The following is a 258,021-nucleotide window of genomic DNA, read 5'->3' as shown; positions in this document are numbered from 1 at the left end:
CTACAGTGAGAGATAAGTATTCAAAAACACACTGTTTTTAATATGCAATTCTGGTGAGGACTTATCCTCATAAATTCCTCATGGACATCATTATTAAATAACACTCAAATGAAAAAGCTATAGAGCCCTTAAACATCTCTGACAGTACAGATGGTTTGATCATATGGAGATGGAAAGTTCATGGAGCCACAATGACTACTGGATGGGTGTGCCATGCAAGATTTCACAACACACAGACAAAAATGGTTGCAGGACAACCTGAAAGCAACAGCACAACAGTTACACAGAAAATTAATTTACATCACAATCAACAATGTTCCTATAAACCACAAAAAAAATGATTTTGGAGAAATCAGAATTCTTAAACAATATATTCTGGACAGACAAAACTAGAATTATTTGACAATAATTCAACTTAATATGTTCAGAAAACAGATGCCCAATGACTCCTGAGATAGGCACAGGCTCCCCGTGACCCAAGTATAGATCGGATAAGCGGTACAGACAATGAAATGAAATGAAATGTTCAGAAAACAGTCAGGTTGCATAAGCATGCTGCCCACAGAGAAGTACTGAGGTGGGAACATCATGATATGACCATGCATCTCAGAGCTCCCTGAATGAAAACTCTTAGGTACACAGTTTTAGATGCCTACAGTGCCTAATCAGCCTCCTTATTAAATCTAAGTCAATAGATTTGTCTGAAATACAAAATGACAGTCAGTATGTTTTGTGAAAATTCATTATTTGTTAGCAGAATTTTTTGCAGTAATGTTCTTCTGGCAGATTTGCTCCAGGGTCTTCTAATTAGTTGGTTGTTATTTGTTGTTTGCAATTTTCAAACAGTGCCACTGATTTTCAGTAAGATTCAGTTCTAAAGTTTGACTGTGACACTGTAAAACATCCACCTTTTTGTTTTTTAACTACACCTGCATTGCTTTGCCCTTATGTTTGGGACCACTGTCCTGGTGAAAGGTGACATTTCACACAATATTGATTTTTTTATGTAATATTCTGAATTTTACTTTAATTCTGGCAAGAAGTCCAGGTTCTGACAGAAAATAGATACCCAGAGCATGATGCTGCTATCACCCCTTTTCCTTGGTGATGTAAATTGAGGTACTACCTGCATCAGGTTTACACCACACACATATGCAAACATACACACACGCTAAGTTGGACTGAGTCACACAAATACATACAATTAATTAACTGTCATTCGCATAGTTAAATGGCATTCAATGACTATTGGCCATGTATATAAATACCAAGAATATTGCATATATACATATATACAGAGGGAGAGAGAGAGAGAACTCCTTCATATGTACATACACACAGACATATTTTGTTTTATTGTTTCTATTATTTTATTTTTTTCTGTTTATCTTACTGTATCTTACTATTTTCATGTCGCAGTATGTCAGGTGTATCGGTTTTATTTGTTTTAACCCCTTTGTGCTGCAGTGTAAACTTCCCCTACAGGGGATTAATAAAGGTACATCTCATCTCATCATCTCTCCTCAAAGCACTTTGAAATTTGTTTCAAAAAAGTAACAAGCATCTTGAGCTTGATCTGATCATGCCAACACACCAAAAAACACATTTTCACTGGATCCATCTTGTGCTTTAATGTGGCAATATTTCTTTCTAACCGCCCTACCATACAGTCCACAGTTATACAGAGCTCTCGAAATGTGCCCCACTCTCAGGCACTGTACTCTTTCAGAGTGACTGTTGGCCTCACTGTGGCTTCTCTCATCAGCCTTTGTCTATTTTCTGCATTTTTTTTAAAGTTTTGAAGGAGGGCCTTGTGTAGATAGTGCTTGGGTAGTGTGATGCAGCTTCCACTTCCTCACTATTAATCCAACAGTGCTTTACTGGGATGTACAACCTCTTAGAGATAATCCTCCCAATATTTTACATTTATTGTTCACAGAATGCTTCTTAGTCTTTGGATTCATTCCTTTCCTTCAGACTGACAGTCTCTTCAATGACAGTTCAACTGAGGTGGCTTTTGTGCAGAAAATATGAGCTGTTCTTCTATTTCACATGTTATGGTCAATTAACATGCAAAAACAATTTGAAATCTCTCATGTGAGCATGCTTATTATGTGTAGTCTTGAAAAGTAAGTAAGAATTTCATTGTACTTCACTGCACATGACAATAAATTGAGATGACTTACGTTAGACAGTTCAAGAATAACAATTAAGGGCATGTATATTGAACATTTAAAAAAAAAAGAAAGAAATGACAAAAAAACACCAACATGGTCAAAAGCTCATTCATTCATCTTCTTTAGATGTTTTGTCCTGGTCAAAGTCATGGTTGGCCAAAAGGTATAAAACGGAAAAATTCATGTTGTGGTAGAGAGATACTGCTTAATGTTATGCTTGTCTTATCCATTATGTATTGTAGTACAGAATCCACCATATTCAGGTGCCTTCACATAAATGTGTCCTAATAATGCCAAATGAAATAATAAACACATTATATATAAATAATGAAGTAAAACATAAAGTAAAAAACTAAAACATTCATAGCACACATAACACACATTTAGTTTTGTCAATCTAATGACCAGCTTTTATTTCATTATATGCTACTGCTACTAAGTGTCCAAATGGATCACACAAACAGTGTGTCGAGAGAGAGAGAGAGAGAGAGAGAGAGAGAGTGAGAGACAGATAGATAGATAGCTGGATTGAAAATATGGTTGAAAACTTGGTTTATAAGGTTGGAGAGGACCTTGAGTGGTATAGTAGTCTGTATAAAGTCCTGACCTTAAACCCTTTGGGATCCCAACAATTGTGTGGTGAATTGGAACACATGCTGTATCTCAGGCCTTCTCTTACAAACATGTCTCCACAACTACATTCTAACAAGTATTGGAAAGCCTTCCCAAAGAGTGGATGTTATTAAAACAGCAAATGGGGAGTTAATCTGAAATGGGATGTTCAAAAAGTGCATATGGGTATGATAGTTGTCCATATAGTGTAGATACATACACTATATTGCTAAAAGTTTTGGGACACCCCTCCAAATTATTAAAGTCAGGTGTTCCAATCTCTTCCATGGCCACAGGTGTATAAAATCAAGCACCTGGGCATGCAGACTGCTTCTACAAACATTTGTGAAAGAATGGGTCGCTTTCAGGAATTTAAGCGTGGTACTGTGATAGGTTGCCACCTGTGCAATAAGTCCATTCGTGAAAGTTCCTTACTGCTACATACTTTACAGTCAACTGTTAGTGGTATTATAACAAAGTGGGAACAACAGCAACATAGCCATGAAGTGAAGGCTACACAAAATCACAGAGTGAGCTCAGCACATGCTGAGGCGCACAGTGCACAGAAGTTGCCAATTTTCTGCAGAGTCAGTAGCTACAGGCCTCCAAACTTTGTGTGGCCTTCAGATTAGCTCAAGAGCAGTGCATAGAGAGCTTCATGGATTGGGTTTTGCTGTGAAGTTGTGTTCTCTGGAGTGACGAATCACGAATCATGTTTCTCTGGCAATCTGATGGACGAGTCTGGGTTTGACAGCTATCAGGAGAACAGTACTTGCCTGACTGCATTGTGCCAAGTGTAAAGTTTGGTGGAGGGGGGATTATGGTGTGGGGCTGTTTTTCAGGGGTTTGTCTTGGCCCCTTAGTTCCAGTGAAAGGAACTCTTAATGCTTCAGCATACCAAGACATTTTGGAAAATTTCATGCTCCCAACTTTGTGGGAACAGTTTGGGGATGACCGCTTCCTGTTCCAACATGACTGCGCACCAGTGCACAAAGCAAGGTCCATACAGACATGAATAAGTTTGGTGGAGGAACTTGGCTGGCCTGCACAGAGTCCTGACCTCAACCTGACAGAACAACATTGGGATGAATTGTGAGCCAGGCCTTCTCATCCAACATCAGTGCCTGACCTCACAAATGCACTTCTAGAGGAATAATCAAAAATTCCCTTAAACACACTCCTAAACCTTGTGGAAAACAGAATGGAAAAAGAGTTGAAGCTGTTTTGGCTGCCAAGGGCGGGCCAACTCCATATTAAAGCCTATGGATTAAGAATGGGATGTCATTAAAGTTCATGTGCATTTAAAGGCAGACATCCCAAAACTTTTGGCAGTATAGTGTAGATAGATAGCTAAATAGACCAGTATACTTTATTTATCCATGGAGCACATTGGGGTTTAGTTTTATAGAAGGCTAGCATAGAGAGACCTTCAATAGTTCATAATCTTTAACTAACATGTTAGTTAGATATCATAGGTACCAGCTTTGTGATTGATTTGTGTCCTGAGCACCCTCATTATTTGAGAAGCAAATTCTTATATTTAGGCCTATTTTATAAGGATGTCAGTGGTTTAGGGTTCAGTCCTGATACACAGGTTACTATGTATGCAGAGGTTTGCATGTGTCAGCATGGGATTTCTCCAGCTTCTCCAGCTAGTAATGAATATATGTGTCCTTGGTGCTTTGTGATGGATTGGTGTCCTATCCAGCATCTATCTCTGACCAGGATAAAGTAGTTACTAAAAAGGATTAAATATTAAAAATTTAATGTTTTTTTAATGCTTTTACTGTCATTAGGCTGACTTAATCAAGTTGAATGGGTTGATGAGGCCTTCTTAATCATACCTTTTGTTTGTGTGTAATTTTATGTATATACTGCTCCTGCAATTGAAGTGTGCTATGTACACTTGTGCTTGATTTTAAAAAAATAATGAAATTATATTTTTTTAAAAATTGCAGGAAGAAATCTGGTTCACTTATATAATTTTAGGCTTGGGCACCACTTTTCCATGCCCTCTGTGTCATTCTTTCTCAAAATCTCTATTTTGTGTTATTTCTTCTTCTGGGGAGTTGCTTTCCTCTAAATTCTTTTCCTCCTTAGATCGATTCAGACACTGCATGCTCCTCTTTGTTTGTGAAATAAGGGGATAAGAATCGACTGCAGTACAGAATTTAGCTGCAGTGGCATAAACAAGCATATTGTTTCCACCGCAGGTGACTAACCTTTGTGATGACTTGCACGTCCTGTCACGTTTTGATGCCTCAAAGTCTTCTTAATGACGTGCAATTTCTGGCTTGACAAAGACAGCTGAAATTATTCCACTCATAAGACCGTAAAAATAACCTTTAAATCAATCCAAATTACCAAAGACGAGAAGTCAAAAGATTATCCGTGCATGTCACACAGAAAAAAGACGAAAATGCAGCACTGGCACTGGCATGTGCCAAAGCACCCCTTTGATGGATAATAAGGTTTCTCTGTGTTAGGAGTTATTACGGGTCAGGACCCCTGGTGCATGTCATGATGACTTCTAATTGCAATTTACGATATAAGTGGGAGAGAGTTTTGGTAACTGGTCGAAATGGAAAAGGAATGATTAGAGACTTGTCAGAAATTACAATTTTCAGTTAAGCAGACCTTTGCTTTATTTCTGTCTCCCTCACACTGTCTCTCTCTCTACCTCTCTCTTTTTTCTCTACCTCTCTGTCTTTTTGTACCTCTCTCTCTCTCTCTCTCTCTCTCACTCTCTCTTTCTTTCTTTCTTTCTTTCTTTCTTTCTTTCTTTCTCTGCTTTTCTGCCTTTATATGCATTTCAACTGTGTTAGGGTCTCTCACACAGCAATTAACTCAGCTCCCACCAAAATCTTGACACACTTCTGATTGACAGGGTGAACATCTACGTTCATAATGATGTAGACAGAAGCAATTGGCCTGTCACTGATTTTTTTTTTTTTTTGTGGTTGGACAGTTACTGCAGTAGCATGTTAGGCTGAGTGGTGTTGTTTTGGTTGTTGCTTGGTTTTTGTTAACGAAGAAAAGATCTTTGTATGCCTTCATTACACATCACAGTCATCATATACATTACTACACAAGCACCATGTACAATTACCAAGTAACCAACATATTATTATTCTTATTATTATGAATATTATTATTATTATTATTATTATTATTATTATTATTATTATTATTAGTTATTATTAGTAGTAGTAGTAGTAGTATGTTTTCAAGCAAAAACAGTGCTGGATCCCTATTGTTTCGTGTTGTACTATTCATGTTCTTCTTGTTATTATTATTGTAATCTGGAAGTCTATGGAAGTCCCTAGAACCATATTGTAAACATTTCTCAAAAGTTTGCACACTGATTGGGCATAGTGCCAATAGCCATATCACAAATTTTGGGCTCTACCCTTCCTGTGACACCATTGGGTCAAAGTAAAAGGCCCTTTTTGCTTATAATCTTTTAAACATTGGACATAAGGAGAAAATTCTCCAAATTAATCATTAATTCTTGGCTCATGCTGAACCACCCTGATGTATTTTCGGCAATTTTGAGTTTAAAAAAAAAAAAAAAACTTTTAAACACAATCTGCGTTCACCAAAAGACGATCTTGAGATCTTTAATAATCATAAAAGCTATCAGAAGGTCTTTAGATATTCAAAACATATGTAATACATATGCAAAATGCAAATGAATTTGACATGAAACTGGCCTGAGAGGATAAGAAGCCATATCTCGACAATAGCTTTGATGAATAGACATTAAACCTATTAGGACAGCACCCAATGTGTCCCAAAATGTTCATGTCTTTTGAGCATTATGCCTATGTTTTTACTACATATACTTTGGAATCTGATGTAATTCTGGTGTCATCTGATTTCATGTTAGTGCAAAAAAAAATGTCATCCATCATTTCTAAATTTCCACCATTACACAAAACAGTTTGGCTATATAGAAAAGGTTTGACATTTTTTCACCCTTTGCAGACACCTCAGGAATGATGTTTCTTCATTCCACTGTTAAAGTGTTTGGTTTAGCACTCCTGATTTCTTGGAAGCAAATTGAAAGTAAATTGATGTAAAAATGTCTTGGTGTATTTTTGTACAATTTGGAATTTATTGAAAGCTTTGTACTGCCTGCAATGTTGTTCATCTCTTGACCAAACTGCACAAAGTAATTCGATGGATTTGTTTAAAATCATTCCTGTGCCAATACCATGCAAGAAAATTTGAGAATAAAGGTGTAAAACAGGAAATAAGGTGAAATTCATATAAAAACAATTATACTTCAAATTGAATCCATACATGCTTGTAGACCCCCAGCAAAAAGCAATGTTGAGGCCTAGTCTGTGTGCACAGATACAAAGCCTTTCATGTTAGAACATTAGACAACAAAGCACAATGTGCTCTGAGCCCTGACATTTTAACAGATCTTATAGGGTCTAAATATTGCTTTAACTGCACAGGATCAAACACCTAATGCCATTGTCATATGTTTCCTTGGAAACTGGAACTTTAAAGTCATGTACTGCTTTTGAAATCTGCAATGTAATATGGTAGACATTAACAGTGAAATAGTTTTTTTAAAAAAAGGCTGTATGTCTGCAGCACTTTATTGTATCACAAAAATCTGACTAAAATTTTGAAAGCTATGTTGTCCAAAGGGAGAAAAAACATTTTTGTCTTTTGACCCCAAGATGATCTGATGTACTGCTTGATCCCTCTGTAGCAGCTTGCAGCTATATTTATTATAATTATTGTTGTTGTTGTTGATGATGATGTTTTTGCTGTTTTTGTTTTTGTTTTGCTGCTATAATTAATGCATTAATAACTTTCCTGTTCACAGCTCCTTTCCCACACTAAACATTGCTTTGCAAGTCAATTCAACAGAAAAACAAATATCTTCTTTCTCCAAACTACACGTCCCATAATGCCCTGGCATAATGGCAGGCATCAGGAAGCACCAGGTGGCCAAAATGAAATAAAAGTAGGTGAGGTCACTAACAAGGGATCATTAGTATTGTTTCAGTGAGCAGTTAAGATTATATCATCTGATAATTTGGGCAGATCGAGATTATATAAGCTCTGACTGAAGAACACACAACTCTAGCAAAGTGGCATTTACTGTTTATTTTTTTATTGGATAGAAAAATGTGAGAGGAAAATATGTCATTTTTGTTGTGAAAGTAAAAGCTGGTCATCATCCTTCAGTTAATCTGAGCCATCAAAGGATGAGGTTTGTTTCTATATTAAACATGCTCTCATACCTATTAGTTCATTTGCCAAGACAGAATCAGAGTTAAATTGATACTTTTGGTTCATTTGGTATTTGGTTTGGTTTCACACGGCACATAATTAAAAATGAACCAAAAAAAAAAACATTGGCTGAGGAGTGTGTAAGTTAAAAACATTCTCATAAAACTATTTCATTCATTGGTCAGAAATACATCAACTGAAAAGTCTAAACAAACCTTTGGCAAGTATTTTTTGTTTGGCAAGTGTAGCTCAGTTTAGCAGCTTGCATCTAGAAAAAATCTGCCCGTAAATACAAAATACATGGCATGTTTGGTTTACTTCCTGCAGTTGAGTCAATTCAGCATTGAAATGTATTCTCACTGCAATATCATCCTACCCAGGTTCACTTAGTACAGGAAGAAGACTAGCTTGCATATATGTCTCTGAATGGTTATTTTCATCCAGATCAGAGTGTGATTGTTGTGTTCTCACCTGCCTAAATTAACCAGACCGTGGGGGGAAACGCACCAGGGTTTGATTCAAATGGACTAAACATTGCATGTGTGAAAACACCAAGTAGTGCATAAATGGTAAAGCAGGCAGTTTTTAACAATAGTTCTTAGAAGATAGATTAATATTGTTTATACCACAAACAACTGAGAAGTAATTGACATGTTGCATGTATTTTGATATTAATTGTCATCCAAGCACATTAGTCTAAGCCTACATAATTATCATCTTGAATCTTTGATATTCTATGATCATCTTGTTGCTATTACACAATAGCACCCTTCTTGCATGCAGCCCTCAGCTTCCAGCATAACCAGCCTACCTCTTTAATGTGATGCTAATATATGATGCAGCGTCTGTGACATACACAGCTCACAGTCATCACAAAGTGGGTGCATCAAAGGCGAATGAGCATGTCTGATACTCGGCCAGTGCTGCACAAGGACTGCTCATCAATCTTTCATGGGTCTATTTAGCCAGTGTACCTCCTCCACATGCTTCCTTCCATTCACTCATCCATTTACAGCTCACTTTCTCTAAGTACATATATATATATATATATATATATATATATATAGAGAGAGAGAGAGAGAGAGAGAGAGAGAGAGAGAGAGTCCACTAGATCCTTAAAGGTGTGCTGTGGTATCTGGGACCAAGATGTTAGCAGCAAGCAGATTCTTTATGTCCTCTAAGTTGTAAGGTGGGGCCTACATGGATCGGACTTGTTTCTTCAGCAAATCCCACAGATGCTCGATTGGATTGAGATCTGGGGAATTTGGAGGTCAAGTCAACACCTCAAACTCGTTGTTGTGCCCATCAGACCATTCCTGAACCATTTTTGCTTTGTGGCATGGTGCATTATCCTGCTGAAAGAGGCTACAGCCATCATGGAATACCATTTCCATGAAATGGTGTACAGAGACATTGTACATCATGTATGTGTATGCATGTCTGGTTGTGTGGGTATAAAAGATATTACCCTAAATAGCCTTAAATGTATTGGATGGTGCTGGTGCCATGAATGATCATGACTTACATATTGCTTAATAATGTGGTAATATTTTGTCATAGAGACTTTCTAAAAACTGCATCTTATGACAAAGATCTGTGCCTTAGCAGGAATAACTAATGTTTCCAAATCTAATGATTTTAAATGATATTACTGATAATAAAATGATAATTCAAATGATTTTTTTTAAACATTGTATAAAAATTGAGCCAAAATAGGCACAGACCTCTGAAATGTACTAAATTGGTCATTTGTAGTTGGTGAAATATACATCAGTGAAAGTGTCTTATCAAAAAATGTCTACTTTGATATATAAAGGCAAGAGTAAAATGCAGGCCTTGCTTGGAACAGATCCGCTTTGTCCGCTTGTGTTTATGATACAATGGCTGCGCTTTGGCACAGCTTACAGTCCCCATGGTGAAAACACACTTTCTGTAATGACACCTCTGAAGACTCCACAAAAAAGGTCCTGTTTATAATGCCATAGTTTGCTGGGTGACATTCAAATAACAATGGGATGCATATATACTGCCTGCTATAATGCCAGTCCCCTGATTGGAGTGTGAAGTAAAGTGTTTTGGGTAGGGCCTAACAACATTCAGACTGTGCTTCGGTCCAATGCTCAACCACACTGCTGGGGGAAAACAAGGGAAAAACAAACCGCTCTGATGGGAAACACAAATAAATCATTGACCTTGTTTTTGCATCACTAAAGTGATGTTTTCCCTGGTGTGCATTGCCATGAAAATAAAGTGCTCATGAGAGCATTATTAAGTGTGAAAATGCGTTTTGTTAATTGTATAATTGACTGGATATATAGGATTGAAGCCAGAAAACAAACATTGTATTAATCTTAACAGAAGATTCACAAACTAAACCCATTTCTGGGTAGTGCTAATGAGAGACGTTAATGTTTAACGTTTTTTTTATTTTTTTTATTTTTTTAATTTAATGATAATTTTTTTTAATAAATTAATTGTATGAGATACAGTATATAATTGAAAAAGATATTTTATACAGTGATGACAGTAGTACAGCTTTACTCAGTCCTTGTAATACATGTTTTAATATGATGTAATATATGTATTAATGTGAGGATACATTGATACATAGAGATTTTCTATTGCCTGCTGTTCTATAGTCAGATATAACTTGATTAGATTTCCTAGAGCTTAAAAACATATTTTACCCTGTGCACAGTTTTTTTTACTTAATATCCAACAAATCAATAAACACATGCTGTATTGTTTTTGTCTCATTATGGCTTGAGGGTGTGTTTGTTTGAAAGGAGGAGGAGGTGTGTGTGTGTGTGTGGTGTGTTTGTGTGTGTGTCTTGTGTTGTGTTATGTTGTGTGCTTTCTCAGTCACATGTATGCCCCTGCTGGAACACTTAATTTATGGCTCTGGGAATTCATTGATGAAATCTTGGTAACACTAAATAAATTTAACCCACACATAAGGCCATAGAGCCCTCCACAGCTCAGCCATGAAATTGCATTCGTAAAAAAAAGATGCAGTGACAAGATGAAAATTACTCCATTTCTCCAAAGAATGAATATATGTATTATTATATAAGTTTAGTTGTTGCATTTTGTGTATGTGTCTAAGAGAAACAGTCAAATATCTTAATTCTCAATTGATTTAATTTGCACCATATGTGTTTGCAGAACCAATCTATGTTAGAAAATATTGCCACACCTTATTTTGGCCAGGATATATACCAACAAAACTCAGCTCAGCTCACTCCTGCCATGCTGCAACATTGCTGCAGCAGAACATAAACAGACAACAGCATTACACCAGCATCAAACAGAGGAAAGTGCCCACATGCCCACTCTTATTTTTGATACTTAACAGGGAAATTGAATACCAAACATCAGACAACATATTGCAACACTGCCAGGGGTGGCCTGGTGCAGCCCAAATAAAAAACAACAAAGAGCACCTTTAATTATTTTGTGTCTCCCAATAACAACTTTAATTGGCTCACCAAGGCAGGCAGGGCCCATCGAGGCAGAAGCACACACTCAGTGGGGACTTTAAGGCGACTCGTTGCGTCCCCTAATGGCTCCTCTCCCTGGTTCTGTAGCTGCGGCCTGCTAATGACTCAGTTGTCACCACTCTCGTTATCGTGGGGCCGACCCCAGCAGGGACCAGGCTTAATTGGCGATGGGGTGTGGCTCGAATTAGACTTGATGGCGGTCACTGTTGCATGGATGAGCAGACTTGATAATAGACTCCCAGGAGACAGTATTAATCTACAGTTTCAAACCTGTAAATTGAACACTCGCACTCAGAAAGGCCTCTCCGGGAGCATGCACTCTTTGAGAGTTGTTTGTGTGGAAATGAGGAAATGACATCTTTGTTTGCTTTGGAGGCCTACACAAACCAATCAGGTGAAGGGTTTTAACTTGAGGTGGAGTCACAGCAACTTATCTAATTCCATAGTGTGCACAAGAAACAACTGAGCTGAAACTGGAAATGTAATAATTAGTGTAAGAAAATACATGTAGATTAGTCCATTTAAAGAGTTCTTGACTCTACATCAACAACAACTGATTGACAATCCTGTACTTTATACTGTATAGCATAATAATAGTTCAATGATTTAATTGAAAACATGGCTAGATAATGTCACATTTTCCAACATTGGTGTGCATAAAATCTCACAAGCCCTGCATAGAATTAATGACATGCAATTACGCTAGAAGAGGATTTAGATGCAAAGCCTATCATCCTGTAGCCATTTTGGCAGATCTTGTCATGGAGATTGGAAATGTGTGGACATGACTGTCATGATGCACAAGCAACTAATTTGGTGCACAGCAGCCTTAGGCTAGAAAATAAGCAATATGTTTTCTGTCAAATTAAAACAGGAACACAGAGTGAGTTTGGTAACATCAAGCTTTGATTTATATTGGATCCAATTTTAGGATTTTAGGATATTTCAACACAGAGGACATACAAATTTCGCACATATAGGATTTGAAATCATTTAATTTAAATTTTAGTATGTTTATGTTTATATGATACACCTTATTTTATGATGTATCTGCATAAACATTTTTTTCTGTGTGACTGAGCTATATTTTCTATTCTCTATAATAGGAAGTGAATACACCAATGACAAAAGTGGGATATTATGAGGCCTAATTATAGACACTGAAGCATAATTTATGCATAGTAACAAAAGCTTTTTTACATTTTTCCTTAATGTTTCAAAGTAGTATCAAGTAACAAGGAACACAATGTGGTGATTTCCAGATTCAATTGACTTTCAAAGGTCTTTGTTTATATCGTATTATTTGAGATTAGAGAAATAAAATGAACACGTACTCTTATTATCTTTAAAGAATTATTCATAAAGCCCATCTGAGTGTCTGTGTAAATATGTTCTACTCTGTTTTACGTCGTTACAGTAGACACTGGAGATTTGCTTAATGACCTGTACACCTCCTCATAATTGGGCTCATAGTAAGCATTCGTTGAACAATTTCCAGAGACCCATTTATTGAATTTGACTTTTTGAGCCACTGTTTCTTTCCTTTATAAATTGCTGAGACACATACCACACATGTAAACCATTGTCCGGTCTGCTATGTCCTGTTGCTATTAACACAGGAGGCTCCTAAAATCTGGGCTACCATGAACATCTTTGTTCAAGTTGTAACGTCTTACTCTCAAGCTCATTCAAAGTTTGATGTCACAAGTTGACTTACAATTCTGTGGAGCCCCAAAGTAACTAGGACCTTGTTTGAGTGTCAGAGCTGTGATCAAAAGAGAACGCTCTGTAAGCTTGGCTCTGTGAAACAGCAAAGAGAAGCACAGCTGCACAGAGTCCATCATGTACACTCCTTTCTGAAGCTAATTAACGTGTAAGGAAATAGAATGAGAAGGGACTATCAAATGGGTGTAGCATTAGTGAAAGCCTGGGGCTCTGTGCAGCCTGCCATTCATTACCGGCTAAAGGTCTGATTGACAAGAGTGAGTAAATCTCAGCAAAGACAGAACTTAGCATTTTTTCAAAGAAAAACATGACCTTTTTATTTATCTGTAACCAAATACCCAAATAAAAGAGCAATCTGATGAAAGAGAGATGCACTCCAAATGTTTGTTTTATACCGAAAAGCGATTCATTATGGATTGATGTTGCAGGTTGTTCTGTGTTTCCTTGTGTTCTCGTGTCTTTGGCATTTGAATTTCAGCAGCTAAGCAGTGTTAAAGCTGCTGCCATCCTAGAGTGTAACAACAATGGTATTATCCACACTCACACACACGCACACACACATAGCCATCTGCCGTGTCTGTCAGAGGAACTGACAGTCTTAACCAAATATCACAGAAGCCGCTGTGTGATGTCACACAAGAAACAGCTTCCAAAGCAGTCTTCCATTGCTCCCACTTCTAAGGTAGCATCCTCAGTGTTTTTCACTCAGCATTGCTTATACCATCCTCTTACGTGAGAATTTTATAAACCTCTGCACAGTTGTTATGCTATAGCTGAATGTTCACAATACGAACATTCTTGTGAATAGTTACTGCATTTGACACCAAAACATTTGATCTCTCCTGACTCTCAACACTCTTTGTGCCAATTAAAACACTGGCAGATTTCAACAAAGCGCAGCGTATATGCATGACACTTCTGCCTATCACGATTTTTCGTTCACTACACCCAATAGTGAGTGAATATTTCAGCACCATTTTAGCCTAATTCCCTTTGACCCCCTTCTCCATCTCCTCGCTTCATCTCCCAAACCAGTACACCAGAACTCCTGGCACATACAGTATATAATATGTAGCTAGTTAATTGCAAATCATCTGTGATGTACATGGCTGCTTCACTAATTGCCACTGGAAGCTGTGCTCATTAGCTCATCTCATCTGGCTCAGTACACAAGCTAAACAACCTGCAAACGATCCAGCAATTACTGTTATTTTACCACTCCAAGACCAAGCGCGCATGAAAATAGCCGTGGTAAAGAACAAAAGACATTTGGCTGCAAAATATCTAAAAATGCTCCACCATGAGAAGAGGCTCATTAAGCAACATTTGTGTGTGTGTGTGTGTGTGTGTGTGTGTTTTCTCCCCATAAAACCACACAGCAGGGCACTCCTAAAGGACTCGCCGAGGCTTTCTTAAGGGGAGCAGCACGCCCACAGATCATTTATTGACCAAACTGAGTTTCCCTGTTTACCAATAAACTGGTGCTACATTGACGACGTGTTTGTAACATACGTATCGCATGCAAAGGCCCACTTCTCAGCAGAAGCGTATATGTACAGCTGTGTGTGTGTGTGTGTGCGTGTGTGTAAGTGAGAAAAAGAGGCATCATGTTTTTCATTTACATTAAGCATGTTTTCTGTCATGTTCTCACATAAGCACTCACTGTCACACATGCATGCTTTAGCAGATTCTTCCAGATGCCCATGAATTTATTCATTTATACAAAAACACATGCCCTGTCTTGTATGAATGAATAATTATAAGCAGTAGTAAAAGCTCTGGCAGGTAATCAGCTTCCATATAGTTGTTAGAATCCTACAGAACCATGATCCTGCTGATATTAATGGGGGGGGGGGGTGGACAGAACAGACTTTAGCAATGACTAGCTCAATGCTAAAAACAAACATTTAAAATTTCCTCTCTCAGTTTTCATGAACACTGTCTGTCTAAGAAAACATGAAATAAATAAGGATATGATTCTGAGAGCATCTATGGATAGTTTGAATGAAAAATTAATTTAAGACTAGTGTTTGAAAAAAAAATCACACAATGCAGCTAACAGTGCTAATGATTGTAGAAGCCTAGTAGAGGCTGATCAAGTTAATTGGTTCCATTCTTTTTAGTACATTAGCAAGTTTGGGTGAAGTATAACTGAGAAATATGCCTTAATATTATTTGCATTTGTCTAGCTGCTCTCCTGATATAAAACTTAACATTGCAGTGTTGTTTACAACCTATTATAGGCGTTGCTGTGTAAGAACCCTATTTCAGTATTTCAATGAATTCAGCACTCAAAACATACTACACTCCAAAACATACTAGAGGATATAGGCAAAATTTGCTAACAGTCAATTAAAAAGCTGTGAGCAGGGTTTTAAGGATTGTTGTGATACACAATTTTCTTGTAGAGACTTTCTGGCAAGGATTTTTTAGTGTTTGCATGAGCATGTGTGTACAGCGCATCACCTTTCGTTCTGCATGTTGTGCTGTGTAATGTTAGCTGACTTGCAAATCTGAGGTCAAGAGGTTAAGGGATTTTTAATTCCAACAGAACAAATTTAAACAAACAGCAGCACAACAATGAGCACAACCTATAGTCACCTTTTGAGATGTTATAGTTGTTCATCTGTGTTTGACATAGCAGGTGTGTTTCCTGTTGCAGTGTGTGAGAGGTAATATCATTAACGAGGGATGCCAGGCTTCCAGCCCAACTACATCTCAAAAAACATATAAATGACCGGAAACTTACACATAGTACTCAGGCGCTGGAAAAGGGAGATCTCTTGTTCTCCGAATTTTTTTTTAAATATTTTTTACATGGTAGCATTTTTGTTTATGTATTCATAATTTTAAATCTAACCATATAAAAGTAAAATGTTTATTATTAAAGTCTTTGTGAAATTATTTTATTTGTAAAACTTTCCTTTCATATTTTTTTTATTTATTTGTCTGATTAGAATATTAAATATTTTATTTAAAAGTAATATTAATTTTTAACAATATTTTATTTAAAAAAATTTGGTATATTTATCTATCACACAACATTTTAGCATTTATGCTAAAGTACTACAGAATTTTAAATCTAACCAATAGAGAATAGAGAAATGTAACAGGAGAAATGTGTATTATTGAAGGTTTAGTGAAATTATTGTTAGTTTATTGGAACAATCTAGATATACACTAATGATAAAAAAAAATCATATCTAATGGTTAATATCATTATCCCTTGAATTAGGTAATTGTAGCATTCCATATATTTACATTTAAATAAATAACCAAGTAAGTAACCAAGTAACCAAGTTTACAAGTCAAATACACAAATACATTGTTTATATTTAAAACATCTTTTCAACTCATTTTTTTACACTTACAGCAATAGCCATTACTGTTAGTAACTACTACTACATTACCATAGCTAGTCATAATCATCTCACTTTGTCATCTGCAGAATTGGAGCTGTGGTAAAACACTTATTACAGCCATGCGTCTTTCTAATTCAGAAAAGTGAATAAACAGAGGACATACACTCACTTGGCCTTTTATGTGTCTCTGTCATTACACTGCCATATGTATGCCAAGATTAATATATATTCATTCAACATTACAGGAAATTTTGCAACTACTCAGCAACTAGCTATTTCGTCATCAAACTTGTGCATGCACTGCTGAATTGCATGCACTGCTGCCAGTGCTCACACTTAGAATAAATAACAAAAGCTGAAGATTTTGGTTTGGGAACAAATGACTATATGGTAGAGTCGACAAAACAACTTTGGTTTAGATATAAGGTGCTTTGAGTAAGTCTGGAATAATATTGGTGGCAGACAGCCGTGTGTTTTTGTGTATTGTTTACCTTCCATTAACAATGTACATTTTTCTAGAGCATCATGTAATGATGAGGGATGTCATGAACAATTGTTTTATGACCACAAGCAGGCTAAAAATAGTGCACAGTTTACAGATCAAGTCTAGCAATTAAACAACAAAAGCCAACATTAAAAAAAAACACTTTGCAGGAATGTTTTTTTTATCAAGCATAATATGCATAATTAGTATAATATTATACTAAAGAGAACATTGTTGTTAATAATTATGCAAATTAAAGTATATGTGGAAACTGCAATGATGCTCTTACATTTAAACTCATGTCTGATTTACATCATGTAAAGATCTCATAATGTACCTGTCTCTTGTGATGTTATACACTACTAATAATCTTTAAGACATTATATTTAAAATTACTGTTCTATCATATTAAATTTATTTTAATATTCTAATACATGTTTAGTTGAAAATGATTTCCAACCTAACATCTTTTTTGTGGCTGTTATTAATTTATCATTCTTTTTTATCCCAATTAAAATACATGTATATTAAATGACCAAAGAAAGATAAAGAACTAAAGTATAATCCATGCAGCAAGGCTTTACAAGGCAGGTGCTCAAAGATTGTAAGACACCAACAATTGCATAACCTGCAAAATTGCAGTAATGGACATCTCAAAACATTATAAATCACACCGTATAATATGATTTCGCATTTATCAAATTATGTATAATATTTTTTTTAATTTCATGGATAAGGAAAGACCGTATGATACGTATTCAGTCATTTTCTGTTCTGCTTATCCTACACAGTGTCACGGAGAGCCTGGGGGGGGACTCAATAAGGGATACCCTGGACATCCCACGGAACAATCGCACACACACACGCACATTAACACTCTACAGACAATTTAGAGAGGCCAGTCAGCATGGAATGCATGTGTATGGCCTGGGGGAGGAAACCAGAGTACCCGGAGGAAACCCCTGAAGCACGAGGAGAACAACTACACACACAGTGCGCAGGTGCCAATCAAACAACCCTTTAAACCCTTTAAACTTATTTGATATCAGATTTACACTTTGAAAAATGTAAATATGAATGGAATATTAAACTAGCTATGACGCAGCATTCTAGCTACAAAAAGCTAGATAATATACTGCTGTAAAAGCAACGGCATGGAACACATTTTATTGCAGTATGCAATATGTGTCCAAACTATCAGTGATTTGAAGACAAGTTTTTTTAGTGAGCTAAGATTTACTTCATATTCATCGCAGATGTTTATGTGATGCATAGCAAATATCCATTCATCTATTCACCTTAAATGTACATGATTTTTTGTGAGGGATTTCGAAGACGTTACTTATTCATGAGTGGAAATCAATGAGTGTAACAATTGGTTTGTAAGACAAACGTGTTGCTAACAAATGTGTTACTATGCATGGCAAACTCCTCCTTCCATCTCCCCCTTTTTGCATATGACTGAGATCTACTTCATGATAAAAGGTCATTTAAAAAAATAAGACACAAATGAGAGTGAATAGGCATTTTTAGTGGCTTTTCAAACCCATCACAAATCAAATGTTTCAGATAAGGTGAATTTTGAATATGGGACCATGTTGGAATATTTACAAAATAATGCTTCAAATGCAAACAACCATGAGATAAAAAAAAGAAGGTAATTTTGTCAGGTTTTAAGGTGTGAACATGGTATTTATTTGCACTTGTTCATTGCCCAAATATCTTTTAATCATTATTGGATCTGTCATTTTCTAGGTTATTACACTGTCAATAAAACCTTTCCAGCACAGAAATAAAACTGTACTGTTGGTTGTCACTGGGGGGTATGTCCTTAGTACCTTTAGCATTTATCATGTAACTAGAAAAGTGAGTATATTATACTTTATGGTAAACTAAATGTATATTATTGGACTACTGTTGTATCTGTAAACCTTTACTCTAAAATTTCACTGCATCCACCTTTCCAGGTAAATATAACATACAGGACTAAAGACATTGTGGTAGAACCCAAGGAACAAGAAAAATAATTGAGTTTGGTGCCTTTATTTATGAGAGTGTTCAGTTATTGTACAGGATAAGGCCTGATTTTGTTGAAGCCTGTCATGTTATTAGTTGCAGTTTGTTTAGTCTTATTTTAGTCTAAAAAAAGAAATCTCATTGGTGAAATGTTAGAACGTCACATACATGAAAAAACATCATAAGTGTCATAATGCATCCATAAACAATGCAGCTCTGCTGTCCCTCCTTCTTACTTTCTTTCTTGTAACTACCTCTTTCACGCACTGTTTTATACACACCCGGGCGTACACACACTGCTCGTTTTGATGTGTTTACACTATGAAAAGGCATTCATTTTCCAAATCCTACCTCAAAATCATTATCTCTCACACGTGAAGGAGGGGAGAGGAGAGTGTGTGTGGGCGTACAACAGGCTTTTCTGCACAATCCTCTTAGAGAGAGAATGAGACAGAATAGGTTAGTTGAAATTAATAAAAAAAAAAAGGAAAAGAAGCCACAGACTCCAGAGGAGGGGAGGAGAGGCCATTAGTGTAGGCATGATTGACAGATAGAAGGACACTCTGTACTGCAGACCTGGGTAATTATTATCCCACTATGTGTGTGTGTGTGTGTGTATATATATATATATATATATATATATATATATATATATATATATATATATATATATATATATATATATATATATATAAATATGTATGTATGAAAGACTAGGAAAAAAAGTGAATAATAGAGAATTGGAGAGGGACAAAAGATCAAAAAGTAGGCTGAGTTTGATAGAAAAACAATCACAAATATAAAAATAGTTCTTTTTTTCTTTTTTAATTTTAATCTAAAGAATCAAAGGCTCTCATATTAGGTCCACTTTGATATAAAATCTTGTTCTTTATCCTCATCAGTCTATTGTTTTAGTTGTGGTCTTAACCTTTCGTATAAAATTGTCATCAATCCCCCAGGGATAAATCTTTTAATATTTTGCTCACCTGCTGTTAAAATTTCCCAAAGGGAAGCACATTATTTCGTGTAGAGCGAGAACAAACTTGCGTTCTTTGATTGACCACTTAAAATCACTCCCACCTGCCTGCATGAGGCCTTAAGTCATGAAAACTCTCAGGCAAGCACAATAACTAGCCGTCATTTAATGCTCGGGTCAATACGAGCTCGGCTGGAAAAAAAAATGCCGCTTGTGATGTGGCACGATACTGGGGCTAGAATATATTGTTCATTCATGCTGCGCTAACATGAGCTAACACCTGTCCCAACACTTCTATACATTGTCTTTCAGATTGAAGGTCTACTAGGCCTTTTCTTTCAGCCCTTTTGTAAGCTGTAAAAAATCGCAAGCAAGTATTTTATAATTTTATAACAGTACACCACTCATGACTAGAATTTCAGTAGGATACCAATACTGAATGGCCATGGTCTACCATTAAGCTAGAGCTATTTTTTGCAACCTTTTCAGTGAAAACTGCCAGGAACTGAGACCAAATGTGGTATGCCAGTGTACAAGCTCTGATAAGTATATCAGTGGCTGATAAGTATATCTGGCCCTGAGGAATGGCTGCTGTGCCTTGAGCTGAACTAATGAAGCTCCAGGTTTGAGTCTCACCATCTCAGAGCTTTCCCACCTTTCACCGGCGCTACCAGGGGAATCCGCTTGAATAAATATGGAACATATTGTCGCAGGCCTCATTGTGGAGCTAATTAATGGAGCAGACGCTTAAAGAAACTCTGAGTACACCAAGTCCCAATTATTGAGCGAGCCAGGCAGTAGCTGATTTGCCATTTGTTATATTAAGTATTTCAGATTAGCCAAGTCCAGGTGTAATTAAAAATTGTGCCACTTGCACCCACAACATGTGGAAACTTGCTAATTCCCAACTTTTCCCCATTCCCTTGTGACTTAACAGATGGCAGTAGAATGAAAGAAAGGGCATTCTAAATAAAAAAAAACACGTTACTGTTGAACAGAGCATACCTTAATAAATTGGAATTTGGCAACACATTCTCGTTTGACATAGAAGAGAGGGCAATGAATAAAATTCAGTGGGGAAAAAAATTACATTGTATCCTCAGAGCAATATGAAGGGTTAGTCAGAAGATACTGACTAATTATATGTTGTCTGTTCATCTACATCTCGTGGGTATGGAGATCTGTCTGGCTGGGTGGTGTTTCTTATGTGTTTGGAAGCCTGAAATCACTGTCCTTTCTAAATGTTTGGAAATTGCTTACCGAATAGAGAGGATGTTTTGCTGTGTTGCTATGGTGATGCTCCATCTGCCATACAATAAACGGCTTATGCCTTTACCTCTGAACAATCATAATTATGTGTAAACATTTCTGTGAATTTAAAAAAAATAAAACTTCAAAACCCAAGGTTGGTGGAAATGGGAACGCTCACTACATAAGGCTAATTCACGAGCATCTATGTGTGTTTGTGTTTGGTCCTTCAACCTTGATAGGAAGCAAAACAGAGAGCAAAGGCATTACACAAGCCATCGATCCACACATCCAGCAAGCTGGCAAGAAAGAATGGGACATGCATCCCACATAGCCCTGTTCCTTTTTTTATCAGTCAGCATCTCTCCAAGTCGCCTCTGAAGACTGCATTTCATACTGTTCTTTAAATTTACCCAACCCATAATACACCCCCCAAACATTTCTTTTGCACTACCAGCACCCGTCCTCCCACACTGTTCTTTCCCTTCTCTCCATCTTTCCCTCTCTCCCTCTCTCTCAATCTCTATTTCGCTTTCTCTTTCACACCCAATACAATCTGCCCCGAAGCTACTGACACTGACACTGGCGACTGGTTAGCATAATGGGAGTAAGAAAGTGTGGAAAGAACCTTTTGGAATAACAAGCTCCATCCTACAGCAATCAAGATGCTCCAGCAGCTGACCTACCAAACTATCATTTAAATATCATATATGTATTTCCTTTTCTCCCATAGACTATATAATCCACATGAAATCTTTTTGGCATAAGGAGGTTAGTAGGCTAGTATGATGAATTGGCAGTAATCTCAATTCTATGTATTAGTCAACCTTTTAATCACAGATTTCTTTTGTTATTGTCATTATTGTTATTTGTCCAAAACACATAAATAGGCATAGCCCTGATGGGGTGTTGTTTGGTTTTAATTCAAAATGCCTTTCTTCCAGACATATTAACAACACAAGGTATTAGGAAAGTGGTACCACAAACAAGTCAAATTAATGAGCGAAAAATATTTTGATGATGCATTAATGTGTCAAGGGATATGATTTCAAAAGATTTTTTGTCTAATTAGGTTTTTGCACGGAGACCAGCCTGAGGTCGACACACACAGAGAGGGGACCTGGGCATGAATCTTTGTTTAGCACTGCCATCTACAGGTCTCTGGAGATGTGGTATGTGTCCATACAACAGCTAAATGTTAAAATGTTACATTTATGACATTTAAAGCAATACATATATACCACATTTAAAAAAAAAAAACATTTGGATGATACATTTGTTTGCTTTAATGCTGAGTTGCTACATCTGTGTGTTGTTTGAGTGTATGGTGGCATAAGGATGATCTCACGCAGCTTTCCTAGAGTACAAGCGAAAACACCGGCTAGGGGGCGCTGTGCACCACACCTGACCAGGATTAACTGTGCACTGGGTCTGGTACAGCATTTTGCACTGTAGTATTGTGTTAAATCATGAGATGTTTCCCTGTATATTGGAACGAGTGTGGTACAATTAAGGGATATTTGGGCATTTAGCTCAACAGTGAAAAATAATTATCCTGCTGAGAAAAAGAGCATGATCACTACTATAACTTTTCACTAGAAAGAATAGCTGTACTAGCCAGTTTTGCTAGCCATCATGGTCATGCAGCACATAACCCAGCATGTGTGGAATCATGTGTGACTTTGCAGCTTCAAGCAGTGACCATTTTTTGTTCTCATTTATGGGTGACAGTCACATAATTACTTATGTTAAGTGATGTATGTATTTCAAAATATCTTTTAATTTTCGCGTCACACCAAAAACACTGTAATACAACCTAATGTTGGCTGTCTTAACAGCAATTACCCCATAAGAATTACTTATCCACAATAATTTTAATAATTCATGCTATGCTCTATATAATTCAACTTCATTAAGCACTTTAACCTAGTCTGAGTCCTGTGAATTCAGAACCTAAACCCAGGAATAAAGGGTCTGAGGCACGAATACAAACTGCATAGGACACCAGTCTATTGCAGGGCACCATGTAAATACACATTTCATGTTTTCAGGGGCTGGGAAGGAACTGGAGAACTTACAGAGACACTTGAAACCTACCAAGACACTTGCTGAACTTGGCAAAAACAGTAACCTAAGCTGAAGATTAAACATGTGGAGGTGTTAGGCAGCTATGCTACATGCCACCCCATTATACTACTTATGTTTTACATAAATTATAATAATTATTGTTTCACTGCAAAAATTGCATAGCGGGGCATAACTCCATAAGCTAAATCAGATGTATGTGGATGAATTGACAAACAAGATTACAAGCATATTTACAATAATGTAGCCTCTAATGTAGTTGCATTAGAGAAAAGTTGCATTGTAGGGAGAAGAATTTCACATCAGAGTCATATGGCAATATCAGGGATATTAATTAATTAGTGCTTTGAATTGATCATGTGGATGGCTGAGGAAGAACAGTCCTGTTGAAACACAATCACATAGTTAGGACTGTCTTGTCGACTGCACAATCCATAAACATACCTTTTACAGTTATAATGAAACTATATAAGCACCAGTATGTATGCATGTATGTATATGGAACTAAAATTTATACACAGATCATCAAGCTTTATTTGGTACAATTCTGGACAATTATTATTCACAGTCTTGCAGTCTGCCATTTACTGTATACAGTTAGTCATGGCCTGTCATGTGTAGCTTCTTTTCATGTTAATGAGTAATACATTGAGCTAATTGGCCCTTGCTTGTTTATGAGTAGAAAGATTCACAGGGTCAGGGTAATGAGTCAAGACCTGGGCTACATTTCAACACTATTTTCAACACAACCTTGTTAACTAAACTGTGCATATGAACTGTCAGGCAACTGGCCAAACTCCTATAAAAGCTCTAGCACCTTTTGCAGCTTTCTGGGTGAATCCTAAGAAGATTGTATAGATATGAACAAAAGAGGAGAGAGAAGCTTAACCATCTAAAAGAAGCCTTAAGGAACTTTTCTAATAGTGCACTTACAGCACAAATGGAGAACATAGCTTAAGTAATATCATATAGGTAATTAGCATGAAATCTAGCTAATGTGCAACTGATCTAGTTTACTATTTGATAAACTAGTCCAGATTAGATAGACTTTTAGATTTCTAAATTATTTCATCTTCTTTAATCTGTAAATTTTGTATCACAAAACAGCATCATCAGCCTTGATCTCAAAAGGTGATTTATTGATCATGTAAAAACAGTGAAAGTAAGCCTCTATCTTAAATCCTTAAATCCTTGATTCTCAGATAGCATTCTAGGTGTAACCGTTTCAAGAAGCATAACTATCCAAAAGAACACTTGAGGAAACATTTGTACTAAGAATGTTCTGCTAATAGTAGTTGTAGCCAGTTATGTAATTAACTTTCCTCACTACTCAGTGTTTACATTATCAGACCACGCTGTCCATCTGGTTGTGCATAGTGGTGTGAAATGCGAAGAAGGATTAGCTGGAAATCAAATTCAATGTTGCTTTTAATTATACCAAAATAAAGTAGTTTGGGGGGGGGGTTCTGAAGCAGAAAGAACAGTTGACAAAATTCACAATGAATTTTATGCTGAAAAAAATATCTGATGAATTACATGATCCACAAGTATGCAATAAAACTAGCATTAATGTAAGTGTCATGTCTTAAAGATAATGATCTGGCAACAAATTTCATGTGAAAAAAAATCAAGAAATCTATTTACTGATTAATTATCAGGAATCGGGACACTACCTACTTACCAATTAAGTTTACTGGGATTAGTTTTTTGCAGTTAGAAAAGCATGTGTAACGTTGGATAAGTGTGTGAAAATGTGTTTAGTACATGTACTTTTACAAATTCAAAATATTGTGTAGTGTGCAAAAATCGTACGCTTCTCTTTAATTTAGGTATATATTATTTTTGGGTGTTACCCATGTAATATATGAACTATTAATGCTGGGCCAGTAAATTTAGTTCACTCATTTTATAAGTGTGTGTTAATCTACAGTTAAAAACTACCAGCTTTTCTAAGTTTGTGCTGGGTTTATAATGAGATTGTATTAGACCACAGCCTTGTTGGTTTTTGGCTTGTCATAATCCACTAGCTTTCACTGTGTGTGTGTGTATATGTGTGTGTGTTGTTCATTAAATTTTCATATTTTTGGGAGAATAGTGACTGATGCCTGATGGTTCCAAATAGAGCAAGATACAGCAGCTTTGTGCCATCATTCTGTTGACCTTTCACAACTGGAGTGTGGGGTCAGCAGCAGGTCAATGTTTTACTATAACATGTGACAAGAAAGAATTATGCAACCGTTAAAGGCATCTTCACCTGTATTTGTACTATGTGCATTATCCTACTGAAAGAGGCCACTCTTTCAATGTACACTCTAAGCAATGTACACTCACCAGTCCTTCCGCATTATGTAAAAGAAAACATGATTAATCAAACCAGGCCACCTTCTTTCATTGCTCAATGGTGGAGTTCTCATGCTGACATGCCCATTGTAGGTGCTTTTGGGCTTTTAGTGGTGGACACAGGCCAGCATGGGTGCTCTGACTGCTCTGCAGCTACACAACCTCATATGTAGCAAGCTGTGATGCAGTGTGTGTTCTGACACCTTTCTATCATAGCCAGCATTAACTTCTTTAGCAATTTGTGTTATGTAGTAGCTCTACTGCAGACACAAACCAGATAGGCTAGCCATCTCTCCCCATGCACATCAATTAGCCATGGATGTCCATGACCCTGTCACTGGGTGTCCTTTCTTGGACCACTTTTAGTAGGTATTATTTACTGCATCCCAGGAAAACCCTATAAGACCTACTGTTTTGGAGATGCTCTGACACAGTCGTCTAGCCATCACAAGTATGTATTACATATATGGTTTATATATACAATTAGCCCACTAACTGATAAAATACTCCAATTGTTCTTATCAGTAAATAAAATGATAAGCCTTTTAAAGATTATGATCATTATCATAAGATGCATTCTCAACACGTTCTTTTGTCCTGAGCAATGCTGAAAGTCGTTCTTTTTAAGCTCAGTGCAAGAGCTACATTTTTAGCTCGGTACATTTGTCTGTTTAAATGTTAATTTGTGTGGGAGAGCCTCTGCATGAGCACTGCTGGTTTATTTGCGCACTTGCATTACTTATGATAATTTGATGATATCTAATGTAGGCCTATATATGTATACATAATGTACAATATGTTAATTTATATAAAAAAATAAAGCAAGCAAGCCACTTTGGATAGCATATAGTAATGTTTGCTTGGCTATTCTTTATTATAAGAAGCTGTAACAAGCTGCTCCTGGCTGTGGCTTTGCAAGTAGAATTACTTTAATAACGGTATTTTTTAAATGCTGTTCACTGTCTGTCCACTGACCACAGCTTTAATGGCTTTCTCACTAAAGGAATACAGTTTGCCCAAAAAGTGGTAAAAATGAATAAAATGTGAATTAACCCCTTCATTTTACAAATTATTATCCAGCTATTCTTCTCAATATGTTTTATATCTTTCAGTAATTGTTCTGAAACTAATAAGAAAATTGTGTTGTCTGGAAAGACTGGAAATGCCTGTGGTCCTTAGAGCACAACAGCAAAGTGAAGGGCTATAATAGCACTTAAGTATTAACTTCTTATCGCCAGGATATTGACTGTGGTTGGATGAGGATAAGGTCATGTAGGAAGGAATCTGTCATAAGTTAATAGACAATGTGCCCAACCATGCACATAAACAAGGCCAATAAGGAAAAGAAATTTGATTGAGCCAATTGATGTCATAGTGTTTGGATGGTTGGGAGCTGTTGAGTGCCACCATAAGAACTACAAAGTCGGCGTGTCGCAGCTTGCTGCATTAATATCTTCTGAAAAACCAAAAAGCCTGCAGAAAAAATGAAGTGAGTGAAGGAAAGAGGGTGAAAACAGCGTCAAACAAAAGTCCAGCTGTGAGCCTGTAGAACCAGCAGCTAATTGAAGACGGAAAAGATGGAAAGCCGAATGTGTCAGAATACCGTAATTTACATTTGAAATGCATCCACAGCACATTACTTTCACAAAGCCTTTCATTGAGCCGTCAAATGAGTGTTTCTATGGATTTTTTTGTCTCGGTTATTTATTTATTGATGTTTTCCGTCATCACTGTGAATAGTTAGCTGTGTGAGGCATGAGTTTGAGCAGCATTGCAACAGCAGGTGGCAACTCTAGTGGCATAGACAAATTTGAACGCAGTTGAACAGCCTGCCAATCAATTCCTGTTTCCCCTAGAAGAGTGTAACATTAGTTTGTATGTTAGGCCTACCATGCCAGTGTAATCTTTTATATGTGTGTAAACTTTTCTAACAGAGCTGTTTGTAGGAGCAAATGAGGCTAGTTCGAAGGCCAGATTTAAGACTTGACACTCATTTTTACTTAATAACTTATTAATGCACCTTACTTGTGGTTACAGAGAAAATAAAAAATGTGACCCTGGCTTCTTATATTTCCTCATGAAAAATGTATATTAACACCCAACAGGCCATCAAATAGCATATTTCCTTCAAATAACTCAAATTGTTTGATGCTATATGTTCATGACGTGTGATGCAGTTTAACCCTGGGGAAACATTAGTAGTCACATGACAGATTAAGGCCTCTTAATCCACCTCTAATAGGTATGTGATTGCTGCTATTCATCACATGTGCCTCAGAGAATTTGAGAGTGTTGTCACTTTGAAGGGATTCCAGAAGTGACAGAAATCCAGCAAGCAGTCTGCTGAAACAGTTGTTGCGTGCTGAGAGAGGGTCTGAAGGGGAAGATCTGGGGCCAGGATAGCAGGTATATTTTCATATATATCTTGGTGGAGACCAAATGTAGGCTAAAAATTTCCATTTGCTTACTGAGGTAAAGGGTAGGGTTAGATTTCAGTGTGAGCATAGCATTAATAAATAACATTAATGTCAATAGGAGGCACAAAGATAATAAGAGAATAAATGTGTTTGTGTGTGTGCTTGTGTGCGTGTGTGTTGGTTTGGTTTATATTTTTGGTTTATAGCTTTTTACAGACTAATATCAGTGCATAGCTCTGGAATGACAAAAACTTTAAATGCACTAGCCGATAGCTAATTAAAACCTGAACACGTCAGTCTCAGTTTGTTGGGGTTTTTTTTTTGCGAACTTTGTTTGCATGGACTGCCAAAGAGTTTTGACATCGTTGTCTGACCCCTGAGGCCATCTATAAACACATGGCACACAGAAGACAATGTAGAAAGTGCAACAGCCTGTTCCCGAGACCAGGTGCACTGATCGGAAGGTCTGAGACTGCTAGCCATGTAAAGATTAGCTCAAGGGTGTTAAGAGTTAAATGGGGATCAAAATGCTCTGTCAAATGAAATTGCTAATTACGACCTCCACCAAAATCCCACAGTGCAGTAGGCACTGATGGCCCCTATAATGGGAGCCATTGGCATAATGAGTGAGAAGGAGAGAAGCTACATAAAAAAAGGAGAGCTGTGCGTTGACTGACATCTTTGATGCCGAAACCAATTAGATTGGGCCGAATGAAGCAGACCTGATGCTAAGCCCTCACCACCACCACCCCTTCCACCAGCCCACCACACCCCACCCGCCTCCTTTTCTCAAATTTATTATATTCTGTCACAGATGCAAGGCTCAATTTGTCAATTCGGTATCAGGATGTGTGTGCGCAGCAGAAGGAAAAAGGGGAACAAGAGAGATTGACAGGGTTTGGAGGGCCCAGGGAACAAATGAGGGTGTCTGATAATGGGCATTCCGAGCACCGTGTGACATTTCCTACCCAGCTGTCCGTGGGCCCTGTCTGCTGCCGAGAAGAATCGGGCCCTTTGTTCGGGCATGGTGCTGAATGGAGGCCCTGAGCAGTTTCCCAGAGAGGAAACTGAGAGGCTAATAGAGCGAGTGCAATGTGTTGCCAGGTTCTTTCATTATGGCCATATTTTCCGAAGGGCTGTGTTAACGAGGCGGCGCCTCAGGTTGAGAGTAACAAGCTGTCTATCACTCCACACACATACACACAGAGAGTGAGGCAAAGATGGAGAGAAAGACAGAGGGACATAGGTATGGTGTTAATGAGAGTCACAGAAAGCACAGGCTTTCCTTCCAAACCAGTCAGCAATGAGGTGAGTGTAGTGCCATGCCTTTATGGTTTGTAAGTGGCTTCAGACTTTTTAGTAGTGGTAAAAGTGGAAGGTAAAAACATGAACCTTGTCATGCACTGAAGTTTGTAGGCTTTCATTTCAGATTCCTATGTTTAAATCAGACACACTTAGATAAAAATTGAATTGACATGTGTTCTTTTGTGTAGGATTATTCAGTATGTTTGATAAAAAGACAAATTAGCTGCTGAATTGTCCATATAAGTAGTTACATCCCTTTATTAAGCAGTAAATCCTACAAACATCTCAACATTCCTCTACTATAATTCAAATATGCAGTGTGGAGGTGTGTCATTTGGTGTCCTGTCCTGTGACCGGAAGACATTTAAAAAAAACTGCAAGCATGTGTAAGTGGTAAAAGTGTTTGAAATTAGATCCTGCTGGTAAAACAGCATGCCAATAAGCATACTTTGCAGCTGAGGTTGATTAAAAAGACAGCTATGAGTTTAACTAGGTTTTAGCCTGTACAGTTTACTCTAGGTCAAAGACATTTGAGTTGATGATGATGCTATTCACATACCTTTAATATCATTTATATTATGTTAAATTTATCAATTACTTTTTAAAAATAGAATATTTCTGTCTGTCTTCTATTTTTTTGTGAGCCATCAGCAATTTGTAAATTTGCTGTTTTCATTACATATTTATTATTTGATCATTGCATACATTTCATGTTAGTCTGTTACAGCTGAATTTAATCATCCTTTTATAGAAATATTTGCTTGTTTTATTCATCAGTTTTCTTTTTTTCTCATTTATTACTGTATTTATTTACTTGATTTTTGTTTGTCTAAAAATAATAATGATAGGGTATGTTTGCCACTTTTGTGATTGTTTGACAATATTTCTCATAAATTAAAAATATAACTATTATTATTTAGAGTGTATATTTAAAGGAAATGACAGCACATCAAAATAACCCAAGATCACACAGTATTTGCAGAGCTTTAATAACTCAAATAATACAAAACGTATATAATTTGTAAACAAATTGTGTTAATGCTTTGGCTAAATAACATTAAGAAATCAGGAAATCATATTTGGTGGAATAAACCCGATTTGCATGCGTTTTGGTTCCATGCTCTCCACCAGTTTTTCACATTACTGACGGGTAACTTTATACCACTCTTTTTGCGAAAAAGCAAACAGCTCAGCTTTGCTTGATGGTTTGTGACCATCCATCTTCCTCTTGATGACATTCCAGAGGTTTTCAATAGGGTTCATATCTGGAGATTGGGCAGTGGTCTCTTTTCTTTTTCCAGAGCTGTATATTGCTATTTTGTCTTTTAATTTAAATTTTTTTAATTACATTTTTTTAATTTTATGAACCTTTTATATCTTTACATAATATATATATATATATAATGTAAAGATATAAAACACACATACGTGTATGTATGTATGTATGTATGTATATATATATATATATATATATATATATATATATATATATATATATATATATATATGCATGTGTGTGTACATATGCACATCAGCTGTAAGGGCAATTAGAAAGGTCTCATGGGAGCCTGTTACACGATGCCATCAATTCATTTATAGAGCTTTTCTCACTAACACAGGCAAGATATTTGTCATATTTCATAATTAAAATTTAAAAGTAGTATCATTATGCTTTATGTAATCTTACATATTTTGATATATGCTCGAGAAACAGTTATATAATTATGAACTTACATTTTGGAAGAGGTAAAGGCCGCAGGTGTTAAATGTGCAAACACTGCTGAACTGTGGTGGATCCTCAGTGAAATCCACACAGGTTGTACTTCAGAAGCTCTCACTGACAGTCTGGCATCATGGCTCAGGCTTCATACAGAGACATGCTTATCCCGTGGTACTGCAGGACTGATGGCATGATGAAGTATAATTTTTGCTTTAAAAACAAAATGCATAATACAACATAATACCCACTAATTTCTAGTCTTGGTAAAGTTTTTTTATTAGATGAAATTAATTCGTATTTTTCCCTCCAACCATTAGAGCAAGAAAATATACAACCTGTATGAAATTTTTCTTATAATGCTTTTATTTCACATATTTTCAAGTGCATTACTGATTACAACTAGAAAGCATTTTTATTTATAGTTACTAGAGAACTGTATATACCACATTTGAAATATTTCAGCAACTGTTAATTACACTTTATTTTTATATTTAAATAAATTAAAAAAAAACAAAACATATAAGGTCCCCTCTATAAGGCCTGGAAGAGCAAGGCAGGTTCTCTTTTTTTGCCATACACTGCAGATGTTTGGGTTTGAGATCCAAAGATGAATATGATAATGATTATATATGAGATGAAAGATCTAGATGTCATAAAAAACATGGCACTTAGCATGGAACAAATAGTCTTAAAACAAATTTAAATAAATAGCAAATATATATTCATTTGCATATCTCTTGATTCCAATAAATGCATCAAGCCATCAGCCCACTGACATCAAACTGTGGCATTCTTTTTTCATGATGCTTCTCCACTGTTGTACTGCAGATTCTTTCAGTTGTTTTTAGTTTTGGGTAATCTTTAGTTTCCCCTTCAGGGTTAATTGCTCCACTGGCTTAAGTGAAAGTGTTTCAGAAGCAGCCATGTGCTCCCACACTATGATACTACCTCCACCTGCTTGTGAGTTTCTTTGCATCCATGTGATCTTTCTTTGCATCCAGTTTGCATCTTGTGTTATGACCTCTTCGTTAAATGGGGGATTGTGATTCTTTTACCCTTGCCCTCTGGAGGTTACTGATGATGTCAGTATCTACTGTTTTTGTGCTTTACTTAACAGTTTTCAGTTGTCCTGTTCCATGATTTTTTTTTTAGTGGTTTGATTTTCCCTCATTTCACAGTTACACTATGCCTTTTCCCATAGATTGGTATATGATCTTCATGTAGATTTGTCCTTTTTAACAACAAATCAGGTCTTCACAAGTGAAACCCAGGACTGAAACCAAAAGTAGACATTTAGTGTTATTAATTGTTTGAACAACCAATCTAACAGGGTATATGCGGGTAAATAAAAATACCTGTCAGTCATGTGTTGCAATACTTTTGATCATTTGAAAAATGATGGGTTTCAAACTAAAAGGTTTGAAGTTGTTCGACACATCTAGATGTATATATCAGGAAATGATAGCTGAAATTCTGATCAACTGTCTCATGTTTTGAACTCAAACCTAAATGTCTTTAGTGTGTAGGAAAAAAATGAACTGGCCTGACCTTGGTAGTATTTTCTGTGGGAAATGTATGTCAACCCTGAAATGTTTATGAAAAAAGTAAAGGATTTCCTATTGATTTGCTACAGAAATAATTATAGATGGAATGTCCTCTCATGTGTTACTGTATGTGTGTTTATGCTTGAGTTTGTGTGTAAGAAGTGAGAAACGTTTAATAGTTTCAGTATGTCATAATCACTCACTATCAGTAACTTTATCCTGGTCCACAGGGTGTGAAGCTAGAATAAACACAAGTTTATTGTAGGTTACCATGCATCTACACACATACACACACACACACATAAACACACACATGAAAGCAGTTTATCTTAGATTTCTGGCATGTTTTGGGAAGGTGTGAGGAAGTCAGACAACATAGAGAAAGCCAATGCAGACACAATCCTGGAGATGTAAGGCGGCAACTCTATGACAGTGCTGGTCTATACAGTACATAGAGAATCTACTAAAAGTATATGGCTTATGGCATATATATATCTTTCCTTAGAACACTGCCGATTAGTCACCCTAGATGGGATGCTAGTCTACCTAGTGACACTTAGAGTTGTGTAAATGGTGTATAAAATTCATTTTAACTATTCAACCATGTAATTCTATTTGCTGTAGAAGAATTATTTATTAATTTATTTAATGGAGGTTTCATTGTGCACACTGAACTTTACCTCACCTTCATCAATGTTGTCTATAGCTATTTCAAAACAAATAGCTTGATTTTCCAGTCCAGTTTCAAATATATATTCCAACTTTTTTAGTGTAAAAAATGAGCTACTGGAATAACAAGAAAGGTGTTTCATCAATATCAATTCTCAGATTAAAAAAAAATAAATATCTGGCCTTTTTGAAGAATTTTGAAGGGAGCAGTGGGGTGGAGTCTTCCTGCCAAGCTCTCTTTACTCTGACCTTTGAGAACTTGCATACTTGTCACAACACATCACCTTCTGGCACTGACCTAATAAACTGCACTGGCCCCAGTCATATAGGTGAACAGCAAGGCCTCCTCTGCAGCATCAGTTATCAGCATCCAAAATCAGTTGCATATGGTCTTCTTAATGCTTCTCCCAACATGCCAGCTCATGCAATAAATAAATAAACAAAAAAGGAAGTGGTGATATTATGCAAATAGTAAAGGCACATGATTGTGTATAAATATTGAATACACCATATCCTGAGCTAGAGGTGACTGATGATATGCAGGTCAAGAAACAAGCTGTCATAACTGATACATTGAACTTCCAGTCATAATGCATTGTGATGTTTTTTTAAAAGTGTGGGCAGACCACTGGTGGCTTCATGTGGTTGTCTCCTAAATGTACCATCAGTGCTTAATTAGGTATAAATTAAGTGGTAAAGTACATATACTCACTCAATTTAAATGTATAACACAGTCTTTTCATGACAAATCATACATCAAACTAATGTTGTGGAATATCTCTACAGCTATGCTCCAAAATCTATTGGAAGTCCTTCCCAAAAGTGTGGAGATTAAGATAACAGCAAAGGGGAAATACATCTAAAATGGGACGTTCAAAAAGAACACATGGGTGTGATATTCAGGAACACATACCTTTGGCCATATAGTCTATCTATCTTAATGATAACCTCTCTAATTTAAAACAATACACCACATTAATATTGAAATGTATGTCTGATTATAGTAAATTAATGAATAAATAAATGAGCTGACAAATGGATGGATGTAGGGGTGGAAGGAATGAATGGATGCCTAAATATAACACTCATTTAAAACTAATCTCATTTTTTAAAAATATAGACCATATTCATTACAGTGCAAATATTGATGGATGGATAGATGGATGGATGGATAAATCAATATTATGTGTTAATTAGTTTTCCTTTTACATTAGAAAACATAAAAAGTGTTTGATTTTTTTCCTATAAAATATGTTCTATGCGTCTTCATAAACTTCACCTAAAACTGGCTTGTATATTATTAATTGACATTTAGAAGTTTTTACAAGATTCTTTCTATTACATTTACATTTAGCATTGTCTAGTTTCAATCTAGTGCTAGAACAAATTAGGCCATGGTCTGACATAGGTAATGGTCTGACATGATATATGATAAAGCAAAGAAAGTATTGTTAGATAGAATTGCTATACTGATGTTCCTATCACTGATTTCATTCTCTACATATAATATTTTATAGTATAAAGCCATAGAGGAACAAACTCTGGTCACAGAGAATACGTAGTTACTAGTGTATCTATTCGCTTGCTCTCCTCCATGAATGACAGAAGGACCATTACCCTGTCCACTGCTCGCTCTCTCTCTCTCTCTCTCTTTCGTAATCCTCCTGTCTGAGTTGCGTGCTGTTTTATAATGTTTTCATTGATGTCAAGACCTCGGTCTAAAACATGAGTAGCAGTGCGCTAATTCTCCCCCGTGTCTTCCTCCTCGAACTGCACGACTATTTACTCCACGCCTTATTTCCTCTTTATCTTGCACGGCCCGTGATGTCAAAGGCTGTGAATTTAATATTGATTTAATAAAGTACTTTTACTGTAACATGTCAGGCCGCATTAGGCTCAGGCAGCGCGCAGCTCGAGCGGTAAGCCGCTTTTGCACGCGATGTGGCTCTCGGCGCGCGGTTTTTATTTATTAAAGTGACAGTAGTGGACCTGGAGAAATCGTGCAACCCCTGTGTATACGTTGAGTCCCGGAAGTGGATTAAGGTAGGGTGTACATAAACAAACATCCTAGACCTATAATGCACGAACCCCTTGCGCTCAGGGTGCGCGCGCTTTGAAAGCAAAGGCGGTGGAAACACGCTACCCCCCAAACCCAAACCCCCACCACCACCACCACACACACACACACACACACAAACAAACAAACAAACACACACCCTCTCATCCATCTCTCTACCTCTTGGGCTTGAAGCGAGACGGAGAGGAGGAGGCCGCGCGTGTCAGTTTGGTCATGGCCGCTTGTTCCCGCTTAGACAGTATCAACACTTTTATATGATCCCACACAAACATGCACGCCCCCAGGGCGCGAGCACCAAACCATGTAATAGCTTTCCGCAAAAGCAAAGAATCCTATAAAATCCTTTTCCTGTAGTGGTAGGTCCGAGTAGCCTACTACTTGGAAATCAACATTTTATTAGTTCTCTTGACGTTTTCATCTGCATTTAATTAGCCCAACTCTAATCTGACGCGTTGTTGCTACAGACGAATCAAATTGCGCGTGCAAATAAATTAGACTCGGATAGGAGAGATGCACACAGCTCCTCCAGTGGCAGGTGCACGGGTAAAAAAGAGCAAACAAATAGTTCACGCCCTCAACTTGTGCAAAAGAGATCTGGTATTTCTTACACTGCTATGCAAAGCGCGTTATAAATTCCTCCGCTGCACGGAAGCCAGTTATATTCATCAGTTTCTAACCTTTGGAATGAGAGTTTAATTTAGTCAAATGACTCATTACTTTTGGTCAGAACTTTAACACCAACAGAAACAGCAACTTGACTTTCCCAATCACAACTGAGATCAGTAACAACTGAGATCAGTAGAATCGCAAAGATCACAATCATTATTACAGTTATTTCAGAAAATATCATTTGAAATCATATTTGAATAATTTGGTTATTTGTAAAATAATAATAATAATAATAAGAAGAAGAACTTATATCGCTTTTTATGCATACGAAAAAAGAAACTTTTAGTACAACTTAGGCCTAACTTAATTGATGACAGAGATAGTAAGAAGCTTTCCTGTATGTTAGTGTGAGCTGTAAGCAGGGTGTAACTGAACTTTGAATTATATTACGTATTGTTCATATCAAACACACAGTTTATAATTCCCAAACTGTAGGCTAAAACTACAGAAAAAATCATTTCAACAGTTTATGAAAAAAGCTAGCAAACAGGCTACATCTATAGCCTGCATGGCTACTCATAAAACCCCTAACTGTAAACAAGAAAAACACACACACATATACATATATATATATCATTTTAAAACGTTCATACCCTCTCCATTTGGATAAATAAATCAAACATCCGTTGAAGTGTTTTTAGACAAATTCAGCTTTGTATGTTTATGATATATAATTTTTGCTAAAGGTATATATTTGTAAAGATGTATTACCTGAGATATTGATATGCTACAAAATGTCATTTCATTTTCTTAATGGAGTTGCAAAATTCTGTCTGAGAAGGTATAAATATCTGCACTTGGAAACGTTATAGTTATGCAGTGGACAATCAACCCATCTTACTACTGTAAGCCATTACATTTTACTGTAATTTTACATTTTACTTTTATATTTCACACATTTAATTAACACTGAAATATAACAATGTAAACATAATCAAAATCAGAACAACATAATTTTTAAAGACCTTTTCAATTTCCTTACTTAAATGCTTTGTTTTTTTATAGTTTAAATAATGCAGTAGATTTGGCAACCTACTTTATGACTCACTTTATGCATATTACATAAAAAGCATATTTCACCAGCTAGATTTACTTTCAAAATCCTTCAAAAAACACATTCATATTCACAGCTGTAGTATAACTGTGAATCTAGTTATCCTATGAACATCTCACTAGTCTTGGAGTGGGACACATGAGTAAAGAAATAATGGAAATACTATTTGACAGACACCCTCATATCAACAATGGTGTGCAGGATGGGGGAAGGTAAAGAGAGATGTCCAGATGCCCTTAGCCTAGCTGTTTTGTCTCTGCATGGTGTGTCATAAATGCCTGTTGAAACTGGTAAAACTGAAATAGAAGGAAGAATTGTAGTTTGGAAAGGGAAAGGCTTGTGCATCCTTCAATACCCTGCCGTTCATAGTGTTTTGGTAGGGACTGGAAGAAGGCTCACACTATCTAATAAATGGATGACCTTGGGCAGTGATCAGTTAATCCAAGCACAATTTTCAGGCAGATGTATTAGAAGAGCTGGGTAGCTCTTAACTTGTGCTCCCAGGCCCATCATTAACATGAGACCTGGGAAACATGGCAGAACAAATTATTTCACCTCTGAGATCCCACTAACACATGGAGCCTATAGCCATCTTGACAGAGGCCATAATGGAAGGTGCATTAATAAGGATTTTGAAGAAAAAAAAAAAATTCAAACATTTGAGTGATTTGCTTAGCGGAGATTAAAAAAGTTCCAATTTAAAAGTCCATACATATATATGTTAGATCTACTTATTCATAGAGGAAATTATGACTGATGATAATTTTTGCTGATATAATTTTTTTTTATTAATTTGCTGATAGCAATTATGTGGCTATTTAGATATAAAGCATTTAATAAGCATTTATTTAAGACATGTATACCTTGAATTGTTGCAGTCTTAGCAAACGTTCTGTAGAACTATCCCTAAAACAACTGCTTTGTCTTAAGTGGGTGTCAAACCTTCATATTTATTCTAGCATTTAAGATCCAAACAAGATGAAAAGATGAAAACTGCTGAAAGTACCACACTACCTAATCTAGAATGTGGGTAGAAACATAACCAGAATAGCTCTTCATAAATTCTTTGATAGTGAGTTTGAGGTAATTAGGGATATTTTATGGTTTCTTTTACATTTAGTCATTGCCACTGCCATGTTTTCACCTGCTCCATGCGTTAGAAGTCTCCCTATTGGTGGCTATTATATGAGCTTGTAGCATTGGTAAAATTTTAAGACTTAAATAAATATTCAACACTATCAGAATTTTATAATTCTCTGTCTTTGGTCACAGCAGCACTACCAGGCTTTAAATGAAAGTTGCACTGGTACTACTGTATTAGAGTATATAAAGCCATTATGATATTAATTTTTTTTTATTAATTTGCTGATAGCAATTATGTGGATATTTAGATATAAAGCATTTAATAAGCATTTATTTAAGACATGTATACCATGAATTGTTGCAGTCTCTGTAGAACTATCCCTAGAACAACTGCTTTGTCTTACACCAGTGGGTGTCAAAGCTTTAAATGACAGTTGCACTGGTACTACTGTATCAGAGTATATAAAGCCATTATCCTAGAAATAAAATAAGAAAGAGTAATGGGAGAGAAGAGTAACTGAATATACTGACATTGTCCAGCTTTACATATATATAATATATATATATATATAAATTTATTTACAATCTTATATTTTAGTTTAGCTTAAGTGAAAGATGGAAGTCTTTAAGCTGCCACTACAGAGATTACTTGTTTTTTCATTCACAAAAACACGTTACGAATAAACATGAGCTCTGAATCATTTGACCTTGGCTTGCTTGCAAAATATTCTTGCCTGAATGCACCAAATGCCCAGATGAGTTCTGATTGGGAAATCTTCTCATATTGTGAAAAAAAAAACCTCTTTGAGTAAATTACTTCAAATGAGAGGAGATCGTTTTCTGTTGCCAATGGTTACCACCACCAGGACAAACACATGCGTGTTGGGTTATTCTCTCCATTAGTTTCTAGGCAACATGTTTCTGGACCTTGTACTGTAACCTGTCACACTGATATTCCCAAAAGACAACAAACAAATACACATTCCTGCTTCTCAGGAAGCTGCTCAAGTCTTTATATGCTTTAGTGTTGTTGATGTGTCTTAATTTGCTAAAATGTTATGCACTCAGAAAACAAGAGGATGATTTGTGGCTTTCCACATTTGAGGCAAATTAATGAGGGTGTTAAGGTTATGTAATAATGTCTTTTCATATCAGGCTCAAGCATATTAAATGAAACAGTAGTAAATTTACATGGGGTACATATTGGGAAGCTTGGAGGTCACAGCGGCTTTGTAAACCATGGGGTCAGTAGGTCAGTAGAGAAATCACTGGTCTAGCTTTGTTCAGTGTAACAGCGCCATCTTGCATGCTCTCAGAAAAAAATGGTATTGCACTGTAACTTTAGTCAAAGTCAAAAGTCAGAGTCAAAGAGGCTTTATTGTCACTTCAACCATATATAGCAGATGCAGTACACAGTGAAGTGAAACAACGTTCCTCCTAGACCAGAGGTGCTATACATAACACAGACAAAGTACAGTGACGCAGACAAACATAGAGCTATGACAGAGATAAAAAAAATTAAACTATAATTTAAAAATTAAAATTAAACTAAAAAATTTAACTATACTTAAGGTGCAGTCTTTAAGAACTAGACATACAACAGAAGTGCACAGGAAGACGAGACAAGACAGTGCAGACAAACAATATATAGGCCGACTTTGTGCAATGAACAAGACAATGTGCAAAGAACAGTGTTTACAGTGATTGCAGATATTAAAGCGACACATGTAAACAGGATTAATATAAATATATATAAATGTAAAGTGGCATGTGCGTGCAAACAGGACAATTTAGTGTGTGTGTGTGTGTGTGTGTGTGTGTGTCTGACTATGTCCAGAACAGTTCAGTTTTTTCTTTTTTTTTACTTTTTGCTGGGCCCTTACCTTTTATATCTTTAATATGCATGTTTCACATGGATATAGTGTACAGTTGAGGTGAAAATTTTCCATACACCCAGGCTACTGACATTCAAACTCAATTTTTAACTACACACCTTTCGTTGTACCATATATTTTCTGTCTTTTTTGTGGTATATACTTTATTTCCTGGCAATTTTAATCATTTAATAATTTTAATCATTTCTAAGAGACAGATATATTTTAGGTTTTCTTCAATATTTCAGGTTTTCAGTGTGTCAAATGTTTATGTACACTTTGTTAGAAGTTGGTGGTATTGTCTTTTAATTGCTTAAAAATTTTAGCCTTCTAAAAGCTTCTCACAATACTTCGGCATTGTTGGCCTACATGCCTACATGGTGAGTCCACAAATTTTGGGACTCAGGTCAGGGCTTTGTGATGGTTACTCCAATACTTTCACACTGTTGTCTTTAAGCCAGTTACCATTTTGGAAGTATGCTGGATCTTTATCCTGCTGCAAGAACCAGTTGTTTTAACTTTCTGACTGATCTTGATCTTTTTGCACTAGTTCCTTTTCCATCAAAAGACTTCCAACAACCTTACTGTTCCAACCCCATACTTTAATGTTGTGATGGTTTTCTTTGGATTAAAAGCCTCACCCTTCTTTATTACAGTGAAATGAACTTAAACTCTTCTTACCAGAGAACACTCCTCAAAAAGACTGGTGATTACCTGAAAACTTCAATCTGTAGTGTCTGAGTGGTCCCAAGTTTTTATATTTACATTTAATCATTTTTACAGATACTTGTGGTATCTTCAGTTTTTTTTATTCCACCTAAATAGGCATCAGACCAGTTTTAGGTCCACAATTTTTTCTTTTGAGGTCTGGGCAGAGCTGCTTGGATTTTGCTATTCTTTTAAGGGCAAAAAAGGCACCATCTCTAAATGTAGGCCCTTTTACAGCAACATGTGCATTTCTAATTGACTCTTAATTATGACAGATGCCAATCAGATTGTCATTACACCAATAATAATAGATAAAGTCAGCTTAGTGTATGTAAACTTCTGACCCACTGGAATTCTTATATAGTGAAATTAAGCTAAAAAAAAATTATTAAAAAAAAGTTATTAATTGAATGGTTTAAATGACTTCTGAATTGAACAACATAGTGGCCTCAATTTACTTGCCAAAAGAAATGTAACATAAATTAGTGTATCTGTGGGAAAACAAATTAAATATCATTAGCTTAGATGTATGTTACCGCAGTTAAAAAGGTTAACCTTAAAAAGGTTAGGGCAGCAATTATGTATACCTTAATTGTTCTTTATAGCATTTTTAAAGGCACATGTTATCCACATTTCCAGGTGAAAAATATACATGTTCAAGGTGCAGAAATTAAACATTCGTCCCACCCCTGCAACAAATATTGGAAGCATTTAATACCCTTTTTCTGTGAGTGTAGGACAGCTTATCTTGTATCATTAGGGCTCAGCCCAAGTGCCATGATTCCGATCATCTGTAATGTGATGTATTGTGAATAGAACTAGAAAGTGCATGCACAGGTTGACGAACACACACACACACAATGATACGATAGATAGATAGATAGATAGATAGATAGATAGATAGATAGATAGATAGATAGATAGATAGATAGATAGATAGATAGATAGATAGATACCACAAAATTGGACATTATTATTACACAGCGAGAATCAAAATGACACAGTACACAGTTTTTTATGATGTCATCTGGAAATATCTTCCTCCTCGTTTTTAATAATATACATCACTCATTACATTTAACTGGCTAGCTTGTTGCTAACATAGAATGAACACGGCTGCATCTATGTTTTTCCCCACTTTGAAGTTCAAATGCACGGATGTTGAAAATGACATCATTCTGAGGCACTTTGAATGCAGCAATAGCTCAAGAATTCAGTAGGGATATAAGTATACAGCGGGACACGTGACATGTATAGCAATACAAAAAACTTGCTGTGTATCAAGGGAATGTGGTAGTCATATCCTGTATCTCAGCCTGTATCTATTAATTATGCATCTAATGCAATTGCAGTGCTTGAACAGCAGAGGCCCCAATGTGCACAACCTATGAAAGAGAGCATGCTGACTGACAGCTCCAGATCACAACAACTGACATGCATTATAGGTTATAAGGTTACTCGACCATGCTATAAGAGTTCTTCAGAAGCTTTCAAAGAACACCAGCCCCAGGCCATTGTGATCTAAAGTGGACAAGATGAAGGCCGAAGGGAAACCATTTGAATCGAATTTGGAGCTCTATTTCCATTTAAAATCATAACCACTATGGAGCTATATAGTCTGTTCTTTTCTGTCTTTATTTAATTAGTTTTATATAAACAAAACACATTGTTTTGTATTGTTTATTATATAGAAATAAAAAGGAGTCTATCAGGAGTGAATCATGAAGTTAATAATGTGAAATAAATCTAATCATGACCAGAGTGCAATGTTGCACACCTAGTATTCTATCATTCAATCCACTCAAATATTACTAATATTGACTATTTATTGACCCTTAAGCAGTTGCTGGTCAATCTGAGCACCACCACTTTATACTGTAATAGCACACTTCACATATTGCAGTTTTGCTACTGGATAATTTACATTGATAAATGTAGATAATCATTGGAGGAATATATGTCTATGGATATATGTCTATGGTGTAATCAGAGAAGCAGAATTGCTTAACTAATGTCTTTCATGTGTTTTGCCTAGAAGTAGCCAAACCCTCTGCTGTGGAAATTAGCTCCACCATTATACATGAGTTAAATATCTTGCTAAATGTAAATTAAAGCTGAAATTAGGCAGTAGTGATTATTGTCCTTGGTACGTATTTAACTCCTTTTCCTACAGAGAGTGTGTAGGTGCTAACATGAGCATCCTAATTGACTAGCTGAACCAATTAACATGGTGGCTGGGTGGTTTTCCTGTTCCCGACCTTTCATCTGGGATTTTCAATGTGGGTTCCAGCAAATTCCTCTACACACTTTACAGCTTTGTGGCCAGCTGTTTGTCCAGAGTGGGCAATAATGTCCTACTAAGAAGAGTTGCACTCACTTTTGCATTTAAAGAAATAATTCTGTTACAGTATTATCCCTCTCTCTACCTCCACCCATACCTCACCTCATTCATATGAAAAAGAAACCTTGAGAGGAATCAGACTCAAAAGGGAACCTGTCCTCTTCTGAATGATACCAGAGAGTGTGAAATTATATATAGTAGCCTTTACTATGTAAGGTACCAATAAATAGCTTCCACCATCCAGAGTTACTCTGTAATCAGAAAGCTTACCTCTGGCTGCAAGCACATCTGTCTTGTCAGAATTAAGTAGGAGGATGTTAATAAGCATCCACTATCTATAATCTATAATCTATATCACTATATATATGTCTTAAACACATTTACAAATAATTTTTCCCAGAGGTAGCATACATAAGGAGAAAAGCAGTGGGCCTAAATCAGAACTTTGTGGAATACCAAACTTAACCTTGGTATGCAAAGAGAAGTAACCATTTACATCTACAAACCGATAACAATCAGTCAAATAAGATGTGAGCCAGAAGGCTGTTCCTTTAACTTCAACAACATTTTCTTCTATATCAAGTAGAATAGTATAATCTGTGGTGTCAAAAGTTACACTAAGGTCAAACAAAATAAACAAGGAGACACAACGCTGATCTGAGGCCATTGATAGGTTATTTACCACTTTTAGCAGTACTGCCTCTGCGCTATGATAAGGCCTAAATCCTGACTTATATATTTTATGAATCTTATTCCTATATAGATATAAGCATAACTGCTGTGCTATGACCTTTTCTAGGATCTTTAAGATGAAGGAGAGGTTTGATATTGGCCTATAGTTGGACAGCTGACGGGGGTTGAGGTCGGGTATATTAATCAGGGGCTTGTTTAATAGATTTAGGCACATAGCCAGTGTTAAGGCAAGAATTGATTCTTTTTAGAAGAGGCTCAGTTGCTACTGGTATTAAGAAACTTGTGTAAGAAACACATAGGTAAGAAATGTAGTACGCAAGTTGTTGATTTTAAAGAAGAACCTAGCGAAATTCACGTCTCTTGAAGGATTTTCAGTCTCCTGGATTTAAGGGAATTTTTATTTTAAGGGAATTTACATTTGAATTTTCTAGTGCATAAATAATTTCTAGTGCATATTTTTAAATGATCTTTAGACTGTGGAAATGTGACTATATTTTCTATATTTATTCCGAATGCTAAAACCCTAAACCTAACCCTAGTTTGACCAGCTATACGAGTTGGTCCTATTGCATTCTGATTAACACCTACTGAATCTAGGATGGAGTCTTCTGAAATATCAAAATGATTTTTAAAGTCTCCTACAATTAATGCTTTGCCTTGAAATGAAATCTACAAATTCACAGAGGAGTTTGGCCCTAGGGGGCTGTATATATCAGTTAATGCAATTGACAGTGTAAAAGCCCCAATACCCACACATGCACTGCAAAATATACAAGTTTTTACAAGCATGCTTATATATTCTAGTACTTAATTAACCTGGAAGTAATGATCGTTGATTGTATACATAGGAAGTGCATAGGAAATCAATTAAAATACTGTATCAGTTTCTTTCCCTCTATCAAGTCTACCTTCACCATGAATTCAAATGTCACACCCCCTCACTTCCAGCTCCAATCACAATGCAGCCTTCCTTTTGTGGTTGCTATGAAACAATATTTTATTCTATTCCCCAGGATAATTCATTTACCCTCGGCATGCAAATATATGGACAATTAACCCCCTTTGTTTGCATAATAAATTTGGATATTTAATGGGAGCACATCCAACATGCAGGCACACAGTGCGTTACAGAGAAACACAAAGCCGGGCCGCATTGTTCCGGGCGAAACGCCCTATCCACTGCAATCATTTGCTGCTACCTGATTTCAGTGAGAGAGAGAGCCAGGAAAGGGACGGTAAATTACCCCGAGCGCCGTGCACTACTTTAATTACAGCCTTCAAGACAAGAGAAGGGCTCCATTGATGTGCAGATGAGGGTGGACTGCTGGATGGGGTGTTGAGCTGAAAAAGCCCATGTTTTGGTGATTCGCTGTCAAAAGAACAGCTGGTTTGCCATTTTTCTCTCAAATTAGATTTCAGCAAAGCAATGCAATGTGGAGCGTTCTGCGAGGGCGAAATTCTCAAAAGTTATTCCTCTTTTGCTTGTTCACTCGCTTTTAACCATGAGCATTAGGAAAAGAAGTCAATCCGGAGTTGTGTTAATTAGCCTAAGAGGAGCGAGGAAGCAAACATCAGCATTCACTATGGGTTCAAAGGTTGAATTGAGATGTTCTTAGACAGGATGCCTTTTCAGAGCTGGCTTTTCAGGTTTTTCATAATAGGCAGTAATTCAGTATCAAACTGGCATATACCATTTTCATTCAATAAGATATTCTAATCACTATTGGATATTCAAAATGAAACAACTAAGATCTGAATTAATAAATGAGTAGCAATAAAGTGTAATAATACATAATGTCAATAACAGTTCCTATAGCAGAGAGGTTTGGTTTGGCTGATCTGATGTAAAAGGTGTTAACTAGATTATCTACAGTAGTGCAGAGCTCTGTGTAATCAAGCACTAATTAATAAAAAAAAATGCCTGTCTAGTCTAAATAGTCTCAATTTACTTAAGTAAATATATATATATATATATATATATATATATATATATATATATAAATAAAAAAAATATAATATAATATAATTTGTGCATGAGTGTGTGTGTTTCATGGGTGGGTGTGGATGGATGGATGGATGGATGGATGGATGGATGGATGGATAGATAGATAGATAGATAGATAGATAGATAGATAGATAGATAGATAGATTACGATGTTACAGCCATTGTGTCTTTTCCACAGCCTCTTATTTCCACTCCTGCCCTTTGTCTTTTAACATTTTTCTGATTAGCAGCCACATTCTATCACTCCACAGACAACTCAATTTTCATTCAGAGGGGGAGGGAGATGGGATGGGTGACATCGAGGACCCCAGCGGGCCGGCTGCCGAAGCTGATAATTAGACTCAGTCGAACCGCCAGGGTCAAAGAGGCAGAATTATTTGGCTTGTGTAGACAGCAATTTCCCTAAGCCACACGAGACAAGCTATCGCAAGCTGTTGCACATGTGCACCAGGGAAGCCTTCCGCCTGGGGTTGGAGTCCATCCTGTATTCCCTACAGAAATTCTAGTACTGAAAGTAACAACGAAGGGGGTGGCTGGAGCATTTAATTTGACTCTTTCTGAGGGATTGGCCTGTCAATTTCCAGGACTAGTTCACAGCTCTGACACAGTTCGATAATCATGCCAGGCCTTTATTCTGGTTTTTGTCTCCACAGTTCCCCATCATTTCTTTCTAAGGACAGAGCTGTGCATTGGGGTCACAACCTTCACTTAGCCTATCAAATGTGGCAGAATTTAATGATGAGGTTGCTGTCCCTTGTGCGTTGTACACATTCCAAACAAAAACTGGAGTATTTTCCTGAGGCAAAATGCCATCAGGGGTGCAACAGAGGGCCTTGGAAATAGGTGTAAGAAATATAGTGTTACATGGCAGAGGATTGCTCCATTCCTTCATACAAAATGCCAGAATGGCAGGGTTGCCAGATTATGGCTCATAAACTGGAAAATGCTTAATCCTCTTGGGAAATAACCTTGAGATGATGGACATAATTTGGCTTGTTGTCAGGAAGGTTTTAAATTGAATGGTTTGGAAACAGTCAATCCAGACAATCTAAAATGCCAGAATATTGTATATATTTTCTTTAAAACCCTTCGAATAAGGAACAGTTTGTGCTTTGTCCAACCCTGATTCTGTATAGCTTGCTAAATATTACTATATTGACAAACTTAGGTTTAATTTTCCCAGCAGGTGCAAAGAAATATTTTGCAATTGTAGTTTACAGTGCTTAATCTGTGTAACTCCTAATGCAAAGCAACCAGTACAATTAGGGCTATCATGATTTTTTTTTTTTTTTTGCATTAACTCAAGTGGTTATATTTTTTTATATGATATGATATTTAATGACATTCCAATAAATATTTTTTGATCAGTTACATATGTGAACAGTCTACCCTTGCTGAAGGTAAATTACTAAGTATGACTATATGCCACAATAATGTGTTGTTAATGTCAAGATTTCCCTGACATTATAGACCTCAACCTGTGAATATTCACCTCTTGTCAGGTGCAACAAAACAAGCAGAAGTTGGGAAAGTTGTGGCAAATTCTTCCAGGCAGCCTTTTCAGAGAAGTGTTTTTGTGAGACAAGAGCTGTCGCAGTGGCAGTGGATGCAAACAGGGGGACAGCTGTGTAATTATACTATTTTTACTGCCAGCAGCTCAGTGTGCGAGAGAAGAATTAGCATCACACCTGTGCATAATTGGCTAAATTAGCTTGCATAATGCCAGCGCAGATCAGCATTGGCCGCTAGTGGGGGAGGGAGTAGTACATGGAGAATCTCAGGAGTTGTTTGGACTCCCCCGGAATTTCAGTCAGAGTAAGAAAAGCACGGCCTGTAATCTTATAGCTCAGGCTGAGGGTGCATTTGAGGACCCCCTTCGCAAATGTTGTCAAACAATAGGCAAGTTGAGGTGCTGATCTAGATTTCGTAGATCTGTTTGAACAGGAAATAGAAGCAAACAACCCAGCACTTATTTGCTCTAATCCACTTTTCTGCTTCACTTAGCAGTGAGGTCTTCAAAACAATTGTAGTACCTTGAGAACAGCCCATGAACACATTATATGTATATATGATGCATGTATGAGGTCAAATGTGCAACATATTATGATAAAATAATATAATGACAAAGAAGATGCTATCAAATAGGCTGCATAGTTCTACTCCTAAATGTAAATCATCAGTTTAAGGAGGGTGGTCCTCTAATACAGCTTATTAACTCTGCTTTAGTTGAAATGTAGGCAATGTACAAGATCTGGAGACTGCCTAATTATTCATAAATTAACTTAATACAGAAGTTCATAGATTATGTACATGTGTGGCAGCTTGATTGCATACAGCATTGGATTAAGGGTTGGGCTAAAAATCAGAAAGTTGTGATTTCAAATTCCAGCATTAGCAAACTGTCACCATTGGGCTCATGAAAAAAGCCCTCAAACCCATCAAATACTCAGCTATTTTCTATAAGACACAATACGGCAGGATATACCATGTCATCTAAATGAGTAAAATGGAAAAATGAAACAAGCAGGCAAGCTGCACCTACATGCCACCATCCTGATGCCATTTAGCCTTAATTCATCTTGAGCTACAAAGCTTCTTCCTCGTTGCCAAAGCATAACATTTAAGTAAGTTCATGCTGATGGAAATGTCTGTGTTTCTAAATTAGTTTATGTAAGAAAGAAATCCCGGAGGGAAAAGCTGTAGTAGTGTGACATTTTTAGTGTGTGGAAAAGCAGTATGGTGCTCCATTATATACTGGCATCTCATCCAGGTTGAAGCTCAGCTAGTGTTCCCAGGATGCACCACAATCCTGAACTGAATAAAATGGGAACTGAAAGTAAATAAATGAATGAGAAGCAATACTCCCCCAAATGATTTATAAATGTTATTAATGTTATCTTGCATTCTGTACACAATGTCATCAACCATTATCTGTTAACAAGCATACCTAATATTTTCTCTTTCTTTCTTTCTTTCTTTCTTTCTTTCTTTCTTTCTTTCTTTCTTTCTTTCTGTCTCTCTCTCTCTCTCTGTCTGTCTGTCTGTCAAGCTACTCATGCAATACCAATGTCGCTGACCACTTCAGCTCTCCAGACCTGCTCGATCCATTCTGATATCATGCTTCTGGTTGGATTCTCATGACTTGGAGTCTACTTGCAATTGCTACAAATAGTTTTGCACTCCACCACTCATTGAGAATTGTTATGAATCACAATTCATAACTTCAACAAAACAGACATCATTCATATAATCACACTATCTGGTGGCACCCAGATGAGGATGGTTTCCCTCCTGAATTTATATATTTCTGTAAAGCCATGTCCATTCTTAAAAGCACTATACAAATAAAACTGAATTGAAATTGAACTTAAATTAACTATCTTGCTAGTTTTAGTGTAACATATCTATTGGACTTGAAAATGTTTTTTGAGGGGTTTTTTTTTTTGGACATGGAGTTTCTGTTTACATTATTCTGTTTTATTCGCATTACATGTCTCTGTAGTCTACATGATATATTTATTAAATTTCATTAGATTCTTGTTGTTTGTATTGTTTGTTTGTTAGTTAGTTAGTTTGTTTGTTTCAAAATGGTCAGTCAGCTTTGTGTTTTGTCTATCAAATTCAGTGCTGTTCATGATCCGTGCTTGTAATTTTCTCTTATGGGTAAAAGACATCTGCCACGAAAAGTTCGCCATTGATTTTAGAGGGGCTACACATTTTTAATGGCAAATAATAAGAGAAAGTCTGCTGAACTGTTTCTGCAGCGTTGTGTTATAATCCCAGAAGTTCTTTGCTTTTATTTACAGCATACTGTATATACTTTTATCATATTCATACGCAATTATATATTTATATTTGTATTCTTTTATATTTATGTTTTAGATATGTGGTTTTTATATATTTTCCTGTAACTACAAACTAAGGTTCTGGATACCACACACAAAGGTTTCCATAAGGTTCTGGGCAGCAAAACCTGTAGGAAATCACTTTAAGTTAACACAGAGGCCCTCTAGCTGGTGACTTCTGTAAGCCTGAAGATAATATTCTCTATCAGATTTGCCTTAAGCGATTTGAAGTAGGTTAAATCTCCAGAACAGGAACTGGACAGAATCTGATGTAGACTGTGGTGGTGAGTCTGAGTGAGAACTGTGTGAATTGTTGTGTTTTATCGCCATCTACTGGACATTACCGGTAGCGCTGCAGAATGGAGGCTTTTTTAATATGGTTTAAGCGAGGCGGATGAGATAATATGGATTTTAAAAAATTACTGGGTTTTCTCCAAGGACTTTTAAACTCTCATTAATTATGCAAGGTTCGAGTCAGACAGAGCGATATTCGCTATTTTGCATTAGGTTTATACTGCCTTGTGGAAGATGAGATCATCATTAGTATTTGAAATTAGAGCGACCAGTAAAAACACAAACAAAACCACTTCTCAAACCCGGTATGCAATGAAGGTAAACTGACACTGGAGTCAGTTCGCCTGCTTAATTGTTTTATTTTGTATTTCTCAATAAGCAGTCGTCAAATGATGATCTGTTTCAAACAAAAGTGTTGGAGGCCACTGGGTCAGTGTGTGTATGCTGGAAAACTAAACTAAACTGGAAAATATCGAAAAAGATGAACAAATCTGCTTGTAGAAATCACACAGATAACACAGAGCAGACATTAATTAATAAATTAGTTAGAAAACTATGTTAATAACGCCTCTGAAACCTGGGAACAGTGTTTAATTGCTCTTATTACACATCTGAGCTCGACAGGTCAGTTTGTGCTTCGCTGTCAATCCAGAAATCAATCCAGATAGTAAATAAACCCAGAGGTTTCGATTTCGTTCTGATGATCAGTTTTTGTAGCTATGAATAAACGGAAAGTATAAGAAATGCTGTCGACTGAATTGTGTCTAATTAAAAACGGGGAGGGGTGTGTTTCTATAATAGTCTAATTTATCTAATTGAATATATTAAAATCTAATTTAATTTTAAATTATAGAAATTTTTAATGAAAATATTTGGTTTTGGTGATAGATTAACACGGCGTATTAGTTTTTAATCGTCACATGGCCAACTTCGTTTACTTCTGCAGGACTTTTACTTACTGTGAATCTCTTTGAGCCGGAAGCGGATGTGACGACTGAAGTATTTTCATACGATGTTTCTGTTTGAATTTAACCAATCAGAATCGGGTGTGGGTTGGGGTTTGTTTCTAAGCAGAGGGATTTTTAAAAAAGTTCTATCCCGACAGTCTGCTTCTTCTCCAGAAGAAAAACATTTCACTTTTAAGACAGACTTTTTAATTCGGATTTTTTTTTCCCGGACGACTTTTTGATTCAGTTTTATTTCTGTACTCGCGTTCTGGACGTTCAGTAATATCGTCGTTAAGTAAGACGTCGTTTTCACTGACATTGATCAGGCGAACAAGTCTCCTGTGTTTAAACAGCTAGTGTTTGTGTACACACCGCTGCTGCTGCTCCAGCACACACCTCCAGTGGTTTTATTTTTGTTAAAAAGAGAAATGTAGCCAAATATTGTTAGTTTATTGTCCAGAAACTAGACGTTGTTTTAAAGTAACGTTAACTGAAATACGACTTGGCGTCTGTTTTTATACTGCAGGCTGTCGTACAAACCAAACACTTATAATTAGTTGACGGTAAAAAAAAAATGAAGCCGAAGACGAAGACACGTGGTGTTGAACAGGATGGCTCCATTAATGAAAGTATGTGGTGTTCTGCTTTGTGTGTATTTACTGTAGATGTAGTAGAAGAAGAAGAACCTTCACACAGTTGTCAGTGGAACAGTGTATATTTATTAATCACGCTGTAAGATTAAAGATGAAACTGCAGATTTCGAGCTGATCTTCCGACATTTGACAAGCAAAGTGTGGTGTATTTTTTGTGTTTTTGTAGTCTGTGAGCTCTGCAAGCGTTGTGATGATTGCCCAGACAAATACGGAGAGAAGGTGACGCTTCAGGAGTCCAAACTCACTGTGCACTATTTCTGTTTGGTAAGGAGCAGTACTTGTGTATATAATGTTTCAAAATATTATGTGTATTGGACTAATCCTTTGCTGGTAACAAAGCAAGTAAACCGCTATCTGACAGGTGTGACTGTAAGTCGTGGGAATGTCAGAGAGACTGTTTTTTTATTGTAGGAGAGAGGTGGCTCAGTGGTTAAAGGTTCTAGATTATTGTCAGAGGTTTGTGGGTTCGAGTCCCAGCACCTCCAAGCTGCCACTGTTGGGCCCTTGAACAAGGCTCTTATGCTGATTTCAGACATACTGCTGTGAGTATCTGTATGTGTGAACATAGCAAAGTGATCAGAGCTCATTAAATTTAAACAAGAGCTGGTGACTTCTGGTGGCATGAGCATTAGTAGTGACCAGTGATAACCAAATGTGGGTGTATCCAGCGACACAATGAAGTTGAGAAGTTTTTTTTTCTTCTTCATCTTTTCTCAAATACAAATTCTCTTGCACCAGTGTGTGTGTATAAAATATATATTTATTATTATTATTATTATTATTATTATTATTATTATTATTATTATTATTATTGCAACCAGTAGTAGGAATGCCTACTGGCAACTTGCAACACCGCTGTATGTTTGAAAGTAGCTTTAACTCTGTCTGCAGGGGTGCCATGCTGACCTGTGCTCTGACCCCAAATACTTACCAAGACATGCTAATTTCACTGTACTGTAATGTATATGTGACAAATAAACACTGTTTCTCTTTGGCTCCTTGAGCATAAAGTATCAGTCACATGAGTAAATATAAACCCATGCAAATCATTTTGCAGCTGATGTCTAGTGGAATATTCCAGCGAGGAGAGGACCATGAAGGCATTCATGGGTTTCTGGTGGATGACATCAAAAAGGAGGTCCATAGATCTTCAAGGCTGGTAAATTGACATCCTGTGTTTGAATATTAGACTATGGTCTATCTTAGAATGCATATGTCTGTGAATAAGACATTATTTATTTTGTTTTAATGCAGCGCTGTATGGGCTGTAAAAAGCCTGGTGCGTCCATTGGCTGCTCCATCAAAAAATGTAGACAGATGGTCCACCTTCCTTGTGGAATAGAGCAAGAGTTTATTTTCCAGTTCACTGACTTGTTTCCGTAAGTAAATTTATCTTGGGCTTCATTTCTACCTACAAAGTAAAAGTTTCAAACTATATTCTTCTAATTGTATTTGTCAGCTATCGAACATGTTAGATCTCTAAACAAAATAATAACAGTTTACCCCAACCAGGGTAAATGGATCTCAAAATCACATAGCAACAGTTGTAAAGGGGCCAAATATGCAGTAGATGCTGGAAAAGCAAAGAAAGTGCAGGACCTGAAGGCAGTGTAAAATGCTTAGGACAAACAATTTTTCATATAGAAATATATACAAATTTAACAGTTGTTGATCATCCAAGTAACAACAAAGTCTAGAGGATGTAAACTTTTGAACTGGTTCATTTGTGTAAATTCAGTTATTATTTTGTCTTGTAACTTCAACATCTGTTAAGTCAAATAGCTTATTCCGGGCAGAACTAAATAAAAAACATACTGCAATTTATAAGATTATTATTATTATTTTTTTCTTTTAAAATATTACAATTTTGCAGACTTGGCATACGTAGGGGCGCATATATATATATATATATATATATATATATATATATATATATATATATATATAATATAGAGAGAGTGAGCATGAGAGATAGGTCAAATACAGACTACTGATTTCATGTCATTTGGCTCACACATTACTGCAACAATTGAATTGACTCCAATACGCAATGTTTCCACCCTGGGGCAATATTGGCTTGAAACTACACAGTTATATTTTATGTAGGAATATGCTGCTATCATCAAATCCACATTGAATGCATTTAGCTGAAAAATGCGAATTGATGTAGTAAATGCAAACATAACCAGACTGTAATTCATTACAAAAACCACACTATGGTTCCAAATCATGTATACATATTTATCCTTATTGCTGTTTTTAGTACTCATTTTTAATAATAATAGGTATATTAGGGAATACCTTTTGAAATGGAGTGAAGGGATTTAAACATTGTTGTATTTGTTCATGTGATCATGTCATTTTTTGTTGTTAGATCTTTTTGCAGAAAGCATCGTCCCACTCAGATCTGCTCTTCCAGCCCCACTCTGCCTCTGTCCTGCTCCGTCTGCTTGGAGCCCATCAAGCCTGTTCTCTCCTACTCTGTGCTCAAGTGCCCTGCATGTCATGGAAGTTGGTTTCATAGGGACTGTGTTCAGGTAAACCTCCTACAATATTTAAATTCTCACACACTTTATCTTTATCTTTTTTCTACCACTGCTGGGGAGTTAAAAGTTTGATGATTATCTTCCACAGAATCAGGCCCACAGTGCTGCCTTGTATTTCTTCAGATGTACACTATGCAACAACTCTGACCAATTCCAGCAAGAAATGCTCAGAATGGGCATACACATACCAGAACGGTATACAGTTTCTGTATTCAGCCAAACAAATAATATTTAACATTTCAAAGATCATTTAACAAATATCAAAATGTTTAAAAGTTTTAAAGGGCCCCATCAGCCTTTAAGTTACATAGAAATTCATTTCTGCCTTTCAGAGATGCATCATGGGAGTTGGAAGAGAATGCTTTTGGGGAACTGTTACAGGTGTATGAGCACTGTGATGCTGTTAAATGTTCCTGTGAAAAAGGTCGTAGTTACAGTGCTCAGTCAGGGTAAGCGAACAGAAGGGTTCATCATTTTTAATCAAGATACTCTGTTTGTATTGCAGTGTAACATTCTGTTCATTGAACTCAATTAACATAATTTGGTCTGTTTTGAGTTAAACCCGGAGTTACAAAATGTTTATCGGTTTAACTTGCAACAAAGCTTTGAAATTAATAAATATGTCAGTGTTAAAACTACGAGGAAAAGGGCTTTTTGCACTTGAAATAGTTAAGTCCCTGTTATAATAAATCCTGGGTAAATGAAGACTAGGAAATTAGAGTGCATGGCCGGTTTTAGATAAAAGACTGATATCCTGTCTTGTTGCTAAGCATCTATCTGTAACATTCTCACAGGCACAATGTTTCACAACATTTGGCACCGCAAAAGTGGTGCTAACCCTGCTTCGGAGGGTAGGTTAATTATTCTGGGTAAACAGCGTTGCGAGCCCTATTTCTAAATTACAAATGTAAAACGTCCATCCACCCAGGGTTAAAATCAGGGTTTAGAGCAATGATAACCCAGATTTAAGCACAGTGTGAACTGCCTTTTTATAGATTTTTAGCATTATGTCTATTTTACAAACATTTGCAAAGGTCTATGAATTTCTTGTTCTATGAATCGTGATTAAATTGCTCACAAAAATAGCTTTTCATTAACATTTGTTTCTTGGGGTAATAGGTTTTTTGAGATTGTTCGTTGTAAGTTTTGCGGCTCCAGTGGAACCCACCGAAAATGTTCTTCTCTCAAGCTTTATGCTACCAACTGGAGTTGTGATGATTGCAAAGCTGCTGTTGAAGGAACAGGTGAGTTAAACAAACTATCTCTCAGCCCTATTGGGGTTTAGAGATGTATTCCTCAAAGTGCTGTTTTTCCCCTCGCGGTGATTATTAGTGATTAAAACGAAATATTTGTTTCAGCTTCTCTAACAATTTAAAGCTTTGCCTTACTTTTAAGTAACAAGTTTTGTTTTTAACTTGTGTTTAACAGTTAACTTAATCACTACCTTTGGTTTGTAACAGTGTCTACGTTGCCAAACCATGTTAAATCACCACTAGCAGAGAGACAAGAGAAGAAAAGGCTAATAAAAAGATGTCTCTCCAGCATTCGATCATCATTCATCGCTAAAAGGTAAGTCTACTGCGATTTGTTTGCTTGGTCTCTCAATATTATTTACTCAGAATACATCATTTTGAGGAAGGTGTCATAGCAGTTTTTGTTCATATCAGGTTCTGTATGGACACAAGTCCCTCCGAGATCTTAAGGGATCTGGCCACTCAAATATCAACGCAGCAGATCACTGCAGTGCTGGTGAAAAACGATGGGGTGGTTGAAGCTGCCCTTCAGGCTGTGCGGCAGAGTGACTTCAACCCCTGCCACACACTATCCGTGAGCTTCAACAAAGAAAAGCAGAGCCAAAAGGTGGACACACAGCGCCGCTTCCTCAGACTCCTCCTGCAGCAATTAAATAATTCGAGTATCTTTGAGGGACCTCCCAACACTAAAATCTTGGCTCTCAACTCACAAGGTATGACAACTTAATGACACAGTCATGATGTGATTTGATTTTTATTGGCATAGATCTGAATGCAAACTTCTGTTTATGTTAGAATGTGGTGCAAAGAAATGTGCATATAAGTTGCCAGTAAATACTGTATATGCACATCTAGCATTCCTAAATTTTGTTTAGGTTTTTGATTACATTTTGCTTGTTTTCCTGTAAATCTCAAGTTCAGTGTACATTTTTCATTCTGATTTTATAATTACACTTGCTATGCTGTATTTCAGCACAAATTATTTGTGCTCTACTCCTCATGTTTTGTTTCAGTAATATCTGTGAACTGTTCCAGGCACCAAACCTGTAAAAGATTAGCTTACCTCAAATATTAAGGGTGGCTTTCTAATGCCAGCATTGTTGTGTACAGCTCTGAGAGATGATCTGTATTTCGAGATTGGCAGTCTGCTGGCTCTTTCTCTGGTCCATGGAAGTCCACCTGTGACCTTCTTCTCTCGTGCGCTCTACTACAGCTTGTTTCATTACCCCACTGACTACAAGTTCACTGCTGAAGACATTGGAGATGTCAAGCTAAAACAAGCAGTCAAAAAGGTACACCTTACAGTCTATCATTCTAGCAAAACCTTGTAAAACTATGCACCTTGGAGGCAATTTTTTTTCCATGCAACCATAAAGCTAAACTAATATGTTTCAGATAGCACAGTCAAGCTCTTTGATGGAACTGAGAAAAGTGGTTCTGTCCATGATGGACTATTTGCAAGTAGCTGGCTGCTGGCGAAAGATCGCTAAACTGGCTGACAAAAACCTGCTGCTGGAGGACCTTCTAAACTTTTATTTCGTCGTAAGAATGCAGTTGCCTCTTCAAAGGTTGGTCCCTCAAACAGAAAAACTAAAAAGTGGATATGAAAAGTTTATACACCCCTGTGAAAATGGCATGTTTTTGTAATCTAAAAGATAAATCATGCCAGAAGTGATAAAGTAAGATAAAAAAAAAATTAGAACACTTGTTGCGTAAGTGTGCACACTCCTTAACACATCTGAAAGTTTCTTTTTGCTTTTAATAGATCACTCAGTCCTCTTGGGTCTACTAACGTAGCACATCTTAATGTGGCAATTTTATTCCACTCTTCCTTGCAAAAATGCTCCAGTGCAAAAATCTATGAAATTTCAAGGAGCTTTCCTGTCCACAGCCCTCATTAAGTAATTCCAAAGGTTTTCAATAAGATTTAGATCTGGGCTCCGAGCTATTCTAAAATATCATCTACTGGAGCCACTCCTTTGTCGATTTGTACTTTGCATTGTAATCATGCCAGAAGGTAAACTTTTATATTCAACTTCAACTGTCTAACAGAGACCTGCAGGTTTTGTGCCAAAATTGTAATGGATTTTAGATCTACCTATGATTCCCCCACTTCAAGAAGAAGCGAGCCTCATAGCATGATGCTGCCACCACAGTGATTCACCAAGGGTATGGTGTTCTTTTGTTTTTGTTCCATTTTGAACTTTTTGTGCATTTTAGTGTTATGCACGAAAATTTCGACCTTGCCACATTTGGCAAAAAGTTGGTTGGTGTTTTTTGTTTTTCTTTCTTTTTTGGAAGAGGCTTCCCTCTAGCCACCATACCCTATAGCCCAAATATGTGTGACCAAGATTTTCCAGATATGCCTGGAGCTCCCTTAACTGTTGTTGTAGGTCTCTTGGTAGCCTCCCTGATAGGCTTTCCTCTTGTTTGTTCATCAATTTTGGAAGGAAATCCTGTTTCTGGTGATGTTACTGTGGTGTCCCATTTTCTCCATTTATTGCCTTTACTCTGTTCCTTGGAGCAACTTTATGTTTTGGAAATTTTTCTCCTTTTTTTTTTTACCCCTCTACTGATCAGTAATGTTCAAAATTGAGAGACAAAACATACTTTGTAAGCTTTTTGTGGACCATGGCTAAAGCAGTTGGAAGAAACCAAGATGATGTCAAGAAAATCCTACAGAAACAGCTGATCATATTGGGTTAATCAGAATCGCCTCATTCTGAATGTGATTAGTTCATTCTGAGCAAAACTGCAATTTAACAAGGGTAGAATTTTATTGTCCACTGTACATGAACATTATAATACGGTTATAAATTTGTAGCTCTGATGGTATAAACAGGTTGTTTAATCTGGTTAATTGTGTGGTGTTGGTGGGTTTTTGTTTTATAAATGGGTGCATGTTCAGTAACAGAGTGATAATGAGTGTCTGCAATGTATGAAATGTGGTAGCCCAGTAATCCTGGGGGCTCCATATAGCTACAGGCTCTTTCCTATCAACCTCTGTCTGTCCTGTGACATGACCTTGCAAAAACGGTAATAATTGTTGATTCTCTGTAATAATTTAGTTATAATCAAATTCTTTGGTTGATTTTTTTTTGTAGATTTTGTGAAGGCCTTAAAACATTAGGTGTGTTTGATCGAGTCCAGGCATGTCCAGAGGTCTTCTGCCCAATTTTTTGTGGCCCAGAAGAAACAATGACTGCAGACACTATGCTTTCCCTTTTCACTGCACGTTTATCCGAGGAAGAAGAACAGAAAGCAAAAGAATATGTGACACTGGGTTTCTGGAAGCAATACTTACATGAGTGTGAAGGTTTGCTTTTTTCTTTTTTTTTGTTTTAACCTTTGTTAATTAGTGCATAATAGTGCTTAAACAATCTAACTTGTGATAATTCATTATTGATTGTTTATTGATTGTTTATAAAGACATTTAAGTTACATTTGTCATCTCCTTTTATTCCAGATGGACAGTGTGCTGCATCACTAGAGGATGTTCTCGTATTTGCTACTGGTACTGATCGGATTCCTGCCATGAGCTTTGACCCACCTCCTTCATTATCATTTTTTATGCCTCTGGAACCCTTCTTTGCCTTTCCTCAAAGTCAAACTGAAACAAACCACCTCATTTTGCCTCTGCTCTCCTCTTATGATCTTTTCAAGAAGCACTTGGAATATGTTGTGTGTCAGATCTCTGTAATGCAATGCATGTGAAGTCTCTGAATATTGATGAGTTTTTATGTACAGCTTTCCCCAAATTTCTCTAATGGTGCTTATAATCTAAATATGTGTCAAAGGAAATGGTTAACAAGGACATACAGCCAATGGCCAAATGGTTGTGGACACCTGACAATAACGTGTGCTTTTTCAACATACTGTTCCGGACATAGTCACATATTTGCTTTTAGAATATCCTGCACTATTCTGGAAACGCTTTCCACTAGATCTTGGAATGTGGCTGTTTGTATTTGCTCATTTAGCCCTAAGAGCATTAGTGAGGTCAGGCACTGATGTTGGGTGACAAGTACTGGGGTGCGGTTGCAATTTATCCCAAAGGTCAGGTCAGGATTCTGTGCAGGCCACTTGATTTCTTCAACCTTGGCAAACAATGTCCTCATGGACCTCTTGATGCACAGGGGTATTGTCATGCTGGATTATGTTTGGGCCCCTTGGTTCCAGTGAAGGGAAATTGTAACGCTACAGTATACAGACACGCTATACAATTGTATGCTTCCAACTGTGAGACAAGGCTTGTGTATGGATATGATGGGCAGGTGTCCCACCATGGGTCATATCATGTACAATTTTTGTTTGTTTTATGAATAATATAGTTGCTCCTTCTGTATGTACGTCCCACTGGAAAGTTCTTTAATATAGTTGCTCCTTCTGTATGTATGTCCCATTGGAAAGTTCTTTGTGTTGTTTTAATCTACTCCCTTTGTAAAATAACGTGCACATCCCAAGTGTCATTTATTATACCTTCAGGATTATTGCTTATTCATTGCTGATGATTAGAGCTGAGCTTGATATCTCAGACATTTTGAAATGGTTTACTGACCAAAAGTGAAAAATTAACCCAAAGGAAGATTGTTTGTTTGCTGTTTTCATTGTCTGTTAATTTTTATCCATACCTTCATTCTACTGAATGTTAGCCATTTCTCTCAAAGCAATAGCATTTACTAATGGGTATGAAATTTGGGGGTACAGTACAGGCATTAAAGCTTTTGAGACCTATACAGTGATCAGGTACAATTCTGAAGGCTTACTTATGTAAAAAGTAATCTGGTTAAATATTTTTCCTTAATGGAAAAACTACTATTAGAATAAGTATTGAGTAAGCAGTAGCAGGTATAGGATGGTGTACATCAGCCTGATGTAAAAGAAAGGGCTTGATGCTTAAACACGAGATATTACACAGTTTTTTGTTTTCTGTAAATAGATGGTCAACTATTTAGAAGTCAACTGTTGGAATTAAATGTGTTGTTCAAAATGGTAATGCATAGTTTATTGTAAGATGCATTCAAAATGTTGGTTTATATATATTGTTTTCCCTTTTCTATACTTTAAAGGCTGTTCAATATTGCACAGAAATGGCATGTGTTGTGGAAGCCTCCACTTTCTTTGTTTTGTATCCTTTCCTAAAATTGTAATTTGTCTTTGCAGTTACATACAACTTGATACAATACTTGAGACATTCTCAGCTCAGCTTATTGTGGTCTAAGGCTAATCATCATTCTGTTTCACCTTGCAAACCAAGGCAAATAAAAGCCTTAATCAGTTTCAGTAACTCCTTTAACCTGGTCAAGGTCTTGGTGGATCTTGGGTCTATACAAGGAACACTGGCTGTTTGGTGGGGAATACCCTGGATGGTACGGCAGTCTATTTCAGGGCATAATGCACAGACACTTTCATTCACCTCTTCTCATTTGCATGTTATTGGGAGGTAAGAGAAAAACTATTAACCCACACAAGTCACATATCCTAAAGATCAGGACCCTAGTACTGCAACACAAATAGTAAACAGCATATAGTTTTTAGGAGCTAAATGATTTATGGGAAGCCTAAATAAAACATTCACAAATGCACTGAAAATTTGTATGTTTTGGATACTTGGAGTATGATATTTTCTATTTTCTTTAGTTTGTTGTTTTTATCTGAAATTAACATTCATGATATTCTGTTTCTTCTGATGTTTAAAAGCATGTAAACAAAATGGTATTTATGCCATTTATTTATTAAAGACTTCCATTTCTTCTGTTCTCAGTGCCTTTCTAAAAGTTTCTCTGCAATTATCTGAACGATATACAATGTAATAAATAACAAAAATAATTAATTGTTAATTTAGGTAAGAATCATTTTTGCGGGTTTTTATGATGTGTGCTGTTCATGAACGAGAGTTTAATGCCACCCTTGTCTGCCCCTGGAGGCATGCCAGGTGATGTCTACAGCCAAATACATATGATTAGACCACACAAAAAAACAGAGGCTCAACTAGAAATAGTGATGTGAAGTCCTCTTGTGGGTTTGGTTTGCAAGATGAATGGTGGGGGGCAGGTGATGGACCTTGTTCTTGTCTGGGTGTTCACCATTTTAAAACAAAGTGGAGCATGAACTCGGAGCAACAATTAGCATTTTTTACACATTTCTCAATACTCTATACAGTTCTTTATCAGCACACAGATAATCAAATGATTCTATCAGAGCACTAGTTACTGAGATGTCTCATTATGAACACTGACATTTGTAAAAAAAAAATAAATAAATAAATAAAAAATGAACTGATAAAACACTAATATAAGCTAACAGTACAAGAATCACATACAAAAATGTAACAAAGGACATATACTAAGGAAAAAGTTGTTACTGAAATATTTCCTCATTTCTGATGTTCAGTAACCTTTAAACAAAGTTTAAACAAAATAAAATCTTGTTTGCTACCTTTAGCTTTTGCTGCATAATATATAGGATATGACATATCAGGACACTTAAAGGATTTAAAGAAGAAGAATTGAAAAAAAAAAGATTTTGATCAAATTATGGCCAACTTCCAACACAGTATGGTGATGTGGGGGTTATAGCTGCTGAACTGCTGGATGTCCAGGTGGTGCCCCAAAACAAATGTTGGCTTTATAGATAATTAGAGAAGTTTTGAAAGACTTAGGTTCCAACATATTTAGCCTGTATCTTCCCCAAGCTAAACAAAAATGTAGAAATTCTCAAAAAGTTGTCGTAACCAAATCAACAGCCATTTCTGTGTACTGGGATGTTTGGATAATGTCTCCTTACCACTCTCATATCTCAGCCAGGTTTGCTGACTGTGAAGTGAATGGACGCTTTATGTCCCAGGAAGCCCTCATGTCTGTGTCACCTTCTGGCTCAACCTTTAAGCGATGCTGTCATAGCTAGTCTTGCTGGAGTCTGTCATACATGCATACTTAATACTCTCTCTCTCTCTCTCTCTTAACTCTTTCTGTTGAGCTACACATGCTTCTACTGAGCTCCCACTGTGACCGCTTTTTCTCTCTGAGCATGCCTGATCTATCCTGATGCCCTACTTCTGGTTGGAGTCTTGACACTTGGCAGTGCACTCTCCTGCTGGGAATGGCTCTATGTGGACAACCTACGAAACTGCTGTGGATTTAACCACTTGGAGACTATTGTGTAAATGATTGTGTAAAATGGAAAATGAACTAAGAAATTATGCTGATCAAGAGCTCTTGGTTGCACAACTCCACTTGACTAAACTGTTGTAGAAAGGACATTATAATTTATAATCTCACTTTCCAGTGACACCCAAATGGGGATGGGTTCCCTTTTTAGTCTGGTTCTTCTCAAGTTTTTTTTCTCATATCATGTCAGGGAGATTTTCCTTTCCACTGCTGCCTCATGCTTGCTCATTAGGGATAAATATTAATTTAATTTGAAATTAAAATAAGTCTACTCAGCTGATTGCACTAATTGTTCCCAGGACCATATTTTGAATTCTTTCATGAATTTGCAGATCTTAAACCTGGTTGTTTGTTCAGTAAAAGCATTCATTTTTTGAAGATGTTACTACTCAGAAGAACATTCAGATTAAATATAGAACATATAGTCACATTTCCTCAGTCTGAAGATATCTCAGATTATTAACTCATTTTATTTAAAATGAGGTATATTAGTCATATGAATTTGCTGATATCAGGTCAAACATATATTTGTAAGCTACTGCATATAGTTTCATCAGTAATCTCCCAGCTTTGATCTGATTACCATCTGACCCCACACTGAATGCTTATAGTCAGTGCTCCAGTAGATAATGTTGTTCAAATTAAAAGAAAAATAATTAAAGTGGAAAAACTAGCACCCTGATATAATGATCACACACACAAACACACCTTAAAACAGATCACCTGAAAATTAGAACGCAAATGGCAAACTAAATTGTATTTCAAACAACATGGGAGGAGAGCCTCCTGAACTACAGAAAGTCTCTTAGTGCTGCTAGACCATCCTGATGCTCTGCTTTTGGTTGGAGTTTTCAAAAACCACTTGCTGCTGAGGATGATGGCCAAATACGACAACCTAATGATCAATGAGATAAATGTGGATGGAATTACGCATTCCTGGCAATTATGCTATAAAGCTTAAGTTGTTAGGCAGCAGTAATAATAATAAGTGGTAGTGATAGAAACAATTGTCACTGTATAATATTTTTGTATATATTATATGCATAATATATGTTGTGTATGCATTTTATCTACCACAACTATTCACACGAGCTAAAAGGTCAGTATCAACTCTAGGTCATGAAGCATGAGTTGATTTTGATGGTTCAGCACAAATTGGTTCTGGTATTGCTCTGTTTTCCATCTAAATGTAAAAGTATTTCAGCACACAATAGCATCATGTAAATCAACCATTCTGACACTTCACGGTTACACACATATTTCACTATGGTAAAGGAGTGTGTTCATGATGGGAACAACAAGAAGCAGTCTTAAAAGCTCATCAATATAAAATCCAGAAAGAGTCACTTGTGTTATGAACACTCAGGTCAGATGCGCTGGATTTTGGCTATGAAGAAGTTTCAGAGTTATTTCTTTAACTTTGTTTGACTAGCAGCAGCGCGGCCGTTAGATGACGCTGTGCGCGCGTGCCTAGTTGCCACGTCACCCACCAACCTGTCAGGGCATAAATAGTAAAGATGGCGGCCTCCATCCGGGAAAAACAGACAGGTCTGTTAATTTCTTGGTTAAATATTTTAGAAAGTGTATAGCGTTTATGATATTTAGCCTAAGGAACTTGTATTTAAAATGAACCTCCGAAGCCTTTTATAACTATCAATAAATCTAGCGTGTTGTACTTTCGAGTTCCTCAGCCAGCTACCATTCTGGTCAGGTTGCTAAATGCATAGCCGACTTATAATAAGCTACCGACTTCCTAAAATGTTAAAATAGTTTTGCGCTTTCAACGAGCTAACTGCTGCTGATTCCTAAAAAGTGCTTAAAACACACGTAGTAGTATGGATATATTCACTTCAGTGTTACAGGTTTGGCTAGCTTGCTAATCAAAACATCTGAGACTCGTTGATTTCTTCGGTATTTTACACGTATTCCAAAATCTCCTGGATTTTAAATAACAATCTGACTATTAGCTATGAAGATGAAGAAGACTGAATTACGACAGGACTGTAAAGACGCAGCTGCAATATGTAACCCACAGGATATGTGACGTATTTCATAAAACGGAGCAATTTCCGGGAACAATATTTGGAAGATATGGAAAGACGCGTGAAATCTGCTTTTCTTCATTCCCGACGAGTTTAACTGCAACAAATAAACATTAGCTTCCTTTCGGAATGAAATATCTTATCTGTAAGATCTAGTTCATGAATATACACAGTATATAGTGATAAACCTGTAAGACAAACACTAAGAACTGACCCCCTGGTGGGTAACTAAAAATTAGTCACCACTACACATATCTAGAGGTCTTTGAAGCACATCAGAATTTTCTGCTGCAGTTTAATATAATCTTGTCTTGTCTTTGCACTGTTTGCACCTAGTTGCACTTTGTGTAGCTAAGACAAACTTCTGTCCTAGCTCTGTGTTGTTCTGTTTGTTGTATGTTGTTTATGTAGCACCAGGGTCCTTGTTTCATTTTTCTATGTACTGTGTCAGCTATATGTGGTTGAAATGACAATAAAAGCTTCTTCACTTGACTTCTATTTGCCAAGCCGAATAAGAATAGGGGTGGCATGGGGGTGCAGTAGGTAGCTTTGTTAGTCCCTGGTTTGATCCCGAGGGGTTAATATTTGACTTAATGTTTCTATGCCATTTCACGTGGATCTTGGTGTGGATTTCGTCTGTGTTCTCCAGTTCCTCCCCTGTCCAAAATTCAAGTAATTGTTTTGCCTAAATTAAATTGTCCCTAAATGTGAAAGAATGTGAAAATGTGCATGTGAGGTCCTATAATGGACTGGTGCCTCTTTGAAATTCCCCTGCCTTTCACTCAGGGATCCCAGAGTAGGCTCATGATCAACCATTGTCCTGACCAGGATAAAGAGTTTACTGATGAATGAATGGTTAAGAAAGACAAATTGCTTTAGAATGTTCAGGAATTTTCTTTTGTTATATTAAATAACTATACGTTCTTCAATATGCAGTTTATAGTAAAATAATTGTCGTTGATTTAATAATTAATTATGGTACTATTCTTTCCTTAGCTGCCTTGAAGCGCATGTTAAACTTTAATGCACCACCTTTAAAAAACACTGCAGCTGAACCAGTGTGGAAGGTAAGGGATTTTACTCCTGCTCTCTACATACTATATAATCCTTGTTAATTATGGAAAATTACAGGAGTAGCATGTTTTATATTTAACTGCTGCTTGTTTATTTGTTCAGGTACTTATATATGATCGCTTTGGTCAAGATATCATCTCTCCCCTTCTCTCTGTGAAAGAGTTAAGAGACATGGGAATCACTCTCCACCTGTAAGAAGCTCAAATAATGCTATAAAATAAAATAAAAGTTCTACAGACTTTTATCTTTGATCACTCTGATAGTTCTGAGTGTCTTTTTTGCTTTGTTTTCCAGATTATTACACTCAGACAGAGATCCTATTCCAGATGTTCCTGCCATTTATTTTGTGATGCCCACAGAGGAGAACATAGACAGGATATGTCAAGTAAACATTATTATTATAACTATAAGGTTAAATAATTTTTAAATTGGTCCATTGTGGATGCCAAACTTCAGAACCAGAATCTTTAGCACACACCAAGGCTTGAAACCTTTGGTTGCTATCTTTGAATGTACATGAAACATTTACTGACTTTGTTTCAATTACTTTAAAACTTGCAGGACCTGCGAAACCAACTCTATGAGTCGTACTACCTGAACTTCATCTCTGCAATCTCCAGAAGCAAACTGGAAGACATAGCAAGTGCAGCTCTTGCAGCAAATGCTGTAAATCAGGTGACCAAAGTAAGTCAAATAAGGTTGTACTATTACTCCAGTGTCTGTCCAGTAATTTCAGTGCTGTGCACAAGTCTTAGGCCCCCTTTCTTAGTGCAAATTTTGGTATATATGTATTTATTGACTTCTGATGAATGCTGCTGGGTTTTGCATGCATAAAAAAGCCAATGTAAAAGTCAAAGTCTCCAAAATAACTGTGCCAGATTATCCAAGATGTCCAGTTTCTATTTAACACTGAAACTACTGATGTCTTTTTTAAAAAAAGCAATGGATTGTCACACTAAATATCAGCTTTGTTTACTGTTCTTTATGCGATTTTTTTTTTAATGTGAAAAATGTTTAATTTGATTATATTTGCTTATAAATATTTCATTTGCACACTTACTTATACTTATGACTACTGTATGACAGCTCTTTCTGCTAAATGCAACAATTTTTGTTTATTTCCTGTAATTGTTAATAAGCCGTTGTTGACACAGTTGAATCCCCGTTTTCAACACCACTATTAATTTGGTAACTCTTATTAAGTGGTGCATGAAAAAAATTAGCAAAAAAGAATATCAACAGTGTATAGCAGGGATCTTCAGTCTTATCCACAAAATATGTGGCTGCAGGCTTTAATTACAGCTAAATTGGAGACACACTTGTTAGTCGACTGGAGACTAATATAAACTGAATGACAAGTGAAATCAGATACGTCAGAATGAAGGCTTGAACCCGCACTGGCCGTTTTTGAATAAGATTGAGTACCATTTATTTGTAGTATCAACCACAGCATTATCCGGTGCCTCTAATAAATTCAACCAAACACATAAAAAGTATCCTTATTTTAAATATGATTTATTCCTCTTATACCACAGAAATCTGCCAGGGAATTATATTTTAATTTTACATAAATAAATAAATGATGCATCGTATTGTCAACAATTTATAGTTGCATATGATGTCATAATCACGATATAGTGCAAAATATGATGGTTCCTATTATCACTTAAGTTATAGCAGCTATTCTTTCCCTCACCAGTCTTTATTTTTTCTCTTTAAAGTTAAAAGACAAAAAAGTGTTTTATTATATTGCCAAGAAACAAGAGTCCTCTGTCCTGAAGCGTTTCCCATTGTGCCTTAAGTGTCTCTCTCCATAAATGTTAAATAAATACCTCCAAACTTTACCATCTCAATTATCATACAGTTTTTTTGTTTTTTTTTAATAATATGATTTAATCTGCTGCTTTGTTTATTGGGTGTATATTATGTGAAGAAAAGTTCCTGTGATTTAGCCATTACCAAAAAACAATAGCATGTTATAATAAGCATGTAAATGTAAACATTCCAGCTGGTTATTCCAGCTGTTATATCTGGTTTGAGATTTCAGGAGTGGGAGTGCCTTGATGTACAGAACACGTTCTATTGTTTTTGTTTTTCTGTAGGTGTTTGATCAGTATTTGAACTTCATAACACTAGAAGATGACATGTTTGTCCTCTGCAATCAAAACAAAGAACAGATATCCTATCACGGTGAGCTGTATGCTAGACATATATGTACACACTGCTCTGTTCTTCTGTAATCAGATTTTGTTACCTGTATGATTTTGTTAGATTGCATTACATATACCTTTGTATGGCATGACCTCCAGGCTAAGGTCAATATAAGACAGTGCTCATAGTAAATTTCATAAGACACCTTCAATTTGTCTTGAATAAATTTTAAATGATTTGAAAATATTTATCATCATATATCAAATATGTCTTATAGACATTTTTAAAGCAATGTCTTTAAACTTTGTCAAACTTATGCAAAAGGGATTTTTCTTTTCTCTCATAATGCATGTAATTTAGGAATGTGTTGTCAAGGAATTTTGGCAACAACTACTTTATGTAAAAAAAAATATTGAATTGATTATTGCACATACACATGTAGTGCAGGATACTCTGCCACTCTGCAAAATGTGTAAAGCCAGATATTTGACCTCCATTGAAGGCAAGCACATGCTGACAAGAAGGCAAAAGAGTATGTGATAAAAGCTTCAAAAATGAGCGAGTGATAAAGTGACTAGCATTTTCATCTGATTCCCATTGAGAACCTATAGCAAATCATCAAACGACAAAACTGTGAGATATTATTTCAACATAATCATGAGTCATAATTTTGATAAATTGTTTACATATAAATAATGCAGAAGCATGTTTTTGTGATTTTTTTTTTTAGATAATGTATTTTCTAGGTAATGGATATGACGCATTTGCTGTACATGTCTGTGTGAAGCTGTTACTAGTGAAACAGTAATAAATTAGAAAGAGCATACCTGTAATTTGCCATGTTAGCTGGCACTAATGTCAGAGCTGTGCTGTTGTAGAGCATTAATTACCTTTCAAGAATACCTTTCAGATACAAGTTCAACCTGCACATTTCACCTTTAAGCAAATGAAAGTGTTTCACTAGAGGCTGACAAAACTACTGACCTTCTTTCAGCAATCAATAAACCGGATATTATGGACACCGATATGGAGGCTATAATGGACACCATTGTTGACAGTCTCTTCTGCTTCTTTGTCACTCTTGGTAAATAGTACTTATATATTGCAAAGACTATGTGTATATTTATACTTTGAAAAAACACCATTAAGCTATGATTTCATCTATCAAAACACTTTTCATAATTGTGATTTAATTTATCAAATCAGTCTATGTATAAATATTGAATAAATAAATGTTGGGATTTTCTTTACATTGGGTTAGAGATCTACACTAATGCACAGATGTTTTATTACTAAATTACATAGACTTTATTATAACTATGCTAAACAACTTGTATACTGTTATTTTGCTAATCGTTCCTAACAGAAATATTAGTTCATGTACAACTGTGCAGTTTTGTTTTTTGGATTAAAAAAAAGACTCAGGAATCCTAAATGGGTGAGGGTCTAACTGAAAAAAAAAGTTGCAGGGAAGGTATAATTGGGTATAATTGGATTTTTTTGTTATTAATAAATATTAACTAACACCATTTCTACTCTGTGATAAAATGTCACATTTACCAGTAAAAGGTATGAAATGTAATAGGTGTATATGACGTATGTCTCTGATTAACGTGTTTTATACTGCTAAATGGTTTATTATTATTACTATTATTATTATTATTATTATTATATGAAGGCAATTTTTTACCAAAGATATTTTAAAGATGGTATCATTGTTAAATAATGGAAAATGGAAATAAGTTTAGTTTACTTTTGAAGTGATTTCACTATTATCTCTACATTTGAAATGCAAAAATAAATCAGCCCCTGGAACATTCTTGTGTGCCTTGGAAAAAGTGTGCAAAGCCTAATGTGCCCTCCTTTTGGCAAGTGATTGGGATTTCCTGTTTCCCTAGGTGCTGTTCCAATAATCAGATGTCCAAGAGGAAACGCAGCTGAAATGGTAGCTGTGGTAAGCTGCTGTCTCACCTTTCAAGCCATGAAAGCTGGTCTGAGGAATCTTTGTCTTCTCTGTACCCCTGAATAAAGACTCATTTTTATGGGTCTTCAACTTAGAATTTATTTTGGCTATTAAATGCTGCCTGTATGCAGTGGCTGTGGATCTATAAACTACTTTGAACATTACTCTCTTTATTGTTTTTGCAGAAACTTGACAAGAAACTGAGAGAGAATTTGCGAGATGCTCGTAACAGCTTGTTTACTGGTGATAGCATGGGCACAGGACAATTTAGGTGAGACACACACACACACCTACACAAAAACGTGCATGACAAGTGTATTCATTCAATTACCTTTAAGTAAATAATTTATTGTCTAGGGGATAATCCCCAAAGAAACTCCAGAAATCCAGCTAGATTTTTCTTTGGCCACATTCACTCATTGGAGTTTTAGTATACCCTAAAATTAAATAGAAATAAAAGTGCAATCCATCCTACCCAGCTCCCAACCTTTTGAAGCTCAGAGAAAGATCCTGTAGAGATTGCATTTACTGCTGAACCAAAGAACTGAAGCCCAGAGAAGGACAGATTAATCATTTGCTATTTTCTCATTCCATTTTTTGCACCATTTTTTTGTCCCTCTTCTTTTCTGTCTGCACTTCAATTCTCGTAGTTTCCAGAGGCCGTTATTTGTTCTTGCCGACCGCAACCTGGATCTTGCTACCCCACTCCATCACACATGGACCTACCAAGCTCTCATTCATGACGTCTTGGTAAGCAAAGATGTCAAAGAAACTCATAGTATCCATCATTAGCATAATACCATTAGTTTGTTCAAACAAGTCTGCCAGGTTCTCTATCTATTTTTTCCTCCCAAAATGGAAAATGCAATTTCTTCCAAGCCATATGGAAAGATGAAGCTATTGCCATTTGCAGTTATCATTTGTATGAAAAAAATATTTCATTGAGCTTGGAATATAAGCACCAAGCTGTTGGTGTGCGCCAAAGAACATAAATACTTGATTTTTTTTCAGAATCTTTCAAAAAAACACTTAACGGGATATGTCTCCAGGTCTGGACAGAACTGTTAAAGTTATAATGAAGGATAATGAAGGTGGCATTTTTTGCCCATGGTGTTGTCATTGTCATGAATTGATGTGTTGAAAATATTATAACACATGATGAGAGCTGTCATGTGTGAACACGTTTTTAGCGTATGATGATCTTTATCTAACATTAAATATTATTATATGACAAGATATGTGAGCAGGGAAAAATCAGCATTTGCATTTTTTCTAGTATCTAAATGCCCTTTGACATTATGCTTATGCATAACATGCAAGATTAATGCCATGTAACATAGCTTGTGTGCATGTGTATCAGGACTTCCATCTGAACAGGGTCAGTCTGGAGGAATCTGCAGGATCAGAAGTTAGCCCAGCTGGGGCACGGCCCAAAAAAAAGAACATAAAGAGCTACGATCTCACTGCTGCAGACAAATTTTGGCAGAAGCACAAAGGAAGGTGTGTAACTAATGTTCTTAAATCTTGCTGTAATATGCTGGTATGCTGGCAATATATATAAATATATATTAAAAATATATAAGTAATCTCTGCTGTATGAGCTGTAATAGGTTAAGGTAAATTTAAACAGATAGGTCCCAAACTGTGATTTTAATGAGTTTGTTTTAGTGTGTCAGCATAAGTTGAGATTTTACTCAAAAATCTTTTGCTTCATTACCTTTAATTAACCAATTTTATCTCTTCTGAAAAATATCCTTGGCTTTATGTGCTGAGCACACTCATGTTCATTGTTTCAGCCCATTCCCTGAGGTTGCAGAATCGGTGCAGGAGGAGTTGGATACATACAGAGCCCAGGAGGATGAAGTTAAACGTCTCAAGAGCATCATGGTAGGTACAAAGAAGTTGCTTCTTAAGCAGTTACTCCAGTTAGTACATGGATTGTTTCGCCATTGAATGTTTCGCCATTGAATTTATTGTCGAGTTCCGACAACACCACTGATATTTTGGTTTTCTCTGAAGGGCTTAGAAGGGGAAGATGAGGGAGCCATTAGCATGTTGTCAGATAACACTGCCAAACTTACCTCAGCTGTCAGGTGAGACAATGAGAAGTTCCACTCCAAAAAAGCTTGATTTACTCTACTGGATAAAAGGATTAATCCATACCTAATAAGTATAAAATTTACCTTGTTCTGTATGGTAATGTTATACAATTCATATAACAAAGACAGACCTAATCAGACCTAATGTGGCCTCTAATATCTGTATTCTTGTGTAACCAACAATTTCTGTCCCCAATCAGTTCTCTTCCTGAGCTTTTAGAGAAAAAGAGACTGATTGACCTCCACACCAATGTTGCTACAGCGGTTTTGGACCACATTAAGGTGAGTATTATACAAGAGAAAATGTTTCCCAAGACAAACTGATGCTGTATTGGCTGCAAATGTAGGTGTTTCAGTTTCATTTATATATGTGACTACTGACTGATATTTATGTTCTGTCTGTAGTCTCGCAAACTGGATGTATACTTTGAGTATGAGGAGAAGCTAATGAGCAAGTCCACTCTGGATAAATCTCTGCTGGACATTATCAGTGACCCTGATGGTGAGCTTCTTTTACGTTAAGCAATAGGCCTATCCTACCTACTAATCTTGTTTTGGCTGTGGTTTCCTTATAAATTATAACTGCTTATAGATGTGTTCTTCAAAGAATAATTATATGAGGTCAAATAAAACCAAACGATTAAGTAACTTGGGCATTAAACCCCGTAATAGAAAATGAATCTATCTTCATTTTCCCCTGTTTTCATCTGCAAAAAGTATCTGTTCGTGAGCAGAAGCTTTTAAGGTGTTCACTGATGCTAGCTGAGTATAGGATGTATTTTTCCTTTTGTCACTGTTGAGTTTTTTGAGGTTTTTGAAGACTTATATTGATCTTCCCAGGCTCTTTAAATTCATAGGTTTGTGATATATACAGGTATGATATAGGTTTATGATATGATTTATACTGATATATGCAGGAGCCTTTTAACTAGCATAACCATAATAATAATTATGTAGTTTGCCAATTTGTAAACTATAGAGAGCTCCATTTTTCTGCGTATAAAGTTTTTATTGGCTGTTTTGGGAAAAATCCTGCTTTCCTCTCACAGTCCATTCAGCTCTTAAAATAAATCTTGTGAATTATTACTGGACAGGAAACCTTTAATGATGGATTTTTAATTTTTGTTGGTAGCTGGAACACCAGAGGATAAGATGAGACTTTTCCTGATCTACTATATCACCTCCCAGCAGCCTCCATCTGAGGTAAAATTACATACTTCTTATCCTCCAGTCTCCCTAGATTGTTTGGGCCCACAGCAGCACAGTGTTTTTTAAAGATGGCTTGTGGTAGGCTCTCCTGGTGTGCACTTTCGGTAAAAGATTTATTGTAATTAGCGGTAGATGCATGGGTGCCTATGTGTAACACAGAACCAAGCCAAACACAGTATGTGTGCTCCATGCGATACCATTTCTGTGTTCTTAAAACCTATTTTCAGATCCTGCTCAAAAGCCTTGTTGTTCTTTGGTTCAGGTTTGAGGAACACTGACACCCTTTGATGTCATAGCCAGGCTTTATTACTCTTGTAGCCAATAATGCAGGATTGTTCTACTCATGGCAAGGCCTCTTCTGCTGGATGTTACTCACCCGGACAGAAGTATGATAGTGTGACTTCTCTCCAGTCTTCAGAGGTAGTGGCAGGAGCCAAGAGCTCCTGACCCTAGACTGGGCAGTGTCCAGACTCTGCCTCCACAACATTGACCACAGATTACCCCTAGAGCTTAGGAAGTATTCTGGCCAGCACTATGGGTAGAGACCCCTGCTGTCCATGATTATCATGTTGATCAATGCAGGCTACTTTAGAATGTCGTCTTCAAAAGGGGATGTTGTGTTTATAGGACAAACAGCCAAAGTTGAGCAGGAAATCTTGTCCCACATTTTCTGGTATCCTTCCTTTCATCTGTATCTCTCTGAAGCTCATTGTTTTTGGCACTTTGCTCAAACTCTGCCATTTTTTGTTTGCCTTCTGTGTAAGTAATGATGTTGGTGAAATCAAAATGGTTTTCTTGTTGATGTGGTGTAAACTAAAATGTTTCTAAAAGGGTTGGGGGTTTATCTTCATCCTTCATACAGCAGGGTGCTGACAGAACCTTAAAGACTATTAATCTAGGTCAAAACCATAGCTGTTGTTACTTTGGCAATAGCCTTTAAGATTCTAATCAGTTTCCTGATTTAAAAATGTTGAATAAATATTTTTTAAATCTCATACACTTTGTTCCTTGCAGGGTGACCTTGAACAATATAAGAAGGCTTTGACCGATGCTGGCTGTGACCTCTACCCCTTGAGCTACATAAAGCAGTGGAAGTGAGTTCTTGCTAGTGTCAGGCAACACATAATTATGTATCACATTTTTACAATAACTGCAGCGAATTCAACAAGAAAAATATAAGAACAGTAGTATTGCAACTTCTCTACTTATAATCTACTTTTTCAGAGCTTTCACAAAGATGGCTGCTGCACCAGCCAATTATGGTAACAGTGGAGTGAAGCCAATGGGGTATGAAGCTTTATCAAGTTATATCATTTATATTAAATCAATTAAGTCATGTTTTAGATGCATAGATTTAAAGTAGCCTGTATGTTATTTTTCAGCCTTTTTTCTAGAGTCATGAACACTGGCTCACAATTTGTCATGGAAGGTGTGAAGAACCTGGTCTTGAAACAGCATGTGAGTATAAGCCCACTGTTGTCAAGGGGGTAATCCGTCAGTTTCTCAAATAGCTTTCAACTCCTAGACAAAAATATAACCATATGTGAGTGAACTAGCACTGTGTAGCTTTGTTTATACCAACGGCTCCTAATCTTTTTCATGCTGATGACATGTTAAGGATGTGTCAACCAAACCAGCTGAAAAATATTAAAGCAAATCAAATAGAGATCACATCATGACTGTCAGTGATGGGCTGTAGGCTGTGGCACACGGTGTCACTTCACATCACTGTGTGTTTTTCTTATGACTGCTGGTGGTGCTCTTGTGCTCATTTCCACAATAGTTCAATATAATTTGTTTTAAGGCCTTTGTTAACCACAAATAATCTGCAGTGTACACCAAAAATGAAAATGTATGTTGATATTGTTGGGTTGCAGGCTATTGATACCAACCAACCATGATATTGTGGTTTTTTTCACCCTTCCTAACCCCACTTGCAGTGAAAATAACCTGGATATCTTCTTTTATGCATGTGCACACATAAACTCCAGCCACATACTGACATGATGCAGTTTGCAGAATATATAACCTCCATATATCAGTCTTTCTATTTTCTGCTCCTCTCATACCATGCTAATGTGCTAAATTAGCAGGATTTCTGCGTTTACCCAGCTATTGGTTTTGATTCTTTCCTCTTCTCATTTCTCTTCATTTGTGTCAGATTCTCCCGACTTTCTGCAAAAAAAGAGCTATCCCTCAAAATTGTCACATTATTGTTATCAGAAGGGTTCTTCTTGAAAGTGGTGCCCCAGTAGAGAGATATAATCAGCAAGGATTATCAAGCATATCAACCGGCTGGAACTGAAGGTTTTCCACCTGCCCCTCAAGTTCTTCTCCACCTAGCACAGACTCTCTTCCAGAGCTAGCCTCACTGAGAGCTAATTTAATAACAGACACACAATGTCAAGATCTAGGGAAGTGGCACCTTCACTGTGGAGGTACAGAACACTCTTTGCCTGTGCTAAGTCAGCACTTTGTGTGGTCATGTTCATGGCCTCAATACAGTCAGCAGGTTTTTGGTGCTTTTGCAATAGTGAAAAAACCCTAGTGGTTTTCTAGGTTTTGAAATTAACTCTAGTTCTTTGATAACATGAGTGCAGAATCTCATGCATAGTATCTATGCGTAGACTTCTTTGAATATGTCACTTTCCAATTCCAGGATGGGGAAGCAAATATTCGTTCTTGTGGTGTGTTGTTTGGGGTGTTTTGGTAGTATTTTATGCAAAGTTGCTTTGTTGAAATTCTCAGCAAATGTAAGGGTGGTCACTGGGTGTGCAGTGTCCTGTTCATCCCCCTTAAACAATATCTTAAGTGCCACATTGGTACCTGCTTATGGTGGGATGTAAACAGTTAGTATAATAACTGCTGTAAACTCCTAGGTAGCCAGAGTGGCTGGCACATAATGTGTTCCATATTGGGAGAACAAAAGGTCTTGAGTGTTAGTACATTCTGGTGACTGCACCAAGTGTTGATCATAGCACTCCCCTTTCTTTGCTCTTAACAGAGTATTCTTTTAAGTCAGTATGGAAAAACCCTTCAAGCTTGATGGCTTTCTGGAATGTCCCCCATTGGCCAAGTTTCTGGCATATTAAATTGCAATCTCTTGTTTTTCTCTGAAGAGAATCTGCAGTCTCAGCTCACAGTGTTTGTTGTCAAGGAATAACTGGATGTTTGCTAGATCAAAACTAGGGAGTTGGAGGTCTACTAGATCCTCGTCTTAGCCTAACTAAGATGCCGGTGCTCCTTCCAGTCTCCATGTTGGGATACCTCATATATTTTTGATAGTGTTTCTTGGTCATTTTGAAGCTTGTCCTCCCCAGCATGCACAAGTTGTTGTCTCTACAACCTCTGCGCCCATCAGCAAATGGTTCCCAGCAGTGGGTTGTGTTCTGACAAACTAATTGCTAGTCTGCATGGGAGGCTCAGTGTTTTGCACAAAGTGTTTGTGCCTGAGATTTTGTTGCTGCATGAGCACACTGAAGAGGGAGGCATCTTTCTCTGTCTTTGGTGTGGGACCATAAAAAACCTGCTATAGCGGGAAAAAATGAGGCAAGTTAGCACCTGGAAGTTGAGTTGCTAGTTTGATGTGTTTAGCCAAATATCCAAGGTAGTATCTATAAAGGTAGGGTGTTCTGATTAAACAAAAAGATTTGAATGATGTGGTGCCTTGTGTGTCGTCCCTTAACTATGAGGGAGGAGGACCTCTGCCCTGACACCTGACTTTAAGTCAACTAGAGTTGGCATATTGAAATAAGGGCTTCTGAGGACTTCGCCAAGAGGCATATCCCCATTGTGAGATATCAAAACAAATGCCTGAAAGAGAACTGCACTTTTCCATTGGCCACTTGCCCATTGCCCATCCACGTTTCCAAAATGTGGACTCTGTGGAGCTAAATTGAAGCCAACAGAACTTTTAGGTTTTAGTTCATAGATACCATTTCCTTGCAGCTCACAATGCATACACACATTCACATCTAGGGACAGGTTAGCTTAGTGAGTTTTACTAGCATATTTTTGAAGGCAGGTGGTTAAATATTAGTATTTTTCTTTATCTTTTTACTCCATATTTTTTATACAGAATTTGCCGGTAACTCGGATCTTGGACAACCTGATGGACATGAAATCAAATCCGGTAAGTTATTTCTCTCAAAATTAGAGAACAATTTATAAACATTTGAATTCATCTAAACTGTTGTTCAAAATTTTAAGTAATATTAGCTGTGGGTATACCACTGTTCTACTTGCATGTTTTACAGAATAACTGAGGCACTTTAACAAAAAATGTATGTAGCATGTAAACCATTGTAGCATGAAAGAAGAGTGCAACTAAAAATTTTGAGGTGTAACAGCTGTCATTTTTAGGAAGTGTAGAGGCTCTTGCTTTGAATGGCCACAGGACATCACTAGTTTCTCATTGGCCACTGCTTTACCCATTTTGCAGTGTGACAGAGGGTATTGTCTTGCATGAAAATTGCAGGCTGATTGGAAGATGCTCACAGAGAAGGAACTGTATGTTGGCAAAGGAGGTTTGCATTCACCCTGCCATGTAGCTGTATAAGAGGCCCAGTTCCTGTTGCAGAAAACATCCCCAGACAGAGGAGAACTCTTGCAAAGTTCATTTCAGTGATGAGAGCAAGTTTGATTTATTTAAGCTTTAAGGGAAACATTATGTTCATCATCAAACAGAAATGACTGAACCCAAAGTGCGTAAAGATGTCAGTGAAAGGTAAAGTAAATCATGGTTTGGGGGTATGTTTTCATAAAGATCTCCACTGTACCTTATTTGATAATGCTAATAAATTGTATATCTGGCAGGCTGCCTCTTTATGATGTTACATAAAATTAGTAAAATAAGATAAAATAAGTAATCCTCCTATTAACATTTATTACATTTTGTGGTTACATTGAGATTTGACACAATCACTATATCTAACATTTTTATTAGATAATAGTTAGACAATTAGATTCAAGGTACAAACTATTTTTATTATAAAACTAGGTTTAATTTAAACAGAAATATGGAAAAAAGTCTTCATTTGTTGAACAGACGTTTTTTGTTCACATTCTAACACATTTAGATTTTTATTTGAGGCATTTCAGTGTAAGGTTGTCACTATGATTACAGTCATTGTCCTTTACCCCAGACTGGGATTAATGAGGTACTGTGGAACCTCTGCATATAAAGTTTGGCATACAAACGAAACGAGCGCTGACTAAGTTGTGTGTTCGTCCGGGAGCCGTTCAAAACTTGTTTGCATCAGTGGAAAGCCAAGCGAAGCCAACCAAAGCGAGTTTTTACGAATTTTACGATTTTTTTAAATCAAAAGAGTCAACCCGTGATATCAACGTTGCCTTCGGCATGCGTTCAAAAGCTACATAATTTTTTGCGCATTTTTTATTGTCCACTGTATCTGAATCATGTGGAGTATTATCAAGCTCCTTTATTCATGATGCTTTTAATTTGCTCTCTACCACATTCTAGGAACTTTAACTATTTCATATCACCAGTGGTGAATACTTATTTAATCACATACAGTTCCAAAAAATCTTAAAACAAACATTAAAGGTGCTTAAAGCACAGAGACCGGGCTTAGAGCACAGAAAGAGTCAAAGCACAGAGTCCTTTCCATGCAATCTGATCATTTCTGTTAATGTAAGCCAGGGAACACCTGCAGAGAGTGGGAAGAGAGGATGATAGGGGAAGGGGTTACAGTAAGTAGATAATAATTATTCAGATTAACAGAGCTCAAGGCTTTTGTAGTGTACCAGTAGGTCTGACGAACCCATGCAAACAGTAACTGTTTATTTCACATTAAGTGACCACTTCAGTACCCAGAGATTCCAAATATTTTAAAAGAACGTTTATAACTTCAGTTTGTAGACTGCCTAAACCAAATTATACTGGTTAGAGTAGCAGTATCTTTAAAATCTTTGTGTTGCATAACAATTATAAATTGTTAATTTACATCTGAACCACAGTATAATGAAGATAATGGTAAGGTTAGTGAAATAGTGCAGATTACCGAGTGCAAAAATAATACGAGTCTGTTAGAAGCATTCAGTTGAATTATAACATACGTCTTGCAGTCTGGGAAAACCAGTCAGATGTTTCTATGGCTCAATGGTGGCAAACATCCACAAATAACTAAAAATCATGTTTTCACCCAATGTTTCTGAGTTTTAAATATTTTAAGCTGATGTTTGATATAAAACCTAGAATGACTTGGATATGCTGGACTAGCCTGTCAGTCAGTAGGTGTTGTATAAAGGTCAGAGATTTCATTATTATAACCTATTGTGTCTTATTTATAACATATGATATTAAATGCAAGTTATATTTATAAGCAGGTGATTTAGTCAGAATTAAGATTTTGAATGTTTTCTAGATTTTAAATTTTTTGGTCTAACCATTTTCATTTTTTGGTGTTGAGTTTACATTGTGATTGAGAATATAAATAGAAAGACATTTCAATTCAGAAAAGTTGTTTTCAGACCTATATAAAAAGTAGAAATTGCCAAAATGACACCATGTGGAAGGTTTTATCAGGCTACAGTTTGGTAGCCTGAGAACCTTTCACATGGTGTTATTTTGGCATTTTCTATTTTTTTTTATATTCACATGGTGTCATTTTGGCATTTGCATATTATAAGTACACTAAAATAACATCTATTTTGTTTAGTAAATATCTCAGAGTACAAAAACCCAACTACTTAATACATATATAGTGTGTATACTATAGATACTTGTCATTCAGAACTGAAACAGTAAGGTGAGAAGGCTCTGCGTTTTCATAATGTCACTCTGATTCCTTAAATCCAGAAGCTTTTGGACCTCATGAGCTTTTGTTGGTAGAGAAATTCCCGTTTAGCACATTGCTTCATTTTAAGTTATTGTTGGACTGTTTTAAAGGAAAAGTCTGCCTTTGAAAATGTCTCTTAACTGCTGAGGTTGTGTCTCTAACTGCCGGGGGTGTGATTGATGCTAATCTTTTATAAATGTGGAATTGTATACAGAGGATATGATGTGGCAAATTTTCAACAACCTTCCAGTAATAAGACTAGGAGCTCCATTCAAATGAGTCATATTAGTCATTAGTCATAAGTCATATCATAGTCTCCCAGAATGACATTTTCAGAACAATTTTGATGGGTCAACCTTTGTAATGTTTTAATTCTGATACCAGGACTAAATCATCCACTCTGTGTCTTATCACGTATCACTATTGGAATCTATCTATAAATATTTTCAACTAGATGATTCTGGCTCTCTAGGTACCACACTTGCAGCTTTCCTCTGCTGGTCCTCTTTCAAAAAGCTACAGATTATGTTATTCCAGTCTCAGAACCTGAGTGTACACTTGAATCAGACACATAAATATTATAATTTTCTTAGCTGCTGAATATCAGAGCCCAATACAGCACGTCTATTGTTGGGGGGAAAACAGAGGGGGCGAAGTGTCCAAGTTCTAATGCTTCTGCTCACTCTTCAGATGAGAATCACAGAGACACATGTACTCAGCCTAGACCATCCAAAAATCCAATAGCACTATGAGCTATGAATAGTGTTCCCCACTTGGTATTATTGTTAGCCATCAACTGACAAAGGAGTAAACTGATAGCACAAAAATCTAGAGCATTTATCCATTTGGAAGCAACCATGGTGCTCCTCTTTCAGAGAGCTGATGGCAAAGTATTCTTTTTTTGTGGTAAAGTATGTGCGGGGAGCGGGGGATCTGCCAGGCCATGCTGACTGAGGTCTTGTGGGAGAGGAGACAGGCTTGGCCTCAGTCGATAGGGAGGATGAGTGTGGGGGAGCAAAGTCATTGTCCCGTCCCCTGAGACACTTCACTCATATTTCACAGACAAAATGGGACAGTGACGTCTGAGTCTTACTATCTGAATTCTTTAAAAGTCATTGCCCATTATATATGCCTAGAAAACATAAAGCAAGACTGATTATGCCTGATGATTTGAACTAATGTGTGTGTCATAATTTGCTGTGTTTATCTTGTAGGAAACAGATGACTACAGATACTTTGACCCAAAAATGCTTCGTGGCAGTGAAAGGTAGAGTCCTATGTACTGAAAGTGCTTCTCTGCACTGATTTGGTAGTGACATATCTGTATGAACTTCATGGCAATAATTTGTATGTTTTCTTACCCATGTTCTCTTGCCAAAATCAAGCCATGGAGCAGCATATTATTTTATTTTATAAGATACTATATATATATATATATATATAGTAATATTTGAATTCATCAACTCAGTTTATTTAATCTTTCTAGTTCCATTCCAAGGAACAAGAACCCATTTCAAGAGGTAGGTTTGACCTTTTTGTTGGTGCTTTACAAATAAACTATGTAGAATTACTGTATCTGTCATTTCCACTACTAGAAGACAATATTTAAAAGATTTACAGAAAATGTTGTGAAAAACAATCAGTGGGTGACAGTTCTGCGGGGGTGCCTTGTTGATAAGAGCGGTCAGAAGAAAATTGTTTTGAGCTGGAAGGATGTTGTAACTCAAATAATCATTCTTTACAACATTAGTGAGCAAAAAAAGCATCTCAGAATGCACAAAATATTGGACTTTGTGGTGAGTGGGCTTCACCAACATGAGAACACATCAGGTTCCACTCCTGTCAGCCAAGAAAAGGTATCTGAGGCTATCATGGGCACAGGCGCACCCAAACTGGACCGTTAAATATTAGAAAACAAATCACCCGGTCTTTTTCTATTTTTTCACTGTCCTGTTTTAATTAGTCTTCTAATTCTTGGTCTTGGCTGATAGGAGTGGAACCTGATGTGCTATCCTGTTGTTGTAGGCTCACTGCCTCAAGCGTCAATGTGGTGTGTGTTCTGAGGTGCTTTTCTGTTCACCACAGTTGTAAAGTGTGATTATTTAAGTTACTTATGACTTCATGTCAGCTCAGACCAGACTGGTCATTCTCCTCTGATCTCAATCATCAGTAAGGTGTTTTATCTGTCCATGTGCTCAGAAACTAAAGATTAAGCCTGAAAAATTGTGGTTACTCATGGTCAGAAATTTTTGTCTCTTAGAATGTTACTGTTATCACAGTGTTTCTTGTTTCTTTTATTATTAAACTTTTCATTAATCTAATATCTGAAGCTTGCTTTTTGTTTACAGGCCATTGTTTTTGTTGTTGGAGGCGGTAACTACATAGAATATCAAAATCTTGTCGACTACACAAGGGTATGTTTTTTGTTTTGTTTTTTTAATTGTAAATGGATTTCTTATCAAATGTAGCTCATGTAATGCTGATGATGGGACAATGATGATTTTCTTTGCAGACCAAGCAAGGGAAAAAGGTGATGTATGGCTGCAGTGAGCTGTTTAATGCAGCTCAGTTCCTGAAACAGGTATTATTCCGTTCCAAATGTACAAAGTCCTTGCACTACATTCATCAATTATGAATGTACATCAGCATACGTCAACAATGCATTAAGCATGAACAAAGAATTTAATGAGAAGTTGCTGTTGAATGTTTTAACTGCTTCATATCAGAATACTTCATATTCTTAGACTAACACAGGTAGCATGAAAATTACTCACAGCAGTAAGCTGTAGTAATATGTATTTAATTGTCCCTCATATTCAAGTGTAGCTTTCTGTGTGTAAGGCTTTGTGCTTCCTCAACAAACAACTGTTTACTTGTGCTGGTTTATCAGAGGACCAAAATGAGTATTTATGTCCTCTGGTAAACCAGCACAAGTAATTACACTCCCACTTCCAACAGTTATTTGGAGGGCTAATAGTTCAACCTTTTTTAAATGGTCCCTCTTGGAACGATTTGTGAAAGGAAAGAACCTGTTTCTCCTGAAGGCACACTAAAACAAAGGTGCTATACTTAACCATTTTTCTAAGATACAGTTATGCCATGTCTCTATTCCACTTTATGGAATACTGCATATGGCTGCAAACTGATCAGGCTGACCTCCTGGAACCGGAGGTCCTTTATACCTGGACCTAATAGATGCTACATCTCGTATAACTCATAACTAATATACAAGACGTAACACACACTCCACATTTACTTATTTTTTGTACTTTTTCTCCACAGCTCGCTCAACTGGGGCAGAAGTAGGTCAAATATTGGGACTCCTGCTTTCAAATCAGCTGTCAACACTTTTCCATTTATACAACATTGTCATTCTAATAAATCAACTCACTCAGTTGCTCCATATACTTTATAATGTTTAGCATACTGTTATTTAATGAAATAAATAATACATCTGTCAATAAAGTTTGAATCTCTCACAAAATGCATTTCATGTGAATTTCATGCGTTTTGAATCCGATAAACATACAAAAATGAAAGGTCAGTGAGCAGCGATCAATGCTTTGTGTTTTGATAGCAGTGACTAGAAACATTCCAGACATAGTCCTTACAGGGTTGGGAGAATAAGCACATGTGAAGCCTGTATGCTGTCATTCTTACATCTTTAACTTGTCAGTTATGGTAGCAGCAGGTGAATTCAGAAGTCTACATTCTGGGTGTCGATCATCAGAGACCCCTGAACATTCATTTTACTTCCTGAAAAGAAGAACGTCTGAACCCCCCAGAACTAACAACTAAAAGTCACTGTGGTACAAGCCTGGAAATACAACGAAAACAAAAGAATGGAACCATTTGATGTCAGTGGGTCACTGTCTTGATGCATTTATGCAAGTAAGGGAAATGCAACCAAATATTAATTGTTTAACTTTTTTGACTATATTGCTCAATATTTGCTTTAATACATCTATATGCAAATATCAGGCAATGGAAGATAAAATGTATAATAGAAAAGACATTAATCAGTTACATTATTTACTGTCCAGTGTCACCCAAATGAGGATGGGTTCCCTTCTGAGCCTGTTTCCTCTCAAGGTTTCTTCCTCATATCATCTCTTGCCACCGTCGCCACAGGCTTGCTCATCAGGGATAAAATAGTTTAATAATTTGATTTAATGTATTTTTGAAGTTTCTCTTCTTTTGTAAAGCTGCTTTGAGACAATGTTCATTGTAAAAGGCACTATACAAAATAAATTGAATTGAATTGAATATGCAGCGTGTAAAATAAGTATTGAATACATCACTATTTTCTAAATAAATCTCTAAAAGGTGCTATTGACATGAAATTTACATCAAACCATAGATGTCCACAAATTACATTATGTGTAATAATGTGGAATGACACAGGGACAAAGTATTGAACACACTTACTGAAATTTATTTAATACTTCATACAAAAGCTTTTGCTGGTAATGACAGCATCAAGATGCCTCCTGTATAGAGAAGCTAGTTGCACACATTGCTTAGGTGTGATTTTGGCCCATTCTTCCACACAAACACTTCAAATCCTGAGGGTTCTGTGGGTCTCTGGTGGTCTTTGGCTCTTGAACAACTCTTCTGATAAGTCTTTTCACTCCTCTGTCAGAAATTTTGGGAGGAACTACCTGGTTGTGGCCGGTTTATGGTGAAATGATGTTCTTTCCTCTTCTGGATTATGGCCCCAACAGTGCTCACTGGAACATTCAGAAGTTTAGAAATCCTTCTGTAACCAGTGCCATCTGTATGTTTTGCAAGAATAATGTCACAAAGGTCTTGACCAAGCACTTTGCTTTTATCCATCATGAGATGTTTCTTGTGTGATACCCTGGTAATGAGAAACCTTTTTATAGGCCATCAGTTGGGACTGAACCAGCTAATATTAATTTGCACTGACAAGGGGCAGGATTGCTTTCTAATTACTGATTGATTTCATGATTGAATGGCTTGGCTTCACATGCCTTTTTTGCACCTTCCTTTCTTCATGTGTTCAATAGTTTTTCCCTGTGTCATTTCGCATTATTACACTTAACTTAGTTTATGGACATCTATGGTTTGATTTCTTTGCATGCATGGGTTGTTACCAACATTTGGTGAAAATGTCATGTCAATAGCACCTTTAGAAATATATTTACTGAGAAAACATGTGACGTGTTCAGTATTTATTTTACCCGCTATATGAAAGCCAAATATACAAAAATAAAATAATAAGCCTTATTGCTTGTAAATTTTTGTAAGGCATCCTTGTGTATATATGTATATCCATGGTTCTGCATACCGCGTTATGTACCGCAGCCATTATTTGCAAGTTGTTATTTGCAACATCTTGCAAGATGAAGATCTTGGCACATTTACAAAACGGCACACATGTGAGTATCATAACATTCTCTGTGCTGGTTATTCATTATTCATGGAACTTTTGTTACATTTCCACATGATAAAACTTTTGTTACACATACATTTTGCAGAATACAACATTGTACTGTAGTAGTCACTGAAATTAGCAAACTAAAGAAGGCATCAAAGGACCTGGAAAAATGAAAGTGTGGAGAACGGCAGAATCTTTTGATCGTGTTCCAACATCTTGTAATCTTGTTGGTTTGCTCCTCAGGAGACTTAGTGAAGGGGAATGGCATGCATTAAGCCAATTACTGCCTAACTATAACTTGGCCAGTTGCCTTGACCCTTGGGTATGTTATTTGGCCTCATCAGGATCACCAAGTATGCCAACCTCAACATTGTATGCCCCAGCCCTGCCAAGCCCAGAGTACGGCACTCAGAGCAATAAGGCTGAAGCCTTGAACTTTTAGTTTATCTAACCCCTTACATGGATCCTCCAGAACAATCTGCACTCTTTCTCTTCATTATTTCTTCTGATAGCAGTTATCCATTCCTGCCTGATCTTCATGGTCAAACATACTTTTTTAGATTGCAGACAGGACAAAATTTCCTTTTTCCTTTATCATTAATGGTTAGACTATTAATTAATCTCAACTTGAAACCCTTTGTATGTGCTAAGTCTAGATAAATTGGTGGATATGTTTTTTGGTCTTATGTTAGAAGATAAGATCTTATTTGGCTGAACAAATGGCAGATAAATCAGCATACACTACAAAGAAAAATGCTGACACAAGAGTTTGGTTTTTCAGTTCATCAGATCAACAAGTATAAGCTTGGCTTTATCATAGCTGCAGTCTGTTTTTTCTGACTGTTCTGGACTGGGGCAGATACAGTGGTATGGGCTGATCTTGAGAGTCTGATAACTACTATCAATTTTCTTGTATTCATCATATTTATACATGAATAGATTTATAATCATAGACAAGTGAAATTCTGCAATTATGGAACATATGAAACTGACTGGAACCAAGCCACATTTTGGTGCCTTTCAAGTTATACATCATCAGCATTTTTTTTTTGTTTAACTTCTTTGTGCCAATAATAGTCACAGTATTAATGCTTGTGTCCCACATTCACACATTTAATTATAGCTACAAAACCCCTAGAGGTTGATTGATCATAGCATAACACAGGTAAGGTTATTTCATTATTTGTCATCTTCTGCAATCCTCAAAAGATATCAATGCCCCTCTGCAGGCATTGCTCATTCTAATGTGGCATTCCTGTTGGCCAAGTCCCCATCTCCCTGTGGTCTGCATGGGGCTACCAAGTAACTACGTCAGCTAAGTCAGCAAGTTTCCACAATCCTTTCATTTATATTGGCATGTGCTCCAAGTTCCAGAAGGATCTCCAGGCTCTGTTTTGCAGCCTAAGGCCCAGTTCAGCTCAAAGCACTTCCTCAGAAAGCACACCCTGAAGATGTGCAGCTTCATCTGGACTAGTTTATGGAGGTATTACCAGAAAAGGGGATCATGAAAGTGCCCCTTTCACAGCCATTTCTCAAGAAAAACAGCAACTCTGGAAGATTATGTGCTTCTTTTTCCAAATGACCAGACAACTTCATATAAATTAACATCTAAATCAACATAGTGTGTTGTTGACCAGATGAATTTATCATAACAATATCATATTCATTTTTGCATTTGAATCACAGAAATTACAATTTTAGAGATGCAGAGAGTTTATTCAGTGATCCAGATCCGGGAGCTTAAATCTTACACAGATTTGCATATGATTAGGAGGTGAGTGCAATATGAGCGCTGCCTGTTCGGCTCCCGAATATCACTTATCAGTGCCAACTTCACAAGAAGACATTTTTAATGTCAGTTTACATTAAGATGTCAATAGTTTTTAATAGTGTCATTTCTGAAATGCTATATAAAATTTAACATTGTCATTCAAAATCATGTTAACTTTATACATCTGAATGAAGTGTCATACTTCTTTAGTGCCAGCATCCTAACAACAGGGGTATTGGTTTGGTTTTAGTTATGCGTATATACAGTACACACTGTATACTATATGGCCAAGGATTTGTAGCCACCTGACCATCACACCCATATGTGCTATCAAATATGGCATTCTGAAAACATGGGCATTAATATAGAGATGTCCTCCATTGCTCCTATAACAGCCTTTACTTTACTAGGAGGGATTTCCACTGGCTTTTGGAACGTAGCTGTGTTTTTTCTCTATTTTCTCCTTAATTTGATCTTGCCACTTCATACCCATTAGCCAACTCTCTCCATCACACAGCATCTATTAGTTCATGAGGGTGGGGCTAGCATGTGCTTTCTCTGAGACACATGAAGTTAACCTCTTTATCTTTTAGGAAAGCACCATCTGCCCTACTCTGCATTCATGAGCTCCCAGATGCCTGTAATTGGCTAATGTTGCAATGAGTGACAGGGGAGAGATAGTCTGACATCCCTTTCACCCTGACAGCATGACCAATTTTGCTCCCTTGGTTCCTAGTACAAACTTGTGAATGCCTTCATGTTGTTTATCTCTATTCTGTTCATCTCGACCATCCATGACACAATTCCATGAGTAATTTATTATTGTATAAAATCAATAATGTTTTACGATGCACTGATATAAACGTGATTTGCCTTGCAGTTGGATCTACCACCCAAACCATGCTGTTAAAAAATGTGATAAGACAAAAGAGATTCAACAGATTTCAACCGTGGTATAAGATATTTTATTTTGAGAAAATTCTTGAAGACAGTGTATATTACGTTAACCAGATTTAATATTTGCATAGGTGATGATGGTTACCTAAATGAGACATCCATTGAGATATTTGACAGCTAATGGCATTTATTTGGAATAAATTTGTAGTTCATGAATTCCTTTGTAGAAAGCAATGGCTTTGTGGGAGCACAAAGCCTCTCATTGTGTAACATGTGACAGTGAGGCTTTTGCCCATGCAGAAACAGATGTGTCATGTATCAGCTTAAACTACCACATTCATCTATTCACAGGCTTCAACTTCAGGAGAGTTTCCATATAATGTCACCTGATTTAGTGAGCACTAAAAACAAATTACCTGGATTTACACTCCAGTTCATCATTGACATGATGACAGAAACTGTTGCTTATACTTTCTGATGATTATTGCATGTTGTTGTCCTTCGACTGCTCCGAGTTGCCACAGCAGATCATCTGATCTGCATTATTTGATTTGGCACAGGTTTTACACCGGATGCCCTTCCTAATGCAACCCTCCCATTTATTCCGGGCTTGGGACTGGCACTGAGCGTTAACTCCTGACTAATGTTACTGTTACATAATTTTACAGACTATTAATGACAAATGAAACTTCCAACATTCTAAATATTTCCTTTCTAGCAACACTACATATCACTATGCCAGAATATAGCTCATGTTCAGTTAGCATTGTGTAAGACAGCCAGATTTTGGGCAAAATTAAATGTGTTGAAGAAGAAGAGGAACAGGAAGAAGAAGAAGAAGAAGAAGAAGAAGAAGAAGAAGAAGAAGAAGAAGAAGAAGAAGAAGAAGAAGAAGAAGAAGAAGAAGAAGAAGAAGAAGAAGAAGAAGAAGAAGAAGAAGAAGAAGAACTGAGTTTTGATACAATTTCAGCCTGCCACACACAGTCTGAAGGGCTGATCAATCTGCAGAGCAGTTCTCACAATAATTTTGTTGTTGAGGACCACTTTAGTCTCAGACTTTCTGTGCTATAAAAGTCATTAATTTGGAAGTTGGGAGAGTTCCCAGTGATTACAATAAGCAGTTGTTTTATAAAGGCCACAACAAATGGCTCGGGTGTCATTCTTTAAGAGGTCCTCATTTATCTCTATGAATAAGCATCACAGACCACATTCCCATATAAACTTCCTCTGTACTTAATCGGTACATGCCAGTAAATTTGGATATGCCATGGTAAACAGCAGCCTATCATTTCCCCAGTCTGTCTGGATCATTTATTCACATTGCCTGGACTGCCATTTTGATTATATATGGCCACTTAATAACAGGTTAAATATTAGGGAATGTTACCAAAAAAATACATTTTTACTGACTAATTTAGTCTGATAATCATTGATCAAGGATGACTGAAACTTTTTTTTTTTTAATTTTAGAACATTAATGATTTATTGTACGAAAATGGATTCCAAAGGTTGGCCTATACAAAAATAAAACCTTTATTCCCCTAAAGGAACAAACTCACGCTTAATCTTCATTGCTTCTAGATTTGATCTGCTTTATAAGATTGTAAGGATCGTATGGATGTTTCAACAATAAAGTTATTTCATATTTCTACATCCTTTACGCATTAACGCATCCTTTTCAAGTAGGTTTTAATTTACACCCAAAACACTGAGATAAATGAGAGAAATTGTTTTTTATTGTTCTAAAAAGATGAGAAAATGAATTGGGTAGACATATCCCACCCCTTGAAAGCTCTGTAACTGCACATGTATCTATGAGAGAGATGTTCCAATATTATTTGTCATCAGAGTTTGATCCGTTTTGGGTTTAACTCTGTCAGCAAGATTATTTAGACCACAAGGACAGAATCAAGGTTAAACTTTGACTCACCGGCCTTGAAAGCTGGTCTGTCCATGGTTCTGGTCTGTTCCATGGTTCTTAATTTAGAGGAACATCATTAACACTGATGAGCCTATGTAAAAAAAAATGCCTGCTGAATTGGGTTTCAATTTATGGCACAATTTTGAGGTGTTGCATTCTTTTTCAGCTGTAATAACAGAATAGATCAAACAGAGAGACATTCAGCTCTTTTCCAGACATTATGTAAACCCAGAGAGCCCAAGACCTTTTTTTCAAATATAACATTAATTGAAATTACTTAACAATTACTGAAACACAAACAGGGACACTATCCTATGCTAATACTGGAATATAAACTGTTTGACTTTTCAAAAGAAATGCTTCCACACTATGAGCATCTTTTTGATTCCCCCCTTCTCTTTAAAATACTCAGCTCAAGAGACATTTGTGGTGATCACAGGGGCTTAATTCCAAAACCTTAAAAGGCCTAGGATATTGTATATTGATGAACTTTACACTGGAGCTGGTTGGTCCACAGCCTGTGATGTCACCATGAAATCACCAAGGCTTTCAGGGAGCTTATTTAAGGGACTTAAAGGACCCTCGAATTTCAGACACTGCAGGAATATCATCCACAAAGGATTAAATATTTTTTATCTTACTAAAGCTGGAGGCTGGAAGCCCAAAGAAACAGCATCCTGTATACTAGCTGTGAGCTTACATCTAATCCAAGGTTTGTTTATTCCAACCATTTTAATAGTGAATATTTTATATCACAATATATGTCCATTCGTTCTCTGTGTCTTCTTGGGGATTAAGTGAAGTATGCACTTCCAAATGAGCCTGTAGTGATGGATGTGTCTGGGAATTAAGCTTCTAATCCCAGTGCCATTTCAAATACAAATATTACAGTTTCATTGTAAATAGCCTTTGTGGAATATTGTTGAAGGAAGACCTTTAACATTAACTTTGGAAAGGAATAACTGTGTTACATTTTTTTATCTGATACACTGCAATACAGTATAAAGTGCTTCTGTTTTCTTAGCTCTGTGACTAACGTAGTGTGACAAATCTCCTACTGTGTGTCTCTACAGATGTCTTCAGTAACTTTGTCACTTCGGTTTGCATTTCTTCATGTCTTAGGTATGCTAGGTATCATTATAATTATGATTGGTAAATTAATGTCAAGATTTTTGTTCTCATTTCTGCTTTCCGTTTAATTATGTATGCAAATACTGTGTTCATGGTTTTTTTTATTATGTCCTACATGTGTTTATTTCCCACAGGCATTCTGTCTATGACGCCCATGAGCTTTGGAGCTGATTTAGGTGGAGCTTTACTATTCTTTTTATATGCATGTGTATATGCTTTTCAGTTTAGTTTGAAATTACAAAAAATAATAATAATTCAGCACTAGATGTGATTTAAATATTACAGTGACCTGATTCTGTATTATTTAATTGAGTAGACACTGTGTTGTTTTATGTAATCTGTATCGTTTTTTTTAACTCCAGTTGCGGTTCCCATTGGATGCGGCACGCGCGCGGCGGACTTGGTGGACTCCCCGGACTCACGCGCGCTGGTGCTGTGTCCCGGAAACTGCACGCTGTGGAAACTGTCAGTGTTCGGCTCCGGGATTTACGCCTCCATCTCCAGCGTATGCGGTGCCGCGCTGCACAGGTATTTAGATCAAAATAAATAAATAAGCATAGATATACGGTTGGGAAATACTGAGCTGACTGACGCTGAGGTGATCCTGCAAAATCGCCTTTACTCGGCAAAAGGTTAAAACACTATCTCACACCTACACGTCTACCTCACACAGAGAAACGCATCAATGCGAAACTTCACTATATGCTTATAGAGGCTTATGCAGCTTTTTCCTTATATTGGGCATATACGCTCAGCAAGTGTGCATTTGTTCATGTAAATACGCTCATCAAATGAAAACTAATCTAAATAAATGACAATGAAAAGCAACGCGCTTATCCCAAGTTCAATTTCCAAACATGTTTAAATCAGTGAAATATAAAATGAGCTCAATTCTATATGTGCATATAGTAGGGTAGCTCAAATGAGTCAAAAGATATAGATCAAAAACTAATGTCCATCACAGAGGACATAAATGAATAGGCTGGGTCTCAGGAGGATATACATATGTATCACCAGTATTATTCATTTTAACAATATGTACACATAAAAAGCATGTTTTATTCCTTTATTATGTGGACACGTGTTTTTTAATGCTGCAGGAGGTGCACACGGTGATAATGATCATCAAAAACCGAGTGGGATTTGCTTTATTATAATAAAACCATCCAACAGATACACCAGCTAACCTCCTTGTCATGATCACTGTGTATAATCCTGCCTGGAGAAAATAAACTCACACATGATGTAACTTTGGATAGTTATAAACTTTATCCAGTTATCTAAAGTGATTTTGTTCTTCCGTGTGATTTTATACACTCATTTGACCGCTGTAAGTTATCACACAGCTTTTCATTCTTAAAATGTCCTGTTCCTAACTGTCCCTCTGCATGTTTCAGTGGGATTATAGGTGCGTCAGGAGGAGCTGTGGAGGTTCAGAAGCTGGCAGGAAGGAGTCACTATCACAGCTCCTACGCACACGGCATCCAGACTCAGTCTCTGTCCAGCTGGAGTGCATCATTCACTGTAACCAGTAGGTATTTTCACTCTCCGCTGTTAGAAGACGCCGGCTAGCACCAAGAGTTTCTTTTGGTCTTTTGCTTCAACATTTCATTCAGCTAATCAGCTACTTAACAGTCCTTCCCGAGATGAAGTGTGTGTGTAAGAGCAGGGACAAAAAGATGGACATACGCCATGACCAGGGTTCAAAACCTGCACTCTGAACAGTTACTTTAAAAAACAAAAAATGCGGAATATGTCCATCATTCACCCTAATAATCATAAAGTGCACTATTTCAAAATATTCACGCCATGTACAATAAGCATTGTTGAGATTTTCTAGTGTGCTCATGTAATCCCACAATGCACTACAATTAATTAAATGAGTTCTCTTTATTCAAGAGAAATATTTTTAAATGCTAGCCGCTCTCAGTTTTAAGACAGCCCAAGAAAACCCCTGTTGTAGTGTCTGGATGTCAAAGTTACATTGTAGAAATTAGTTGAACTATGAAGTTATTTTAAATGATCAGCATCAGAATGTGTCCATTCTTCTCTATCAGGATCAATCAGCTTGCCAATGGAAGTGTCCAGTCTAACCATCACTGCTGACAACCCAGTGTCTGGAGCAGGTAGGTGTCTAATTTGGAGTAGGTGTGTATATTACTTATATATGCTGCAGGCTAATGTGTACACAATGTTGTTTCTTCTTGTAGCAAAGAAAGCTGTCAAGAAAAACCAGAAGAAACCTCAAGTACCAGAGAACAGAGGTGCATTTGATGACAAAGCTCTGACAAAGCTGATGTCCTTTTTTTTTGGAGAAAGAATTACACTAAAGTAATGTTTCATGTTGCCTTGTTCCAGATTGTCTTGTGGATATAGCTCTGATTCTCGACAGCAGCTATCATATAGGACAACGGCGCTTCAACTTACAGAAGAACTTCATTGGTAGATTAGCAGCAATGCTGAAGGTTGGGCCAGATGGACCACATGTGGGAGTGGTGCAAGCCAGGTGTGTAACAGGTCTTCATGGTTTGTTCAGGATCATTGTGTACCAAATGAAACATTTGTAAAATGTTCACTTTTATGTTTACAGTGAGACGCCTCAGATTGAATTCTACCTGGGCAACTATAGCATGCCCAAAGATGTGATTTTTGCCCTCAAAGAGGTAGCTTTGGGTGGAGGCAACACCAATACAGGTGCATAATTCTACTTGAAACACATGACATGATGCATGATGGTTAGTCATGTGACCAGCCTTTTGTCTGAACCTCAAACCTGCATTTTCTGTGCTTCACATTTTGTTACTCTGTGTGCAGGCAAGGCCATACTCCATTCAGTAAGGCACTTTTTCAATCCTGATTTTGGACTGCGCAGGGGTGTTCCACGGATTATTGTGGCATTTATTGATGGATGGCCCTCTGACACCCTGGCAGATGCAGCAGTAATGGCTAGAGAATCTGGAATCAACTTGTTTTTAGTGAATGTGGCCAAACCTATCCCAGAGGAAATGGGAATGGTGAGGGATCAAGACTTCATGAAAAAGGTAGGTTTTTTTCAAAGACAAATAGAATGGATTAAATTATTCTAAATATTTTGGAGCCTCTTGTTCTGCTGGAAGAAAATACTGTAAAAGTCCAAATATGTGTCTTACAGGCAGGCTGCAAAGACAATGGTTTCTTCACAATGACCATGCCAAGCTGGTTCAGCACAACTAAATTTTTGAAGCCTCTGGCTCAGAAGCTATGCTCTGTTGACCAGTTGCTCTGCAGCAAGACATGCTATAACTCAGTCAACCTGGGCTTCTTGATTGATGGATCCAGCAGTGTGGGTGAGACAAACTTCAAACTAGTTCTAAGCCTCCTAAGCTCCATTGCTCGCAACTTTGACATATCAGAAATTGGCTCACGCATTGGGGCTGTGCAGTTCACATATGACCAGAGATTGGAGTTTGGATTCAGTGATTATTTGAAAAAGGATGACGCCTTGAGAGCCCTCCAGAACATCCCGTACCTAAGTGGTGGTACAGCCACTGGAGATGCTATCACCTTTGCTATGGAGAATCTCTTCCAGCCCCGTAGCATGGGTACAGGCAAGAAGTTTCTTATCATTGTTACTGATGGTCAGTCCTATGATGATGTTAGAGGGCCAGCCATAGCTGCTCAAAGGCAAGGTGAGTAATTAGTCCTAATTCCTGACCCAGAATTAGACTGCTGAAAATGACATTGAATTAGCTAAGATGTTTTTTTCAATACAAGCAAAATGACTACTGAAAACAAATGTTAGTGACTCAGGATGGCTGTCCTAACCTATAAACCTTGTCCTTTTGCAGGGATCACAGTGTTCACTGTGGGTGTAGCTTGGGCACCAATGGAGGACTTGAGAACCATGGCATCAGAGCCCAAAGACACACACACCTTCTTTACCCGCGAGTTCAGTGGCCTCGAGCAGTTTGAGCAGCCCATTGTACGGGCAATCTGCAGGGACTTCACAGAGTTCAATTAGAAAAGTTATAGTGGGTGGACAGGAAGAAAGAAATAGAGGAAACTCTATTCCCCCCCCCAGTGTTTTGGTTTAGATTGTCAATTCTTCACCTTAGAGCAAAAATAATTGTATTTTTTTTTCTGTTCAAACTAGGCATATCCTCTGTGCAGAGATAGCCCCTTTAGTATATTGTTTTGTCATGAGAGGAGTCAGCATGGTTGTTGCTTTAGTAGTGCGCTTGAACCAAAGGATTCTGTGACTTATTGAAACTGTAACTCTATATTAAACTCATACTAACAATGGCAGATGTTATCATCAGAGACACACCCTGGCATCCTAATTTCCATATTCTAGAAGAAAGAAATGAAGAAGGGATGAAAGAAAGGTTTGCTATCTCCACCATTGGCTGCCCAAGAGAGATTTGTCCCCGTTCATGATAAACAGCAGGTTTGACAAGGCTGCCCTCCTTTGCATGTCATTGGTACTACAGAAAGCCTGAGAGAAGTTCCACAGGACATAGGCTAAACCATAGCATCATCTGGCTTATCACACACCACACACTTACACAAGCACTGTACTGCAGTTTCTTGCTTAGTTACATCTTCTCATAATATATTATGGTCACATTTTATATTCCTATTTCTCATTCTACATGTTCACAAATGAGATGTTTAGAAATATATTTGGATTATACTTACTAACGTTGTTCTGATCACACAATTATGTTTCCTAAATTATGCTTAATGCTCAATTATGCTCTTACAATGTCTTTCTTATTATAAACACAAATATGCATGCTTAAGTGCCTTGCAAACTGAGAAGCAACAGCAGAGTGATTGTACATTTCTGTTTAATTTATTACTTTCTTCTCAATAAAGGACAAGGTATTTTTACAAGATTAAAATATTTTTACAAGCTAATTACTCAATTGTCTAAAAGTGTGGCATCATTAAAATTAATTCATTTTAATGAGATTCAATTAATGAGATTGATTTCTCCACCAATCCATGTCCTTCAAAAGTATTGAGTCTTTTGTTTTAATCTAAAACAACAGTATGATAAACACTTGGTATACTGCTGGTTATAAATCATTATAAAGGAGGCATAAATCAGAGAGCTTCAACAGGTTCAATATACAGGTACACCATTTAATATTTATTATAGACATTTTATATACATGACTTTTCAACAGGTGAATTTTGCTATGTGGTACAGTCTTTAAAATCTGCTAATTCATAATCTGTAAATCAAAAACAAAAACAAAACAAAACAAAACAAAAAAAAAAAACTTACAAAACTCATCAAAACTCTTCAAACTGATCAGAACCTTTTTGGGAAGACTAGAAAAAATACTTTATTGTATTAATCATGCATTAGACAAACAAAAGGTCTTTAGTTACAACCATAAATTGTAGGTTTAAAAATAAAATGGCTTACAAGATAAATGGTAGGGGCAGAATAACAACTCCGCTCTTTCACCCAATGGTAGGTGCCCAGATCCCTTAACTTATTAAAAAAGTAATAAAGATAAATTTCAACTTCATCTTTAGCCAAGGATGAAACTGTACTTTAAAAAGAGCAAAACATTTCCTTTTAGCTTGCTCTTCTATTTTCTTCTTAAAAGCCAAATCTTACAAGTATTCTCAATTTTTTACAAAAGAGGCTAAAACTAACCCAAAACAGTGAAATAAATAAGCGTTCAGTTGTCTAACCTGTGATAAATAAACTCAGTTACATTAAGATGTACAAAACCATCACATAGTGATAGGATGCTGCTGTTTACATGTAGATATCTAAAGAGCTCTGAGGAAGTGTGCTTCTACGGTAGTTCCATGATTCAGTAAAATAAAGTTAATAACACTAGGAAGAGCAAGATGTGTAGACAGCCTTCCTGTGACGCAAGATGGATTGAGATGGAGGACTTGAATGGGAAAACACTCCTATTTTTATTTTAAAAATGTCATCTGCTACCAGAGTCTTCAATTATATAAAAAAGGATTATAAAAACTATACTCATTTTTTACACAAAATTGTCGAAGCTAATGCAAAGGTGAAGCAATTGAGCTGAATCACGGTTTTCTCTCCTAATTTATATATAACGCTACATTAAGGTCAAGAGGGAAACTCGTGCACCTGATGCAGTATGAGGGATTAATTCCTCTGGTGCAGCATCTTTGCCCTTGTTGTGGTCACTGATGACCTTTTTATGAACATTATACCAATTCATGGTCACTGAAACATACCTAAAATACAATGTCATTACCTCATTTTATACCCAATCAAAAAAATAAAGAGACAAACACTGACTCCAGCTCTGACTTACAGTTAGGTACGGTAAACCATTTTTTGTTCAACTTCTAGTTTGAAGGGGGAAAAAAAACCATTAAAACTAAGTGGGCACTTCACCCGGGCTTCACTGAACCAACAGTCCACCGCCCAGCACTGGCATGTTCACGCAGGTGCTATCAGAGGCTGAATCAACGTTAGCAGCTATTGCTACGTTTGTCACAATGGCAGTGAAGCAGTAAGGTCTTTCGCTCGCTGTCTGATTGTGAGGGCGAGTTTGCACTGAATTTTGTGAATTAAGATTTATACGAATACTTTGGCAAGGGCATCTGCCCCAGCACTCCCTATGAATGCCTTAGAAGGGTGGAAGGCAACATCGTATATGGACTCATCTGACTTCTTCCGGTGAGAGGTGACTTCCTGTACGCATGTCTTGCTGTCCAGGTTCCACAGCCGAATTGAACAGTCATGACCTGTGCAAGATTACGAACAGTTAATCTCCACATTTTTAGATGTTTCAAGGTGCTCTCATTAATTTGAGTGGCAGGTGAAACAGGCCTCCCACTTATAGCAAGGTATATAAACCTCCTAGACACAAAAGTCTGAACAGACTGACTTGCCATATCTACCAAAACCATGGTCTGAAAGGTTTGAGACAATAAAATACACCAGACTAACTAGGTAAAAGACCTCAGCAGCACTTACTTCCTGACATCAGGTAGATGCCATTAGGATCTACTGCCAGACTAGTGACAGCATCCAAGTGAGCCACCATTGCATGGATAACTTTACCTAAATTGCAAAAACAAAGTCAAGTAATAAGTCACAAATATTTCTCTTTCTAACATGGAGAAACAAAATTTCTAATTTATATTTCAATTAAAAATGCATTTCCAAAACCTGCAAGTGCAGATTGTTATTGTGAAATAAAAACATTAAAATACAAAATTATGTCCTTTTTAAATGAGATGAGATCAATGTGATCTCAGCAGTACACTTGTAATACTTCAAAAACCTCCTACCTGATTTATTGTCATAGAATTTGATGTGTCTGTCCTCATGAGCTGTGATAGTGACTGGCAGTGTGGGGTGACTCACAACTTTATTAATGTGGTTGCCAAAAGGCAATGCTGAGGAAGAACAATACACACACAGGCACGCATGCGCGCGCACACACACACACACACACACACACACACACACACACACCCAGAGTGATGGAGCTAAATAACAAATAGCTCAAAGTAAAGACGTTCAGCTTTAACTTAACAGTATATGTACATTTATATTACATTACATAACATTTCAAAGTCCCCACCTTTTAAGGGACCAAAAGATATTTGGCAAATGTTTGTGCAGCTGTTTCTTGGATAGGTGTGTGTTGCTTACTTATTATGTCACTTATAAGCAGGCAGATTAAATATCTAGAGTGGATTTCAGGTATGGAATTTTCATTTGGAATCTGATTGTTTACACTCTCACAATGAGACTCACATTCAGTAAAGTAAGTCATCATTAGACTGAAAAGTCAAAACAAACCCATCAGAGGTAGAGGGATAGACAGAATATTAGGTGAAGCCAAATGAACTATTGGTATACTATTGGTATAGGTCCTGTAGCCACAAAACTGCTCTATCACCATCCTTGACAAGGTCCTGTGAATGATGACCAGACATCTCCACCTTGGTCTCATCAGTCCAAAGGATATTCCAAAAACATTTGTGGTTTGTTAAAATGACAATGCCCAGCCTCATCTGGCAGGTGTGTATAGGCAGTTTCTGGATGACTAAGGAATTCGATGCCAATAACTGGCCCTCATGTTTCCCAGTCCAGAATCCAATTATGAGCCTCTGAGTCATTATGAAATGCCAAGTAGCACCCAAGACTGTCCAGTAGCTAACTGATGTCCTAATCCAAGAGATCCCCCATCTGCCTTCTCATCAAAAGCAGGCCCAGATGTCAGCAGGAGTGCATACAGGCATGTAAAGTCCATACACACTACTGATTTACAATGAGTGGATGACCAACAGCAGCAGAACACCATGTCAGATTCCAATTTTGTCTCCCAAAACCAAAAAACCAAGACTATCATGAGTATAGAAGTACCAAATCTGAACAGTTGTAGACCAGGTCAATGTTTTGTGAATGCATTTGTGAGTGGGGGATGCGGTAGCTTAGAAGTTAAGGTGTTGGACGACTGATCAGAAGGTTGTGAGATTGAATCCCAGGTCCACCAAGGTGCCACTGCTGGGCCCTTGAGTAAGGCCCTTAACTCTCAATTGCTCAGTTGTATAAAATGAGAAATTGTAAGTCGCTCTGGATAAGGGTGTCTGCTAAATGCATAGAGGCTTGTCTGCTCACAACGGTTATAGAGTGATAAATTAGTGTATCCTTCCTGACAGCTCAAACAAACCGGGCCATTTCCTTCTGCCTTCTCAACAAGATGTTTCCACCACCCACACATGCACACAGACATGCTCACACTATTCATGCATGGAGATGAAATGAATGGTCTTACTGCTCTCCTTCTGTGATGAGCACTCCATGATCGGCTGTGAGGTCTCCAAATCATAGATAATAACTTTGCCCGTGTTGTAAGAGGCCACCATATATGCTGGATCACAACCATTAAAATCGACAGATGTGGGAATGCCATGCTCTGCAAAAAAAAAAAAAAAAAAAAAAAAAGAAGACAGTACTAGTTAATTTTATTTCCCTTCACATTCCATCAAATTAATAGTATAATTAAATGAAACCTTTATAAATTATATTTTCTTGGAAGGAATATAAAAATAAAACATGGTACTAAATACACCACCACCACCAGAGTTACAGTATTATCTGTTAATATTTGAGTGCCAAAATAGGAAAAAAGTGAAAATGTGAAAATGATGTGTATGCACTGACAGGACCAACAATAAACTAAACACAACCATGAATCTGGACTGCCTGTGACATCAGAGTTCTGACCTGGAGAGATGACTAAAGAACTTAGGGATCAATATATGGTCCCACACTCACCTCTCTCTGAGTTAAAGGTGTAGAGGCAAGGAAACTTCTCCTGAGGGTTCCACAACTTGATGGTTCCATCGGCCGAACAGGACAGCAGCCGATTCTTAATTCCACTGTAAGCCAGCCCCCAAACTGCATCAGTGTGGCCCAGTAAAGAGCCAGCCAAAACACTGGGATCTGAGAAACACAGGATGCTTTAAAGATCTTAACCTGTGCAGATCTGTTTAATGTACACCATGCATTACAAGGACACATGCAATGATACACTATAAGGCCTAAAAATATGGGGACACCAAACCATCATAATCATACATGTTTGCTGAACAACCAAGATATTTTACAAAAAAATTAAAAGAGCCGAAATTAAAGAAAGCGACAATGTTGCATGGAAAAAGCAGCAGATACAAGCAGCCTCACCATATGTGTCATAAGGGTCTATGTTAGAGCTGGGGATATTCCACCACTGTATTGTTGAATCAATACCACCGCTGAAGCACTGCTCCCCATTTGCAGTAATAGCCAATGACAGCACAGGTCCACTGTGAAAAGCCATAAATGAAAAGAAATATCAGAAATGTCTGGTGACATTTTACATCCCACCTAAACTACTAAAAAGCAAATTGAGAATGGGATTTGTTGGGGGTTGTTTTTGACTCAGAGGAACGTTTAATGTTATTTAAATAAATAAATAAAACTAAAATAAAAAAATATACTTTTATGAACAAGATCACTTACACGTGTGCTCTAAATGTGTATATGGGCTCCACATCAAAAGAGGCACTTCTATACACAAAGAAAAGATTTATTTAGCATACTGCACAGATTTGATCTGTTACAATTCTCTACATTAAACATTAAAGTGTCTATGAAAAGCACTTGCTTTTTGGCAGGAACTGTCTTCTGGAGGTTCCACAGTTTGAGGGTGTGGTCTTCCGAGACAGTGACCAGCACCGGTTCTACAGGATGGAAGGCCAGAGCACGCACTCCATCAAAGTGACTGCGGAGGGTGTATTTGGGATTCCATGTCTTCCTGAAAGCATCTTTACTGGCTGGAAGCTGGGAATGGAAGAGTATAGGAAATGGTGCATTTTAACAGCAGTGAAATGAAACCAGGAAGTGGCAGATCAAGTTAGTGCAAAGTATCAGTACACAACAATGACAGGTGCCTTTTGTCAATGACAATGCTTTTCAAGATTCATCAATTTATACTTCCACATGGGAGCACCAGGTTATACTCATGGACAAGCTGGGCCACTCACGTCATAGCCATAATCAGCATCATCATTGGACACTGTCAGGTCAGCAAGGTCCCCAAGGCCCAACACACTTTCCAAAACGTCATCCGAGCCCATGATAAAGGACTTGCCGCCTCCCGATGGAAATGGCAGTGGTTCCGCTAAGGTTGGGAGAAAAGAAAGGAAATGTTTTTAACCTACAGTATGTTTTATTTATTTTGTTTTAATATTACTGTTTGGTGTTAAACACTTCAGCAGTGAGTACACAGTTAGTTCTATTAAGTCTGATTTTAGTTTTCCCCAAAATGTTTTATTCTGTTTCACTCTAAAGGTAATCTGAAACGGTTTTAAAGACAACCCCCACTCCAACATTTCACAATTAAATATAAAGCCAACAAAGAAGAGAGTGGTTATAAACTTAACACTCAAATAGCTGCAAAAATTTAAATCTCCTGCTTGCCCTACATGGACATCATTTTTATAATTTTGACATAAACTGGGTCACATGGCACAGAGAAGACGAAGCTGGCAGCCACCAAAGTCCCAGAGGAATGCTGACGCATTTTAGGACCTGTGTGAGACTGTGCTGGGAGAGCAAGCCTGTAGACCAAAATATACAGAGGAGACACAAACACACAGATGCTTTAAAGAGAAAGTTCAGTTAGAGTCTCTTACCCCACTCTGTGCCGTCTCCTGAACTTCGAGCCTCGCCGGCACCCTCACCATCTTCTGCATTCACAAGGAAATCAAACTCCTTTAGCGCTTCTTCTGTGTCTGCATCTTCTGGAAGGTCTGATGCTAAACCCTCATTTCCTACCTGAGAAAACAAGAGCTAATTTAAACCTCATCATTTTATGACATTGCCAAAACAGCATAACATTTCACGGTGCCTAACAAAGTCCTGTCTGTCAGGTCTAATTAATTTTAAAGTAAAATAAGAGTTGGAGTGGATCACTGTGAGTGATGTTACTGGTGATGTGAGTAGAATGTTTACAGATATGGCATTGTACAGGGTGTAAGTATCATACAGTTTATGTGTATTTTTATATTTTCAGTATTCAGTAAGAATCTGAATTACCCTACTTATATGAATTTGTGCACATAGTGGACATATTAAGCAAATTCTGCAAATAAAAGCTTTTTGTTTTGCTTTTCTTGTTATCCTCTGATGCAGGACTATTGTAAACTAAATCTGCAATTACAATATTAAAAATTGTTAACTGCCATATTTTGGACTATAGAATTAAAAAAGCCTTAATCACTATTCATAACAAACCATAAAATAGCACAATGCAAATTTTGAAAAATTTGTGCAAAAAATTAAGGTCAAAAAAGTCAGATGTAGTTGTTTTTTCTCCACAGTTCACAAGCATTTCTATATCCTACACAAACCACTAGCAATTCCCATTTTAAAGATTTAAGGCCAATATGAACGTTATCCAAGAAACTTTCTTATTTATAACATACTTTTATCTTATGCTTCTTTGCTCTTTGTTTATCAGTCCTGTTTGAAATGTCTTCCATTAGGTCATTCTCTTCATCCTCCTCTTCATCGCTGTCATCAGCGTTTTCTAAGAAGTTAAAGGTCTCCAGAACATCTCCTGCATTCCTGTAACACAAGCAAATGAGTTTACTGACCTGATTATATCAGCATATCTCAAGTAATTGTGAAGTATTTATCCCATATTTTAATTTGTACCAGCATATTGTATTCAAAAAGTAAGTCAAGGCATAGATGGGAGATCTGACAAAAAATATAGCACATCATGATTTTTTTTTTTTTAGGGTTAAATCAGTCAAACCTGGAAAGATAATTTTTTGTGTGTTTAAAATGTAAAGCCATGGGAGAAAAGAAACATCACACCAACAAATAAATAACTGAAGGTTACAACAAATAAAACTACTTCAATAAGTATTCAATGTTTCCCAAAAAGTAAACCAACTTTCAGAAAGCAGGTGGGATAATAAGTACAACTTATAACTCAGCAACATTATTTTGGAAGTTTTAGCCTACTCTTCTTTACAACATTGCTTCAGGTCACTGATTTTTGAGAATAATCATTTATGTGGAGCTCTCAAGATCCCAACATAGCATCTCAATGGGGTAAGTTTCTTCTTTAACCATTCAGATGTTGCTGGTATGCCTAGGATCTTTATCCTGTTGCATGACCCAATTTTGGGCCAGCTTAAGCTGCTCTACAGATTTTGTCTATATTTGTCTCAAGAATATACTGGTATAAAGTGGAGTTCATCACTGTCTCAATTACTGCAAGTTTCCCCAGGTCCTGTTAAAGCAAAACAAGCCCTGTCTACAAATCATCACCTGTCCAGCTGCATGACTGACAGCTCGTACGGGGTGTTTGTGATGATACATTGTGCTCCGTTTTCACCAAACATGTTTCACAGCAGATCAAACCTCTCCACCTTGGTCTCATCAGTCAAATTTTGAGGTTCAAACAAAGTTTATTTAATAATAGTCTTTTCAAAAAGAAATTTTAAAAATTTGATCAGTGTGTTGTCATGAACATTTATTGTGCATACAGAGGCCTGAAGGCTACATGATGTAGCTCTTTATCTCTCTGAACATTAAATTGCGTGACCTTGGACTGAATTGTGTGTGCATCTTATACACATTTTTCTACTTTTTTGGAGATGACAACATTGATGTGTCACAGTATAACATGCACAAGTAGGAACAAGAAATCTGAGCCTATCAATAATGACAGAAACCAGTAACATAACTGCAGTAGAAAAAGAAGCTCAAATTCAGTGAAAGGGATGTCTTCTTTCTCTATTAATATACAATGCTAAATTTGCTTTTGATTTTGTAAGGTTTGTTTACCTGCGAGTGCCTGCTTGAATTGTTTTGAGATTATTAGATTGCGACCTATTAAATAATATATCCATGCAGTGTAAATGACACTGAGAAATGTTGTGCTTCAGTAGTAATTCTCACTTGAAAGTGTGCAGCCCTGCCAAATCCACACCTGGTTCTTTGCAGTATTTACACAGCATGGCAACTTTATTGTAGCCACAGAAAAGCTTCCAGCCATTCTTTTCTGAACATGTAGCCTTTAACCACAATTGAATGTTTCTGTTTATTACAACTAACAGCAGCTGCATCTTCTTCTTCAGGTTTTTTCTTGATATTGCTCTGTCAATTTTGACAACCATAATCTGTTAACTGTAAGGTATCTGCTGTGAGGTGACACAAGCATAGACGCATTTGGCAGTTTGGAACTAATCATGAGCTTCGATCTAGTCACTCACATTAGCACACAGTAATTTTCAGTCACAAATGCAACAGAGATGGTTGCAGTGTAGAGCCCTATTTTAATTATCATTTTACATATATATGAGAAATGGCAGATTAGAAGAACATTCATAATGAAGAACAATATTTTTATAAGCCACTTTAAACCCCTCAACCATTTTGTTTGGTATTACAGTGGTGACCTGCCACAATGTCAAAGTTGTGCCTTTCTAGGGTTTACTTGTTTTCTAATAAGCAAATGTTTTGAAAGACATTTGTTTATTTCAGAGCTGTTTTACTGTGGTACATTCACATGAACTCACAATGCTAACTGATCTTTTGGGTTCTTTTTTGTGTTTCCTCAATGTGGCAAACTGGCCTTATTACTTTAATCGTTGTCTATATCATGTGCATTAGGATTTCCGTGAACTGGACCAGTAAATAAAGTAAGGCTGTTTCATAAAACAACATGGAGTGTCATATCTAAATGTTTTATATGCAAGTGACAAAATGTTTTAGATTCACAATACACATTATCTCTGTAAAAAAAACAAACAAAAAAAAAAATGAGAGAAATAGTGATAGTCGTATCATCCACCACTTAGCCAAGGTATCTTTGGGTACCTTTTCATGTCATGCCCCTTCCGTTTGGCTGGAGATTCTCCTCCATTGAGGAGCTGCTCCAGGTTCTTGGTTTCTACTGAACCATTCTGCTCCGAGCCAGACAACCCCAGTAAAGAGCGCACTCGCTGAGACCGCACATCCAGTATTGTGTCTGTGTAACCTACTTCCTGAAGATATCTTGCAATGACAGAAAGGGTATAATTACTAAACAATTAAATGTCACCTTTTACAACATAAGCCACAGCTATATGTGCTATATTAAAATTGACATTAATAACTTACATATAGCTGACATATAGGCTTGACCAAAGGTATGGAAATTAAAAATTTATTCTGGCGTAATATTTTGCTGCATCTTTGCAGTAAAGGGCACAACTATCTGACACTTTTTATGTGATCACCTTAATTTTCTTTCACCTTTCTGTGGAAAATGTTATGTATAAAAACATTTCAGAAAATTTCGATTTTAAAGTTTAACTTGGGGTTATGAGAAAACTCACTGTCTTAGCAGTTGCCGGCCTTGTTTCCAAGTTAACTGACTGTTTTGAGGTACGCTGGACACCTCTGTATCTTTGGTATCTTCTGAAAAAAATAATTTAATAATTATATAAGTGTGTGTGTGTGGGGGTATGTGCAAACATATTTGTGCATATTTCCTCTCATGTAAGAATACACTAACCTGATTCAAAGCTGGGCATTTTGACTTCACTTTGATTGAGTTCTGTGCCATATTTTAATTTATGGTACTTTGCTCTGAAAGAAAAAGAACTATTCAGTTTAAAAAGTCTGATTTACTTGCCTAGTATATAGCATGCAATCTAAATAAGAAGCGTTTCCAACCACAAATGCAAAAATCCAACAAATTAAAAAATAAACAAACAAAAAAACAACATGGTAATACACTACTATTTATAATTATTCAATCACTACAAACCTTTCTTGTTTTAATGCATATTCTAACATCTTTATTCTTCTAACCAGATCATTCTTTAAATTTTCTTGACCCTTTCTCTCTCCTTGGAGGAATGCTATCCGAGCCTGCAAGACAAAAATAGAGGATATGAGTACACTTAATAGCCATTAGTTAATTGAAATGTTAAGCTACTTAACATGAACCCAAAATAAACAAGGCGTTCACATAAAGTTCTATTTAGATCTCTATAACTTTACTTCCTAGTGAATGTGTACTATGCCATGCTGATTCACAAAAAAAAAATAAAGTGCACAAAGCCTTTACAAATGCACAAAAGCAAACTGCAAAACAACCTAGAATTTCTAATGCATTCTATTGTCTTCAATTAACAATCATGTCATTAAAAAGCCTTCAGCCACCACATTTGATCATTCTCTAGCTGGAATACACTGGGCTACATGGAAAATTAAAAGGACAGGGGTAGAAAGGGTGATCATACAACTGAACTGGGCCTAAAATAGGCCTACAGCTTCAATAAACGTGTTGTAAACAGTAAACAAGTTTTTGTCTTTAGTTTTATACTTCTTTTTAAGCAAACCAGTAATTAATTCTTACCCTCTACACCAGTCTACTCTGGTGATGGACATAATGACCACATCATATTGAGGTAATTTACAGATGGCAATTTTGGTGTAAACCAACGTTTATGTTCTTTCAGTTGCTGGAGGTTAGCACATGGCAGAGAAGACAGTAAACGACTGAGAGGACTACAGGATATTATTGAGACAGAGCAGCTGTGTAACTCAAGTCCCCATAAATACTAGTGTGTGTGTGAGGCACAGAGGATGGGTATTTATAGTCTAACACATTCCCAATCAACCCCCTGATAACATGGCTCATGACTACATATACAAACAAAACTTAGAAATGACGCAGAACCTTATTTCATCCATATATGTGGTTAGGGACCTTGAAGACCTAACATTTGCACTATGGCTATGTTTGGAATTGAACTCTACACTACTACCACAATAGCAGGCAACTGGCACAAAAAGAAATATCACATTCTGAATGTTCATAACCCATTAGACTGGGAATTAAAATATATTTGGATAGTCGTTATTCAAGATTCAATCTTCACTTTCCTACTACGGCTACCAGTCTCAGTGGGTAAAGACTAACACATACTTTCCCTGAGACATGTGCAGCTCTCCCCCCACAGATTTTTAAAATGCTTTTGCATTTTTAAAGGGCAGTTGAATGCTCTTAGAGAACAGCACTAACAACTCTCCCTACATTATCTACCTATAAATATCTCTCTTTCTATGTGTATATATATAGTATATACACATATATATATATATATATACACATACATATACATACATATATATACACATATACATACACACACGTATACATACATATATATACACACACATTTTATTTATTTATTTATTTATTATATATTTATATATATATATATATATATATATATATATATATATATATATATATATATATATATATATATATATATATATATATACATACACACATATACACACACACACACACACACGTGTGTGAAAGCAAAGTACCTACAATGGCAACAGGAAACCTTGCTGGAATTCACATGGAGTCTTTGAGTTATTGAGTATTTCCAATAATGGTGATCTCTTAATATTTTTATTTGCCCACCCTTGCAGAGAATGTAAACGGTTGTCTGAAGTATAAGAGATCACCTACATTATATTTTCATAATGAATATTTATTAATATACTGAGGGTGCATGCTTGGGATTCAGGATTCAAATGCAGCTATAATAACAATAATAATAATAATAATAATAATAATAATAAATTGAGTATTTTGAAGAATAAGAAACAGTAAGTAATAAATCTAAATATAATCTAAATATAATCATGTAATAAAAAGTCAGAAATCCAAAATAAAGAGTGCATTATTTACTTTTACAATTATATTTAGAAAATTTATTATTTATTGCTCGTTATTTGTATTATTGTCTCTCTCAACATGCAAGCTTCATCAGTAATTGTATAGTCAAGTGCCATTTTTTATTATTTATTTATTATCAGCCTATAGCCACTCACCCCTAAACACCATCTCATGCTCTTAGAGGGAACTTTATTTTGTTTCTGTCCGAGTACTTAAAACTCCTTTTGGTCATTTGCACCTATTTCACAGCTTCCCAATTGCTGTCTAACAGAGCCAGCTCTTCCTCTCTGAACTGCCAGGATCTGACAGCTGGATAGAGGAATGTGTCATGCATCAGAGAGAGCTTATTCTTGCTTGTTCCTTTGAGACTAGTTTAGCACAGTGACCTCACCATATCTCCCTGGAGCTGACACACTGTGTCTTAATCGAGCTGCTTCATACTACGGCTGGAATGGCATATGTAATTTGAAATGTTGGCAGTAGTGCTAATTTAACAATGTCCATCATTAAAAGTGATAAACAGATAAAACTGAATCAAGCTGCCTTGTTTAGGTATTGACCCCATCTGGAACCTATACAGATTTTCTAGTGTTCTGGTCAGTGGATTTTGAAACCTCTTAATGAATTTCTGCACTAGCAGCTGCCATTAAAACAAGATTATTTAATTAGAATCTACCTATGCCCAATTAAAGTGTAACATTAAAGTAAATACACCTGTTTCTGAAAAGCTGAAGACCAAGGAGATCACAAAGTCTGTGGAGAACAGTCAGCGTTTGTGAATAAATAAAGTATCCCAATACATACACACACACATACATACATTTTAATTGCCCAAATCTGTATGTCATTCATCAGGCTAGTGTGCAGCTTTGGTGAACGCAATTTTTTAGACTTATGTACAGTACACATTTTACACGTCCTATATATCCTATTCTGTTTAATGTACAACAATTCAGAGAAACAACTTTATTCAGCTCAAATGAATTCAAATATATTTGCAGTTTCTAGAAGAACAAATAGTTATGGACCATTATACTGCAATACCCTGAACGTGTGCAAACAGATTAACATGGTTTTGGTGAACGGACCCTATATGTCTGCTACTACAGTAGTTATCTTGGTTTAGTTTCATATTGTTTGTTACTTAGCTTACAATTACTGTTGTTTTCCTATAAGGCTCAAGATGCTGCGAGCACTACAGGGGGATTAAGCAATACATTAAAGATATATGAAGTTGTCTGAATTGCTATATGTGACTTGACTGTGTGCCAGGGGAGAAGTTATTGTATACGATGCTTTGCAAAGAAGAAAGATAACAAGACCAAACGCAGATCCGGTAATGTGCCAGTTTGTATGATTGAAGACAACCTGTGTGTCACAGAGTGGCATGATGTGAACCACAATCCAGTACCCTGGTGGACTGAAACCACAAACCAAAGTGTATATAGAAGAATTTACTCATAGGATTTACTAGATTTACTAGGATTTTACTCTTCTATTTTACTGAAGTCCATAATTACTAAGAAAGATATATATAGTCATACTCCACGCTATGTCATTAATTGGTTCCAAGAGATGCGACAAAGTGCTGTATATGTTCCCTGTGACACTATGACTGAAAATATGAAGTTTCTTATTTTATAAAAGAAATTTGTTTAGTTTGATTTTATTAGCCATTTTTCATTGTCACTATGGGACGGAGAGACCGATGTAAGGTTGTGTAAATAAAATGCCATAAATTGGATTTCATTTTTCAATTTAATATTTAAGAATGAGCAATATAATTTTAGAGAAATAAATTTCAATTTAATATTTAAGAATGTGTGTATATATATATATATATATATATATATATATATATATATATATATATATATATGTGTATGTGTATGTGTGTGTGTGTGTTTGTATATAAATATAACACACACACACAGGTCTGCAGTGTATTTGATTGTGGTTCACATCATGCCACATACAGACAGACAGGCAGGCTGACTAACACAAGAAGCTCATGTGAACCGCACCACAGTCTAAAATAAATAATAACAGGTAAGACATCTCTGATGCCCTGACATATAATAACCATGAAGATTGCTGAAACAAAGGTTCTAAGCAAATTCTAAAAATAGCTGATCCATGTTACAAATGAGTTGCAAATATTTCTGCAAACACTACCGACAACTGTACAAAGCATACAAAGAAAAATTTATTACAAAAATTGAAAAAATGAAAACATGGATTGCTTACTAAAAAATGTTAAATAAAATGCAAAATGAAGTTAACTCCCTGGTCCTAAAGGTTCAACTGTAACTGAAACTGGAATGTCCTAATATCAGGTACCAGATATGTACATCAACAGGTCCTGAAAGGGTGGCATGCAAGCAGGAAGTCCTGATTCCAACACTGGAGTAAAAAGCCAAAGTGAAGTTTATAGCTGAGTGGCCATCATGGGCAGCACTGTGCATGTAGGAAAAAGGGTCATTTTTATTCCAAAGAACACCATCACAACTTTAATGTGAGGAAGCATAACATTGTGGGGGTGTTTTCCTGGAAAAGACTAGTGTACTTAATGTAAAATATGAAAAACCTCAAAATATATATGATATAATGAGGAAAGAGGATTATTTAAAAATATTGAAGCAACACCTCAAGACTTGGTTGAAACAGTGTCTTTCTCACTAAGCTTTGACCTGAATCCCATAGAAGATTTGTGGATTTACCTAAAAAAAAAAAGTGTGTGTGTGTGTGTGTGTGTGTGTGTGTGTAAGAAGGCCCACAAACCTGACTGAGTTAGATCAGTTCAGTCAGGAGGAATGGGCAGAAGAATCTTGTGGAAGCAATCCCCCAAATACTCAATCTCAATCATTTAAAAGCAACAATGTACAAACATTTGACCTAATGAAAAGCTAATTATAGAAAATAAAAGCTGTAATATCTCTCTTGGAGCTATTATTTTAAACTGACCTCTTACTGAAATTACCTATATACCCTAACTGACACTAATTCCAGTGAAGAAATGTGATAAATTGAGTTTGAGTGCATGTAAACCATGTAATGCCTCAATTGCAAGTAGCCTTTGTTATTCATCAATAGAGGAATTATCATTATTGTTATGTTCAGTAACTTGTAATATAGTCTAAGGAAATATGAGAACTAATCGTGATATAGTGGATCATTGTGGATCCAGGCACAACACATTGTAGATGATATTTTTGCCAGATTGCCCATCCCTACCAATACCCCACTTCTTAAACCCATTTTTTTTAAAAAGCTGTAGGTATGAAGGAAAACCAGCTATATGCTATATGATTTCCAGTGCTGTGCAGTCTTAATTATCAGCATGTGTAATGTGATTCAACCTGAGCAGCTTAATTTACAAATATTAAACAATGCATTGGGCTATTTCAAGAATTCAACAAGTTTGGCTCCTGTTCAGCAGAGAGCACATGTAATTTTACAATGAGCTAAGTTAGAGATCATTTTCTGTACAGTGGTCACAGTTTTGCTTGCATTTCTGATCTTCTTAACAGGTCATTAAAAAAAACATTTTCATCCTAGAATTAGTCCCTAGTCTTTAAAGTTGAGCAGCTCAGCCCCATCAGGACAAACAAATCTGGCACATACCACCATTTCTAAAATATCTTTTAAATATTATTACATGCCTAGAAAAACAATTAAACATAACACACCAGATAATTAAAATTGTTTAAAATTGTCAAGGGTGTTTCATGTGCCTCACTGTTCGACAGGAGTTGTCTAATGTTTACAGCACCTAACATATCAACGTTTACCAACTGGATGACCATAGTCTATCTAGTCTTTTCCAACTACTTGGAAAACAGAATGGCAGAACTGATCAACTTAAATGTGTCCATAGTTCAATAAATCCAATTTTCTAAAAACAAACCAGCATGGCTTCTGAAAGCAGATTCAGATTATCCAATTATACGCACTTTACATTACTTTACAAGCTACAGAGGTCAAAGTTAGAGATTTTTATTTAATTTAACTTTTCTGGTCTGATTTGTAAAGTGCAAACATTAAAAAGGCTGTCTGAATGTGAATGAACAAATACGTGTTTACTCTACGCCTCAAATTCAAGACTAATGTGTCCCATCTGTTCAGAAAATGTGCGTGCATAATAATAATAATAATAATAATAATAATAATAATAATAATAATAATAAGAGCAAGCAGTTTTTAATTTAATACAGAAGAAAAAATATGAACTTTGTGGGACAAAGAAAAGCTATGTCCATTAATATGCAAATGTACATTTTTCTTATGTGGCAATAATAGATGTGATAATTATCACGTTTATTCATTCTGCTTAAGTAACTGATTCATTCAAGGTCAGTCACTGTGGTTTAAAATAACTAATTCGTTTCTATTTTAGGAAATAAAACCAACCCGTTTTTTTAAAAAAGAAAATACTGCTGATTGGCATCACCAAAAATACTTTCAAATATACTGTAGGAGCCGGTGGAAGTGGGATTACAATGGTCACAGACACACCTCTAGTCCAGTGGTAAGTGAAGCACTACTAAGAAAAGAAAACCACATCAAACAGTCTTATTTATATTCATCAATCACTAACAGGTAAGCGTTAAAGGGTCATGACTTCATGAGTCAGTCTTGAACTCTTACTTCATACCACACCTATTATAAAAATCAAACTCTAAATACAACTCATTGTATTTACTTTAGTGTTAAAGTTAAAATGTTACAGAATGCTCACTGTCTTGCATATTTGTCATTTCTTCTGTAGTTAATAAATGTATGTAGTTAATGCATGACTCTCTCTCTCTCTCTTTGCTCTGTCTACATGCATCTTGTTGAATGTTGAGTGTATCTGAACCTGCCCTGCTCAAACTTTCCTGTCGGTAATACTGTACAAACAAACACAATGATAAAGTTGAACTGGACTAAGTTAAGGCAACAATGCTGCTTAAAAAGAGGAAGTTGCGTTAAAATTTGTGAGTTTTTTACTTGCTGGTCACTAAACCGCTCCTCGGATCAGGAACATCAGAAATCTAACATCTAATAGCTAAAGGCTTCATCTAGCTGTGTGCTCTGAGCTTTCTAACAAATCACTAGAGACCAACCCGCTGGACGAGTTTAAACATAATAAACATTTTCTATAGTACACATGTTCACTCATTAAATGTTTACATAGGTATTGGGGGTTTCATAAAAACTGTGGTATTAAAAGTAACAGAAGCTTAAAAAAAACAAAAACTAGCTTCATCCTTAAAATACCTGGAAGAGTTCACTGGCCTGGCTTTTTAAATTAAACTAGTCCTCTTCTACTGTCAAAGTTAAATTGCAACTATAAAAATAACCTCTCGCAGACTATCCATTTATATATTTTTATTAAAAGAACAGTAAAAACACTAGACTGTGCAGGCGTGCTAGCTCAGTACAGAGCCGAACCGTCCGGACGCCATGTTGACCAAAACAAAATGGCTGAACCGGAGATTAGTTGACAAAGTCAGCTGTCTGCATTTACGGTTTCTACCGGCTGCTTTTCAGAGGCTAGGGCAATGCTATCATGTGATAAGTGTTGTAGGCTTAACAAGACGACCTAAACTGCTGTTAAATACACGGGTAAGGTGCACCGAAGGAACGGAGCCAATTTTTCCTTTGCTATGTTATTACTAATAAACTGCAGTATGCTAAGCTAGGCCTTTTTTACTAGCTCCCGAAGTTGACACGCTAGTCAGTAATGCTTCAGGGTACTCCGGTGGTAACTGTTACCTAGAACATAGAACGACTGAATACAAAATCATCTAAACAAGTACACAAGTTTAACATTAGCCAGCCACTGCTAATGTGTCTGTGAATCTAGCTAGCTGGCTAGCAAGTGTGCTAATACGGTGCGGCTATTCGATACCTGTAGTTCGGCCCGCTCGACTTCCCAGTGCGCCCTCTCCATCTCGAAGCGGGCCCACTCGTGCTGGATGTAGTGTAAAATCCCGGGGATTGTGTACTGCTGCGGTCTCGGCGCCTCATCTTGCTGCTGTTGCCCCATCGCTGAGCTGCCAGCCCCGGCTAAATGAACGTTAACGTTGCTGTTATTACCGTGCTGTGGGGACTGCTGCTGTCTCGCGGTGGCCATTCCTCCTCCTCCTCCGCCGGGGTGTTCATCCATTTTTTTTACTAAATAAGTAAGGTCCTGGTAAAAGATAGCCCCCGGGCAACGAGAGTTAATCACAAATGTATTCTTTTTCACTATCTGCGTCGTAGAAAAACGTCACCGCGTCGGCAAAATACGCAATCGGCGCGTCCCTCGGGCCGCACGGTGTTGTGCCTTTCTGTGTCAGCGCCCGGATTTGCCGGCCGCCATTACTCCGATCCCTGGATGTGGATGTGAGGCTCCGTACTGAGAGGGAGAGTCAGAGCCGCGCTGCATGACGGGATGCACCCAGGCTGCGTCCAAAAACCACACACACTACCCTCCCTAACAGAATGTCACAGCCCGTGTGACGCGCTGTTTTGACGCACTCTTTAGTACAGAGTGTGCGATTTTGTACGTGTCCCAAAGTCATCCAGCTACAGTAGCCACTTCCAAATACAGAACTCGTGCGTAAGTGGGAGTTTATAGATGGAGTGCCCACACATTTACAGTGAACGTGGAGTTTAGTGCCCGGGAATTATAGAAAACAATCCAATCAGCACGGAAAAGCCTAGAATTTTCTAGGTTTTTTTTGTTATATTTTAGAGTCTGGTCTTTTCTTTTCTTGTCCATTTCTTGTTTGTTTGCATTCATGTTTTTTTTTTACAGGTGTCTTCTCTCAAGTGATCATGATCAAGTTCCTGTTGATGGTCAATAAACAGGGTCAAACTCGCCTGTCTAGACATTATGAGCAAGTGGACATTGGTAAGAGAGCTGCTCTGGAGTCCGATGTGGTCAAGGCCTGTCTATTCAGGATGAAAGACGAGGTCAGTATACCTTTTTCATTTCTCGTTATTTGTGTAATACTGAATGACATAAGAACTGTATAATAAAAGTATTTGCATTTATTTTATATTACACACACGAAATCTCTCATTCTCTCCCATTCTATGAAATTTCAATTTTCCATTCTCACACTGACTGGTTTATAAACAAACAAGAAGTTGAGGTTTAAAACTATTTATTCAGACTGTACATAATAAATAGCAATGCAGGACTGTAATAAAAAATAAAGAAAGATTATAAGGTGTGTTTGGGAGACATTTATTTAATATTTTGGGAGAAGTCTCTGGATATTAATGCTTTGTAAGAGTCAGGCAACTTAATGGGTTAGATGCAGGCATATGCAGTCTGACAACTGTGCAAAAATAACTTTCTTGTAAAGAAAATAGTGACAATATCAACAAAAGTTGCATGAAATCTCTCTAAGTGCTGTTATCTATCCACTTATATAATTTGAGCATTATCTGGGGACTTATTTTTAGCCAACCCAGAACTCCTGAAGTAACAATATGTGTAAAAGTACATGATGTACATTTGATACTGTATTTAAACAAAATGATAGCTATTTGAATAATGCCAGTATAACAACTGTGAGAATAAAGACAATATTAGAGCTGTTAAAATTATGACAATATTAGAATTGTTAGTATTATGACACTGAGAAGAATAATGATGGTATTAGAGCTGTTAAAAGTATGACAGTATAAAAATTGTTAGAATAATAACGTTAGCACATATGATAACATACACTATATTGCCAAAAGTATTCGCTCACCTGCCTGGACTCGCATAAGAACTTAAGTGACATCCCACTCCTAATCCATAGGGTTCAATATGACGTCGGTCCGTCCTTTGCAGCTATAACAGCTTCAACTCTTCTGGGAAGGCTGTCCACAAGGTTTAGGAGTATGTTTATGGGAATTTTTGACCATTCTTCCAGAAGCGCATTTGTGAGGTCACACACTGATGTTGGACGAGAAGGCCTGGCTCTCAGTCTCCGCTCTAATTCATCCCAAAGGTGTTCTATCGGGTTGAGGTCAGGACTCTGTGCAGGCCAGTCAAGTTCATCCACACCAGACTCTGTCATCCATGTCTTTATGGACCTTGCTTTGTGCACTGGTGTACAGTCATGTTGGAAGAGGAAGGGGCCAGCTCCAAACTGTTCCCACAAAGTTGGGAGCATGGAATTGTCCAAAATGTCTTGGTATGCTGAAGCATTCAGAGTTCCTTTCACTGGAACTAAGGGGCCAAGCCCAGCTCCTGAAAAACAACCCCACACCATAATCCCCCCTCCACCAAACTTTACACTTGGCACAATGCAGTCAGACAAGAACCGTTCTCCTGGCAACCGCCAAACCCAGACTCGTCCATCAGATTGCCAGATGGAGAAGCGCGATTCGTCACTCCAGAGAACGCGTCTCCACTGCTCTAGAGTCCAGTGGCGGCGTGCTTTACACCACTGCATCCGACGCTTTGCATTGCACTTGGTGATGTATGGCTTGGATGCAGCTGCTCGGCCATGGAAACCCATTCCATGAAGCTCTCTGTGCACTGTTCTTGAGCTAATCTGAAGGCCACATGAAGTTTGGAGGTCTGTAGCGATTGACTCTGCAGAAAGTTGGCGACCTCTTCACACTATGCGCCTCAGCATCCGCTGACCCCGCTCCGTCAGTTTACGTGGCCTACCACTTCGTGGCTGAGTTGCTGTCGTTCCCAAACACTTCCACGTTCTTATAATACAGCTGACAGTTGACTGTGGAATATTTAGGAGCGAGGAAATTTCACGACTGGATTTGTTGCACAGGTGGCATCCTATCACAGTTCCACGCTGGAATTCACTGAGCTCCTGAGAGTGACCCATTCTTTCACAAATGTTTGTAAAAACAGTCTGCATGCCTAGGTGCTTGATTTTATACACCTGTTGCCATGGAAGTGATTGGAACACCTGATTCTGATTATTTGGATGGGTGAGCGAATACTTTTGGCAATATAGTGTAAATATTAGATTATGATAGAAATCTTAAGATTATGACAATATTAGAGAACATTCAATGTTTTATAGGTGATTAGTAATTTTGTACAGTAGTTTACTGGGAGCCAGCACATTGCAGGTGATGTGCTCAAAACCTCTAGTTCTAATGAGGACAACCAGACAGTTAGCCTTTACTTTAGTCCAATCTAGAGGTAACAAAAGCATGACTTGCCTCTAGCTGCAGTGGGACTTTAAACAGAATCTTGTGGAACACCAAACTTGCTTTGATATGCATATGTAAGTCATGATTTACATCAACAAACTGTTAATGATCAGTCATGTAAGAAACTGTTCAGAGCAACACATGCAAGAATATTCAACCCTAATCAGAGTTTCTGTTGTAGGATGTTTTTATTAACCTGTACTGTTTCTTAAATGGACACAAATGCCAGTCTTTAAAATGAATACGAATGTGTGAGGAAAAATCTGCTATTTTTCTGAGGGGTCTTAAATACTAAATTGTGGAAACAACTGAATAGTTTTTTTTGTTACTACTTAAAATAAAGAGCCTGTCTAGGTTTTTATCTGATGCCTAGAATGATGTTATAAATAACTATGACACCCAAATGAATTTATTGTTACAGCTTAAATAACAACTATGACTAATAACTTTATCCATGTCCAAGTATTTATGGACTGGAGGGATACATACTATATGGCCAAACGTTTTTGGACACTTAACAATCACACCCATATGAGGGCATTTCTTTTAAACTGGTAAACACACAATTGAGTAAAATTTTTTACTCAATAAAGTCTTTGTATGCTGTACGATCACACACCCCCTTTACTGCAACTAAGAAGTCCAAAGATGTTCTAGAATGACAATGACCCAGTGCATAAAATGAGTCTTATGGACACAACGATTGCCAAGGTTGGTGTGGTAGAACTTATAGTATATGTAATTACTGTGGGAGTAATATGAAATAAAAGAACATAAAGAAAAAACAATGTTATGCCTGTTTAACTGAGAAAGCTTTTGCTTCACCTCTCCTTTCCAGTGCTCATTTGTGGAGTACAAGGATTACAAGCTGGTGTATCGGCAGTATGCAGCTCTTTTCATTGTAGTTGGTATCACTGACAGTGAAGTGAGTTATTTCAATTCAATCCAATTTATTTGTAGAGCACTTTTAACAATAGACATAGTTTTAGAACAGAAATTAACAGAAGAAAAATGATAAAGTTTAAAATTAAGTTAATAATTATCCCTAATATACTGCTATAGAAATGAAACTACATATTTTTTCTTTACACAGAATGAACTCTCCATTTATGAGCTCGTCCACAACTTTATTGAAGTGCTTGACAAGTACTTTAGTCGGGTGGTAAGTTCAAGCTGCACCATTTTAATATGATTTACCTGGGCTGCATGTGTACAGGGATTTTCTGTGAGGGTTTCCCAAATACATTATGTAAGGAATAAAATGTAATGAGTGCTGGGAAAATGATCAAGGCAGTGTGATGCCACCTTATGTAGCATCAGTGTTACCATAGTGGATAAACTCCCAATAACAGGACATTTTATACATGCCATTTGTTGTTTGGACTCTGCTGGAACATTCGAACATGGTCTATGTACAGATCTTATCATTTTACACGATCTTATAATTCAGAAGTTTTGGTCCCCCCTCTCTTGCAATATTCTGATTTTACATTTCTTATAAGTTTTCCCCTCTGTGGTGTTCTCCCAAGGACTTGTGGCTAAAATCTCTTTTCCATATACATACTGCTCTTTCCATTATGCTGAGTCCTAAAGTTCCACAGCTGTGGGCTGCAGATGAGCATCTGATAGTAGCTAATACAGTGGCATAAAATGTTTTTGTTTTATGCAGGTTACCCAATCTTCCTGTTAAAAAGTTAATTAAGTATTGTCTTATTAATTATGCAGCAGTGTGCATGGCACAGCAGTACTGTCAGTAAATTCATCTATGGTATAGCCATCCTTGGTTTCTCCTATACCCAACCAAACTGGGGACTTTTTTCAGCCCATGATGGTGGATATGAGGGATATGGCAGCCCTGCCACCCCATGTGCCTCCCCAACCCTGACTTCTCATGTCTTTAAGAACTCTGTTGCTCCTCTATATTTTATTCAGACTTAAATGAATAATCTCAAACTTGAGTTAAGAATGTTTCCTTCATAGAGAAGCTGTGCAGTAATAACGTAATGTTGTGTGGCCATTTATTGTGTGGTTAGGAACAAATAAACTATTCTAGTAAGCTGAGCATCTGGGCATAACCAATATTTCCATATATTCTATTTGAATAATCAACATTCATACCATTTTTAATAATTATATATATATAATATAATGTATAATATGCTAGACTGGACTACAAATTGGCCAGAATTTTATTGAATTGTTTTTAATGTGGAAAAGTGAGAATTAAATAGCTCAAATCTACAAAGTATTGTTTAAAATACTTTGTTAAATAACACATCAATTCAAGATTGAAATTCTTAAGAGAAGTTAATGAACATTTTTGGAAATGGAACCCTGTTAATGTTAAAGAAACACAAGTCACTGACAGTTTTTCTTTTCTTTTCAGAGTGAACTAGACGTATCCTTTATACACTTCATTTTCAGCCATCATCATTCTGAGATTCTCTTTATTGTGTACAGCTGCATGAGTCGGTGTGGACATTTCAAGCCTCACTGATATTTTCATTAACCAGCTTGTTATTATAAAGGAAAACAATGTTTTTTTGTTTTTACTGAAAGCAAAATATGTTCACTCAGGTTCTACAAGGGATTAGTGGTTAATAAATGACCACAGTTAACATTTTTGCATTTGAATCAACTGTATGGTGTGTTCATAAAAAGGATCTCTTTCACACTGTAAATAATGTGTTTTAAAAATGAATGTTTTTGTATAAGATACATGTCAGGTACCTCAAACGTCAGTAATTTGTGCATTTAGGATGATGATGATCTGATCAACTTTAATGTACATTTTATTTTTCCTGACATGACACAACCTGAGACCTACTGTTCCTTAATTCCAAAGCAGATTATGTTTAATTTGGACAAAGTACACATCATTCTTGATGAGATGATCCAGAATGGACACATTGTGGAAACCAACAAAAACCGCATACTTGCACCACTGCTGGCCTTAGACAAGATGGCAGAAGGATAAATAAACAGCTACAGTATGAAAACTGTTGTTGTGCACAATTTATTAGCCCTTCTATTCCCCAACCCTCTTGTCATTTAGCCCTCACAGTTTAACTGTATTTGTTCATGGACTTTACACAACAGCTACATAAATGCTGATATTATGCAGATCTAGTCATATCCATCATGTTCATGAAACTGCCTTCTGGATTTATCAACTCTTATTAACTCATTTATCATATGAAGTCTATGACTAAAATACAAGTAACTGAATGGAAAACACTGTAATCATACATTGCAAACATTTTAATGATTATTTTGGAGCATACACATTTGAAAATATTTGTTTACTTCAAACTGCAACTCGAGTTAAATAAATGTTTATAATATACAAAGAAAATACAAGGAGAAGCATAGCTTTTCATTTTTACCTTTTTTCCCCCCACAATGTGCCTTGCACACAACCAGTGTTTTTGTCTCTGTAGCTTTATTGTAAAATTACACAAATGCACTCAGGGAATTTGATCCTTTTTGCAGGGGGATGAACATTTGAAACATACACTAACAGCTAGGAGAGGAGAAAAAGAAAATAGAATAGGCAATGCGTGGGAGAAAACAGCATGTTTGTATGATTGTATGCTGAATGCAAAACAAAGTGGAAAAAAACCCTAATAATTCAAACAAGGCAGGCACTAGTAAAACTTAAAACCAGAAAAAATGTCCAAACACTCAACAGTTAGCTCTACAGAAGCAGGTGCTTATGCGCCCCCTCTTGGGGAAACGGGGCTTGTGTGTGTTCAGTAATCTGAAAAGAAAACCTATGCTGAACTTTACACACACGCTCAGTGCTGGGGTGTGAGAGTAAACGGAGGAGAACTGCCCTTGGCTACTAGCGGCTCAAGCCCTTAATGCAGTGCAGTCCCACCAAGAGGTTTACGTGGGGTAACATGGGCTGCAGAAATGACCTTAATCGGTTTCAGTAGGTAGTGAAGCTGAGATGGGCTTCCTTTTGCTTACAGATGTAAACGTGGGCTCTTTTGACAAAGGAGAGAAAATCATGGGCGAGCACAGCTTTTGTATTTTTTTTTTCTGCAACAAAACATGACAGGCTTCAACACATGGAATTGTTCAGCGGTGCAGGGAGCATGCTCAGTTCAGGTGGAAGCCCTTTTCCATGGTGGCAGCAAGGAGGCGCTCTCTCATGATCTCTTCAGAGGAATACTCTGGCAACTTCAGATAGTGCACACATGTGTTTACTGAGGGGTAGCTGGCATCAGTCGCATCCACCTACAGGTACAATGAAGCACATTCGAGGGATATGACTGAAGTAATCAGTAAAAATAAAGTTTGTTTTAAACATCATTCTTTTTAATTAAGAGAAAACTAAAAATACTTAGTGCCATACCTTACGGACAATCGTCAGACGGGGATGCAAGTTGGCGAGGCCACCAGGGGGCAGAGTTGAGCACCCTGTTGTGAACTGGAGAAAGGCTTTCCTTTCATCCGAGCACATTCCACACAACACTCGCACAAAGCGCAAGAAACCAGGACTGTACAGGTGGTGGGAAAAAAAAAGAAAAACAGGATGATGAAAACATTGCGTTTCCATTTAAAGTAAATCACCAAAGTGTATCATCAGACTGTTAAATTTTATTGACTTCTTAAAGCACCATAAGCTAATTAAATGGCACACCTGTCCCGAGTGTAGCCCAGTTTGGGCTCTGTGTAGTTGACAATATCCTCAGCTGTCCAGGATGGAGACTGGTTCCCACACAGGATCATCTGGACCTCTTTATGACTGAATGAGCTCAGTTTCTCCATAGGGAATACTCTGTTAAAGCCCTCTGAACCAAACCACACATCACAACACAGCTATTTAGCAATGCATCAGATCCCAGTTTGTACACATATTGGAAGAGCATAAAAATAGAGATGTGCAATGTAGCTGTGGAAATAGGCAATTTATATTTTGGAGTATTCCAGTATCTTTCAGTATTAAACATCTATTTAAACTACTAATTAATATTGAACATCATCCAACAAATCCCTTGGATTTTCCCTGGTCACTATGATCTCTGGATTTAACTCATATTTTACATTTGTGCAGAGCTGCAATCAAGTATGACCATATCTGCCCACAAACATAACTGGACAATATATATTGTTTTGTACTCTCAGATTCTCTCACACATATTGATCTGTGATATAATAAACAACAAACATCCACATATACCAGGTTCATGTAATGAAAGACTGCATACATTGAAGATATATTACCTCTGAAGGCCTCCATTTGCTTCTGTATCCCAGTGTGCATACAGAAGTCAAACATTAACTCCACATACTCCTCTGCATTGTCCAAGGTCACCATCTAATTAAACACATACAGCTTTTAGTTATGCTACATAAACCTGTAGTCCAATACTGCCTGGTAGAATCCTTCATTTGTGTGCACCCATGTTTAAAAGTAAACAATGCTGCATATTTATGCAAAGTTGATGTTAGGAATATGCTACTGTGTGGTGTGCATGCAAGCGAATGGGAGTGAGGATCTGCTGGGAAGTTGGACTTTGGCACACCGATAATAGCAATCTAGCTACATAATGTTAACATGCTAGCTAAAAGAAAAGTGCTTACTGAAGGAGAAACACCTCTTCTCTTTTTTAATCTCTTCGTTGTGCTACTCGTGCTCAAAGTAAAATTAGAAGCTGTCCATGCTAACTAGTTCAAAGCCAATTGGAGTGCAACCCCATTTGAGAACCAAATCATGCAAAGGTATAAAAACAAATAAGCCAAAGCAAAAGACCCACCTCATCCTCTCCATTGGGTTTAAGGTCCACTGCTGAGAAGCCATGCACTTTGGACGAAGGACAGAACTGAAAATTTAATCTACAAACAAAAAAGCCACATTAACCCAAGTTTTACTCTAAATACATTTTACAATAAACACATGACCCAACAAAAAGTTCTAATGTAACTTCTGAAATTCATAACTCACCCCAGATCTTCCACACTCAATGGTGGGCCTGAACCCACTGGGTTCTTCAGCATGAGACCCTGCAGCCGTGTGTTCTTCTCATCTTCTGAGAAGCTCTTATTGCCCAGTATCTGCCTTCTCTTTACTGCCAGCTCCTTCATCTCCTTGAGGAAGCGTGCTCTGTGAGGATTTACTAGCTCAAAGTCCTCCCAGGTTAGGATGCCATGATACCAGGCAGGTGGTTTGGGCTTTGGTGGGTCCAAGATGAACTCAGATTTAGAGTCCTCATCAAAGCTGCCCATCAAATACGGTTCTTCCTCAGTGGAGGCCTCTGAATGGATGTCGGAGAAGCGGCGGTCTGAATCTGAACGTGTCTCATACAAAAGTTTGCTCATGTTGCTCTTAATGTCACCCATGCAGAGCAGCTTGAAGAAAGGTTGCGAGACAGGCAGGTCCACCAGCCGGTTGTCCTGTATGCACTTAGCCAGAAAGATGCCTAAGAAGTGGAAGAGCTTGGCAATTCGCTCCAGCTCATCGCTATCTTGAGGGAAAGGTGCAGGGAAAAGGCCACATGAGCGCTGTACATAATAGCCTGGTGGTTTCAGGCCACCACCAAGATCCACCTGACCAGAACAAAAACAGTGAGTATTAAGATTTCTGGACTCTAAGGTTATTCAGAATTCAACATGTAAAAATGTTAAAATTAACAGAGAGAACTGACTTGGCGGGACTCATCATCTGGAAAATCGTCATCACACAGCCAGATCCCCAAAGAGGTGCGCTGGAACTCTGCTGCCACAAGGGCATAGAACTCTAGTGTGGGACCCAAACCAGTGCCTTCTTCTCCCTGGAACTCCACCTGCAGGAAAACCACAGTAACTTTAAGTTACTGCTAGATACCCTCATTTTTGTTTTTCAAAACAAGGCACTTGATATGCTCCCTGCTTTTGAAGCAGTAACCCTTTAAATGCAGACAGTTGACAAATTAAAGGAAGAGCCAGTTTAAAGGGCTTTAGTACTGTGATGGCCCAAGTGCACCTTAGCATACACTGTATGACCGTCTCTAACTATATTAGAGGAATCATTGTTCCGAAAGATATTCCCCTTATTTGGTGTTTTGATCATGGCAAAGAGCAATAAATATATATTGCACTGATTCAATATCTACTGGGTGAAGATCTGGTCATTTATCAAAGTTTGTGAGAAGAATGAGCAGTATGCACAATAAAATTTATATTTGTCACACTTTTTTTCCCTTTAATCAATCACCTGTGTGTAAGGTGAAAAATGGCTGCAACTGTGGTCATTTTATGACTTGTTTGTTAATGCAATGGCATCTCTCTACCTCAAGTACAGACTTCCTGTCAGCATGGATGTGCATGACACTCTCGGCCCACTCCATCATGCTCTCTCCGCGTGGTACTTTGACACGTTCATGTTTGAGGCGACCCACACGGAATTCGCCTGGTTCATCCCGCCTCACTGTAGTGGATGGACGTGTGCGCTCCATGGTTGCCTCCCTTCGGTTTTGGAGCCACACTATTGCCCTTTTGCAAACATACACAAAGTATAATCAATCACTTTAGGGTTCTGTCCAAATCCTTGTAATTCTATACAATTTTATATACACCTTATACCATGTTAGATAATTATCAACATTATTTTTTTGTCTGATTTCAGGTGAGTAAGTATTTCTACAAATTAGGCTGCAAAAAGTAAAAAAAAAAAAATTAAATCAAATGTTATCTCATCTCTATTGGGCTGAAATGAAAAAAACTACAGACCTGGAGGCTCCAAATGCAGTGCAGGTGAAGAAAAGCTGCCGGGTCTCAAAAGGGATGAGGAAAGGACACTTGCTGGTTAACTGTTCACACCAATCTGGAAGCGCTCCACTGGCCAACGCCAGAGGCTCCTGGAGAGACAAGAAATGGCACAGTGAATATTATTTAATGCCATTTTGTATTTAAATATTATAGCAGATTTGATTATAAATGACATGTAGCAAAATGCTGTGTAAAAATGTACAAATCCAAGACAAATCATGAAGTGCTAGTGTCAATATGGTGCTCTGTATTAAAAAAAAAAAAAAAAAAAAAGCAGAAATCCTCCATGGTGTTTAATTTGCAATTAATCACAGGACTATTACCTCAATTTGTTGCAGGATTTTGGTTGTAATTTTTTTGCTGGTGAACTCCTCAGGTGATGCATTGAACTGCAGATCATCCAAATCTATGTAAAAGATTTTCAAACAAATAAAGCTTAAATCTGTCCACTTAAACAGAATTTATAAACATTTTTGCTTTCCTACAAGACTTCCTGCAAAAACTTTGAAACCAGTTTGAAAACTGTCTAGAATTGTTATAATTGAGTTATGCTTACATAAGCATTATTTTTGTTATCGAATCCACTCTCTGTTGAAATCCCCATTTAAAGAAACAAAAATCTTTGTTACTCAACAGGACCACTACTTCTATGTACAGTGCTGCTACACTTGTGCTAAGTGTTGTACTCTTTGGTGTCAGGGAGATGAGGCTTACCCTCCTGCAGTGTATGGCCAACCGCTGGCTCGCCTCCGATAATGTAGAGGATGCGCAACAACTGCAGCACATCCTCAACACCACAGGCACTCTGGGCTGAGCCAGCTTTGGCCTGTGGTTGCTCACGTGCACCACTTAAGATGTCACAACTCGGTGTGGCTGCCAAAGAGCCTGACCCAAGTCCAGAAGACCTGCAGCCCCGTTCACAGAAATCCTGGTGGGGAAGGGGAGATAAATAAATAAAAATCACATTAAGTTACAGCACAGAGATCAGCCAATCAATCTCCCCCACCTATTATAGTCTAACAGCTAACATTAAACAAGGGGATACCAGGTGAATGTAAAATGCACTTGTTGCATTCTCAAAATAGAAAAAATGGATTATGACTAAAAAAACAAAAACAAAAATGAATTGGTTAGGATGATGTACCTCATAATGTCCAGAATATTGTACAATACATTTACACAGGTTGTGAGGACAGATACAACAGTAACAAGTGGCTAAAAATTTGATAGTAAACTAATGAGAAAATGCAAATACAGTGAAGAGAAAAATAAAAGTATTTATGTATGTGTGTATATTTATATATAAATACATATAAAATATACACACACACATACATACATACATACATATACACATATGATGCCATTCTATACCTTGTATGCAGCTATGAGCTGCGAACAATTTCTGTTTTTCCTAATACTTTTATTAGTGCCGGTTAATTTCCAGTGCCGCAGGAAAGTTGAGTCTGCATTCTTCTGCATGTAGGTTATCAAGTCATTCTTTGGTAATTCATCTGTGCCAAGGTACTGTTCCACATGCTCTACAGACCAGCAACCCTACAACAGGAAGAACCAAATGTTGGTCTTTCCTGATTGTAAGTCTCGCGCAATAGACATGCATTACAACAAGCCTAACCACCAAAATGACCGTGCAATTACCAAGAATTAGTCACTAGGGTAACTCTTTATTCCCTTTAAGAGGCTCCTAGCTAAGGTTAGTAATGACTGAGACAGTCTACTGACAGCCACAGGAAAAAAAGTCACAGGCAGTTTTTTTAATGAATTGGAGAGAACGAGCGAAAGAGATAAATAACTGTTGAGAGTGAAGAGAAAAAAGGCAGCAGGTAAAAACATTACCATCTTCCCGCTTTCTTTGTCTTTGTCGGAGTCCTTCAATTCTCTGTACATGATCCTATGAAAATAAGCATGTAGCGATGTATAAATAATAACATTGGATGTATAAAGTAACATTGTGCACAAGCAATATTTTAAGCCCACACAGACATAGGCGAGAATGTAACTCACGTGTACGTCGGCTCCCAAATGCGCCGAAGCTTGTCAGATTTGATGCTGCCATTACAGGAGAGCTGCAACAGCTTTTGGACATAATAGAAAATGGTGGATTTGTAGATGGTGAGAGGTAGTTCAACTTCCCGTGTGGTTCCCAGGCCTGCCACCTTCAAGATAAGAGCCAGATGGGGGGAAGGAGCACATTCTACCTCCTCCAGCACCTCTGAACGAGGTGTACCTGCACAAGTCACAAAACCCATAATGAACTCACATAATCATACAAGCAAGACTCCAAGAGAGGATGGAAATCAAATGAGTTGTTACTATAAAAAGATTGGTACCTGGTGTAGGGATTTCCAGATCTGTGGTTTGCTGGACGTTTGTGCGGCCTGGTCTTGGGTCAAACGCGGGGACTAGAGCAGAAAACTGTCGTTTCAACACAAAGTCGTCATCCCATGTTCTACGCCGGCCCCCTTTGGTTTCGTATTCTTCTTCTTCCTGCAAGGCCACCATTAAACATCACAAAATTTACGTCTTGCCATTATGCTTCAGCAAACCACATGAACATGCAATATAGACCTTTTCATCTCACCACAAGCATGCTTTTCACAGGAACCATGCTGACAGGAAATAATATTCATTTGTATAGAAGACATCAATCATTTCCCAAACGTGAAAAAAGAAAAATGATCAACGAATGATAAAATTATACTTAAAAACAAAGTGTACTTCCATTACCACAAAACAAAAACAAAATTTCAAGAACTAAGGACTGGCACTGTACTATTATCAAAACTACAACAAGTTTTACCCTATGTATATGAACGTGGTAACCAAGGTTGACCCTGGACCGTACCAGAACTTCCTCATACTCCTGGTCCTCCTGATTGTCGTCCTCATTCTCGTCGTCATCATCGTCCGGTTCAGGCAAATCTTCTTCGTCATCCAGCTCTGCAAGCAACGTGTTTGCTCGACAGCTATCCAAGAAGTCTGTCAAAAAGAAATAAGAATTATAAGAAAGAAACCAGGGAAAGGGAAAACATTAAAAATCACATATTCCAAAGAGAAGACAAAGCAAAACCATGTAATAAAATAAGACTGGTGAGAGTTAAATATAAAATGAAAGCAGAGAGCATCAGAAAGGAGCGCAACATTGATAAGAGAGAACAAGAAAGACAAAAGAGGGATGTTTCGGTAGGTGAATAAATCTAGCATGGCCTACCATAGAGTGAAAACTCAGCCTCCTGACCTGTGTCACTCTCACTAGATGTAGAGGTCAGGCTGGTCGTCAGCGTGTTACTGAGCAACTGACCGACGGACAAACCTGTAGTAGTGGCTGTGGCTACGTTATTGCTGCTGGTTACTATGGAGGTGGACATTGTAACAGTGGAGGTGGTACCAGTGGTGGTAAGGTTAGGAAAGCTCTGTGCACCCATGAGAGGAGAGGCTGCAAAACACAAAAGCAATTATGCTATTAGTTTATTAAAACAAACAAACAAAAAAAAGAGGATGTGTTTAAGCCCAAACTGGCTGACATGACTATTCCTTTCTTTGTAAAGCAGCAAACAAACAAACAAATAAAATAAACAGTTAAAGTGTCAGTGTAGGGTTCCCTTCTGGGACAGATGGCAAATCCAAGGTTTTGTTTTCCTACTGCAGTTACGGTGACATTAAAAAACCTCATGTCACCTTCTAACTAACCAAAAGGTCTGTTTTGTCCACCAGTCTAATGTGTATTCTAGATTAGTAAACAGTTTTGAAAGTAAAGAAGTTTTGATTTGAGATGCAGCACATGCATAACAATAATCATGATCGTGGCAATAAGTTTTAAGAGACAGAGCAGTTCATCTTAGAAAACTGACGGACAGGAATGTACTGGCTCTGATGTGCTATCTAGTGAATGTTGTTTTTAAATCTTTTAGATATACATAAGATACAGAGGGAAACATGGAAACAAGGCTGCTCAAACTGCTGCTTCTGCACATGCACGCAAAATCAGGCACCAAATACAAACCAGACGACCCTAGCTTGGATTATGTTCCTAAGATAACAATTCCCAATAGACAAGTAGGTCAGTGCAAAGAATAATCCTTTGGTTTTAAATCGCATTACACATTGTTCAAAATGTACGCTGGTCCTATAATATAAAAAGAGTGTGAAGAAGTTTTGGGGTTGCAGATATCATTATGCTTGACCTTTAGCAATTACACACTGCCAAACTAGCAAAGATGTAAGAAATGAGGTCATGCATTTTAGCCAAGGATTTGTGCTATGGCATCAAGCAAATTCATCCTTAAATTTCAGTAGCATTTGCCAGTAAGCTTGCAACAAAGTTAGCTAGAGTGACAAGACACAATGCAGAAACATGCTAAATCATATAATACTACAATTGTTTGTATTAATTACAATGAATTACAATTACTTAGCAACAAGCTGTCCCTATCAAACCAGCCATTACACATCCCTGTTACAAAGTTGTCCATAATATTAATACAGTCCAATTCCTCAAGCATAATCTAGTGTCTAACATCAGTGGGGTATGGCCAAACATGTCTAAAATGTGATGGAACCAAACCAATAATACTAGCAGCCTGGCAAGCCATGGCTACTCACCGGACGCAGCTGCAACGTTGCGGCCGATTGTGTTCGTATTGTTGTCACTGCTGCTGCGGCTCAGGTTCATGTTGTTGGTGGCGTTGGTGCGTGCCATGTTGGGAGCGCGGCGCACAAATGACTCCATGAGACTGGCTTCACGCGATGACAGGTTAGGCACACTGGCACTGGAACTCATAGGTGCACCAGCTGCAAGCAGTGAGCTGACTGAAAGGCGAGTTCCAGTGCCTGGGCCAAGGGGCCTCTGGGACACTGCAGCCTTGCCAGATGAATCAGAGACGGAGCTGACATCAGGTGAACTGACACTAACTGGCCCCACAGAGATGGCTGTTGATTCACTCTTGGGCTCAGCACTTTCACTGGATACAGAACCACCCTCGGCCGTGGAGAGAACCACAAGGGGCTCCTGTCCCTCTGTGCCCATGGGTCCACCCCCCTCAAGTGTGCCCTGCTCAGACAGGCCCTCAAGCCTGCGAGCAGAACCAAGGCCGACATCACTGCATGCTGAGCTGCTGCTGCCCTTGCGACCAGAAGATACAGATGAAGGGCCACCCCTGTCCGGACAGTTGTTTTTGGCCAGGCTGCTCCAGGGAGTCGGCGGGCCTGCAACAGCGCACGAAACAGTTTTGGGTGACGGTGCCGACTCGGGGTCATACCCTGGCGCTAACTTCAGGTCAAATTTCCCTTCCGCACCCATGCGGTATGAGTTCGAGCCACCAGCATCCCATGTGACATCAATCCAGCCTGGAAGAGGATGGGAGGGAGGGGGGTACATGAACAAGTGAGACCCAGTCAAGGGAACCGAGAAAGACAGCAGTGAGTCAAAGACGGCAGCACTGCTCCACACTACAACAGAGATTGAACACTACTCAATTTCAACCTCTTCTCCTTTACATTACAGCCAATTTTGATTTGGGAATACTCAAAGCTACAGGGTGTAGTGTTGTCAGTATCTACATCTGATCAAAACAAAACACATGCTAGGTCCAGGTGATGCAGAAAATGAGGCAGAGGGGGAAAATGCAATAGATGTGTGAAAAGCTAAAATTCCCTTTTCCACAAGGTGCGAATCAACCTGACTAATTTAACAAATGTTAAAAGGACAGTCCAGTGAAACCTTGCAAAATATGACCTCAGCATGCAATAAGCTCATGGTTTAGACTCGTGGAGGCAAGAAAACCAAGTGGATGATTGCATGTGTGATGAATGACTGATACCTGTTTATTGTGGGGGAGGGGAGAATTGCAAATAAAAAAAGCAAATCAATTAAAAAAAAATAAATTTTTTACATGAAGCGGCAATCTGAATAAAAAATAGCCTAATATTTCTCCTGAAGATAGAAGACGATGGAATAAAATGTATTTTATATTAAAAAATAGACACATGAACAATGGTTAACTGGTCTTCCCATAGCACAAGTACGGCATGTTACTCTCAGTATACAACTCTCAGAAGCTCTCATATCAGTGTTCCAGCCCATAGTGACTGGGAGTCACAATTCTTTAGGAAGCAGTCAACCACTACATTTTAAACCCATGCAACACACTGTTTATACTTTATAAACAGAATATACACTGTTTACTTACTTTATGGAAGCAAAGTGCTCTGGTCAGACACTAGATATTGTACATAAAGCTCAAACTGGATATGATATTCATACAGTGGTCCCTTGATTTGATACATCTGACAGCAAAAATAAGACTGTAAATGAGTATCGTTTTGAAGGTATTATTTATTAAATATTCAACATAATTCAATAAATTAATAAGTTATTATTTAATAACTAATTAATCATAAGGTTGCATGATCAATTCAGACCCGGAGATTTTGTTTGTTACACCCTGTTATGCATTATAACTAAACAACATTAACTTTGGCCCAACTTTCACTTGCGTGACTCATAAGGGGTGCTTGATGAAACATGGAGCTTTTCCTAGTCAGCTATTAGCTAGCTGTGCTCTCATATGCTTTGCTCTCTGTAGATGTGCTATTGAAAGCTTTTGGGAAATTAACATTCAGTAAAGACCCTGCATCATAAAACATGAATCACCCTATTGTCCAATCCTAAGTAGTTAACATCCTAACACGTCCCACAGACCAGACCACACTCACAGTATGTCCCTGTACAAAGTACATATATTTTCAGTTTGCAAAATCCCACAAAATTATAACCACTCACTAGAGCATTCACTAGAGCACTAGGAAATTCAAAGAAACCACTTAATGCAAAAATGTGCACGCAAGACTGTTAAAGCCATAGGCCCTTAAGACCCAGGCCAAACTAAAGTAACTACTACTATTCAATATAAAAGGCATTTTATAGTTTTAAAATGTGAGAGTTCAGCCTAAGACATGAATAGAAAAAAACAGTCAATTGCTGCAGAGGAGCTGATAACCATAGGAATTAATATTTAAAGTTGATTATGACAAAACATTTAAATCCAAACAATCAACATGCATTCATGTACAGTAATATGTACAGAGAACCAGCAAATATTACCAACCTAGCTTATCGAAAAACACTACAAACAGTAGTAGAAAAAAAAAATGCAACCGACACACACAATGCCGTCACAGGGCAGCATAATACACTGAGGAAAACACTATTTGACCTAAGCATACATGAGCTCACAGACACCCACGATTAGTTTGTGTCTGTCTCTCAGAGAAGAAAGACTATCTCGATTGATCAGCTTAAAATCATATAACATGCAAACAAGTTAAATTTGAAAAGTGTATTTAAATTTTGATTACTTATATATTTTAACCATGCTATTTCAAATTAATAGCATTAAATAAATATTAGTGTATTATAGTAACAAATATTCCTGCTTGAAGACAGCACACTTGGGGCTGATGGGTTTTCCTCCATACTTTGGCTTTTTCAGATGCTGTGACTCCACACTGCTGTGGTTACACTGCTGTTTCATTCTCCTACATGCAAGTCAAAAGTTAGGGTTGTAATTATGCACTATGGTCATGATTCAGTTTGACTTGCAATACTGCCTTCATGGTTTGTTTGAAAGCGATTCCCAGAAGATTTTCAAAACATTTTAACGACCACCTTTTGACTGAAAGCCAATTTTTAAAATTATTTCTGTAACAAAAAAAATAAATAAAAAACAAACAATGTGCATTTTTGTCTAATAAAAACAAATATAACTGCTGCAAACAATTTAACATTGTAAAGAATATATAAATGTAGACATTTTCTTTGATTAAGTAAATGGTCTATGACCTGGGAAATGACTAAAATGTAGCATTGTAGAAGCACCTACGGTGTCGTTTTATAGAGCTCAGCTCTCAGGCACTATAAATTACAGCAGCAGCAGACTGGTGTTGCTTAAAAGCAAGTGAAAAGTATTCAACAAGTTTTTATGTGGTTGTGCAACGATATAAACGATAGCACATGTCAATAGCGGTGTTCCAGAGCTATCAGTCATTCTACACAAGTGTAGATGATTCTTGGTAATGGTGCAGGCTCTCCAAGAAAGAATGTGATCATGTGGCTAGCATGCTCTCTGTATATTTTAAATCTATGAGATGCACCAAGTGGGACCTCTGTTATTCAAACAATGCAACTCCATTAGAAGAAAAATTAGTAGAATGCTCATAAATACAATGTGACTCGCACACAGTTATATTTTGGCATCGCATTACACCCTGTAAAAAGTACTTCCATTTCACTTTTTCTATTTGCTTTTAGCCATTCATCAACATACATATACACACGAATACAAAGAAAATAAGTGTTTTAAAAATTTCACTGATGCAAACGATAAACCTAGCCTGTTTACACAGTACAATAGTAATAGAATCACATGTATGGTTACAGGGAAAGTTATACTTGGTCTGGTGGGTATACTTGATTTGGGTGGTGGCCCATGGGAATGCTGGCACATTAAATTGATCAAAACATTATTTAAAACGTTTTGTCCAAAGCTGTTAATAAAGGAGGCTTAATGTAGATATTATCTGTTGTGAATCTGTTTTGAATGTTGACCGATGTTTTTAAAATCTTACAAAGGCCCCTACTTCCAATAATAAGCTTTATCATGTCCAGCTGCAAAACCTTTCTATTTGATGAATATGGCTATAAATAAATACCATCAAAATAAAAAAAAAACCTGACAAACTAACAAACTAAGTTTTAAAATTAAGCAATACTACATGCTATTTCATGAGCAAGACTGACAGGTATTTTCAGTACATTGAATATATTGTTATTCAGCACAGCAGTAATCAAAGCCAGCTCCACTGACATTTTGTTTATTTCTCTGTGAAAGAAATACATTCCTGAAGAAGCCATCCTAAAACACACTTAAGTGTTGGTTAGTTTGGATAGCAAGTGTAATATGCATCTAGTCTGAGAGCTAGCAAATGATACTTTTATTTTTATATCTTCAATACATGCATGACTGTGTGTATAGTTTAATATTTAATTGGGTTTATGCTTTACCCTGTACATTGGGTGCTGCAGTGTTTTCTCGAGAAATAACAGCTTTGTTTTGCTTTTGTTTAATTAAAATGCCTACAGCAAACAAATCTTTCACTAAGGTAATTGATTGCCTGAAGCTGCATATACACGAGACAGCCAGTCACTTTTGCAAGTATCAAAAAGATGGACATTACTAAAGTCCATCACAGCCATTGCTAGTAATCTTGGCTAGTATGCTGGGCCACTGTGATTCTCAGTTAGCTTAATTAACTAAGTATTACAAATTAAGGTAATAAAGGAATGAGGGATAAACAATTGCCAATGTCCTCCTCAAAGTAGACCTCAGATGAAAGACTGATCCTCAGGCAAATTAGCTACGTCTCAGTGCTGTTGCATCAAGGAATTAAATGTGGTCAACAACTCCTAATGTAATGTATCCGCTAGAGGCTGGTTTATCAACATAAGAGCTTCTGAGAATTATGGAAAGGTGTACCCACAGAGAAACAAAACTGAATCCAGGACAGTCTTTTATAGTAGTTGCAGTCTCTCTCATACCTGCATTTGACAGTGCAGGTTAGTTATTTTAAGGTCATCCTCTTAGCCAGGCTGGATTAATTCGGATTTTAAAGCAGTTTAATAAAATTGCATATTTTAAATTAGTAGACAGTTACAAAGCAACAAAATAGATAAGGCTCTACCCTGTTCATCTATATCATGGTGAGAAGCTCCACAACAAAATGCACAATTTATTTTCTTTAAATTAAAATGGTGCCATTCTTAAATATCTTTTAATGAAAACATCCAATGTGATGAAAACATTTACTAATGAAACAAAACTTGTCTAGAATTACTGTAAATCTATCTGAAATATTTTGTTGCGCATTTTGGTACGTTTTATTTTGCAACAAACCGATCTAACACCTGCTAACTAGAGGCTAACTAGAAACAGAGTTACTAACACAGAATCTTCCTATTAAAGCATTTACAATTCTCACCATTATGGGCCTCTCCAGTCACAGTTCCCTCTCCAGGAGGGTTGCCATCCTGATCCCGCCACTTCCAGTCAATGCCACGTACCACCCGGGCCCCTGGGACTATGTACTTCATTACCTGAGAGCGGAAGAGGCGGCGCTGTCGACGCAGGTTTGCTTCTGCCTCCTTCACAGCTTTACCTAAATAGCAAAGATGAGAGAGATGAACAGGGCAAATGGACAGTTTCAATACCCGTTTCCATTTTTTCAAAACACATACGACACACACAGACAAAAAAATTTACATTTTGAAGTATACCCCAATCATCCATAACATTAATCCCAACAACATTGATTATTGCTTGATTGTGTGTGAGAGACTGTTCTATGTCCATCAGTTCTCGCATTTCCAGAATCAGGAAAAATGGGCAAGCATAAGTATCTGAGCACCAAGTTGTGACGGCTAGGCAAATGGATCAGAACATCTCCAATACAGCGGTGTACAGTGGTCAGTACTTAAACATGGTGACAGTCACAGGCACCCAAGACTCACTGCTGTGTATGGGGATTGAAGGATTGCTTTTCTGGTCCGATCCTAAACTGTGGCACAATTTGCTGAAAAGTTAATGCTGGCTATGACAGAAAAGTGTCAGAACACAAAGCGCATCGCAGCTTGCTGCATATGGGGCTGTGTAGCTGCAAACAAGTTAGAGAACCCATGCTGATCCCTCTCCACCACTGAAAGTGCCCACAATAGGCTTGTGAGCATCAGACCTAGACCATGAACAATGGAAGAAGGTGGCCTGGTTTGATGAATCATGTTTTCTTTGACATCATGTGGACGCCTGGGATGGTGCAGATGTTAATTTGAAACGTACCACCACCCTAAACATTGTTGCAGATATAGCAATGGCAACAGACTCTTTCAGCAGGATAAAGCTCATGGCCACACTGCAAAAACTGTTCAGGAATTGTTTGAGAAACACTGGAAATGTCTTTACTTTAAGGTCTTTGCGTTCAAGGCCTTCACTTGGCTTCCAAATTCTCAAAATCTCAATCCAATAGAGCATCTGTGAGACGTGCTGAACAAAGAGTTATGATCCACAGAGGCCCTACCTTGGAACTGACAGGACTTAATTGACATGCTGCTAGCATTGAATTTTCTTGCCCCAGACAAACTGATAAACAATATAACAAAAATTTCTTTGTAACTTTTAAATTAACTGTTCCACATTACTAGTGAATTATAAACACCATTAGCATTTGGATGAGACACGTGGCCATTTCTCACCAAGCTGGTCTTCACAAACACCAGTGACCGTGCCATAGATCTCCAGTCCTGACAGTGAGAGGTAGTGTGTTTGTCCACTTGCATTCTTCCCCATCTGTTTAATACGAATGTGTCTCCAGCCATGCTTCTCATCTTTGGATGGGTCCAAAGGCCATGTGGCAGTTGACCTAATAATAATAATAATAATAATAATAATAATAATAATATTAATAATAATAATAATAATAATAATAATAAGTAAAAGGGTTAGATTCCAACGTACTAAACTAAAAATTAACATTTTTGAGAAGCCTGCAAGATGATGCAAAGAAGATAAATGAGGAGGGTCAGTGTGAAACATGACAGTCCACTGTGTTGCACTTTTTCCATCAGGTTCCTAAGTTGAACAACTTTGAATTCAAACTCTGAATATACCAACACTATGATAAATTGTTTAATACAGTTACACAGCTTTTACAGTTATACAGTTAAAGCCATCTTTTCAAATCCCTATTACAAACATTATGACCAGAACAGTATGTACCATGTTTCCACTATATTTGTAATGTTTTGTCCAAAGCTCCAGCACAGCCTGTAACTTGATCCAAAAAGACAGGGGAAAAAAATTTTACAATCACCCTACCCTGGCTCATTGAGGCTGCCATCGTCCACATGGGTATAGAGAGTCATCCAGGTCTGCCCATCCTTAGACACCTGGAAAACCCAATTGCGGAGGGCAGAGCGACCATAGCCACGGGCATGCCGTAGTGTGTAGGCTGAGGGAATGACCCAGAGGCCCAGGTCCACAGCAAACCAGGCATTTTTGTCATCATTGGTGTGGCAGTTGAGGGCTGAACTATCTCTGCTCAAAATGTCCTCTAGACGCCCGTAAGGAAGATTCCTGCCCTCTGATGAAGTCACTACCACCAGGCCATAAGCTGCAGGGTTCACCCACTCATATGCAGTCCTAAAAAGGGATCAGTTCAAAATTATGCACAGTTTATGACAAAGTGTACTGGAGACCTCAAATAGATACTAAGCTTAGGCAATTTTGATTTCCCCCTCTGCTGTAGTTTTGCTCTTTATTATCATTTTTTAATTCAGATGAACTAATATTTGTCCAGACCAGCTTTAAAAAAAAACTGACCCTAAAATCATCCGTCAATCTTCAGGGTCATATCAGGTGAAACTCACAAATCAACAAAGACAATGAATGAAATTCAAATCTTAAAGTTTTCTTCATTTCTCAAAAATTTGAGCATACATTAAATACCAAAAATAATAACCAATTTGTTATCTTGCAGAGTTCTTAGGCACACACATGCACAGGCAAACAGCTACCTCCCTGTGAATTACATTTTTATGCAAAACATTTTTGGGGTCTTCTTTCCTCTCCTTTTTCTTAGCACTTGTAGATACGCTTAATTTTTTATCCCAACTTAGAAAACATGGTTTTAAAAATGAGTGTTTGTTACAGGCTAATACAAAAGCTAAAACGGGCAGATTAAAAAAAGTTACACTTAATCTTGTCAACAACCCTTAATTGCATGGCAACACATGGGAACAGCTGCATGTTGTTTTTAGTATTACACCTACATTTCTAGGTGATTTAATTCAGTCACAATGGCAGTATATGCACAAATACACGCAAAGCTCCTTCCAGAAAGTTAGAAAAGGCTTTAAACTCTATGCTTCATCATTTATTGAATGAGCTTGAATGGCATTAATAAACTTTCCACTTTCATTTCAAAGTTATTTACATCCAAATCAGGAGAACAGTGTAGGAACTGTAACACTATGCGTGTCATTTAGAGCTAGTTTGCCATATGCTATAAATGTAAATACTACCAAGTCAACCACGTTATCTGCATGGTAAGAATTCTGCTGCTACTATGTTTATTAATTATATAAGAGCTAGTTCTTTACAGAGGGACTCAGCAGTGCTAGGAATATTTCATTTGTTTCTGAAGATGTTCTGTCAAATATCCTGGGGTAGACATTCATTCTGATTTAAACAGTAAAACACTTGAAGGACAAGTTGCTCTCACCATACTGACTAAACTATGCTCTCAAACATTATTACAACAGTATTTCAAATTAAAAAAAAATGTGTCATAGCACTGAATGCAAGAAGTCCACCTAAAATTCCCAGGAAAGAATAGCAAAAGTTGAAAAAAAATGAGACTTACTTTGCATTTGTGCCAATCCAATACACAATGCCGTTCTCATCAAAGTCATGCTGGTGTCTAAAGGTGAAACTCTGGCCTTCTCTCAATTTTCTAACAAAGATGAAGGAGGCCCTATCGAAGTCATACCACTGCTTTGCCACCTATTGGACCAAAGACATAGTTGTTCATTTCAAAGTGCACAGAAAGCAAAGAAACTAAAATAAGTAAGTGAAAGGTAAAAATAACCAAATAACCGAATTCCCATACCATCTTAAGCAGATACTGCTCCAGAGACTCCACGGTAGCCAGAGGCTCCATCTTGAGCATCCTGCCAGTTCTATCTATTAAGGCTGTCTCACCTGGAGCCCGCTCCAACCGAAAACGCAGCCTCCTGGTCAGGATCTTAAAAAACAAAACAAAACAACCAACAAAACACACATTTAGTCAGTTAGTTAGTACACATTATACAACTTTAACAGCACACAATATATTACTGTAGTAATTACAATTAGTAACTGCAATAGTTAATTTTCTTTTACGCATCACAATATGTCCTATGCATCTTTTTGATGACCACAGGGTTGTACAGTGTGAATGCTTTCATGGTTTGAATGGTTGATCAAGACTATTTGTATTTGTGTCACTAATTCTTAAGATGGATTAAAAAAAAAAAAAAAGAGGCTTGTAAAAAAAAGTTCACCTGCAAATTGTATGCAGAACCAGGTGTGTCATACAAGTGAAGAGGTAGCCGTTCTATAGACTCCAGCACTGCTATTAATTTGCGAATTAAGGCAACTGCAGGTCGGCTGAAGGGGAAAAAAAAGGTTAAATACATATGGTAATGTATATTTTAGAGAAAATAAGTAAAAGATGGCTTTGTTGTTGTTGTTTTTTTTTTCAAAAATTGTTTCCTACCTTTCATCATCTTCATTTTCACTGAATGCAGTTTTAAACACATTTATCCTCTCCACCAATTGCTTACAATCATGTTTCATATCAAGGTCTACACTCTGTAAAGCAAAAAACATGGTTACGAACGGTACAGCAAAGGAAACAAATGTAAATGTAGCCACATAACATACCCACATAACATAGCCATCTGTAAACCAAATAACTCACATTATTAAGAACAGTAAAAAGTGCTTGCACAAGGCCACTGCTGCACATTTCATAGGGAGAGATGGTGTTCTCATCCTTGAGAACCACTATCAAATTTTCTAAAGCAGTTTTCATCAGGTCTCGCCACGTGTTTTCTCCCTCGATACACTACAACAGAGCAGAGAGAAAAGCATATAATACTGGCAAGTCCAAATTTTTAAGATGGATAAGAAACTAAGGTTGCAAAAACAAACAGAATATCAATGAAATAACAAAGTCATTTGCGTTACTAATCAATCAGACAATAACTCCTATTTCACTTAACAATTATTAGTTAATCATTCCTACAAAATGCAATTTAAAAACACAAACTCTTGCTCAGATGTTTAGAAAAAATATACATTTTTTTATGCCTTAAAAAGTTAGGTTTTAAAAAGTCCTTTGTTTGTATGGCCAAATTACAAAAAGATAAAAGCAGCTGTGGCTAAAAACCTGCTAAATAGGTTATTGATAGGGCTGAAACAACGAATCGATAATAATCGATAATCATTGTCATCGAATGACATTATCGATTAGTCTGCCGGCGCATGTCACCACGCATTCAATGATAGCGTTGTTCGGAAGAATGGCAAAGACGCCGGATAAAAGTGTGCGACCCAAGTCCTCTAAGGCATGGGAGCATTTCATATTAACTTCCACGTTCCATGTAACTAGCAAGCTTTGCAACGCGGAGCTTCAATGGCATGGAAACACAACAATGATGAACGAGCACATAAAGTGATGTGTTACTCCTCATTCACAATGTAGATGATAAACAGCAGTAATAGTTGTAGTGCAAGACCATTAAGTGCTGTCCAATTAAAACAGTTTGATCAAAATAAACAAACAATATTTGTTTTTAATCAGTATTTGTTACCAATTAAAAATAATGCAATGCAAAATTTGTGGAAGACTGAATGGATCAAAACTTGGTAGTCTAGTAGTTCTACCTCTTTAAGAAAAACAGTTTGTGGTGTATGTTTTAAAAGGTCAAAAGTTTTCTGCTTAAAAGCTGGAAAAAAACATTGTGGTAGTGTAAAGTTTTAGTTTTACGTTCATATTTGTAACACCCGATGTGTAAATTTAATATGGAATAAAAATAAAAAGGTATTTGAAAATGTGTTTTTATCCAATTCGTCGATTAATCGAAACAATAATCGCCCGATTATTCGATTATGGTCGGTTACTAAATAATTGTTAGTTACAGCCCTAGTTATTGAATAATTTATTGTGATTAAAAAACAAATTTCACTGGCAATGTGACATGAACTTCTCACCTGTCTGTTGGTATGCAGCTCCCAGGCGGACTCAAGCTGAGTAGCAATGTTTCTCAAGGTGACAACGACTCCCCTGGGCATGCTTTCTACTGCCTTAAAATGATCATCATACAAATCTCGAGCCATTGTCTTCACCTACAGAGAAAAAGGAAGAAAGTTGGCAGCTTAAATACCACTTTTTTTACCTCATAGGTTTTTAGCTTAAATTCAACTCTAGGAGTACATATTCAAAACATATTCCAGAATTATCTCCTACTTCTATGCCAGTTTTTGGCTTTAAAGGGTTAGAAAGGAAAAAACACAATTATTCTCCACTGAAACCAGTGCCTTAGGTATATCACACACACACCACAAACATACAAGAACTGACAAACAACTACCTTTTGTTTTGTTTTCTCTAATTTAGATTTGAGCTTCCGTCCGCGTTTTCCAGTCCAGCCCGTCACAAATTCTGACCCTGAAATAAATGATCAAGACGATCATACAGAATGGCCAAAAAGCATTACTTGAAACAAGGCATGGCGATTACATAACTTTAAACTCATAACCTATTACAATAACTTTAAAAACCCTTTTTTGAAAAAGTGCAACAAGGGAGTACATATTTGCCCCAAGCTCACCAAGAGAAGTTTCAGCAGTGAAGGAGTGCTTGGTGCCTCGGTTGGACTCGAACACAAAGCCTGGTAGATCTTCTTTCAGGATGGTGGCTTGCTGACCATCTGAGTTATGAATGGCTATCTCGCCCTCCTTTAGGCACGTGAGCGACCAGTTGCCCACTGAGAGTTTTGTAGGTCCCACTGTTGACAGAATGGGTTGGCTAGCCGTGACTGGCTTTACCTGACTTCTGGCGCGCTGGAGCTTCTCCAAAAACTCACTCCGACTTTCTAAAAGATCAGACAGATGTATATTCAGTCAAGAGTTTAGAAAAAGCTTTTATAAAGGCAATAGCAGCTCGTCTTATTCAGCAAACAGCTCTTTTACTTAGCGATCTGCAGGATGAAATTTCAGCAGTCTTCTAGTCAATAATGAGCAGCAATACCAACTCCAATCATTATCTATAAAATCACTGGCAAAGTACACTACTTTATAGCATAAAATAGCAAGCAAAATAACACTACAACAGAAAAATCACCAGAACTGTCAGAGCCTCCCTCTGGGCTGCCACTGGAATACATAGTAGCCAATTTGCCATCCAAGATGAAGCGAAACCAGCCGTTGCTACCGTTCGAAAGCTCCAGAGCAGCAGCATCACTCCATATATACAAACAGTCCCGGCCTCTTATAATGGACCAGTCCCGCCAATGGTAGGGCTTGCCCTGCTGAATCTCTTTGGCATCTTCCTGGGGTTCGTCCTCCTGAAATAATATACACTGGTTTTGGAATTCAAGACAATTTACAGTCAGAACTATATGTTTTAGTTTATATTTCTACAAGACAAAAATTTCATTTTGATGAATGGCTGTTTGTTACCTTCTCTGGTTTGGCTTCTTCCTCATTCTCATCATCTGAAGTAGGTCCTGCTAGAGTCGACACCTTATTGATTACACCTAGTCTGGCTAACTGGTCCAAGAACACATCTCCTCCCTTGTCAACCAGATCCCTTATGATCTGCAGTGCCAACAAGTGACCATCATCATCATCCTGGGAGCAAAAGAGAAAAGAGTTTTAAAATCATTTCTGTTTGCAACAGAAACCTAAAAAGTTCTCAGCACAGAATTCCACAATAGCTTTCAATGGAATATATACACACTCATTAAACACCTAGTAATTAGGAACACTTGCTCATTCATGCAATTATCTAACAAGATAATAGTGCGTCAGTTGCACAATGCATTATATTTTACAGATATGGTCCAGCATGTAATGCTGAGTAACGTTCACACTTCCTAGGACAGGAAGAAAATGTGATCTCTCCAAGTATGTCTAAGACTGCTGATATCCTGGGATTTTCACACAGAACAGTCCCTAGGGTTTACTCAGATGATACAGTACCAAAAAAAACATCCAGCAGACACAGGATCACCAAAATTACACTAAATGTTTTGGCAGAAGGCTGGAAAGATTTAGCCTGTGCTGATGAGGCACACAGATACTGGGGTCAAAATTTGGTGCCAACTGCATGAATCCATGAACCCAACCTGCCTTGTATCAACAGTCCAGGCTGGTAGAAATGGGGTATTGGTGTGGGGAATATTTTCTTACCACACATTGGTCTTGTTAATACCAGTAACTCATCGCTAGAATTCCACAGCCTATTTGAGTATTCTGACCATGTTTCTGACCCTTCTTGGACACAATTCACCCATTCTCTGATGGCTACCTCCAGTATGACAAGGCACAATTATCAGCAAAAGTCCTCTCAAAATGGTTTCATGAACATGACAAGGAGTTCAAAGTTCTTCATTAGCTTTTCCAGTCACCAGATCTGAATCAACATGTTTGGGATGTGGTAGATAACAGTTGCAGCATGTAAATGCACCTAAAAAATCTTCAGGAATTGCATAAAGCAATTTTGTCAACATGGATTTTATCTCAAAATAAATATTTCCAATGTCTTGTGGAATCCATGTCACAAAGAATTGAGGCTCTACCCAGTAGGGATGCCACAATACTCAATATAATATTGAACCGTTCAGTACGACCTCCACGGTTCAATACGCGTATGTGAACCGCGGTTTTTCCTTAAAATAATAATAACCATGCGTTTTATTACTCTCTGAGCCGCTTGTTTGTGTTTGCCTGTACTGTATGTCTACGCACTGAGACAGACACGCCTCCCTTTGAGTAAATATCCAATCAGTGAGCGCTAAAGTTAGGGGCGGTAACCATGCTAGCGATGCTGGTTTCAGATTTCACAGTCTAACTCTGAAGAGCGGTGAAGTGAGACAGAAACATGAGGAAGCAGCGCTGTCTTTCAAATCTGTGGTGTGGGACCATTTCAGATTTGTTGTTGACCATGATGCCAATTAAACAAAAATGCTATATATATAAAAAAAAAAAGCAAAGCACTGTTATACACGAGTTACCTACTGACATGGAAATACTTCCAACATGACCACACATCTGCAGCTCACTGTGAGATATCACTGTGTGGAAGCAGGTAGAGGCAGAGCAGGTAACACAGGGATCCAAAACACAACAGTCCCCTATCTGATTCCTTCCAGCATTCATACACAACTGGTTCCGAGAGACACAAAAACTAATTATAATATAATAATTGCTAAAGATTTGCAGCCGTTTTCTGTGATCGGTGATGTGGGCTTTCGGCAACTTATAAAAGTGCTCGACCGCATTACACACTACCAACACGTCCTATTTTCCTGACCTCTACAAAAAAACGCGCAAAAAATCCGAAACCAAACTGGCTAAAGCGCAAAGCCTTGCTCTAATAACAGACAGTTGGACCTCACAGGTAACAGAGAGTTATCTCACTGTGACTGTTCATTACATAGAGGATTGGGGAAAAAAGAGCAAACCCGTCCCCTGTAATAAAGTCATACAAGCGCTAAATTTTATATCTCACTATTTTCAGTACACTATGAACAAGTTGACTTTGGCATTTAAGTAAAATAAAGAGAATTGCAAATAAAACCAGTTTTTTTTTCTTCTTAACATACTTACTGTTCCTGTCACATAAGCAAAGAATAATGGGAAAAAACTTTAATTTGCCAAGCCATCCGAACCGAAAACTGTGGTCAAAAACCGCAGTACGTATTGAACCATGGGTTAACTGTATTGTTGCATCCCTACTACCCAGTATTAGTAAGGTGTTCCTAACAAAGAGTTTGGTAAGTGTATAAGATTCACCATTGTTTTAAATCAGAAACAGGTAGACAGAATGAGACTACAATATGCACTGACCTCCTGATCCAGCACAGTAGCAGTGATTTCCACCAGGATGGTGGGCAGATTGTGTCCAGCATCTGAGTCACACACTTCCTTAAGCAGTACTTCAGAACTGTAATGAACCATCTTCCTGATCAGCGCTAAACTGGCTTTCCTACAGAGAAAGGACAGCACTGTTATTCTGACCCTATTTATAAATTTCAGACAGGAAAAATGAAACCTCATATTTAGCTGTTAGCTAGTTGTGAATTAGCTCTTTGTAATGCAAGATGTGTATTTGAATCATATGTTCTCCAGCATGCAATATGAAATTCCCAGGGATTATTGTGAATTAAACCCACAAAGAAAGATTAACTAAATGCAGCGGAAAGCTTTGACTATACACCCCATATTAGCACCAGTGTATTTCATCTGGTGGTTTCTGCACACTATAATGTTTCAGTCCATCACTCACTAGACATCAGTTTTATGACTTGAATCAGAAATTCTACCCGACACCAGACCACGCTAGTATGTTGCCATATAGTCTCATAAAAACAGTATAGAAGGTACAGTACAGTTAGAAGAAGCATGTCTTATAAATAAAGCCCTATAGCCACTCCTGAATAAAGATAAATAGGAAGCTACTTTTTGAGGTTTGAATGTTTTTTTACACATTAAAAGATAAGTGCTATATTATGACATATGCAAATGCTATTTTATGTTCCTACTTTATTATGCAGTCTAGACTGTATTGAGAGCCTAAATTCAACAAATGTTACAAAACTAGTAACAAAATGGCCCTAGTTTTTAAAATCGTGGTGACATGAGAGTCTGGCCTAGCACAAATATAGGGAAAAAAGCAGGTTTAAAATGTACAGTATTGATGCCCAGGATGCTTTGATGATTTTTCAACATTGCAGTTTTAACCACAGCCCTATGGAGACTTCACCTCATAGCCCTTCAATAGACTGCACCAGAATATAAGTAGAGTCGAAGAAACGAACCTTATTGAAGGCAGCATGGTGTGCTGAAAGGTTTGTGCAAATACTGGAAGCAGCCTCTTCAAATAGATGGGTGCCATCTCTGGGTCTCCTTTTGGTTCACTGCCCTCCTCCTCCTCCTTATTCAGATCCTTCTTTTTCTTGTCATCCCCCTTGTTCACAGGACACATCCAGTCTCCTACAGTAAAAGTGTTCCAAATAAACGTTCAAAACGGACTACAAAGATAGAGTACAGAGAAAGAACAAGTAACTGAAATAAAAAACTTGGGGCTTGCAGCGTACAATGAGAGAAATCTAACTACTCATCAGTTCACTCAACCCATAGTTCTCTCAAACTGGTGATAGAAATCACATCACAAAGGTGCAAACTTGCCATCTGTGACCTTGCAGTGCAACAAGCCTCTCAACTTTCTCTGAGACAAGGGCAATAAGTAGCTGCTATCTCACATCAGTCGGTCCTTTGTGTTTCCTTCCAGCAGACAATAGGACTAATTAACATGAAACAGGCAAAGATACCATTTCCTCTGTTCAATAAATTACTGACACTGACTTGGTCTAACACAGTTATCAGTTGTACTTTACACACTCAGTCTTTGTATGAGTCTTGCGAAATTGTTGGTCACTGACTAGCATACATTAGTGTTAAATGTGCCAGTTTTAGATGTGAAAAATGCAAGGAAAAAAAATTTGTGTAACGCACCAGGAGACTGGAGAATTGCTACAACCTCACTATGTCCCCTCTCCCTGGCCTTGTCAAGAGGTGTTTTGCCATCTTCATCCCTCAGGTCAGGGTTGGCTCCATGCCGCAGTAAAGTCTTAAGAAATAAAAGAATAAAATTAGCAAAACAGCTTAAAATATGGACAAAGAAATTTTTAATTTTTAATTACAGCTCGTTACCTTGGCTACTTGAGGCCGTCCAAAACAGGCAGCATAATGCAGGGATGAAGATCTTTGGCCTCTGTTGACATCTGCACCTCTCTCACACAAGAACTCCACCTACAGCAGAGCACAGTAAAGCACCTGACATGTACCCAATTACTCTGGACTAGTGCTTTATTTGTCCAAACGATGGGTAATATTTTTTTGTTAGTTGACACCTGGTTAAGAAATCAGGCTGAATTAAGATTAATTACATGGCTGATAGTATTTTATATATTAATAGCAATTATAATTGTTGCCTGGGTTCAGAATATTGATCAGTTTCTAGGACGATGTTATCGTATGCAAAAGACTGCCATATTTAAATTAACCAGATTACTTCTGGTAGCGTACGCGACACAAATCTCCTTCTGCTACCTTTTTTACTCGCACACATCAAGTACATGTTTTTTTTTTAAATGGAAATCAGCATCAAACACCAAATGACAAAATTCTCACCATTTCCTGTGTACCAAATGCTGAAGCCCAATTCAAGAGTGTCTGTCCTACATCGTCCATAAAATTAACTTCAAATGCTAGAATAGAAAAAAAAAAACGTCTTATTGAAGTGTAACAAGATATGTTCAACAGTACAGTGACTAAATAAATAAATTAGTTAATTAACGAAATGCTTAAAATCAAATACAAATATTCTCACCTCCGGTGTCAATGGCATCAATGAGTGCATCTGTGTCTTTGCTACGAATACAGTCAATGAGCTGGCGATGAGAGCGTTCACCAGAGCTGTCAAGACGGCGAAGGCCTGGTATACGCCCACCCGAACCAGCTGTGGATTTGGGCAGTGCCTTACGGCCCTCAAACAGCAGGACTAACAACAGGTCAACCAAGCGCATTGTATCCAACACACAGCGTTCATCGCCTTGCAGCGCACTCTCCATAGAGTCTGGCAGCTCTGAGCGCAGCAGGTCCTGAGAAGTCACATGAAAGGGTTTTACTAAAGCTCTCAACTCACAGTGGAACTACATCTTATTTACATATCACCACAATCAAGACCACTCACACTTCCACTTGAGCACTTTATGAAACCTAGGGCTCAAACCAAGATTAAATAACTGTTGCCACCAATTTGGTGGCACACAATTTAACAGGATGTCTCTGTATGATGTAGAATTCATGTTTTAATCATATCAATTGAATAATTTTTCATGAATTCTGTTCCAGTATACAAAGTGAGGTCCACAAAGACAAGCCTGCACAGAGCCCTGAGCTGAATCCCCATGAATACCTTTGGAATGAATTGCACATATTGCATCCCAGGCCATCATGCCCAACATCACTGCCTGACCTCATTAATGCTCTTGTGGTTGAATCCTCACAATAACACTGCAAAATCTAGTAGAAAGATGTTCAATAAGAGTGGAGGCTGTTATATCTACAAAGCGTGGACCAACTCCTGTTAAATCTTAGGGTTTTGAAATTGCATGATTGAACACATGATGTTAATATCCAGATAGGAAAACAGGATATAATGCCACTACACTTATCCATACACCCACCAATGCTGCCTGCAACACACACACAAACCCCTAAAAAAAAACACACAAGGAACATTCTGCATGTAATATTGGGCCCCTGCTACTTCTAGAAAGGTACAATAATAGACAGGAGAGAGTGAATCTCCACTCTATTAACTTATGAAGCAGCAGTACATAGACAGGAGAGAGTGAATCTCCACTCTATTAACTTATGAAGCAGCAGTACATACGTGGGTGACGAGTGGTGAGCCCCTGCACAGTGTAGACAGCAGGCTGACGATAGTAGACACTTGGTTGCTAAGTTTGGAGTCAGGGGCAGAGGGGGCACCTCCTGTAGATGTTCTGCCTGGTTTGCAGGTGGAGGAAGGACCAGCAACTGAACCTCCTGCGGCAGCCATGCGTGATAGGAGCTCCTCACTCAGGCCGTGTTTGGCCAGTGGAGCTGGATCAACCCCGCGGCGTGTAAAACGATCAGCCAGAGATGCAAAGCAGCGCAAGGCTCCATCAGAAACCTGCAACATCACAAGATCATTTGGGTTTTGCATCTGGACACAATCTGAAGAAGCCTTTAACGGTCACATATACATTACTGCACAGTGAAATTCTTTCTTCTGTAATCAGAATAGTGTTAAATTCTACTTTGTTTATAAAATACTTCAAGCTAATTAAAATGTAATATAGAAAAATCATCAATAGATTATAGATTAATCAATTGTTTGCTTAATGTATTCATTCTAAATGCAGATTTCTTATGAATTGCTTATGTGCATGATAAACTGAACACTGCAGAAAATCCTTCATTAATATGCATGTTCTGTGTTTTGCTCCAAAGTTAATCTGATGCTGGGGAACATGGTAAAGTGTAAGTGTTACCATAACAGCTTACTCCCAGCAGAGTTCTTTTAAAACAACTTCAGCTTTTAATCACATTGCTTGTATTTTAATTATTTTGTTATTTTTAATATTTTTTAATTATTTGAAAACCCAGTTATTTCATATGAACATTAGCTTAAAGAATTATTAAATGTGAAATTTAAGAAAGTGAAGTCAGCATCAATCCATAAATGATGACAAACAAGACCACTTATTCCATTAAGAAGAAACTGCGCTGTATAAAACAGAGATCAGGCAATGGCTCAGTATATAGAACTGTTCCTTTTTCCACAGCATTTTCTTTTAATGCTCTGCAACACTACTAGAGAGAGCACAAAGTGACCGATCTAATACGACTCAAGCTGCAATTTTACCTTATATTTCACTGTGCACTGCAGACCTGTTTTTCCCCAACACACCATAGAGGAGTTTGCATAGGGCTTTTTGTTTATACCATTATAGTATTCAAGTGCTTAGATGTTCAGTGTGATGTCCAGGGAATACTGGAATGTGCCAATTTACACCTTTAGTCATTTATTTATTTAAAAAGAGTTCTAGAGTGCAAGTAGTCCTAGGGTGCCTCCTATTAATATTTGCATATTCCATGTCTATTCAATGCAAATAAGGTATTTGTATTCAATTTATCATATCCCACAAACAACTATACTGTAACTTACTGTGATGTACTATACTGTACTGTCACTGTGATGCAGGAAAACAGAACAATGTACCAGCACACAAGACACCATGACATACTTGAATAAACAAGAAAAACACAGCACTTTCTCGACTATGGGGGCTTTCTTTCTTTAACAAGCCACACTGGTCAGTGTGTTCTGACAAAACACAACGGAAAGAATGTAATTAAAAGGAATTGGTTACTAAGGTTTGCATGGTGATTGCTCTATTTTCTAGACTACTAAAAGGATTACCTTAATAGTTTTATCATATTAAAAGTCATTTAGACTGGCCTCAATCCTTTATTCTTTATCCTCTATTCTGATTGAGGGCTATATCAGAATATCATTTTTCAATCTGCAGCCATCAGTCGGATTAAAAACAGATTACTAGGCTGCACAGAAACAGAGTTAATGTGTCCTGTTTGCATTTTTATTCATTTACTTGGCACCAGGGAGAAAAAGCATGTCACGTTACCTGGTGGTCTTCATGCTTGAGCAGACTGGACAAGGACTCCACACAGGTCTCAAGGGACGAGTCTTGTGGCTCCATCTTACTGCATAGTCGAGATACCACTGCCATGGCTGAGTGCAGTGTATCCTTATGCACCAGGTGACCACTGTCCCTAATGAAACTCAGAACACAGTTCAGCCCTCCAGCCTCAAACACAGCACCAGACTCTCGTGTACAGATAAGCTCCAGCACCTAAGAAAATAAAAGGCATGTCTAAAAATCAAGCTATTTCAATTCTACAATTCCTTTTGACTTTCACGCAGATGTAAATCAGAATAATTAATGAACACTTTTAATTTGATTATTTATCCAAGCCACATTCTGCCATATGCGCGCATTTTTTTTTTTTTTTTTTTTTAAACACAAGGCAGCAGTTTCAAAGATCAATGACAAAAAAACTCTTTATTTAAAAAGCTCTATAGGTAACAATATGCACCTTAACACACTGCTCCGCTAGATCTCTGCTAGTCCTATTGTTGAGCTCTACCACCACCAGTCGGTTACAGAGGGCCTTGATGGCTCCATCCACTCCAACTATCCTGCGTGTGCACTCAGCTGACACATCCAGGTAATAGGTGATGGCTCTGGCTGTTACTTCCAAAACATTGTCAGGGGCGCTTTCATCAAGGAAGATCTTACAAAGGGCTGGAAGAAATGTCCTCGGAGGACACCTAGGGACACATTGTGAACAAGAATGAAGAAAAGATACATATATGTGCAAAGGTAAAATGACACATTCAATTTACTGCCATTCATAATATACTGGCAATGAGAAAAATACATTTTTTAAATTATTTTTCTCATCTGACAATTTAGATTTCTGGATAAAATGTTACAACAACAATAATACAATCATTCAAAAACAAGAAAGGGATTAGTCAGCTGCCCAGGTTATGCACTTCAAAGAACCTCACAATAACAAAACAGGAGCAATATATGACATTGATAATCTGATTCACAGCTAACTGTAAGAGATATGAATGATTTACACTCACGTCTCAAAGCAGCGATCCACATTATCTGACATAAGCAGTAGCATGCAGAGCTGCTCCAAGGCAATGAGCTGCATGTCACGCTCGTCGCCCTGCCCCATCTGCAGCCATTCCAGCAGCGTGTCCGGGTCTACATCGGCCATGACACTCAGTCACAGCTTTTGCCGGTCAGATGAAAGAAAAGAATATGAGCAATCACTGGTCCTCTTGCAGGTTCATGAAGTCTTCACCTTGAATTAAAGTAACAAAGTCTATATTAATATCGCAGAAAGACAAACTGGTTTGGAGTTAACAGAAGTAGAAGACTCTCAAAAGGACAACTTAACGTTTTGTAGTTGAAGAACATTCACAGCAGTCTGATATTGGTAAATGCAATCAAAGGGTGTTGTCTTTAAAGCAGTAAGACACTCAGATATGAGTCAGTTGATGTTGATTGGGTCAAAACAAAAGCAGTGGTCTGCTAAACTAAAAACCTCTCTGAAACTATTACGTTTAAGAAGGCTTTGACAGAAAAAAAAAAATGCCACAGCACCTATTACACTTATGACTTGATAAATCATTTAACAGTGTTCTACCATGCCCTGGTTAACCAAGTGCTCAAGCAGGCACAGCTATGTTCAAGATGTTTGACGTTAGACGGCTGGGTTGTTTTCCCCATGTGCAGGACACAAACCCACTTTGCATTTGCTACAATGTCTAAAGCAAAAAATAAAATAAATCTGACAGTAATGGTCAATTTACATCTTTTTTTCATTACTTCTACACACATCTCACAAAATGTACCAATAAATGAATAAATAATCTATCTGGTGCTGAAGAGCCTAACATATGTCTATCAGAGGTGAAAAGGTTAGGCTCAGATATTCAAAACCTAGGAAAAAAACTAAAAGAGAGAATCTTTCTACACTAGATGATCGATTTCAGTGGGCTTTTATTTAATATTTAATGTGCTCAACAAGGCTCATGGTAATTAAACACACATTAGTAATTAAAAACAAGCAGCAATCTGTCAAACATTCATTCAAACCAAATGTATACATTTTACTGCATACAGATAGAATAAATACACAAATACACAGTAACATGAATTTCCTAAGGATATTAAAGCTCTAGTTAATAAGCTAAAGGTTTTTTATGAGTGTTTGAGCCTCCATGAACATCCTTAACAGCTTGACCTAAGCCTTTGCATTTGCTTCATTGGGATCCCTTTAAGTAGAATATCCAATTGGGTTTAAAGGTTGCTATAGAGAAAAAAAAACCCTAGAAATTATAGTTATAAGAACTCGTATGTTTATAAGAAATGAGTAATATATAATATTTATTTCATGAATTATAACCTCATCACAGGCAAATAGATAAAGTACACCAAATCAAACATGTGCTCAGACCAGCAGAAGCTGGATTAAAACACAACCTTTAAGTAGATGAGAAAAGGCTCTGAGGAGTTAAAAATAATAATAAAAAAAACTTAACTCGTGGCAATTATAAAAGATTACCCATATATGGGTGATGTGTACAAAACAAATCACAATTGTATACAACATAAAACAGAAATGTTTTGGATTTGACTGCGATGGAAAGTAGAGATTAAGTCACTCATTTCCTCTAATGCCTCTGGATGAGTAACAAACGCGACTTTATTGCAGTCGATGTCATCATGGTAGAAATGAACCAAGACAAGAGATTCAACAGACTTGATTAAATCAACCAACACTGTACCATACATGTTCAACCAAAAACACGCCAGACTAACCAGCTTCTATAAACAGTTTGACTCTTAACACATCAACTTCTCCCAGCCAGTAGGCAAGAAAAAGTGAAATGATCTACCCACCACTGAGTTAGATCAGTAAGAGCTTTCTTTCTGTCGGCGATGATGTTAGTTTAGCAGAAAGTGGGCCCACAATGCTGTTAGGATCAACTGTAGCTAAGTTACAGAGTCAATACCTATTAGCAGCTCAGCCCAACAAACGGCTGTCACTTGATACAGCCAGAATACCTGACGCTAACTAACCTCACTCCCAGCTAATCCTGTCGAACTAAAATTCTGTATATTTACTAGCCGATATCTAAACAAATGAACAAGCCGACCAGCTAGATAAACCCTCAAAAATATCAATAACTTCTCAAATATAATCAGCCTACTCGTCGTCAGACGAGCCTGACCTGCTTCATGTTAGCTAGCTAGACAAGCACATCTTTCTTATTTACAATGATCATATAATATATGAATTCTCCCAGTAAGCCTCGCTGCTGGTTTTAGGGTTTTATATTATGTTTTAATTTACCAAAGCTTCAGACTTAAGATGAACTACAAATATATTAGCTTGCTACACCCGGCTAACTTAGGCTAGCTGAAAGGATTAGGTTAAACTTCCAGTCTCTTCAGAAAATAAACACTACCACGAGCCTAGTTCATTAAACCTTAAAATAAAAATACAATGAGACTCGCTAAAGACTAAAACATTCTTTCCACCAGTCATGACAAGTGGATATAACTATTTATCGTAAGTTTGTGTATAAACAGTGAAGCTGAACAAACACGGCCTATATTTACTGACAAATCCGGGAACATAAAGTTCTGCGTGAGCGCGAGGCCTGGCCGCTTCAACCCGCCGCGCGCACAGGAAAACTGGCCGGCTTTTCCTCACCGACAGATTCAAACTCACCGTTTTTCAGTAGACGCCGAGAAATCAACGTGGCTTTTAGACCAGACCGTAAATATGGCAGCCAGGAAACCAAAAAGTTAACGTTTCTTCATCCCCTTTCTTTCATATATATACAAAGCTAAAGGTCAAAGTGAACGGGGAAGCAGCTGACTGATCGGAGCGAAATGGAGCCGTCGAGGGGAATCAGCGCGAGGCTCCGCATCACGAGGCACAGCGCTGCACTTCCCAATCCCACCACCGGGGGAGCTAGAGCGCACACCGCGTCTGTTCATTTAAGCCGAATAACTTTTTGTTCATTAGGCCCTTTTATTTGGTAAACATTTTGGTTTCATCTCTATTTACACGTAAATATCTAACGACGTGTCTAAAACAGCCTGACAAAGGCTCAAAATTGATCCACTAAATGAAAGTAGAACCTGTGTACTAAATTAAAATGGTCTTGTGGACTGTGATAGAACTGAAAGATTGAAACGAGCTAGTCTTTTATTCCACTGGAAGCAAAACAGGGCAGTATAAAGTAGAGTAATGATAAGAAACTTTTCATCAGCAGACTAATAATGACACAATGACCATATCTCTTTTCAAATAATTAATTTATGGGTTTCACAGAATTTGTAACAGCAATTTAATACAATGTTTAATGGTTATTGGAGACATAAAAATGTGTATAAATCTTTGTTGTGATTCTTTAAGCTATAGTTAAGTGAATATTTACTTCTCGATTCAGTGTCTTCATATTCATTTGTAAACAGATGGAATTAGCTACTGAACATATAGTTAAACATGCTGGATATAATTCACATGAAGTCTGGACCATTATCCTGATGCTGTACCTGTTCTGTGCTGGCATCAAATTTAGAAGAAAATGGTGTTTTGTTACATCAACATTGTAAAGTCTGTACTTTTGGTTAATTAGCTAGAAAGATAATGACATTCTGTCATATAGAACTAAACACTTTATCTTTGACAGAATCTAGGCTTAATTCTTTTAACATCCATCCGTCCTTTGTACCTTTGTACCTTGTACTGCCTAACTGAGGGAACTTGGGGCACAAGATGGGGGACAACCCTAATGCAAGGCACAATCACACACACACTCTTACACTATAGACAATTTAGAGATGCCACTCGGCCTATAACACATCTTCGGACTGGAAGTAGCTGGAGAAAGCATAGGGAGAGCTCTGCACCCGCAGAATGGATGCAGGGATTGAACTCCCAAAACCAGAGGGGTGGGGCAGACATGACCACTATGCCACCATGCCCCCCATTCTTTTAATGTGTTATAGGAAAATAACGTGATGAATGAAATGTGGTATGACTACAAACATAAATTTATGTAATCAAGTAAACAGTATTTACATAAACATGCTTCTTCAGTAAACCTCTGCAGTTTCTCCTAGTTGATGGCTATTTAAATAGTTTCCTTTTTGCTTTACACCTCATTAGATGTGATCTTAATTTTTATTATTTAGGTTGCATTAGACTAGATTTAATTCATTTACAATGCAAAATACATTAAAAGTATGTGAAAAATGATACCTTGCTATGCATTCTCAAAATACTGAACAGTTTGTTTGACTACTGACAAGAGTTGCACCACCAGCATCAGTGCAGTACCTTATTTAAATCATATTGCAGAGAAGCAAGCATGAAATGACCACATATTTGCAACAAGGGCTAATTTTGTTAATGATCAAAATTCAACTTATACAGTATGTCAGTCTCCAGTGACTTAAAATGTTTTATTTCAACTTTATAGACAAATTTACACAGAGTACAGTTTATGTTAAAGCATGATCCCCAGATGTTACCTGTAGGTAGTCACTCCAGGCATGACTCAAAATAGTGTTGTGAGGGATTTAGATGCAAGCTACTAAACAGTGAGACAGGTATTCATCCTTTGTCTCCACAAGGCAACAGAAAACATACCGTAGCTGTGTACTACAGTTTTCTAAACATCTTCTGCCATCACACCTCTGACACAATACATTAGCTAAATAAAAAAAACTTCACCATTTAAAAACACACTCAGAGGTGCAAGGATTAGCATTAGGAGATGCTACGTACACAAGAACACAGATATTCCTTTATTAAGTTTGGATGTATAGAGGTATTCAAATATCATAATCTAGTTCCTCTCCTCCCCTTGCATAGGATGGGTGCCCTTTGCTTAACAACAAACTGTTCTTTGACCTTTTAAATCCAAATCCTCATAGAGGTTGATGCGTTATTAGAGCAAATGCACACATTTGAACAATGCAACTAGTACCTTAAAACCATGAATCAGTTAAAATAACTCTAATCCTGCACTAAACTCATTAAAATTCACAATAATGCCCTGATTTCACAGAAAGTTGGTCTTCAGTTTGATGCTGGGCACCTGCCTCTTGTCAGGTAACCGAGTTGGTGTGGCCTTAGCATTTAAAAGCTCTTGGTTGCCCTTTATGGCTGCCTCAAGTCGTGCCTTCATGTGTGGTGCAGAGGCCATGAAGGCTTTAAAAACAGCTGGATGCTGAGGGCCAAGGCGCATCAAGTCTTGCAGAGCGGACTCATGCAGAGAACATGAGGTTTCAGTAGCCGTGGCCAGAGTGTTTTCATCCAGCAGGAAGGAGACTAGGATGGGTAACAGCACAGCCACCAACTTGGCACCTAAACCACAACACAGCACAAATATTTAAATCTGATTTTGGCACAATCCAATTTTTTATTTTATATGGTAAATCCATCATGTTAAAACAAACTCAAAATGAAAATACTGACGGTGAGTTTCCTGAGCAGCGAACACTAATGCCTCCATGGCTCTGACACCATCCTGCACTGCCTGCAGCTCCATGGCAGTCTGAGGACGTTTTTTCTCCACCTGCTTCAGCTGAGCCACCAGTTGAGCGCCCAATCCCCTGATAAATGACTCAGCCACCGCTGCTGGGCCCTGAAACACTGATGTCAATAACTGGTAACACCGGCTCAGCACCTAGAATCACATAAGTAGATATAAAGTAAAGGCTATCAATATCCAAAAGCTCTGACAATAAAATAGTATTACATATAGGTCCTACCAGAAGTATTAGCATCCTTCATGAAAATAATTATATAAAATAAATAGATTTAATCAAAATTAGTTTCCAAAGAAGACTGGATTGAGCAACTGACTGACAGCCCTTAGCAGTAACGGTTACACTGTAAAGAACTGTTGCTTAAATTTGGAATTTCATATAGCAAACACGTACAGCCAGAGTGATAAAACAATGAAATGTACCAGTCCTGTTAAATAATAGCAGTCCTGGAATACTGCTTATCCAAACCAATTAATGGACTGAAAATGAAACTTATAGAACTTAAAGTATAAAATGAAATATATGATGCTTAGAACACACTGGTTACATTGACTACATAATTGGGGAATATGCCTGTATTTACTCATCTTTGGTAAGAAATTAAAAAGGCATCTCAAATTATCATCAAAGGTCTCCTGCCTTGATGTTCTACTTCTACACATACATTTTTATACAGTAGTTTCTATTTTTTTTAGGTAAAAGTCTGCATGCTTAATTTATCCCTGCTTACCATGGGGTCCTTGGATTCCAAGCCAGCCTGGAACTTGTTGATGCACCATGTCTTTAGTGGCTCAACATTTGTAACCTCAACACTGGCTTCAAGCAGAAAGATGGTGAGTGCCATCAGCAAAGTTACCTCATCCACACCAGAGTCAGTTGTGTCTACAAAAGATAGACAACAGATCTAAAGTTTTAAGCCAAAAAAGCAAGGTTTTACTCTCTGTCTGTTTACTGATAATCAACAATAATAAAACCAACAATATTGTTGAATTCTCAATTCTGATTGGTCAGAAGGTGTGGATTAATTTTCCAAAACAACTACATGGTAGCTCCAGCTGTAAAGGCAAGGCTTGCATTGCTAAAAGCGAGAGACAATAGGTTACACAGGCATGAGAGTGACCTTGGAAATAAAGTGGCTGAGTGAGTGATCATATCTTCTGCTTCAAGCAGCACATAGTAAGTAACTGGACTAACTGGAGTAAACATTTGAGTTGCTGAAACCCAAGAAAATACAGCTCAAAGAAAGTTGTCACACGAACATTGATTCCAATTGATGCCTCTAAAAACATCTAGAATCCACCATCACGAATGTGCCCTCTCACTCTTATCTAGATTTCAAGGATCCTCATAGAACCATCAGACTGGTCAGCTTGAGGATCGTATTAGTTTATATTTGTCATTAAATGTGGTGTATGAATAATAATAAACAACAATAAATCTTGCCCTCAATAGTATAGTGGTTCACTCAATTGCCTTGCATCTCCAGGATTGTACAGTTCAGTTCCTCTGCCCTGTGTGAGCAGAGTTTGCATGTTCTCCCTATGCTTCAGGGTTTTCCTATGGCTTCTCTGATTTCCTCCTCAAGTTCAAAGACCTGTGTTGTAGGCTGACTAAATTGCCCATAGTGTGTGAATCTGGCCCAACTTGTTTGATGCTCTTGTGGATGAATGGGAAGCTCACAAGATACATACTCCAAAATCTAGTGGAAAGCCTTTCCAGAAGACTGGGGGTTATTAGAACAGCAAAGGGTCCCACCTCCATATTAATGCTGTGGTTTTGGAATGGGATGCACAATAAGCACAATATAGATATGTTTAGTTGATTCACAACAGAAATGGATGAACAACTCTCTGTAAAATGGTCAGTTTAAAGACTGGTTAGTTTGGTTAGTTTCTCAGACCGGTGTCTTTAGTCAAACTTCTGTGCTAAAATTCTCATCCTAAAGAAAGAGTATAAATTAAAATCATGAACAAGGTTTTCCTCCATGTTTGCTTCACATATAGGGATATAATCACATTAAAAATATATTATATACTGTTAGAATGTTACTGTTATCATTTTCTACAATCAGGACATTGTATGTGAACATAAAGTCTGAGGCTTTTATACGAGCTGCACACATTACTTTCTTGAACACCTGTCATTCTGTGGTCAACAAAACTGCTAATTTAAAAACAATTGAGATAACAGTTCTTCAATACAAATGTTGCTGCTGCTGACTAAGCACTAAGCTTGGGAGAAACTCACTTAGTTTGTAACTGATCACACAAAGTTTCCTTATTGCCCCATCACATTTCAAAACAAACCAAATGGGCTTTTTCGAGGAAAGAGTGCTTTATAATTCGGAAAATTCTGGTGTGGTTTAGGTAACACTGTCCCCTAGAGGACACACTCAAATTACCAGCAAGTATGAATACTTCACCCTGTTTGAGTGCCTGTGCATTATGTCCTGAGGTGCTTGTAGAAATATTTATCAGCACTAGCCCACTATTCCACAAAGGGACCAATTTATGACTCCCCCACTGACCTAACAGTAAATTTAAAGAATGAATCTCATGATCAATCTTCATCACTCCTTGCACTGTGAGTGGATAATATTTTGGTTGAAAATTCTCTTAATATTTTAATGAGATAAAGCAATTATATAAAGAGTTTATAATGCCATGTTACCAAGAACACACTAAATATATAAAACAAAGAAAAAATATAAAAATATTAAACAAAAAATTACGTTATTTTTTTATAAGTTATGTTGACTTCTAATGTGAGTGTTGCAGTACCTGTGTTCCAGTACGTAAGCAGTGTAGTCAGAGCACAGCGTAGCAGCTGGACCCAGGCACGGTGGCTTTTCTCCACTCTGCTCATGGGAGATGAGAGGACTGTGCGTAATGCTTGAAGTGTACCAGGCACCAGCGTCTCTGTGCCTACTCCTCGATATTCCCTCACTAACACCCGCAGCACCCCAAGCAACAGATAGAGCACCGTGGGCAACACTGACACACTGCCTAGAGGAAAAAAATAGTAATACATTTTGAGATTTACATCATGTAGAAAAAACAAGATTCTTAGATGTACCGTGATTCTGTCTTTAAAAGATTTTATTTATCATTACTATTCTTATTGTGAATATACAGTGCTAGGCCCCTTTATATTTCTTTTGACTGTCTATTGAATTAGTGGCATCGTTTTGATAAGCTTATGAAACATTTATTTCCATCCAGAGTTGCATTAATTTCTCACCAAGATCTACTATTGAGGATGAGAGAGTGAGACCACTGTGAGAAGTCTTCTTCAGCACAAAGATTCTCAATGGGGTTAAGGTCTGGACCCTGTGGTGGCCATTTCATTGTGAAAATCATTCTCCCTGAATCACTCTGACAATTTGGATGGATGGTAGGCTTAGACATGATGGGTGCATCACTTTATCCACACGAATGCACCCATCACTCTGTTATAGATTACATTTTTCATTTCAAGTTTTACTGAATGGCCTCACTGATAAGCAGTTTTCTACACAGCTAGTTCCAGTCCCTTGGGTTCTCTTTGCATTATTAGTTTGGAAATGCTCTTACTTTCACTATTAAACATTTCACCATGTTTCACCATGTTGGCAACAAAAGTGAGTACACCCCTAAATGGAAATGTCCAAATTGGGCTCAATTAGCCATTTACCCTCCCCGGTGTCATGTGACTTGTTAGTGTTACAAGGTCTTGGGTGTGAATGGCGAGCAGGTGTGTTAAATTTGGTGTTATCCACCCTCTCATACTGGTCACTGGAAGTTCAACATGGCACCTCATGGCAAAGAACAAAAAAATAATTGTTGCTCTACATAAAGATGGCCTAGGCTATAAGAAGATTGCCAAGACCCTGAAACTGAGCTGCAGCACGGTGGGCAAGACCATACAGCGGTTTTACAGGACAGGTTCCACTCAGAACAGGCCTCGTCATGGTCCACCAAAGTTGAGTGCACATGCTCAGCGTCATATCCGGAGGTTGTCTTTGGGAAATAGACATATGAGTGCTGCCAGAATTGCTGCAGAGGTTGAAGGGGTGGGGGGTCAGCCTGTCAGTGCTCAGACTATATGCCGCACACTGCATCAAATTGGTCTGCATGGCTGTCGTCCCAGAAGGAAGCCTCTACTAAAGATGATGCACAAGAAAGCCTGCATACAGTTTGCTGAAGATAAGCAGACTAAGGACATGGATTACTGGAACCATGTCCTGTGTTCCGATGAGACCAAGATAAACTTTTTTGGTTCAGATGGTGTCAAGTGTGTGTGGCAGCAACCAGGTGAGGAGTACAAAGACAAGTGTGCCTTGCCTACAGTCAAGCATGGTGGTGGGAGTGTCATGGTCTGGGCCTGCATGAGTGCTGCCGGCACTGGGGAGCTACAGTTCATTGAGGGAACCATGAATGCCAACATATACTGTGACATACTGAAGGAGAGCATGATCCCCTCCCTTCGGAGACTGGGCCACACACCTCCAAGACGACCACTGCCTTGCTAAAGAAGCTGAGGGTCAAGGTGATGGACTGGCCAAGCATGTCTCCAGACCTAAACCCTAAGGTGGGGGAGCACAAGGTCTCTAACATCCACCAGCTCTGTGATGTCATCATGGAGGAGTGGAAGAGGACTCCAGTGGCAACCTGTAAAACTCTGGTGAACTCCATGCCCAAGAGGGTTAAGGCAGTGCTGGAAAATAATGGTGGCCACACAAAATATTGACACTTTGGGCCCAATTTGGACATTTCCACTTAGGGGTGTACTCACTTTTGTTGCCAACGGTTTAGACATTATAAAATATTTACAAAAATGTGAGGGGTGTACTCACTTTTGTGAGATACTGGAAATAACTTGTCAGCTAAAACCTATTAATCACTGAGGTAATTATCAAGTGGAAGGCTTGTAACCCCTTGGTTAAATCCAGGTGGTGACTTTTATTTTACCAGGCAATGTATTTTCATTTAAAAGCCACACATTAGTTTAAACACAATGTAAAGTTGGTCAAAATTTAAAAAGACACAAATTAAATTAGTTTTTAATCAAAATATATTTTTGGCAACATGTTTGAACCAATTGGTTGGTGAAAAGTAAAGGTGTAGGTTAATTTGTGCACTATATATATACACTATATTGCCAAATGTTTTTACAAACATTTGTGAAAGAATGGGTCGCTCTCAGGAGCTCAGTGAATTCCAGCATGGAACTGTGATAGGATGCCACCTGTGCAACAAATCCAGTCGTGAAATTTCCTCGCTCCTAAATATTCCACAGTCAACTGTCAGCTGTATTATAAGAACGTGGAAGTGTTTGGGAACGACAGCAACTCAGCCACGAAGTGGTAGGCCACGTAAACTGACGGAGCGGGGTCAGCGGATGCTGAGGCGCATAGTGCAAAGAGGTTGCCAACTTTCTGCAGAGTCAATCGCTACAGACCTCCAAACTTCATGTGGCCTTCAGATTAGCTCAAGAACAGTGCGCAGAGAGCTTCATGGAATGGGTTTCCATGGCCGAGCAGCTGCATCCAAGCCAATGCAAAGCGTCGGATGCAGTGGTGTAAAGCACGCCGCCACTGGACTCTAGAGCGGTGGAGACGCGTTCTCTGGAGTGACGAATCGCGCTTCTCCATCTGGCAATCTGATGGACGAGTCTGGGTTTGGTGGTTGCCAGGAGAACGGTACTTGTCTGACTGCATTGTGCCAAGTGTAAAGTTTGGTGGAGGGGGGATTATGGTGTGGGGTTGTTTTTCAGGAGCTGGGCTTGGCCCCTTAGTTCCAGTGAAAGGAACTCTGAATGCTTCAGCATACCAAGACATTTTGGACAATTCCATGCTCCCAACTTTGTGGGAACAGTTTGGAGCTGGCCCCTTTCTCTTCCAACATGACTGTGTACCAGTGCACAAAGCAAGGTCCATAAAGACATGGATGACAGAGTCTGGTGTGGATGAACTTGATATATATACACTATATTGCCAAAAGTATTCGCTCACCTGCCTTGACTCGCATATGAACTTAAGTGACATCCCATTCCTAATCCATAGGGTTCAATATGACGTCGGTCCACCCTTTGCAGCTATAACAGCTTCAACTCTTCTGGGAAGGCTGTCCACAAGGTTTAGGAGTGTGTTTATGGGAATTTTTGACCATTCTTCCAGAAGCGCATTTGTGAAGTCACACACTGATGTTGGACGAGAAGGCCTGGCTCTCAGTCTCCGCTCTAATTCATCCCAAAGGTGTTCTATCGGGTTGAGGTCAGGACTCTGTGCAGGCCAGTCAAGTTCATCCACACCAGACTCTGTCATCCATGTCTTTATGGACCTTGCTTTGTGCACTGGTACACAGTCATGTTGGAAGAGGAAGGGGCCAGCTCCAAACTGTTCCCACAAAGTTGGGAGCATGGAATTGTCCAAAATGTCTTGGTATGCTGAAGCATTCAGAGTTCCTTTCACTGGAACTAAGGGACCAAGCCCAGCTCCTGAAAAACAACCCCACACCATAATCCCCCCTCCACCAGATTGCCAGATGGAGAAGCGCAATTTGTCACTCCAGAGAACGCGTCTCCACCGCTCTAGAGTCCAGTGGCGGCGTGCTTTACACCACTGCATCCGACGCTTTGCATTGCACTTGGTGATGTATGGCTTGGATGCAGCTGCTCGGCCATGGAAACCCATTCCATGAAGCTCTCTGCGCACTGTTCTTGAGCTAATCTGAAGGCCACATGAAGTTTGGAGGTCTGTAGCGATTGACTCTGCAGAAAGTTGGCGACCTCTTCGCACTATGCGCCTCAGCATCCGCTGACCCCGCTCCGTCAGTTTACGTGGCCTACCACTTCGTGGCTGAGTTGCTGTCGTTCCCAAACACTTCCACGTTCTTATAATACAGCTGACAGTTGACTGTGGAATATTTAGGAGCGAGGAAATTTCACGACTGGATTTGTTGCACAGGTGGCATCCTATCACAGTTCCACGCTGGAATTCACCGAGCTCCTGAGAGCGACCCATTCTTTCACAAATGTTTGTAAAAACAGTCTGCATGCCAAGGTACTTGATTTTATACACCTGTGGCCATGGAAGTGATTGGAACACCTGATTCTGATTATTTGGATGGGTGAGCGAATACTTTTGGCAATATAGTGTATATATTTGTATACAGTATCTATATCCCAAAATCAATTCTAAAACAAATCATTTTTACAATAAATCAAATAATTTACTTAATGAACAATTATCTGAATAAACAGGCCAATAACTGGATCTCTGGATAAAATTTGACATGGCTTTAAAGCATTAGCCAGACTTTATCTTTCTAACCTACATTTACGACATTTGGCTTATCCAGACTGACTTACAGAACTGTTTTTGAAGTCTCTATGTGAAGTCTCTAATGAATACTTTGATACTGGGTCACTAGGTCACCATCTAGTACTATTTTACATCAGTGTGAAAACTCAGACAACTCAGGAAGACTTCAAAGTGAACTTTTAAAGTTAACTTACCCTCAGGAGAGCAGATGGAGGGCAATTCTGAGAGAATCCCTAAAGCCAAAGTGATCAGTGTGCAGTCGCTGTCACTTAGGGAGGAGACTATACTTCCCTGTCCACTGGAACTGCCTGCCAGTCGAGGGCTGAGCTGTGGAAGTTTCCGGAGTAGTGCGCAGAGACATAGTTGCAGAGCTCCAAACACCAAAGATTTTCCCGGAACCAGGCCACCAGTGTCCCTGCCCTCACCAAACTCTGGCAATGTCTCCTTTTCAGCTGCACCATCATCCACTGCATACAAATAGTGTAAAGCGCGTCACATTAACAGCAAACCCATTTCTATTCAGGTTCTTTTCAGCTGCACCAGCATGTGATGAGCTGAGCAGATGGATGCTGTACAAGATGGATCGGATTATGTAGGAGTGGCAGTAATGATGACTTCTGAATATCAAAAAAAAAAAGAGTAAAATAACTGTATAAATGCAGAAAGTTCTTTGAAAATATTTTTGTGGCATCATGATCATCTACATAAGAATGTTAGAGTTGTAGCATAATTAAGCGCAAGACTTCAGTGCAAAAAAGAAAAGAAAAAAAAATCAGGTGTGTGTTAACGTTTCTGATCTTATGTGTATGTTTGCACATATGCTCAAGGCTCACCCTCAGCGCTGTGTCGTTTCTCTTTCACATGCTCCTGAGTGACAAAAACCACCTGTCGCACCAGTTCCAACACTGCCAGCTGGATCTGCGGAGATTCTCGGGTCACGATCAGTCTGTGCAACACATTGAGGAGCTCCACACTCAGTGCCTACACACAGAGCCCAAAAGAAAGAAGCCACATTTTATTTCAGTTTAACTATATATAATCCTAGCATTAGCAGAAAACATTCAGAGAGCCTAACTGTCTCAAAAAGCTCCTCCAACCTTAAGACTTATGCTGTCATTGTTTTCATTGCCTATTGTAAATGCGTGTACATGCCATAACCTTATCCTTCCTTCAAGAATACAAACACTAACCAGAAGGTTAAAGTTTGTGAACAAACAAAGGAGCAAAACAAGATTACATTCTATTCTTGTTGATGCTTTTAAAATGTTTAACACTTAAGGATGTAAATTAAAATACTACTAAAAGTTTCTAATATTTAAAGAGTTGTTTTTTTTTTTTTTTTAAATCTGACATGTTTAAAGCATTTGTTAAAAGGGTGTTGTTATGCTAACCCTGTTACAGGTCAAGAGCCTAACTTTAGGCAATTAGATTCAAGAGTGATTTGTAGTTTTATTCATGATGTGTACGTTTTGACCACAGACAGCAATGGAATTCTCTGACTGCAGAAAAGAAGGTTTTAACTGAACAAATAGGTGTCACTGCTGCAGCTGCTGCTATGGTCAAAGAGTCAAAAGTCAAAGAAGCTTTATTGTCATTTCAACCATATATAGCTGATGCAGTACACAGTGAAATGAAACAACTTTCCTCCTGGACCAGAGGTGCCACACAGAACAAAACAAAGTACAGGTGATGCGGACAAACATAGAGCTACTGCTATTACCAATCTGTTGATGATTGGACAAAATTTCAGGAAGAAGTAGCAAAAATGAAAATTTCTAATTTTCTGGCAGCTTTAACTGGCAATAATCTTAACATGAAACTCCTGTGTCTCAGTAAAAGCCTATTTATTTGGAAAAAAAGATATCATTGAACCACTGTATGTTGGACTACCTGATCATTACCCACTTTGGAACGGGACCAAGGCACTTCGAGTAAAGCTTGCAGTGCATGAAGACATGAGATGATGTTTTCTATTTGATTCTGAGAGTGTGGGGAGCAAAGAAACTCCACACTGATACCTACAAACATCAAAAGCAGAACATATTAATGTCTTTAAGAATTCTAGATAAAGCTAAAATAATCCATTCCCTTAGGACAGTTATTTATATTCGACAACAACATAAGCAATGATAACTTAATAAGACCAAAGTCTGGTATAGGTGTAGATGCTACATAAAACATAAAAAACATCCCGTTATGAACAGTGATACAGAATACAGAATATCCATTCTTCGCAATTCCTGACCCAGTATAAGGTGGAGATGCTCCACACTGATGTCCTCTTGGGACTTTGTGCTATCCCGAGTGGAGGAGTGGCCCATGGAGGTAGGGGTGACTGGTCTAGAGAGGTTGGCTGGCCCCTCATCAGCCATGACAAACTCATTGCTGTTGAGCCAGAGCGCTGTGGCATGAAGAATTGGAGCCCAGGAGTTGCAGTAATACTGACGTGCCTGGTCCACTGCTTCTGCTGTGTAGAAGGTGCCACCTGACACGAGAGGAAACACAAACAATGCTGAACTACAATATTTTAATATTTAGAAGCTTTAGGAGTTGTAAGCTGTCGTATTGGCTTGTATATTTATCATGATGTTTCCAAATTCCGCATTACAATACCCTTAACCTATAAAAACTAAATAATATTACACTGATTGAGGTGCAAGGTATCAGGTTACATAATTATTTAATGTTTAAACATGCTATTATGTCATTCATATCATGCTATCAAGTCCAAAGGCTATCATTAATTAGTAGTTTTTCAAAACAAAACACCATTATAGGAGCTATGTTTTTATGTATTTAATATTCAATTTGTATATACATATACAGTTGTGCTCATAAGTTTACATACCCTGACAGAATTTATGATTTCTTGGCTATTTTTCAGATAATATAAATGATAACACAAAAACTTTTCTTTCACTCATGCTTAGTGTTTGGCCGAAGCCATTTATTATCAGTCAACTGTGTTTACTCTTTTTAAATCATAATGACAACAGAAACTACCCAAATGACCCTGATCAAAAGTTTACATACCCCAGTTCTTAATACCGTGTATTGCCCCCTTTAACATCAATGACAGCTTGAAGTCTTTTGTGATGGTTGTGGATGAGGCTCTTTATCTTCTCAGATGGTAAAGCTGCCCATTCTTCTTGACAAAAAGCCTCCAGTTCCTGCATGTTCCTTGGACTGTCTTGCATGAACTGCACATTTGAGCTCTCCCCATAGTGGCTCAATGATATTGAGGTCAGGAGACTGAGATGGCCACTCCAGAACCTTCACTTTATTCTGCTGTAGCCAATGACAGGTCGACTTGGCCTTGTGTTTTGGATCATTGTCATGTTGGAATGTCCAAGTATGTCCCATGCGCAGCTTCCAGGCTGATGAGTGCAAATTTTCCTCCAGTATTTTTTGATAACATACTGCATTCATCTTGCCATCAATTTTGACCAAATTTCCTGTGCCTTTGTAGCTCACACATCCCCAAAACATCAGCGATCCACCTCCGTGTTTCACAGTAGGAATGGTGTACCTTTCATCATAGGCCTTGCTGACTCCTCTCCAAATGTAGCATTTATGGTTGTGGCCAAAAAGTTCAATTTTGGTCTCATCACTCCAAATGCCTTTGTGCCAGAAGGTTTGAGGCTTGTCTCTGTGCTGTTTGGCGTATTGTAAGCGGGATACTTTGTGGCATTTGTGTAGTAATGGCTTTCTTCTGGCAACTCGACCATGCAGCCCATCTTTCTTCAAGTGCCTCCTTATTGTGCATCTTGAAACAGCAACACCACATGTTTTCAGAGAGTCCTGTATTTCACCTGAAGTTATTTGTGGGTTTTTCTTTGCATCCCGAACAATTTTCCTGGCAGTTGTGGCTGAAATTTTAGTTGGTCTACCTAATTTGATCTTCTTTATTAGAGTTTGAACACTGCTGATTAGCATTCTCAATTCCTTGGATATCTTTTTATATCCTTTTCCTGTTTTATACAGTTCAACTACCTTTTCCTGCAGATCCTTTGACAATTCTTTTGCTTTCCCCATGACTCAGAATCCAGAAACGTCAGTGCAGCACTGGATGAAAGATGCAAGGGTCTGTCAGGAGTCCAGAAACTCATTGACATTTTATACACACACACTAATTACAAGCAAACAGATCACAGGTGATCAGTTTCTGTTGTCATTATGATTTAAAAAGAGTAAACACAGTTGTTTGACAATAAATGGCTTCAGCCAACCACTAACCATGAGTGAAAGAAAAGTTTTTGTGTTATCATTCATATTCTCTGAAAAATAGCCAAGAAATCATAAATTCTGCCATGGTATGTAAACTTATGAGCACAACTGTATATCCACTCATGTATATACTACATCTTTACTTTATCTTTTTATACTTATCAGTGTTTCCCTGAGTTCTGTCTCCAGAGCTCTCTACAGAAAAAAAAATATTAATGTGGCTTTGCTAGAAATTGCAATCATTCTTAATATGAACCAGTTTCCCCATATTTTTGTCTGGTATGTACGTATCTTTTACATTTCTATTAATATGTTTTTAGTGTTTTTCAAGGGATTCAATACAACTACAAATTGTGCGCCATTACACAATGACATAGCAGAACTAATAATGATATATATTATGATAATGTTAAATCAGTAATTACCATGGGAGAACAGCTCCTAGAATACCTCTAAGTGAATATTAGTTAACATAACACATAACTCCTTCTCAGTGTTTTCAGTCTCAGGTAAGCCAATTTCTTAACTGTGACAAAGCCTGGTTGTAAAATAATCAAATTAAGCACTTTTCTTTCTTCAGTGACATATGATTTTACCTTTCTCAGTGACATTGTTAATGGTTACCTGTGGAGGGTAGCTGCTTTGCATAACCTGGAGGCAGTGTGAGTAGTGCGTGGTCCTGCAGTGCCGCCAGCCACAGGCAGCTAAGTGTGCCCAGCTCCCCTTGCACCAGTTTTAACAACCCTGCAGCTTCACCTTCATCAGCAGGGTCAGACTGTTCTCTTAGCCTGCTTCTTTCCACTGCCATGATATATACCTGCAATGACAATACAAAGTAAAGCAATTTAAAGATATTACTACTATGCAATTTCCATATCCTTAAACTCATATAAAAATATTGTACATTTGAATTTACATAAAAACATTAAAAATTAAAAATATAAAACTAAAATGTAAACAGACAAACAAATCACAAATTATTAATATTGAGCTTTCCCCTTGTAATGGACTACAAATTGTGCCATTATTGTACTCAGTGGAGTATGTTACTGTTGGCTCAAGGAACAAAAAGTGAAAAAAGAATGTGGAATGTAAACGTCTAAACCCGGCCAAAGGCTGAGATAAATTTGTTTAAAATGTAGTATAAAAACGCAATAAACAATTATTATATGAAATAATTGTGTGCCTTTTTATAGTTTTTATGATGCATGCTTACTTACAGCTTGCCATAGCCCTAATTGTTACACACAGCTGTAAATAAAATCTTGATCTCAGTAAGTGTAAATAAAAAAAATAATATCACTGAAAGATAAATATTCAGAGAATATCCTGGAGTAAATCCATAGGCCTTACAGGGATTGTGTAGAACGGATTGTGCCAAGTGAGAATACTCCAACTTAGGTGCACAGCTAATGCTCTGTCTCACCTCTGCCCAGGCCGTGAGCACAGCTAATGACTCCATGGTTAATGTGCTCTCATTGTAGAGAGGATTAAGCACATCCCTCCCTGCCTGAACTTTGACTAGTGAAGATGCCAATAGCTGGTAAACCCTCCTCAGGTCACGGAGGTCACTCACAACCCCGCTGGCAATCCATGCACTGCACACCTGCATAACAATGAGAATGACGTTAAACCAGAAAAAATATGGATTATACAGAAAATGTGAAGAATAGAATATTTTTCGCTGAATCTGAAAAACCAGACCTGACAGGCTTTGGCAGTGACATCAGGTGGAGCATCTACACAAAAGGCTGGTCTTAGGGCAGCTTCAACCTTCACACAACATTGTTTATATTTTTAAAAATGTACAAAATATAAGATTTAAAAATCCTGACACAGAATATTACCAATACAGATAATTGTGCATTTGTGTGCTGAAACTGCAAACTTAATGCCAAATTTTTATTTAACCATTTTTTATATATAGCCACGTTTCTTACTATAGTCTGTCATGGATAAGTCTTGGCTTAAGTGTTTTTAACTTTTTAATGTAATGTGATTGAAGGCAACAATAAGCCAACATGCTATTTCAAAAGTACTTACATTAATTTCTAACCAACTAAACAGTAAATAAATTAATACATTTGTATTAATAAATCCCATACTTAATTTTCAAGGTCATAACGCATTAAGATTTATTTGGTTCTAAAAGTTAGTTATGGTCACCTGACATATCCTTTTACCAATTTATGCAATACTTGTAGGGAAACACTGTATCTATTAATTACTGCATATCTCTGTATACAAATAAATAGAAGCCTTGAAATAGCTGCCATTATCGAAATATAGAACTAACCATCCCATTCACCAATTCCGTGTAAAAATGGTTAGAATTGCTGGTACACAAACTCGCACATGACCTAGTTCATTGACTATTCTGCTACATCTGAAAGCAAGACATTGGAATAACATCCTTACGTTGGCCTGATACTGTTCCAGAATCACGTGGCCAGGGAACTCAGGTTCTGGGACGCCTGCAAACTTGCGGATGATGAGCAGCAGCATGTGTAAGCCGGCCAGTCGGAGCTGCTCACTATGATCTGTTGCTGCCATAAATGCCATGCGCACCAGTTCAGCCAAGTGGAGAACCAGGAAATCTACAAAACAAATGGTGTAAGAGACAATCATCCTGTCTAAAAGTTTAATTGCAAGTAATTTACAGTAGCCTTTAATTTTCTTAATTAACACCTAAATTCAACAGAACAGTGGTATAAATAATGATATACAATGGCAAAATTTCCACTTAAACTTATTCATCTTAAAACACTACTACTACTCCCAAACTAATACAAATGATTCAGCATCTACAGTGAAACTAATAAAATGTTAACATAAGCGAGGAGTGCAAAAATTGACCAAATGTCCAGGCAGTTGAAGTTACGTCATCTCTTGTGACCTCTGACCTGTGGATTTATGCAAACGTTCTTCTTGTGCCAGTCTCATGTCAAAGTGAGCAGGGTGTCCTCTCTCACACTGCGCTATGATGTGGCACACACATCTGACAGCAAATACACGGCTGGACCAGCGCAAGCTGTTGAAGGGCCCACTGTATGCACACTTTGCATGAAAGAATGATGCGTCATCATAGCTGTCTGCATCCTCTTCCGGATTCATCTCCATTGGTACAGCAACTACAGAGTCCATAACAAGAGCATAGTCTTAGGTCCAATATGTGTAAAATGTATCTGTAAAAACAGATCTGTATTGTCAGTCCATTTTGTGTTCAATACTCATTAATCATGATAAACTTAGCACAATAATTTTCTAACAATTAAAAATGGCTTTGCATTTGCCCTTGTGTGTGGGGGGAGTGGGGGGTTGCTGGCATCGCAACCCTGTTCAAAATAAAGCAGTTACTGAAGAAGAATCAATTTCTAATGTCCATATGACATAAACTTACCTGAACAGGCAGAGGAGATTACATCCTTGTAGAGCTTGAGCCAGTGAGCCAACTGGCTCTCAGCAGCAGAGCTCATCATGTGGATGAGAGTCTCTTCAATGTCTTGGCAGAGTCTGGCATCCCGCTCATGATCTAACAAACTAAACAGTGCTCCTTCTAAACCCACCTCCTTAATGGTCACATCTATGAGGCAAAATCACAAAATGTAGTCAATTGTCCAGTGAGAATTTACAAATTAAAATAAAATGTTTAAAGCAGCAGTTCTCAGAGAGAACCCTTTCACTACAGTTTTATGTGCACACTCCAACTATGCAAATATTAGGCACACTATCTGTGTACAATAACATTTTGGTTATTTAGTACAGTATTTTATACAGCATAGTTGAGTGTATGGTGCACAGAGCACAGTTTAAGCCTAATTACGGTGCACAACACATTTTGCAATTATGTTGTGTATGAGAAGTAACAAACCAGCCAATAAAAGAACAGAACAAACAGTAAATAGCAGGTGTTACAATTGGTGTGTAACGCAGCCTCACCCAATTGTATGTTGTCTCTTCGTGGCAGCTCCTTGACCAGGGCCACAGCATGCTCAGATACCTCCATTGCCTCCCGCTGGGCAAACTGACGCAAACATGCTACCACTGCCCTGCGTAGATACAGGTATGAACTGCACAGGTTCACCTGCATACAAACACATACCCAATCAAATACAGGAATATCTGGCTGGGGGGTTAGGCTGGACTATCAGGAACACAGGGAACGTGCTGAGAACACATGCTGGAATGGATATAATGACAAACAAAGGAGAAAGATTATAAGAGCAGTGCAGTTAGATGACAGATATGTGATAACCAAGATACATTTAATCCTGTAATAATCCTGTAACGAGTCCCTGAAAATCACAATTCTGGACAGAGAGGAGAAAGCCAGAAATGAGACAGAGTAGAGCAAAGGGATGCAGGAGTATTGACAAAGCTTCTTCTAGAGCAAAATAACCTCACTCAAGCTACATTTAATCTTGCAAGTGACAAACTGACCTTTAATTTTCGAGGTACCTCCCATTCCAGATTTAGCCCCCCCCTTCTGCTGTTATAATAACCTTCACTCTTCTAAGAGGGCTTTTCACTAGATTTTCAAAAATGGCTATGGTGATTTGCTTGACTGTTAACACTCATGTCAGGTGAAAAGCTCTGTGCCAGTTTGTATTCCAATTTATCCCAGAATTGTTCAGAGAGTGTTCCCATATACGAGATGCCTAAATGTGCAGCTTGTGGCTTACATTGTCATGCCACAAGTTTATTTATTTATTTAATTGTGCTTTTGTTAAAGGGGTGTATTCCTTTTTGTTATACATGTAGCATTTTATTAGGGTTACTGGTGCAGCTACTTCAGTATGAGAAAAATTGCTTTGCTCACACCTGGCTTTATTTGAGTCTGCAGGAAAAAAGCCCTGGCACTAATCCTGCAGTGAGAGACTGTGAGTGCAATAGTTCATGCTCAAAACCAGAATGCATGTTTAGGGTTAGCCTGCAAAACAGCTGAAAATCAGTGAGAGAGTGAGTGAAAGATAAAAAAAGAGAGAAGAAAAACCATTTAGCAAATAGTGAGGAACTTGAAACTGTAGCCTGGCAGTAAGAGGAGAGGAGACGTACCAAAACAGAATAATCCAACAAGATCCCCTGTATGAGAGAGCAAAGCATAGCACTGTCATAGCAATGAAAGTCATCTCAAGCCAGAATAACTCAACTTTCAAACTCAAGATTCAATCTCAAAAATGAACTAGTTAACCTATTACACTTACCAACTTATGATGAATCTTTTGAATAAGCACAGCATTTCTATCCACTAAATATTGATATAACATCTATTCTATACAAAGACGCATATAAAATCAGTAGTTTATGTGTGTCCCTATAGCTCTATTCAGATTGATGTAGTTTTCCATGGACAGGTGGGGTACTATAAACATTACCAGAGTATCAATTGGAATTTAGTCCTGTCCAAATCTCTCTTGAAAAAACTGCACAATATTTTAGCAACTATGAACTGCCACGAAAAAAAATTAACCCAGGTAATATAGTGTTTATAGAAAAGCCTACACAATCCTGTTAAAATGACAGGTTTTTACATTCAAATTAATTCATGTTTAAAAAATAGAAAAAGCAAAAATTTACAATAACCTGGTTACATGCACAAGTGTGCACACCACTTTTTTAATACTTTGTTAAAGCACCTTTATTACAGCACTGCCTTTTTGGGTAAGACTCTACAAAATTGACATCCTCTGGAAAAAGAGGTGTTTCTTCAGTATCCAGACACTCCAGGAAGCATAATGCTTAAAACAACTTGTCATATAAGCAAAGCAAGTAATGATCAAGCACAACTTACAATCCACAAACACTACATGTGACAAAACAAATCAATCTCTATTAAAACTGCAGTGTATGGTATGCACAGAATTTTTAGTATGAAAACCATACATTATAAATGCACCTAATCATCAAAATTCGTCACGTTAGAATTTCACCATTAAAGCTGAAATGTTGACGTCATAATCTTTAGGGTGTTGTTCATATTGTGACCTTTCCCAACGAGAGAAAGGTGATGACAATATCTTTTTGTGAAATTTCACATCTGGCCAGTAATGTAATATGCTTGTATTCTGATCTAACTTGGACCAATAGGAAATGCCAGAGTCAGTCTAAAATTGTATTTTAGGGAAAGGAGAAAAAAATTATATTCTTCTGAATCTTGTCTTAATCATGACTCTGATTCCCATATGTAAGTGTGTGTGTGTGTGTTTATACTCACACAGAGGCTGGGTACCAGACTGGCCAAGTCGACGTGGCGAGGTGAGAACATATGCAATTGTTGGAAACATGCTATGGCCTGAGCCTGCACCAGGCAGTCTGGATTGTCCTGCATTATCGCACAGGCCAGCAAACATGAGTTCCTCACTGCACACACCCCCACACCCTCACCTGTCCACAACAAATAACACCACGTGCATATGAAGACATATGATGTGACCACTTATAATTTTTTATAGCTAGGTTAAGGTATTCACTGGTGAAACGGTGAGTAAGTGCACTTTTGGTAAATGCAATATTAAGGCTATCCACGTGAGACCATCCATGGCATTAACATATGGGATTGTTTACTTCAGTATTAAACATCTATTAATTAATATTTAAAAAAAAAAAAAACGTGTAAAAACATGCATTTTATTTTTGTATTGTTTAATAATTTCATTCACATAAAATGCTGGTAAAATTATAGGGAAATTTGTTAGTCAAGTATTTCCTGTCATTCTGAACTACTGAATTCTGATCTTCTGAGCACCGATACAAGTTTATTTCCACTTGCCTATAGTATAAATATACAGTGTTAAGAAAAAGTATGTGAATCCTACAGTATAGATTTACCTGCATTTATGCATCAATTTGTCTTAAAATTTGTTTTGATCTTCAACTAAGTTGCAGTAATTAAAAAAAACATGATGTGTTTATATAATACAAAAACAATTATATTTATCTTGTACATACTGAATATTTCATTCATATATTTAGAGTATATGTTGGAAAAAGTATGTGAAATCTTAGGCTAATGATTTCAACAAAAGCTAATTAGAGTTGCAAACGTGCAAACCTGGCATCCAAATAATAAAACGATATTGGAGGTGTGGGTTAGAGCTGCTTCAACTTATAAAAAGCACTAAAACTTTTTGCTATTCACAAGAAGCATCTTCTAATGTTAACCATGCTTTACAAAAAAGAGCTCTCGGAAGACCTATGATCAAGAGTTATTGCGCAGTGTAAGGTTGGAAATGGTTACAAAGTTATCTCTAAGAAGTCCATAATTTTTCAAAATGGCCAAAGAATTTGTTATGCAGCTAGATGATTTCATTTTTTGGTGATATTTGGTAGGCCATTCCAGACTGAGCAGCAGTATTTAATGAAAAATTCTTTTATTATTATTCCTCACCTTTGTGAGTACATCATTTTGGCTGCTCTAATTCCTTTTTCCAAGATGTACTTGTCTTCATTGTATGGTTCCTGACTAGCAGACCTGAAGGCAGATTCTTTTGCCAAGGATAACTTACATTGTCAAAGATGATGTTATATAAAATGAACCAACACTTTCTTACCAATCAGATTCAAGAACTCAGCAGTGCAGTGTGCTAGACATAATTTAGAAATCACCCAACCTTCAAATATGTCCTGGCTCTTATAATAAAAAAAACAAGTTGCTTCACCTTAATATGCCTTGTTAGTTGTGCAGAAATATTTTTTAAAATGAATTTTTAATTTGAATTATTAATATGCAAAATGGTTGTTTGAAACTGAAAAATATTTGATTGCATTAACAAGTTAATTTCCTGTTGTCCTGCACTATATTTCAATCAAATGGTATGCACCTAAATGGTTATATTTAAATGAGACCACACATTATGCATGTCAGTAAATTGAGAGAAACAAAGAGTCATGGGTTGACAAGGTTTCAGTTGACAAGGGTGTCTGTACCTTGTATGTCAGGACCCAGTGATGTGATGAGCGCACTGAGGTAGCGCCCCAGACTCTGCTGCACCTCCACATGAGTGTGGGGTGTGGTCAGAAGCAGATGCAAAATAAGAGTCAAGCTGGCTTCCATGTGACTGTGGTACAGAGGTCCAGCCTGATCCACCACCATGGCCAAAGAATGGAGAGCGCACGTCTGACACACACATTGTACATAATTAAAGTGCCAACGCCTCCAATAATGAATATTTTATCACACATGACAGTCATTGAACTTTGAATTAGTAAAAATATTGGACTATAATATGCAAAAGGATTTCATAAAAGAAAAACACTAATAAATATTCTTTTAGATAAATAAATATTAGACTAAATATGGTGGTCTGTCTCACCTGGACCTCTGGTGAGCTGCTGTCCTGTGAGAGTGTGAAAAGAACCCCCACACAAGCACTGAGGTGTTTGGGTGAACTAATGGCCCCCTGGTAGCGATAGAGTGCCCCCAGCAGCAGGGCATGTCCGGTCCGCAAGACAGCCTCCCTTACTGACTTCAACCTACAGAAATAAACATATCACCTTTATGTGCCTTCTTTACTGGTTCAGAAATCTGGAGCCTTAGACGATTTGGGATGCCATTATGAAGTCATTCAAAACCCTTGTTTTTGACCATTTTAATGGTCTTGTTCATTGAATGATTCTTGGTTATTATTGGTTTGTTTGTGTGTCTTGGCAGGAAAGTGCTAGCCGAACTAACCAAGTAAAATCTGGATCATAAAAACTGTGCAACAGACAAAATGTGTTATAAGAGTATCATAGTACACACATCTCTCTGCAAAAGAGATCATGGAGACATATTAATTATTCACTATCTAAAATAATCATATTGCTCATGCCTAGTTGTATGTAACATTTACAAAATTTATGCCTGTATAACTGGAGCAACTCACAGAAGCATAGAAGTGTCTCTATCAAGAGCAAGTACAAATAAGTCAGTGTCTAAGAAGACAATCATAAGAAAACTGATACAAAACACACAAGTCAAGGGATCCCTTATTTATTGTTTGAATTTGTGCTGATTTAAGTGGTTGGTGAAGAAAGAGATGATAGAAGATAGAACAGAGAAATGTGTTGATGTATGTCTTCCTTGAATCTTGAGAGATAGTGAGAGATTGTACTAGAAGTTTGAAAAACATGATACAGAGTGGGTTTAAGAAATATAACAAGATACGGATGATTCCAACAACACTTACTTATCAAAGCTCATCAAGCTGAGGGAGACTGTTACATTGTGGTCACCAACAACCTGTGCAAATCGGCCTAAACCCTCAGCAGCCACACAGCGCAGTAGAAGGTTCGAGCTCTCCAGTGCTCCCAATAGGAGAGTGAGAGCTGGCTTCTGCACCTTCTCTGGACCAAGTGATACATTAGCCAATGCCAAACACTGGAGAAAGAGACAAACAGAGTTTACATACATTAGGAGTGTAAAAGCAGGCAAACATCTAACTTCCAACAAATATACTTTTATAATGTGTTAGCATATGCTAAAATATGATTAAATGGGTGGCAGTTGTAATGTCAACACAATTTACAACCTAATTCTGAGCTACAAGCATATCTACTGTGTATATAAAACATATACACACTCTTGGAGAAAAAAAATAACTAAAAACTAAAAATAAATATCAAGTGTAATAGAGTAATAGATAAGAGTTAAATCTAAAGGTAGGGGTCAACTTCCATTTAAAACAACTGGATCTGATCAAGAACCTATATGTCACGTCACATGAGGAGGCTGAACGCCAGAAAGAGCCCTCTCCCGAATTCTAATCACGCACTTCCGGTTCCCACACACATAAAAGAGACATGCTCACTTCATTCAACATGAAGTATCAATCATGTGTGTTCATACCAAGTCTTGCTCTTCATTCTTATCTGTGGATACTGTGTTTGACCTAGTTTTGTGACCTCGTTCTTGTGATTTTTGCCTAGCGATTTGGATTTGTCTCTGCTTCTCTGATTTCCTGGTTTGCTTCATTTTTTGACCACATTTTTGCCTGCTGTGATTGTTCAATAAATCTGCTTATGGATTCCAACACTTCCGCCTCCGGTGCCTCCGATACTTCAGCGCCTACGAGTCCAGCGGATTTACAAGCCATCATTATTAGTCAAGGCGTGATTATCTGTTCTTATCAGGAGCAAGTCGCAGTGCTTCAGAATGCTAATCATCAGCCTCAGTCTGCAGCTCTCACAGCTTCCACAGCTCCAGCAATTCCCACCCCGACATCACGCGAAGCACCATGCAAGGTGCTACCGGAGAAATTGGACGGTTCTGCCGAACGCTGTTGTGGCTTCCTTCGGCAGTGTGATAACTACTTCGTGCATCAGCAGGATCTCTACGGTCATTCTCTCTTTGCTTACTGGAAAGGCACTCGAATGGGCTTCCGCCATATGGGATAGCGACCCACAAGTGAAAACCTCAGCTAATTACTTTGCTAGTCTGCTGTGTGAGGTATTTGAATACCCAGAGGGTGGGAAGGACATTTTGGTTCAGCTCTTGGAACTGCGTCAAGGTAATCAGTCAGCTGAAGATTACGCTTTTAAGTTCCGCACCCAGTGCAATCTGGGTGGAATGAAACATCTCTGCTAGCGGTGTTCAGGGAAGGCCTACACCCCGCATTATAAACTGACATGGTATGCAGGGACGACAACATGACCCTCTCTCAGTTCATTACCACAGCGATTCGTCTGGATAATCCGAGACGCCAACACCAGCATAACCTACGCGCTCACTTTCAACCAAGTCACCACTTCAATGCCCCTGACCCACGAGAGAGTAGCGGTGAGCCCAAGCAACTAGGCCATACCTGCGTATCTGAAGCAGAGCGCCAGCGGTGTATTCAACAACGACTCTGCTACTACTGCACACAACCCAGCCACCAGGTGTACCGATGCCCCAAACATCCTTCCAAACCCCAGGTTAGCACAAGTAGTCTTATGTTCAGCGTGACTCTACCTGCTATGATATGCCATGTTCCTGATACTGTGCCTGTCTCAGCGCTCATAGATTCCAGGACAGCCGTCAACCTCATCGACCAAGATCTTGTTGAGAACTTAAGTCTCCCACCATACTCTGCACTCCACCGCTACAAGTGACGGCCGTCAATGATCAACCTATAGGAGGAGGATATCTCACTCGTTACAAACTCACCTTCTACCTCATTCTAGTTACAGACCAAGATGGCGGCGCATGCACAATGCATGGCTCAGCGTCTCACCAGTTTTTGCATTTTGGCAGTTATTTTTTTATTCCTTGCCAATTTGTTCACTCAGAACAGCTTTGCTTTAACATCCTACAGCAGGCAAGAACCTTTTGACATTGGATTACGCCATTCTGTTACTTCTATCGCCGATCTCCGACTCATCCCAGAGATCTCCAGAACACCGGAGGCTACTCGCTCTGCCCGGCTGGGTGGAAGTGCTCGCAGGCAGCGTCGAGACCATAAACAAAGGCGGGGGGAGTGTGGCGGGCTAAGGACTAAGCTAAAGCTTACGCCGCATCGGCTCTCTTTACCCAGCATTTTCCTCGGTAATGTTCGGTCACTGGGCAACAAAATGGACAAGCTACGACTGCACATCTTCAGCAATAAGAGGATTATGGACTCAAACATCATGATTTTCACAGAAACATGGTTGAATAGTGGCATTCTAGATAGCGATATTGAGCTAGCCGAACACTATGTTTTCCGGGCAAACAGGACGGCAGAGGACACCAGTAAGACCAGAGGTGGAGGGCTGTGCATTTATATAAACAAAGCTTGGTGTACAGACTCTGTTATCACTAGGAGACACTGCTCACCTAACCTGGAATTTATTATGGTTAAGTGTAGACCCTTTTATCTGCCCAGAGAATTCACATCAACCATTGTTACTGCTGTGTACATTCCACCAGATGCTAATGCCAAGCTTGCAATGAAAGAACTACATGCAGCCATTAGCACACAACAGTCAAGTCATCCAGATGCTGCTTTTATTGTTGTGGGTGACTTTAACCACTCCAGCTTAAAAACAGTGCTCCCTAGATTTCACCAGCACGCTTCCTTCCACACCAGAAGAAATAAAACCTTGAACCATGTTTATTCCAACATACCCGGAGCTTACAAGGCTACCCCCCTCCCCCACCTGGGACAATCGGATCACCTCTCTTTGTTCCTCTACCCCGCATACTTATCACTCATCCAATGTTTGGGGCCAACAGTAAAGACAATCAAAGTGTGGCCAGTGGGGGCAGACACTGAACTTTAGGACCAGTTTCAACACATCGACTGGAGCATGTTTGTCACTCAGGCGACCTGTGGTTCCCACTTAGATATTGAAGGTTACGATTCCTCTATACTGGATTACATTAACACCACGACAGACAGTGTCACCACCCAGAAACAGATCACCATGTACCCAAATCTGAAGCCTTGGATGAACAAAGAGGTTCGCCTCTTACTGAAGGCCTGCAACACTGCCTTTAGATCTGGTGATGCACAGGCCTACAGTACAGCCAGGGCCAATTTGAAGCGGGGCATTAAGATGGCCAAGTACTGCTACAAGCTGAGTACTGAAGAACACTTCTCCAACTCCAATCCCCAGCAGATGTGGCAGGGCATTCAGGCCATTAGCAACTACAGGCCCATCAACCCTTCACCCCTGTCTACTGATATCTCCTTTCACAATGAGCTAAACAACTTCTATGCTCGCTTTGAAAGGGATAATCTGGAGCCAGCAATCAAAATCGAGCTCCCGGCAGACTTCCAGCCACTCACACTCTCCACTAATGATGTCAGTGCAGTACTAAGCAGGATCAATGCACAGAAAGCGGCAGGGCCTGACGGTATCCCAGAGCGCGTCCTCAGAGCATGTGCTGGGGAGCTGGCGGGGGTCCTAACGGACTTATTCAATCTGTCTCTAGCCCAAGCTATTGTGCCCACCTGCCTTAAGACCACCTCCATTGTGCCTGTACCAAAAAACTCCACTGCATCCTGCCTTAATGACTACCGCCCAGTAGCGCTCACCCCCATCATCACTAAGTGTTTTTGAGCAGCTGGTCCTGGCACACCTCAAAACCTGTCTTCCTGCCACCTTGACCCTCATCAATTTGCTTGTTTCCACATTCCACTACACAGTTTCCACAGCGCTGCCCTCAGTCCTCTCTCACATGGACAATAAAGACACCTATGCCAGAATGCTTTTCCTGGACTTTAGTTCAGCGTTTAACACTGTCATCCCTTCCAAGTTATTCACCAAACTTGGAGACCTGGGCATCAACGCATCACTATGCAACTGGCTCCTGGACTTTCTAACCAACAGGCCCCAGCATGTTCGGATAGATCGCCAATGCTCTTCCACCCTCATCCTTGGCACCAGAGTACCACAAGGCTGTGTGCTGAGTCCCTTCCTCTACCCTCTCTTCACCTATGACTGCAAGCCTGTACATAGTTCCAACACAATTATCAAGTTTACAGATGACACCACGGTGATTGGACTCAAAGACAACAATGAGTCAGCTTATAGAGAGGAGGTAGACCGTCTAGCTGAGTGGTGCGCTGGCAACAACCTGCTGCTCAACACTACGAAGACCAAGGAGCTCATAGTGGACTTCAGGAAGGAGAAAGGTGACACACACACCCATTCATATCAATGGAGAGGTGGTGGACCGTGTCACTAGCTTCAAATTCCTGGGTATCCACATCTCCGAGGATCTCTCCTGGACTACCAACAGCTCCAGTCTGGTCAAGAAGGCTCACCAGCGCCTCTTCTTCCTGAGGGCTCTGAGGAAGAACCATCTCTCTTCAGACATCCTGGTGAACTTCTACCGTTGCACCATCGAGAGCATCCTGACCGGCTGTATCACTGTCTTGTATGGGAACTGCACTGTGTCAGCCTGGAAAGCGCTGCAGAGGGTGGTGAAAACTGCACAACGCATCGTAGGAGTTCCACTTCCTAAGATCGAGAACATTTACAGGAAGCGTTGTCTCAGCAGAGCACGTAAAATCATTAAGGACTTTTATCACCCTGTCAATAGACTCTTTGTCCTCCTGCCTTCTGGGAAGCGCTACAGGAGCCTCCAGACCAAGACCAACAGGTTTAGGAACAGCTTTTTCCCCACAGGTGTTTCTTTGCTGAACTCTGCCTCCACCCGATCACACACACATTGACTGAACACATTATTATCAGTGTATATAACCTTTTTCTGTATATAACCCTTTCTGTGTACATTTTACATATGTGTACAGTTTACATATGCAAATTATTTATCATAGTATACAACATCTTCCTCATTGCATACATCTAAATCATTGCACTCATTGTACATAACTCCTTCTCTGTATACTGTTTACATATTTAATTATTATCATGGTATACAATACCTTCTTTATTGCACCACCTATAATCATTTGCTCATTTGCACTCATTGCATTTACCTCTCTCTGTATACTGTTTAGATACTGTTATATATGCAAATTATTTATATATTTTTATATATTGTTTATATATGCAAATTATTTATTGCTTATATACTTATTATATATGCTAATTATTTGCACTGCGAAAATGCACTTCTGGTTAGATGCTGAACTGTATTTCGTTGCCTTGTACCCACATGTGCAGTGACAATAAAGTTGAATCTAATCTAATCTAATCTAATCTAATCTAATCTAATCTAATCTAATCTAATCTAATCTAATCTAATATCTTCTTCCACCAACCCTTCTTGGGCCATCTTGGGCCTTCCATGGCTACAGCGTCATGACCCTGTGATCTCATGGAGGGAAGGAGAACTCAAGAGCTGGTCTCCTCAGTGCATCCAAACCTGCTTTCACAGTTCCATGCCACGACCATGCCTACAACCTCCATCGAAAGTCCCACAACCATTGAAACCACTTCTCTGCCCAGGGAATACAAAGACTTGAGGGAGGTGTTCAGCAAAGAGAGAGCCACCCATCTTCCACCTCATCGCCCCTAGGACTGTGCTATCGACCTTTTACCCAACGCTATGCCACTCAAGAGCCGGATCTACCCGTTATCCCTACCAGAGACCCAGGCCATGGAGGAATATGTAGAGGAAGCTCTCGCTGCAGGTTACATCCGTCCCTCCACCTCACCAGCAGCAGCGGGCTTCTTCTTTGTTGAAAAGAAAGATGGCAGCCTCCGCCCATGCATCAATTACAGGGGCCTTAACACAATTACTTTTCGTTATCCATATCCCATTACAACCTGATCAGGATCAAGGAGGGGGACGAATGGAAAATGGCCTTTCACACCAGTAATGGACACTACGAGTAGCTTGTCATGCCATACGGACTAACTAATGCCCCGGCAGTTTTCCAGTCCCTCATTAACGAGATCTTTCATGATGTGCTCAATTGCTATGTTATTGCTTATATCGACTACATATTGATTTACTCAGATTCCCTTGAAACCCACATCCAACACGTCCGTGATGTGCTACAGCTCCTACTGCAGAAACGCCTCTTCCTAAAGCTGGAGAAATGTGAATTTCACCGACGTACCATGACTTTCCTGGGGTATGTTCTGTCCTCCACAGGGGTGGAGATGGATCTAGCCAAGGTCAAAGCAGTCACGGAGTGGCCCGAACCAGCCATTATCAAGGAATTACAACGCTTTCTGGAGTTCGCCAACTTCTACAGACAGTTCATCAGGAACTACAGCAAAATAGCCAGTCCCCTAACATCACTTCTTAAGAACAAACCCAAGAAACTTAGTTGGACTGACTCTGTCCGAGAAGCATTCAATAAACTGAAAAACAGCTTCACCACAGCCCCTGTTCTTCGTCATCCTGACCCTGACCTCCCATTTGTGCTGGAGGTCGACGCTTCAAGCTGTGGTATCGGGCCGGTGCTCTCTCAATGTCACAGGACCCCTGGTAAGCTACACCCCTGTGCCTTTTACTCAAGGAAGCTGACCACGGCAGAGACAAACTATGATGTGGGTAACAGAGAATTATTAGCTATGAAGGAGTCTCTTGAGGAATGGCGTCACTGGTTAGAGGGAGATCGTCACCCTTTCCTGATCCTCACTGATCACCGCAACCTAGAATATCTTCGGGGGGCAAAACGACTGAATCCTGGCCAAGCAAGATGGGCTATGTTCTTCTCCAGGTTCTAGTTCACAGTTACCTACTGTCCAGGTTCTAAGAACAGCAAAGCAGGCGCTCTCTCAAGACAACAAGTAGCCAAAAACATCATTACTCACCCAGAACCAATTCTTCCATCCACAGTTATCCTGGCACCAATACAGTGGAACCTGGTAGAGGAGATCCAACACCCCCATGTAAAAGACCCTCCTCCAGCCTCGTGTCCTCCTTCCAAGCTTTATGTCCCGTTGTCATACAGTGTTATACAGTGGACTCACAAATCCCCCAGTTCGGGTCACCCAGGTATTCAGCGTAAAGCACAATTGGTGGGACAAAGATTCTGGTGGCCATCTAGCTTCCAAGACATCAAAGAATACATTGAGTGCTGTGACACGTGCGCTCAAGTTCGCACCAGCCGACAGTTACCGGAGGGACTGCTGCAACCCCTAGCCATTGGCCGACCTCCCGGAGTCAAGGGGCTTTACCACTATCCCTGTTATCATTGACCGATTCTCCAAGGCGTGTAAACCGATTCCCCTCAAGGGTCTTCCCACAGCAATGGAAACTGCCATGGCAATATTTGATTATGTCTTCCAGGACTTTGGGCTACCGGAGGATATTGTGTCTGACTGGGGAACGCAATTCACTTCTCAAGTATGGCGAGCCTTCTGCAGCAGACTGGGAATTAATGTGAGCCTCACATCCAGTTACCACCCCCAATGTAATGGACACGTAGAAAGGCTTAATCAGGAAATAGGCAGATTCCTGGGAACGAGCACATGTTCATCTTCAAAGGACAGTCCAGAGACAGAGCGCCCAGGCCAACCGACACAAATACCAACACCCCATGTACAGGGTAGGACAGCTGGTTTGGCTTTCCACAAAGAACTTGAAACTACGTCTCCCCTGCCATAAGCTTAGCCCAAGATTCATCGGTCCTTTCAAAATTACACGTCAGGTAAATCCCGCCACCTACCACCTTCAGCTCCCTTCCACTTACCACATTTCACCCTCGTTTCATGCTTCGCTTCTTAAAACTTATCACGGAAAACGCCCAGACTCCTCTTTGGTCCTCGAACCTCCTCCCCTACTGGACATTGATGGGGCACCCACATAAAAGGTGAATGCTCTCTTGAACTCACGCAGAGTCAGGAATTGGCTACAGTACTTGGTGGACTGGGAGGGTTACGGCCCAGAGGAGCGCTCTTGGGTTGATGCCTCAGACGTTCTGGACCCCTCACTGATAGAGGAGTTCCATCACACCCATCCTGATAAGCCCGCTCCCCGTCCGAGAGGTCGGCCATGTCGTCAAACACTGGGAGGTATTCCTAGAGGGGGAGGCTCCGTCACATCACACAGAGAGGCTGAATGCCAGAGAGAGGCCTCTCCCGAATGCTAATCACACACTTCCAGTTCCCACACACATAAAAGAGACATGCTCACTTCATTCAACGTGAAGTATCGATCACTTGTGTTCATACCAAGCCTGACATCGTTCTTGTGATTTTTGCCTAGAGATTTGGATTTGTCTCCGCTTCACTGATTTCCTGATTTGACCAGTTTTGCTTCGTTTTTTTGACCACGTTTTTGCCTGCTGTGATTGTTCAATAAATCTGCTTATGGATTCCAACACTTCCGCCTTCCTTACACTATGCTAAAGTTTGAAATTGAGGGAAGAATAACACTCATAATGGTAGACATTGTAGCCACCTACACAAGTGTAAGTCCAAGTTATGTTTCAAGGGGGTAGTAATTAGTGACAATGTGCAAACTCTAGTATTGGAGGTTCAGGATAGGAACCTCAAAAAGATGAGTTGTTAATAGAAATGTAAAAACATGTTATGGTCTCAACACTGATGTAGGCCTGGTTGAAGCAGCCAGTCCTGTTAGAGTACAGGTCCACACTAATGATCTCCTACCATGCAGATCTTAATATCCTTTGAATCCCAAAGCAGAGTCTGGTATTTGGAAAATTTCTGAAGGCCTAGTACTAACTGAAACAGAGAGCTACTGTAATACCCATATCTTGCCTCTGATTAATGCAAATAAATAAAATGGCACTTAGAACATAATCTACATGCAGTTATTGGCACAGTAGCAGATTAGTCTAGCAGAGGTTCTTAATCTACAGATGCTGTTGACTAATGTTCCTCCAGATATCAAATACTTCACAGTGATGAACCTCTGATCTGCTGTTTTTTAGCATACCACTAGCAGAAGAAATTAGACACATGTTGACCTTTACTAATACTGACAAACAGTATATTTACACCAGAATGTCACAAGGCTTTGAGCTCTCACCCAATGTATTTAATCAGATGCTTAAGGCAGATCTTGAAGACCCATCATTGCATAGTTTAGTCTTGCAATATAAGGATGATACATTGACTCATTTTTCTCTAGACCAATGCCATCAGGATTCAATTGACTAAATTAGCTCAAGGAGGTCTCATAAGGCCTCCAAAAGTAAGTTGCAGACCAAGTCTTACACATAAGACCAATCCATATTTGTTTGATGCAAAAGCAGTACTTATCTCCCTAAGCATATCATATCCATAGTCATGCATGGTAGGAGCAGTATCATGCTATGGGGCTTCTTCTCTTCAGATGGGACTAGGGCTTTAGCCAAAATAAGGAAAGTATGGATAGCTCTAAATATCAATCTATTTTGGCATAAAAGATGCATGCCCCTATACATTTTCACCTTCCAGCACAATAACAAACAAATCCTATCAAAAACCTTCGGAATGATTTGAAGAGGGCTGTGCACAGGAGAGTCTCTTGCAATTGGATAAACTGTTGCCAATTTTTGCAAGTAAAATTTTAGTAAGAGTAAAAAAAAAGGTCAATCAAAATACCAAGTTGGTAGCCACAAAGACTAAATGTGATATTACAAGTAAAGGAAATGTGCTCACTTCCGTAAGAAGCTTTTAAAGACGTGTCCCTAAAACATTTCCACTGTATTTCACAGGTAGGAAAAGATCTGATATGATTTTGGTCATTTCACAAAATCCATTTTACCAGAAGCATGTAGAATTTTTTATCCACTGTATGAGAGGCTTAACATGCAATTCATTCATAACCTATCATATGTGGATTAAAAATCATACTCAAGTTGTAGGTATTTACATCATTTAGAGCATTAATACACTAAGCCAAATATATATGGACATGTATTCAAAAAAGTGTGGCATGATTATGGAGTTTGCTCCCCATTTGCTGCTATAACACCCTATACTCTTCTGGCAAGGCTTTGCTCATAATTTTGGGATGCTGCTGTGAAGGTTTGTACTTTCATCTTTGCAGCAGAAGTTTGGGGAAACCCCACATACTTTTGTCCACATATTGTATGTAATGAGTGAAAGTTAATCATATACTGATGATATTACATAGACATTGTTTCACACTAAGAAACAATTCAGAAACTGAGCAAATGGAACTGTGTATTGTACATTATTATGTCACTCATGTCTAACATGGTGAGTGAAAAAGAGTGTGAAATTAAGTACACTGGTTGCCAGCTTACCTTCAGACTGCTGCAAAAAGCAGCTGTTACATGTATTTGGACCATCTTTTGCCGAGTGCCCTTCAGCTGCCTCAAACACTCACAGAACTGCTCCAGGACCTGAACCCTGGAAGTGGAGATTGATAAGTGCTATAGGAGCAAAGCTATCTCACACACTAGCAAATCTAATCCCAGCCCGAAGCAACATGGAGAAACCCGCATTGCAATTGGAAACTGGGTGTCAGTGATCAGGTTCCTGTAATTAAAGAAAATGTTTGTTTTTAAACCTATATTTGTTTATTTTATTTTTTATTTTACTTATTTTATTAAACTGCAATGTCTTTCAACAATAACATTCAGGAAAATGGAGGTTATCCAGTCTAGTAAAGTAACCACCATTTGCAGCAGTTTCTAAAAGAAGCAGATGAATCTACTAAAATACTTGAATAACTTTAATTAGCTAAATTTAGCTTGCCTCAGGGGCCTATTAAACCAGTTTAATGCAGATTCTCTCCCTTCATTTCAGTGTAAACTCTGGGTAATAAACCAGAGCTGCATCACAAGATCAAAGATGCTAAGTAGGACATGCAACCACAGATAAAAGAAAAAATTATTTTCAGGAACTTGGAATTATGGTTTTCACCTCTGATGGATTGGCAAATGGAGAAAAATTACTCCAAACAGCTGGACTGAATTAATGGTGAGAGCATCAGCTGGGGGAAGGGGTGTGGGTGCCTCCTGAGATTTCTCACATATGGTGAAAGGATCGTACTCTAATGTTCCTCCTCCCATCCTGCCTCCAGGTAGCTGTGGAAAGACAACATAAAATTGCAACTAGGTGTATATGAAATTCACAGAAGGATAACTATAAACAGTCTTTAGAACATCATCAAGTATAAAAATTATTAAAACTTAACAGGTTAAGAGGTTGCCCTTTGTCTTCAGTAGTTTGTGAATCAATGAATCTATTATGTTTCTATTTTTTTTTCAACTTAAAAGACTACAGTTCAGTCTTCAGTCTTCTTTTTTCCTAATAGTTCAAAAAATCAAGGCTAATGAATTATCAGATCATATTTCCCCTAAACCTTATTACTGACAGTCATCCCAAAGCAAAATCAACCACTATAAGAGGGAAATGTGCATCTTTCCTTTCCCCTTGTGAATTGTCTTTTCTGCCTGGCAGATTTTGTATGTGTTTGATCTAAAACGGCTCTAAGCGTAGTAAAGGATCAAACCTTGGAAATGCAATTGGGAGGCCAGTGTTGATAGTACCTTAGAAACAACAGAAAATCTTCAGTTCATCAGTAATATCAGGCCCAAAGTGTTCCGAGGAAACATTAACCACAACATTACACCAACTCTATCAGGCTGGATTGTTGAAACCAGGCAGATTGGGTCCATGGATTCATGCTACCACTGTCAAATTCTGACCCTACCATCTGTGTGCCTCGAGCAGAAATCGAGATTCTACAGACCAGTCTTCAACTGTCTTGTTATAGTGAGCATTTACCCACCGCAGCCTCAGCTTTCTGATCATGCTGACAGACGTGGAACCTGATATTCAAAACAGGGTCTCCAAAATCATTGATGACATTTTCCCCCCCATTCTGATGGTGAACATTACCCAAAGCTGCTGTTTCTGCATGATATTACTGCTACCACACTTTTGGGTGATTAGATAATCGCAAAATTAAGGGAAAACTTAAATCACACAATGAAATAATAAATCTACATTGTGAAAAATATACATTGTGTAATTTGGTGAGATAAAAAATGATATGACAATGGTCAATGGAAACCTCACATGCAAATCAGTGGATTTAGTTCTTGTCACCTACTGCCTTTTTCCTCACCAGAGGAGTGGCTTTGTTGGGCCTGGTTGGTGCTTCACACTGTGCTTTACAGACGTAAAAAAAAAAAAAAACGTCATGAGGATGATGCATTCTTCAGATGAGCTTTTCTCCTTTTCTCATTCTGGTATTCAAAGTTGCTTTTTGTCTCACCTATTCACAGAAAGTTGGTCCAGAACAGTACTTTTTAAAATATTTTGGCAAACACTGGCATTCCCATTTTGGAGACTTACTAATGCTTTTTCATCTTCGTACACCCACCTAAGTGTGGAACAGCAGAGCAGCCAATTATTCAATTTCCTTAAATTCTTTAAAAAAACGGGGCCCCACATTATCAAAGTGAATAGAATTTTTTTTTACCATCTTAAAACTGTAATTTGAGCTCATATTCAAAATTTAATTGCAATTCCAATATTTTTGCCAGACCCCCACACACAAAATACATACAGTCGAAGTTTCATGCTTTGTGAAGGTGTATTCCTGAACTGGGTTTGTAAAACACTACTCTAAATCTCTGAAGATGAATAATAATTATTATGCTTGGATAATGATAATTGGGTAGAGGCTGACCTGCCCCTCGATGTAGTGCTGGTCCATGTCATGTAGACCTGGCCCCAGCAAAGAAAGGTCCGGGCTATGGCATAGCGGCCACAGCAGGTTGACCTCAGCACATGATGTGGTCACCGGATCTGTGAGATCTTTCACCAGTTGTTTCAACACAGTGTCAAAACTCTCTGTTCCAAATAAACCCAACAATTGACAATTACCACCAGAGATATAAAAACATCAGTCTGAAAAAGTAACAAAAATAAACTGTTTTGGAACCTTGAAGCCCTGATCACAGCTCCTTATCACAGTCACAGCTTATTTATTACATATTTACATTTACATTTCTGGCATTTGGCAGACGCTCTTATCTAGAGTGACATACAAAAGTGCTTTAAGTCACTATCATTGAAAACATTAACACTGGTTCAATAGGTCACAGACTTAGGATACCATTCGCCTTTTTTTTTAAAACCATAAACAGTGAAAGGTAAGAGCTAGTTTAAATGCCTCAGGAAAAGGTAGGTCTTAAGATGTCGTTTGAAGACAGTCAGAGACTCTGCTGTGCGGACATCTAGGGGAAGTTCATTCCACCACTTCGTTGCCAGAACAGAGAAGAGTCTAGATGAATACCTACCTTTTACCCTGAGAGATGGTGGGACCAGTCGTGCAGTGCTAGTGGATCGGAGGGAGCGAGGAGTGCAAGGAGTAATAAGATCTTTGAGGTAAGATGGTGCTGGTCCATTCTTGGCTTTGTAGGCAAGCATCAGTGTTTTGAATCTGATGCGTGCAGCTACCGGAAGCCAGTGGAGGGAACGCAGCAGTGGGGTGGTGTGGGAGAACTTAGGCAGGTTGAATACAAGCCGTGCAGCTGCATGCTACATATTTTTGATGAAATGGACATCTTAATGAAAAGCTTGTCTTACAATAGAAACTAGCTTATATTTATTGTTGTTATTGTGTTTGCATAGACGAGACAGCTACATTTTGTTGTTCATTAACAGATAGGGGAAGAAATAATTTTGAAAATATACACTATATTGCCAAAAGTATTTGCTCACCCATCCAAATAATCAGAATCAGAATCAGATTCCAATCACTTCCATGGCCACAGCTGTATAAAACCAAGCACCTAGGCATGCAGACTGTTTTTACAAACATTTGTGAAAGAATGGGTCGCTCTCAGGAGCTCAGTGAATTCCAGCGTGGAACTGTGATAGGATGCCACCTGTGCAACAAATCCAGTCGTGAAATTTCCTCGCTCCTAAATATTCCACAGTCAACTGTCAGCTGTATTATAAGAACGTTGAAGTGTTTGGGAACGACAGCAACTCAGCCACGAAGTGGTAGGCCACGTAAACTGACGGAGTGGGGTCACCGGATGCTGAGGCACATAGTGCGAAGAGGTCGCCAACTTTCTGCAGAGTCAATCGCTACAGACCTCCAAACTTCATGTGGCCTTCAGATTAGCTCAAGAACAGTGCGCAGAGAGCTTCATGGAATGGGTTTCCATGGCCGAGCAGCTGCATCCAAGCCATACATCACCAAGTGCAATGCAAAGCGTCGGATGCAGTGGTGTAAAGCACGCCGCCACTGGACTCTAGAGCAGTGGAGACGCGTTCTCTGGAGTGACGAATCGTGCTTCTCCATCTGGCAATCTGATGGACGAGTCTGGGTTTGGTGGTTGCGAGGACTTGTCTGACTGTATTGTGCCAAGTGTAAAGTTTGGTGGAGGGGGGATTATGGTGTGGGGTTGTTTTTCAGGAGCTGGGCTTGGCCCCTTAGTTCCAGTGAAAGGAACTCTGAATGCTTCAGCATACCAAGACATTTTGGACAATTCCATGCTCCCAACTTTGTGGGAACAGTTTGGAGCTGGCCCCTTCCTCTTCCAACATGACTGTGCACCAGTGCACAAAGCAAGGTCCATAAAGACATGGATGACAGAGTCTGGTGTGGATGAACTTGACTGGCCTGCACAGAGTCCTGACCTCAACCCGATAGAACACCTTTGGGATGAATTACAGTGGAGACTGAGAGCCAGGCCTTCTCGTCCAACATCAGTGTGTGACCTCACAAATGCGCTTCTGGAAGAATGGTCAAAAATTCCCATAAACACACTCCTAAACCTTGTGGACAGCCTTCCCAGAAGAGTTGAAGCTGTTATAGCTGCAAAGGGTGGACCGACGTCATATTGAACCCTATGGATTAGGAATGGGATGTCACTTAAGTTCATATGTGAGTCAAGGCAGGTGAGCGTGAGCGTGAGCTTTTGGCAATATAGTGTATATTGTGCGCCAAGTTGCATTATCAAGTTTCTTCTATTCTGAAGTCACTGCAGATGTACCTTACTTTACTTCCACTCAAGTGAATATAAAGAGTGGTGTACTTTTTAAAGCTTTTCATTAAGATTCTTATTATAGCCAATGAATCTTAGGTCTTAAAAGGAGTTTTTAAAAATGCATTCTTTGAGCATGTGACTATTCCTTAAACCCTGATTCTGTTTCTGGAGTATATGATATGATATGATATATGATATGATATGAGATATGATATGATATGATATATGATATACTCACAATCTGATTTTACTAATCTACTAAAGAACAAGCTTTAATCTAGGGTGAACTGTGCAAGATCAACGGAAAACACCAAAATGTGAATCTGAAAAACACTACTTTTAGCCATTTCCCATAGTTAAAACTGCAGAGCTCTGTACACTATTCAGCAGTTTTATTAATTTATTTTATTTTATCATTTTAACAGGACAGTTCTCACAGAGAGCTTACCTTCATAGGTTTTAGGTGGCAACAGTGCAAAAACCTCATACACTCTCATTTGGAAAACAAACACAGCATTTTTGATCTGTTTCCCGTAGGATTTCATTAGAGAAGGTAACCTTTATGACAAAGAAACAGAAAAGAAACAGTTATTTCTAAAAAAAAAAAAAAAAAAAAAAGCATTATGACATTTAATGGAATTATTTGAAAATGAAAAAGTATTTGACCCGTTTCTGTTTTAAGCAAAACATATGGACAGATTGCTTATCTAACACCTGTGTGAAACAAATAAATTAACCCAGCAAAAGAAGGCAGTGCAACACCATAAACGACATTACTTAGGGATTCCATTTGCTCAAAAAACATTTAAGGCCCTGGCACCCCATAAAAGCAAGAAGTTTTCCATTTTTCTCAGGTCAGAGCCTGACCCAGGATTCACAGCAGTATAGGACAGTAGTGATACAGCATTATAGACACTAACTATGTGTGCAGATCAAGGTAGTTGAAAAAACCTTTTATCTGAGAGTATTTAGAGTCTGCAGAGCCTTGTTATATCCAGTTGTGGATTTCGTGGTCGATGTTACAGCCCTCAGAAAGCATACTGCCTAGGGATGGATTTTAAAGGATTTATTTTATATAAAGCATGGAACTATTGTGAGTGGACAGTGTTCTACAGTGAAAACAGGAATAGTGGGTGTGGGGCTAGACCTCCATTTGCATATCTCATCAGTTTTGGTAGTCTTGACTATTGACAAACCCAGACTGCTTTAGGCCTTTACAGTCATGGCAAGGATGGTTTGCAGGTCTTCTGGGGTGAGAACCACAAACATGCAGTCATCAGCAAACTCAAGGACCTGCACTGCTGAGGCCTTGGTGGTTGCTTGGAACCTTTGGTTATTAAAAAGGTTTCCGTACAGCCTAAAATCAACAGTGAGCCTATTAAAGCTTTGCAGCTTGTCAGGGTGAAGCTTTGTAACACATAGGAGAAAGATGTTGAAGACCACTGGTGCCAACACAAACCCGTTTCTTAGCCCAGTGCATATTTTAAAAGGCACCAATTCCTGTCCCCTTATGGTCACAAGAGACATCTTGTCGTGACAGTAGCTCTCAATTTACAGTTTCCAAATGCTTTGGAGAGATTAACAAATGCCTTGAAACTTTCGGTTAGTCAGCATTAATTTTTCAGCAATTTGTGCTACAGTAGCTATTCTGAGGGATCAGACCAGATGGGCTAGCACTCCCCATGCACATCAGTTCTCCTTGAATTGTGAATGCTTACATTTTGTCCCAAGGTAATGAGATATAATTTAAATTGTAATGTAAATTTAATGTAATGAGATGATAATAATAATTTAATTTAATTAACAATAATTTAAATTGATTGATGTTATACACTTCACCTGTGAGTGGTAAAGGAAAAATGAGCAAGCGTAAGCATATGAGTGAGTTTGACAAGGGACAAATTGTGATGGCTAGACTACTGGATGAGAGCATCTGCAAAACTGCAGCTCTTGTGGGGTGTTCCCATCAAAAGTGGTCCAAAGAAGGAACAGTGGGGAACTGATGACAAGGTCATGGATGACCAAGGCTCACTGATGCACATGGGGAGCAAAGGCTGGATCAGGTGGTCTGATCCAACAGACGAACTACTGTTGCTCAAATTGCTGTAGAAGTTAATGCTGGTTCTAAAAGAAAGGTGTCTAGAATATACAATGCATTGCAGTTTGTTGCATATGGGGCTGCATAGTCGCAGACCAGTCAGGGTCCCCACGCTGACCCCTGAGCACGGCCAAAAGTACCAACAATGGGCCGGGTGAGCATCAGAACTGGACCACGGAGCAATGGAAGAAGGTGGCCTGGTCTGATGAATTACATTTTATTTTAAATCACGTGGATGGCCAGGTGCTTGTGCGTCACTCACCAGGGGAACACATGGCACCAGGATGCAATAGATGCAATGTTTTGCTGGGAAATCCTGACATCCATATGGATGTTACTTTGACACGTACCACCTACATAAGCATTGTTGCAGTCTATGTACACCCTTTCATGGAAACGCTATTCCTTGATGGCTGTGGCTTTTTCAGCAGGATAATGCACCGTGCCACAAAGCAAAAATGGTTCAGGAATGGTCTGATGAGCACAACAAAGAGTTAGAGATGTTGACATGGCCTCCAAATTCCCCAGATCTCAATCCAACCGAACATCTGTGGGATGTGCTGGACAAACAAGTCCAATCCACGGAGGTCCCACCTCACAACTTAACAGAACTTAAAGGATCTACTTCTAACATCTTGGTGCCCGATACCACAGCACACCTTTAGGAAGGCCATCTAGTGGAGTCCATGCCTTGATGGGTCAGGGCTGTTTCGGCAGCAAAATGGGGACCGACACAATATTAGGCAGGTGGTCATAATGTTATGCCTGACTGAGATTTTAAATTGTTAATTTTTATCAATTTACAAAACACAAAGTGAGCGAAAAGAAGAAAAATCTAAATCAAATCAATATTTGGTGTAACTACCCTTTGGCTCCAAACCAGCATCAATACTTACACGTGCACATTGTACACTTGAAAAAGTCAGGGACCTTTGTAGGATCAGATTCAGGTGTGTGATTAACCAATTATTACCAAGCAGGTGCTAATGATCAATATCATATTTAGGTTGAAACACAGTCATTACACAACAATGTAATGACAACAATTGTGTATGAGGCTTAAAACTGAGAGAGGATCAGCCAAACTCTTCTACTGAGGTGAGGTTGTGGAAGACAGTTTCATGTCACAGGTCATACACCTTGGCATGACTGAACACACCAACAAAACACATGTTAGTTATACTGCATCAGCGGGGTCTCTCCCAGGCAAAGATTTCAAAGCAAACTGGGGTTTCAAGATGTGCTCTTCAAGCTATTTTTTTTATTGTTCAGGACCGTAGACGCAAGAAAACTTAATGCTGCAGATGAAAGACAGATCAAGAAACCAATGGGATCCAGGTACACCCATCTACTGTCTGGGGAAGTCTTCCCAGAAGTTGTCTTCCTGGAAGAATTGTGAGCAAAAAGCCATACCTCTGATGTGGAAACAAGGCTAAGTGACTCAACTATGTAAAAAAAACATAGGAAGTGGGGTGCAAAAAAATAGCAGCAGGTACTGTGGACTGATGAGTCAAAATCTAAAATACTTGGCTGTAGCAGGAGGCAGGTTGTTTCATGAAGGGCTGGAGTGTGGTATAATAATGCATGTCTGGCAACACTGAAGCATGGTGGAGGTAACTTACAAGCCTGGGGCTGCATTTTTGCAAATGGAGTTGGAGATTTTGTCAGGATTAACAGTCTCCTCAACGCTGAGAAATACAGGCAGATAATTATCCATCATGCAATACCATCAGGGAGGTGTCTGACTAGCCACAAATTTATTCTGCAGCAGGACAACCACCCACAAAATACAGCCAATGTTATCTTCAGTGTATAGAACAAGGAATCCTGGAAGTGATGGTTTGGCCCACACAGAGCCCTGATCTCAACATAATCAAATCTATCTGGGATTACATGAAGAGACAGAAGGATTTCAGGCAGGCTACATCCACAGAAAATCTGTGGTTAGTTCTCCAGGGTGTTTGTAACAACCAACCTGCCGAGTTCCTTCAAAAAGTGTGTGCAAAGTGTACCTAGAAGAACTGAAGCTGTTTTGCAGGCAAAGGGTGGTCACACCAAATACTGATTTGATTTGGATTTCTCTTCTGTTCAACTTAAATTTTTGAAAGCATTCTTAGTTTACAACATTATTTTGGAAAAGTTTTAAATAGGTGTGAAAAAATTACATATGTTTATTTATTTATTTTCCCCCCACTATTTGCAGGTTAACAAATGATCACTAATAAGTAAAGAGACTTATACCAACATGAGCAGTCCAGAGCAGTGTGGATTATTTATAAACAGCAACGTTTACAAATTTATAATGCACTCACAGAGTCAGCAGACCCACAGCACATGAGAGAACAGGGTGCAGTTGACCAATGACATCATCGCTGAGGTGCTCTCTGCAGCTGATCACCAGATTCTTCATTGCTAATGGGGAAAAAAGCATGTCCAAAGTTTGAATACAAGATATCTTGTTATTTTCCCACAATACATTCAAAGATTAAAATGCTGAAGACTTATGATGGGCTGCATGTATGTGAGACAGGACATTTTTGAATACCACTTTGGGGTTAAGGTTTAAAGTCACTCACCAAACAGTGCTCCTGCCCGGCCCTCCAGAGCTACCTGCCAGGTAAACGAGTCTCCACGCCTAAGTTCACTCTCCAGCTCTTTCACAGACTGGGGAAAGGCACATTTCCACAGCAACAGCATTCTAGGAAGGTGATGGTTCACTACCATAGGTCCTAAAGAAAGGTTCTGGTGTGAATAGGGCTGTTCATTTTTCTTCACTTATCTGAAAGGTACATTCTAAATGCACAAACAAATTAAACATGTCACCTACAAAACACATAACAGGTATGTGAATAGTCTAAGAATTACAGCACTTTTTTGAGCATTTGAGACATTTGGTTGAATCTGAGCAGATAATATAGCCTTATACACTTTAGAATTAATTCTGCTGCTTTAGCCATCATTCACATCACCAATAAATCCATTTTTATTCTGACAAAATAAATAAATTTATTCATTAAACTGTATATATATATAGACATAGGACTAAATGATAAAGACAATCAGATGCTACTAAAGTAATGCTTGTTCCATGACTCCATGAATAAAATATATGCATGATTACCCAAGGTGTTGAGCGCACTGAGTAGTAGCCAGCCTCCCTGAGTTCGCTGGATGGAGATTTTACTATTCTGGGCAGCAGAGCGCAGTAAATCTTCAGCCAGGCCCATCACAACCTGTTCCCACATAGTTACATTTATTCTTCTATACATGCTGTCAAAATAATACAAAATACAGTGTTTTAAACTTACAAAATAAAATATTAGCATATTTATTGGGACATTTACATACTGTTTATATATACAGTGTGGGAAAAAATTATTTGATCCCCTGCTGATTTTGTACGTTTGCCCACTGACAAAGAAATGATCAGTCTGTAATTTTAATGGCAGGTGTATTTGAACAGTGAGAGGCAGAATAAAACAAACAAAAAAATCCAGAAAAATGCATTTCAGAAAAGTTCTACATTGATTTGCATTTTAATGAGTGAAATAAGTATTTGATCCTCTATCAATCAGAAAGATTTCTGGCTCCCAGGTGTCTTTTATACAGGTAAGGAGCTGAGATTACAGTAGGAGCACTCTCGGGGAGTGCTCTTAATCTCAGCTCGTTACCTGTATGAAAGACACCTGTCCAGAGAAGAAAGCATCTATCAGATTCCAAACTCTCCATCATGGCCAAGACCAAAGAGCTGTCCATGGATGTCAGGGACAAGATTATAGACCTACACAAGGCTGGAATGAGCTACAAGACCATCGCCAAGCAGCTTGGTGAGAAGGTGACAACAGTTGGTGCGATTATTCCCAAATGGAAGAAACACAAAAGGACTGTCAGTCTTCCTCGGTCTGGGGCTCCATGCAAGATCTCACCTCATGGAGTTTCAATGATCATGATAACGGCGAATCAGCCCAGAATTACACTGGAGGATTTTGTCAATGATCTCAAGGCAGCTGGGAGCATAGTCACCAAAAAAACAATTGGTAACACACTACGCCGTGAAAGACTGAAATCCAGTAACGCCCGCAAGGTCCCCCTGCTAAAGAAAGCACATGTACAGGCTCATCTGAAGTTTGCCAGTGAACATCTGAATGATTCAGAGGAGAACTGGGTGAAAGTGTTGTGGTCAAATGAGACCAAAATCCAGCTCTTTGGCATCAACTCAACTCGCCGTGTTTGGAGGAGGAGGAATGCTGCCTATGACTCCAAGAAGACCATCCCCACCGTCAAACATGGAGGTGGAAACATTATGCTTTGGGGGTGTTTTTCTGCTAAGGGGACAGGACAACCGCACCTCATCAAAGGGACGATGGACGGAGCCATGTACCGTCAAATCTGGAGTGAGAACCTCCTTCCCTCAGCCAGGGCATTGAAAATGGGTTGTGGATGAAGGAGTGGGCCCAAATTCCTTGAGATGTGTGCAAACCTGGTGGCCAACTACAAGAAATGTCTGATGTCTGTGATTGCCATCAAGGGTTTGCCACCAAGTACTTTTGCAAAGGGGTCAAATACTTATTTCACTCAATAAAATGCAAATCAATGTATAACTTTTTTTAAATGTGTTTTTCTGGATTTTTTTGTTGTTATTCTGTCTTTCACTGTTCAGATAAACCTACCATTAAAATTACAGACTGATCATTTCTTTGTCAGTGGGCAAACATACAAAATCAGCAGGGGATCAAATAATTTTTTCCCTCACTGTATATATATATATATATATATATATATATATATATATATATATGCAACCCCATATGTACCAAACTGCGATGCACTGTGTATTCAGATAGCATTCTGTCAGAAACAGCCAATTTGTAATGTGCACATTAACTTCAATGACATCCCATTCTTAATCCGTAGGATTAATATGGAGTTGGCCCGCCCTTTGCAGCTATAAGAGCTTCAACTTTTCTGGGTTTAGGAGTGTGTATATGGGAATTTTTGACCATTCCTCTAGAAGCGCATTTGTCAGGCACTGATGTTGGACAAGAACATCTGCTCTAATTTATCCCAAAGATTTTCTTTTGGGTTGAAGTCAGGACTCTGTGCAAGCCAGTCATGTTCCTCCACACCAAACTCGATCATTCATGTCTTTATGGACCTTGCTTTGTGCACTGGTACGCAGTCATGTTGTAACAGGAAGGGGTCATCCCTAAACTGTTCCAAAAAGTTGGGAGCATGAAATTGTCCAAAATATCTTGGTATGCTGAAGCATAAAGAGTTCCTTTCACTGGAACTAAGGGGCCAAGCCCAACCCCTGAAAAACAACCCCACACCATAACGCACCAAGTACCGTTCTCCTGGCAACCACCAAACCCAGACTCAACCATCGGATTGCCAAACAGAGAAGCGTGATTCGTCACTCCAGAGAACACGTGTCTCCTGCAATACCGATTCCATGAAGCTCTCTACACATTGTTCTTGAGCTAATCTTTACTGACTCTGCAGAAAGTTGGGGACTTCTGTGCACTGTGCACCTCAGCATGTGCTGACCCTGCTCTGTAATTTTACATGGCCTATCACTTCATGGCTATGTTACTGTTGTTCCCAATTGCTTCCACTTTGTTATAATACCACTAACAGTTGACCGTGGAATATTTAGTAGTAAGGAAATTTCATGAATGGACTTAATGCACAGGTGGAAACCTAACACGATACCACACTTGAATTCACTGAGCTCCTGAGAGCGACCCATTCTTTCACAAATGTTTGTCGAAGCAGTCTGCATGCCTAGGCGCTTGATTTTATACATCTGTGGCCATGGAAGAGATTGGAACACCTGAATTCAATGATTTGGAGGGGTGTCCTAAATCTTTTGTCAGTATAGTGTATGTATTGTTCACTTTGGAGAAAAATATTGATGGTGGTTTAGACCAGAGGTCTTACACTGATTTTAGGTAACAACCCACACTGTAGTCAGTCCACTGTCAGGTGAGGCAGACCACTGTCAAATAGGTAGACTGATATCACTGTAATAACTCCTCTGAAATCTTCAAACAATTGAAAGATACATTCTACATGCACAAAGAAATTAAAATGTATGTCACCTACAAAACATTAGTAATAATACAGAACTACAGTGGCTTGGAGAGAAGGAACATTTTTTCAACTGTCAGGAATCTACACGAAATAACTCATAATATTTAAGTGGAGGGAAACTTAATAAAGTATGCTAAATTGTTTACAAATAACAACATTCTGCTAAAGAAAATACATTATTACATTATTGCTCAATTTTGCCCCATGGAGGAATAACAGTTTTAGCAATTTCAATACAACTACACTTGATACACATGTTTTACACAATTTATCACTGTGCCTCTACCAGCAGCCTTAACATCAAACACTTCTCAACCTAACACTAAAAGAGTATAAATAATATAAACTTTAATCTAACTGTAATTTAAAAAACAGTGCTTTTTAATATGATAGGAATCTCAGAATTCTCAGAATTGTGCTTACCTTGCCTTTAGAATGTGGTATACCAAGGGGGCAGTGTTGTACCGCACCCAACAGGGCAGCAATTGCAGCACTATACCCAGCTACAGCCTCGGGACAAGACTTCAACGCATTAAGTCTCTCCAGACAGCGGTCGAGCAACAGAACCAGCTGAGCAGGCAGCGCAATGGCTATGCAGCGTAGGCACCAGGCAGCTGCCAGCCGTGCAGATAAGCTGGGGTGAAGGAGCACAGAGATCACAGTATCCAACATTGCTGAATGAGAGAAAAAGAAAGAAAAATACAGGACAGGAATGATAAAACTTGCTTTGAAGCATTTTTTCTATAAAGCTCTAGAAATTAACCTCAAACTCAACTATTATCAATACAAGCTTTTCTGACACACAATCAGGTCAGTAAGTATTTTGACTATGACAAAGTATGTCTACCACAATATAATGGAGTAGAAATTAAATAATGCCCTTCAAAAAAAGCCATTCATCAGTGAGAAGCAAAGAAGACCCAGGCTGATGTTTGCAAAAGACCATAAGCATTAGACCATAAAGGACTAGAGTAAGGTCATCTTGAAGAGTCCAGTTAGATGGTGACCTGGAGAGGCCTACAAGCCACAGTGTCTCACACCAGACACTGTTCCACTGGCTGGAATCAGTCACATTCATCTTTGTAAAGGGCGTCTTGTACAAGGTAATCCTGAAATAAAACTTGTTTCCTTCTGATCTAACAATGTTCCCCAACTCTTAGGATTGTTTTTTTCCAGCATCTTCAGATCTGAACCCCATTGAAAACCTCTGGAAAGTCATCAAAAGGAAGATGGATGTTCACAAGCCATCAAACAAAGCTGAACTGCTTGGATTTTTGTCACCCAACAACAATGTAAAAGATTGGTTGAGAGCATGCCTAGACACATGAAAGCTGTGATTGAAAATTCCAGCAAATATTGATTTTTGAACTTTTTTTGAAAGTTCCTACTTAGTATTGTGTAAAAATTTACATGAGCCTCTTTTCTTTGCATTATTTGAGGTCTAAAAACACTGCATCTTTTTTGTTATTTTGACCAGTTGCCATTTTCCGCAAATAAATGCTCTCAATGACAATGGGTTTATTTTAAATTTGGGAGAAATTGTGAGTAGTTCATAGAATAAAACAAAATGTTCATTTTACTCAAACGCGTACCCATAAATAGTAAAACCAGAGAAACCAATAATTTTGCAGTGGTCTCTTAATTTTGTAGCTCTATTCCTGATAATGCTATAATCATAAATATCCTCTTGTGCATCCTTTCAACATACTTGAACAAAGAAATTTCGATTTCTGTAAAGCTGCTTTGTGACAATACATCTCAATATAACAATCTCCTGCTAAAAGCAAAATCTGAACTGTGCTGAATTAAACCCATGCCCTTTCTAAAGGCTTTGTCTGAATAATATAATAATCATAAACATATAATAATATGGTTATGGAGAAAGGCTTTACATAACAGCAAATCCATGATCCTAGCGATCCCACTGAGAAAAGAACATTTAGACAACAACTGCACTCCCTGTGATCTACCATTCCAGATTTGACCATGCAGAGTATTTGTATGGGGTGGCTGACCTGTGCTGCTATCATGCATCAGTGGTGCAGCACAAGATCCTAGGTCTTGTAACACACTGCCCAGCTCCCGAAGGACACACACCAGCATGTGTGGATTGGCTGCCACAGATATGCTTCTTTCTTGCATCTCCATGTCTCCCCCTGTATCTGACAAACATAGTCACATAATAGCCTGCAACTACTTAACATACAAATTTTGTCAACCCTGTATTTATTTTTGCATTAATATGACAAGTCATTAAGAATATATATAGAATAGAATATATCGAATATATCGAATATATTCACCCAATTAAACAAAATCACACAAAAACATTATCATTCTTACATTTAATTACTGAACATAATTACCTGAAAATGAAATATCTTTGTTGAAAAAAAAAGTGGAATTTTGCTTTCAGCAAGTCGTGCGACAACCCAGTGAGAAACAATAATATAATCTAAATATGTCTGTTAATTAGTATTAAACATGGACAATGGGTCGGAGGAATTTTGGCCCATTACTTCTTACAAAACTGGTTAATCTCAGTGATGTTTTCAGTTTTGGTGGGCTTCCTTGCATGAACTGCTCTTTTTAGGTCCTTTCACAACATTTCTATTGTGGTTATGGTCAGCACTTTTAAAAATATTACATTTCTAATGCTTATGTTGTCTTTCTGCAGTGGCACGGAATTTCGTATATTTGTATATCATTTTTCTTTAACCATCACATGATCACAAACGTAACTAATATTTTTCTCTCTCTTTTTTTCTTTTTCTCCATTTCACTTATTCTCTCTCTCTCACTTGAACTATATGTCCAACTCCCAAGCTTCTGAGTTTCCAGTGGGACTGCTTCTTCTTTCCAGACCTGTCTGATCCAGCCAGACACTCTACTCTTGGTTGGGGTCACATAGTGGTGCTCACTACTGCTGGGAATAGATTTGCATGAACTGCCGTAACCTAGGGGACTGCCAAGGATAGAACAACTCTGAGACCATCACGCCGTCTTAGAACTGTTGTTCCATCAGTCAGCTTTCGGGAGAAAAGAATTAGTGCAAAATCTATAATGAACTCAGAAATTATGCTGACCTATTAGTTGCTAAGGATCTCTTGGTTGCACAATTCCACACTATAAACTGCTGAAGAAATGACATTATTTACATTTACATTATTTACTGTCCAGTGTCACTCAAGTAAGGATGGGTTCCCTTCTGAGCCTGGTGAGATTTTCCTTGCCACAGTTGCCTCAGGCTTGCTCATTAGGAATAAATGTTAGGGATAAATAGTAACTTAATTTTAAACTGTATCATTTTTATTCTATGTTTCTATACTTCTGTAAAGCTGCTTTGAGACAATATCCATTGTCTATATAGATAAATTGAATTGAAAAAAAAATGTAATTATCTTTTGCCTCACAGTGGATTTCTGTAGCCAAATTCTTTACAAATGACTTTTTACAGCCTGGTGAGCATTAATAACTTTTTCTGGGGTCACTGAAAATCAAGGCTTGGCACACTTCCATAAACCTGTGTGGGGAAGACTGGGGCAAGTTTATGTTCTTGAAACATGAGAGGCCTGGTAAACTCATGCCTTATTGCCATCCTCTTGACTGAAACACATGACTTTAGTTCTCCAAAGGTTCCCATACTATTTTTCAACAAACATTTAATGTTGGAAAATTTTACTCAAAAAAAAAAAAAAGTAAAATCTATAATGCTTTTCAATCATCTGTTTAATTGGGTTATTTATCTAGTTTTATGACTAAGATAAGGATCTTTTAACATTTAAGGTCAAATTTATGAAGAAGTACAGTATAGAAAATTACACAGGGGTCACAACATGTTTTGTGAGACAATTTTATTAATAAATACTAAATTGCCATATTCCTTGCAATAATAATTTTTTTCTAGTCTAGTATAGGTGTCTTCAATCTTATCCAAAAAGGATGAGGCAGTGCAGGTTTTCTTTTCCCAGGACCCAAACCTGATTTCATTTGTTTTATCAGTTCATCTTAGTCTCCAAATCAACTATCAACTGCACCTCTAATTTGGCTGAAATGAAAGCCTGCAGATAAAACTGCGGCCACAGATAAGACTGAAAATCCCTGGTCTAATAGAAGGTCTTGGCATGATTAATTTTAGGGGGTTATTTTTGTGAGGGTTGTGCAAAGATAAAACTTTGTGAGCTTACAAACTCACATGCTCTCTAGAGTTTTGTATTGGGTGTCACACAAGGGCTTCAGCACTAATATTACTACTAATACTATAAATACTGATAATTCCCATGACTACAGGAAAAGAATTTCCACTCCTCAGTCATCCATTCTGGAATTAATCAGTTTAGGTAAGCCTTATTTTTAATGAATAATCAAATACTTGGTTACACAGAGTCTTTGTCAGCCGAGTTCACCCAGCTGACATGCATAAACGATATTTGTTGTGTTTTATTTTTCATGGAACGTCACCACATGACACTGCTGAGGCACTGAAGGTGACTGAGCTTATTGCATAATGTTGAGGGTAATTTGCCACTCATCAGAACAAGAACCATCAGACAACCATCAAAATACCAGCAAGATTAATCCTTTCAATACAAGTATTTTGTTAACTGGTCACTAACTAATTTTACTCAGAAACTTTTCCTGCAGCTTACCTACAGTCTTCTTCTGTTTGCTGATGACCAAGCAGAGCTCCTTGGCCACTGCTATTTGAGCTTTCTCTCCCAGTAGGCTGCCTACAGAGGCTCTGAATATGTAGGAGACACAGCGTCGGCAATAGACAGCTTCAGCCAGGTTCTCATTAACCCGTGTGTCACACACCAGCTCCATTAGCAGGGAAAGCAGGGTGGAGAAATTAGCTTCCAACCATGCTCCACCCAGAGTGGAGATAAACACGACACATGCCTAGGCATGAAAAAAAATAACACACACATACGTACATACATATACATACATTATAGCAAGTAAAAGCTAAACAAGACTACGTAGATCAGGATTTGCGGGAACAAATACAGCAGCCACATCAAAACAGCGATAATATTAAACCACTGGCTGATACAGATAGAATAAATTACATAATTTACATAATTCCTGCTACAAAGCTACTTTACAAAAATAAGGCTTTACCTATTTACACTTACTATGGGTGCAATGTCTCATTCATTTTCATGATAAAATGATTTTTATTCCTCCTAAACAAAATTTTTAAAAGCTAAAAGACAATTCCAATTTAACTGGAATTCCCACCCGGCTTGTGGGCAGGCAAACTGCACACAACACAGACGGATATATTCTTCTATTATGCTGTTTTATGTTGTCCTTCTCTATTCTCTAAAATGATACCATATTTGAGTCACAAAATTTTTCCTAGTACTTAATAATCAGAGAAAATGCATCCTCAGCTAGATTACTGTGAAGGAGAAGGCTGCAACAAATACTGACTAAAGTCTCCAGTTTGCATGAAAATGATTAAAAGGTACCCATGGGGAAAATGTAATAAATGCCAAAAAGTGAGAAACTTGTGCAGAATGTAATGTTTCAATATACCATATATACAACAGTCACAGAGTCCCCTCTGAAAGAGTTGGAACAGCATGGCCAGTTGTTTTGTTTTTGCAAAACACTGAAGACATTTGGGTTTAAAATCAAAAGATGAATATAAATCAGAGCAGAATTTCAGTTTTGGAAACATCTTAGAACATAGCATCCTTTGTTTGAACCCACCCACCTATATCTCTACACAAAAGAACTCTACAGAAACATTCTGTCTGACAATTTACAATTTAGAAATTAACCCAATATAACTGTGAGGAAATGAATCATGCAGAAAGACAATAATCAAAATCACTCAAAGGAAACACAACAAAGGACTTAATTATTTTGGACTGGTCAATCATCAGACCTTAGCCCAATTGTGCGTGCATTTCTTGGAGAATGAAACAACTGACACAAGGCTGTACCAGAAAAAAAAGGCATCAAAAAAGAAAAATGCATTGGTGATGGCAGTGGAATACCAGTTTTGATGAAGTTATTGTGAGCAGGGGATATGTAAACAAACAGTTGCATAGTAAATCAAAAAAATATATACATTAAAAAAAGCTTTTAATATTATGTGTTACAAAACTCACATAAAGATGTCTGTGGTTTGTTCTACACTGTTTAACATATCTAGATGTATATATCAACAAATAAAAGTTGAAATTATGATCTATTGTCTCATTTTCATTGTTTGATTGCAAAATCAAATGTCTTCAGTGAACAGCAAAAACAACAGAACCAACATCACCGTTACTAAACTGATTTTGCTTTTCCCACATTCCTCATAGCTGGAACTGACACTTGAAAAGCACATGCTATTAAACTGCACTGAATTCATCTGTCATGCAACTGATCTAATTGACCTGTGTGATGCCCACGCGCAAGTCTCCATTCACTGAGTTGCTACTCTTTAGTATGTCACCGCTGACACGCAGGAAACCTGCTCCACGTCGTAGGAAGCCATTGGATACCAGTTCTGTCACCTCTTCCAAGGTGACAGGCCGTGGAGCTGCAGCAAAGGAGACAGGAATGCAGACAAATAATCAAAAAAACATCAGCAAAAGACGAAGGTTAGCAAACATACTGGACCACATGGGGATTTAGACTGGAACAATTATCACAAGAACTCTACAAGCCATGTTCTGGGGACAAGCTTTGTGTATACGACTGGGAATGAACACAAGCTCGAGCAAAATGTCCTTGCATATAATTAACCATGTTATGTAAACAAGGCATGTGTCAACGGCTCTGCAACAATTTTACACCAGACCACTATTATCATGAAACACTGGTTTCTGTGTTTGTGTGGCACTCACTGGTTTACTAAATAGAACATAGAAATAGCTACAGTGATCTTAAGTGACCATTATTAATGCAAAAACCTTTTCAAAAATCCTGCACACAATATCAAAGTGATTGTAGCTTATTACACAGTTGCAGTTTAATAACTTTTTTTAACTTTTAAATAACCATTGTCATAGTGAGTGCTGCCTTATTCAGGCTACATGCTAAAATATTGACCTGATATTCAGTTAATTTCACATTAATTCACTAGTTCCAGTTTTTTTAATATCCTAATTCCAATATTGCCAATATCCTAAAGCAAGTCACCTCAGGCACACACAGCAAGCAAAATCAAATTAGCATCAGAATATTCCAGTTAGTGATACTCACTCTTTATTTTTTCTTTAAAAAAAAGAATTAACCAGGACATACTATTCCTGTAAGACAAACAGTATGTAGAACGAATAAAAGTGAAAACAATACTGATACCTTCTTTTAATTTTGTTGTCTCATATGGTTGGCATCAGCACTTTATTATGCTGTGACAAATGATCTGATAAACACCAGTCAGTAAACTGCTGTATTGTAACTAGCTACCTAATACTGCATAAACCCTTTTTCTGTAGTAGTGTTCGTTCTGTAGTAGTATTTAATTGTAGTTGCATAAAAATACACTGTATGGACAAAAGGTGCGTGCAATTATAAAATTGTATATATGTATATACACTATATTGCCAAAAGTATACGCTCACCCATCCAAATAATCAGAATCAGGTGTTCCAATCACTTCCATGGCCACAGGTGTATAAAATCAAGCACCTAGGCATGCAGACTGTTTTTACAAACATTTGTGAAAGAATGGGTCGCTCTCAGGAGCTTAGTGAATTCCAGCGTGGAACTGTGATAGGATGCCACCTGTGCAACAAATCCAGTCGTGAAATTTCCTCGCTCCTAAATATTCCAGTCAACTGTCAGCTGTATTATAAGAACGTGGAAGTGTTTGGGAACAACAGCAACTCAGCCACGAAGTGGTAGGCCACGTAAACTGACGGAGCGGGGTCAGCGGATGCTGAAGCGCATAGTGCGAAGAGGTCGCCAACTTTCTGCAGAGTCAATCGCTACAGACCTCCAAACTTCATGTGGCCTTCAGATTAGCTCAAGAACAGTGCACAGAGAGCTTCATGGAATGGGTTTCCATGGCCGAGCAGCTGCATCCAAGCCATACGTCACCAAGTGCAATGCAAAGCGTCGGATGCAGTGGTGTAAAGCACGCCGCCACTGGACTCTAGAGCGGTGGAGACGCGTTCTCTGGAGTGACGAATCACGCTTCTCCATCTGGCAATCTGATGGAACAGTCTGGGTTTGGCGGTTGCCAGGAGAACGGTACTTGTCTGACTGCATTGTGCCAAGTGTAAAGTTTGGTGGAGGGGGGATTATGGTGTGGGGTTGTTTTTCAGGAGCTGGGCTTGGCCCCTTAGTTCCAGTGAAAGGAACTCTGAATGCTTCAGCATACCAAGACATTTTGGACAATTCCATGCTCCCAACTTTGTGGGAACAGTTTGGAACTGGCCCCTTCCTCTTCCAACATGACTGTGCACCAGTGCACAAAGCAAGGTCCATAAAGACATGAATGACAGAGTCTGGTGTGGATGAACTTGACTGGCCTGCACAGAGTCCTGACCTCAACCCAGTAGAACACCTTTGGGATGAATTAGAGCGGAGACTGAGAGCCAGGCCTTCTCGTCCAACATCAGTGTGTGACCTCACAAATGCGCTCCTGGAAGAATGGTCAAAAATTCCCATAAACCCACTCCTAAACCTTGTGGACAGCCTTCCCAGAAGAGTTGAAGCTGTTATAGCTGCAAAGGGTGGACCGACGTCATATTGAACCCTATGGATTAGGAATGGGATGTCACTTAAGTTCATATGCAAGTCAAGGCAGGTGAGCGAATACTTTTGGCAATATAGTGTATATCCCTACACAAACTCAAAAATGAACAAACTGTTTCCTTGAGACGTAAGTGTGTTTTGAAAAACCTCTCCCTACTCAGGTAATGGAGGTAATGTAACCTACCTATGACTTGTTTGGGCTCAAGTGCTGAGGCTAACAAGGTGCCTAACAGTTTGGAGACAATGACACGCGCTTCATAGTTGGAGCCATCAAATGCTCTGAAGCATAGCAAGGCTATGTTCTCCAACTCTGTAGACCACAGGAATACAGCTTCTCTCTGCAGCTCCAAAAGGCACTGATCACAAACACACATATACCACAATGCTATCACTTTAAATGTCACGGTAAAATGCTAAATTTTAAATTGTTTATAGAAGGGCTACAAGCCTTCTCAGACTGATGAGCAGCATTCTGCTATAGTGTGCATGTCTTTAGTAACAATGCAAATTCCTTTCTCAATAATTGCAGAAGTATGATTGGTATACTTATTTTTCCCCCACCAAGGTTTATATAAGTTAGTTTAGTTTTTGAGGAAAATGACTACAAATCTATCTGTGCATTTGTACAGAAGCTTGTGAAGACCATACAACTGTTATTTAGGACTTGATAAATAAAAACATTTTTCCCATGACTGTACGCTATTTAATGCAGAAATATAAAAAAGTTTATGGCCTTTATTTATAAACTTACTTTCATTTTTAAATGTATACCTTATTTAGATGATAAATGCATTTGAATACAATGATATTGTATCTACTAAAAACAATAATGTTTTAGTGTCCTATAAATAATATATTCATAAGCTTTTTCTAAAATAAATATTATCATCAATATTTATAAATATAGAAATAAAATACTAAAGAATGAGAAACAATAATACCTTAGCGGCTGCACAGCGAACTGCCATAGAGCGGTCAGTGAGGCAGGAGCGTGTAGCTTTGTAGATGTCTCTGTGACAGGGCAATGCACTCACCCCCAGACCCTTCAGGATTTTCTCTATACACCGCATGATCTCATAGCGCCCCTGAGACTGTATGCACACACACATGCATAGACATCGCATGTTATGTTACATAGAGAGGAGCTTACTGACAGCTGCAAAGTATGAGACAAGAGACTCCTTCTAAAAATGTTCATTAAAATGAGTCTATACAACACATTTAATCACATCAACAATTATGTTTTTTGTTAAATAACTTCTGTAGGCTTAGCCTTAGATTATGTGTGGCATATACAAGTCCCTGTAAATTACTTTTTTACTATATAAACTAGCATGTCACTAGCATGAACTAAAATGGCACAGCTCAAAACCTGTGATGTGATCTGTAACAAGAACTACTGTCAGAGCTACTGTTATAGAAAATGAATCAATCTTTACAAGGATGTGATATAAAAGCATGTAACAGGGAGAGGCTTTTGTCTTATTTACTCTTTGGAACACATGCATGTACTGCAGCATGGATGACTGAGTCCGTTCCTGGACAAGAGCACTGTCATAATTATCTCACAGCTTGCTTGCTATAGCTCTATCAAATAGGTCTGAAAATACTTACTGTACTTACATTAATGTTTTTGCTTTATTCCTAGCTATCAGTACACCGTCATGCTCATCCTCTAAATGATACAGTCTTATACTTGTGCTTATGCTCACACAATTCACCATGTTCATTTGGTGCCTTGTATGCTGTCATGTAGAAGTGAAGGGTCCACTCTTTAAGCAACTGTTCTGAATGTTGAGTACTTATATTTCTCTCGCTCTCTCGCCATCATAAACGTCTTCATGTGTCTATGTATATAAATCAGTCTGCATGTATTTTTGCCTGCTGACCAACTCAACTTACTTCTGAGCTCTTCATGGCTTTGAGAAGAGTCGCCACTGTCTCCTTGAAGGAGCTGATGAGAAGACGGGCGAGCTGCTCATACATTGCACCTAGACAGGCCACAGCTGCCCTGTCAGGAGACAAGCATCACAGAGATGGAGTTTATACACAGCATCATTTATAGCCAGTTGAGATTTTTAAATTAATTCACAGCCTCTTGTCCACCGAACTGCATGGGGACTTTTGTGTTTCTGAAGAAAATTTATCTGGAGTGGAGATAATGTGTGACAGTATAAGAAATCGCAAAAATTCATTCATTTATATGTGTGCACAAGTATTCACCACAATAAAGGGTGATGACTGATTACAATCCGCACTTACAGACGAGTTGGCAGGAAGCTGGGCGAGTCATCCTTGCTCTTGATAATGTCATGGCAACGGTCCACAGTAAGGCTGGAGGTAAGGGATTCACCAACGCGATAGACCAGAGCCACACAGTGAGCCAGGAGGTAGCGTGTGGAGGGGCCAGGAGAACTGGTCAGAACAGCCATCAGCTGCTCCACCAGTCGCTTCTGGTTCTGCTTCACATCCACCTGTCATTTGGAAAAAAGCATGCTTCAATACATTCATGATCATTTTATTATGCAAATTCTGTTCCTTTAATAAAATATTAAGTACTGCACATGGAAATCGACAATTACCCATAACGCACCATTTTTTTTATTATTATAAAGCATCTTGTTTTCGTACTATTATATACACAGCATTTATATAGCTTTCAATCCTTAATCCAAATGTAATCTCTGGCCACTACCAAAAATGTTTATGAAATCTAGGATGGGATGTCAGACACACAAAAACACACACACAAACGGAAATGGTGGACACACACAGTACAAATCAGGCACAGTATCAGACCAGACCAGACTTATCGTGCCCAAAGTTGCACATTAAGCCTGTACCCATTTTCAACTGTTAAGGCCTACATGACACAGTGGGGTCCAGAAGTCTGAGATCACACTGAAATCCTGGGATATTGTTTTTCATGTAAAATAGGAAATATACAGAAGAATTTTTAAATATTTAAAATAAAGAAATTAGATGTTTCTAATTCCCTTTTTAAACAAACAAATCTGAGAAAAGAAAGACAGCTAATGCACCTTAAAATCAATGACACTGGCTGCAAACTGGTGCCATGTATCATTTATTTGAATTAAGGCAGGAAATTCTCAAGTATTTTCCGCTTTCCGTATGCCTCTCTCATAAGCAAAAACATTTGTGCAGGATTTTTATCTGGCTTTATAAAAACTGAATGGTAAGCAGATTAAAAATGCTTTGCACCTCTGAGATGTGAACACACCACAATTCTTATTATGATTTACTTGACTTACAAAGTGCTAACACCACATTCAAAACATTAGAAACAGTCTGTGTCCATCTCTGACTGTTTTCCTTCTTTTCATTTATGTGCACAAGTACAGGGCACACAGTTCTTCATTGCAGGTGCTCCAGCAATTTTACAACTTGGAAACTTTGAGACAATTGTTGTCTCTCTCACAGCATCAGTGAACTTAGATTCCTAGACATACCCGTTCAGCAGCAGGCAGCAGCTTCTTCAGAAAGCGCAGCCACTCAAAGACAAATTCGGCCCTCTGTTGTTCGCCTAGTATGCTGCAGACATCCTCGTTCAGCAGTAGGCTATGTGCCTGCTCCATTCTTCCTTTTTGCTTTCTTTCTTTCTTTCTTTCTTTCTTTCTTTCTCTTCTCCTTCTCTATGGCTGGGCCTTGAGCAGCAGAGTCCAAGCTCCTGGTTCTAATTCTCACTGCATCATCACTGCAACAAGCCACAAACATGAAGACAACATAGAGGGAGAAACTACTTGGACATACCAATCTTTCTGTAACTGATCCCATTTTAAAGGACAAACTTACTCCTTATTCAAATTTTATTTGTTTTACATGTGGATGTGTGATAAAGTAGTTATTACTGAAGTATTTAACTCCCATTTGCATCTCAATTGTCCCACTCATTTTTACAGCATACTTTATATCCTGTCCAAACTGATGCTGGTAAAGAGTCCATTTATATCCTAGAACATTACTAATATTAGGGAAGAACAGCCACAGACTGTATTTCATTTCATACCAAAGTTGTTAACTGTGGGCTCTGTGCAGGACACAGGAGCTCATCTACTCCAAACTTGGCAAACCATCGTCTTTACGGAACTCACATTATGCTCAGGGTCATCATCATTCAGGAACATGTTCGGGCCCCTTAGTTCCAGTAAAGGGACATTGTAATGCTGCACACAAAGACATTCTTGACAATAATGGGCTTCCAACTTTGTGGCAACAGTTTGGGGAAGAACTACATATGGTTGTGATGGTCAGGTCCACATACTTCTAGCCATATAGTGACATTTCAGGAAAACCTGTAACTGCTTTCATGAACAGTAAAGAGTTATCCAGAAAATTATGAATGAGTTTAAAATTGTAAAAAACAATATAAGGGCAGCTCGAGTAAGACATTTCCTCAAGCCTTAATCATTTGAAAAAAGTGACCTTTTTTACCATGTAACTTGGTCATATTCCACATTACTCATCAACATCACTTCATAATGTTCTACAACATGTCACTGAAATGAATAGAATTTTGGCCACCATGTAATGGCATCTGATTTAGACATTTCTAAAATCCCCCAAATGTATCATAATACAGCATACTCATATGTTTTGCAAATGAGGCCCATTTCTCAGTTTTTCGAGAACATTTAAGGCATATTTAAAAATTTTCTAGTTAATTTCCATTAAACTGCAGGCCTCTGTTAGACAGCTGAGATGATTTTTTTTAAAAAAACCCTCTCATCTTTCACCATGATAATGACCCAAAGCACAAATTCAAGTCAACAAAGAATTGGACAGGCAGATCTAAATCTTATCTAAAGAGGTGGTATGAAGATAATACGAGTGCACAGGAGATCCCCTCACAACCGGACAGATCTGAAGTATTTTTGCCAGGAAGAGTGAAATAAAATTGTCAAATCAGGATGTTGCAAGTTAATAGACTCTTACCCAAAAAGAATAAAGTGATGAATTACTTGCAAAAGGTGCTGTAACAAAATATTAATTAAAGTATATGTGTTTTGTTGCTATATCAAATGAAAGGTAGGAAAAGTCTGACATGATGTAGCTTAGTTTAATTTTTTTTTACACCACACAAACATGCCAATTTTAATGAGGACTTTTTATATCTACTGCACAGAACATCTGGATTTTAAATGTGTATCATTATTTCAGAAACATTGTTTTAAATGACAGAAGTCTATGAAGGAAGTATGACAACAGTGTTCCTAACACTTCTCAGGTAAACCTATATGACACAGCTATGAATAATGCAGTGAGGATTTAGTTCTCTGCTACAGTGTCAGTATACACAATAGCATGAGAATTAAGCTACATTTTAACCTACATAATAATATGACAAATGTATTTTGCTAGGTTTTTCTTCGGTTTTTCTAAATATTTTTATTGGGGAAAGCCATACATACATACATACATTAACGCAGCTGTAGTGAATTTCCCCTCTTCCATATTGAACTGCATTATAATTATTTCACACACATATTGCATTGCATTCTGTAAAAGCCATTTCTCACAGTCCAGTCCACTTATATTAGAAAGTGTCATCCTACATTGTGCAATATAACACACAGGGCAAACAAGCCATCATTTTAACATCTGTGCCCTACACAAAGTGACCAAGCAGTCGTTTTTAGTATTTTAACAAGCCATTTAAATGATTCGACTGGGCATTTAGTGTATTTGGGTACAGGGGCATGGTACAGCGAACTGCACTAAGCAAACGAGCATTTAACCTGTGCAGTACACTTATGAGGAGGCTTCAGATCAGAAACTCGTGGATGTTTTGGACACAGTGGACTAGCGAAGGACAGAAGCCATTATATGTTACACGAAATAGTGTTGGTTAGTAGGGAATTAGTTTGGACCCAAGTGCGCGTATAACGGGTGAATTACACAGAGGATTTATGCACGGAATGTGATTTCATACCATAATATAAAAAATATGACCGGCTATATAAATAAATAACCCGATTATAGCTGTCTTTCATGCTTTATCGTCTCATTTTGTGCCCTCAGACGCCCACGCTGGAGGCTAAGCTAACTAGCTCTGTAAAAGTTGCTTGTTTTCCCGCTAATCAAAAGTTGCAGCTGGCAATGAAGTCAGTTCCATAGCTGAAGCTTATTTATGTAACTTAACTGCGTACTGTTGACAATATAATTGATTCCTTGCTCTAGCAAGACAGGTGATGGAGAATGCTAATCATTAGCCATTTAGCCGCATCAAATGATTTGCTATTAATCAGAAAGAAAAAAAAGTGTTACCTACCGAACAGTACTACTCTCACACGCCGAGAGATTGAGAAAAGTTCCTTATTCAACACTTCTGAGCTTTTCTAAAAATCCGAGCAGACTTCACAGCCAGACTGAGCTTATGTGTGCAGTGGGAAAATGCGACTGAAACTGTGGGAAGAAAACAGCAACCACAAAGAAAAGACACTGAACCACGGCCAGAGGCACAAACTTCATTACCGGAGAACACACAGAACATCATCAGCATTATTGCAAGATAATATAAATTGTAATCTCAAGAATGTCACTCTGACATCAATAACGAAATAAATATAAATTTCAACCCTTTAATGCATAAATGCGTTGTTTACTCTTAGAAATCAAGTCAATTTAAGATTTAAGTGGTCACCCCAAAATCACTTTACATCTTACATCTATAAATAATCACTATATATATATATATATATATATATATATATATATAAAGACACCCCTAAAATCAGTGAAAAAATTATGCAGGCCAATCCATTTTGCTGAATTTCAAATAGTACTCAGTAGTTTGTATGACCCCCACGTGCTTATATGCATGCATGTCAATGTCAGGGCATGCTCCAAATGAGATGACGGAGGGTATCCTGAGGTTTTTCTTCCCAGATCTGGACCAGGGCATCACTGAGCTCCTGGGCAGTCTGAGGTGCAACCTGGCAGCATCAGATGGACCGAAACATAATGTCCCAAAGGTGTTCTATTGGATTTAGGTCAGGTCAGCATGTGGGCCATTCAATGGTATCAATTCCTTCATCCTCCAGGAACTGCCTGCATACTCTCCCCACATGAGGCCAGGCATTGTCATGCACCAGGAGGAACTCTGGATCCACTGCAACAGTGTAGGGTCTGAGAATGGGTCCAAGGATTTCATCCCAATACCTAATGGTATCGCCTCATGCTACCAGTAGTAACACTGACCCTAGCCAAATGCAAAACTAGTGAAAAACAGTCAGAAAAGATGAGTAGGGAAAAAATGTCAGTGGCCTCCACCTGTAAAACCATTTCTGTTTTGGGGGTCGTCTCATTGTTGGCCATCTAGTGCACCTGTTGTTCACCAAAGCAGCTGAAACTGATTAACAACCCTTAACTGACTAGATCAATATTTGATTTTTAACCCAGGAATTTAACTGTCTTGATGCTGTACTCTGATTTAAAAAGAGAAAAGTTAAAAAGCAGCAGTATGAGAATATATATATATATCTGTGTGGACAGAGCCATTTGGGGACTTTCATACAGTCACAGATCTGCCATTACATCTGTCAGCTTGTGACAGCAAAGAATTATTGTCTATAATGACCTTAGAAACTACACTGACCTAATAGTTCCTCATGGGCCATTGATATCTGTTGTAGAAAGGACATTTAACAGTTACAGTTATATTATTTACTGTCTAGTGTCACCCAACTGAGGATGGGTTCCCTTCTGAGCCTGGTTCCTCTCAAGGTTTCTTCCTTATTTCATCCCAGGGAGTTTTTCCTTGCCACCATTGCCACAGGCTTGCTCATTAGGGATAAAATTGTTTAATTATTAAATTTAATGATTTACTCTTATTTCTAGTTATTTATTTTATTTTATTTTATTTTATTTTATTTTATTTTATTTTATTTTATTTTATGTTTCCCCTCCCCTTTCTGCTTTTCTTCTTTTGTAAAGCTGCTTTGAGACAATGTTCATTGTAAAAGGCACTATACAAAATAAATTGAATTGAATTGAATATATATAATCGAAGGTCATGGTTCCAATGGATGTAACTGGTGAGCGCTGTCACGAGGCCTGAACGCCAGAGGGAGCCGTCGCCTGAATATTAACTGTTTCTGTTCACTTCCGGTTCTATGACCTATATAAACCGCGCGCTATCCTAGTTTCATTGCGAAGCATTGTTTCCTTTGTGTTACCTGCCAAGCCTTGATTTATCTATAGTCTCGTTTCCTCGTGTATGACCTTGCTCGTTTTTCTTCTGACTTAGTTTCTTGGACTAGCGTTTTGGTTTTGACTTTCTCTTCATTGCTTTCTGGTTTTCGACTCTATCTTTTCCGTGACCTCGACCAAGATCTTAGCCTTTGGCCCTTTACATCATCCGCGTATGGATTCTAATACCCCTACGTCTGACGGGACGTTACAGAATGCTTCGCCAGAAATGAGTCCAGCGGATATGCAAGCGGCACTGTGGCGGCAGCGCGTCCTTATTCAAGCTTACCAGGCGGAGGTCGACGCGCTGAGGGCAGCTAACCACCAGCTCCAGCAGCAGCCACTGGATCAGGCAGCCGCCGCCGCGCCAGCGCATGACACCCACCGCGAACTTCCTCGTTTTGCCCTTCCTGAGAAGTTTGACGGATCCGCCGATCGTTGCCGAGGTTTTCTTCGTCAGTGTGATAACTATTTCGCTCACCAACCTGAGGCTTACCGCGATGAAAGAACCAGGTGCGCGTTCATATTATCCTTACTAACTGGTAGAGCGCTAGATTGGGCAGCAGCAGTTTGGGATTCTGACCCCCAAGTTGAATCATCCGCGGATTATTTTGCTAATTTTATAAGGGAAGTGTTCGAATACCCAGCGGGCGGCAAGGATGTTTCCGTTCAGCTGCTGGAATTACACCAGGGGAGGGACGCCGCCGCGGATTATGCTATAAAATTCCGCACGTTGGCAGCGCAGGATGGAATGACACTGCACTCATGGCGGTCTTCCGCGAGGGGCTCAACCCGGAGTTACAAGCAGAAATGGCATGCTGCGACACGAACGTCACGTTGTCCCAATATATTTCCACTGCCATCCGTCTGGATAACCTGCGTCGCCAGCACCGCCCTACAGCCGCCGCCTCACGCCCCCTGCCGCGTTATAAAATGGAGGAGCGACCGCACACAGAGAATTATTCTGAACCCATGCAGCTGGGAAGGGCACGAGTCACAGCAGAGGAGCGTGAACGGCGTATTAAACTCAACCTCTGCTTCTACTGCGGAAAACCCGGTCATAGAGTGCTCCGATGTCCTGAAAAATCATCTACGCCATAGGTAGAAAACATAGTTCACTTATCCAAAGTTTCTCTTCCGGCATATCTTCTCCTTGCTCATTCTCAGTTTTTTGTCACAGCACTAATTGACTCGGGCTCGGCGGTCAATCTCATGGACGAGATGCTGGTGCGCGATCTACACATCCCCACAGTCCCATGCATTCCCCCGCTCAGAGTGACTGCCATTGACGATCAGCCCATCGGTGGGGGCCTCATTTCTCGGCAAACCCAACCTATCGACCTCCAACTTGGATTATTATATGAGCGTTTATCGTTCTTTGTCATCTCCTCCCCGTCCAACCCCATAGTGCTGGGCCTTCCATGGCTACAGCTTCACGACCCAGACATCTCCTGGAAGGACGGTGACCTCCGAAAGTGGGCCCCTTTTTGCATAAAGAACTGTTTTTTGAACTGCACTCCACGTCCATGCCTCGCTACTTCCATTGAAAGCCCAGCTTCGTCCAGCCCCACTTTGCTCCCTCCTGAATACTACGAACTACATGAAGTGTTTAGTAAGGAAAAAGCAGCCAGGCTCCCACCACACAGACCATGGGACTGCACCATTGAACTCCTCCCCAATGCCGTCCCTCCCAAGAACCGAGTTTACCCTCTCTCCATCCCAGAAAAGAAAGCTATGGAGGACTACATCGAAGAAGCCCTTGCAGCGGGTTATATACGGCCCTCTACATCTCCGGCGGCGGCGGGTTTCTTCTTTGTGGAAAAGAAGGATGGAGGGCTCCGCCCATGCATTGACTATCGCGGTTTGAACGCTATCACCGTGCCCTACCCTTATCCTCTCCCCTTAGTTCCAACCGCCCTTGAACAACTACAAGGGGCCAAGGTGTTCACCAAACTCGACCTACGCAGTGCCTACAACCTGATCAGGATAAGAGAAGGAGACGAATGGAAGACTGCTTTCCACACCACTAATGGACACTACGAGTACCTAGTCATGCCTTACGGGCTCACCAACGCCCCGGCAGTGTTTCAATCCATGATAAATGAGATATTCAGGGACATGCTCCACAGCCACGTAATAGCCTACATTGATGACATTTTGATCTACTCAACAGACTTGAAACTACATGTTTCCCATGTTCGAGCAGTCCTCCACCGCCTGGCAACCCATAACCTCTTCGTGAAGTTGGAGAAGTGTGAGTTCCACCGTTCCTCCATCACGTTTCTCGGTTACGTGATTTCACAAACGGGGGTGGAGATGGACCAGTCAAAAGTATCCGCGATCATGTCCTGGCCTGAGCCCACCAATATTAAAGGCCTCCAACGATTCCTGGGGTTTGCTAACTTTTATCGCCGTTTCATCCGGAACTATAGCACCATAGCCAGTCCCCTGACCTCGTTATTAAAGGGGAAACCACAGAAACTAAAATGGACTGATCAAGCCCGAACTGCCTTCGATAAGCTTAATCACAGCTTCTCCTCCGCCCCTATACTCCGACATCCACGACCCGACTTACCTTTTACAGTAGAAGTGGACGCCTTGAACAGCGGGGTGGGAGCAGTACTTTCTCAACGCCAACCAGAGTCCGGCAAACTACATCCCTGTGCCTTCTACTCTCGGAAACTAACACCGGCGGAATTGAATTACGACGTGGGCAATAAGGAACTTCTAGCTATGAAGGTTGCCCTCGAGGAATGGAGACATTGGTTGGAGGGGGCAGCTCACCCGTTCCTCATACTCACAGATCACCGTAACCTGGCGTACCTCCGTGAAGCTAAGCGCCTCAACCCACGCCAAGCCAGGTGGGCCTTATTTTTCTCACGGTTCAAGTTCACGGTCACCTATCGTCCCGGCACAAAGAACGGGAAAGCTGACGGTCTCTACAGAATCCATGAGGTCAGCGAATCACCCTCACACCCCAGTAGTATACTCCCACCATCCGTTTTAGTAGCCCCCATTCGTTGGGATTTCATAGGAGAAATCGAAAGGGCTTACACCCCGAGGCCCCCCCCCCAAATTGTCCCCCCTCCAAACGTTATGTTCCCACCATGTACCGTCTAAGACTGATCAGGTGGACGCACGAATGCCCCAGCTCTGGCCACCCCGGCATCCATCGTACGGCCCAATTGCTGCGTCGCACCTTTTGGTGGCCTTCTCTTCACCAGGATGTGGAAAGGTTTGTACGCTCATGCTCCATCTGTGCCCAGTCCCGAACCGATCGCCATCTGCCTGAAGGCCTGTTGGAGCCCCTACCCGTCCCACGCCATCCCTGGTCTCACATTTCTATTGATTTTCTCACTGACCTCCCCGACTCACAGGGCTTCACAACCATCATGGTTATCATTGACCGATTTTCCAAGGCATGCAAATTAGTTCCCATGAAGGGATTACCTACTTCCATGGAGACCGCTGTGGCCATTTTCCACAACTTCTTCCGGAATTTTGGGCTCCCCGAGGACATTGTATCGGATCGGGGGCCACAGTTTACCTCCAGGGTCTGGCAGGAGTTCTGCAAGGAACTAAGAATCAAGGTCAGTCTGAGCTCAGGATACCACCCCCAATCTAACGGGCAGGCCGAACGTCTGAACCAAGAACTAGGAAGGTTCTTGAGGGCTTACTGCAGCAAGGAACAGCATCGATGGAGTGAATTCCTCCCATGGGCCGAATACACTCAGAACTCCCTCACCCATTCCTCTACGGGGCTGACACCCTTCCAATGTGTATTTGGCTATCAACCACCCCTGTTCCCGTGGTCCGGGGAGCCCTCTGATGTCCCCGCGGTGGACGAATGGTCCAGGCGAAGCCAGGAGATCTGGGAATGAGCCCATGTTCGCCTTCATCGGGCTATACGTAGACAGGCGATGCAAGCCAGCCGCCGACGCCAACCCCACCCTACCTACCAAGTGGGTCAAAAGGTTTGGTTATCCACGCGCAACCTGAAACTCAAGCTGCCATGTCGTAAGCTCAGCCCCAGGTTCATCGGCCCCTTCAAGATCATCCGCCAGGTTAATCCCGTCTCGTTTCGCCTAGAGCTGCCCGCCTCCTACCACCTCGCACCCACCTTTCATGTATCCCTGCTCAAGCCCTATCACGAGCCACAGACCGCGGACCCCTCTGCCCATGAGCCACCCCCTCCCCTGGACATTGACGGTTCCCTCGCCTATCGGGTCCACACCATTCTTAACTCGCGTCGTCAGGGCCGCCGCCTCCAATACTTGGTGGACTGGGAGGGATATGGCCCGGAGGAGCGATGCTGGGTCAATGCAAACGATATCCTGGACCCCGCTCTCATAGACGAATTCCACCAGAACTTTCCCCACAGACCCGCCCCTCGCCCGAGGGGACGCCCTCGACGCCGAACACCTGGAGGTGTTCTTAGACGGGGGGGTTCTGTCACGAAGCCTGAACGCCAGAGGGAGCCGTCGCCCGAATATTAACTGTTTCTGTTCACTTCCGGTTCTATGACCTATATAAACCGCATGCTATCCTAGTTTCATTGCGAAGCATTGTTTCCTTTGTGTTACCTGCCAAGCCTTGATTTATCTATAGTCTCGTTTCCTCGTGTATGACCTTGCTCGTTTTTCTTCTGACTTCGTTTCTTGGACTAGCGTTTTGGTTTTGACTTTCTCTTCATTGCTTTCTGGTTTTTGACTCTATCTTTTCCGTGACCTCGACCAAGATCTTAGCCTTTGGCCCTTTACATCATCCGCGTATGGATTCTAATACCCCTACGTCTGACGGGACGTTACAAGCGCTTTATAGAGAACCTGGAAAGCTCCTCTCACTGGTCCCTTCTTGGGTCTTAGAGGAGAAGCCTAAAGAGGATAAATTTGGCACAAAGCACTCAGTAGCCCTGTTGCTTGGTCATGGGATTAGGTGACATTTTGACTGCTTCCACGTTTTTCCTGAGTTTTCTTGAGGCTTGAGGCTTGAGTTGTCTCACAAACAGCGCAGAGGACATAGGGCAGGGCTCAAAGAAACCCTCCCATACTGCAAAAATAGTTGAGGAATAGAATAAAAACATCCTTTATTACATTTTTATTTGTCTGTTTTTTTTTCATTGTAACATAGATACAGCCTTATAGAGATAAACAACAGACAAACAAATAAAATTGAGAAAAAGAAAAGAAAAAAAGAAAACAAACAGGGCAGAGAGTAATATTGATGTGTTTGTAGATTCACATTTTTCTTTGCCAAAAAAATCAGAATTAGAAAAAGATGTTTTGCATGGAAATCAAATAGTGTATCCATTTCAGTGCTCAGCAGCAATTCAAGAACAAACCAAATTGCAGCTTTATGATAATTAAATGATTTTATCTCAATACCAAAAGAGTGGAGAAAAGTTCCCTTGTATTTTTTACATTTGAAGCAAAGTTCAGAGGATTTTCTGTACATCTGTTATCTGTGCCAAAGCTTGATTTTCTAAATCCTTTCTGATTCATGGCAACACTGTTTTGAGTCTACAAGCTAGTATTTTGGCCAATATTTTACAGTCTGTATTCAAAAGGCTTATTGACCTGTAAGAAACACACTCTTGAGGGTCTTAGGCTTTCTGCTGCAGTAAACAGATGCTGTTTTCCATGAATCTGGAGCCACCCTTGGTCTAGAAGACTTGAAAGGGCAGGCATTAAAATATGGAAAAATCTGACCAAAACAATTTGTAAAGTTCACTGGGGAAACCATCAGGCCCTGGAGATGTGTTAGAAGGCATGGACCAAGTTGCATTTCGGACCTCTGATGACACTGGTGACTCTAAGAGTGCCCTTTAATCCTCAGAAATGGCTGTAAGGGGAGTTTATCCAAAATGTAGTGATATCAGACTGCTTAGCTGTAATCTGATATTTTTATAATGACCTATAAAAGCTTTTGAATGCATTGTTAATCGATGTAGGTTAGTGAGTGACAGAGATTTCAGTGATTTCATTATTCTATCTTTTTTTTTAATTTGATGAACCAGTTTTCAGCTAGATTTATTTGCATATTTATATTTGTACTTAGAACAAAAAGAAGTTTCTTAATGTGGTTTGTGTTATCCAAATTAAGATCAGCACTGGCCTGTCACAGTAAGGCCCAGTTTGTTTAATTAGGAGCAGTGGAGGCACTTCAGTCTTCTAGTTCCAACTCCTGCCTTTTTGCATGCCAAAGTTTAGGATGTGTTATGGCCCTGGATAGTAACTTTAGCTGTGTCCCATAAGGTTGCAGATGTTACTGGTGAGTTTTTATTATCTGTCCAATCGTTTTTAAACCTTTCCCATACTGCCTTACAAAATGATAGGTCAGTCAAAAAAGGAAGAATTAAATCACATGTCCTAGCATTTTAACATTCTAAGTAGTCTAAGTAGATATATAGTTATTGGAAACAAAAAAGCAAAACCAAAAGAGCTGCAAGAGTAGAATTATGTATCCATGACAGAGACAAAGAAAAATTTCCACATTTTAGCGAACAGCAACATAATGAAAGGCCCTTTTCTTCCCTGAAGTCTCTTCCCTGAACAAGAAGACCAACAAGAAGAACAAATTTAGGTCACTGTATCCAACTGGCCTCAAGTATAGAAGCAAAATACCCTGTACCAAAATGTGATACAGAATTATAGCCATTAAGAGGCGCACATGTGCAGCAAACCAGCTCCCACATTAGCTATAAAAGACATCAGAGGCTTACAACAAAAGTGTCAATAAACTTAATACAAAAGAGTAGAAATGTAGAAATTTGAAATATAAGAAATTTTGTTTTTTTTTTTAAAATATATTATCTATATTATATTAACTATATTATAAATATATCACCACACTGAGTTTTTTCACTGGTTTGTTGCGAGTGATTTCTGTGCTCTCTTGATCTCAAAATCTGAGTTGGGGGAGGGGTCCAACCAATTTGGTAGCATCCTTGCAAGAAAATACGCAATGGACAGAAATTGTGCCTTCAGCCTCAGTTAGAAGCATTTGCAGACACTGCAGAGAAATTCTTGTATTGAAGTCAGTGAGGCAAAAATATTGTCTAAGAGATTGTAAATCATGCCTAAATGACCATTAATGCTATCCAGACAGCATGGGGTCGACTTGATCTGATGGAGTTGACGAGGCCTCCTCTGTTTCAGCATGTTTCGTCTACACATTTCTGGAGAGCTGGGAAGACACAAAAAGTGGAAAATCCCACATATCTGTAGTCACAGACATATTTTGTTGCTACTGAGGCAGTGTGATTCAAGTTTGGATCAAAATCAAAATAAGAAAGTTACAAATAAAAGTCAACTAGAATGAAGTTAATGAACTAGGCTGCCATCTTCACATGACTCCACCCACAAATACAAATTCTACATGGTTATATCTTCTTGTCAAGTCATGTCCAGTCTGCTAGCTAATCTCATTACTATGCTCCTCAAAACATTAAGTGGATATCTTTTTTTTTGGCAGACAAGGGGTTGGGAGCTATGTTGTTCCAGTTGATAGAGAGGGAGGAACTCCCTATACTGTACATCAGTTGCAAGAGAGAGCAAATACAGCACAATAGAGAAGGAGTGTCTGGACACCGAACTGGTGGACCTCACCCTGCTACTAGTGATCTACTAGAATGGGCCTTAAGACCACGCCTTGCTCCAGTGGCTCCACCGCATGAAAGAGTCCAATGGGTAGATCACTTGTTATCTGTCACTACAACCTTTAAGTTTGAGGTGGTCCACAGGCTGGGGGTGATTGTTCTCTCGGGAGTAAGGCAGTTGGGGTATGTGGAAGCAGGGCGTGGTTGAGAGCTGGTTTGTTGAATGGAGGGCAGAGCCGAGGGTAGTCAGTGTAAGGTCACATACCTGTGCTAAATAATATTAATGTTCTCTGCTGCAGTGAGCTACAGCAAGGATAAAAGATGAGAGACAGCCAAAAAACATGAATCTGGGGCTTTTGTGGGAACAGGCTCACGCAAACAAAAAAGTTAAAGACAAGAAAAAAAACAGGTGTTTTTTTTCCAATCTTCAGCAGTCCAGTTTTGTTGAGTCTGTGCCTCAGATTCCTGACAGTTTAGTGGACGATGCCTCAAATTCCCTACAGCTTAGTGGACTTCTGCTGTTGTAGCCCATCCACCTCAGTGTATGATGTCTTGTGCATGCCGAGTTGCTTTTCTGCTCACCGGGGTTTGCACTTATTTAAGGTTACTATATCCTTCCAGGCAGCTTCAATCAGACTGGTCATTTTCCTTTGTCAACAAGGCATTTCCACCCAAAGACCTGTTACTCAGTCAATGTTTTGTGTTTATTCCATACTGTCCTGTGTAAACTCTACAGACTACTGCATATGAAAATCCTAGGAGATCAGCAGTTTCTGAATTTATTCAAACCAGCCCACCTGGGGCTTTTCAGGGATTATACATTTTTCTGTTATGATTTATGGTTAGTGTAGTGACTGATGTGATGAATGGTCAATTCTGCCAAAATACTTGTATAACAGTTGCACACTAAGTTACAGAATACAACATAACATGGAAAAAATATCAACCATGACATTTCACATTGCAGAATTAAACATCACCATTTTAAGTGTGATTCCAATACTTTATTTATTCAAGTGAAATTTGTTAGAAGGGACATAACTGTAAAAAAAAAAAAAAAAGAAAGAAAAAGAAAAAAAAAAAACCCTTCCAGAGAACACAGCCGGACCTGATGCAATTCTTTAATTTAATAAAAAAAAAAAAAGGAAAAAAAAAGAAGAAAGAATTGAAATTAAGCACTCACTTTAATTAAACTGCAATGATTTTTCGGTTTGAACGAGAAAAAAATAAAAATCAAAGCAATGCAACAAAAAAAAAAACAACCAAAAAAAAAGAGCAAACAACCAAAATAAAAAAACCCACAAACCTGCACAATATAGGTTTATCACACTCAGTATTCTTAGCCAAGACAACTTTGTTCATAACATTTTTAAAACTATTATCTATTCACAATTACAAAAACTTTAACTCTTACAGTAACAGATTTACAAAATGAAATCCAAATAAAGAAATCCAAATAATTAGGTCACTTTATGCTAAAATAAAAAAAAAAGAAGAAGTAAAATTTCAGATTCTGTTCTGAAACATGGGATTACAGCTGCATTAAAGCCAACATACTTAAGAAAAATAGGGAACTTTTGCTTGGTGCATTAGAACATACATACAATAACTCCTTTAAAATGAACATCAAAGCACTGTCCTGTAAAACAGATGATGCAAAGGCATCCTATTCAACCTATAAAGACTATTTTCATATTATTCAGTATTCATCCATAAAATAATCATCCTCCTCCTCTTCCTCCTCTTCTCCTCTCATTGATGGACCATCCTTGTCAGAGAGCATGTTCCAAACAACAAAGTTATCATCTTCAGCTGCATAAAGAACAATAAAAGGAAATGATAAAACTTGAGTGTCAAAAACACTGCTTGTGATGCATGAATACAATTTTTTGTACCTATTCACATACCCACACATCTCTTCTTGGTTTTCCTTACTGACTGAACAGACGTGATCTTGTCCTGCTAAAAAAAGCATTGCTGTTAAGTAAGACAACATAAAAGTAAAATTCCATTCAGCTTGGTATGCAACTGGTTTCATGTGTCTCAGAGGAACAGGTTTATTTACAGAATTTTAAAAACACTGATGAAATGATGTCTGTTGGCCATTTATAATTTTGATGGATAAAGTAAGGCATTTGGCCTAGCACATGCACAGCCTAAATGCACAATTAATTTTTAACTTTCACTTCTGAGAATGAAATGGCTTTGTACTTGGATGAAGTGAGCATTTAAAAAGACAAGGTATTTCTGTAGCCGGCATTTCAGACTCCAAAACCAGTGACTTGAAATGAGTTATAAAGCAAAACCAAAAAACTGCTATAAAAGGTGATAAAAGGAACTAATATGTATCTTTTTCCATAACATTTTATCCTATCTATAAACAGTTAAAATTGACATCATTCATGAGTATATTAAACATTTGCAATGAATTGCAAATTGCTTGTGGTATAGGCAGAATAATACGCTACAGACCATACAGCAAAATAGCCCACTTTGGGGAAAAAGCTAACCAGCTACTTAAAGTGTTAATAATATAGCTAGATATTTACTGCTAACCCTAATCAAGAACATATTGTTTAAAGACAGTTTGGATTTGCTATCAGTGATGCATTTCAGTACATAAACAATGTTAGAAGTGGCAATGGGACAGCAACTATTGAGAATCGAATACAACATCACTGCAGGAAAGGTTTCATATGATTAACTGGCAAATATATCAAAAATAGCAAATAGAAAATAGACTTGGACCATTTTATAACCCTGTTCATTAACATAATGGATAATGATTTACTCTAATACAACATCTGCTCAGAGAAAGTATGTGTTAGTCATCACCTGCCCTAGTTAGTATCTGACGTATGAGCTAGCTAGTATGTGTGTTGTGACAAGTGACCAAACTGGGGGAGAATATGGGCAAAAATCTATCAATCAAATAAATAAGCAATAAGAAATGATTCATTTGTAAAGTCAAACCTACCTTAGGGCTGCCTTTTCTGCCATTGTTGACTTGCCTTTTTATCTTCTGTAGGTGGTATATATACTTATCATTGTTGTCTCTTAGACAAAATGAAAAGAAGTCAGACGTCAGTGAAGTCCAAATAACCAAAACACGTCCTATTTGCATTTATGATAGAGGGGCTAGGGTTAGGGATCTTTAGGAATGCCGTAATAATACTGGGTAGGACCTTAAAAGAAGCAGATTGAGCTTTGTTACATGGTGCCAACAATATTTAGATAGGCTGCATCCAAGTGATGCTTAACTGGCATTAAAGCATCCAACATAAGCCAAGAAAACGTTCCTCAAATCATTACACCACCACAATCAGCCGGAACCGTAGACACCAGGCAGGGTGGGTCTATGAATTCATACTACTGACAGCAAATTCTGAACCTTATGCATCTTAGCAAAGATCAAGATACATCAGACCAGATGAAGTTATTCCTATTTCCAGAGTGTGCTGCAATCACATTTTCACCCAATCTGCTGATTGACTGAACATTAACTGAAGATCTTGACTTGTATATGTATTATTTTATTACCTGTACTGCTGCTACAAGATTGACTGACTGGAGAATTGCATGAATCTGCAAGTTTTCCTGTTCATATGCACATTAAATTTACAAAAATGAAACTGGAATAGATTTACAAAATAAAATGATCTGTATATAGCTTAAACAGAGCCTACCTGTTGACAGAGCGCAGCATCCCTGGAGTAATGTGCAAACACTGAGGTGTTTTCACTGAAGAAAACATGCTTGAGCTGGGGGTTTGTGGATTTTGTAAAAGGCCAAAATCAGGCTCATCTCCATTCGTTGACCATACAGGCAACTGCCAAAAATACAGCTATTAGTTATACATAGATCTTTACCCATTTGTTTTCCCCTCCTAAAAAAACCACCACATATAACATTTCATCATGTTATTAGAAGGAGTACTGCAAAATGTTAGCAGCAATTTGAAGCATTTTAAAGATCTTTTACTGTTAATCTATAAGGAATTATAAAACTGACCTTGACAAGCACCAATGACCAGACACACAGGTTAATGTGAAGATTAGTCTGTGACTAATGAAAGGCACTAAGTATACTAAGATGGATTTTAAAGTGCTCAGCTTAGGTCCTATCGCACTACACAAAATGTACAACTAATCAAACTCTGAAGCATACTTGGTTGCAAGCATTAATGCCAAACATTGACTGGTCACTCCATAGCACTAGAGTTTCACTTCTGATTTAGCCAAATAGTCTAATGAAGTAAATAAAAAAATAAATAAATGCATTTTAATTGGGCATGTTAGAACAAAGTTAAAATTGTATGTGCAATAGATGGGCAGTGGCTAATTCAGCTTGGTATTGGTGTTAGTTATTAACCATAATAAACTGATGAGGTTTATGACCCAGGACCATTTTCATTGGAGACATGCTCTAGCTGACAAAGTGGTCAATTAAAAAAATCTATAAAGCATATTTATATATACATTTACTATTAGTGCAGTATACTGGAGTTGAAATTAAATATAAATATTGATCAAAATTAATTAAAAGTTTAAAAGTATTTCTCAGACATTCAGGATTAATTTAAGGATATTTAATACCACACTGGGTGAATGCTGTAAGAATTACAGCAGTTTTTAGTCGACTCTTTTACGTGGTCCCACCTAACTGCAAGTTGAGAGTTTTACTGAAGTATTAGGAATTCACTGGTCTAATCTATTACAAGAATTCAACAGAGCTGTGACAAAAGCAGGGGGCTTTCACCTTGATTTGTTTATTGTGCATTGGTGAACCGGCAAAGACATCATCATGATCATCTTTGGGCATATGATCCAAAAAGTCCCACATCTGTTTCTTCCTCTTCAGCGTTCCTACCTTGGCAGTAATAGGAGCCGTTTCTTTTGCTGGAAATAAAGTTTTAAGATTTAAATTAATATAAAGACAGGCTGCCCTATGCAAAGTAAAAAAAAAACAAAAAAAACCCAGTACTTTAGGTTGGGTACTAAACTATACCAATACTACAAAACATCTAATAGATTTGTTTGAATAAGAAGAATTACCTGGTTCATCCATCTTAACTGTCTTTGCCTTATGTTTCCCTTTGGATCTTCCATGAGTTTGATATAGTGCAGTGTATTGTGTCTGACATTCCTCAGCTGAACGTGTGCCAACTACCAGTGAGACATTTACCCAGTAACCACGCTTGTTCTTAGGTAAGGATTTCACAGCCCTAAGTAGGTCAACAAATACACAACATTCCAATGTTTCTTCATAATATGTGAAACGTTTTACTGAGCTTTATGAAATTAAGCTGTATGAAAGGTGCTATATAACAAGGTTATTACTGCCATTATTATTATTACAAATTTTCATATTATTATTATTATTTTCAGGAGTATGGATTCTAGCATAGAAGAAGCCAATGGATTCATATAACCCAAATACATTGGATGGTCAATAATGGCTACTACAGTAGAGCTAAACTTCAAAAAAGGATGACTTACTCATTAAGTTTTTGCAGCTCTTGATCAGTCCATGCTCCTTCTAGCGCATCTTGTTCGATCACAAGGTGCTTTGCAGTTTGCTCCTTTTTGTTTCTTCTGCTTGTTTTACTGTTTACTGATGGCTTTGGTTTCTTGCCAGCGTTACCTGGCACAGAAGGCTGAGGAGGTGTCTTAGATTGCTCAGTATGTATATCAGCCTGGCGAGTTGTCTTTTCAGAAATGCCTGAATTTTTCGTTTGTTGCATCCTCTTCAGAGTAGACTTTGAACTATTGTTTTCTTCTGTTTTCGGCTCTGAGGGTGGATTTTCGTCATCTGCATGAACCATCATGTAATTCTCATTTTTCTTTGAAGCCTTCCTTTGTCTTTGTGTCTTCTTTTTATTGGTCACGTCAATTTCTCTATGCGGCATGGTAGAGTCCTCAGTCTCAGACATGGTTGCAATTGGAGGAACTACTTTGCTTTTCTGCTTTAAGCCTTTTCTTCTGCATTTTTTTGTAGGGACTGGAGATGTAAATCCTTGATCTGCAACTTTCTGAATTTGAGATTGTGTGGAACTGGTGTGAGAGTCTGAACATGGATTGGAGAGCTTCTCACTGTGAATTACTTTCTGCAGACGCTTCTGGATGAGCCGTGTTTTAATTTTTCCCTCAGGGGCCTGGATCACAGAACCACCATCTTCAGTTGAAGCAGCAAACTTGGACACCTCAGAATCAGAGCCAGTAGAGGTTCTTTCTCTAGAATATGACCGTCCCCTCCTCAGGTACATTCGCTCAGACTGTGCTTTCTGAGGAGAAGGCTGCTTGAAAGTGGCTTTTTCTGATCCAGAGTCAGAATTGAAAACTGCATCATGAGATGACTTCTTTGAAGCATTTCTCCTAGCTTTGGTTCCATCAGTCCTCCAAGATTTACGCTGTTTAACACGTCTCCTTGGTGCCAAAGTATCTTCATCACTGCTGTCTTTCATTTCTGTCACAATATAACATATAACCTCCATATTAACTGATACCACTTGGCGTCCCCTTTCCCCCCAATGCATCCATGCATTCTGTTAAAGTAATTAGAGAACATTATAGAATAGAGGACAGTAATATGAAATACTATAGTCCCCTCCAAAAAGTATTTAAGCAGCAAGGCCAGGTCTTTTGTTTTTGCAATTAATTAAAGATATTTGGGTTTGAAATCAAGAAACACATATGAGATAACCATTTACAATTTACATTTGCTTCAGTTAATGTTCATTTTACATATATAATGGGAAAGAAATGCCATATCCGTAGCTTTATCTCTGATATGATTGTTGGAGCCAGGTGGGCTGGTTTGAGTATTTCAGAAACTGCTGATCTCCTGTGATTTTTATACACAAGTCTTTGGGATTACCCAAAACAGTGTGAAAAAGAAAAAAAAGAAGTGGAAATGCTTAATAACCTTTACGTAAGTAATACTTTAGATTTGGTTTTATACCTATTTATCTATCAAGCCTGCAACCCACGGACATCACTACTATTGCATTCTTTCATTTGTTGTTGGGGGTTTTTTTCCCTCTTCATGGGGTAAAAATGCATGCTTAATTGCATTAAGGACTGGCTTGGCCAGTCTAAAACCTTAAATTGTTTTACCATTTTTCTATTTGTTCTGTTAACAGTGTGTTTTGAGGCTGTTGGCGATGTCACTGACCACTGTAATTGGGTTTCTCACCAGTGGATTTATTCTATTGCAGGACAAATTGTTGTAGTGGCCATGCCTAATGCTTGTGCAATAGCTTTGATCAATTTTTACTTTTTTTCAGCAAAAAAGGCTAGCACAGTCAGCTCTCTTCTTGTTGCCTTATCCTCTTTGAAAATCAATACTGGTTTCCAACCAAGAGTTGGAAACCATAGTGTATAGTGTTGTAAAATAATCACACAGGGCACACACGGACAAAGTTTAAACAAAATGTGGTATGTTCCAAGTTATTGAACACCTCTAGAAGTAAATATTAGAAAATATAAACTAAATTTCTGATTTATTCATATGAAATTACGGTATACCGTAGTTGAGTTGAAGCAAAATGTTTACATACATCTAGGCAAAAGATATTCAATCTCAGTTTTTAAAACTCCACACATTTTACATTGCCATACCAACTCTTTCGGCAAGTCAGTTAAGGCTTTGTTCACATCAGATTCTCAGCTTTAATTCACTATATCAAAATGCCAGTGGGTCAGAAGTTAGCACAAATTTGTTATCTACAAATGCCTCTTTAAAAAGCCTAGAAGATTCTCATTTGGGACCAGATACAATTACTGTTTTAGTTCCAGTGCTAATGGCCTACTGCAGCTTCTTTCTAGTTTTTCTTGTCTTTATTCATTTTTCTGGTATGAAGAGAAGGCGATGCAAATAAAGCAAGTGTGGAAAATACATTTGCAAAGCTCATATTTCCTTATAAGCTCATATAAGCTCATATTTAAGTTATTGCCATGTTTACAAAGAGTGATGTTAGCTGGTAGGATAGACTGGGTGTAAAGATAACCACCACTTCATCCTAGTCAGAGGCTATCCCTAAGTAACACTAGGCGCAAGACAGGAATATTCACCCTAGATGAGACACCATTCACACACACATTCACACATACTGGCAATTTAGTATGCCCTATTTGAATACATGTATGTTGTAAGACCATAGGAGGAAAACAGAAAACCAGCACAGAGACATCATGTGACATTCCAAACAAACATTAACCTAAGTTCAGGATCTAACCCAGACCCTTGGATCTATCATGTGGCAATGGGACCAGCTTGTCACCATACCTTTGATTCTGTAGGTTTTTAAAAAATCCAAATTATTTTGGCATGTTTACCAATTAATAAAATTTATTAAAATGTTATACTTTTATTTTATTGACATTATGGTAACTTTAATGGCATTTATAGTGAATGTTTTTAGGACATCAATATAAATGAGCGATAATACATGTTACTAGTCAAAGGTTTGGGGTAACCTAGAAAATTTCACTTGGACTTGCATATTTTTATTCATGAAATGAGCTGTAAGACTTTGACAAAGGTATTAATAATGATTTTTGTTTGAAATGATAATTTTGCTCTTTAAATTTTAGTTTCTTCAATGATTCCGCCCTTTTAGGCAATTACTGCTTTGTGGACCTTCTGCAGAGGTTAATCTGAGGAAATTTCACCTCATGTTTCTTGAAGCAGCTGACACAGGCTGGACTGGATTGATGGCCACTTTTTTACAAACCATGAAGTTGCTCCCACAACAGCTCAATAAATGTTGCGATTTGGTGACTGCACAGGCCAGTTCATTAAGAGAGAACAACAACTGACTACTTCTTCTCTAAAGAAGATAGGAGCTGTGCTTTGTGCCACTGTCCTGATGTAGGGGGAAACCAACTCCAATTAAGCACCATTCACACCATCCTTTTATTGGGCAGTCTCATATGGCATTTTCTTGCAACTCTGCCTAGTAGGTCAGCATCCTGGAGTCAACTCTTGTCTTTTGAAGTCGGACTGCTGTTTTCCAAGTACCGCTCAATGACAAAGCCAGTTGAGGACCTGTGAGATTTCTGTCTGTTTCTCAAACTAGACTTGATGTACATGTGCTCTTGGTCATTAGTGCACTAGGGCCCTCTCTCTTTCTATCTCTGCCAGTTTTTGCTGTTCTTTGAGGACAGTAATACATATAGTTGTACAAAACCTTTTTTCCAATTTGTTTTTTCCCCAATTTGTCACATGGAATGGGCCCTCTTGAACAAAAACAGCCTACAAAAGGCTTGTACTGCTCCTTTAATCAGCACAGAGGTTTTCAGCTGTGCTAATGTAATTGCAAAAAGGTTTTGTAGTGATCAATTTGCCTTTTCACATAAACCTAGATTGTTTTAGAGATGATTGCTGAAAATGACCCCCTTTTCACCTATGTAGATATTTCATTATAAATCCTAAGCTGTCAGCTCGACTAGTCATTTACATTAAAACTGTTTAGACAGATTTGATCAATTTATTGTTCTTTTAATTGAGAGACTTACACTTTTCTTTCAAAACACAAGCAATTAGGGAAAATGCCCCCAAACCTTTGAACAGCCATTTTTAGTATAATACACCCAGTTATCATTGAAGGCATCAAAAACCAATTGCTGATATTTTGGGATAGGGATAAATCATGATTGGCCAGATCAGAAATGATCCAGGCCATACTGTAAAAACAGTAATCACAACATAAGAACGTCCAACTTGAGTGCATGGAGGAGTATCAGCGAGTATGGTCTTTAAAAATAAGCACAAGGTGCAGTGAAATGCAGGTTTGCAGGTTAACTTAAGCAAAGTTGTAGATGCTGGTAAAAAGAAATGTTTGTGCCTCATTACTCACAGAATTGTGCTGCACTCACATCCAACAGTTTCTCTGCATTCTCACCTCACTGTTCTTGCTTGGCTCAGTTATCAAGTTCAGTCAGTCACACAAAACAACCAAATGGTCAAACGCACCATCTATATGGCACTCTCAAGCAACTACAGCCTGCCTTGGCTAGAAGTTCATATACATTGCACCTGCCTTATCTGCCTTAAGCTAGCCCTAAATAGATGCGATCAAATAAGCAATGTCAGTACCTCATACCAGAACAATTATAAGTACAATTCTAAGCAAAACACCAAAAACACATCAAAAAAGATTTGATCATAAATCTTACCAGGAGATTTATACGTAGGCTGTTCTTTAGGCAATTTTAGCGGCTTTAAATGTACCACTGGTCTTGTTTTCGGCTTGAAAAAAATAAATAAATCACAAGTTATTAAACTGCATAAATATCAAATAAAATCTTTAAAAATCTTACACAGATGGAGGAAAAAGATATAGAATAGAACTGACTACCGTCAATAAAATGGAGGTTGATGTATAATCCTCATGGACCGTAACATTCATATCGGGTCCTACAGTGATCCTGCCTCCTCTCCAGTACTCCAGAGGAGGTTTGATGAGACGACCACTGCGGGAAACTGGAGCACTGTGTGGCTGCTCACTGCCTGCAAAGCTAACAGCTGCACCAGAGATAATTCATTTTGTTTGTCAAGTAATAATTTTCTTGCTGTCCTTGAAATATAAGCGTAAAAGATGAATTGTCTACACGTGAACTATTATAATTTTAACACACTGCCTCAGGCATTTTGTCCTGAAATATTACTTACATTTTTAAATATCGGTATAGATTAATAAGGATTTTAAACAGATTTATATCAGAAATGGAAACAGCCTAAACATTTTTCATGAGCATTACAATTAGCTTACTTACGGGTTGACTTATGTTGTTTGGATATCTGTTTTTTTGAGGGCAATTTCTTTTGTTGGTCAAACGGTGATGAATTGTTCCTCTGTCGATTTTTTCCGCTTCTAAAAGGATTGAATACTTTATGAAATCAGCCACGTTACAAGCTTCTCTAGAAGGTCCCTATAAAATTACATCAGCATAAAGGGGCACCTCAAAATATATCAGCAACATACCCTTCATTATCAATCAAGAATTTATTCAGGTATTCCTTCCACATTTCAGGAAAGCCAAAAAGAAACTTCTTCATAAACCATGGAGGAAATGCTAAGGAAAAAAAAAAAGAGTTCAGTTAAACCACCAAAGCAGTAAGAACGGGAATGAAACCAGATCGAGAATTTGCACAGGAATGATTTGCTTACATGAACTGTGGTAGTGTGACATCTTTCCAACAAGAACATAAGTCCCACCAGACGCAGTCTTAACTACATTACTTGAAATTCGCTCAGTGATGCAACTACTGTGCCAAGGGATCTTGTTGTCTCTATTCAGAGGAAAATGTTTTTAAGACATGTCTATCTGCAACAATTTGGCTGCCTATAAATACATACATTTAAAGAGGATTTCTGAAAGCTGAAGATGTCAAAATAGTTTAAAAAAAATAACTATTATCTCCAGATGGAAGCAACACTTAAAACTAAACATTATAAAATGTTTTCCAATGTGCAGATGTTAATGCTTTTATGAATATTCAAAAATGAACTTACATTCGAATGCCATCAACAATAAGTTCTTTGTTGTGCAGCTTCAAGACCCAATCTCTTAAATGAATCCCGTTCACCTAACATTCAGATACAAATAATTGTGCCATAATAAAACCAATGATTCAATATGTTTTCATTTAAGAACAAAAATTAATAAATAATAATAATTAATGAATAATAAGTGTTGACTCATTACTTACACTTGTCTTTCCATCCAGAGCCTTATCTATTTCTTTAGTCTGTTGTTTGGACATTTGCTTCCTGGGGATGGAAATGCGGGGTGATTGCTGCAGGAGAGAATCCTCCATCAGATTAGGAAGAGTCTGAGGTGGTGCCTCCAAACACACAGACTGCCTATTAGAGATTTTCTCTGGTCTCTGTGGCACTGGCTGGCTTTGGGCAACGCTATCCAACCACTGAAGTGTATTCTCCCTATTGCTGTCACCATCTGCTGCACCTTCTGAATCATCCCTTACACTCATCTCACCAAAGACTCCATGATTACCTGCGATAGACATGAAGGACACACATAACTAAAAACATCTGATAAAACAATTTCTAAGGACAATATCCAAGTACTTACTTCTATTTCTGACTCGACTGATTAACTGAATTGACTTTGCAGGTCCTCGCTGAGCAAGTAAGTCATAAGGCATGCGCTCTAGCAGAACATAGGCTTCTGGGGTAAAAGAAGCATTTGTGTTAAAAGATTATACAAGATAAAGTGCAACCAAATGCAGATAGGTACCATAAATGACAACAATCTGAGATCACCAATCTGATATTTCTCTAAGCATGGCTTAGAGAGCTCAATAGTGATTTACAATGAATTACACAAATTAACTATAAAATGTTTGAACACATGCCTGGCTGAATCAGTGACACCAGAATGTTTATTTTGTATAACATAAAATTATTTTAATTATTATTTTCTATAACATAAAAGAACTGTTGTGTGATTTTAACTAAAATGCTTATGATAAAACCCTCTTCATGCTTTTTAAATGTTTATTGTTTTGAGCACTCCTGTGTACTAATAGCATTTTAACTTGAACCCCTCAAGTTTAATCATAGCTCATTCTTCTTTAGAGCTGTTTTCTGCCTAACTGGTGAAACTTGGTCTTTACTGCAGTGTGCTATTTTTGAACTGTATTCTGCCTTGACCGGGTGTTGAATTAAAGCGTCTGCCAAATGAGTAGGAAATGTAGTAAATAAAATAAACTAAAATGCAATCAACATAGGCATACCTTGGTCTATGTACTTCTTCGTGTTATTCGCCCTACTTTTCTTCTGTTGCGGTTTTACCTGGGTAAAGGTTTCAGTGAGCATCTTTTCAGGTGCAATAACAGATTCTGAGGAAAATATAGAAGTCATTTAATCGCAAAAAAGAAGCCAGGCAATATTTTTCTATATAATTCTTATGGAATTATATTACTAACTGTGAAACAAGTCAGGGTTATAGCCTTCTATATCAAGAAGTGATGTCATTTGGGGATCTTCGGAGCTTTTGCTCGTGCTCTCAGGAGGTGAAAGTGTCAGCACATATGTATCCTGTCCTTCTGATGTGGCATCATCAACTGGTGACTGCTGAATGTTTGTGAATAATGAGACACCCTCACCCAGCTGTACAGGTATGACACTCTCTTTCCTGTGCTCTTCTGAGTTCAACCGTTGAACTTTGGCCTTCAGTCTGGCAAAGACTTTTGCTGGCGTGTCAGTAACTCGTTTCAAACACAGCACAGAGTTGTTAATGGTACTGAGCTCACATCTCATGGCTCCTCTGGACTCTGCTCCAATCTGATGATCCTTTACTGTGGAATTCATCGCCACTGTAGTGCAGTTTCTGGTTAGTCTGTTTGAATATGCTGGGGTTTCAGCCGTGCCACACTCATGAGTATCCAAGCTGCTGGTTTGTACAGGAGTGCTGTAATAAAGTTCATGGAGCAGAGGACACTTGGCCGGAGAGACATACATGAGCTATGATGAAAACGAGCTGGTTCCAAATCCCAGGATTCATCGGCTATATTCCTAAAGGAAACTGAATTAGGAAAATATAGTATGGCCTGTTAATTATTTTTATGGGTCAAAAGCAATCAGTCTGTTATTAAAAACTGAAGTATCTAACTAACCTCTGCTTTTTGTAATGCAGTTCTATAGGCAGATCGACTGTAGCAATAGAATATTTACGTGATTACGTAAGTGTTCAACATCACAGCAGTACATATACAATATACTCAATAAAAAGGGCGTTTTCCTGCTAAGCTAAGCTAAATTAGCTAGATTGCTTAGATCATTAACAATCTAGTGTGTGTTTTATATCGTCGCGCAAACGTTACATTTCTTGTGTCGTTACGATTGTACATAGTGCTGAAAAATCACTATTACTGATCTGAAGGTGTCTTTGGGACAGAAAGCTCTGATTCTGTTAAAAGAAGCCACCGCGTAAAGTGATTCATTAGAAAGGTTTACTAGAAACAACTCGATTTTCAGGACAACACAGACACTTCACATCGCTGCAATAGGCTACAAGCAATTTCTGGGATTTTGTTGAGTTCTAGAGGAAATGAAATGATAATAAAACCAGAAACCTGAATCTCCCGACCATCGCAGCTGCATCGAGCGGTTCTTTTGAATTTCCCCACCAAACCAACGTATTCCAGGCGCACATTAGTTGCGTCATCTCCGGTCAGTACGCGACGAGCTGTTTCGCTAGTACAGTACTTTAATCCATAAAAATGATTAAACAGCAGAAAATGTAATGCAATATCAAACAGATGACTTTATTTGAACAATATTACCAATGAATATTCTATCTATAATAATATCGATAAAATAGAACATTAAATAACTATTAACTAAAATAAAATGTTTACATACTTTTTCTGTAGATGTAGGTATTTAATGTTTGCTTTACTTTATAGTCCTCTAATCTAATCTACACATTTCAGCAGCTAAAAGCATTAGCTGTAGCCTAATTCATATACTTTTACATGCCCTATATTTTTTTGAAAGGTCGCGAATTGTGCTGTAACGTGTTGAAAAGTGACACAAGCATCGTAAACATTAAACTGTGTGCAAAATGGACAGCTAGTTTTACTTTTCAATGCTTTAGGAGCGGACACGCAAACGACTTTATTATTTATCCGTTTTATTTTTTGGGTTGGTCGGCATTGGGAGATTTTGGATACTCAGATCTGGCAACCTTGCTTTCCGGGAAGTGAAATAAAAGTTTGTAAGAGGCGCGTGTTGACCGAGTATAACGTCGAAATGTTTTAAATCGAAACGTACATTTGATTACATTACATTTTATTTGGTGTATGTGACTTTACTAGAGGTTGGAGTAAATGATGGAAGTGTTTAGACTACCAGAAGAAGTGTGGGTCCACGTGTTTCATTTCCTTTCCACTCCTGACAAATTAAGTGTTCGCTCTAGCTGTAGATTTTTTATGAGGCTGATCGATCGCCCTGTTTTGTGGAAGAACAAAACGCTGTATATTGAAAAAATCAACTCATTCACGTCTCATTCCTGGAGTACACTCAGCAACAGGAAGATAAGGTCGGTTGTGGTGCTGAAGACGCGAGGAAAAGAGTGGAGGCAGCTCGCGGTGCGGCTTCCATGGCTTCAGTCAGTTACTGTGGATGTGTGCTGTGCCAGTACTCTTAATTCACTTAGTGACTTTAAAAATCTAACGCGACTTGTTCTTCGGCGGTGTATCTGTCCAAGTTTAACATCACTGTCAGCACTGCGCGAGCTGTCGCATCTCAGCCTGTGTGAGGTGGTCTGTGCTTCACCGTCGGACATTATAAATGCTCTTTCCCAGCTTACTAATCTGACTTCACTTCATTACCATGCATGCAGCAAGACCATTCCTACAGCAGCATTTCCCTATCTATTACAACGCCTGCCAAAATTAAAACACCTCTCTTTAAATATGGAATCAAATCAAGGCCCTGTCTCCAAAGATGCCCTCTTCTTTCCACAAGCAAACCTCCACGTGCCCGGTGAGGATTAATTGCAAAACATAATGGCTTATTTTACTTATTATTTAGTTGCATAAATGGAAATCGCCAAATAATTTGCAGTGAATCTTGGGTCATTTGAACATTTAAAACGTCTTCCATCAATAGAAATTTTTATCAGAAAAGAAAATAAGATTTTCATTTATTTACTATTGAAGAATATTCACCATGAACTACTGACATCTTTACAAAATACAAGGGGTCCAAAAGGATAGGAACCTGAACCAGTGGAATATGTTGAGCAAAATCTGCACAAACATGATACAGCCACTGAGAAAATGGATAGAGCATAAATGTGAACATGTAGAGCATAATTCTTCAAAATAAGATCTACAAAATAAAGAGTATGTAGCTAGAAAATAGACATGAAGGAAAATTTACAGTTGAAATGACTCATTTTAATTGCTTGTGAATATAGCAAAGAATAGAGTTTAAATCAAACAAAGAAAGGATTTCACAGGTGGGATAAACTGTGATTAGATATTGATCATTGTGGAATATAATCTTGCCCATGCACAACTTGGGCTGTTCACACTGGTAGTGAGTTGACTGAATTTTCTCTCTTAACTCATATATCAAGCCACTGTGGTGTACACTGCAGCCGTATAGAGCAGAAGAGCTTAAAAAGTGGATAGAGTTCTCATTAGCAATACTGATTGTAGTCATTTAATGTGTAGAAACTTGTAATGAATTTAAATAATAAAAGAAAACTTATTTCATCAGAAACTTATTGCACAATCCTTTATTCATTTACAAATATACAGTATCTCACAAAAGTGAGTACACCCCTCACATTTTTGTAAATATTTTATTATATCTTTTCATGTGACACACTGAAGAAATGACACTCTGCTACAATGTAAAGTAGTGAGTTTACAGCCTGTATAACAGTGTAAATTTGCTGTCCCCTCAAAATAACTCAACACACAGCCATTAATGTCTAAACCGTTGGCAACAAAAGTGAGTACACCCCTAAGTGGAAATGTCCAAATTGGGCCCAAAGTGTCAATATTTTGTGTGGCCACCATTATTTTCCAGCACTGCCTTAACCCTCTTGGGCATGGAGTTCACCAGAGCTTCTCAGATTGCCACTGGAGTCCTGTCCACTCCTCCATGATGACATCACAGAGCTGGTGGATGTTAGAGACCTTGTGCTCCCCCACCTTAGGGTTTAGGTCTGGAGACATGTTTGGCCAGTCTATCACCTTTACCCTCAGCTTCTTTAGCAAGGCAGTGGTCGTCTTGGAGGTGTGTTTGGGGTCGTGATCATGTTGGAATATTGCCCTGCGGCCCAGTCTCCGAAGGGAGGGGGATCATGCTCTGCTTCAGTATGTCACAGTACATGTTGGCATTCATGGTTCCCTCAATGAACTGTAGCTCCCCAGTGCCGGCAGCACTCATGCAGGCCGGGACCATGACACTCCCACCACCATGCTTGACTGTAGGCAAGACACACTTGTCTTTGTACTCCTCACCTGGTTGCCGCCACACACACTTGACACCATCTGAACCAAATAAGTTTATCTTGGTCTTATTGGACCACAGGACATGGTTCCAGTAATCCATGTCCTTAGTCTGCTTGTCTTCAGCAAACTGTATGCGGGTTTTCTTGTGCATCATCTTTAGTATAGGCTTCCTTCTGGGACGACAGCCATGCAGACCAATTTGATGCAGTGTGTGGCGTACGATCTGAGCACTGACAGGCTGACCCCCCACCGGATATGATGCTGAGCACATGCACTCAACTTCTTTGGTGGACCATGGAGAGGCCTGTTCTGAGTGGAACCTGTCCTGTAAAACCGCTGTATGGTCTTGCCCACCGTGCTGCAGCTCAGTTTCAGGGTCTTGGCAATCTTCTTATAGCCTAGGCCATCTTTATGTAGAGTAACAATTCTTTTTTTCAGATCCTCAGAGAGTTCTTTGCTATGAGGTGCCATGTTGAACTTCAAGTGACCAGAATGAGAGGGTGGATAACACCAAATTTAACACACCTGCTCGCCATTCACACGTGAGACCTTGTAACACTAACAAGTCACATGACACCGGGGAGGGTAAATGGCTAATTGGGCCCAATTTGGACATTTCCACTTAGGGGTGTACTCACTTTTGTTGCCAACAGTTTAGGCAGTAATGGCTGTGTGTTGAGTTATTTTGAGGGGACTGCGAATTTACACTGTTATACAGGCTGTAAACTCACTACTTTACATTGTAGCAGAGTGTCATTTCTTCAGTGTTGTCACATGAAAAGATATAATAAATATTTACAAAAATGTGAGGGGTGTACTCACTTTTGTGAGATACTGTATATACAAGTATCAGTCCCAGAATTATTATTCATTAAAATCAACAAAGATAAATGTATAACATTTATAGCATGCAGTCATATGAACGACACAGATATAGATATACTTGTTTTGGTTTTCTTGTTGTCTGAGCTTATGTTTCTACATTAATTATACCGTCTTATAAATATTATATATTACATCTCATTTCTCAATGAGAAAGAGATTGAGAGCATTTGCTATCCAGTCTTATTGTTTCAATCTTATTGGTTTAATTTCAGATGGTCCACAGTGCAGCGTGCCAGCATTGATCAGCCTGGAATTGCTGAACTACATGGACCCCATTCTCTCTCCTGTGGCCTTGCAGGGTCTTCCTTCCCTCAAATTCCTGACGGTTCAATATAGAGACTGGTCTCTGGAACCACAGCTCTGCCACCTTAAAACATGGTTATCTAAAATGCCTCTCCTCTCAGAGTTAAATATTTCATGTGAGTAAGACTTCCAACTGAGGATATTTTTCTCTGGCTCTGTTTTTTTAATGAAAAGACATAACCTTTACTTTAAGAAGAGTGAAAAGAGTGGCAAAGTGTTAAAGGTACTCTTGCTGGCTCACAGCAAGCATTTGTATCGATCACAGGGTCCTGGGTTGATCCTGAGTTTGGGTTATTTTCACTGTGGAGTTTTGAATGTTTTCTTTGTATCTGCATGGGTTTCCTCTGGGCTACACAGTTTTCTCCCACCTACAAAAACAGTGGATTTTTTATGCCAAATTTCCCCTAGGTGCAATAAGAGTGTGGAAGCCAATCTTACACAAAATATGAATTGATATAAATGTGAGTTTAACTATTTTTTTATGGTTGCGTTTATTTGTTTTCAGTGGGATATCAGCTTGGTGTCTATGCTAACTCAGTGCCTCCAACTGTGTATCGCTTGTCCCTCAAAGGAGTAATGGCAGAGTTTAAAGCCTTGAGGGACTTGGCCCAAAGCGTGCCAGATCTCCTGCACCTGCACTTAGACCTATGTTTCCATAACAAGCAAAGCCTCATTGCTGAGATCCCTCACCTTTTCCCCAAGCTGCAGAGCCTGGCAATAAGGTGAGAGCTTCATCTTCAGCCATGGCTACATAGCTGTTTTTTCATTTATGGTATATGATAACTAAATATTTTTCAATACCTTTACTTCTTTCAGACATTACCAGCTTCCTGTGGAGGAGTTCCTTGGACTTGCACAGTTGTCTCATCTTAAGCATTTGGTGATTCTGGATCCTACTGCAAGACCAAATTCAGAATTAATGGATTTGACACGGAAAATGCAAATTCAGACCAACTACAGAGTTAATGTTGTTAATTTTTCGGGACCAAGAGACCCAAGTGCTTGTTTTTATGCCAATTACTGATATTCATCCTGTACAGCAGGTCTGTATACATTACAAATACATGTTCAGCTCCTAATGAAAGTCTACCACCACAGAAAAGAGGAACATATTTAGACAGAAAAGCAAAGTGTTACTTGATGAAGCTATGTTTTTCTGATTAAATATGTTCCTCTCTCCCATAGTGGTATACTTCCACCCGGTGCCACTGTATTCATACAAAAAAGTGTCATGATGTTAATTTATTTTCTATGAATTCAGATTGTACCTTATATTAATCCGCCAGAGGCAATAGAGTAGTATTTGCAAGATGATACATGGTTATAATTGTATTGATATGATTTGTGCTGTTAGAGAACATCTGTCATGAATATGCTGGTTAATTGCTTAGAATGAATTTAGACTGTATGCTAGGAGTCTTTTTATAATAATGACTCCTCAGATTTATGTTAATGACACTCTTAAGGCTTTTCTATTGCTCTCCAATGAACTGAAATGGAATGGAATGAATTAACATAATATGTCTGTTAGAAAACATGCCTAAACAAACAGGATCATGAAGACCATGGAACAAGCCTGTTACTTTCCCTGTTCTAATGGATTTAATGCTGCTTTTAAGGATGTTAAATGTTTTGGAGTTTTAGATGACCAAACCATGATACCTTTCCAGAAGATTGTCCCAGACCTGGTTTGTTTGACTGATATTTGAGGGGAGATCCAAAAAAGTCCTGAAATTCGTATGTGGCATACTTGTGACTTAGTTACAGGCTTTGCTGCTATGTAGTAAACTCTTACAGTCCTGGTGAATCAGTCATCCGGGTGGCATCATACCCATATCACACATTTGGGTATGATGTGGTTGTGGTATTTGTGTTTTTTTTGTTGTTTTTTTTCAGGTCAGACATATGAATTTTTTTTTTTAAAGAATATGTTGATATTCATTGTTTTTTTGTCATTAACTGACTCATCTGAGGCAAAGCATCAGGAAAAACTAGACCTGGATCCCACCCAGACCTGGATCTTGTGTAACTGCCATAATCCACACATGCACACTGCATTGTTATCCAAGGAGTTATTAAAGAGAAACAATGTGGTTATTGCTTCACATCCACCATATTTGCCAGATCTTGCACTTTCTTTTGGCAACTTAAAAAATTTGTTTTATAATTTCTATAATATCTTTAATATTGAAAAAAAAAAACATCGCCAAATTCAAGTGCACAACCTTAGTAAAAAAAAAAATGGCAAAAATACCATGTCTTGACAGTATGATTCTGCTCAGGAGACTGACTCGCCAGATTGTGAGCCAAGTTAAATAATGAATTTGAAAAATAATAATAAATATTAACTAGTATCCACTGATCTGTGCTATACATGTTTTTTTTCTGGATCATTTCAAATTTGGAATTTATTTGGAATTTTATTTGGAATAAAATAAAAGTGCCTACAATGGCCATGAGCATCAGAATTGGACCATGGAGCAATGTAAGAAAGTGGTGCCTGGTCTGATGAAACACATTTTCTTTTCATGCTGATGGACTAGTACATATGCATCCATTACCTGGAGAACAGATGGCAGCAGGATGCACTTCAGAAGAAGGCAAGTCAACAGAAGCAGTGAGATGCACTGGGCAGTGTTCTGCCTGGAGACTTTTGGTCCTGTCATTCATGTGGATGGGACTTTGAAACGCACAAACTCCCTAAACGTTGTTGCAGACCAAGTACACCTCATCATAGCAACGGTTATTACTTATGGCAGTGATCTCTTTCACCAGAATAATGCACCCTGCCAGACTCCAAAAATTGTTCAGAAACATTGAGGAACATGACAGTGATTTCAAGTTGTTGACCTCCAAGTTCTCCAGATCTCAATCCATTCAAGCACCTATGAGACATGCTGGATAAACAAATCTGATCCATGGAGGCTACACCATACCACCTTGCGTTATCTTCTGCTTATGTCTTGGTGCCAGATACCACAGCACACTTTAAAGGGTCTTGTGTTTTGGTGGCACAAGTGTATGCAGGTGGTTTTAAGGTTATGCCTAATCTGTGTATTAAGCACATCATCAAAATGCTAAGACATAGAGTATGTTGTATAAACAAAGTTACTGCCACATGATAAAATTGACTACTGAGCAAGTCAAGTTTGTTCTTTCAACTATATGTAGCTGATATAGTACACAGTGAAATGAAATTTAATTCAATTTTTTTTCAATTCAATTTATTTGTATAGCGCCTCTCAAAGCAGCTTTACAAAAGAAGAGAAATGGAGAAAGGGGAAAAAACTAACTAGAAATAAAAATAAATTATTAAATTAAATTATTAAACTGTTTTATCCTTAATTTATTTTATCACTAATGAGCATGCCTGTGGTGACAGTGGCAAGGAAAATCTCCCTGAGATGACATGAGGAAGAAACCTTGAGAGGAACCAGGCTCAGAAGGGAACCCATCCTCATTTGGGTGACACTGGACAGTAAATAATCTAACTGTAACCTGATTAATGTCCTTTCTGCAACAGCAATCAATGGCCCATGAGGAACTGTTAGGTCAGTGTAGTTTCTGAGTTCATTATAGACACTAATTCCTTGCTGTCACAAGCAGACAGATGAAATAGTAAATCTGTGACGGTGTGAAAGTCCCCAAGTGGCTCTGTCCACGGCTGTCTCCTGGTCACAGGCTGTCCACACAGATCCATCCACAGCATCAGTGAGCACCAGCAAGTGACAAGACTCCGACCGGGGTAGAGGCAGTGGTCACACTGGAAACTGGCAAACACTGGGAGCTCAGGAGTGGGATGTATAGCTTGACAGAGAAAGACAGAGAGAAAGAGAAAGATATTAGGTATGCTTCTGATAATGTGATGTTTAAAGACAATGTATATTATGTGTAAAGTGCAGGCAGGGACTCCGGCAAGACTAGCTATGACAGCATAACTAAAAGGGAGAGCCAGAAGGTGACAGACATGAAGGCTTCCCAGGACATAAGCGTCCATCCACTTCACAGTCAGCAAACCTGAGCGATTTGCAGAGGGTGGTAAGGCGACAGCATCCAAACATCCCAGTACACCAAACACTCTATGCCGATGGACCTTTCAGATCTGCTCCTTTACCTAAGAAAATCTATACATAGAAAGCTTGACTAAACAAATGTGTCTTCAGCCTAGACATAAACATTGAGAGTGTGTATGAATCCCGAACACTAATTGGAAAGCTGTTCCATAACTGTGGGGATTTGAAAGAAAAATGTTAAAAATGTTAGTGCTTTACATTCATGCATGATATTCATCCAGGTCCATGGTGCTACAGAGAAGGCAGAGCTACATAAAACAACACAGAACAAAGGACTATGTAGACAGACATAGTTCTACACAATGGGCATACTGGAAGAAATATATACATACATACATACACACATACAAAAATGAGTATTTCACCTGAGGAAAAAGTTAGGACACCCTTTGCCATAATAGCTAGTGTTTCCCCCAGTGGCTAAAATAACCTCAATGAGCCATCTACCAGTTTCTGACATCAACTGGAAGAACGTTTCCCCCACTCCTCAATGCAGAATTATTTCAGCTGTGTGATGTTTGGGGTGTTTCTTGCATGCACAGTCTCAAATCACCCCACAGGATCTCGGTACCCAACCCCTGAAAAACAGCCCCACACCATAATCCCCCCTTCACCAAACTTTACACTTGGCACAATGCAGTCAGGCAAGTACTGTTCTCCTGATAACTGTCAAACCCAGACTCGTCCATCGGATTGCTAGACAGAGAAGCATGATTGATCACAAAAGAGAACACCTCTCCACTGCTCTAGCGTCCAGTGTCGGCGTGCTTTACACCACTGCATCCAACGATTTGCATTGCACTCTGTGATGTAAGGCTTGGATGCAGTTGCTCGGCCATGAAAACCCATTCCATGAAGCTTTCTACACATTGTTCTGAAGGCCACATGAAGTTTGGAGGTTTGGAGCTATTGACTGCAGAAAGTTGGTGAATTCTACACACTGTGTGCTTCAGCATGTGCTGACCACACCTGAATTCAATGTTTTGAAGGGGTGTCCTAAAACATCCACTCTTTCTATTTTCAAGACTCATCATGTGGACCACGTCTGGCTCTGTGATAGCACTGTGATTCAGCTTAATGTACCATTTTACTCAGCGCCACCCGCTTCACCTCCTTCCATTTCAGCTCACTTAGGGTATCAGAGACAAGGCTGAAAAGGACATAATACTATTGTAGCTTCTGTAAAAACAGTTTCTCTTGCTCATCTGGAGATATCTAAAAGGAAGAGTACAAATTGGACAAGCAAATTCAATTCAATGGAAGTTTCTAGCAACAAGAAACTTATATAAGGTGTGATTTCTTAATATTTAAAATATTTTTCGATTTTTCATATTTATCGATGAACATATTTACATATTAATCTGCACTTGTTCATTTGCACAATTTCTACTATTTGCATTTCTGGTAGATGCTAAACAGCATTTTGTTGCTATGTACCAGTACTTTGCTATCTATCTATCTATCTATCTATCTATCTATCTATCTATCTATCTATCTATCTATCTATCTATCTATCTATCTATCTATCTATCTATCTAAATTAGTAGGATCAACCATTCTTTAATTGTGGCATTAATGTGGATTTATTGATTTCTCAGACCATAGATAGGATGAACAGCCTTCTTTTTTCTGGGTGTAACTCATTACCATGACAACTACCAGCCAGAAGAGGTAAATAGCACCACAGGACAACAGAACATTGGGATATAAGGACTTGCTGTTATCATTACACATTTTGTTACTTGTGCATTATGATGTAAAGAGGATCATTATTACATAGCTTTTACACCTATAGCCCAGCACAAAGGTAACATTGCTTAAATTTCACATTGCATCTCAAACGTCTTTGCTATTCAGGGGGGAATCACACTGAAACCCTTTACTTTAAATTTACAGGTCATTGCTAATAATATTCTATTGTATTTCCCTAAAACCTCTTGCTATTTGGTTTTGTAGAGAATTATTAAATTGTTCTGACTGACAAAAGTTTATTGCCATGGGTAAGGTCTACTTGAACAATGTACCCAAAAATCAATTGGCAGACATTCCTGGATTCTGTTGAATTCTCCAAATGTTTTGTCTGCCTGCAATGGGCCAAAAACGAATCTGACCGTAAAGGTGTATCTCAGCAACAACTCTGCATACTCACACAAGCTTCTTCTAGTCCATGATCTGAGGGCGATGCACCAAACTTCATGACAGTGGCACATACTGGCCAAAATGTATATCATGTTGACGTTTCTTCTCCGAATTTTCTCGTCTTCACCAAATTTGTCATACATCATCTTCAGACCAACCTGGATAAAGGAATTTTGATAATCCAAACTGTTTGCCCATAATGACCCAACAAATATGATGGTGAAGCTGCCAAACAGGATGTGAGGGTCTATCTCAACAATGAACTTTTGTCTTTTGTCAAATATTTACCATTTTCTGTATTTCTGCATAAAAATTACCTAGAAAGTGATTGGATCCTTTAGAATCCTAGATAACGAAACTAAACAAAGAGAAAGCAGAGAAGCATCTCAGAAGGTTCAACAACCTTTCAACCTTGAGGCGGATAGGCAAAAGACCGGACTGAGTCCTGCTTCTGTCATCCAACAACAGAAAGCTGAGGCTGCAGTGGGCACAAGGCCGATGATTCTCAATTTCTGCTGAGGCACAGAGATGACATCAGCTAACAGCATGAATACACACACACACACATGCACGTATTTGTACACTTGTGAGGACCTTGACATGGGACAGTGTTGTGAGGGCCACCTTTTCTCTTAGTGTTATTAAAAAACAAAGACTACAACCCACCGGTGGGTGTCACTGTCATAATTGATCACTGTTTAAAATACAAAACACTCTTCATTGAACTCACAACCTTTGCTGTGAGGACCTTCAGTTGCTAGGCAGATTTTTGCTGCTTAGCGAATTTTACAGCAAGTGGGCGGATCCAAGTGTTTTTTTATTTGTTAACTTAATTAATTAAGTTAATGAAGAGAATGTCTGTTATTGGTCACAAATCTAGAGGGAGGGAGGACTTTTTTTTTCTTTTTTTTTCTTTTTTTTTCTGAGGCCTTTAAAGCAAAAAAACTTTATAAGATATAAAAAGTTATTTAAGAATAATGGTTGATTTGTGTTTATTTTGAGCTGCCTTTCATAATTAAATGAATTTAAATAGGTTTTATTTTGCAATTAATTACAAAATTAAATTCTAAAGCCAACTGCGATTGCTAAAGTGACACCATAAACAATGTAAAAGAAGACTGGAGTATACTGACGGATATCGGAAGAGCACACAGAAATACAAGCTGACGCAGGTAAGAAAGCACTTTGCTGTATATGTGATTACAACTAATCGTACTTTATTTTTTATTTAGTTTATTAGAAAAATTAAATCATATTAAAACAATCTCGAAGCACACCATACACAATGCGCTGTAGGTGATGAGCGCGCATTGCGAATGCGCATTGTCCTGTGAGCTCATAGATTTACCTGACTGCACGTGGGAGTTTAAAGAGCAGTGAAGGAGCAGTTATCAGTCGCGGGCCGTGCATTTCACATCTAAGCCTTCACTGGTGTCCTTCCTGAATTAATCCACCTCTATATCATCAGACCTCCTAAAATTCTGCGATTCTCCATAAACTGTACACAAATTCGTGATCGCCTCAGTCCCCTTTAAATTTCATATGAAAACGGAGGCAGACTTCCGCTCTCCCCGTCTTTCAGCACGTTCTTCAATCAATGGATCCGAGGATCAGAGGACAAGTGTGTGTGTGTGTGTGTGTGTGTGTGTGAGAGATCAGGAAGACTCATATTTGGCTTGTTCAGTACTCAAATGTTATACACATCTATGCAATACAGTGGAATGCTGTAATAAGTTAACCATCCTACCCTGTTAGTCAAACCTTAATTTCATTTCATTTCATTTCTTATTTATTTATTTATTTATTTATTTATTTATTTATTTATTTATTACTACTGTACCCTCAAATGAAAATTCTAGAATCGCCCCTGGATGCCACGGCAATAGATAATAATCAACCGTTAAATACCAAAGTAAAAAAGAAATTAGGCTACAGTATTCCCCCTCACAAGGAACAGTCCATTTTATTACGGTTACTTTTCTCAAAAAAGACATTCTTGATGACGCGTGCAGCAAACTGCAATCTCCGGAGGACACAGCATCTGAAATGAGATGCAGCGAATATAGAAACACTGTATATGTGCGGTTTGCTGCCTCTGACTACTCCAACTATCCAATCAAAGGACGGGTAATTGCTGACATAATCATATGCCTGCTAGATGGCCCCAGTGACGCCAACTCGAAATCTGATTGGTTAGGGTGCTTATTTTAAGCTACGGGCGCCTGCACTATTGATTCTGAAGGCCTTAAGACAGATTTCTTTCACCCTGGCAACACATGATGTCTGCCACTGGCTGAAATATGATTGGATAAATACTCTTATCATAAATATACACTACTGGAAGCAGCGCAACCAAGAGAAAAGCTATGAAATGTAGAGTATTGACTACTGGGAATAATTTAATACACAGTTATGGAAAAATATATTAAATATATTAAAATGCAAGTCAGTGATTCAGATCACTGCTGTTTAGGCCAGCAGAGAAGGCCTTGCTGGCCCTGAGGGCCCACCACTGGCGGTTATACAGGTGCACACTTTAATTGGAAGCTTGTGAGTGATGTGATATTATAATTTGATGAGTTGTTATTTTGAGGGTGTAATGTGTATTGATGCCATTTAATATTTTAAACATCGGAATAAGTTCGTCTGCTCTCGGTCACACTGTTAAAGTGTGCACGTCGAGTTAAAGAGCTTAAATCCCGCAGTGTTCAGGCCGCAGCTCAGGACATCATTATTTATTTATAAAGCAGTGTATTTAAAAACTATTGCCTGTAACAGACACAGTGCACAATCACTAATAAAATAGTTCATGTTTGTTAACTGTTATATCACGTGCTGCTCATCTTAGCTAATTAGTCGCTAGGAATTATGCTGATAGAACTGAGATGTTGATGTTTGGCTAATCAAAGCTCTCAGCTGATTCAGGATGAAATTCTATTCACTGCCTTTAGTTAATGCAGATCCATGTTTCTGTATGGTGTGCCAATAGGGTCAAACAAGACTAGCAAGGTTTGAAACTCTTGCTGGATCAAACAAGACTAGCAAGGTTTGAAACTCTAAGCTGTTTATCATGTTTGAAAATGACTAAAATACTATACATATAGCTAAAAACATAAAATCTCAGATTCTTTTAATTATTTCTATTTAAATAAAACAGATAAATTTGTTTTACTACAGTAAAGGTTAGTAAAAATGTAAATGTAGAGACTGATTTTTAATGCAACATCAATAGATACAGTTACTTGTGTTAAACCTAGTATAGTGTAATTCTCTGTTTATGTTTCTATAAAAGCTTTTTATTTTACAGGAGTTAAAGACTAAAGATGCCATTGATGAAATTACGGGCAATGAAGATGCCACGACCGGTCAGAGTTCTGACTCTGATGCTCTCTATATTGACCATGGCAGCCCTTGTAAAGTACAAAATCAGGAAAAGGAGGGAAAATCCATAAAAGAAGATGGTAGGTCAGACAACAAAAATGTGAATATTATAGCTAACGTGCACAAAACGTGAGGGATCAGAAAGGAAAAACATCTGTTAAGGGCAAAAGAAATTAGCAAGACATTACCCAAGACAACAGAAGTTAAATGATAAATATTTCCCCTGTTTTCATGCTTTACAGTTAAGGATCATATCTTCTCCAAGGACCAGATTGCACCAGAATCCAAGGAATGTACTGATGTTGAATGTTTGTTTAAACCATAATCAGACATGATCATTATGCATATAATTTTGCATTTTTCCAGACTTTTTAATGTAAAATCATCAAATGTATGAGGATTGAAATCAGTTCAGGTTTTGTTTCTTATGCTGTTTTTCAATATTTATTTACATAAGATGGTATGTGGTGAACTGATGTAGTGGCATATAGTTTTAAATCTTATATTTAGCAGAATCTTGTAAAATGATTGTGTACATTTAAAATGATGAAATGTCTCTTTGCATTCCAGAAGCGAAGTCAGGGAGAAATGTGCCAAAAAAGCCGGGACGATGCGATCGACGCACTTCCCCAATTCCAAGTAATGTCTGATAGCAGTAAAATAATATTGTCTGTTTATAATATACACTCACCATCTACTTTAATAGGAACCTACATTTATTTAGTTGTCCAGTGAGACAGTCATGTGTTAGCAGCAGGATGCATAAAATCCTGCAGAGAGCAAGAGCTTCATTTAATGAAACCTTGTGTCATTTCACTATGTATTGCGTCAGCTATATGTGGTTGAAATGACAGTAAAGCTTCTTGAATCTTGAACCTCAAACATCAGAATAAAAAAATATATTTCTCTGCGACTTTAACTATGGCTTGGATTTTAATGCCAGATGGGTTGGTTTGAATATTTCAGAAACTGCTGATCTCCTGGGATTTTCACACACAACAGTCTCTAGAGTTTCACAAAATTGTGCGAAAACAAAAAACTGTGAGGAGGGTCTGCAAGCTGAAACACCTTGTTGATGGGAGAGATCAGAGGAGAATGACTAGTCTGGTCTGAGCTGAAAGGAAGTCTACAGTATCTTAAATAATCACTCTCAAGAATCTGACTCTGTCATGAGCACAGACTCACTGAAACTTTTGAAGAAAGGAAAACAGCTTTTCTTCATCTGTCCCGTTTCAGTGAGCCTGTGCTCATAATATGCCTCAGATTCCTGTTACTAGCTGACAGAACGTGATATGGTCTTCTGCTGTGGTGGCTTGTCCACCTCAAGTTAAGATGCTGTTCTGTTCACCTTGGCTATACAGAGTGATTATTTGACTTACTGTGGACTTCCTGACAAACTGGAAAACCAACCAGGTCATTTTACTATGATCTCTCATCAACATTCAGGTAGCTCCATAAATCAGCAGTCTGTAGGTGGATGGTGAGTGTATCTGCATATCAGTAAATGACATGAGTCATTTTAAGTGATTCTAATTTAGCAAACCACTAACCACCAGATTTCTCACATCTAACCTTTTATATAGATCAAGTAAAAAGAGAGTAAAAAGATCTTGTGTCCAGAATCCAGTTTTAAATGTATGATTTAATGCACCGAAACTGTGTGCTTTAATGCAACGTGGCTCCGTAAAAACATTTTTATTTTCCTGACATTAGTTTTTGCCACCTAGTTACCAGAGCAGCTACCAGAGAAACCATGTCAATCCTAGTTTTAGCTTGCACACAATTTTCTTTTTAAAACTATGAAACACTAGTAACACATCATCATATTTACAAATATGACCCATTATTTTTGTATGGAGCTTAACCAATTCCAGGCAGGTTAGTGTACATGGATTGAGTTGTGTAAGATAATTGTATGTGCCTTAATTGTCTGGAATGTATCATGATTTTAACCCATGAACAGAACTTCAGTGATTTGTTAGTGACTGTGACACAGACCCTTGTATTTATCTCTGTCTCTCATGCTAGCTCTGTATTTCTCTCTTTTTATTTCTCTGTGCTATCTCTCTTTCTCACTGTCTCATTCTCTCTCTATCTCTGAATTTCTCTTTTTGTCATCTTCATTTAATATCTCACGTGGACTTGTCAGATATTTACTAAATAGTAATATGCATTATTTCTGCAGATCCAAATAATAATCCACCACAAATGAAGAAGCATCAAAACATGGAGTGAAGAAGAAAAAGAGGCGGAGCACAAGTATCTCATTTGAGCATATCTGAACCAGATCTAAAACAAAGATCATGGAAGGACGTAAAACATTTTGTATATAATTCTGTCCCGAAACAAAAAAGGTTATTTGGCAAATGTGCAGTAATTGTGAAACTGAACCAAGGGAACCAGGTTTGTTCTTTTGCACTATATTGGTGGCCTTTTAAGTTACCAGTGCACTAATATTATTTTGCATATATTTTCTGGCTATATTTTTTTCTTTTTCCTGATTTTTTAAGAAAATGCACTAATTTGAATACTGTATATTTTAGACTGAAATAGCACTGCCTAATTCTGTTCCGTCAGTTGTACTCATGTTCATTTTGTTTTACTCAAGTACATTTGTTGCTGCTCTCCAACATCCACATCTGCATTATATATGATTACTATAGACAAGAATGTCTTTCCTTTGTTTTCTGTTCTTTGTGCAGAACAAAGTCTGCAATGTTTTTGTCATCTGAAATATGCTATTATGCAATGATTTGCTAATTGTAATTTCAAGCCACTCGATTAATCATTAGTGTAAACAACTAGTGGTCATTATGTGTGTGTATATAATACATACATTACTTAGACAGTGTGAGCCACTGCACTTGATTGAGGGCAAAAACCTCTTCTGTGTGGAGAGGGTAATACTGTACTTGACAGTGGTTTGTTGTACTAATTATGTACTGTTATGGATTGTATTGGCTGCCTTTTGTTTTTTATTAAACAAGTTAACTTGATAAATTTTCAGATTTTCATTTGTCTGAAATATATCCAGGGTAAATGTTCAGTATATTTCATGCATATCTGATTGCATGTAAGTTCTAATTGCTTGCAGATGTTTTATTTGTCTATATCTAAAAACTTAATTGCAATTGAATTCCAGATGGATTCCTAATAAAATATTTAAACAGGAATGTTCAATATATGATAAAGGTGTTTGTGATACAGAGTACAGACTGTGTGGTGATGAGGGGAGGGGTGGACACTGCAGCTCCTCAACTCACTCTTATATTCACCTCAAACTAAACCCAATAACCTGCTGAAACATTCCTGAATATCTCTGTTCCTTCACTATCTGAAAGTCTGAATGTTGAAATGTTATACACTATATTGCCAAAAGTATTCGCTCACCTGCCTTGACTCGCATATGAACTTAAGTGACATCCCATTCCTAATCCATAGGGTTCAATATGACGTCGGTCCACCCTTTGCAGCTATAACAGCTTCAACTCTTCTGGGAAGGCTGTCCACAAGGTTTAGGAGTGTGTTTATGGGAATTTTTGACCATTCTTCCAGAAGCGCATTTGTGAGGTCACACACTGATGTTGGACGAGAAGGCCTGGCTCTCAGTCTCCGCTCTAATTCATCCCAAAGGTGTTCTATCGGGTTGAGGTCAGGACTCTGTGCAGGCCAGTCAAGTTCATCCACACCAGACTCTGTCATCCATGTCTTTATGGACCTTGCTTTGTGCACTGGTGCACAGTCATGTTGGAAGAGGAAGGGGCCAGCTCCAAACTGTTCCCACAAAGTTGGGAGCATGGAATTGTCCAAAATGTCTTGGTATGTTGAAGCATTCAGAGTTCCTTTCACTGGAACTAAGGGGCCAAGCCCAGCTCCTGAAAAACAACCCCACACCATAATCCCCCCTCCACCAAACTTTACACTTGGCACAATGCAGTCAGACAAGTACCGTTCTCCTGGCAACCGCCAAACCCAGACTCGTCCATCAGATTGCCAGATGGAGAAGCGCGATTCCTCACTCCAGAGAACGCGTCTCCACTGCTCTAGAGTCCAGTGGCGGCGTGCTTTACACCACTGCATCCGACGCTTTGCATTGCACTTGGTGATGTATGGTTTGGATGCAGCTGCTCGGCCATGGAAACCCATTCCATGAAGCTCTCTGCGCACTGTTCTTGAGCTAATCTGAAGGCCACATGAAGTTTGGAGGTCTGTAGCGATTGACTGCAGAAAGTTGGCGACCTCTTCACACTATGCGCCTCAGCATCCGCTGACCCTGCTCCGTCAGTTTACGTGGCCTACCACTTCGTGGCTGAGTTGCTGTCGTTTCCAAACACTTCCACGTTCTTATAATACAGCTGACAGTTGACTGTGGAATATTTAGGAGCAAGGAAATTTCACGACTGGATTTGTTGCACAGGTGGCATCCTATCACAGTTCCACGCTGGAATTCACTGAGCTCCTGAGAGCGACCCATTCTTTCACAAATGTTTGTAAAAACAGTCTGCATGCCTAGGTGCTTGATTTTATACACCTGTGGCCATGGAAGTGATTGGAACACCTGATTCTGATTATTTGGATGGGTGAGCGAATACTTTTGGCAATATAGTGTATATCACTCATAAACAGTAAAAATAGGATTGAAATATTTTTCAGGAGTATTACATTACTTATACACATTAATGGTGATTAGTGTAATTAGTGTGACAAAGGAGTCAGTGTTTAGGGTGAAACGGGAATCTAGGG

The 258,021-nt window shown here is 38.4% G+C and overlaps 9 protein-coding genes and 1 long non-coding RNA gene across 28 annotated transcripts; 6 read left to right on the top strand and 4 right to left on the bottom strand.

The window, feature by feature from the left end:
- Positions 1-51,144: 51,144 nt before the first annotated feature.
- g2e3 (G2/M-phase specific E3 ubiquitin protein ligase) lies at positions 51,145-61,242 on the top strand. Its single transcript, XM_058400012.1, has 14 exons — positions 51,145-51,655; positions 51,846-51,943; positions 52,737-52,838; positions 52,934-53,058; positions 54,054-54,216; positions 54,314-54,420; positions 54,558-54,674; positions 55,345-55,469; positions 55,686-55,794; positions 55,893-56,191; positions 56,589-56,770; positions 56,874-57,046; positions 58,583-58,794; positions 58,945-61,242. The coding sequence occupies exons 1-14, from the start codon at positions 51,601-51,603 to the stop codon at positions 59,190-59,192; spliced, it is 2,115 nt and encodes a 704-aa protein (XP_058255995.1). The 5' UTR covers positions 51,145-51,600; the 3' UTR covers positions 59,193-61,242.
- A 2,868-nt stretch (positions 61,243-64,110) lies between these two features.
- On the top strand, positions 64,111-83,473 carry scfd1 (sec1 family domain containing 1). The gene is made up of 25 exons (XM_058399721.1): positions 64,111-64,195; positions 65,686-65,756; positions 65,866-65,954; positions 66,058-66,148; positions 66,325-66,447; positions 67,866-67,953; positions 68,909-68,998; positions 69,813-69,868; positions 70,063-70,148; positions 70,528-70,627; positions 71,238-71,377; positions 71,674-71,764; positions 71,897-71,970; positions 72,177-72,258; positions 72,382-72,478; positions 73,109-73,179; positions 74,200-74,279; positions 74,410-74,472; positions 74,568-74,643; positions 77,264-77,317; positions 81,200-81,252; positions 81,472-81,505; positions 82,334-82,399; positions 82,498-82,566; positions 83,268-83,473. Exons 1-25 carry the CDS (start codon positions 64,165-64,167, stop codon positions 83,289-83,291), a joined length of 1,899 nt encoding a protein of 632 aa, XP_058255704.1. The 5' UTR covers positions 64,111-64,164; the 3' UTR covers positions 83,292-83,473.
- A 7,083-nt stretch (positions 83,474-90,556) lies between these two features.
- On the top strand, positions 90,557-96,059 carry coch (coagulation factor C homolog, cochlin (Limulus polyphemus)). Its single transcript, XM_058399082.1, has 12 exons — positions 90,557-90,687; positions 91,049-91,097; positions 91,241-91,282; positions 91,469-91,634; positions 92,504-92,637; positions 93,164-93,232; positions 93,317-93,370; positions 93,465-93,612; positions 93,697-93,800; positions 93,921-94,147; positions 94,258-94,774; positions 94,934-96,059. Exons 2-12 carry the CDS (start codon positions 91,049-91,051, stop codon positions 95,104-95,106), a joined length of 1,683 nt encoding a protein of 560 aa, XP_058255065.1. The 5' UTR covers positions 90,557-90,687; the 3' UTR covers positions 95,107-96,059.
- A 153-nt stretch (positions 96,060-96,212) lies between these two features.
- strn3 (striatin, calmodulin binding protein 3) lies at positions 96,213-114,733 on the bottom strand. 2 transcript variants are annotated; one of them, XM_058399081.1, is made up of 16 exons: positions 114,261-114,733; positions 106,430-106,533; positions 106,175-106,248; positions 105,996-106,074; positions 105,496-105,672; positions 103,086-103,227; positions 102,294-102,435; positions 101,643-101,779; positions 101,264-101,439; positions 101,119-101,166; positions 100,801-100,922; positions 100,393-100,560; positions 99,890-100,030; positions 98,394-98,501; positions 98,077-98,163; positions 96,213-97,844 (listed from the first exon to the last, which is right to left on the bottom strand). In XM_058399081.1, exons 1-16 carry the CDS (start codon positions 114,516-114,518, stop codon positions 97,675-97,677), a joined length of 2,133 nt encoding a protein of 710 aa, XP_058255064.1. In that variant the 5' UTR covers positions 114,519-114,733; the 3' UTR covers positions 96,213-97,674. The 2 variants fall into 2 exon arrangements, with proteins under 2 accessions (XP_058255064.1, XP_058255062.1); XM_058399079.1 differs by having other exon boundaries at positions 105,996-106,077; positions 114,261-114,732.
- Positions 113,816-120,629, top strand: ap4s1 (adaptor related protein complex 4 subunit sigma 1). 2 transcript variants are annotated; one of them, XM_058399083.1, is made up of 6 exons: positions 113,816-113,974; positions 115,152-115,309; positions 118,359-118,445; positions 118,614-118,682; positions 119,907-119,918; positions 120,369-120,629. In XM_058399083.1, exons 2-6 carry the CDS (start codon positions 115,172-115,174, stop codon positions 120,495-120,497), a joined length of 435 nt encoding a protein of 144 aa, XP_058255066.1. In that variant the 5' UTR covers positions 113,816-113,974; positions 115,152-115,171; the 3' UTR covers positions 120,498-120,629. The 2 variants fall into 2 exon arrangements, with proteins under 2 accessions (XP_058255066.1, XP_058255067.1); XM_058399084.1 differs by lacking the exon at positions 113,816-113,974 and adding an exon at positions 114,844-114,953.
- Positions 120,630-120,766: 137 nt separating this feature from the next.
- Positions 120,767-154,337, bottom strand: hectd1 (HECT domain containing 1). 8 transcript variants are annotated; one of them, XM_058399071.1, is made up of 42 exons: positions 154,129-154,337; positions 151,463-151,689; positions 150,904-151,138; positions 150,432-150,659; positions 148,634-148,915; positions 147,566-147,836; positions 147,367-147,443; positions 146,887-146,985; positions 146,689-146,803; positions 145,992-146,166; positions 145,021-145,159; positions 142,630-142,800; positions 142,292-142,529; positions 141,780-142,043; positions 141,540-141,616; positions 141,160-141,294; positions 139,865-140,011; positions 139,661-139,755; positions 139,446-139,551; positions 139,013-139,147; positions 138,767-138,906; positions 137,221-137,544; positions 136,599-136,765; positions 135,332-135,508; positions 129,899-130,642; positions 128,508-128,732; positions 128,097-128,275; positions 127,627-127,783; positions 127,301-127,523; positions 127,133-127,187; positions 126,650-126,832; positions 125,990-126,203; positions 125,599-125,681; positions 125,237-125,364; positions 124,798-124,999; positions 124,174-124,311; positions 123,474-124,075; positions 123,286-123,364; positions 122,753-122,846; positions 122,169-122,319; positions 121,881-122,025; positions 120,767-121,762 (listed from the first exon to the last, which is right to left on the bottom strand). In XM_058399071.1, the coding sequence occupies exons 2-42, from the start codon at positions 151,600-151,602 to the stop codon at positions 121,625-121,627; spliced, it is 7,677 nt and encodes a 2,558-aa protein (XP_058255054.1). In that variant the 5' UTR covers positions 151,603-151,689; positions 154,129-154,337; the 3' UTR covers positions 120,767-121,624. The 8 variants fall into 8 exon arrangements, with proteins under 8 accessions (XP_058255054.1, XP_058255056.1, XP_058255057.1 ...); XM_058399073.1 differs by having other exon boundaries at positions 128,142-128,275; XM_058399074.1 differs by having other exon boundaries at positions 129,899-130,501.
- A 1,517-nt stretch (positions 154,338-155,854) lies between these two features.
- heatr5a (HEAT repeat containing 5a) lies at positions 155,855-216,150 on the bottom strand. Of its 6 annotated transcripts, none has more exons than XM_058398729.1 (37): positions 215,981-216,150; positions 213,162-213,406; positions 211,954-212,165; positions 211,594-211,702; positions 210,633-210,782; positions 209,876-210,047; positions 207,381-207,526; positions 205,635-205,884; positions 203,001-203,147; positions 201,409-201,659; positions 198,014-198,125; positions 197,469-197,621; positions 197,205-197,304; positions 193,243-193,352; positions 190,481-190,644; positions 188,704-188,867; positions 188,082-188,187; positions 177,663-177,853; positions 176,808-176,967; positions 176,422-176,611; positions 174,710-174,879; positions 173,551-173,577; positions 172,435-172,579; positions 171,896-172,078; positions 171,399-171,626; positions 170,914-171,092; positions 170,200-170,268; positions 169,922-170,101; positions 169,120-169,312; positions 166,514-166,753; positions 166,159-166,286; positions 165,102-165,249; positions 164,463-164,735; positions 159,746-159,970; positions 157,696-157,847; positions 156,892-157,102; positions 155,855-156,780 (listed from the first exon to the last, which is right to left on the bottom strand). In XM_058398729.1, exons 2-37 carry the CDS (start codon positions 213,285-213,287, stop codon positions 156,476-156,478), a joined length of 6,069 nt encoding a protein of 2,022 aa, XP_058254712.1. In that variant the 5' UTR covers positions 213,288-213,406; positions 215,981-216,150; the 3' UTR covers positions 155,855-156,475. The 6 variants fall into 6 exon arrangements, with proteins under 6 accessions (XP_058254712.1, XP_058254713.1, XP_058254714.1 ...); XM_058398730.1 differs by having other exon boundaries at positions 203,001-203,141; XM_058398731.1 differs by lacking the exon at positions 173,551-173,577.
- Positions 216,151-226,573: 10,423 nt separating this feature from the next.
- Positions 226,574-239,838, bottom strand: mis18bp1 (MIS18 binding protein 1). 4 transcript variants are annotated; one of them, XM_058399479.1, is made up of 19 exons: positions 239,600-239,832; positions 239,141-239,177; positions 238,451-239,049; positions 238,259-238,363; positions 237,595-237,690; positions 237,212-237,516; positions 237,015-237,088; positions 236,670-236,791; positions 236,484-236,574; positions 236,275-236,372; positions 235,857-236,023; positions 235,675-235,747; positions 230,995-231,961; positions 230,551-230,720; positions 230,255-230,394; positions 229,183-229,325; positions 228,474-228,552; positions 227,404-227,458; positions 226,575-227,308 (listed from the first exon to the last, which is right to left on the bottom strand). In XM_058399479.1, exons 3-19 carry the CDS (start codon positions 238,983-238,985, stop codon positions 227,196-227,198), a joined length of 3,333 nt encoding a protein of 1,110 aa, XP_058255462.1. In that variant the 5' UTR covers positions 238,986-239,049; positions 239,141-239,177; positions 239,600-239,832; the 3' UTR covers positions 226,575-227,195. The 4 variants fall into 4 exon arrangements, with proteins under 4 accessions (XP_058255463.1, XP_058255462.1, XP_058255461.1 ...); XM_058399480.1 differs by lacking the exon at positions 239,141-239,177 and having other exon boundaries at positions 226,574-227,308; positions 227,404-227,455; XM_058399478.1 differs by lacking the exon at positions 239,141-239,177 and having other exon boundaries at positions 239,600-239,831.
- A 391-nt stretch (positions 239,839-240,229) lies between these two features.
- On the top strand, positions 240,230-246,822 carry im:7136021 (uncharacterized). 2 transcript variants are annotated; one of them, XM_058399483.1, is made up of 4 exons: positions 240,230-241,013; positions 243,595-243,801; positions 244,191-244,407; positions 244,502-246,822. In XM_058399483.1, exons 1-4 carry the CDS (start codon positions 240,356-240,358, stop codon positions 244,707-244,709), a joined length of 1,290 nt encoding a protein of 429 aa, XP_058255466.1. In that variant the 5' UTR covers positions 240,230-240,355; the 3' UTR covers positions 244,710-246,822. The 2 variants fall into 2 exon arrangements, with proteins under 2 accessions (XP_058255466.1, XP_058255467.1); XM_058399484.1 differs by lacking the exon at positions 240,230-241,013 and adding an exon at positions 242,344-243,039.
- A 4,008-nt stretch (positions 246,823-250,830) lies between these two features.
- On the top strand, positions 250,831-256,237 carry LOC131359540 (uncharacterized). The gene is made up of 4 exons (XR_009205794.1): positions 250,831-251,069; positions 253,205-253,358; positions 253,521-253,917; positions 255,464-256,237. It is a non-coding gene; the product is annotated as an uncharacterized LOC131359540 (long non-coding RNA).
- The last annotated feature ends 1,784 nt before the right edge of the window (positions 256,238-258,021 follow it).

The sequence above is a fragment of the Hemibagrus wyckioides genome, linkage group LG09, assembly GCF_019097595.1.
Source record: "Hemibagrus wyckioides isolate EC202008001 linkage group LG09, SWU_Hwy_1.0, whole genome shotgun sequence".
In the NCBI taxonomy this organism is placed as follows: Eukaryota; Metazoa; Chordata; class Actinopteri; order Siluriformes; family Bagridae; genus Hemibagrus; species Hemibagrus wyckioides.
Note: the sequence above shows the minus strand (reverse complement) of the source record. Positions and strands in the feature narration are given on the sequence as shown.

Bases quoted from the DNA above. Each gene is read 5' to 3' on its own strand.
- scfd1 (XM_058399721.1), top strand. From the start codon at position 64,165: ATGGCGGCCTCCATCCGGGAAAAACAGACAG. The intron at 72,479-73,108 runs GTGAGCTTCTTT...TTTTGTTGGTAG, and splicing joins CATTATCAGTGACCCTGATG to CTGGAACACCAGAGGATAAG. The intron at 81,253-81,471 runs GTAGAGTCCTAT...TAATCTTTCTAG, and splicing joins ATGCTTCGTGGCAGTGAAAG to TTCCATTCCAAGGAACAAGA.
- strn3 (XM_058399079.1), bottom strand. From the start codon at position 114,518: ATGGATGAACACCCCGGCGGAGGAGGAGGAGGAATGGCCACCGCGAGA. The intron at 101,780-102,293 runs GTAAGAGACTCT...TCCCAACCTTAG, and splicing joins AGGAGACGGCACAGAGTGGG to CGGAACCACTGCCATTTCCA. The intron at 101,440-101,642 runs GTGAGTGGCCCA...TTCCATTCCCAG, and splicing joins ATGCTGATTATGGCTATGAC to CTTCCAGCCAGTAAAGATGC.
- coch (XM_058399082.1), top strand. From the start codon at position 91,049: ATGTCTTCAGTAACTTTGTCACTTCGGTTTGCATTTCTTCATGTCTTA. The intron at 91,098-91,240 runs GTATGCTAGGTA...TATTTCCCACAG, and splicing joins TGCATTTCTTCATGTCTTAG to GCATTCTGTCTATGACGCCC. The intron at 94,148-94,257 runs GTAGGTTTTTTT...TGTGTCTTACAG, and splicing joins ATCAAGACTTCATGAAAAAG to GCAGGCTGCAAAGACAATGG.
- g2e3 (XM_058400012.1), top strand. From the start codon at position 51,601: ATGAAGCCGAAGACGAAGACACGTGGTGTTGAACAGGATGGCTCCATT. The intron at 52,839-52,933 runs GTAAATTGACAT...GTTTTAATGCAG, and splicing joins TCCATAGATCTTCAAGGCTG to CGCTGTATGGGCTGTAAAAA. The intron at 54,421-54,557 runs GTATACAGTTTC...TCTGCCTTTCAG, and splicing joins GGCATACACATACCAGAACG to AGATGCATCATGGGAGTTGG.
- heatr5a (XM_058398729.1), bottom strand. From the start codon at position 213,287: ATGGAGCAGGCACATAGCCTACTGCTGAACGAGGATGTCTGCAGCATA. The intron at 176,968-177,662 runs GTAAGTGTTGTT...TTATTTCTGTAG, and splicing joins AGCTTGATGAGCTTTGATAA to GTTGAAGTCAGTAAGGGAGG. The intron at 176,612-176,807 runs GTGAGACAGACC...TGTGTGTGTCAG, and splicing joins GCAGCTCACCAGAGGTCCAG to ACGTGCGCTCTCCATTCTTT.
- hectd1 (XM_058399071.1), bottom strand. From the start codon at position 151,602: ATGGCCGATGTAGACCCGGACACGCTGCTGGAATGGCTGCAGATGGGG. The intron at 141,295-141,539 runs GTAGTTGTTTGT...TTTTCTCTGTAG, and splicing joins TAGAGAAAACAAAACAAAAG to GTGAAGACAATGGCTCGAGA. The intron at 130,643-135,331 runs GTGAGAATTGTA...ATCCTCTTCCAG, and splicing joins GACTGGAGAGGCCCATAATG to GCTGGATTGATGTCACATGG.
- im:7136021 (XM_058399483.1), top strand. From the start codon at position 240,356: ATGATGGAAGTGTTTAGACTACCAGAAGAAGTGTGGGTCCACGTGTTT. The intron at 243,802-244,190 runs GTGAGTAAGACT...ATTTGTTTTCAG, and splicing joins CTCAGAGTTAAATATTTCAT to TGGGATATCAGCTTGGTGTC. The intron at 244,408-244,501 runs GTGAGAGCTTCA...TACTTCTTTCAG, and splicing joins CTGCAGAGCCTGGCAATAAG to ACATTACCAGCTTCCTGTGG.
- mis18bp1 (XM_058399479.1), bottom strand. From the start codon at position 238,985: ATGTATGTCTCTCCGGCCAAGTGTCCTCTGCTCCATGAACTTTATTAC. The intron at 236,373-236,483 runs GTATGTTGCTGA...CAATCCTTTTAG, and splicing joins TTCTTGATTGATAATGAAGG to AAGCGGAAAAAATCGACAGA. The intron at 231,962-235,674 runs GTAAGATTTATG...ATATTGTGACAG, and splicing joins GCCTACGTATAAATCTCCTG to AAATGAAAGACAGCAGTGAT.
- ap4s1 (XM_058399083.1), top strand. From the start codon at position 115,172: ATGATCAAGTTCCTGTTGATGGTCAATAAACAGGGTCAAACTCGCCTG. The intron at 115,310-118,358 runs GTCAGTATACCT...TCTCCTTTCCAG, and splicing joins TATTCAGGATGAAAGACGAG to TGCTCATTTGTGGAGTACAA. The intron at 118,446-118,613 runs GTGAGTTATTTC...TTCTTTACACAG, and splicing joins TTGGTATCACTGACAGTGAA to AATGAACTCTCCATTTATGA.